Below are 239,618 nucleotides of genomic sequence, written 5' to 3'. Positions count from 1 at the left end.
ATAGTATTTGGTTGCACTTAATAACAAATGTTGTTTTGCATTTTGGGCTCTGATGTAATTTCCTTGGGAAATTTCCTCAGGGTTGGATTTTTAGGTGATGAATGGAAAAAGGAGGAAACACATTATACCATTAGGATTTTTAGTGAGTAGGCACAGATTATACTTGAGGTACTTTTTGTAAGTAATGAGTGTAACTTTAAAATAAAGACTGCATGAAGATAATACGAAGAGGGATAGTTTTTCACCCTAGAATGAGCATTTATTCCTGCTTAAAAAAATAGTATTTATTTTTTATGTGTACCTATTTTCAGTAACCTGTATTTGACAACAGCATAATAAAACTGGAAATTCTGTTTTTGGTGGCCTCCATGTGGCCACCCCTATGAAAATATTCTGGAGGCGCCCCTGTTTAGAGGTGATGCCACATGTTGGGAAATCATCTTTGTACTTTGGTTTCTATCTCCACACAGTTACACAATAACTGAAGCACATTACAGCACACACACCAAAATAATATTTTACTAATGCAAGATGTTTGTATGCATCTCAATCTCCCAGGTCACGGTGGTCTAAAGCAGTGTTTCCCAACCACTGTGCCGTAGCACATACGTGTGCCGTGGAAGATTATCTGGTTCCACCTGATTGGTACTCTAAGCGATCAGCGTTAGTAACGGGCAGAACAATTACATTATCTTCCACTAGAGGGCAGTACAACTACCTGCTCTAATTAAAGTGGGTTGCCAACTGCCAGTAAAACAGAAGACGAAGAAGAAATTACAAGCTAGTCCTGTTGTGAGACGACGCAGTGCATAATAGCCATAGATAAATATTTGAAAATAAAAAGTAGTCAATCTGACCTGATCCTGGAGAAAACTTCGACCCAGATGAAGACGCCCTAGCATGAGTAGTGGTCAGAAGAAAGGAAAAAAGGTATACTGGGGACAAACTGAGCCAAATCTACTACACATGGTGTGTGGGGAAAAATTATCAATATGGTTTTTGTGACATTTTTGTTTGGTGGTGTGCTGTCTAATGTGAAATATGTGCCGTGGCTCCAAAAGGTTGGAAAACTCTGGTCTAAAGAGACTAATTTATGTCAAATACACTTTTTTTAGGGTTCTCAAGGAAGGTGGTGAAATATCGTTAATAATCTTAAAGAAGTTGTGATTCTCTATGATACGGCCCTCATTTCTAATAGGAATCGTTTAATTACAACGAAAGAAGCAGAGGTAAAGATTTTATGTAATGCAGCTCAAACCCATGACAACGCTGTAATGACACGTAAGAAGAATGATTACATAAAGACTGGCAGTTTCACTTTTGGGTCCTAAATGTGTCAGACTCAGTGAACCACTGTACACAAATACTTTGTCTTTCTTTTTCTTCTGAATACAGAATATTATGCTAAAGGTTTAGAGAATTATTTTAGACCATATGTAAGGTTCAAACTTTAGCTGCTGTTAAGAGAGAGAGAGAGAGAGAGAGAGAGACCCCTAGTGGCAGAAATTGCAAACTGTGCATTTGAAAATCAAAAACCAGAGTTTGTGCTGTTAGCTTCTTCCTTTATGTGTAACCACTGTATAGGGTTGATGTCAGTGATGAGGCTAAAGTCAGTGCAGTGTTGGTATACTGGATCCATAAAGCGGTATTTTTGTATACTAATCTTACAGAAAGTGTTGTTTTTTTCTTCCAAAAAAGAAAAAAACATTTTCTTTGGGAAAAGTTGACGTGACAGTAAAGGTACCGCAGACTAGTGCCTGTTTCTTTGAGCTTGTATACGTCTGTGTCAATAACAGCCGGGTGTTGATCGCGACCCTCTGCAACAGTACAATGTGTTGGAGTGTTCCAGTGTTTGAGCTTCGCTCCGAGCTGCCCGCACTCTGCCATTTTCAGCTCTTCGTATAAATAAACAGCAGTCATGCTGACTGCGCTCTGATTGGATACCATGTAATGAGCTGTGAAAGGCCAGTCAGCAGCATCACACCGTGAGCACTCTGTGCTGTCTAATTAATACCAGGCCTAGACATATGTGACACGGCCACGCCACATACTGAGGGAAAGGCTTTACATTTAGCTCAGATCAGAATACCAGGCGAGTCATCGCCCCAGGTTCAGTCTGCAGGAGCAAAACGAGCCCAAACGTGCGCTGGTAAAGACATTTCTTCAGTTGTGAGAAGAACGAGGAGTCACGCAACAAGTGGATTGATTCTCTGACTCAATCTGGAATTAAATGAAGAGACAGAAAACAGAGACAGCCTTACAGAAGAATTGTGGTTCTACGAGCCAAAGGCCTCGGGGCCTCAATATGGCTATTCAGAGCTTGTGTAAGCACTTCTTGTTGGCAAGTCAGTCAACTGCAAAATTGCCTTAAAGATAAATAAAACAGCATGGTAGAAAAGTGGTTAGTGCCGTTGCCTCACAACAAGAAGGTCTGGGGTTAGAGTCCACCATCTGGCCGGGACCTTCCTGTGTTCTCCATGTGTCTGTGGGGGTTCTCTCCAGTTTCCTCCCACAGTCCGTGCAGTTAGTGGGGTGAGGTAAATTGGCTATTCAAAATTGCCAATAAGTGTGAATGGCTGTCTGTCTGTCCCTCTGTGTTGGCCTTACCGCAGGGTGTACCGTGCCTCTCACCCCATGGCAGCTGGGACAGACTCTCCAAGAACCGTCTGTGACCCTGAATTGGAAAGGTGAAAGAAAATGGATCATTATATAAAACAACTACAAGAGTGATGAAATCACGACAAAGAGACACTAAACAACTCCAGTTCAACAACAAATAAATCACCGCAAATGGAGAAAAACAACAGGAAACACAAAGGCGATTAAATTACCCCACGGTGTGCCGGCGTGATTCTTTTTTCCCTGAAAAATCTGACGCATAAAATCCGACTCATGCGCTGCTGCTGTGAGCAATAAATTACACAAAAAACGTTGGATGTGTCAAGAAATGATACAAATTAAAACTCACATAAACTGCAAACTGAGGTTTAATAAATATTCCAGTTTCAAAGAAATTACATCTTCTGGCAATTATTTCATGGCTCAGGTTTTACAGGGTAAAAGAAATAGAACAACAACTACAAAGTGACACAAAAACAACACAAAGATATGCAACAAGTATGAAGAAACACAAAGTCTGTAAAGACAGTGAAACAAGCAATCGTTTACAAAGAAACGTAAACGTTTACAAAGAGATACACTGTAACTGTGAAGGAACAACTACAACGAGATGAAACACAAAAGACTTAAAGGAGGTGCTACATGACTTCTGTGGGACTTTTCACGCTCAGAATCGGTCCATGCCCACTGAGTCTACTGTAAACTGCACCCAGGAGAGCTGGTTCTGTTTTAAAGGTCACACGAATACTGATTAGAGCCTTTTGTTTGTTTATGTGCCGCACATTGTTTATTTGCAGCAGTGATAAATAAAACTATTCCCGGTTTATTGAGTGCATCCTCCCTGCATAGCTTTGAATGTTGATCAGCATATTGAATTCACACAGGCTGTAGATGTAAAATGGAAATATGTCGTCAGGTTTCCTGCATGTGCATTTCTGTCCATCTGCAAACTGTTACTGCTTAAAAGGGTCACGGTGTTCCTAATGAAGTGCTCAGTGAGTGTATTTAGCTTTGTTTTAAAGTCGCTTTGTGTAATCCTTTGTTTTTCTCTCCGTCTCTTGTTTATCTTGCTCGGAGACAAAAATGTGTTTCTATTATAAATCACCTCTAATCCAATAAATCAATAACCAATAATCATTCGTACGTTTCGCTCAGTGCTCCAACATCACGATACTTTCCAGAACTCTTTTTTTTTCTTATTTGTAACGTCTATTAATGTATTTTGACACTGAAAGGAGTGCACTTACAAACACAACCGTGATGCATTCACAGACACTCTGGAAATACCACATTTTGCAAACATGCTGGATTTGTACAAGACCAGCTGTGCAGTATAAATCTTAACTGGTTTGTTTTGGTTGAACTGCTCAAATGAAGTGTGTGTATGTTTGAATATGGAAGGATACAAACTCCATTGCAACACAAGTTCTACTTTGCATGTGTGTGTGTGTGTGTGTGTGTGCAGAGGGGGTGGTGGCCCCATGAGCCCTGTGATGCAGCTCCACTTCCTCCTGGATTAAGTGTTAAAGTCAGGGTGGTCCCAGTCTGGGGGTGGTAATCCTGCTGCTGTGTACAAGTCTTCCTGCCAGTGTTCGTATACACTCTCTTTTACACACACACACACACACTACTCATGGGACTGTGGCTATTTATTTACAGTTGGTGCAAGCAAAGCTGCAGAGAAGTTGAAAAGTTTTTATGTCTCGTTCATACAGCCGAGAGTGACGCCGTGATGTGCAGTATGGGGGATGTTTTGTCTTCGGTATTTCAGCTTTTAGGGATCTGACAGCAACACACTGATGTTAAACATAAAATAAATATTTGTTTCTGTGTGTTACACGAATACTAAATAAATATGCAGAGATAATCTCATTGTTTGGGTTGAACATCCAGCAGGCAGAGGGAAAAAAGGCAGCTATAGTCTGAACAGCAAAGAAGGGCAAATAAAATATTCTGAACGCATTCAGGGTCCGAAAGCTCTGCTGACCTGAAAAACTTTATGATAAAATCAGAGCAGTCTCACAGCAGGCCATCAAGTAGTCACAGCTTGTAGTTTATTGATTCTGGATGTAAATTCTGCCATTTTTTTAACCTGATGCCCACCTTTTCGCTGCTATGTACTAACTCGGGGGGGTCGATCACACCAGAGATTCGAGTCGTACAAATCACAGATATTTGTGTTATTTTTAAATAGGTTCTTAATTTTTAAACTGTTACTTGATGTCATTTAAAACGTTGTTTCTTGGTTATCATGTCTGACATGTTCTTTATCTGGACCAATGACTGTTTCCTTTCACAGCTTCTACAATAATCGCTCTCTGCTGTAGACACCATATGTAATTCCTATTATGGCTGACGTTAGTTACTAATTTGTGCTGACATGAAAAAATGTGACAGCATGTGACCATGAAAGTGCTTTTTCCTAACTGATTCCTGTGTTGCTATGAGACTGGGCTGTAACGTGTTGTTGTTGTGAGTGCTGCTGACCGCAATGATAATATCTTTAAATTTGAATGTTTTGTTTGCAGGTTGAAAGTGTGTGTGTACTATTAATAGTTTATGAAACTGAGCATTTGGAAATATTAATGAAAAGGATGAATGATGTTAGAAGTAAGAAAAGCTCCAAAACCTACTGACTGACTCCAAAACTGTTACAAAATTCATGTAAAAATTCATCCATGCATCCACTCTGTGCTGCTTGTCTGGGTCCAGGGAGCAGGAGTCTAGGCAGAAGTGCTTGGGCCTCCTTCTTCCCGCCCAGCTCCTCCAGCTCTTCTGTTGGAACACCGAGGCGCTGCAAGACCAGCCGAGAGACAAAATCTCTCCAGCGTGCCTGGGTCTGCCCCAGGGTATCCTCCCAGTCAGATGCCCAAACCACCTCAACTGACTCCTTTGGATCCGGAGTAGTGTCCATATTCTGAGCCACCAAGGTCACCCTGTCTCTAAAGAAGAGCCCAGACATCATTTGGTGGAAGCTTTCAGTGATTGCTCACAGCTCGTGACCACAGGTCGGGGTAGGAGCGCAGACTGATCAGTAGATCAAGAACTTTGTTTTCTCACAGATTGATGCACCTCACCAATCCATCTGTTATCCTCCTGCTTCCTAATTCCCTTGTGAACAGGAGAAACTTAGTGCAACATCAACAACTGATTTGCTGTTGGAACTATATCTCGCTCTGGTCGTACCGAGTAGGCCCTAACAAGAGGCCAGATACCCCAAACTCTGAAAGGACCTCCCAGAGGGAAACCTGAGGGACGAATGTATCCTCCGAGTCGACAGACTACATGGAGGCTTGTTGGGCAAACTCCAGCAGATAAGCATACGATTTAAATTTTGTATTTGTTTTGGTTACAACTTCACCAAAAATGGTGCTGCTGTGTTTTAACGTTTTCCGTAGCAGTGTGATTTTAATATTTTAGTCATGAATTTATGTCACAGCCATTTTCATTACATTTATTACTAAGTACTTTTGAATTGCTCAAGGTAATTAGACCCACTGAGACTAAGTCATTTAAGTTAATTACTCCGCCATGCAGAGCAGCCCCAACCTCCTCAAGTACATGTAGATGTATAACTTCCATGCAGACTGGTGACAGTTTAAGGAGAATGGCAACAGAAAGTGTTTTAGTGAGGCAGTGGTTCCAAAAGGTTCGGTAGGCAAGGGCAGAAAAAATAGAAAACACAAACTACAGTCCCAGAAACAACTATAGAGTCTCTCTGTGTGTGTCAACACAAACTGAAGATTTATTGCAGAGCTGTTGTTGTACTGAACAATTTTCTCCATATGAGGGTACATGTGTGTTTGTGTCCGTGCTGTAAACAGCATCAGTCCTGTTCTGGAGGACGTAATGATGTATCGAGCCCTGTGCCAGGAAACCTAACTTGATTAGCAGCTAATGTGGCCAGAACCGAGCCCATCAATCTTCATCACGGCCCCGCCCTCCCCGCAGTGCTGAGTGTGTATTTGGACAAGTGTAGCCGGTTTATGTAGAGAGTGAAAAAATATAATAAACACTTGGATTAAAAGGCCTTTTGAACTGGCGAGCCCCAAACCGTGTGATTTAGCACCGAGCTGGGACTTGATTGCACATGAAACAGAGATGATGACACTTCCCAGAGTTTCAGCCGTATTTCTCTTGGTGCGACTACAGAGGCTTGTCAGCTCGGTCTAAAAATGAATCATCGTGACAATATTTAAAATTAGCTCAAAATGCTCCAAGTTAATCCACACTTATTCCCCAAAGTAACCCGGCACAGAGACTCTGCCACACTGACTGTTAAAATCACTGCAAGGTGACAGAAACATGGTAAGAAGGATTTTAAATGATTACTAAAAATCATAACGTGGAATGTAAACAGCAGTGCTCGGCTTGGTTTAAGCTGCTTTCACACGTGCGCTCCAGCCGGGATTTTTTTCTAGACATACAAGAGACGGACGGTGCTCAAAAATGTTCTGACTGAAAACTTTTTGTTTTTTAAGGAAATATATTTTAAACAGTTTAATGTTGCAGTTTATAATCAAAGTTAATTCAGACAAGACTTAAAACTAACCATGTCAGCATATATCACATCCATGGACTGTGGTTCCCTCCTTAGGTTTTAAACTTCTTATTCTTATTCTTGATGTTGTTCTCTATTATTATTGAAATGTACTTGTCTGGTGTACATTCAGTTTATAAGAAGCACATTTTCCTTAATTATTAATTATTTGAATAAATAAACCTCTAATTTAATTTATTTCAGCTGCATTTTACTCGAAATTATTGCTACATGTTTACTGAAGGTGAAAAATTGTTTCTTTCAGTGCAGACCTGATTACTGCCAGACCCACTGAATCAATAAATCACTTAAATAGAACCTGTTTTGACAAAGTGAAGCACGCTAAAAGTTCTCAAAAGGCAACACATCACGCCACGATCAAAAGAACCAACTGAGAAACAAAGTCGGTGACATCTATCAGTCTGGAAAGAGTTACAAAGCCATTTCTAAGTCTTTGGGACTCCAGAGAACCACAGCGAGAGCAGTTATCCACACAGTGGAGAAAACCTGGAACACTGCTGAACCTTCCCAGGAGCGACCGGCCTTCCAAAATTACTTCAAGAGCGCATTGACGACTCATGCAAGGTGTCACAGAAGAACCCAGAACAACATTTAAAGACCTGCAGGCCTCACTTGACTCAGTTAAGGTCAGAGGTCATGATTCAACAATAAGAAAGAGGCTGGGAAAAATGGCCTCCATGGGAGAGTTCAAGGAGGAAACCACTCTGCAGTGGTTTGCCTGAGACTTCTGGGAATATAGTCTGTGGACTGACGAGACAAAAGTGAGCTTTCTGGAAGGTTTGAGTCCTGTTACATCAAACTAACAGCATTTCCTAAAAAGATCATCACAGCAGCAGTCAGGCACGGTGGTGGTGGTGTGATGGTCTGGGCTGCTCTGCTGCCTCAGGACGGCTCGCTAACTGATGGAAACATGAATTCTGCTCTCTAACAGAAAATCCTGAAGGAGGAAGTCCGCCCATCAGGAGCACTTGGCTTATGTACGAGGACAATGATCTGAAACTCAAAATGTGGACTCAAGTTGAGATGCTTTGGCGTGACCTTAAACAGTCGTTCATGCTGGAAAAAAAACCCAAACACCTGTGCAAAGACTCATTACCAGTTATCAAAAACACTTGACTGTAGTTCTTGGTGCCAAGGGTGGTGCAACCTGTTATAAGGAGCAGTTACTTTTTCACACAGTGTCGGAGGGATTCAGTTGTGTTTTTTCTTAATAAATGAAAATAAATGAAATTTATTCAGGTTATCATTGTCTAATATTAGATTATAATTTGTCTGATGACCTGAAAGTATGACAAATACTAAACAATCAGGAAGGCGGCGTACACAAATCATGCATTAAAGCTTATGGAACAGTGAAATTGTTATTCTATACATATACACGCATACAAAAATTGTAGCATAGTTCACTTCAGTTGAGTTTGTCCTATGATCAGTGTTGGTCAAGTTACTTGAAAACAGTAATTACTTACTAATTACTGACTACTTCTCCCAAAAAAGTAATTTACTGATTACTTATTTTCAAAAGTAATTAGTTACTTTGTTACTTTTCTAAAACATGATACACAACCTGAATACATAATAAAGCAATAGACCTTTCAGCCCAATTCTATTTTTTTTATGCATAATCCATCATTTAAAATTGAATCAAATGAAAAATTCTCTTTTTAAAACTTGTTTTATTAGTTTTCATCTTTTAACTTTATGCACATTACATCAAGCAAAAATTAAATTATATGCAACAGTCTTTGACTTGAAGAAATTGTTTAACATTTAAACCTATTTTCTGCATATTCCAGCATATAAAATGACATAATGTTATCATCCATTGGTGATCTGCACACTTCTGTTGCTGCCACGGCGTACGTCATTGTCATGAGACACTCTCACAAACAAAATCACGACGGTAACGCAGTAGTAATCCCTTACATTACTCGTTACTTGAAAAAAGTAATCAGATTACAGTAACGCGTTACTGCCCATCTCTGGTGTTCACACACATTTCTCTCCATCCTGGATAACTCCTGCACACATATCAGTGTAAAGGTAATATCTGAAAATGAAACTTTGCCATGATGTTGGTAACAAACGTGATAAAAACTGTTCTTTTTAAGCAGCTTGTGCACACAAAGGTTGCAGACTCTCCCCACCACTGTGCACGTGCATTTCGAGATTAATTTACGCGCAAATTAAAGATGAATTTCTTTATATTTTTCTATACAGCAGTAATATTAGTAAAACGTATTACACCGACAGATCTAAATATTGTTAGGCTGTGGAGGTTTGCGTGAACAGAGTGGTCTGTATTATTATTTGAGTCCAGCCCTGCTTTGGTGCTTTGATCAGCTCTAATCCCCGTCATATTAAACAAATTCACATATGGAGAGCATGCTTGTAGGGTTACCATGATATGCAACACAGAACTGTGGAACAACATAGAAATGTTCCGTGTAAGTTAGCAGATACACACTTCAGAAAAAGAACTGCAGCTGGAGACTCCAGCGAAATATGGATTATTTTATTTGATTGAGACACCTTTGCACCACATTGATTTAATTAAAGATTTATTGAACTAGATTATTATTTGCTGCAATAACGACTGAGTTACGCAGTTTGGCTAAAGTCCTGTGTAGTTACTGCCGTGTGAATCACAGTGATTACAACTCGCCCTGAGGGGAGAACGAACATGTGAACCAAAAATCAGGTCAACAGTTTTATAGTTGAGAAAAATTAGACATGACGCCAGAGCGAGCCAATAGAAAACAAAGAGGCATTTCATAATTTAATGAGAAACCTATTACAAAAATATGTTTAACACTGGAGAGCAAAGTTGCTGTTAACACATTTTACTGTGAGGCTAAAGCAAATGTTAACGTCTTGGTGGAGGAAAGGTTAGATTGTTTCTTCCGAGTAACAATTTTGAGATGAAACAAGCACAGTAAACTCTGCATGCCCCTTTGAAAGAGAACTCGCTCAGGCAATAAAATAATTTCTGTTCAGTCTCTCCTTTGTGTCAGACTCTGAAAAAACAAAATAAAGAATTCGTTTTTCAGCGTTTGTAAATTTTGCATTCACTTTCCTTGGACGTCTTCCTGGGCCGGCCTGAAACCTTTTCATATAAATATGAGTCCATTTTGCTGCTCTATGCTGTATGATGGATTATTACAACAGAACAGTGATTCAACCTGATGAAAGCTTTTACATTTAATGTTCTAAACACACCAACGGTCTGGTGGGTGTTTCTGCTCTGTCAGACAGGAAGTGATGCCTTCTCTTCTGCTTTGTTTGGATTCAATAAAAGGAAAAAATCAGTCCTGACCAAGGAAACATTGTCACTTAAAGAAATCTAAGTTTTACCTTTATGGCTGGTATAAAGAAAAAGAGTGAAGGAAAAGGACAGATTAAAGAGATTTTAATTTGACAATAATAATAGAAATGTGAAGAACAATGTGTGACATGACAACAATCGAAAATGGTTTAAGGGTTAGACTGTTTTTATTTCTTAGAATACACAGAGACAAAAAAAAACAGAAAAGGAAAAACAACCTCAGAAACAAAAAAGGACTTAAAATGACACAAAACAACAAAGATGTGAAAAACAACCACAAAAAGACACAGTGATCACAAAAAAGAGACACAAAATGTCCACAAAGAGACAAAAAAAAAGAAATGCAAAACCACTTGAAACTGATGTAAAACAAACGCAAAGACAAAGAAAAAGACACAAAAAAGTCAGACATCAAACAACCACACACTGACCAAAGTTAGCTGGCATAAAGATATGTGCAGATGGATAAAATAATGTGATAAGAAGTTAAAATAAGTGAAACAATTACAAAAAAGACAAGGACAAACATAAGCTCAAAAAGCAAATGCAAAACAGATGAGCAAAAGATACAAAACTACCAGATTTAGTCTCAGAATGACCCACACACCAAAATGAGACAAAAATTGACAAAAAACGATGAAAAATGACATCATAGACAAACAAAAAGACCACAATGATGTACAAAACACATAAAAAGCCATAAAGAAACACAAAACTAGACACAGAAGATGCACAAAAACAAACACAACGGTATGCAAAATGAGGCAAGATGCATTTATGGAAACACAGAGCCGCAAACCACATGGTGGGATGATTAGTGGGGTTTTTGTGGGGGTTTTTCCGTCTGCGTTGCTCTTCTGGACGGAGTCACGAATCCAGTCACGATTTTAATCAATCCAAAGACGATGTCACTTTGACTGAAGGATGACATAAAGGAGAATGACGAACTCCATTCAGAAGAAATAAATGTGTCTCATAGTTGCTCTGATGAGCAAATCCTGCATAGTCCACAATCCTAAAACCTCTCACAGGAAGGGACTGGAAGCCACCTCCATGTCCCTGCTGCAGAGTTCAGCCCGGTGCCAATGCTGGCTGCATGCATGTTAAAGATCTGTGACCACGGCCCATCAGCAAAGTTTGTTTTCTCGCATAATAAATAGAAGCGAGAGGATTTCCCTTTTGTCTGAGCTGCTTTCTCAGGAGGATCTCTTACTGTTCAAACACTCACAGACACCATCAGATAACCAACATTTATTAATCTGCTTTGTTTTCAGAAGACTTTGGAGATCGCTGGAGGACGAGAAACCAGCGGAGCCAATTACACTGGTTTATGTGTCGGTATGAAACGCACCCAGACCTCGGAGAGGCCAAGCGTCGGGTCCAGTCACTTCTCTTCTTTCCACTCCTCTCTCGCCATCTTTCCCTTCTGAGGTTTTCATCATGTTTTATTTACACGTCCGACCAAAAGAATCCTATACACAGGAAATGCTTGTGATTGTGAGTTCCTCTCCTCAAATGTGGGCAAGTTTATTTATTTCAAGCAAACATTCCTGATTTGCACAGCGCTAGCCTCAAACAGTGCAGCTTTTTCAGCGGAGTGTGAGTCTGAGCGGCGGGCCTATATTTAGACATGGCTGCTCTGTGTTTGTAATGATGCTGTCAGCACAGCGCTCTGATTTCCTGCAGGTGTCATTCTACAACAAGTCGCTCACAGACCCTCGTTTGGGACTTTCAGCACCATCAGACCTTAAAAGGCTTCTCATTAGCTATTTATGACTCCCGGTCCAGAGCAAAGCAGGGTTGTCATTGTTATTCAGCTGTTAGCATTAGCATTTATAGTGAAACCAGAAAACACAAGCGTGTCTGTACATTAAACTCATCACTTCTTCCAGGTATGCTGAGAAATAAATCCAGAAGATACGGCCTCTGTCACCGCCGTGACGTTCCTTCCACCCACGCCATGCGCAGCTGTTGTAGGTAGAAGTTAACATATTTGGATTAGAGGCTGGAGTGCTAAGTTATCAGCTAATGCTAGCAAGCTTGGTTATCAAGCTACGATCATAAACTGTTTGGGGGCAACACGCGGACACAAATACCTGCACCTCACAGCAAGTCATTTTATTTGTCAGATAATTCAGTAAAAATGGTCCAAAAGGCTCCGGCAGCACAAACACCTTCAGGACATTCAGTTCAGTGACTTGATTTCGTTTTTAATCCAGGCTGTAAATGTCTATTTCTGCTGTAAACTTGAACATGTTACATGGGAGTTGCCTCATTTTTGTGGAGACGGCCTCAAGTGGACATTCGAGGAACTGCAGTCTGTGGCACTTACATGACCTTGTAGCTCCTGCAGGTATGAAGCCAGTGACTGCAGTCAGTGCACAGTGAAGAAAACTTATGAGGTGATATTTCACAATAATTCTAACCTCATTTTAAATCTTAGATGTTTGCACGAGAGGTGTTTTATGTTTTTTATAGGCGGAAATGCTAAACACACTTTCTTTCAGTCTAACAAGGATAAAATCAGGCTGTAAGGATGAGAGATACTTGAGAGAAGTTTGAAATACAACAAGTCTCTTTGTCTCCATAATTTAAAAAGTTTCAGCAATAAGTGACACTTTTGTTTGAAAAGCTGTAAATTTTCAAGTGAATAGCAACACGAGTGCGTCGGCCACACGTCATCCAGCAGACAGGAAGCAGGACAAATGCTGCATCCAGCTTAGTCACAGTCGTACCATCCCTGAATGCACTACATTCTGAAGCATTTAGAAAATCATGCAGGTTACATTTTAATAACAGATTACACTCATGGCAGAAATGTGTTCGTTTGCAAACACTTTCCAAGATGCGTTATATTAAAGTATAACCCCCCCCCCACACACACACACACACACACACACACACACACACCAAAAAACGCCCTCCTTTTTCTGACATAAAAAAAAATACAGATCAAAGTTATTATGTTAAAAATTGCAGGATTGCAAAGGACTGATGTCCTTATCATCTCCACAGAGGGGTGGAGATAATAGGGCTAATTCTTCTTCTGTAAGTTTACTCAAAAAGTTCTTGATGCATTTGAACATCTGAAGCTGTTTTTGGAAAAATGTAGAAATGATTAACTTTTGTTTTTGATCCAGATACAGATTTAATTATTTTTGGAAGAATTCCTCCATTGAGAGAGCGCTCAAAATTTCTTGAATTGAAAGAAGAGAAAGTGGAAAAAATCATTTTGATATTCCCGAGGAAACAGTCACACTCCAGCCCGGACCTGTCTGGATGCAAGGAGGGAATTTACAGCCTGATGCAGACTGCTCTAGCTTGTGTATTAATGGAGCAAACAGACATAAGATAGATTGGAACAAATAATGATAATTGTTTTGTATAAATATAGAATTAAATAAATATGAGGCTGTGTGTTTCATAATTCTATATGAACACATGAACATGAATAAAATATCTGGAGTGTGTTGAGCTGTTAGTTATGTGAATGCTTCAGCATGTCGTTGCGTTTACCTGCCTGGAATCACAGCTGCTGGTTTGGAGAGGAATCATAAGTCGCCCCCATTTTACACTTTTATGATTTAGTATTAATATTTCAGCTTTATGATGGGAATTTGTTTTATTCATTTGGCTTTCATGCTGTTTGAAGTTTTAGCTTTAACTCTTAATGTAACAATATAAATTAGAAAAAGGTACCAGAATTAAGAAATACGAAACTGAAAAGTTTAAACATGAGAAAATTATTAAATAAGATTATTACTGTTTGTTTGTTGTTTGGTTCCTTTAAGATTTAGATTTTTTTATTATTATTTACAAACTCGTTCTTGATGTGGAAACAGTTGAACCAAAAAACTTGTTTCTAAATGTTGTTTGTAGGTGACATCAGACGTGGTTAAAGGCCAAAGGAAAGCTGATAAATGGACGTTGAGTTTAGGTCAAGGTCAGCGCTGCAAACAATAAAAACATGCCGTTCCTTTTTGTAGTCCTAGATTTGGTGAATTTGACACCTGCAGCTGAAACTCTGGATTATGTGAACTTCAGAAAAACAAAGATTTTCCCCATTTTCACTGACGGATGGTTCCTGGGTTTCTGGGTGTTGATTAAAACACACTTTGAAACACAAACTTAAACAAATAAGCTCAGCAGAAAATAAAGCACTTAAGGTCTATGCATTTAACTTAAACTGTGCTAATATATCATCATCATTAGACTGAAATGATAAGTCAACTGTGGACTTTTGGGGGCCCCTGAGGGACCTGGTGTTGCCACCTTGCACAGAGTGTACCATATGACTGATTGCACTGATTTAAGCAGGTATTTATGAGAACACCTTCCCACACAGATCTGTGTGACTGTGCCAAATATATCCACACATACACTATGTATAAATACTGGTAAATTACTTTAAGCTTCACCTTCGCAAGGTCACCATCCAGCCTGGCCTGCTCTATAATCAAACCCTTTGTGGGCAAAAACTGAAACCGCTGGTTCCAAACATAAAATGATCTAAATGCTTCAGACTCTGGATGAATGCTGGATGTGGAAGAAACTATATGGATGTGTCTCTTACTGTATCATAATCATGATCTACAATTGTTTTCTGTGCTTGGCACTGTTCATATGAATGCTTCCTCCTCCACCTGGAAGCCTTTTGATTCCTTTTATCACATCGCACTGCATTTCATTGCAGTCGATAATCTTTTCTCACCATATGAAATGCAAAGGTGGGCCGGTCCTCCTCAACAAATACCAGGGAGCAGCACAGCATGATGTTTATTTATAAAGCTGCCTTCCAAAAACTGCCCGACTGCCTCTGCTCTCTCATTCCACTGAAATAAAGCGCCATCGCAGCACATTCTTACTCCCGCTCAACTTGGAAAAACATGATTTAAATACTTTGCTGTGTTCACAAATATGAAGCTACATTCTCTGATTTCCCCAGAACATTTTCAAGTTTTTTTACTAATTGATTTTCTATGAATTCTGTAAATGCATCATGTATCTCTCTGTTCTTAAACTGTGCATGTTTTTGATTTCAATGAAACTTTGTTATTTTTTTTAGATGAGCATCAAGTTTTAATAATGTAATGTCTGTCTATCCTTAAACTACAAGGAAGTGTCCAGTTTTTCAGTTCTGTTGCTGCTGATGTTTCAGTTGGTGAAAGCCCTGATATCGGTTTTATTTCATTTTTTAAACTCATAAACTTTAATGAAAATGAAAAACAAACAAACACGTCGTCTCATTTTTCTTAAAAAAAAACCGGGGGGGAAAAACAAAGGTGCAGTTTTCCAGCAGTGTTTCTATTTATTCTTTCGTACCACAATTTAAAATAAATCACGTCAACATTTTTGGCTAAATTTTATTTTGCAGTAAAATAAATGTTCAAATCCAGAGCAGAGTGGAAAATAATAATAGGTTTTGGTTACATCATTACTGAGTACTAAACTTCATATTGTACGGCATCTTCAGGCCCAGTCACGACAATTAAAATTCTTTTTTAAATTACGCACTGTTCTTGCTTTATGGGGTTTCACCATCATGAGCAAAGTGTAGCATATGAGAATATGCGTAAATATTTACATGGCAGGGACGACATCCTTTTTCAGAGCCTTTTATTGTACTGAGCATTATGTTTTGTGCAGCCATAATTTCTGAGGAGCAACAGATTTGGGAGGAAAAAACTGAATATAATCACAAACCTGAAAATGACGCATGCGTAAAGATGGAGATAAAAGTCTTCTTGATGCTCTTTGTTAAATTTTGTCCGAACATTAAAGTAGATGATGGCAGAGATCCTGTTTCGTGTCTCTGCGTGTAAAGCTAAACACAGACTTTACACTTTTACGCATTTGGTGCGTAAAACGCACGAAAGTCTGCTGGTCATTTAAAATGCAGCACTTTGTCAGGGTAGGAGAGCGACAGGTAAGAGCAGAAAGGGAATCCCATCTGGTACAACTGATGCTGACGCGCGCCGAGGACCACGGACGCGCTGAAAGCCGGACTTTGGCCCTGTGCGCATGTCTCGGCCGGCAGGCCGAGGATGCTGCCTCGTATTTCGTCCTCGCTCTTCGCTAAAATGCTGTCTATGCTGAAACCTTTGGATTTGTCCCTGCTCAGTGTGTTCCCCTTCGGCCTGTCTGGCGCAGGTGCGGCCAAGTTTGTGTTTCCTGAGCAGCTGACGGTGCAGAGAGGACCTCTTTCTCTTTGGCTGAACGCAGACTTCCTCTCCTCTGATTTCGGGTCACGGGTCTCGTCTGGGAGATGAGCGTCGTCCGTCCACAGCGCAGCGCGTTTCGGCGCGGAGCATGGCTCGGGCTGTGGGGCGTGAAGCTCCCTGCCGGCGGCCTGACTGCTATGTTGGTTGGGGGGCACTTTAAGTCTCTGCGTGGAGGGACTCTGCGGCTGTTCCGCGGGATTCAACTCGCCAAGAATATGATTCCTGTCTGCGGGCGTCCCCCTCGCCGCCTCCTCCTCCTCATCCTCATCCCTCGCGGGTGCTTCTGTTACCCTCGAGCCAGCTTGATGTTTCGGGGAGGTCTGAGGGTCTCTGGGTTGCCCGTGGCCCTTGGTGCGCTTGTGCCCGGTGGCTTTGGGCACTGAGTCCAGAGCCTCCTGCTGACACTTCGCCTTCCTCTTCCTCCGGCGGTAGTTGCCGTTTTCAAACATATCCAGACACTTGGTGTCCAGCGTCCAGTAGCTGCCTTTGCCCGGCCGGCCCTTCTCCCGGGGCACCTTGATGAAGCAGTCGTTCAGGGACAAGTTGTGACGGATCGAGTTCTGCCAGCCCTGCTTGTTGTCGTGATAGAAGGGGAATCGGTCCATGATGAACTGGTAGATGCCGCTGAGCGTGGCGCGCTGCTCCGGTGCGCTCTTGATGGCCATGGCGATGAGCGCGATGTAGCTGTAGGGCGGCTTCTGCGGGGGCTCCTGGCGGGCCGGCACAAAGCTCAGGGCGGTGGGCACGACCCCGCTGCTGTCTCCTCCGTACAGGTAGATCAGCGGGGGGCGGAGAGGCTCAAAGCCGAAGATGTCACTCCGAGCGACGGCAGACGGCCGTGGTAGAGAGTCATGACGCCGGGAAAGCCGCAGTGTGTCCCGGGGAAAGTTGAGCCTGCTCCCGGAGCTCCACTCCTCCACTGACTGACTCTCCAGCCTCATGAGGGCCCCAGAAAAATGTTAATAATTGTTGTACGTTTGCTGTGTTATGTTGACTTTGCACTGGGAAATAAATTGTCCATCATAAACAGTCGGTGCTGCTCTTAGCCCACCCACATTAATTAAAATTTCATTGCACTGAAACTCCCTCATGTCCCCCTCCTCTGCCCAACAACCAATGAGGTGCCGGGTTATTCCCTCATCTGTTTATAGAATTAGTCGCTTGATAAGTCTGCCCACCCAGGTTGAATCAAGCTGTGTTTATTTGGAAAAATTTCCGGGCACCCAATACATAAACGCACTGATGTGCTGTTTGAAATATCACGTCCACCCCTGACGCTCAGAGTTGCTCACACAGAGAGAACAAGCAAACATTGCCGAGTCCTTTCTGGGAGTTGCTGTGAGTTCACTCGAATGAAAACAAAGTGTATAAAAGGGAAAATAACTTAAACAATTTCTCTTCACTCGTGTCAGACTCTCGTTTTGCTTCCAGTCCAACACAAATGACGCAGAGGGAACATTTCTGCAGCAAACTTCATTTCAAAGAATATCTGAGCGCATAAATCAGCCATGGCTGACAATATAATAATAATGATCAGCTTAACAGGAATATAAGTACTTCAGGCTGACAGCTGCTCTAAAACGATTGACTGGTTTTTGTAGGTTGTGGTGTTAAAAAATGATTATATGATTACCACAAAAGTTTGTATTAGCTCAAAATTTGCAACTTCATGTTCAGCTATATTTAATGTTGAGATTATTTTTATTAAAACATTTCTTGATACTACCAAGCAGTAAGGTACAAAGACAAACACTATTGTTTTTATTTTTTTATTGATTGAAAGATGACACAAGAAATTGGGGGCATGCTTACAAGAACAATACATAAACCTAGGAACCTTAATATATTACAAGATTAACTTATTACACAAATATACAAATCACGTTTCCCAAAAAGAAAAGGAACAAATTATTTTAATTTGCCTATGTAATGTGTTTAGTTTTCAGTCCTCTGTTGATTCTTCCAGTTCATGTCTGTCTTGTATAAAAACAGGGGCGATTCTAGAATCAAACTTTTAGGGGGCTCAGCCCCGGTCATATTGTCATGCATACAGTGCCTCGCAGTTAATATAAACAGCACATGATGATTGCAAATGTAGTCAGCTTTTTTCACATTTGCAAACTTCATTTCAACTAATCCTGACAATGTTACCATCAGACGAGATCATTACTTAGATCTGGGTCTAAAAATAATTCAGTATGAATAATCGCACATTTCAAAATTATACACCAGTTTTATCTCGTACCCTTTATTTACCAAACATGAGGCAAAGGCTCAGTCATGCTGACCAGAGCTTTCTAAAGTAAGTTAAAGCTGCTGTTGAACATTGACAGATCGCATCCTCTGATTTACTCTCACCTGCATTTGGAGCTGTAAACAAACACTGAAGCCCAATTCGACCAAAATAGGAATAAAAATCTTTTACAAACTAAAATGATGAAGTACACCAGCTCCTTGAGTGGTAACTAGTGATGTGTCAGCAAACTAATGGCCCTAAAAGCTAAAATTAGCTATTAATCTCTAGTGATCTAGCTTACGTTAGATAATGTTTTTGATGCCATTTAGAGAACAGATATACATAAACAGACACTTTATGATTCACAGCAACATTATAAGAGTTTGTGAAATGACCTCTTCATTTTCTTTCTGCCGCAGCAACAAAAACCTCCCCCCAAAAAGTCGTATTTATTCCTGACAAACCTGCTGTTGAAGCAGCAGCACCTCTGTGTGGGTGCACTGTAACATCATTACAGCAACAACACCGGACATTTAAACCTGTTTTCATTGGATCCTGTCTCCAGTAGACCAGCTGCCAAGATATAATATCCGAAGACATATAAGATACATTGTTATTATTACTACTCTTTCTATTCTATTTTTAATGGGTGGTATGATCAAATTTAGGGGTGCCTGAGTGTCCCAAAAAACATCTAAACTCACCTAAGGTAAAACTAAATTATTTTTTTTAAAGCACACTGTTTGGTGGAGCCGCCACACTCCAGCACTCCATAAAGTGTTAATAGCTAAAGAAGTTAGCAAAACACGATAAACCACTGGCAGTGTAAAAGATGGGCGTAGCTTCGGGAACTGAATTTTTTGAATGACCAGCAGGGGGCGACCCCCTGCTGGTCATTCAAAATCACATCACATTTGCTGGTCAGGGCCAACACAGAGACAGGCAGCAGCTCACACTCTGACATGATCCCACACTTGTTTGTCTTTCCTGAACAAGTTTGCTTTTAAACTGAACTCCTTTCCTGGAGAATGGATCTTAATTTGCATTTGCTAAGAATCGTCAGCTTTAATAGCAGGAAATGAACTCGGCATATCATTCTTTTCCGTCTCTGTGTTTTTGCCACATTTTTGAAGTAACTTATATATTTAACAACAGCATAATAAAACTGGAAACTCTGTCTTTGGTGTGCCACCCCAATATTTTTAGTGGCCCTCATATGGCCACCCTTATGAAAAAATTCTGGAGGTTCCCCTGATTTTGCTTCACAGTTCAGTTTGATTATTTAAGCTCATCACTGTATTTTCAGCCTTATCATTAATATTCTTTTTTACATTCAGGTACATGTGTTTCCTTTAAAATTCAAAACTATGTAGCTAAGTGATATTTTTAGGAGGCGAGTCTCTTTTTGACGTGAAGTAAAATGTAAATTTTGTAATCCATCTTCTGGAAATTATCATTTCAATAGACATCCGTCATCAGTTTAAGGCGGCCGGTGTAGGAGAACCACGGCTCGCTTTTCTCAGTCATTATGAGGTCTCCTTCACACCTTCCTCTGACCTCTTGGGGTTTTCCATCAAGGAAACATCAATTAGGAAAAGGATGTGGGAAGATTTTTATTTTATTTTTTTTGCATTTTCTTTTCTTATTTCATTTATTTGTTTGTTTTGTAATTTTGACTATCTGACTATGACCCAAGACCCACATGAAAGCCAGCCTTCAAAGTAAAACAGGAAGTAACCAAATGCTCACACTAAACATGAAGATAAGGGGAGGTGAGCACAACGCTCAGTGAATGTTAGTAATTATATAATAATGAATAAAGAGTGTATGGAACAGATAAATGATTTAAAGTGTAACTAAAAGTCCAAAATAGTGGATTAAAAAAAAATTATTATTTAAAAAAATCTGAAGGGCTCAGAGAATTAAAATAACAATATATAATCATATAAAACAATGGTGTAAGTATTGAAAAGTCTCCCACAGATGTGGCCAAATCAGCCTAAACTCTCTGCTCTGTGGAAAAGTTCTGAATGAATATTTGTTTTCACATCGTCTGCAGCTTCTTTAGGATCTTTTCTGCCCGTGTCCGTATGAAAGCGGAACAAAATGAAACCCGGCTTTAATTGTCCTTAGAGAAGCTTCGTGGAGCCACTCGGGACTGTATTGCCTTACAAGGACAACATGGACAGTGTATTATTTGTAGATGTGAGCATGATGCTTTATATTATGTATTTTCCTGTTTATAGGTCAGAGGAGGATTATAACAACTTTACAAGTGCGCACAGCTGGCTCCTGCTTACATTAAGGCCTTGGAGCTTTCAGTGGATAAACTCAGAAGTTGGTCTTTTCTCTGTTTCTCTCTGAGCAGACGGTGATTCATTAGCAAATTAAACTAAACTAACATGAAAGTATGAGACGGGTGCGGACCACGGCGAGCGGGATTCAGGATCTGACATTTTAGTGGAAATTCTGCAGGACGCATTTTATTATCTATAGCTTTATGTTCGAGCAGCAGACGCAGGAGCCGGTGATGTTTTATTGATAGTGATGTCACCCAGTCGCCCAGCTGTTACAACCTTTATTTAAGAGTTCACAAAATCAGCACTGTGTGTCCAAAGATCAGGAGCATTGACTCACCAAACTCAGTGTTGTAGAGTCACTTTATTAGGAACAGATTATTAGACATGAGGTCCCAGAGCGCTGACTTGTTTTTCCTTTCTGATTGCTGTCTGCTTTCTTTATGATCTTTTCCATGTCAGGATTGTCCATAAAACTGTTTCAGCCAGTCTCCCAGACCTGGATTAAGCCTAGTCCCAGACTAAAAAGAGATTCTAGTGATGATCTCAGACTGAGATTAGCTTTAATCTGTATTTATTTGGGTTTTTGTAAAGATTTATTCTGGTGCATTTTGGCTTTTTTTTGCTGGAGAGGACAGGGGGAACAACATGCAGGAAAGGCCAGGGTAGACTTGTACCCTGGCCTCTGCAGTGGCTCTGTCTTCACAACCTGGTGATCTTACATTGTTTTCACCAGTTTGGTTATTTTGTGTTGCTTTGTAGTTGCATGTGCATCTTTGCTATAATACTGGGTGTCTTTGCAGACACTTTGTATCTGTTCACAGCGGTTTTTCACTTGTAGGCTGATGAAACTGAAAGACGAGAACAGAAAAAGATAGAATGAATCTGCAGGAAGTCAAAAAGCACCTTAACGACCACAAGATTTCAGAAAACACTTCTTCAATGGACAATTCCAAACCACAGGGAGAGCAAAGACGGTAGAAATGACAAAGACTGAGGGGAATGACGCAGATTAAATACTCTTCTCAGCAGAGAAGTGAAATAAGGAGTGGGAGAAGTCAGTCAGTCACTAATGAGGGCGGGAAAAAAAGAAAGAAAGGAAGGAAAAGCATTGAAGATCTAACCTTCAAAATAAAACAGAAAGCAAGATGCCAAGACCTCACAGACGAGGAGGCTCATGAGAGAGGAAACAATTCAGCAAAACAAAAACTAAAGTTAACATTAAGAAATCGAAAGCTTTTAAAAATTCAAAATGACAAAATGAAGCAAAGCTAATACAGGAAGCACCCAGAGAGGAGGGGCTGTCTCTTGCAGTATTTACTTTGAAGGGAAAAGTATATTTTCTTTATTTTCATTTTGTTTACATTTTTCTTTTTAAACATACTTTAAGAAGTTGTACTTTGTAGAGAGGGGGAGGAGAGGTCAGAGGTCAGATGTTACATAATATTTGGGCTTCTTGCCCATTTTTGCCCAATAATTGATCATTAAGTTGACCTTGACGACCTCGGTGGATTTAAGCCACATTTTAAAGCACAGGTAGTGAACTCCAGTCCTCGAGGGCCGGTGTCCTGAAACCTTTAAACGTCTCCCTGACTGCATGCTGAGGTGGCAGTTCAGACATTTGATTCATATTACAGCAGCTCATGAATGAATGAATATGATGCAATAAAAGTACTTTTAGAAGTACATTTTTCCAAAAACTTACATTTATTTAAATTTACTTGAGCAAGGTTAGGGGTTGCCACCTCAGCATGCAGTCAAGTCTTACTAATGACCTACTAATTTTATTCAGGTGTGTTGCTGCAGGGAGACATTTAAAGGTTTCAGGACACCAGCCCTCGAGGACTGGAGTTCAACATCTGTGTTTTAAAGGATTGTTAACACGTCCCCACCCTAAAAGTTCATTCATTCAAAACACAATGACGCAAACACAAATGCTACTAAATACATAACCTCCTCAGTGGAGCTAATAAATACCAGGATGTGTTTGTATCTATTTGCAGTGTTGCATTTGTGTCATAGTTTCCTCACTTTAGACATTTTTGTGTTTTTGCAAAGTAGACGTGACCATTCTTTACACAGTGGTTATACAGAAATTGCTGTTAAGCGTTCTTTTGTTCTTTCTTTCTTTCAGAAATTGCTATAAACCCCAAAAAATTGTTTCTTTTCTCACCTCTTATTATTTGCTTATACGAGCATGATGAATCAGACAAAATGAGCTTTTTATGTGGTCTTCAACTAATTAAAAACATTCTACAACACTCAATAAAGTTTAAAAAAAAAAGGTGTTGATAAAATGCAATTTACTGAATGTAACTTCATGTCTGTGATTGTGTGCATGGCCCTCTCACAGTAACTGCCTCTGGTTGTTTGCAGACACCAGGGGGAGACAGTTATCTCTTTTTCATCACTTTAGTCTCTTTGGGGTCACATTGCACCTTTTTCTGATCATTTTTACTCTGTTTACACTCATTGGTGCATCAGCTTCTGTTAATATTTCTCCTCAGTTTGGTCATTTTGAGGCTTTTTGTGCACATCTCTTTTCAATTTTCTCTGTACCAGGGCTCCTTGACTTCTTGTGCTACTGGGTCTGTATCCTGTTCAGTCATCCTTCTCTCTGTTGAAACATCCCATCATCAGATTTATTTGGCACCTGTTAAAATGAACAAAACTAACCTCTACTGTTTCCTGCCGAGTTGGTCCTCACGCACAGTGCGATGTTTGGAGAAAGCCAAACACAGCTTATCAGCACAAACATATACCGACTGTCAGCACGGTGGTGGCGAGCTGATGATTTGGGCACCTTGATGTCACTGAGTCGACCACGAACTCCTCTGTATGCCAAAGTTTTCTAGAGGCTGATGTGAGCCCATCTGTCCCACAGCTAAAGCTTGGACCAAACTGGGTCATCGACAGGACAATGATCCAAGCACAGCAGCAGATCTCCAACAGAAGAATCGACCTGCTGTAATGGCCCAGAGTCCAGGCCTCAGCCTGACTGAGATGCTGTTGTGGGACCTTCAGATGGCTGAAGCCACGATGTAAAGAACAGTGGACCAAAATTCCTCCACGATGATGTGAGCTGTCATTGTGCAAAAAATGATTTCTTCAGTTTATTACTGTCAAAGGTGGTTCTACAAGCTGCTGAATCGTGGTGCTTACTTAGTTGTGTATATGCTATTTATTTATTGGTTGAGCTCATTTCCTTATTATCACAAACTGTTTAGTTCCTAAAACTTCCATACAATGGCAACATTGTTTTCTTCTTTGCCTTTTCTTTTAGTGACAGTAAATACTCACGTATAGGAGGTACAGCTCTGCAAAAACTCAGGTTTAGTCTTGACTGAGAGAAATGCGAACTCCCTCCTCTACCTGCTAGCAGTCACTTTGTGAGGTTTTGATTAGTTCACTTCACATTTTTTGCTTTGAAGTGTGCATTACTGAACCGCTGCATCAGCTCGACTTTAACAAGTACGGTCTTCAGCGACACCTCCTGGACGAATAAAGAACAACTCTTTTACCTTTAACCAGGAAATCAGAATATTTGATCAGAAATAAACACCGAGTCTGATTTTTAGGCTTATGAGCCTTCATACTGATGAAGAACATGAAATATGGCTGCATAAGAGCCTGGATATTGATACTGAAAAGCTGCCAAGTTTAAAAGAAAGGAAAATATCTACTAATGCAGCTTTATTAGTCTTTTGTTTTCTACAAATATGACGACTTTGACTAAGGTTTGGGTCCAAGAATTCTACTGCAGGTGAGACGATAAAGCTGCTAACTGAGCTTCTACTGTTTTTATTATTTTCATTTAAGCTGGGCTCTAATCATTTCCACACTGAACAATGAAAAAACACAAAAGCACAGCTCCAACGATGCTCTGAAACACTAACATGAGGCGGTTCTATGGAGAAAACTACAAACATTCATTTTTATTCATCTGCCAAGTTTTATTTTTCTTTTATCAATTTTGTCTGCAAAACGGAAAATTGTGGGGAAAAAAGAGTTTAAAACGCAGATTTTTACTAAACTGTGACAAATATTCATTTATCAAAATGTGGAACAATCAAATATTTTACATTTTTGCTTTCATGGATAATCAAACAGCTGCTGATGACTCTGACATCAAACTAACGTCAGCTGAATATTGCAGCGTGTGACATTTCCATTAACCACAGACAGGAAAGGTCTGAAATCACAAAAGAGAGCAAGGCCACAACCTCTGCACTTACAGAACGTTTAACAGCAAATGATTGAAAAGAGACTCCAAACGTGTTTTATTTGGACATTTTAGCATCTAGAGGCTGAGAAAATACTCATTTTTAACCCGTGACAGCGTCACACAGCATGAAACAAAAGCATGGTTTCACAGTGTGTGACGAGCAGGAAGGCTGTGCATCGGATTAAGCGTTCAGCGTTCCTGCTCAGGTGTACACGAACCTGCTGTTTGGCTTTATTTTGGTCAGTAATTGTACTGTTGATGATTTAACCTTCTTATTTGTGTAGAACTCACCAAAAATTGTTAAACAAACATTGACTGTGTGTGATAAAACGTTCTTTTTGGTGCGGTGTCTGTGGTGTTGCTGTCAGGTGCTTTTGTGAAATGCAAACCTCTTCTGTTTGCAAATTTTTAAACAAAATATCAGGAAAAAAAGTAGTTCAAATTAAGTTTTAACTTCCTACAAGCCAAGGTGATGTCTTATATGCTCAACGAAAAAAAAAAAAAAAAAAAAAAATCAAATGACTTTCTCATTAAATTAGGAAGCCCTGACTGAAACGCCAGCACTTTAAGGTTTTTATTTTGATCTTGGAAAATGAGGAAATCTTCATAAAAGCTAAATAAATAAAAGCTGTAAATTCCGTCATCAGTTGATGTGGACCTTCGTTTGATAAACCAAACCATCCCAAACAGAAATGGCCATCAGAGTGGTCTGAGGACACCATCATAACCAACAAACTGAAGCAATACCAGAACAGAACTAAAGACAGAAGAGAGGTAAACTAGGCCCGCTCACGCTACATTTGCAGGATTGTCTGTCTGCTTTGGAGTCACGAGATACTTCACAGCCCAGTGCAGCAGAGATTCAGTCACTCTGAAGCGACTGAAGTCCTGCAGATTCTGTCCACACACACGGTACGAGTAAGAGAACGGCCTGCCGTCGCGATGAACCTTTGGAATTTTTCTCGGGACACTCCCTGAAGCCTGTTTAGGACTGCTGCCGTCTTCGGCACTGGAGCCTCCTACCGGAGTGTCAAAGAGCCACGATGGAGGACTGCTGCTCAGCTCCGCCTCCTTGTCCTCCGCCAAGGTGGAGGTGTCGAGGGCTTCTGGTGTGGACTCGCTTTGCTTTCTCTTAACTTTTCCATGTCTTGTCAAAGTTGTCTCCTCCCTTTCTTGGTCCACAGCTGGGAGGCTCTGCGGTGCTGTCCGGATGCAATGTTTTTCCATTTCTGCAGCAATCCTGGAGCCTGAAGCTGAAGAAGAGGAAGTGGCAGTGGTGGGGAGGGCAGTCAGCTGTTTCTGGTAGGGTGGGAAGTAGCTGGACTCCACCAGGTGGACAGGAAGCTGCGTGCTGGTGGCGGGATCAGGCTTGGATTCTGCAGCAGAGGCGGGGTGTGGCGAGATGCTTGGTGTAGCTTCTGGAGATGCATCAGAGGAAGATGAGGAGATACAAGGAGGAGAAAATATGTTCCATGGGTTGGACAAAGGCCCGTCAGTCCCACCTGTGATCACATCCTCATGGAGCAAGCAGTCCTCCATTGGAAGAGATGAGCTGTCACTGGATGCACAGACTCCTTGTACAGCTGGTGGCTGAGTTATCTGCCAGTGTGCATCATCAACAGAGGGCTGTGTGGTCTCTGGAGGGTTGCAGACTTGCGGTATATTCTCCTTCTCCATCCTCTCTGTGCTGCTTGCAGCATTTTTTAGAGTCTGGACCTGCTGAGAGTCTTCTTCTGGGATGAGGAGATATTTCACAGGGACACCGAAACACTTCTGTCCCTTATATCTGATCCTGTCCACATCCCAGCGTGTGCTAGAGCAGGTCTGCGTGGAGTGACAGGTGGAGGTGGAGGTGGAGGGCTGCAGGCTTGCGGCGCGACCCCTTGTCAGCTTCTCCCTGACGTCCTCCAGCACAGCCTGCAGACAGTCGTGCTGCCACTCTCCCAGCAGCCTGGACAGGTCAAATTCACACTGGCTCTTCTGAGAGTCCTCCTGACCCAGCAGAGCTCTCCACGTCTTACAGATCTTCATCCTCACAGAGGGCAGGGTGGTGCAGCAGGGGGTGTTGTCTTTAACTGGACCTGCTGCGGTTGTAGCTAGTTCTCCGACTGATAAGAAGAACCTGCATTTAGTCTGTTCCGAGGCCATGTGGAACTGTAGCCGGTAGTCCTGGATGCAAACCGTGCTGTTGAGCAGGCTGCTGAAGCACTCACGGTCCTCCTGCTCCTGCAGATGCTCCCAGGCTGACGCCGTGAGGACGGCTGGAATCTGGAGTACCCCATCAGACAGGAAGAGCAACCCGGTGGGGCCCTCGGTGTTCCCCGCCTGGGACTGGGACATCTGACCCACACCGATGACATGAGCCTTCAATCTGCTGCCCACCTCCTCCTGCTCCTCCTCCTGGCTGCCGTAGGTCAAGATGAGACGCTCTATCCATGGAGACAGTCTGTTTCGCGGAAGCCGAGGCATGTCTGGAGTTTTAAACCGTACCGCAGAACAGTTACGAGACTCAGTCAGGCGTACACTCCCACCACATCCTCACTGTAGTGACAACTTTAGCAGGGACTCGGTGAAGTCCACACACTCGTCTCTCGCAGTGTCGCTACTTATATTTTAGCCACGTTAGCTGGACACTCGCTTAGCTTAAATACATGATCACCGTCGTAACCTCTGTGCATTCCCGCTCTGCGCCTGTCTACAGTCATGGCGGCGACAGTCAAGTTACCGACAGGGATCAACAGCTCCTTCAACATAAAAGCGCAAAAGTTAATCGTTTTATTTTTATTTCGAACGATAACAAGAAGATGAATTATATATATTAATCATTAGTTATACTAGTTATATTAAATTATATTAAATCGTCAAAGAAAATACTGGGGTAAAATAGCGAGTTTATGCCTTTAATATGTATAGAAACTTTGACATCACTCTATCTGGGATTTTTTTTTTCCGACCATGAGCCACGTTTTACGACATCCGCCATTATGCTTTCAGGCATGAAGCCAATAGCTCCAAAGACTTTCCAGCATTAGCCTCCTTGTTCCAGTCGCCTTCGAGCACTAAAACTAGCTGATAGTTTTACACAAACTGAAGTTTTTTTGCGCTTTAAACTCGTAGTTATTGTGTGGAAACATGTTACATTAAGGGGATGGGTGTGGTCGTAAATTCTAAACCGACCAATCAGCGTCCATTACGAAAGTCAGAAAAAATAAAAGACATTGCAAAAACTAAAATAAAATGAAGGGTTATGAAATGTATTATGTTTTTTGTCTTTAGAAACAAAAGGTACATATTTATATCGGTTGTTTTATTCACAGCTGTTCTGTTGCTGGACACATTTTCAACTGCACGCGTTCCGCCCTGATGCTCCGTTCAGGTGGTGTCGCCAAACAACACTGCGAGCAGCTGTGTTAACTTTTTTTTTTAATCTGTTTAAAGCAGCCGAGATGATTTCTTCATTATTATGAAAGATTTCAAAACATAATGGCTTGAAATATAAGTAGACATGTTCTCCGTTGTACGTTCTCCATTATTGTCACATATATTCGAGATGGGTGTCATATTTACCACATTTTCCCAAGATTTGAATGCAGCACAGCACATGCATTGACGTCTACTTCCAAAATTTTCGTCCTGAGTGATCAGAGAGGGTGTATGAGTAATTCATGTAGTCTAGGTACGCCCTGTGCCCAGAAAAGAAAAGTGCATTTTCCAGTCTTAAGGTAAGGTACTTAAAATTTGTAATCAGTAAAAGGAAAGGATAACACCTCAGGTTTTGCATGCATTGTAAACAGTCCATGGCGGAACCCCATGTAAACATGGCTCCACAGTTTTCATTTACAAAAACAATTAGCTAAAACCATATAACGATGTTACTTAAATAAAACGTTAATGACGGCGTTGTCCTTCCTTTATCACGGGAAATCTTTATCGACATGTCGGTTGTTTTGGTGCTATGCTAGCATTTACTGGCCAAACCCCTTTTAGGAATATCAGTTCAAGTTTAGACTCGATGCAGTCAAGAACGCTAACATATATAAATGTAAATCATTCATCCTATGGGTCCTCGGGTGTTTCCATAATATTCGGCATTAAATTGATTCACTGAAAACATAATATGTTAGCTACGTTTGGGTTTTGCTAACGCGGCCCGTTTACACTCGCTGTGCTGGCAGAGGACTAGCCAGTCCAGAGAAGTCCTTTATTTAAAAAAAAGTTTCACAATGAAGAGTTTGTGTTGTGACTTTTGAAACTCGATTTTAAGAATGGCCCACCTTTCTTTTACTTAGTGCCGTAAACTGTGCATTACTGTCACCGTATGTTCGACAACATTAGGTGGTACTGTTTGAAGAAGCTCAGTTTGGCACTATGTTGGCAGGAGTGTGCTGTGCGTCCTCGGGCTTTCGCAAGCCTAGACATGCCCGACACTGCCTCCAATGAGCCCGGTTCGAAGGTTTCGGATCCACAACATTCCCAGAGACTCCTGAGAGTCCTTCGCACCTTTTGGCAGGAGCAAAGTTTCCACGATGCGCTGCTGGTGGTGGACGGAGAGGAGCTTCCTGTCCAGAAAAATATCCTGGCTGCTGCCAGCCCCTACATCAGGTCAGTCAGTCACCCCAGCACAGATCGGATTGTTTGTGAACACCAGCCAGGGACAACAAGGGTGTGTCCAATTTTATTTAGTGGCAGTGCTATAGCTCAGATGATTCTTGCTTTTACTTCCTGTTAGGACCAAGCTGAACTACAACCCTCCAAAGGAAGATGGGTCTACTTACAGAATCGAGCTGCAGGGAGTCTCTATGGCCATCATGAAACAAATCCTGGACTACATCTTCAGCGGTGAAGTGAGTGGGGATCCTTTAAAAGGCGAAGTGACCTGCTGATATCCTAATAGCATTTGGCTTTCACTGACTGTTCATATGTACCTCACACACAGATCACCCTGAGAGAAGAGACCATCCAGGACATGGTGCAGGCATCCGACCTTCTCCTCATGACCGACCTCAAGTCTCTGTGCTGCCAGTTCTTGGAGAGCTGCATCACTGCAGAGAACTGTATCGGTATCCGCCTCTTCTCTCTGCACTATTGCCTCTACCACGTGCACTACGTCGCCACTGAGTTCCTGCAGACGCACTTCCGCGACGTGGCGCTGACTGAGGAGTTCAGGGAGCTGCCACCGGACCGGCTCTGCGAGGTGCTGTCCATGGAGAAGCTGAATGTGGGCAACGAGAAGCATGTGCTGGAGGCTGTGGTGCGGTGGTTCGCACATGACCCGGATGATCGCAGGGTGGGTAGCACTGGAAAATTTTCTCTTTTTTTTGCAGAGATACAGCATTCAGAGGCAAGTCTCATTGTCCAGCTTTAGTTTCATATCAACAAAATACCAATGAGTGATTTTTTTCCTATTAAATTCTGAACTACCTAACTATAAACACTTTTCTTTTTTATGCATATAAAACTCTGTGAAGGGCTGGCTCAAGTGTTATTCCATCTGAATTTGCAGGTACGCATGAAGGAAGTGATGTCTGCTGTGTGGCTGCAGGGTTTGGATCTGAGCTACCTGAGAGAGCAGGTAAACAGTCTAAATATTTCTTACCAGCTGCTACTGTCAGGCACAGGGAGACCGTGTTTGGATGTGAATTTTACACTGAAAACTGTTGTGTCAATGTAAATGTATGTCATGTAAACTTTAACAAGAAGTAGGAAGTATATTGAATTTTATGAGCTAGGATTCTGATCCCAGGTTTTTAATCCTGTTTGCTGTATCCTTTGGCTGTAATGACAGCGTCACAGTTCAGGTGAAAGGCTGTAGCAGCTGAAATGCAGAATGAGGCCGCCTTTCTTCAACATTAAGTGTGAATACAATGAGTCTCTTTCTCCCCGTGTTATCAAGGCTAACTGACAAATGAACCATGATTTTAAATCTGAGAAAACATCAAATGGCAGCAGAGAATTTCAGAACAAAGTGGCTCCTGTTTTCATCATCTAACAACACTGAGCATTAATAACTGAGAATACTGATGAGTGCTGTGTGTGTAGTGGCTGAAACACACACTTTGTCTCCTTCAGCCTCACCTGGTACATCTCCTCCACCTGCAGACATGGATAGTTTAACTGTGCTGCCTGTGTGTGAGCCAGTGATCCTCACACGCAGTCATTCACCATGAAAACTCTTCTGAAAAGCTTTTAGTGACATCCCAGTGTGGGAGGAACTGCTCATTACCACCTTTATGTGGGACAGCTGTGGCTTACTCAGTCTGCTGTAAACATGCAAATGTAATATAAGTTTTGAGCTAACCTCGCTGTGTGCTACCGTTGTATCCCATCAGGCCATGGGGGAGCCTCTGATGAGGGAGGTGATCAGAGAGTACTGTCAGCCGGTGCTGACACAGGGTCAGCTGCAGGGGGAGGCTATGCTCGCTGCCTTCAAACCCAGAGGGTATTCTGAGTGTATCGTCATCGCTGGAGGTGAGGATCGCAAGTAAGTCACGCTCGCCAACTTTGTTTAGTTAGTGGAGGAACGCTGGTTTGAGGGCGGAGTCAAAGAGGCCATTTACGTGAAAAGGGAAAGACCATCTCTGAATCGAGGAGGGGGCCTAAGGGTACATCTTTCGCCATCTTACAACGCTGTGATTGCAGCCATTCCCCAACTCTCTGTGAATGGGACTCATGGCCATTGATCAGTGTTCTTTGATCAGTGGGTTTTGGTCAGTGGTTGTTGATCAATGGTCATGGGAATTTGCATAATTATGATTAAGGAACTGACCTCACAGCCCATTGTTCCTTCAGTGGGCTGGTTTCAGTCATTATGCAAATGTACTGTTTATAAGGTTTGGGGAAACCTGCAGTCAGCTGAGACTGAAGAAGTCACTTGGATGAGTGATGAAACGTTTCTCCCACAAAACGCTACGTCCAGATGAACAGATTCAACTTTTGGAGACTTTGTTTAGTTCTGTTTGGGCTTCGTGCAAAGAAACAGAAGTTTATTTCATACATTTATTTCGGATGCAAATACATTACCAGGTATAAGCTTTATTTATTGTACTGTATTCTTCAGTGTCGGCTGAAGACATCAAAACTGAAGTACACCTTAACTAACCGGCCTTAACCCGAGTGTAAATTGAGTAATTTTGTGCCATTCTGGAAGAATGACTCATGTGAAATAACCATGACAGTATCTTTGCCTCTGACTGTGAATTGTTGGTTCCATGTGTCACAGTGAGAGATGTTCAACAAAGATAGCCTGGGACAAAATTCAGACACAGTCAGAATGAATGGATGACCATTTCACAGCTACAACCTGGATAGGTGGGGGTGGGGGGTTATAACAGCACTTGTTGGAAGGAAAATAAAAACAGCTGACAGAGGGAAAAAAAGATTGTAGTAAAACTGAGCTGATCGCTGCAGCAGAAGCTTGTTTGTATGCTGTGTCCTTCAGATGTTATCATGACTGACGCAGCATGGAAACAGAGCAGATGACGTAGACTTTGAGATTCAGTTATCACCTTTGAACTTTGAATGCCGCTGAAGTCTCACAGCATGCTTCACTCTGTCCTGTAACCAAACCATCTTAGCTGAGTTTAGTTCAGGTCATGGTGGAGTTACGGTGGATTGATGCAGTATTTTTTTATTTCATACTTAAAAGCTCAGATACTTAAGGAAGCTAATATATCTGATACGACAATTTTGTTGTGACTTTTTTTCTTTTTTCCTAAAAAATTCCTGATCAGTACGACATCAGTGCTGCTGCAATGATGGATGATCAGAGTGAATGTGGGAATGAAAACAGTACAAATGTCTGCTTGATACAGCGCTCTGCAGCGCCTACTAGAGGGGAGGAGTTGGAACAGGTTGTGTCCGGAGTGTGATGAGTGCGGTGACGCTGAAGGTGAAATAAACACTCCAGCTTCAAAAAGTTAGACTTTTCTGGCAGTTATTTAATGCTTCAGGCTTTGCAGGGTTAACTCCTCCTTAATATTTTGTGTGTGGCTCTATAGCACAGGTGTCGAACTCCAGGCCTCGAGGGCCGGTGTCCTGCAGGTTTTAGATGTGTCCTTGATCCAACACGGCTGATTTAAAGGCTAAATGACCTCCTCAACATGTCTTGAAGTTCTCCAGAGGCCTGGTAATGAACTAATCATTTGATTCAGGTGTGCTGACCCAGGGTGAGATCTAAAACCTGCAGGGACACCGGCCCTCGAGGCCTGGAGTTCGACACCCCTGCTCTATAGCGTAGTGGTTAGCACATTCAAAGGGTTGATTGTTCGATTCCATCTCCATCTGATGCATGGCCCTTTGGGATTGTGTCAGGAAGGGGATCTGATGTAAAACCAATGATAGGGTTGTCTAGGCACAACCTCATCGCTGGAACAATCAGAGACATTCTACTACAATGGCAAAAGCAAGATGCAAGTCACCAGAACTCTTTGTGTGATCTCGTGCACGAGGGAGATGCCTGAGAGGAGCGCTGTTCCTGCCGCTCGAACCCCAGTCACTCTCAGTGAGCTCCCCCGTAGCACTGCTCTTTATTGTGGTTACATGAATATGCATAGGTTCATTAACATATGACATCTTACACAAGCATACATGTGAACAAAGAGTACCGTCTGTGTGTCGTGTAGGTATGCGTGTGTGTGTGTGTGTCAAGATATGACCCTGTGAACGCCTCCTTAAAAAGCCGGTACCAGGAGTCCAGCGGTCCACCTAACAAAGGGCTCTTATACTTAAACAGATACAGAGCAGGTGTCCTCCTATACCATAAATCAGGAAGAGAAGGTACGACCTCTCTCATGACCTTAGGATGTGTGTGCATGCCAGAACACTCTGGAAGGCACACAGAGTCTTTGCAGACTACTAAGGATCAGACATCTATCATTATACAATTGATTATATATTTCTAAGCATAAATGACAATCCAACAATATAAACCTGACAACCTTCCCAAATCCAGCGTGAGGATTTGGGAGATTTATATCTACTTGTATTTATATAAGTAGATACAAATACTTACTGTTTTTCTGCTTCCCCGAAAACTATGTCAGAGGTAATGAAAGTAAATACAGATTACTGTAACTTGTACAGGGAGAAAGAGAAAATGACTGTGAGGTCATTCTTTATTTCTAGTACTGGAGCTACAATTACTCTGCAACAGATCTTTCTGGCTTCAAAACAAGAAGATCTAGTGTGTTCTCGTTAGTTGATTTCTAAAGGCTTTCTCCTAAGAGCCTATTTAAAAGCTATATTGTTTTGTAGTTTTCACTTTGTTGGCCTTATGCAACACAATCAGTTGTTTGTGTTGCAAAAGGCCAACAAAGTGCTTCGTGGCTGTAACTGAGGAGGTAGAGCAGGTCATCTACAGGCAGGCAGCTTTAAAGGTGTCTCCTGTGTGCACTTGGTCTTCAGTAAAAGTACCGGGAAGGCCGACTCACATCCTGTCTGATCAGAGTGATGGGAAAAGTCTAACTTTTTGTCTGATCTGATGCTTTCATTCCGTGCAGAACCAGGAAGCCGACAGCTGCGACACGCTGCATGTGTCCTCTGTATGACGCCAACAGGCAGGCCTGGATAGAGTTGGAGCCAATGAGCGTCGCCCGCCTCGGCCACGGGTTGGTCGCTGCCGGTCAGTGCAGTCCACCGCACCTGTGATCCACAAACATGTCTGTAACAAAACGCTTTGTATTCAGTAAAAGACATTAGCAGGTGTGTCATAGTAAGGCTGTCTCTGTTGGTCAGGGGGGTTTCTGTTCGTGATGGGTGGAACAGATGAACACAACACAGTCCTGGCCAGTGGAGAGAAATATGACCCCGACTCCAACACCTGGAGCCCGATTCCCCCAATGCTACAGGTACGATCACATGTTTCTGAAACAGTTATTCATGGACACCCATAAACAGATAAACGGCAGAAATAAACTCCTGTGTGAGTGTGCAAAAAAAGTGCAAAATAGGGATGCTGTATTAAAAATAACAGAATGCAGTATTTCCAAACGATATATGATACACTCTCCTTCTGCTCAGTGCTTTTTTGTCAGATAGACACTAAACATGTATGAAACCATCATTCGTGCTGCTTAGCTATGCTTAGAGCAGACATGTTGCTGCCATATTGTTTTATATTTGACTTCATGGCCATCAGGTGTCAGCAGTGCTGCAAAAATTCCTGACAGCTGAAGGGTTAAAGGCAGATGATACACAGAGCGCACGATCAATCTCCAGAAAAGTGATGTCATTCACTAATAAAAGTTTGCTGTTATTATTAAGTTCCTGATATGAAGTAGCTGGTGGAAACATGTCATTTAATATATGTCACAGTTATTAAGTGCTGTTTATTTTATTTTTTTTAAAAAAGGAATAATGGAAGGCGAAGTTAGGGGAAAGACCCCGGCAGAGCTCCACCAGCAGATCATCAGCTTATTAAAGCTGCTGCACCGAGATGAATTTGGCACAGGAGCACTGCACACAGTCTGAAAACAATATAATAAATAATACACTTCAAGCCAGTCATGGGGTCTGACCCCACTGCTGCGTTTGTGTTGACACACAGACAAACAGCTGTTTGAAAAACTGACGTCACCAGCGGTACTCTTCGTGGTTTTGGTATGCTCTAACAGTGCATCTGATTTAAACTCAAGTCTCCCTTTGCAAACAAACCGGGCCACAGATCGCCCAGCTGTGCCCAGTTGTGCTTTGCACTTATGAAACGTCTGAACTTGGAACTCAGACATGGAAACACCCAGAGACCCCAGGTGGGTGTTTCTGTGTGGCTGAGCGTACAGCTGAGCGTGGGGGATGTTGTTGGCGGTGGTGGTTGATTATATTAACATCCGCTGACGTTCTCAGGCTCGTCAGAACTTCGGCGTGGTGGAGCTGGATGGTCTGATCTATGTTCTTGGTGGAGAGAGTGAAGAGCTGGGGCTGATCACTGTCGAGGTGTTCGACCCCTACTTCAATACCTGGAAAATGCAGACCAGTATGACCATGATCCGCAAGGTAACCCCCCCCTCACCTACACACACACACACACACACACACACACACACACACACACACACACACACACACACACATCGGGTATTCATGTCTTGTGGGGACATCTAATTGACATAATGCTTTCCCTAGCCCCTTACCCTAACCACCGAAAAATGAATGCTTAAGCCTAACCATAACCTAACTGTAACCCTGAAACTAAAACCACATTTTGATTCTTAAAAATGCCTTTAGATATATAAAATATCAAAATAGTATCAAATAAAATAAAAACAGACATTAAAATAAATAAATGTTGACGTAAGTGTTGAACAAATAAACATAAAATCAACAGTCAGTAAATTGCATAAATAAAAGCAGGACAAAAAGTAAATGTTGTACAAACATAAGAATAAAGTAAATACAGAAACAACTGAGGGTCTAAGCTGCTACCCTGTAACTGTCCAGGGTCAGGTTCTATTGTGGATTTTTGCTGCATGTCATCCCGCCATGAAAACTATCAAAATAACGCCATAAAATAATTGTAGACCACTTGGTGGAAAAGATGTCTAAATGTGCTTTATGGTCAGTAATGCAGGAATACAAAAAGCCGTTGGACACGTGATTTTCCACACAGCACCAGCAGGGTTTGCTGAAGCGGTGCGGCAGATCGAATCGATACTTTTAGTGAGTTGGGTGTGGGTCCGTTATCAGTAGTTGGTTTTCTAAGGATTTCTACAGCTTTTCCATCTGAGCTCATCTGTTCTGCAGAACCGGAAGCTAACTGGCTGCTGAGTGTTAATGATGGGTGACAACGTCAACAATTTGTCATCTTACACGAGGTCGGAGAGAGTCTGAAACCACCAGTCAGAGAGCTGCATGAGGTCAACTTCTTGTTAAATTTGAAGGAAGGACCAGAAAAAGAGAAAAGATGAAAAATTTACACAGAAATGAGTCAAATACGTAAGTGCAAATTAACTAAGAAAAGGACGACACGTCTCAGATTTAGCTTGGATGGGTTGTGAATGTTTTCAGTCACGTCAGCACTAGAATTCCCAGCACAATGCCCCTATTTATGTATCCTGGACTCAGTGTTTAGCTATTTTTGGAATAGGCTGGAATTTGACCCATATTCCAGTTGGGAATGCTGTACCACCAGGAGAGCTTGGAACTCGTCACTCGTGTACGTCAGTGAGTGATTGCTCAAGCTGGAATTCAACTCAAACTGATGGATGTCAGTTTGATGACTGAATGTCAAACTCTGAGTAACAGGATTTGTCTATAAACTGTATATAAAAGATGAGCTGCAGTTATGTCACCGACTGATTCTGGACAAATTTATTTATATTTTTAAAGTGTGTGTTTGGGATTTGGGGATTTGGTTGGCAGCTGTATCCATACATGGGTTCAACACAAAGATACACAGATCTCCTTTGATTCGCCTTAGATTAATGACTGGATGTTGGTGGTCTGGTATGACCCTGTCTTCAGCAGTAACTTCAGCAGAACAGCTCTCATTGTTCTGAAATGTAAAAAAAACAACAACATAAAATCAGTGACAGAAATATTTGGTTAGCTCGACGGCTGGACGAGGCTTCGACCTCGTCTGATTTGTACGATCGTCTCCATCTTCTCCTTCAGGTCGGCTGCTACGCCTCCATGAATAAGAAGGTCTATGCCATTGGTGGGGGCTCCTACGGGAAGCTTTTTGACTCTGTTGAATGCTTTGACCCCAAAACCCAGCAGTGGACGGGGCTGTGTCCTCTGAAAGAGCGAAGGTAAGCACAGCTCTGCTGTCTGTGATCTTAAAACGTTAAAGTTGGTGTTTCCTCACAGTCCTGACGTATTTTTTTTCTTTGCAGTCAGCTTGTTTGGGGATTTTTTTCTCTCGCTGCACGCACACTTGCTGTGCAACACTTAACATTTAACTTCAGTGTCGTTGCTTTAATTTGGACTAGTTTGTGTTGCACAACAGGAAATGAAACACAGCTCTATGGTCACTGTCATTCTCCCCAATCTGAGAGTTTTATTTTCAGTTTGACTAACTTTATCTAACATCACAGCTTCACTGACTTCACAGCATCTTGCTCAGCAAGTGTAGCTGTTGAGTCATACGGCGCAGTCAGAGCTGAACCTGTAAAGGAACATTTAACAATGTGGTTTTTATTGTGCGTTACTTTTCATTGTTGTGTTACACCTTCTCTTTCGTATCGCTGAATCCACACCAAGCATGCTAGACCTGTCTGTGCTACTCATGTGGATTTCATCCGTCCACAGGTTTTGGTTTCATTATGCGCTGTTATGAGGTTTTTTTTCTTCTCTGTGGGCGTCTGCAGAGTTTCCTTATTGGTTTTTCTGTACTTTTTAAGCACCACTGCTGCAAATGCGCTTTTGCCCACAGTATGTTCAGAATGTGCTGAGAATCCAACCCTCTCACAGCCGTGGCATTGCACTGAAATTCAACTCAAAAATGCTAAAAGGCAAACGAATAAATCAAATAAATGTATTTCAAGAGCTGGACCGGGCCTCTGCAATATGAACCATGAGTTTACGGTGTTTAAATCCTCAAACTTTTACCTGCCACCATTTGGTTCTATATAAGACGAGATGACATAAATATTCATCCTAAAGCTGAGTGAGGGTCGAGTATTAAGCTGTCAGCTAATGTTAGCAAGCTGCTCAAGGCAAGCCAGGATATTTGTCTCATTAAAAATGCTCCAAAAGGCACCGATGGCACGTACCCAGTGTCACTGCGCTAAAACCACATTGGTCTCCCACCTTCCTCAGAACGTCAGTAAAGTTAACTACAGAACTTATTCAGTGGTTAAAAACAGACGACCGTAAATCCTCGAGTTGTGGAGAGAAGCAGTGTTTCTGTATTCTTGAACAGAGGTCCTCGAGGCTTCACAGGGTGTACGTGGTCACATGCATCCTTTTTATAGCGTTAATTATTCAATTCAGATCAATTCAGTTTTATTTATACAGTGAAATATCAGCGCTTTACATTTGTAAGGTAAAGACCAGCAATGAGATGACGCTCTGAGCCAGCACTTGGTGAGAGTGGGAAGGAAAAACTCCCATTTAAGGGAAGCGATCTCCCGTATGACCCTAGTTTACTTGTTACTTATTATCCTTAAATGAATTGTTAAACTCCTAATCATTGCATAGCGATGTGCCCGCTTTGCTGTCAAACTCTCAATCTGTGCTGCTCAGGTTTGGCTCGGTGGCGTGCGGCGTCGGTCAGGAGCTTTACGTGTTCGGTGGAGTCAGAAGCCAAGAGAACGACAACCCCGAGCAAAGACAAATGACGACCTGCAAGTCTGAGTTCTACCATGATGAGATGAGGAGGTGAGTCGCCGACTGAAACGTTAAAACCACAGACGCAGCCACAGTGACGTAAACTGTACTGGCGCACGTGTCTGTCCCAGGCGTTTGCATTGAAGTGCTGTCATATTTCAGCGCTCATGCTGTTAAACAGAGCAAGGAATTTTTAAAACTGTTTTATTTTGAATGCATTCCATTATTTAATTTGCACACAGGACCGAAAAGATTTCACAGAAACTACCAGCGTCAAACGTATTCGTGCTGATGCTAATAGTCAGCCGTGCGTCCTTTGTGCTGGACAACATCCTGCAGTCGTGTTGTCTCACACACGTCTCCTGAGCGGTCCCGGCCCATTCTTATTTGGTGGATCTCTCCAGCTCCTCCAGATTTGATTGTCTTTGAGCGTGGACCTTGGTCTTCTGTTGACCCACAGATTTCTAGTCAGGTCTTTGTGTGGGCGAGTCGGTAACGTTCCCTTGTTGTGTCGGAAGACAAAACAATGACCAAGACCCAGTTTTGCTACTGACTGCTTGAAGTTTTCTTTCAAATTCTTCACGTGTCTTTCCTCCCATCATGAGTCATTCCACCTTGATGAAATTCCCACTTCCGGAAGCACTGAAGCATCCCCACAGCATAATACTCCCACCACCGTGTTTCACTGTGGGGACAGTGTTCTTTGGCCTCTCCCTTTGGCTCTAGTTTCATCTCATAATCGTGCTTAATCGTTCTCCAGGTTGTCTTCAGCACACTTCGTTCTGGTTTGAAGGCGTCTCTTCTGCAGAAGTGGAGTTTTTCTTGCAGTCTATTCCCGTCCAGGAAACGCTATGAAAGCTTTATATATCCATTTCCTGCTTTGTGAGCGTCAACAACTATTTTTCTCAAGTCTAAACTGATTTCTTTCATTTTTGGCATCGTGCTTTGTCCAGTGACAGCTGAAAGTCTTGTTGAAGCTTTTATTCTGTGTGTATTTGGACGATAGCGCTCTGTTTGAACTTGACTTTTTAAACTTACAGCACATCGTTGCACTGATGAACAGAGCTGTCCTTACAGTTTGTATGTGTGGCTAATCTTACGATTGCATTATTAAAAGAAAAGAAACATGTTCTGCTGCAGGTGGATGTTCCTGGATGACCAGAACCTGTGCATCCAGACCAGCTCCTCCTTCGTCTACGGCGCCGTGCCCATTGGAGCCAGTATCTACGTGGTGGGGGACCTGGACACAGGTTGGTGAAAACATTAAATAAAGCTCTCCTGGGCTTTCAGGATGTTCAGCGTTTGATCCTGTAACCCTCCCGCTTCCTTTGGTTGCAGGCACAAACTTTGACTACATCCGGGAGTTCCGGCGCACCACCGGGACGTGGCATCGCACCAAGCAGATGTTACCTAGCGACCTTTCCAAAACGGCTTGTGCCAACTTGCGCATCGCCAATTGTCGACTGTTCCGCCTTCAGCTGAGTCAGGGCATGTTCCGGATCAGAATCTGACCCGGGACAGCAGCCGGCAGCTCTGTCCCGGCTCCATGTGTCTCCACTTTTGCACACTGGTACGCTCTATCTGCTGTAGGTCTGAGTTTATATACAAACACTAAAGCGCTGTAGTCGCTACGCTTTGAGGATCTCGACTCCACTCATTGGTTTATACTCACGACCCTTTTGATGTATATTAATTGTATGACCAAATGGGATAGACTTTAATCTGAACACATTTTTAGCTTTATGGGTTTTATGACATTTTTCTTATCTAAATCTATTTTCTTTGAAGTGTGGGATTCTTTTTTTACTACTTTCTTTTAAAGGACATTCCTCATTTTGAATGTTTTCTGGTTCTCGGTTACTTGGTGAGGGATTCATTATACACCAGTCACTACCCCTTTATTACACTAGAAATCACGCTGCACAGTTTTTGCAGAGGCAGCGAGGCCCGCTGTGGTGCCGCTTTATTAAAGGATCACTGTAGATCATTTCAAGGCTGCAAATATCCCATTATTATCACCGTTATGACGTTCCAGTTCATGATAACTTCGCACACATCACCTTGTGGTAGAGATACGAGGGAAGGATGAGTCACACATGAAAGCAAAGTAAAAAGTTGCAACAGGAATCAGCTGCCTTTTTGGTAAATGCATTAGAGACTTGCCAGCTGACCCAGTCACATGCATGTTAAGCCTCACACGCTGGTTTGTTTTACGTGTGTGTGGATGGATAATATTCTGTTTGGCATGTGCTGGTCACAGCAAAAACTGTATGCAGAGTTCTTGATGCTCATGCTAAAGTTCAGTGAAGCCACAGGCTGGTTTTAGGCAGGTAGCTAAGCTGATGCTAATTGTTAATCAAAACTCTTTTTAGATTTGCTGTTACGGTGATCCCACCAGCAAACACGCCTTCCTTTACCATCAGCTTTTAATGCAAGATGCACATGACACCACCTTGCTTCTTGTCTTTAGGTGAGGCCGAGGTGAACTAACCCCCATGCTGCTGTGACAGAGTAATGTAGATAACTGACTGATGAGAAGGTGTTTTAAAGCCATTGTGGGGAGAGAATAACTTTGGTTTTTACAGCCTAAAAAACACAATGTGGGCACTTCAGCAGCATTTTTGTCTGATTGGTGATCCTCGTTGTTACGTGCCTAAACTGAACCCTAATCATCCCACAACAGTTTGACAGTTTAGAAGAAGGAAGTAAAATGATTTTGTACAGGAAGTTGTAGGAGCACAGTTCTGAATCCACAACCAAAGATTTCACAAATGTCTCTTAAACTCCAGGAAACTCTCGATGTTACCGGAAGCCCTCGCAGTACGGTTGTGTCCTTTAAAAACTATCCCGTGCAGCGCACGAGTCTCGGACGGTGTAGAAAAGCCATGTCGAGTCCTCCAAACTATGCACGAACACGGGTGACTTGCTTTTGGTGACGGCACCTGATTTCCATATATTCACAGAAATGTTCCCAGGTGCTGATTTTAGTGTTTGCCTCTTGGAGCACAAACTCTTTAATGGATTATCACTTTTTATCTGAGCTGGTCCGGGCCCGGTCCATTCTAAAATAGAGCATGTTACACTGGTGATTTACTGGATGTGCTGCAGCTTTGCTGACCTCTGACCTGGCTTTACAGTCAGGACAGTTTTGGCATCTCTTGACCCCGTTTGTTCTGTGTGAGTTACAGCTGCTGCTGTCTGTCCTGCACTCAGCGGCTGCGCTTACAAAATGTGCACTCGCTAAGCGGAGCTCGTGCCCCGTTTCATGCAGCGCAGTGTGCGTTAGGGCCGATCGCCCCGGGCCAAAACACAACCCTTTCAATTTGAAGCGACGCGAGAATGTCACATTTTAAAGACTTGCACAAAAACTTGCATTAGACTGCAGTTGGAATCACATCTGTATTATTTTGTAAGCTTATTATTTATCATAACATAAATATTTAAACTTCAACACCATAAATTAAATAAAAGGCATCAGTTCAAGCGGTAATTTGGTATAAACGGATATGTTGCAGCTGGTCGCCTTTGTCGGCTGCACTGTTACTGGTTAGGTTGCTACACAAGCATTTGTAGCTCACCTAACAAAAACACTCCTGTTTTTTTTGTTGTTGTTGTTGTTATTTATTCCAGTATGCAAAATATCATCTCATTTTTGTTTTTGTTTGTCTTTTTATTTACTATTATTACCAAGCAGCAACATCCTGGGCTGGAAAATGAAGCCAGTGGATCATTATTACGAGCTGTGGTCTGAGGAGCTTGGAAGACTGAAGAAGCTTCTTGGATCAGAGGTGAACAGCTTCAGGAAATTTAAAGAAGTCCAAGCTCCTCAGACTACCATGACCTGGGTGACTGAGAACGTCATAAAACTCACATTAAAATGATTTAAACACAGCCCCAGATGAACAACCGCACAGGGCACATTACATCGTGTCATTATTTAACTAAATCTAAGCCACAATGCAGAAGCAGTGTGTGAAATCCTAAAGACACGCCGTGATTCAGCAGCTTGTAGAACCACCTTTACGTCCCACCGCAGCACCTCCGTCCGGTTGAGGTCTGGACTTTGAGTGAATCTCGTTTCTGTGGCTGTAAAACGAGACCAAATCTTCACGCCTCCACCACCGTGCTGACAGCAGACATGAGGTGCAGTGTTTAGCTTCTCCAAACGTGCCGCTCTGTGTTGTGGACAGACGTCTCCGCTTTGCTCTCATGATTTGTTCCAGAAGTCTTGTTTTCTTCAGCTTTGCAAACCTAAGATGTGCAGCAATCTCGAATGCTTCCACTTGTGAATAATCTTTCTCACTGTAGAAAGTTGGACAAATTTCCAAGAGAGTCCTGCACAAAGGTTACAACAACTACAACACGTAAGAAGTAAAAAACAAATACAATATTCCACACTGACGAGTGAGCACAGGTGTGGATGGTATGCAACAGCAGATCATTAAGAGCTACATTAAAAACAGTCACACTGACTAAAAGAGTTTTTCTCCTTTAAAATGCACTGAAACTCCCCCATGGCAACCATTTCTGACAATGTCAGCTCCTTCTGTAGATTATTCCAGATTAAACGGGAATAATGCCTTTTTTCCCCACTGTGTCCTGATTCTCAGGACACAGTGAGAGCGAGCACTCTGTTGGTTGTGGCTTTTACACATATAAACACAGATAAGAGGAAACCAGCCCAGGCTGACCTCACAAGCCTTGTCTGCTGATGTCTTTCCTGCTTGGTATTATGTTAACAGACGAGCAAACTGCCAAAGTTTGCACACTTGCTGGTGATCAGTTAATCGAGTGCATCTGACTCTCAGCACCAGGCTGCTAAACCGCTTAGTTCCTATGGAAGCAGTGAGGGTGCATCTAGTGTTTCACACGCTGCTTCTGCCTCAGGGTTTAGTTTCTGTGAAATAAACAATGACTCATTGTCTGAACGTCGTCTATTGTAGTTTATCTGAGTTGGATTTACGAAATTTTAGAACCCGATAAGGAGCAAATGACTTTTATCTCCTGATATTTAAAACTTAAGAAGTGATAGAGGGTGTGCTTTCTCGTTACCATGACTGTAGCTAATTGCAAAATCGCTAAAAGAAATTGCAGGAAATGTGCAAACCTAAACACAGCTGGTGCAACAGGCTGTGAGGCACACAGACGAATATGAAGCAACAACTACAATGAAACAGTTTGTGATTTGTGCTGTAAATGGATTGTTGACATCAGTGGGGTTAAAGAAAAAACACGGGTTTATTTCGACCTGGAGTTTCACGTAAATGGTCCTGTTGTGGCCGCGTGGGTCGTTAAAGTTTCTGCCTGTGTAGATGTGAGGAAAGACGGAGCTGACACAGGTTTTTAAACCGTCTGACTTTCATCATCTGACTCATTTTTTTTGTTGGTCTTTTATTCACTATCTGAAATTCATAAAATGGCCATAATTGGACAGAAAGCTCTGATATGACAGCCCGGCTGAATATGAAAGGAATTCCTGGTCCGCTTCCTTATTCTTGTCGTGTAACATTCCAGGGTGTCTTAACATTTACAGTAAATCATATGGTTTCCAAGCTGCTCCGTGTACTAAACGGCACTCGCTATCACGTGTTCGCACCTCGTGACTGTCTTTGTTGTGATGTGCTGGAAAACATTATAAGGGAAAATAATGGCGGTCTAACCTGAAAATAACCCAGCTTCAACCAAAGCTGTGTTGTGAAAGAAAGAGGGAGTCTTGTTTCAGTTTGTACTTTTGTAACTGGTGCATGAGGAAGTTTTGTAAGATGTTTCCCATGAGTGTCATTCATTTACGTCAGAGGAATTAAAACAGTCGGTGGTCAAGCTGTATGTTTTTGTCTCATTTGCTTCTCTGTTTTATTTCAGCCTCCAGAGAGAGCGACATGCTTAGTCACTTTCCTGCTGCTCATTTTGTACCATGCAAAGAGATGCTGAAAGCTCCTTAATAACACTTTTTATTGTTTAGGTTGACTGCATTGCTCAATAGCACATTCAGAGTATTTGCATTGGTATTAAAAGGTTGGTGTTTTTTCCTGTTTGGTATCCGATCTGTGCCTGACCAAGTTTTCTTACTCGAGATGTACACGAGGCACTAAAGTTCATTTCCAAAACACAGACGTGTGTGACGTGCTCCAATTTGCACAAAGTTGTCCACATTCCGTTCGTGAGGGTTCTCGGTACAAACAAGCACCAAGGAGGACGGGAGGGTGAATCATGCCTGCAAATGTGCTGATTCAGCGGAGAAATGCTGGGAATTATTATTTGACAGCAGCACAGAAAATCTGCAGAGCCTCGCTGCTTTACTTACCAGTGTTCTGTTCAGTTGCTACTCGGGGAAGCTCTCTTTCGGCAGCTCTGCTTAGAATCGCAGCCAAAAGGTGGAGGGTCTCATAAAGTGGATGCTGCACCAAGAGCTGAGCATGAAAGCAAAGCTGTTGATTTACTGCTCGACTGATGGCCACGAGCTGTGATTAATGACTGAAGAAGATCGTGGGTAATAGTCTTGGAAATGAGCTCAAAGTAGGCCCGCTACATCTGACTGCGATGCCTTCAGGGGCAACTAGAAGGTGAGCTGTTTCAGGCATGTCCACCTGGGAGGAGACCCCTGGGTAGACCAGGACACACTGGGGGGCTCGTGCCTCTTGGGAATGGCCTGGTGTCCCCCAAGAAGAGCTGGAGGAAGTGGCTGAGGAGAGGCAGGTCTGGGTATCTCTGCTTAGAATTGCTGTCTCCACAACTTACACCTGGATGCTAATGAAGAAAAGGTAGAAGTTGATGCACAAAAATATGCAGGAAATGACATGCGTGACCTCAGAGCCTCTGTTTAATGTGCTTCAGCAAAACTTACACACGACTGCATTTTATAGTAAACTCCCCAACTTTACATTCTGTTATTTCATCAGGCCAATGAATCTCAACTATTGGTACCAGCAGGGCTAGTTTAATTTAGGTGGGGAAAAAATTACATTTTGATTATGAAAAAGTTAAAAAGAAAAACGTAATCTGTAATTACTGTGAATTTCCAGAGAAATGGGATAGTCTTCCATGCCCAAGTGAGAAACCGGATATCAACCTAGTAAGAGCATCTTTTTCAGGCATTGGGGGAAAAAAAGATCCTAAATGCAGTGAGAGGCACAGAATGGCTGTAATTCCAAAAATAGTTAATGGGATTTAAGTGGAAACAGTTAATGTCGTCAGATATTATTTCAAGATTTTTTTCATTATTGCCGAGTCTGTATGACAGACTTCATCCTTGATGGAACTTGCATCATTTCCTTTGCCTTTTGTTTTTTTCCAATACAACTACAGATAACGCTGCCTGTTATAACTCGTCTCCTGAACAACACTCACTGGAGGGCCCCAGGTGTTGCAACAGGAAGGACTTTCCTTTTGGGGCACTGTTGGCAGTAGGGTGGGGGCCGGGTCTCTACAAGAAAGGTGAGATGACCCAGCGGAAGCATGTGTAAACCTCAGAGGTGTTACTGAGGTAGGCGTTGTGGTTTGGGACCTTTGGGAAGAGATTTTAAGCTCCCGCTCTCTCTTTTAACAGCTTTTCTCCTTCATAAGAACTCACTAGTCGCTTTGTTAGGTACACCATGCAATTATCTAATCAGCCAATCACATTGCAACAACTCACATTTCAAGATTAAACCTCCTATCAGAATGGGGAAGAGAAGTAATCTCAGTGACTTTTAACCTGACATGATTGTTGGTGCTAGATGGGCTGAGTGGTTCAGAAACTGCTGATCTCATTAATCATGTGTAGAGTTATCTGAGAAAGAGAAATATCCAGTGAGCGATAATTCTGGGTGAAAACCCTGCAAAAAGCCCACTCAGGGTATGAACAGACCCCAATAGGGCCCAGTACAGGTGTGAAATCTGAACCACGCTGACAGTTTAGTGTGCACAGCCCACACTAAGCAGAGAGAGGCCCACAGTGAGGGCCCATGGTGTACCCACAGTATGCCCACATTATAGATGTGAGCCGCCCTACATTTCACACAGGTGCGGAGGCCCACACACAGCACAACTGTGGTTCAGATTGGTGGGGGATATTTTCTTGGCATGATTTGGGCCCCTCAGAAATAAATGAGCATAATTTAAATGCCACAGCATGCCTGAGTATTATTGCTCACCATGTCCATCCCTTTATGACCACACTGCGTCCAGCACACAGCGTCACAAAGCTCAAATCATCTCAAAATTGGTTTCTTGAACCAGTTCTCTGCACTCCAATGGCCTCCACAGTCACCAGATCTCAACCTAGCGCAGCGCCTTTGGGATGTGGTGGAATGTGAGATTCCCATCGTGGATGTGCAGCCGACAAATCTACAGCAACTGTGTGATGCCGTCACGTCAACACGGACCAGAATCTCTGAGGGTCCACCACCTTGAATCTGTGCTGTGAAGAATTGAGGCAGTTCTGAGTGAACAAAGGTGTCCAGCCCAGCACTAGCAATGTGTTCATAATAAAGTATCTGGGGAGTGCATGTTCCAATCTTTATAAAGTTTGCTCATGTCCAAACCTTTGGGGGGTTTCTGTTCCCTGTGTATATATGAAAATATGATCCCCCTTTGACCTAAAGTGTTTGAGAGATGAAATAAATGGTTATTTCCCACACTTTTAGGACATCTAACATCTTTTTTTTCCAGGTATACGCTTGCACAGTCGAGGTGTTGCCTATAGCTTGTTCAGTAAATTCAAACTTGTTACAAATCTGTATCGAGTGTATGTCGGTAGAGTTTAAATGCTGTCTGAACCTTTGCTCTCACTGACACATGTTTGTAAAAACACAGACGTGTCTGGTGTCGCTTTGTCTGTAATAACTTTCTGCCTCTTTGTGGTTTCTTGTAGCTCCTTTTAGTATCTTTGTGTCTCTTTGTGGTCACATTGCATCTCTGTGGGGTCGTTTCTCTTCTGTCTTTGTTGTTATTTTAACTTTATGGTTTTTACATGTCTGTTTGCATCATATTACATCTCGATAGGCTGATGTTTTCTCTTTGAATTCCATCTATTTGTATTTGTGAATGCTGAACCTGAGTTCTGTCACTGTCCAGTAACAAATGCGTAGTTACTCTTACTTTGGAGCCCCATGATGTCATTAAGTAGCGGGTGGCACACACCCGCCCAATCAGGCTTGGTACTCTCTGTTTTTTATGCCTTCTTTCTCATCATTTTCGTCAGTGATATGTTCAGGATGTTGAATGTAATACCACAGAAAAACCACAGACATCACACTTAATCAAAGGGAGATTACACATGATGGCTAAATATCGCCACCCCCTCATCACCTGTGTATTTGTCATTCAAATACATGTTTGTTTATCTGCTGATTTGTATGATACACAGATAAACAGCCTCTGTGGGTGGAAGTTCTGCCATGAATATGACTAAACAGGTAACAGAGCTGAAATGCACAGAGGGTTAGGAAAATCAGCCATTGCCACAATGTAAAGCATCTACCTGGGAAGCATTTTTTATGACCCACCTGTGTATGTGAGTAAGTGGAAACATGAGTCATGGTGACTGGAAGCAGTGGCTCTTCAAGTGGAAGGCATGACTCCGGGGGCTCGTATTGTTCAACATCCGCTTGGATGAGACATCTAAGACGGACTTTGGCAAGTTGTGGCAAGTTGATCTTTGTGATCCAAAATAAACCTGTCGGGGTCCAAACCGCTCTGGCGGGTTTTTTGATGGACGAGAGTAAAACCAAAGGTATACCATATCCTCTGACGGCTGCAGCATTACATGGACGTATTCCTGTTGTTAGTCATTCTGCTGGGGCGTAAGGTGTGACGTTTCATGAATGTACAGTTGACCACAGCCTATTCGTTGATTTTTCTGTGGAAAAAAATTATTTGCGGGAAATTCACCTATTGGCAATTTTTTTTCATACAGCATATCTGAAGTATTTGCTGGTTATTTTCATTTTATTTTTTATGACTAAATAAATTTTTGAATGATAAAAATCATTATTTACTCATTTTCAAATATTAATATTAATGTAAACACAGTAAAATAGCAATAAAATGTTTTTTTTCTTTAAAAATTATGTGGAAATTCGAAACACAAAGCTTCCAGGAAAGAAAATGCAGCTTTGGGAAGCTGAAATAGGCACAATGCTACTTACACCCTATTGGCTGGCATTTGCAAAGTGTTTTAGGATGATAGCTTAAGGTATATTTTGTGTTTGAACTGTTAAAATAGGCAGTTTTGAGCATTTTTAGAGAGGTCTCACGTGTTCACGGTTTTGGTCCCTAACCCCTGCGAATACCAGGGCTCGACTTTCATTTTAAAAAGTCTATTTATTCTAGGCTTCTCAAAAAAGGGAACACTTGATAAACAACAATAACTGGAAGTTGTCTTTTTGTAAACTCTCAAGACTACCTGACCTGGATGACTGAGAACCGACACAGACACATATGTGCATTGGAGAAGCAACAATAAAACAACATCCAACAGGTGATAGTTTTGCAAGTGGTCTCCACGTACCATTGCTCTCATCTTGTCTCTCCTCACTCATGTTTCTCTAATTTTACTTTTTTGTCAGTGTCTTTGTCATATCATAGCCAGTAGACAGTAGACTTTTATAAGATCATGCAAAGTTTGCTATGTCTTGCAGAACAGCCTCATATGGAAGCCCGTTTTCGCCACTAAAGAAAAAAAAGTATCCATAACTCAAAATTTCGAGTTATTTTCTCAAAATTTCGAGTTAAAAGTAACTCGAAATTTTGAGTTATGGATACTTTTGTTGTTGTTTTTTAGTGGCAGAAATGGGCTTCCATAGCCTCAAGAGTTTGGGAGAGATAATGGGAGATGGGCCGTAGAAGGCCATCAACCCAGCAGCAGGACTGGTATCTGCTCCTTTGTGAGAGGAGGAGCAGCGAGACTGCTGCCACAGCCCTATAAAATGACCTTGAGTGGGCTACTTGGATGCAGGTTTCTGACCAAACTGTCAGAATAAGGCTCCACGAGCACAGGATGAGGTCCAAACGTCCAAAGACTGGCATTCAGTCAACCTGAATGTCAGTCACACAGCACATGTGACAGATGTTATGGCACCTATGTAAATGTACATGCTTTTTGTAGCAGTTGGGTTTTTCAGTTCTCCTTTGTGGTGATTTGTCACATTCTTGCTGATGAGACTCTTCGTCTGTCTTGCATGCTTTACTGTGTCCGTTTGAGTCTATGCACAGATTTTAGATGAGGTTTCGGTTCAGGGACTCTGAGGGCCACAGAAAAGCATTCAGCTTACATCTGCTGAGAAATAGAAATTCCCCTCTCGCCCCTGCAGGCAGTCTTTTATCCTTCAAGCTCGGGTCCTACCAGAGGCCTGGGAGCTTGAGCGTCCTGCGCAGTATCTTAGCTGTTCCTAGGACAGAGATCTTGGATGTTGTTCCTGCGCTCCGATTACCACTGGGACCACTGTTACTTTCACCCTCCACATCTTTTCCAGCTCTTCTCTGAGCCCTTGGTATTTCTCCAGCTTCTTGTGTTTCTTCTTCCTGATGTTGCTGTCATTTGGTATCGCTACATCTATCACTACAGCCATCTTCCTCTGCTTGTCTACCACCACTATGTACAGTTGGTTAGCCATCACCAGTTTCTCCGCTCGGTCATTCGAGAATGATTCCATGTCATGGTGTTCCATGTATGCTCTGCCTGTTAGCATCTTGAGCCCTGCTGTTATGTATACTTATTTTATGTTATGGATCTTGTGCTCAGACCTTGTTCCTGTGCTGCCATGATTTGCCCCTCTGTGCCGTCTTTCAGTTCAACTTTGTTCAGCCACTGGTAGGATTTCTCAATTATTTGCCAATTTAGCCACTTCTTCTACCAGATATGCTGTGCAGGGCCCTCCCCTTTCTTAGGTTGCTGATGCCTGAGGTATTCACTAAGCACACTATCAATTGTGGCCACCTTCAGATGTACTCATGGATCTGTTGTTTCCTCCTGCACAGCGGCTCTGACACTCACTAGTCCTCAGCCACCTTCCTTCATCTTAGCACACAGTCTCAGGGTGTTGGCTTTGGGGACAAACCCTCCATGTCAGTGTCAGTGGCGTCTGTCTCCTTTGGTCAGCTTATTATCCCAGCAGGGTACCTGATCACCGGCAGGGCTTAGGTGTTCATTGCTCAGATCTTGTTCTTCCCATGCAGCTGACTCTTCAGGACTTGTCTGACCCTCTGCAGGTGTTTGGTGGTTGCAGCTTTCATAGCAGCGTCTTCATGATTCCGATTTACCTGCATACGTTTTAAATGTTTAACTTTTCTGCATAAAGCGCCTTGAGGCGACTTCTGTTGTGATTTGGCGCTATATAAATAAAATTGAATTGAATTCATATTTGCAAAAGATTCAGGTTCAACACATACTGGAATATAATGCAGTGAAGCTCTCAGGTTTTATGTTCTGCTTTCAAATAATCATTCCCAGCTGTTGTCATATTATCATAACTGCTGAGTCTATACACTTACAGAGATCATTTACTTTTCTGTCCGATCTGGTTTCTGAATTTATAACAAATTTTATAACAACAGCCAATTTATAACGAATGATATCCAACATATAGGCCTGTAAATATAAATTTCTTCATTTTATGTAAATAATGTGTATTACTTAAAAAAAATCTATCGTTCCCTTTGGTCGTTATTTCTGTTCACAAAGTTGTCTCTGAGAGCCACAAAGAACTAACGTCTGCCTTTGCAAATGGCAGATGTATCTAATCTGGCTGTGGGCGCAGATTTCGATCGGCAGCTCGGAGCTGTGTAAACTGCCCGTCGCCTGCACGCATCAGCCCGTCAGCGATCGTCTTTTTCTTCCCTGGAAAGTGACGACGCTGCATAATTTCCTCAAAACTGGAAAAAGAAAATAAGGATTCGCTTGAAGTCGCTGCGCCCGCCTCCATTTTTCTGCGCGCACGGGGGAGGAGGGTGAGCGAAGCTCGAGCGTGCGCCCTCGGCAGACACTCAAGCGCAAAAGACACACGGCTCATCCGCTCACCTCCCCATTGACGTCAGTCCGGTGTCACATGAACGAGCGAGGACCAATCGGCTCGGCGCTGCCGGAGAGTGCTGGCTGCTTTACACCAAGATAGGGGGAAAAGACTGAATAAAAGGAAACCGTGCCAGTGAGCTTGTAATGACCACAAATCCCACGGAGGAGCCCACGGTCGCCGCCATTGGATACTCGTCCCGTTTTCCCGTGAATCCCGCACGTTTCTTGTTGTGGATTATTGCGTTTGGAGCCGGGGCGGACGGAATGGATAAGGCCATGGCCCTAACATATTGAGTAGCTCGTTGGTGGCGGTGGTGGAGGGGGAGGCGAGACGCGCACCGTGGAGACAATTTATGGGGCATTGTGCGGGGAGGAAAATGGTGGATTATTTGCAGTGTGTCACGAAAATCTCCCCACATCTGGATCTCCTGCCTTGAGACACTGATCGGTGGCGTTTCTGCGCCTGTCTACAGTAACCGAGGTCGTGTTGTAGCAGTTGGTTGGTTGGTAGGTAGGTAACCCCCCCCCTCACCCTCACCCCCACCCCAAGCTCGATCTGAACGACCTCATTTTTATTATTATCATTATTATTATTATTATTTTGGTTTTTTACATATTCATGTCGGATTGTCGTGTCGTGGCGACGCGCTCACTCTCCCCTCCTTGAGAGCAGAAACTGTTGGATTACAGACAACTATGGATTTCACCAGCGGCGGCGGCGTTGAAGGCAGCGAGCCGCACAACAATCAGTTCTACCAGTGCGAGGAGAACAAGCCTCTGCTGGCGGACATGTCGGAGAGCAATAACAACACGAAGCTGGGCGCGGGGCCGTGCAAGAGGTCCCTGCATCACTGCAGCAGCAGCGGGATGCGATACAAGCTGCTCCACGAGGGGGACATCCAGGTGTGCGTGGTCAAACACCCCCGCACCTTCCTCAGCAAGATCCTCACCTCCAAGTTCCTGCGGAGATGGGAGCCGCATCACCTCACGCTCGCGGACAGCAGCCTGACCTCGGCCACGGTAAGAAACCTTCCGGCTCACACACACACACACACACACACACACACACACACACACACTTTCCTCATAATATGCTGCGTTTCACATTCCAGCTTTGCTGTTTGCCTTTTCGTGTCTGAACGCGCACCCAGATTACGCACAGTCTGCTGTTGACGCAGTTGGAAGAAGGCAGCCTGTCACTGCTTTCCCTCCTGCTCCTAATCTGGAACCCCTCCCCACCACGCCTCCATCACTTCCCCTCACCTTCCCGGCGACCCTGTCGGCTTCCCAGGTGCCTCTCTCTCGCTTTGAGCTCGTCCTTTGACTCAGGGAGGGGTTGTTGCGTCTGGGTTTTAAATATTAACAGCTAAGATCTCCTTCCGTTAATGTGTGGGAATAAAAGCCATCTGTGGGGGGAGGGGGGTTTAGGCTTTAGGTGTGTAACATGAAACCAGCTGAAGGTCTACTCCAGCAACCTGACCAAACAAAGCGCTGCTGCTTCCTGCCTGTCAGAGGGAGGCCAAGAGAAAGAGGATGCTCTGACGAGGTGACATCTCTTTGGTCATGTGATCACATGGAGGCTCTTTCCTCTCCGGATGTGCAGGCCTATAGGTCCTGGTAATCAGCTGATTGAGCCAATGAAAACAGACCTCGATGGGATCTAATGGGATTGTTTAACCAGTAAACATAAAGCAGGAAATCCAGCAGCTTCCCCCTTTCAAAAGAAACAACATGGCCATTATTTTAGGAGCTGAAGAGCCTGGAGGAATCGCACACTGTAATTACAGCATTAACCGCAACAGGACCCGCGTCAGTAGGGATCAGTTGTAATTGTTAGCAGAACAATTAAACCCTGTGATTTCCCCCTTCTGTTGTTATTATCTCGTGACATTTTCCTCAAAGCATGTTTTATCAGCACACCTTGTTAAAGGCCCTTTGGACGTCTGCCTATCACACCCACGCTGGAGGAGTTTGCAGAACTGCTTGCTGCAGTGTGCAACACCTTGGCAGCTGTTATTATTTCAGAAAAGACTTTCCGATATAGTTGATGACTTTCTGAATTCATGTAAAATATCACATTCGAGAAATCGTAGAGCTTTCAGGGAAAATGGATATATATATATATATGTCGCAGCTCAACCTTTGCCTTACACTGATTGTTGGTCGCCTTTATGCATTATCTCATGGGTGTAACGCAGCAAGTCCGTGACACCGTGAGATATGTGTGAGGAATCAGGGGTTATATGCAAGTGTTTTCATGTACAGGGTGAGGTATCATGAAACTAGCTGATTAATAGAAACATAACGTGCAGCTATTTTGATAATGACGAATGACTCTGTAGTTATTCGTGTAACTAGCCTCTGCAAAAGGCAATTATTGCAGTTAATTCAAAGTTACTGCGTTACTGTTAACATCAGAGTTGCCCCTTTCCAGGGCACCAATATGAATACGTCCTTAACGGTGTGCCGGGTTAAATACACAGCGCCATCTTGTGGTTCAAAGTGGGATTACACAAAAATACATTCCATATTTTTTTTTATTGTAATTATTATTATTATTTATTAACTGTAGCCCCAAATACAAGATTTGTAAGAATGATACTGATGTATGGAGATTTTAAAAAATGATACCTTGTCCTCTTTTTTTCTTTGCAAGACACAAATCGCAAACACATTTTCCTAACGTTTCTTATTTGTAGATATTTAGCAGTAATTAAGTTATTTTGAACAATGCAGTTAAAAAAATAATTTTATTGTCACATAAATTTCCCTCTGTTCCTGACAGGGGAGTTGCAGAGTGCCCCCTGGTGGGCAAAAAATGTAACATCAACACTTAGAACATGACTGAAGGGTGTTTCTCTCGTCTCTTCTTTAATTTTTACATTTTCATTTATCAGCTGTTATAAATGCAGATACTGATAGAGCGCTGCTATATTGGCCCCACTTGAATTATTTTAACTTAAATTGATGTTTTGTTGGTATTTTGGATGTAAAGCCACAGCGGATGTTTCTTTAAAATCTGTTAACTTTAGAAAATTTTAGCAGTTTGAAGTCATTGTATAAACAATAATTTAATAGCTGGAGGGGGGTACAAATCTATTATCTCAGTGTCATATGATTTTTTTTAATTGTTTATTTAATTTTGAGGAGGTGGGTAGGTTATTATCTTTAATTGAAAGTAAACTAAAACTAACTGGGAAACATAAAAATAAAAAACTACACCTTAGAAATCGTGAACAAACGATATTATATACTTGCAAAACTACAGGAAATTTCTTTGGTTTTTGGCTTTGCAAAATGTAAAGTTCCAACAAACATGAAGAAGAATTGTGCATGTGTGTGACCGCACGGCTGTGTGACGTTCATCTCAACAAAGTATTGTGTTTGTATTCTAATACGTCCTCATTTCTTACATATTATCCAATATCTTGTATATATTAATTTAAAGATAACAAAGACATTTAAACAACACTTGAAATTAAAAAATATTTGAAAATAAAAAACTTTAAAGTTTTTTATAAATGTGTATTTCACTCTGTAAAGTACAAAATAGTGTTTAAAAAGGTTTTACTGACCAGTTTATGACAAACCTATAAGGATGTCTTTGAGCTCTGGACAGTGACCAGACGACTTTATAATGAACTTCTTCTGAAGGGTGTGTGGGCTCAGCCTTCGAGATGGGGTGAGGAGCTCGGCCTTTCAGGTGCTCCATAGTGGACTGGCTGTGGTTCAGCAGGTAAAGCAGGTCATCTACTAATCGCAGGATTGGTGAGCCAATTCCTTGGTTGCTCTAGTGTACGTGGCAAAGTATCCCTGGGCAAGAAACTGAACCCTGAGTTGCTCTTGATGCATTGATTGGAGTCTGAATGCTAGACAGTAAGCAGTTATTTGGAGAAAAGAAGTGCCTATGTGAATGTGCATAAATGGGTTCGGTCCATGTATCGTTATCATACTGAAGGGATCCAGCAGAGGCATCAGATTAAGATGCCTCCTGGAGGCCTCGTAGGTGAGGTGTTGTGGGCACGTGTAGCTGGGAGGAGACCCGGGACACGCTGGAGTGGTGTCCCTCGGCTGGCTTGGGAACACCTCAGTGTCCACCCCAGAGGAGCTGGAGGAGGTCTGGGCATCTCTGCTCGGGTGGGTCTGGATATGTGTCAGAATACTGATTAAAAATAACCACACTGAGGGATCACTGTCATTGTCTGTGACCCTCATGCTTTGTGAACACTAGTCGTGAAACTGTTGCAGCTGAGAATGAAAAAACAAACTGCAGGTATTAGTTAGGCCTCCACCTTTTCATGCAATCTTTTTATTTTATTTTCAAAAGCATTAAAAAAAGAATAATTTTCTGATTGAATCTTTTAAAACTGCAGACTAGCAGTCGGTCCATTTTGGACATTTTTATCCAGTTCTGACAAACTTCCTGACTGTGCATGCTGTGTCGTCTGTTTTAATATGACATATTAGAAGCTTATTGGCTGATGTCTCATATGTTATCCTGTAAATCGCTCAACAACAAACAGCCCTGCACTCAGCACTGCATATTTTCTTACCATACCGCAAATACCAGGTGGTGTCATTTATCACAAAATGTCTGTTAGCCTGCTTCGTTTCAGGAAATCTACTGTGTGACGTTAATGCTGCTTTGAATTATGTCACGAGTGGCGTTTATTCAGAAATCCTCATGCAGCAGCGGTGCGCCTGCGAGCCGTCTCCTATTCTTTGCCCCCGTAGAGGCTGAAATCTGAGCAAATGGGGTTTTATTCAGGCCGGGAGCGTGAATGTGCACGTCCTCAGTGGAGTTTTTGTGCCCAGCGTCGAGCGGAGCCGGTATGTGGGCCGACGAACAATGCTGACCCATTTGCTCTGTGCTCTTCCAGCGAGGCTGCTTCCACAGAGCGTCGACTCTGCGTCTCCAACAACATCCCCACGCTCTGCAAATAACCGAGATGATTGTGAGGACAAAAAGCTCTGTGAAACCGAGCGCCGCTGCCAAGAGGGTTTCACCTGAATTAAATTAAAGCGGTGGCCATTTCTCTAAAATCCTTCTCCTGCGTACAGTGTAGACAGTTGCAGTTGCTTAGGCTTTCACTCATCTGTTAAATGCTTTTTCTGTCTCTCGCTGAGTAGCAGGAGGGAGGGTTGTGACTCACTTTTCATTCCTTGCTTCGACAGACCTTCCTGCCACGGCTGTGCTCAGAAGCATAACCTACATCACATTTACGTAAGAAGGCTGCAAAGTGCAGGAAAGCACTTCCTATATCACGTCTCGCTCACAAAAGGCGAGAGATGAAAGGAACCTGATTATTTTGGGTTCATTTTAGATGGTGAGGTTGAACTTGGCATTTAAATCAGTCACGCATGTCCTCATAGGTGAAATATTTAGCAAGAAGCAACATCGCTGATCTATCTTGGTGTGCGTTGGTGTGACCCACGATGTCACTTTTAGAACAGCTAAACTGGTTACATGGAACTTTATTTTTTCTCAGCATTGTGCTGGACCGATTCAGTCGGAGCATTGGAGATGATGTCTCCTTGATGGAATGAGAAAAAACAACAACAAAAGATGGAAAATGGACACAAACGAACACGCAACAAAAGACCAAAAAGGACCGTAAAAGATGAAAAATGGCCACAGCCTCAAAAAGACTGCAAAAGATGACCAAAAATGTTGTAAATGGCATCTCGTTTTTAGTCATTTTAAGTGTCTGAGGAACAAACAAAATGACAGAGGCAGACCTGAGGGACGTCCTGTTTCTCTAAGAGAAAACTAGTCTTGTAGGTGGTTTCAGGTGATTTGCTGTGTGGCGAATCCTGAAGTGTGAGCGTCTGAAGTCGCACAAACAGGTTTCATATTAATGAAAACACGTGCCTGTTATTCTCAGTCACTGTGTGGATGAGCCCGTGTGTTATTGTCACCTTGCTGAACGTGTTACTCTTTGGATGAACTTTGAGTTGTAACACCCAACTCCTTCACGCCGAGGTGTCCAGCAGTGTCACGTGTGGGACGAGTGGGAGGCGTGAAAGTTTCACACTCGAGGGAGCGCAGAAGAAACGGCGCAGAGCTGCATCTTTAAAGAAGATGTAGATCAAACTGATCCTTGACGGCACAACTGCACTGCACGGAGCTGTGGGTATGCAGCTCAGCAGCTGTTAGTGAAATGCTAACAGAGTCAGGCTCACAGTAAAGAAGTATTAGGACCTGCTGCAGCTTTATACTGACAATATAAATGATTCACCTCCACCAAAATAGTGACGAGTGAAGCAAGCCCAATCACAAAACTCCTAAAGAGGACCTATTCTGCTGCACTCAGATCCATTTTACAGTGTAAAAGTTTAAAGGTACACATGATTACATTTCACTAATTAGAAAACAATTAGCTGCTGATTATACATTGAAAAAAATATGCGTTTGTAGAATTCTGGTTTTCATTTTCAGGACAGAAATTGTTTTTTAAAGTGTCACATCACTGATGCTTTTAGTTTCAGCCCAGCTGTTAGAACTCCCCTAGTTTAAAAAAAAAAAATAGAAAAGTCAGCTAGACTTCCTGATGTGGTTGCATAATGCGTCATTCAACTTCATATAGCAGGCCTCAACGCCAAGCCACCTATCTCCACCATCTCTAAAGTAGGTCTAAGCAGCAGTTGATTGGTTATGAGCTGTACAAAGACAGGAAACTCTGCTCTAGCCTCAAAAGTGATATCTTGAACCATTTTAAATGAGCCCCTGTTTTCACACACAGATGCTTCTGCAGTGGTAGATTTGATTACATCCAGTCGCAGTCTTGACCTGCAGGACTGAAAATCCTGAACTTTTAATTGGATTTTTCCTTTAAAAGTTTAAAAGTTAAGAGTTTTGCACTCCTTTTCATGCAGCAACATATTCTACCCTCTTTAAGCTCTACACCTGGCTTGCATCCACAGCTGTGTCCAATTTAGAATCGCCGATTAACCTAAGAAGTCCGTGTTTGGTCTGTGGCAGGAAACTGGAGTACTTTTAGAGAAGCCACCGAGGCACTGGGACATGCTAACTCCACAGAGAAAGGCCTCCAGCTGGCCGGCAGTTTTGGACCCAGATCCTTTTTGCTGTGCGGTGACGCTGCTAACCACGTGACCGCTGCCAATCCTGAAGCTTTTACTCTGAAGGTGGTGAAGAAAGCTTGTGCATGAGAGTAGAGGATAAAAGTATACATCCAGATCAGCTGGTCACGTGTTTTGCTCCCAAAAGCTGAAGGATCTTGTTTTTGCAGTTCTGTTAATACAAAATGCCGAGAGAGTCCCAAACAGGTCTGAGCAGACCTCCCTGACAGGCCACCATATGTGTTCATACTTAAAAAATGGATCCTCCCAGTCTGTGTTTGAACAATGCAGCCATTAGGCAAAGATCTGACTTGGAGTCTGGAATGATGGTGCTCCCTGCCATATTGATTTATGATATTTAGAATGGATTGGAATTGGACTCGTTCCCCTTATTCTGCCTTGTTATGTGTGTCAGCGAGTGATGGATAAAGTGAAGGAAAACAGAGAAAACCAAACGACAGAGTTTGTCAGGAGGGGGAAAAAAGGAATGGAGACTGCAGCCAAGCAGCAGTTATTCTCCATTGTTTTTAGTTGTGTCTTTCAGGAAAACTGGGCTGTTTTTAAGCCAGCTGGGGGGAAAAAAAGAAGCTGTAGTCAGCTCGGGCAGGGGAAGTTGCACACAGTGCTTTTCTGTAGCCGAACGCTGTGAAACTTTGTTTTCCACCTCAAATGAAATTTACATCCCCCCCGCCCGTTTGCATTTTAAGCTTTCTCTGATGTCACACAGCAGCGCATTGTCTAATCGTTTGCATGATTTAGTGGCTGATGCACAGCTGTGTCACAAGATAGCAAGCAGGAGCTAATGGATTGTTCATGTTATACTGTTATTCTTTTCGTACTAGCATAGCTTGTGTAGCAGCTGTCTTAAAGTTAACTCACTGAGTTGTCAACTTTTCAGTCAAGTTTTCCTCAGCCGAAGTTTGTCATTAACACGTTTCCATCACACTTCTCACCGTAGCATTGTTTGAGTAGTTTACCCAAGTTTACAACCAGACCACGAAAGCTGCTGGTGGCCAAAACCATCGTGAGGAGCATCATCGGTTGCTAGCAGTGTTGCCAACTCCTCAGTAAGGAAAATCGCTATTGGCTGTCCTAAAAGTTGCTAGAAGTCGCTAAATGATGTCATCACCTAATTTGCATAATTGGTGACCCAAAATAGGCACTCTGGTGGAGTTACTTTTTTTGTGTGTCTTTTTAAGTAGTTTTAAAACTTGTGATCCATAAAAAGTAAGTGAAAGAAGACTATTTTTAACCATAACGTTGTTAACAAACTACATTAACAATCAGAATGGACATGGCAAACCTCACCAGAACAGCTTTAGTCAAAATCGGATGTACAAGATGGAGTTAAGGCTCTGCAAGGACATCCGATTTCTAAGTTTGCAATGATTAGAATGATGTATTTTAGTGCACTGATTTATTTTAGACAAAGAAAACCGTACATTTACTGCTGCTCCCGCCCTGCGTTACAATCAGCGCGGGAGCAGTGGCTTCGCTAATGCATGATTCATTTGCAGTTTGGACGCGTAGGGGTGAACTCTGATAGCAGCTGGGGGGGACTGCTGCCTGGGGACTATCTGCCGCCTGTGAGCGCTTTGGCACGGGCGAGGTGCCCACGGCAGCACCCGCTGCTTGTTGAGTGTAAGAGCGATATTTGCTTTCACGTCAAAAGTCGCTATAAGTCTCTAATAACAACAGCAAAAGTCGCCAGATTTGTCGCTAGTCGCTTTTTAGAAAAAAAAAGTCACTAAGGGGGTCTGAAAACTCGCTAAATATAGTCGCTAAGTTGGCAACACTGGTTGCTAGCGACCTCTAGCAACCGCTCCCCAACCGGTTAGGGAATGTGCATTTTTCCAACGGGGGTGGCGGCTGGACCAGATGCCTGCGTGACTGAGGACTAATGTAGCACTGAAGAGGCTAACACCAAAGAGTCAGCAGTTTGGAGCTGTTTCTGCTACCTCAGCAGTGTTTTTTCTTTTCATTTGCGGCAGTTTTTGACTGAAACGCCCAAAATTTGAAAAAGAAAAGTTCAGATGACATTTTTATTGACTTCATCCTCTCCTAAATCGTCGTGCGAGTTAATGCACTTGTTGTTTTTTAACTTAGTTTGTCCGTTTCCAGCTTCACGTGTGTGTGGAACATAGAAACAGCAGGGAAAAGTGGATTCAATGTGACGGTAAATAACAGCAGCATGCAGTAAAGACTCCCACACTGAGATGAAAGAAAACAACTGCAAATAAATCAGCCGACGTATTGGTGCGTCCCTGGTCGTGGGCTGTTTGTGTGAAGGCGCTGATGTGGAGTTTGTGCTTTGTAGCCTGGATTTCTTGTGCTGTATCTAATAAAACAAGACAGTAAAACAGCTAAATGTATCGATACGGACCAATAAGCAGATTGATAGACTAACCAGAGACAAGCCAGTCATTTCTTTGATTAATAAACTGCCTCTGAGCCTACTCTGTGCATCTCTTTACTTCGCTCGTACAGTGTTCTCTGGCTAAATTAAAAAAAAGAGTAATGTAAAAATAAGCATGTGTTTTTAATGAGGGAAAAAAAACCTCTCGAGTGCATTAAGATTGCAGTATTTTACCGTCAGCAGTGACCCTAGCTATTTGGAGCCGACATCAGATAAAATGAATGGTGAGAAGTCTGGTTAAAAGCCCAGGAAAAGGAAAAAAAATCTTTTTTCCATTCTAAACAGCTGTTGCTTCTTTGTGTTGTTTTTGGCTCCAGAAACCAGAACAGTAAGAAAAGCACGTATGCAGACAGAATGACGACCAAACAAGCATTTGTGCGTCGAGTTGTAGGTCATGTGACCTCATTAACAAGTTTGTGTCAAAGTCATAGAAGCAATGAGTGTCGTCTGCAGATGTGGAGGAGGAGCTGGCAAAGATGAGGCTGACGAAAACAATACTGGGCCTACGGTGCCGTGTGGGACGCAGCCGTCACACGTGACGCCTTTGAAACGAACACACTGCCCTCCTCTCATTGGTGGCTTTTGACCTCATCTGCCATTACTTCACATCCACAGCGGAGCATAATGTAAACAGCTGGAGTGACAAAAAGCTGCCCATTCAGAGCCTCACGCTCGCCGTGTAATGACAAAATTTACAGACCTCGGTTCAAAGTTTCAACCGAGAGATGTGGAAAACGTGACGCGCAGCAGTCGGCACATTTAGAAAACATTTAAAGTAGCATGCGAGATTTATTTAACCTACTTTTAATTTGTGAATGGCAGGAGGCAAAAAATCCCGTTATTGTGCCGTCAACGCCAAATACTTAGAATACGCAGGATCAAGTAGTTCACGGGGTGGTCTTGGAGCATCTTCAGCAGAAATAAATGAGTGACTAAGAAAAAGAAAACCTCAGTAGTGTTTGTTGCATTGATGGTGCTGTGTACTGTACGTATTTCTGAATTAATAATACATTAATTACAAAGCTTCAACCAAGCATTTTCCTGTTATTGAATAATCTGCACTGATATGAAAGATTTTTATTCATATAAGAAAAAAATCAGTCCTGAAACCTGATGAGTCAGAAAAACAAATCACTGGCTACACTTTAACCATATATGGCAACTTGATTTGAAAAATCATATATTTAAACAAAAAAGTGGAGGAACGAATGCATTTCAACACTGCTTTTATTCAGGAAGTGACTGCAGCAGTTGGTTTTTTGTTTAGAGGGGTGGGGGGGGTCAGTACCGATGCCCCTGATGTATTGTCTGGCCTTCTTGCCGGTGACGTCTTGAGCTCATTCATCACCAGACCACAATGAGATGTGAAACCATGGCCTTAACGTCAGGGGCAGTATCGCAATCTAATCTTAAAACACAAAAACACAACCAAAGGAAGAAAAAAAAACCTTGAAGGCTGAAGTGAATTTGAGTGTTGGTTCAGAACAGACTGTCAGGCTGAGATGTTAAATCGCTGCGTATTTATATACGAAATGACGTTACCCCTCAGTTTGTCTGCACGTCTTCAGATGTCATTAAAAGGTCATAAAAGAAGCTTCAAGTCCTGTGTGTTAGGGTATTTACAGATAAGTGTTAGGCTGGAATTCTAATGTGTTTGATCAGTGTTTAAGTTGTCGTCATTAATGATATTACATTACTTGCCATGTTAGATTAGAGCCATAAAAAGGGATTCGGTTACACTGCTGCTTTACCTGCAGAGACAAAGAAGTCATTAGAGCACTTCTGCGCTGCCAAAGATAAACAGCCCTCTGAGTTTGGCATCCACATGTTGGTTTTGTTCATAGGGTGTGTAGCCTGCTGCACATTTAGCTCAGTGTATTGACTTTACAGAGATCACTGTAGCATCTCCTCCACAACGTAACCAGCAACAAAGTCATTAGTCTCTCTGGGTGACGGTTGAAGATGCTGCAGTTTCAGAGCTTTAGCGCCGACATTCAGCCAGAAATCAAAGTCGCTACAGGACAGTTTCAGTGCCACGTGAAGCCCTGTGCATTCATACAGATGGTATTATTTGAAAAGCGGCCCTGTACAAGAGTGCACCCTGCGTCCTGCTCCACGGCGGCTGGGATAGGCTCCAGCTGATCCTGACTTGGATAGGCGGAAGAAGGTGGATATAAAAGTATTTAGACTCTTTAGTTTGAGGAATAGCTGCTACATCCAGCAGGTAACGAGGTGCAATGATAGAAAGTTTGCAGTTTGTCGCAGGGCTGCTGTGTGTGCTGTTAAGCAGGTCTTACACGTTACCTGCTGCACAACTTGTCAGTGAACCGTGCTGCGATCATATCTGCATCCCGATGTATCGCTCGCTCTGCTGCTCCAGTATTTCCATTAAATACCTGAACAGGAGAAGCATATTTAGCCACGCTTCCCTTCCCGATTCACACTATCTGATGCAACTGCGTGTTTGCGCTCAGGTCTGTTGTGTGTCACAACACTGAGCGTCGACCTGCTGCGGCGGGGAATAACAGCAGCTCACGGCGGGCCTGTTTTCCACAGCAACCTTGCTCCACAGTCACAGCAGCGTGTGTGCGTGTGAGCGTCTCGAGTGTGATTTACAGTTTTGTTTGGGTTAACGTTCCGTTTGGACCTGGAGTCGAGCCGCTCACGGCGTTGCAGGCTGCCAGGAACCGCTGCACCCATTATTACTGTGCTGTTTGTTTAGTTGTTGCTGCTTTTTGGTCAATATATCCTGATGTCTCGCTGGTGTTAAATACACACTCCCTAATACCGCTTTAGTTTTCAAATTAAAGGCTAATCATATCCTTTGTGTGCTGAGCACTTTCCACATACTGTTAGTGCAGGAATGAGGGTGAGGAATAAATCAGAAACAGCTTTCCAGGATCTATTTTTATCTGGTTGTATTTGAAAATGTGGCAACAGATGATGTTCTGGTCGCTGTCCCATCCTAAAATGAACGACTTGTAAAACTTCTAAACATATACTCCCAACTTAAAGTGACACTAACCCGTTCCTGTTCTTGTAAACTTAAATATTACTGAAGGAAAAGAAGAGAATGTGCTCGTTTTTCTCTCTTTTTCTAAGAAAACTTGTGGTTTGTGGAGAATGTTTACACCCATATTGTGCTTTTAGCCGAGCCTCAGGGGCACAAATGTGGCAGTAAAAACTTTTCTATGCAGTTGTTTTTGAAAACTGACATTCCTCCTTTGACTTTTTGGTCTTAGAAATTATTTAAACTAGCAATTTATAATTTTTGTACATTGTATACTGAGAGGAGTTCAAATACTTTGAAATGTTAAATTAATTTCCCAGATATTTATATTTGGGAAATTATATTTATCTGCACTTTAATGTTATTTTGTAACACACTGTTCAGCTACACCGACAGCTCCTCTTTAACTGCATTTATTCATGAGTAGTCAATAATAATAATATTGATTAATTCTCCCATGAACTATCATCATGTAATCCTGTAAGACTGCAAATATATATTTAGTGTAATACTTTGATTCATTGCTATATGAATAAAACTGAATTAACATAAATGATGAAGCTTTATGACGACTTGAATCAGTCATGTTTGTTAAATGTGATTCGTCTTGATGCTGGAAGCAGGAAGTCCCTCTGTCTCCGTCCTCTGTCCTGCACATGCAAAGCTCTGCTCTTCTTTCTGCTGCAACACTGCGAGCTGCATTAATCAAGTGCAGCGTTAAGCTACACATGCAAATATTAACACCTTCAGTGAGTTTCGTGCTGCTGTGTGCACACACTGTCTCCCCACATGCACTGTCCCGCATTAACTCTTCTCTGGATGGGTTCCTCATTTCCTGCTGTAGCGACGCGCTCCTTGGCTTTAAACGTTTCTTGGAACCGTGTCAAGCCGCAGCGCACCAAACGCTGGGGCGGCCCGCCCGGCTTGTTGACAGTGCGCCGCGGGTCAGCAGTGTGTTTACGAGCTGCAGTTTGCTCGTTCCTTCGCAAATGGAGAAGTGGTGCGGCTTATCGTTGAGGGAAGTGACTCTTTAATGCTTTGAGTCGAGCAGCTTTGCACGAGTTCTGCTGTGTGACTAAGCCCCTAAACAGAACATGTGACATGTTTATGTTAGCGTGTGATCAATCTGCTGGTCATGCTGAGCGGGGGTCTCTGCGTTACCGCAGCCGCCCTTCAAATCTGGGTCGCTGCTGAACGTCCATCTGCTCGGGAAAGGCTGTTATTGGTAAATAAGAGCACGCAGGAACACAGGATGTGAAAGGGTAATGTTTGCACGATGACGGGAACAGGAAGAAATGTGCAGCCCTCCAAAGCCTGCTTTTCCTCTTGCTATCTGTCTCCAGCAGGTGGGCTGTGGTTGTCAGTGTGTGTGATGCAACAAATGGCGTTGACTGCAAGACGCCAATAAAGTTTCACCAACCAGACTTCTCTCAGTTTCCTCAGTGTTTCTAGATGCGGTGACATATCTGACATCCTGCTTCGTTATATCCTCTGTTTGTCCTCATCTCGGCGTTCTCTTTTAGTGTTCTCGGTATGCTTGGTGATATGACTTACGTGGAACAGCAGAAACATGAAGTGAAAAGAGGAAGGTGCGAGGGAGAGGGAGGAGAAGGTAAAGGAGTCAAAAGGAGGTGGTGAAAGGAGGGGAAATGACTCCAATCCAGTGAGGAGAAAAAGTAAGAGGAAGCAGAGGAAAGAAAAGGAAGAAGGATTGGAAAGTAAATGAATAACTGATGAGAATGAAATTTGGAAAAAATGTAGTGTGTTGTAAATGAAGGGAGAGAGAAAGGAGCAGAGGAGGATGTTGAAGGAAGGTAAAGGAAAAAGGAGAAGATGGTCGAGGTAAAAGGAAATGGACAAAAGTATTTAGTCAGGGAGGAGAAATTAAAGATGGATGAATTTGGAAAGAAAAGGAAGCAAAGAGAAAGTAAAGAAAAGAATGAGATGTGAAGTAAAAGAAGAGTAGGAAGAGGGCTTTGTGAAGGAACAAAGAGACGGGGAAGGCTTTAGGAAATGAAAACAAGTAAAGGGGAAACTGGTTGGGAAACAAGACACGAGAGAAGGAAGTAAATTGGGGGAATGGTGAGAGGATGGGGGCATGAATAGGAAATATGTCAAATGAAAAACATGAGGATTTGTGGACTAAAAGGGGAGGAAAATACCAAAAGGTGAGGAGAACTGGAGAAAAGAGTTGAAGGAAGGAAGCGAGAAATAGGCTTAAGGAAGTAGGAGAAGTATGAGAAGGAAGAGGGAAAATAAAAGAAAGGAATGAAGGAAGTATCGCTGGATGAGGAAGTTAAAGGAGTAAAACAGGAAGAGGAAGTAGATGAGTGGGAAAATAATGTTAGTCGACGTTAAATTTGCATCTGAGGTTTTTATCTAGAATTTTCCTTTGAGAAGAGCAAATAATTTCCATTTTTAAAATAAATAAAGTTACAGATTAATATCCTGTTGTGGATTTAATTTGCCCAGACTGACGACTCTCATTAGCTTTCATAGTTCTTCCAGGGGTGAATGTGCTACAGCTCTCTGGCCTTTGTCATTGGCCTGTGAAACACCTGCCAGGTGACTCCTCACACCCGTTCAGTCAGCTGTTTGAGTCGCCCGCAACTTCCTCTGTCACCCTCCTCCGGTTTCTCTTTCTTTGTCTTTCTCTCTCGCTGCTGATGCACTTCCTGCTTTGACTCATCAAACACGCCATTTAAAAAAAACGTCTCCTTCATGCAGCGCTTTGCAAACTCTACACAGTGTATCGACGAGCTGACAGGGCTGTAGAGAACTGAGTCAGGGTTTACAAATGCTGACACAAGGTCACACCACACCTGAAAGGTAAAGGAGAGGGCACGCCCCACACCCTGTGCGTATGTATACTGTTGCATGCACAGAACAGCCAACGCTTCCGTGCTAACTCGAGCCTTTACTTGAGCTGGCACAGATACTTGCAGAGGAGAAACTGAGATCATGTGTTATTTAATGATCGTCATATAAGAGACCAAAGCACCTCCTTACCTGGTACTCACATGCATGCATGTACCCACGCCTCGATACCGAAATGTGGGAAAGAGATGTGGTTCTTCACATGAACGAGCATCATTTCATATCCACAGTGTTACATTTTTAGGGATGTAAAATGTGGCCGATAGCCAGCCGTTACAGCAGAGCTTGTACCTGGCGTTCCCGCACTCCTGAACAGTGCCACACGCCAAAAGTGATGTCACATCCGCCTTTCAGCCACGCGGTCGTGCACCGCCTTGGTTTTTGTAACCTTGAGCGGGTGCCGTGGATGGAAATGCACAGAAGACTTTCTGGAAAAACCTTTGGAGGTAAAAACGATTTTTGTTCCCGATTTTAACTTCTCCTCCTCCTCCTTTCCCAGTGCTGATGGGGAGGTTTCAACTGAGTGGCGACCCCTATTGTTCCGGAGTATGAATCATACGCAGATATATATTTTCAGAGATGTCATCTGTAACCAGACTCCTTTGTGATGGCAACCTAATTTTTTTGTCTTGTTTGGAGCGACACTTCGAACACTCCTTTCTGCTCTTTCTCGGCCCCAAACACCTGTTTGCTCGAGTTCCCGTTTAAATTGTTTTTCGTGATCGGGAGTCTTTTTAAATGAGGACAGATTCAACATCGCCAACTCATGAAACTGGATGCCAAATGTAAGTGGAGCAAAACTGATGGGAGAAAACAGATTAACATCGACCGCTGCCACGGTGATGTCATCTTGTTTACTGATTGGCTGATGCCTGTAAACAAGACAAAAGCAGATACCAATGGTCAGCCAATAAATGGGCGCATCGCTATAAATAAAGTGTACAGATTTACATTTTGGTGGTTTTGAATGAAAATCTGTCCATAATCCGTCCTACCAGTGATGCAGAGGTGATCAGCACAGATGAGCCGAACGTTTTACTGTAAAATATAGTTCGTGCGTCACGGTCTCTTTCTTATGCTTTGTGTCTTATTTCCTCCGTTCTCCTTCCATCACTGCTCGCTGTCTGCTTCTCCCTGGAAACAAAAAAACATAACATACATCTCCATCCTCTTGTTTCTATGGCAACGCAGCAGAGCAGAGAGGAGATGAGGAGCCGTAGCCTCCTCCAGCCCTTCTCCGTGATGAGAAGCACAACAGAAAGAGACAGAATAAGAAAAGGAGAGGTTTGGGAATAAGACGTAAAAAAGGAGGAGGACTGAAAGAGGAGGAGAGGGAGAGGAAAGGGTAGAGAGAGGCAATCAGTGCTCGCTCTTGTGCAGGAAGGAGTATCTATGGTAACCTCGGCCGGTTATCAGAAAATTGAAGTCTCCTCTGTTTGTCTCCGTTCTGCTCTCCCTCTGCCTATTCAGAAATGCATTTATCGTCTCCTTCAGCTCCCGGCTTCATATTCTCCTCTTAATGTTGCAGTTCATCTCGTTAGTGTGTCATGTGTGTGCAAAAAGCTCACGGCAAACACTATTTGGCAGCTTTGAGACATGCAAACGGAGAGGCGGAGGGATGGACAGAGGCAGGGGCTGAGGTTTACTCTTCCGAGGAAATGAGACATCTTGCCCAGAACCAATATTTGCCGTAGACGTCGTCTGTAATGAAAATCCCGCACGGGTGCAGGCGCACAACAGGTATCCTGTGTGCGGGGAGGCGGGGTTACACCGAGAAGCCAGCTCACCCCATCGGTCGTGGAGGGAGGTGTAAATAAAGGAATAGCATGTACGTTCTTCACAGAGGGTGGGGACGGCGGAGCTGTTTGTTTGCTCTATAGAGAGAGATGGACGCAATTAAAGACAAGAACCACCTGTCTGCCCGAGCGGGCTGCAGAGGGACGCCAGGCGTCTGCTGCTGCTGCTCTCGTGTAGCTGCTCAGATGTGTTTGTGTTTACTGGAGCCGCAGACGTGCTGTTTATCTGTGTGGAAGCACACGCAGGGAAGAAGATGCAGTGGAGTCATGGAAGGACGGGCCTTGTATACTTTTAAAGTCACTGTTAACAAATGTCTCTGGAACACTAAAAAAAGAGAGCGAGAGAGGCCCCACGTACAGAAAGAGGGAAAACACAGCTGCAAAGGCAAACGCCACAAAGGTACACATGTTCAGCTCAGTTCAGTTTTATTTAGACTCTGCCTGTTCACAGCACCACTTCAACTGGAGACAGAACCCGAATGAACAGGCGGGAAGAGACCTGTACCGGAACCAAAGGAGCCAGACGATGACACGCAGTAGTGCTGTGTAAAAGAACGAGGGGCGGATTGAAAGTGCTCAGAGCATCATGGGAAGTCTCACAGTGGCCTGGGCATGTGGCTCAGCTTCACCTGAAGACCAAAGGATGACAAAAAAGGCCTAAAGACGACTACAGGGAGGTTGATGACATCCGGAAAAGGCCTCTTTGTTACAAGTTGTTATGAGCGCACTGATACCAAAACATGTGTAATTGTAATCAGATAAGAGCAGATTTTCCTGGGATTTCTTCAGAAACATTATCTGAGGGGCAGACGTGGCTGAGAGGCCTGAACTGAAACGTGTAGAAGATTTACTCTTCCAGTGAACGCTGAAATTAAATGAATATAAATAATGCTTCTACTGCCCACCAACAGTGTCTGTTTATTTGGTGTTTCTCAGTTATGGTTGAATAGTTTAACTGCTGCATTATTCGTGCTTTAAAAGAAGAAAAGCTGGCTCGAGTTAAGCTTCCTGTATCTGCCCGCCTGTACTTTATATTATAAATACAATAAACAGAAAAAAAGGAGGAGGTATCCTTAACTTTAGCCCATCTCGGTTAGGTGGGCAGTAACATGTGTGCTACTATATTTACATTGTTACTACTAATACACAGACCTGGTTACTGCATTATTAAACCTACGTCTGACGGAGCAGATCAGCTGTGGTTCTTTCCCAGTTTCATTCTCAATCAGCAACACGCCAGATAAAGTAGGTCAGCTACGACGCTTTAGTCACTTCTCTCTTTAGATACCAACCAAACTTCATTATGTTTTTGCAAACCTGGTGTTTTGCAATCAAGTCACCGCAAGAAAGCCAATGTTTTATCTGTGTTTAACCACTAGCATAAAAACTCAGTCTGTACAGTTTCACAGATTACAGAAATGGCTTTCAGAGAGGGACGTCCTGCATGTGTGACGAAGTTGCTCCCGGTGAAACTTTTTGCACTCGCTCTGCCACCCTGAGAGAAAATGTTGCTACTCCACTCTCTGTTTTCCAAATTTTGTGAAGGGAAATGGCCTCAGAAAAATGAAAAGCAAAAATAAAGCTGATAATTCCAACACAGCAATGCAGCGAAAGCCACTACAGATGACGTCCACTCGGGTCATTTGTGTGGATATACAGTTAATCTTGCCATCGCCAATAATTGGTCGAAAATCACGCAGTGACGCCGGCGTCTGGGAAATCAGCTGATGATTCATTTGCTGCCGTTTCTGCAGTGCTGGCAGACACTCGTCTTATTATAGAGTGGCATTAAACATTTCTCTTCAAGCTCCTCCTGCGGGTTAGAAGATATACAGGCTCGGTTTCCTTGTGGCTTTCTCTCAGCCTCGTTATTTTTATCTGCTTGGCTCCCCCCGCCTCCCTTTCTCTAAAGACTCTTCTGTTCCTGAGTCCGGAAACTTGTGGCCATTTGTCAGCGTTTCTGTAATCATTTTGAGACTAGCAAACGGGTTGTGGCGTGTTACTCATGTGCACTGCGATGAGACTGCGATCAGAGCTCTGCCATCGCACCAAAGGGCCTCTTTCTGCATGCGCGTCGAGTTAAAGCTCCGCCGTCGTGTCTTTCTGGCTGATGTTTGTGTATTTGCGTGATTAATGGCTTTTGCTAAATTGATTTTCCACTTTGTTCTTGCATTCGGTGAATGTTTACTTGGAACTAAATCAAATGTCACCACAGCTGATAAAGATTACTCTGTGTACTGTTTTCACAGCATTTACCACTCGGCTGTATTTGGAGGTTTTGTTTGGCCCCGTGTTTACCCAGGGCAGGTTAGCCTGGGATATGTTTCTTTTTGTCTTTCCAGCTGACTGCCAGTAAAAAATAAATGCCTTTTTCTCCTCCTGCTTTGTTTAAATATACAATATGCACTGTAAATGTTAGACAGTGGCAGACTAATATCCTCTTGCTCTTTCCCTCTCTCCTCCCAGCCCACCGGTTACATGGAGACATCATTGCCCTACAGCTCCATAGAGGACCTGCAGCTCCTCTCTTGGGACAATGCCCCAAAGTACTGCGTCCAGCTCAGCTTCCCTGGTGGCACCGTCCTGCTGCAGGTAATTCATTATTATTACGACTATTTTCACCTCCGCCAGGGAGGCTATGTTTATGGTAGCATGTACGAGCTGTGAGCAGGGTCGTGTTAACGATCTGTTACATCCGTTACGTAACTAAACATTTAAACAGACTTAACAACAAGTTACCAACCTGACATGTCTTAAAAAACGTACGTTGCGTATATTAAAATAGGTTTCAGCAGGGCAAACAGCAAAAGCACTGCAAACTTTATAAATACTTTTAAAACAAAGACAACAGAATGAAAATGTATAAAACTGTTCTCACATATGTTAATGCTGTCCAGAGAGGTGAGTGGAGGTCTTCAGTGTTGCACTGATTGTTGCTCTAATAACTCTAACCTCTTGTGTTCAGCACAACTAGTAAATTAGTAAGAGCAAAGTCCTCCATGCAGCTGAAGTCTTATGAAAACGTAACAAGTTCCTCTCTGTCTCCTTCAGAGCATCTGTAACTAGACAGTTTCTGAAACTAGATCAAAACATTGTGGCTTGATTTGCGAGCACATTCCAGGAACGCACGGTCAAAACACACTTGCCACATCTCGTCGCGTCAGCTCGTCAAATCTGATCTGCCCTGTCCTACTATAGATTCTTATTTAAAGGTTAGGTTTAAACTTGATCAGAGTTGTACATCAATAAAACGCTTACCTCACTAAATGACTACAAAAAGCCTACACGATGAGAGAAAATGAGTACAGACTCCAGACCAGCTGCAGTGGAACAAAGCAGCTCTGTTAGCCTCTGTGGGCAGCAGCCACATTTAGAGGTGGCTTATGGGGCGTCCAGTGGATAACTGGACCAAGACCCTCTGTTCTGTGCTCTGGTCACTGTTGTAGATTAATGTTACACAACAGAATGATCAAAATTGTTATCAGGTCATTGATCCTTCTTCTTACTAGGCAGCCATGTTTAAACCTGGAATAGCATCACTGTTTGTGCCCGTCACATTGATTATAGTTTTAGTTTCATCATTAGCAAGTATTTCTATAAACAGCTAGAATGTGACAAAATGTTAAATAATTGCAGATTATTGTGTAAATGCTGTTTTCTTTGTAGCATTGTTAAATGAGTATTTTTACAGTTTTACGCACTCCTGAATTTAACTCGACCTTTAACTTATTAGAGCTTGTCTGTCCGCTGTCTGCTTTGGCTTGGGACAACACAAGGTCCTGTCTTTGGCCTGTTGCTCCATGTACCTGCTGAACTCTGAGAAAATTTCATTTCAGCATTAACCAGAGCCGCTCAGGGGGCACATTTAGTACCGTTACCCATTAGCCCAATTACCTTGGATACACAGCTCGGCCTATGATTGGTGCTGGGGGTCAACAGTGAATGTCAGCCTCTTCAGCTGTGTTTGCTTGTGCCTGCTGGCCTTCTTTGGACCACCGCCCGATGCTCTCACTTTGAAGGAGAAGTGCTTTGCTGGTCGTGGAACGCTGGGAAACCTGGGATAAATCTCCAGCTATGTAAAGAACACTGACGCGCATTTAGTGTTTAGTGGATGGATGGTAGATTTAAAGGTCAAGTTGATGAGTAGAAACCCCAACCTGCCACTATATTGTAGGTTAAGCTGAAGCAGGCAGGTACTCATGAGCACAAAAGGCTGTAATACTACTGTACTTTACTATATTTAAGTATTCTAGTACTTGACTTGCCCCATCCTATGCTTTTAATACAAAATCAACAAATTGAAATCTGTTTCACTGGACAGAAACTGTTCCTTTAACTGTTGTTTAGCATCTCTTTGTGGTCATGTTGCGCTGCATGCAGTGTTTCTCTGCGCGATCCTTCAGCTTTTCTGGTTGTGTGTGCGGTTGTATGTTTAATTTTTGCACTAGAGACACGTACTGTACCAGGAACAACCACAAAGGCACTTTGTGCAGCACACAGCATGATAGCGCTGCGCTAATTAACAAAGTAGTTTGAAGTAACAATGTCGTAGCAGTCGCTCATGGGTTGGGTCAGCACATTGTGCAAGTCGAATATCTAAAAAAGGTTTGAACTCCTAATCTTGTAGAAATGAATCCAACACCTGAGCTCATCCGTGTTCACGTTAAGCTGCTGCAACCACAGCGGCGGCGGGAATCACCCGGCAGCACGATGCAACGTTATTACGATTTTTAACGATTCGTGATATGCTGAGCATTTGACTTTTTTGTTAAGATCGATTTTATCCAATAAGATAAAGTTATCTCACTTCAGTTATTTATTTCCTGTTAAATGAGATTGTCAGGCATACCAACGCTGCCGCTAAAACCTGCCATAAGTGTTGCCAGAAGACAGAGTCAATATATCAATCTCTCGGTGTGATATCTAACTGCGATTGAATGGGGTCAGGTTGGAAATAACATGCAATCTGTTTCTGATAATACAGCAATTAACAACGATAAATCATTGGAAATCACATATCTGTTGTCGTCCACATAGACAGAAATTCATGATAATAGACATTCAGAGACATTTCTGTCGCTGGGGGTCAACGGCGGCTCTGTTGGTGAATAAAAGCAGCCGGCAGCTGGTTCAAAAGAGTCCCTTTGAGTTGTGCTCAGTGACAAAGACTCATTCAGACCAGTAACAACATTTTTGGCAATCTAATTTATAAATTAGGCGACGGTTCTTTGTGTCGTCTTTGTTGGATGCTTTGTCAGTTGAGCTGGTTTAATGTGAGTTTGTGCAGCTAGCGTGGTGTCACGATGGGGGTGCATGAGATGAGAGTATTTGAATTTATTTAATAAAACATCCATATTTGGTGTCCCTCCACTGAGACAATATTGCCAAGCAAAATATTTGCGATTTGAAGCCACCGCTCTGTTTCCAAAGACACGAGTGGAACGGTCTTACTGTGAACGCCATCAACTTTATCAGGAAGTCTGACACGTCTAGTTATTACATTTTTATTTTAGTTAAAAGACTTTAAATTGGATTAGATTACTAAGATTACAATTACTTAGAGATTACGTGGACTTCTTGGCAGATGCACAGAATGGTTGTTATTATCAACTGTGCATCTGACAGTTGCAGCACTGTGCAAGTTTTTGATATTGTTTTAGCAGCTCTCTGACCATTAGGTTTGCTTTTATGGGTGCGTTAAATCTGTTTCTCTTCTTCACAGCGCAGGAGTCTTTAATAAAACTGTAGGTCTGGTCATTTAATGCTGGCTAAAAGGTGAACTTATGACTTGAAGTTTGTTTCAGGATATGCTCGAAATCATTTGACATCTCGTGTGTGTGTGTGTGTGTGTGTGTGTGTGTGTGTGTGTGTGTGTGTGTTGCTGCAGGCTGCAAACAGCTACTTGAGGGACCAGTGGTTTCACTCCCTGCAGTGGAAGGTAAGGTCACTGTTTTTTCTTTCTTTAACTATGAATTAAATCATTTCTTCAGCCTCATTAAAGCTCCACGCTGCAGCCTTCACCCTGTCCTCCACTTTGTAAAGATTACCACACGCGGTGACATTTACTGCAGAATTATCATCCCAAAACATCAGAAATGGATGTTTATTATTACACACCTTCCCCATACAGCATTTTATAGCACTTCAGAGCTTTATGAGGATCAGACCTCTAAACCTGTCAGGTCTGAATCCATGCTGTGCTCACAGAGCTAAATAAAGCTGTACAAGGAAGTATGCCTTAGTACTTGCAATGACTTCTGCACTGTACAGATGTTTCGGGTTAGTGTATGACACGTTTCTTGGGACACATTTAAAATAAAAATCCAACACAAACACGGAGGAAACTGTGACAAAGGAGGAGCAACGAGACAAAAACCACTTTTATATTATTTCCTAATGATTTGTGTCTGCTTTGGTTATCACTGTCATGTGTTTATTTGGCTTTTTTTTTAGGTGTTTTGTACATGTTTTTCCCCTTTTTTTTCTTGGCTCCGCCCAACTTTGAGGAACTTTCTTTGTCTCTTTGTAGCTGTTCTGTCTCTCTTTGTGGTCTGTGTCTTTCCACACTTGTTTTCTTTCTGTGTATTTTGTGTGTGGGCTTATTTTTTTCTTTCTTTGCATATCTTTGCGGTTCCTTTTGTCTAAAGGTGGATTTACGGTCTTGGATTTGTATCCGTTTGCATAGGTATTTGCCTGTGGACAGCCTCGCGCACCTTCGCCTACATGTGGTAGCTGTTTATTGTCACCAACAGTGGCACAAACAACCATCTGTGGGCTGGTGTTGCTTGTGCTTTAGTGGGTCAATAAGTTGCAGAAGAGTGAAGTTCAAATGTAGAAAAAGCTGAAGTTAAACTGATCATTAAAAAACTATAAAAAGCGTTCGCTGCTCTGTTGTCTGTGTTTCTCATGCAGGAGTGTAGTGAACTCAGCTGTCACTCAGCTGTCACTCAGCTACAGCATCGCCCACATCGAGCTGTGTTGTTTTTTTTGCTGGAGCATTGTACACAAGCAGTTTTCCTGGGCCCTCCATAGGCAAATACCTGTGCAAACAGACACAAATGCAGCACCCTGATGTGTTATGTGCAGTCCTGCGGCCTTTGGGCCGGTGCTGAGCTGTCTGTGACCGCGTCGTGTCTCCTGCAGAAAAAGATCTACAAGTATCGCAAGGTCCTAAACAACCCGAGTCGCTGGGACGTGGCGCTGAAGGAGATCAGAGCGCTGGTGGACATGGCTCTGACCTCACCGCTGCAGGATGAATCCATCCACCAAGCTCCACTGCACATCATCTCCACCCTGCTGGCTGAGGTAGCACACTCACTCATGTTGTGTGACATTGTTTGATGATGTCGTTTCCTTTAACCTCCTAGGACCTGGCCTCCACATATGTGAACATCACATTTTGGGTTGTGTAGACCAAAATACTACATTTTGCTCTACAAGGGCCTGATATCCACTTACGAGGACGTTACACTGCCACTGTTCTATCTAAATTTAAAACAAATATCCTCATATGTGGCTCTCATTTTTCTCAGAAACAAAAATTTGGTGAAAAAAAAAATCTGGTAGTTCTTTGTTTTTACATTCATCAGGTGCCAATCAGCCCAAATGTCAAAGAGAAATTAAAAATGCATGCCATGGAAGAGTTCGGGTCTTAGGAGGTTAAGGTGGAGAATTTCCATCGTTAGATATATCGTTAACTCCGTAATCCATAATTAGTTCTTCCTTATTTTTGATTTGTTCCTCTTCCTTTGCAGAACTCAAACCTCAGTCCTCAGGATCATGAAAACATCATCGTGGTAAGTTTGCTGTCACTGTGCACTAAACTGATACTTAATGAGTTTATTAATCATTAACCGTTTCAGTCCACCCTTTTGTTGCTTTGCTTGTTAAACTGAAGAATATAGATTGTTCCCGTGTTTCTCTTCATGCTGCACTTTTTTATTTGTGTGTTTTCGACCGCGGCGGTCGATACCCACGCGGTGGTAACTGGGCAGAGCGGGGGGAGCTTGATGCTTAGGGAAATTGTGATGTTTGTGTAGCTCACCTGTGGCCTGTTTTTGCACAGCTCCTTCACCTGACAGCATCAGGTACATTCTGCTGGCTCTGGGCCTGTGTAAATAAGAGATATGATATGGAAATAGTCACCTGTATGTGTGTGTTTCTGTGTGTTCATGTGTGTTTGTGCAGGCTATCGCTCCTCTTCTGGAAAACAACCACCCTCCACCTGATCTGTGCGAGTTCTTCTGTAAGGTGAGCTCTTGTGCAGCGTGATGCTGAACGCGTTTCTTCTGCCGTAAATATTTCAAATAATTAAAAGCGCTTCCTTTTTGACGCCCGCCGATCTTGTGTGTTGCAGCACTGTCGGGAGCGGCCGCGGTCGAGCGTTGTGATCGAAGTGTTCACTCCTGTGGTTCAGAGAATCCTCAAACACAACATGGTGAGATCGGCTTTTCTGCACAGCGCCATTTTTATCTTAGACTTCTTCTTATTTTAGACTTCTCAAAGTAAATTTTAGGAAGCAGAAGATTTTGCAAGACCAGCAATTCCCAGCAGCGATAGATCTGCTTTAAAAATCTTTACTGGTTCCACGTAGCCCACCTCTCCTTTTGATGACTGTTTATTGCAGGCAGTTTTGTGTTTTTGGCTGCAAATGCCACATTCCTGCGGTGCCTTAACCCTGGGAGCGTTCTGTTAGCTGTTTGGTGCTGTGTTGTAATTTAACGTCATATCACCCACCAGATCATCTGTGACCCATCTAAGGTTAGGGTTGGACTGTGTTTTGACGTCATGCTAAATTGGTAAATATTGAGAAATCCCTCAGAGACCGTTAGCTTTCAAATTAAGGGTTTCTGCAGAAGCATTTCCATGCAGGCAGAAGTATATTTAAAACTTTAGACTTTGTAAATGTTAAAAGGTTAAGGTACTTTGTTCTCCGTGGTTTTGGTATAGCGGTAAGTCACTGCTCCCACTGGGAAAAACCTGATCTCTGTGGATGACGATGTGCATTTTGCTGAATGAGAGTTTAAATCCGTCTGCTGTCTTCAGTTCTGTGAGAATTAAAAAGACATGAATGATTTGCCATGTTAAGTTCCCACAAGCCCTCACTTTAGGCTGAGCTCAGGCCATGAGCTGCAGCTTAAGTAATAGATAGAAATGGTGATTAAGTATGGTGTAGAACGAGCACGGTGAGCTCCAATCAGTGTGAGTCTCGTCACTTTACCAACTGTCAGTGGCACTCATAGAGAAACCTAAATGAGGTGTTTTGCAAAGAAAGACTCTTCTAGTTGTCTTTAATAAACATGTATGCAGTAACTAATGGGAATAGGAAAACATTTTATTTCTGCATGTCCTTTTTTTTATTTTGGATTATATTTTCCTAACTCTGCTTTTGGGTGTTGCTGACAGGATTTTGGGAAGTGCCCTCGTCTGCGTCTCTTCACTCAGGAGTACATCCTGGCTCTTAATGAGCTCAACGGTGGGATGGAGGTGGTCAAGAAGTTTATTCACAGGTGAGCATGTGCTGCTATAAATCTGTAATCCGTGACTCAATAACTTCAGACTACAGCCTCTATTTAAAGATGCAGTGAGGTGGGATTTAATTGCTCTGGAGCCCGCAGCTGTAGCTCGCGGTCAGGATGGCAGGATGTTTAAAAAGGGGGGAAAAAAGTTTTTGGGGCATTGCCTTCAATACTGGGTAAACATGCTGCAGAGACCAAAGCCAGACCAGTCTACTGGAAACCAGAAATAAGGCCACGGCGAGCCTGAGGAGAGGCTGCCCGTTCAGCTGAGCGTTATTAAGATGAAAGTTTTAAGAAAAAGAGAAAAATGTTGCCAAACCATCAGATTGTAATTTGCCTGAACACTTGGACAGTTATTTATTTTCTCAATAATATTACATCGAGTTTGATGACACCGTATGTAGAGTGTGTGTGAGTTGTGTGTTTCTTGTCCACTTGTCCTCGTGGTAGAAACTGGGCACCAACGTATATCCTCACTCTACAAGTGTAGCTCTTTGAATTCTCATAATAGACAATATAATAACACATAAGTAGCACATTTGTTTTTTCTTTGAATGATTCACAATCCAAGAGGAAGTGAATATAATTTGAAGCCAAAGGCTGTTGGATAAAATGCAGCACACTGCAGATATTTCCCACACGTGAGGAGGAACTGAATCTGTGTGAAAACCAAAGAGTGGTAGGCCAGCAGTTCAAAGTAACAGGCCAGCATGACCTTTCTCCGCACTGCGTGAGACCAGCCACTCACTTTTACAAACCCCTACACTTCCTGGAACTGCCAACTAGTATTTCGAGCCAAATCGGTAGCATGACAGAGCTAACACTGTTATTGTCTTGTCCTCATCATCTCCAGCGTGGCAGGTGTAGCCCCCTACACTCACAGTAGAGTCACTAGCATTCCTAGCTATCCTTTACAGGTCACTACTGACTGGCATTCCTAAAGAATTCAAGTATACAGTGTTTTGTTAAAATGCAGGTGAGGCTGTACCCCCCGAAAGCTCATACACAGTTACCATGTAGTCCTTTAGCGTCAGCTTGGAGGACGGGTATAGTTGGACTCAAGCTGGATTTAGATAAGTTGTAAGTTGTCCTCTAACCTGCACGTTTGTTTTGCAGCATGCACGGACCCACAGGCCAGTGCCCTCACCCACGTGTCCTGCCAAACCTGGTGGCAGTGTGTCTGGCTGCTATTTATTCCTGTTATGAGGAGTTCATCAACAGGTCAGTCACGCCCATATCCACACGCAAACAGTATCTGCTTCTTCTTCTTCTTCTTCTTCTTGTCGAAACGCTAACTCGCCTCACCACCGTCACATTCGTCCTTCTCTTCTTTCCAACTCTCACTCAGCCTATACATTTGTTGTTTGCACTTTTTATACTAGACAAAGCTCACTCCACAGCATGCACGGAGAGTATTTACACCATTAAAAGGTTGCTTTTAAGCCTCCTTCTTGCTGCTGTTCCGGCAGAAGGGTTATTCTGTTGTTTGCCTTCACGTTGTCATTGATTAGACAAACACATGACTGGTAATTTCCCACATCTTGTAGGACTAATATGAAGGAAACGATACAAACACCAATTTGCAGATGTTACCAGGAAAGCAGACGGTAACTGTTTCGATCATCAGACCACATTATGCCATTTATAGCCCTAAACTAATCTGCAATGTTCCAGAGTGCCACAGAAATACATGAGCAATTATATACAAAAGAATAAATGGAAAGTAATTAAATACATAAGCTGATTATGTTTATTAAGAAGAATAACCTGAGGTTTGTTGGGTTCTTGCAGGACTATTCACAGTTTCCAGTTTTGCTTCTTATTAAATGCAGCTCATTGCTTATGGATGTAGCAACTGTGGCATCAGCCACTGGTTTGTGGATTTAACATTCAACATCAGCATTTTGGACTTGGTTTTTATTTATTTTAGAATTATTTTTTGAAATGTGTCTTTCTGGTGTTTCCCATCTGGACTCTGTTGATTTCACGGCCCTTCTCAGCTCATTATCACCATCCCTTTAGCGCTGTTCACCCCAGAGAGGAGCCACTTTTTCCAAAGCACTAACCCACGAAGGAGCTGTCACTCCAGGAACTGTCTCTTCTGCCTCCAGCTACATCTCACCTGCATCTCTAATCTGTGCTTACGCTTTTTCATGCACGCTCTCCAGCATGACCGATTTTTTTCCTCTCTTGCTTGTTGCAGTCGGGACAACTCCCCCAGCCTGAAGGAAATCCGAAACGGCTGTCAACAGCAGAACGACCGCAAACCCCCGATGCCGCTACGCCTGCTGCGGCCCGAACCCCCAACGCCACCTCCTGCCACCATCCTACCGCTCTCTACCACCCCCAGTCCTCCTCAGCCACCTCCCCCAGCCCCCACTAACCCCGTGGCTCCAACCATCCCCATCTCCTCTCCGATGTCCTCCCTGCCGCTCTCTCCTCCTCCCTCCGTCGTCAACTCCAGCGAGATCCTGGTGGAGCTAGAGCGGAACAACAATTCGGCAAATACCAAGCGGAAGGGCGGGCCGACGAGGGGCGACAGCGAACCCAACCTTATCGACTGTCTGCTGGTCAGCCCGGCCGTCAACACGCTCTCCATCCAGCTGCCGGCACAGGCTGACCGAGTGCTGGGCTGCTTCGCTCTCATCCTCAAGATGCTGTGAGTTAATGCATCAGTGCTGTAGCACGTCAAAACTGTTTTTCTCCGGGGTGACAGGGTGACGCTGACTCTGTGTTCTTGCTTTGTGATGTTGCTGTAGGTCAGACTATGACGACTGGAGACCTGCTCTGGCCAGCCTGCTGCAGCCCATCCCCTTCCCTAAAGAGTGAGTGTTCATCATAGATAATGTAGCATATGTTGCACACTGCATATATAATAGGATATGCAAATAAAAAAAAAACAGATAAATCCATCATGATGTCACGCAATGGTTTGAGCAGGCTCCAATCATAAACACACTAAATGACAGACTAATAAAAAAGAATTTAACTTCTGTGTGGAATTAGTGATGGTAAGACAGAGTAGACCGTGACTGACTACACTCCCACATTTCAGGAGATTAAAGCAACTTTAGTATCCAGTTTGATGAAAACACCCATCGTCCATTAGTCATGAATGAAGATGTCACTTTGCCTTCAGACACCAAACCTTTTTGTACCAGAGCATTGCTTCATTTTTTCCTCTGTTTTCACATATTCACACTCACTCACTCATCCAGTGATTCATCTTAATCTAAAGACCAAGAAAAAAAGGACAACTCGGATTTGGAGAAAAATCTCCAAAAAACATATTTTTTTATTAAAATGTGGCGAACTATCCAAAGGTATTGTATGAGTTAGAATGCTGGATAATATAATATATGTTATTAATGATGAAAGACCAAAAAGCAGCCAGGGCCTTGTGTTCATGGAGGCCACTGAATCAGCGGTCCTCAACCTTTTTGGGGCCACAGACCGGTTGAATGTCAGAGAATATTTTCACAGACCGGCCTTTAAGGTGTCGCGGATAAATACAACAAAATAAAACGATACGACCAAGACAAAAACGGTGGTATTTTGTAAATATAATAATAAACGTGAATTCACTGTGTAACTGTGTAACTTTATTAGCAGCGTCCTCCTGAAATGCACCAACAACATTGAGAGTAACATCCTCCTCTCTGCCTCTTAATGCTCTCTGGTCGCTATGGTAACGCGTAAATATTTCTTTCAAAATAAGACACACAACTACAACACGGGAAAAGACCCAGGGAAACTGAGTTAACGATTAAAACCCTGAAAACCATAAATTTCACACCCGAGCCTCAACTCTCGGACCGGTACCAAACGACACACGGACTGGCCCGGGCCATGGCCCGGGGGTTGGGGACCGCTGCACTAAACTGCTCCAAACAGCAGAGAATTTGGGGTTCCTGCTGTGGGAGAGTCAATTAAAACCAAACGTGTGCCTCTGGGGCTGAACAGTGAAGCTGTGCGGAAGCCCCACAAAACCTGCAGTTCCTGTTGTGGCCACTTGAGCTTAGTTCCAAAAACAAGCCAGTCCCCACTGACTCGCTGTCGCTGTCTCTCAGGGTGTGCACATATTTCTGATGAGGACCCGTGAGGGTGTCACTGCTGACGTGGTGAGGTACATTACCGGGCTTCCCAAAGGATCGCAGACTAGGATGGGGGGAGGATTCCTACCCCCAGCGAGCCCACTGTTGTTAGGCATAAGTAGCCCAGAGCTGTCTTTGTAATTGGCTGCCTGATCCCAAGCTTCATTAACGGCAACTAGACAACAACTTGTTGTTTCTTCAACTCGGGAACCCACCTGCGCCACTGTTACCTGGCTGATGTCTTCAGGCGTCATTAGGAAAAGCAACAATATTCCCCAGAACCCTTTAGCTCTGGACAGAGTGAGTCATCTCGTACAAAGTGAGAAGCATATGCATGCAGAGGACTAATTAACACATTACAAGTTGTTAGTCACACATTAATGATTCCATAAATATCATCCCATACTACATGAATAATGCCAAAAACAAAGAGGGTTTTTTAATAGCTATATGAAGTATTTTTAAATAATACTTTTTAAATGATATTTAAACTGCTCCACTGTGGGATCTTCCTGCTTTGTTTGCAGTCGCGCTCCCACCATTTCAAAACGTCTGGAAACACCACGATCACCAGCCAAAGGCTCTGTGATAGGCAAACGAAGCAACAGAAGCTGTTCGGTTAACCAGTGACGCTTCTTTCCACTCGACATTTTTCAGTAACCAGCATCTAAATTCTTTATTTCTAGCCAAAACATGTTTTGTGAGGTCACGGCGACCTTTATCTTTGACCACCACGATCTAATCGTTCATCCTTGAGCCCAAGTAAATGTTTGTGGCAGACTGGCAGTCACAGACATGACTTAGATGAGAACGAGGCATTCTCTGTGAAATCTGTTGAATAAGGTGGAAACTGGATGTTTTATGCTGTAAAAACTAACAAATATGTAAGCACAGGAGCTTTCAGTGAATGCCATTTTATTGTGCACCAGCTAATTATAGTCATGAATACAAGAAAATACTGTCAGTTGTAAGGATTTATGTATCAGGACATCAGATGCACTTGATTAATTAATTCTCAGCAAGTGTGAGAGGCTCTATAAAAGCAGAGGTATCGGCAGATTGCAGTTCTGGAGCAGTCAGGTGTGTGTTAACACAACGCCAAGGAGGAAAGACATCAGCGCTCATCATAGAGGAACAACAGTTGCTGTGCATCAATCTCAGAAAGGTTATAAGGCCTTTTCCAAACAATCTGCAATCCATCGTTTTACAGTGAGAAAGATTCATGACAAAAAATTCAAGTCAATCTTTAAAGGTTAAGACAAAAGGTTAAAATACAGTTAGTTGAATAAGTAGGGCTTCTTTGGAAGGCTTACAGGAGAACGCCTCTTCTCTCTGAAGAACATGGCAGCATAGCTCAGGCTTGCAAAGCTACATTGCTTCTGGAAAATAACTTCTGTCCTTTGGACAGAGAGCAAAGTGGAGATGTTTCACAGACAGGTCAGCACGGCGGTGGAGGAATGATGATTTGGGCTTGTTTTACAGCATCAAGGTGCTGCAGTGGCCCAATCAAAGTCCGGACCTCAACCTGGCTGAAATACTGAGGTTGGACCTTCAGAGAGCTCAATGATTGAAGCAATGCTGTAAATACGAGTAGGCCAGAATTCCTCCACAGTGATGTGAGAGAGTGATGAAGCCATGCAGAAAACGATTACATTACTACATTACTAAAGCATTTGAATTAGATTTTGTTTAATACATGCTGGCACAGTGTAACATGTCAGGTTTTCTTGGATGTACTTTCCTAATTTTAAGACCCATTAAGGATTACATCATTTATTAAGTGTCGATACGTAAAAAGCTTCCAATAGAAAGTTTGTGCTTACTTTTTACCGTGCTTGTATATTTACAGTGACGCACTGATGAGCACCAACATGGCTTTTCCTAGGAAAGTGGCCCTCCATGTCCTCCCTGTACTTTCCACCCATGGTTGCATTGTTATGACAACAGTGGGCGGGGGGGGGGGGGGGTTCAGTAGCTATGATCCATCTTTTACAGATGGTCTCTGCTTGTCATTGGCTCCTCACAAGAATCTGATCCACTCTGCAGATCACAGCCTGTGGCGTATTTTTATAGAGGAAACGAGTGCAAAGTACACACAGAGTCAAATAATCCATTCATAACTTTCTGGGCAGTTGTGCATTGTAACAAAAATGCACGGTTGTCACAGAATCCCTGGATTCAGCTCCCAGCTCACCAGGGTGTCTCGGCACGCCATTTGGGAATCGCTGATCTGAGTAACAAACAGTTCATAGAAGTCATGTGTACACGTGCTGGAAATGTCATAATGAGCTCTGCACTCCCTCTGCATGTGGACCGTATCCACCAACACAAAGTAACACCGTGCCTCTGTGTCATCAGCTTTACATCACCGTTAGAGAAAGCGCAGACGCGATGTCGAGGCAGCTTCCAGAAAGGCACAGATGTGCAATAAAGATCAGCTTGGAGTCACGCTGCATTTAAAAATGGGTTCATGTATTTCAGGCTGTAACACCTCACATATCTCTGTCTTCTCTGCAGGGCTCTCGCACATGCCAAATTCACAAAGTAAGTAACCGAGACACGCTCCTTATAAATGAGGTGAACTCGAGCTTTCAAACAAACTGACCTTTGTGTCTTGATATTTCTGTCTCTAAACAGGGAGCTGAAATATGTCATTCAGAGGTTTGCAGAGGACCCTCGGCAGGAGGTGTGTGTCTGTGTGTGTGTGTGTGTGTGTGTGTGTGTCTGTCTGTCTGTGTGTGTCTGTCTCTGTGTGTGTGTGTGTGTGTGTGTGTGTCTGTCTGTCTGTGTGTGTCTGTCTGTCTGTGTGTGTCTGTCTGTGTGTGTGTGTGTGTGTGTGTCTGTCTGTCTGTGTCTGTCTGTCTGTCTGTCTGCGTGTGTTTGTGCGTGCGTGCGTGTCTGTGTGTGTGTGTGCGTGTGTGTGTGTGTGTGTGTGTGTGTGTGTGTGCGCGTGCGTGCGTGTCTGTCTGTCTGTGTGTATGTGTGTGTGTCTGTGTGTGTGTGTGTGTGTGTGTGTGTGTGTGTGCGTGCGTGTCTGTCTGTGTGTGTGTTTGTGTGTCTGTCATGTGTGTGTCTGTGTGTGTGTGTGTGTGTGTGTGTGTGTGTGTTCGTTCAGGTTGAACTCTGCTTTAAGCTTTAACACCCTGTATGTGTGCTTCCCAGGTCCACTCCTGCCTGCTCAGCGTGCGTTCAGGGAAAGATGGCTGGTTCCAGCTCTACAGTCCAGGAGGCGTGGCCTGTGATGACGACGGAGAGCTCTTTGCCAGTATGGTGAGTGTATGAACGCACATGTAAACATTGACGCAGTCATCCTGAACTGTAACGTGACCCTCCCCCCTGCTCTTCCTTCCGTCCTCCAGGTTCATATCCTGATGGGCTCCTGCTATAAGACCAAGAAGTTCCTCCTCTCTCTGGCTGAAAATAAGCTGGGCCCCTGCATGCTGCTGGCCCTCCGTGGAAACCAAACCATGGTGGAGGTGGATGAATTTTAATCTTTCTACCTTATAACCGTAAATTATGTCCTGGTCTCCTAAATATATACACATTTTGCAGTTTTGTGTCTTTTTGTGGATTCTTTGGGTCACTGTGGGGTGTTTCTACACTACTCTCTGGTTGTGTGGTTGTTTTTATTCAAACCTTTTTGGTCTTTTCACATCACATCTCTGTAATTTATCACTTTCTGGTTGTATGTTTTCGCATTTTGGCCATCCTGCTCATGTCTGTCTCTTGGTGGACACTTTTGACCACATTTCCTTACTTTATGTGTCTTTGAGGCCATTTTTTTATCCCTTTGTTTTTGTTTGTGGTCATTTAGTATCACCGCAGCAGTTTGTGTACATATTTTATTTTAGTCTTTATCACTTTATAGATTTTCTGCATCACATTTGGTTTGTTGCTCCTCAGCCTCACTTTCCAGTCGTTTTCTCACTCTAGTCACTTTTTTTTGGCCACACTGTGGCCATATGTGTCTCACTGTTAAGTCACTTTACCTCTTTATGTGGATGTTTCCGGTCTCGTTCTAATCATTTCTTTTTTTAAATTAGTATTTGTTGCTATATTGTCTTGTTTTTTTTCTTTTCTTCACACCTTTTCTCTGTCTGATCATTTCATTATTTTTGACATTTTGACTCTTTGTGGTTGTTTTGCATGGCATTTTGGTCATTTTATTCTCATCTTAGTCTTTGTATAGTCCACCCATGTGAAGTTTGGGAGTTTATTATTACTATCTGGCATGGCTGTAGCTCAGGAGGTAACTTAGGTCATTGAGTAATCGGCGGCTGCTCCAGTCTGCATGCCAAAGTATCCTTGGACAACATGCTGGACCCCGAGCTGCTCTAAAAGGATTAATCAGAGGGTGAATGTGAGTTTTAGACATAGAAGAAAGTACTTGTGTGAATTTGTGAATGAGTCAGGTTGAGTAGATTAAGAGTAGAAAGTCCATTTACCAACACTGAGCTGCACTATGTGTTGGTTTCACCAAATGTTCTGGTGTTTCAGTATATCAGCAGCTTTAACTTGTGCATGATATGTTTCCAGATCCTGTGTCTGATGCTGGAGTACAACATCATTGAAAATAAAGACACCCAGCTGCAGATCATATCCACCCTGGAGAGCACCCAGGTGGGGCTCCGCATGTACGAGCAGCTCTGCGACCGACAGAGAGAGCTCAAAGAGCTGGTGAGTCCGACTTCTCCGCTCACTCTCGTTATTTAGTAGAAGCGCCGAAGCCTGCAGCCGACACGCTGCTGCGGGCGCACGGAAAAATAAAGTCACCAGCTTCTCATTACTGCAAATTCATGTGTCGTCAGTAACGCATGTGACCTGGTTGTAGATAATTGTCAGTCTGCAATTCTAACACACTGGTGATGGTTGTTGACAGTCTGAGAGGTCATGCACACATTAGGGACAAAAGGAGGACTTAAGGTGCATTTACACGCATCCACATGTTAAATATTATGTGTATGAACATGTGTGGACATAAAATCCTTCCGTTTACTCTAAAAAATCTTTGAAGGTTGTAGTTTTTCTTCCTTCAGAGCAGCAGCAGAAACAGGTGTTAGGAGAAACTGATGATAATAATAATGAAAGAATCTGCAGAAAATACATGCATGTGAAACTGCCAATGTGCTTACGATGTATAGTTGTCACACACTTTGTCAAACTCACAGTAAAGTTTAGACTCTTGTACTCTTCTCCAATTAGAAGTTTGTGGTTTTTAGTATATATTTGATATAAATGTCACTACATTTTCTGAGATGATTTACATAACACACATTTTATATTAAAAAATCTGAAAAAGACGGCATGTATTGGAAGCAAAACAGTCTAAATCTGTAAAATTAACAACTTTATATATAAAAAAGCACCTGCCTGTTACTGCTGTCATAGTTCTGTTAAAACAAGCGATAAAACAACACATTTATCTAATATTTGCTTAACATACGTCATTTATGCTGATATGTAGACTCCATTTATTTGCAATTCAAATAAACATGTCTATATTCCATAACTTATCTCGCCTCCTATTTAAGTCCTTCCCAGTAACCAGTTGTTTTCTTTATCACAACAATACAGCGGTACACCGTTATCTCTCAATAAACTCGAAATGCAGTGTTAGATAATTGAATAAAATGGATGTAAAGAGAGTTTGTGAGTGAAGGAGAGAGAATACAGCTAAGCAAAATGTGCTGGTGTTTAAGATTAAAACGTAATAATCTGTCTCCCAGTTGATGATGCAGAACAGAATTTCATCAGTGAATTTGCAGGTCTTTACTTCATGTCTGTGCAGGCCAAAGTCTTGCCCCAGAAACACCACATTTATGTTATGTAGGAAAATAAGTTTTTATTACTGGTTCTAACTGAAGCAGGACGTGAAGCATTTTTAAAGCATCTTATTATTGAAATTAAACATGAGGTGATATGAGACATGCCTCAGTGGGAAACGCCTGCAGCTGCTCACACCTGCCATCTACTGTTAGAAAAGATTCCTGCAAGGCCTCAAGCTCAGACGCCATCTTTCTTTCTATTTTCTCCTCAGCAAAGAAAAGGAGGCCCTACCCGGCTGACTCTGCCCTCCAAGTCCACGGTGAGACCACACTGCTGACACAGACACACTGTCGTGGAAAGGAAGCAAAACTCTTGATTTGACTCTTACAATAACCTGTCATCACCTCTCTAGGATGCGGACCTGGCCCGCCTGCTCAGTTCAGGTTCTTTTGGGAACTTGGAGAACCTGAGCCTGGCTTTCACCAATGTCACCAGTGCCTGTGCTGAGCAGCTTATCAAGCTGCCTTCACTCAAACAGCTCAACCTCTGGTCCACACAGGTAAACGGGCCCAACACAAACAGCTGCACAAGGAAATCATGACTGTCAATGAGCCTACAGATGCCTAACAGCTGCCCTTTCCTTGCTTTGTTCCACGCTTCAGTTTGGGGATGCAGGACTGAGGTTGTTATCCGAGCATCTGGCCTGCCTTCAGGTTCTGAACCTGTGTGAGACTCCCGTCACTGATGCTGGTCTTCTGGCGCTCAGTTGTAAGACATCTTGCGTTTTTATGACACAGTGAATGTCCTTGATAGTGTGTGTGTGTCAACTCTAACTGCAAATGTCTGCCTGTTTCAGCCATGAAGAGTCTGTGCAGCCTGAACATGAACAGCACCAAGCTCACAGCTGACACATACGAGGACCTCAAGGTAATTCAGTCAGTCTTAAAGGGTTCCCCTGCTGTTCTGTTTCTGTGTGGCACCTAATGCTAAATAAATGGAAAAAAGCATGCCTCGGGATCTTTATTGCTTTGAAGAGAGGTCTTATATCTGATGTCTACACAGATTAATTTTGAATGGACTGATATACCATAGTGTACATATATATTTTTGTATTAATACAGTGAAAATAAATGGTTTTGACAAAGCCACCAACACCTGACCCCATGATGGCTAAAACTGTGCAGAGCCAATGTTAGCTGTATATCTTTTCTTTGTACCATTACACTATTTACTGACAGCTAAAATCAATTTGATCATTTAACATTAAGCTGCACAATCCCTCGAGGCAGTCGAGGCAGTGTTGTCACATAATAAAACTGAATCTGAGGAATATTTTCTACATTTGTGTCTTGTCTGAGCTCTTTAACCAGCTGCTTAAAGCTCTGCTTTTCCACTATGTAACTGCACCAGAAATTTCCATCCACTGTTTATTCTTCCTCTCACATGGAGTGCAGCTAGCGAGCACTCTAACAATGCTCGGTGGGGTCATTTGTTTACTTTTAGGCAGCATATCACCAGCTGCTAGCATCTCCTCCTTGTGTGCCTTCATAGCCTGGCTGTACTCAGCAGTGTGTTTTTGTCACCAGTGGTGAAACAAGTTGTTTTCACCTTTAGTGGGGACAGTTTTCTTGCATAGTTAGCCAGCGATTGTGATGCGTTGGAGGGTGTTTAGGTAGCTTAGTGTTTAGGTGCACGTGGCTCTCGCTCTCAGACATGTCTGGGCTTGCGTTGTTGTGCATGCTAAGGAGCTTAAACACAGCTTTATCGATGTTGCTGGCTCACCTTTATCACCGGGACTAACCCTAAAATATTGACAAACAGTAGTTGTTAAAATAGTTGGTGTACTACTTTCTGTTTCCGTGTTTCACAGCTCTCTGAGCTCAGCTGCACTTATTGCCAGTAAAGACTGCCCTCTGCTGGTGTTTTTCATGCAACACATCAGTGCATCTCCATCAGTTGTTGGGTGGTTTGGTTAGGTTAGGTTTGGGGGGGGGTTTGAAGGTATTTTATACCATCCACTGAATTTTTAAGCACAGTTAACCCTCGCTGAGCCTGGTCCTGCTGGAGGTTTCTTCCTGTTAAAAGGGAGTTTTTCCTTCCCATTGTCGCCAAAGTGCTTGCTCATAGGGGTCATATGATTGTTGGGTTTTTCTCTGTATTATTGGGTCTTTGTCTTACAATTTAAAGCTCCTGTTAGAATTTGTTGCTGTTTAAATAAAACCGATCTCAACTGAAGTGTATATTGTTTGTGTTCCTCTCCAGGCCAAACTGCCTAACCTGAAGGATGTTGATGTTCGGTACACTGAAGCATGGTGATCGGCCAAGCTTTCGTCAACCCCTTTACATGCCGAGACACACACAAGCACGATCACACACTGCACACAAACTCACACACACATTACATCGACGCCATCATTACACCAGGAACCCTAACATCACCCGGCCTGAGGATCACCCCGTCTGATTAGACACTTGCGTATGAGGAGGAGCCTTCACCAGTTTCATCACCGACCCCGTCACCGGGAACGAACTTTGTGAAACTCATCGCTCCTCTTACCTCGAAGGCCCTTGTTGTTTTTGGTTTTTTACAAACAACATCAGAGAACGAGAGGACCCGATGTACTGAAATACCGGAACCCTGCTGTCTCTGTCCTCCTTTCATACGTAGTCTCTCAGTTTTCATAATCACTCTTTTTTTCCCTCTCAAACCTCTGCGTGTGCACCTCATAATGAAATCCCAAATCGAGGAAGGCTCCGCCCCCTCGGAGCCTCTCACTGGCGTTTGCCCCTCATGGAGCGAAGGCTGGATGCAGCAGCTCGCCTTCCAGTTCGTCTGTAATCCGATCCACGATGTAGCTCTCCCGACGGACACGGTCAACTGTTATCGAGTCCTCGCTCTCTCTTTGCTGTCAGTTTTCAGGATCAGATTCCGGCCTTTTCCACTCTTTCACTGGGAAAATGAGGTGCTACCTCAGAGAAAAGAAGACTGTGCCTACTCCTCATGTACAACTCGCGCAAAGGAGAAAAAGAAAACAAAAAAGGTTTTTATCAACTTGAATTAACATATTTTTCCAGACATCTGTGCTTTCATATATTGTGTCTTTCTATATAAAACATAAGGAGATGCCCACCTCCCTCCCCATCACCTCCCCAACGATGATATTTTGGGAGCTCTGCAGGAATGTCAAGGGTGATGGCAATATTTGGTCCTTTTTAAATTCCTTCAGCGTGCGTGCTGAGGCTCTCCCGTTTCTATTTAATAGGACAGTTGTGTAGCAGTAGCTGGGTGGTCTGGGACTGCCTGATATTTATAAGTTGTCTTTAAAACCTCTGACACATTGTCTTTCCTGGATTTCGTTGGGAGGCATCAAAGTACACAGCTTTTTGGTTTTTTTGCATCGCATTATCCAAGAAGCCCTCGCAGAGCGCCGCCGCACATGGACGCCCGTGTACCAAAGCCGCGGTGGAAAACTTCAGAGTGGACTTCTGAAATCGGACCTGTTTAAACCAGACCCATCACCAGCTGAGAGTTGTATATTTTCATATCCCCCTTTGCTGTCGTTTTTGGTCCCCACCTGCAGGTGCTTTGGGACGCTTTTGAAGCAAAGAACTCGCCAAACATCTTTACTCTGCTTTGTTGTTTTGAGGCAAACGTGAGCGTGGTGTTGCCCCCTGACAGCGTTTGCCTCTCCGACCCCCTTTTCTGAGGTCCGAGCGGAGGAGTCGCAGTGCCTCTAGCGGATGAGTCACTTGTTGTGTCTTTTTACCTGTCCCACGACCTGTTTTGAATCACTCTGCTGTATTTATATTACGCCATATCACGTGGATGACATTTTTAGGCTAATTCTTATCAGAGGATGGGACAAAATTCTTGTACATATTCGATCATAATAAGGGACGATCATAATCGGGGAGGGTGGGGCACCTTCTATTTGCCCGTGTACATTCCCTTAAAGTGTTGCCTGTTTGTTGTGGCAGCGTTTCATACGATGTGGTAACTGCCCTGACACACTGCAAGTCTGTCAGAATCTACTCTCCTCCCTGTGTGCGCGTGGTTTGGGCGGATTTGTCTTGGAAACTCAAGGCAAGCGCAACTGCATCCATCCATTTTATTTATTCGTGTCGACCTGGGGAACGCTCCAGATGCTTGTTGAATCAGAGGACAGGACGCCGTCCGCTACGAAGCGCTATGTTTCCTATTTATTGGGTGCCACGACAGTTTTCTGTTTGGCCTGTAGGTGCGGTTTGTGTACGGCCATCTTCGGGTCTAGCTTTAGGACATCGTGCTCTTTTTTTTCATATCCTGTATGATGTACATATGAGTGTATATAGTCGTCTTCTACCTTTCTCTCTTTGAACCATTTTTGAATCCTCGCCCTTCTTCATCTCGTTTCTGTATTTCTCTCAGCCTCCTTTTCTTCGGCAGGCTGTTGTTGCCTTCATCTTAACGTGTGTGGTTGTTTTTGTTGTTTTTCTTCTTTTCACACAAAGTGCTCTGTAATCTAAAAAAAATGTTTTCAATGCGTGTTATATTTTATGTTTCTCTCATTCGATCACTTTAATCAAACATTTGTTTCCTGTGTTTTTGTTGTTTAAGGTTTTTTGCACGTAAATGTTGCCGCGTCATCGGATATGTTTTTTTGTTTTTTTGTAATTTTGTTTTGTAAAAATACCATAAAGGGTTTGATCACTATCTCACCAGGTTAAGGACTGAAATGGAGAGATCCCATCCGGCTGTTTTGTGATTGGTCGTAGCCAGGATCTACCCATGAGCCTGCTGTTTGAGGCGGTTAAAGCTTTATTCATGTTGATTTTCTAAAACAGCCAATGACACTTGGCGCTTTTGGACTGAAGCCGAGATTTAATCATTTAAACGATGGCCATTTTTATATCACGAATCATATCGTATGTGGATCACGCTGACTGTGATCATATTAAATAAAGTTGGTGGTTCCACACATCAGCGAACCGATGATTCAGTCTGATTTTACTGTAGTTGTTTTTATCCCCGATTGAAGTATGAACGGTTTGACTCTATTTTAAGAGTGACATGAAGAGTCCTGATACCAATATCACGTTTATCTGGTTGATGTGAAGCCACAGCCATCGGCTGGTTAGCTCAGCGTATCAGGAGAAAAGACTACCTTGACTTTATCGAAAGGTAAAATAGTCCTTCCAATACAATACCAGAGTTTCAGATAATGAGGTATGTGCGAGTAATCCACGAGCTCAAGCCTGATCTAAACACTCAGTTTCAGAAAGTTTCTTTTTTCTGGTCTAGGGTCTTTATGATGTCATGATGGAGGAGGGAGGAGCTAAAACAGACTAGCAGGGTTTTCTCGCACTGCTTCCAAGGCACACAAAGGACGGGGGAAGAAGTCTAAATGGATCAAAACTCCAGCAACGCTATTAATTTAAACATCCTTGTTGCCAGACCACTGTGCTCGTGGCCTTTATGGGGTTGTTACAGGGTGTGCGACTAATGCTATTAAAATAAGATATAGCAGAAAAACAAACACCCGGTGGTCTCCTGATTGCGATTACAGCTTAGCAGCTTTTAGGCTACAAGCAACCTGAAACACAACACTGAGCTTCAGTGCAGCACAGGATCTTTTTCCTCCAGAGACTGTAATAGTAGGGAAAACTGGCTTAAGGTAACGAGCCCCTGGCTGTAGCTTCACCCTTAATCCCAGAGGTAATTCATCAAACTTGGCATGAAAGCAGATGAGCCCATTTCCCAGAGTGGGCTGTTTCAGGCCACGTTGACTTGTCCAAACTGTGAGCCTGGGGTCCAGCATGTTGAGATTATTATTATGTTTTTCTTTCTTTTTTTAAGTGTTACTATAGAACATGTGCTGGTTGAAAAGTACCGTCTCTCCTGTTCGGCCATGCCCCCTATTTCCTGTGGAGCTCACTGCGCTTTCCTCCCCGTTCATCTGTCACCTTTTTTAATAAAAAAAACATTTTTTTGTAAAGTTTCTACCACATCTGCGTCATGTACAGCTGTGCTCGAGTCTTAACCGTTGTTATGGAAGGAACAGGGTCAGACAAATCTGACAGACTGAAAAAAAATGCAACTACTTCAACTTTATTTCCCATTCCTTGTAGTAAAATCATTTTGTTGGCAGCTGGAAAAGGGGCGCCCATCATGTTTCTCTCTCTTTTTCAGTCTTTCGGTCGCATTGATCTGCTTCTCCTGCTGGGTTATTATTATTATTGCTGCTGCTGCTGCTCTGTGGCTGTTGTAATAAAAATACAAAAGATCTTCAACAGGAAAATAACAACTATGATGTGAAATAATTTCAATCAAAAATAAATTGTCTGTGAATATGTTATCAACCGCGTGTGTCTTTTTTTCTTTCGTGTTATTATATCAGTGTAATGGGGGAAGACATGAAGCTTGGGCTGACAGTGAGAAAACAGAAGAAACACAAAGGGTTTTGCAGGTGGAAGACACGTTTCCCTCATCTTTTTGGACAGTTTCTTCTCATTCAGCTGGAGTCAGAGTCACTGCTGCTAGCATGAGGCGATACCTGGACCCCACAGAGGCTGCACAGGTAGTCCAGCTCCTCCAGGATGGCACATTAATACATGTTTTTGCCAGAAGGCCATTTATTCTTCTCTTCAGCCTTCTTCTCAGAGCTGCGCGTCTTTGTTTGGTAGCATCTAGAGCCTCGGTTATCGACAGTTTGCTGTACCGCATTTTGACACCCTTCTGCAACTTGCATCAACATCTTTCCAGCCTTTGTCTTCCTCTGCTTGCATCCTTGATCTTATATCCAAGTGACAGTAGTGGTTTCAGTGATGCTAATAGTGGAGATGGAGCACAGGGCAGTGTTGCAAACATCTCCTGTGTTGGGATGAGCTGGGGACTCATTCTCTACCTCGAGTCCAGCCACACTCTTCATGCTCAGTAGATGCATCTGTTAGCTGCACTGCTCATCTACCAGGGTTGGCTCATTACTTCCATATTGCTCCATACTGTACTTTAGCCTGTGGATCTCCAGCTCCTCTGGATATTACAATCTTTATGGAATATGTTTTGTTAAAAATTGTAAGTGAGCAAACTTACAGGTAATTATTTCCCCAGTGTCTGATGGAGGCCTTGCTCTTTATTTGTTCGAGGTCTCTCTACGCTCCTCTCGTCTTTCTCCTCACTTCGAGCGTTTGGCCTACTGCTGTCCCTGCAGCCTACTTTAAAATGCAGTGGAGCAGAAAACGATGCAATAAATACAGATAAAGAATATCGTTCACCAAGCATACTTTATTGACTCAATTCATGAGGAAGTCACAGAGGAATTATGGGAAAGCTATAACCACAATCTGCCTTCATATTAAATAGAGGAAACACTCACTGCATGAGATTACAGATCGGATTTCCACATCAAACAAACATTGTGAAGAAAAACGTCACACTGGTGAAACTGCACAGCAAAAACACAACAACACATTCAAGAGGACTAAAATGAATTAAACACAAGCTCCCTGGCAGCAGGACAGCCACAGGCACTGCAGTGAAACCTTCATTATTTTAGACTCAGCTCTTTAATTAAAAATAAATACCATCAGTGTAACATGATGCAGTTTGATAACAGACTGAATGCAAACATATCAAGCACAACGCTGGCGTCTCGGACCGTTGTAATGGCCTCTTACATTTCCTCCAGCAATTCCATATTTCAAAAACTCCAAAACATTACAAACAATTTTTTTCAATCCTAAATAAATAGAAAACCATTCGGGCTACTGGAATGTCGCCATCTTTGGTGGAAAGATGGGAAAAAAAAGATCTTCCAGATCACAGCTCCCATAGCAAACATTGATAGTAGATTTAAAGCCTGCTGCTCACACAGGTTAGACAAATGAGTCCTCAGGAGTAAAATTTACTGTTGTTTATCTTCTTTTCCCTTGACCTGCACACAAAGATGGACAGATTGAGAGCAGAGAGTAACAAGTATCACAAATTAGCTGTCATATATTACAGTATATGTACATATTACAGTATGCACCATGAAACACAAATTAGATAATCCACCAAAAAGCTGTTTTATGGATGGAATTTCCTAATCGGTGAAGTGAGTATAAACTCTGGAGTTGATTCCAAGCTCGCCACTTAAATTTGGAAGCTGTGGCAGTCTAAGGACCTCAACTGAAGTGAAGCAGGCCATCCGCTGACGGCAATGAAATAAGTCTGATAGATAGGCGGGATGTTAGCAGCAGCAAAATCAACCAAAATATCACTAAGCTTGGCAAAAGACCCAAAGACAACTGACTAGACTGTCGCTGCTAGAGTATTCCTGCACTTTTCAGACTTACCTTGGATTTTCACCAGTGCTGCCCTTCCTCATGAGGTTGTTAGTGGGCTGGGCCAGGGAGGATCGCTGAAGGTTGCTGTGTGTGTCGTACAGGAAGGGTTCACTCAGCTCTGCCTGCTTCTTCTTCAGCTGGCTGGAAGACGAGTACAGCTCCTCCTCCGCTTTCTGAATGATACGTGCGAGTCAGGAGATCACAGAAATCCCGCCACAGTGACATAAACGTCGATGCGCTCCGTGTGCGTTACTCACCCCGGCCTGCTGCACACTGATGTAGACCAGAAGAGAAGCTAGCTCCAAGTCTTCACTGTAGCCGTTCTTTAGAGGGACAGAGCGGTAACCTGTGGAAGCAAACCGAAACATTTCATTGACTTCATTTTTTCAGATTGCCTTGATTTTTGTTATAATTTGATTCATTCATGGCATCATGTTGTGTTGGATTTTTAAAATCACATTTAAAAATAACATTTTAATTTAAATAATCTTTCTTTTATAAATCCAGTTTTTATTTTACAGTCTTAAGCAGTAATGATGGACCTAGTTTTGTTTTTACAGAAATACAACAAAACGTTGTTTTCGACGTGACTGTATGAGTTGTGTTCCCTCTAAACTCAAAATGCAATAAAATGAGTCACAAACTAATTTCCAAATGAGGTCACTTCAGTGTGCGGTGTCAGTCTTTTGTGGAATTTCAAAATACTAAAGTCCGCTAAAATTAGATATTAAAGCTACGTCATACTCAGAGTGGAAATTCCCTGATTACAGAGAATCTAAAAGTTTACACTAAAGTCTTTGACCAGAGACATGAGCTAGCCACTGTCTAATATTACTTATATATCAAATAATTCAGAATTGTTTCACCTCTTATCAGATTCATTATTTCTAATTTGAGAAGTGGAGTGTCTCCTCTTATTAAAAAAAGAGCCCTATACAAGAAAGTTAACACAGATACAGAAAGTACACCTGTGAGAAAACTGGTGAACATGGAAATTAACTTGAGGTCCACATGATATAGTTCTCAGGTGAAAGTATTCTCAGTGTGTATTAAATCTTGCTTCTAAGTAACATTTAGTTCATGTAATAATGATAACGAGCACTAGTTGAGAATGACGGTAACAGAAGCTGCGTGTATGACTTCCCACCTGAGCGGAGGCCTTTCACAGGAAACGTGGCCTGAGCCAGAAAGTTGGGGTCTGAGAACATGTCCTCCTCGTTGACGACGAAGCGCAGGAAGGTGAGTTCAGGCTCATACACACTCAAGACTACGCGCTCTGAGCCTTTCCACACTGGGTTCAGACCATTGTCACCTGCAGGGGGCAGAAACGCGCAAAGATTTAACCTGTGAGATTTATCCCCGTTAAGTCAAAAGTCCCCAGAGGCTCAAGCTGAAAAGAGTAAAAGTTCCCGCAGAGCTGCAGCTAAGGCTGAAGGTGCTCGAGCTCTGATTATTTCAAGGTTTTACATTATTATTATATTTTGTGGCAGACAAGCTCTCCCGGGTCGTCCCGCCTTTTGCCCTGTGAGAGGTGGGATAGGCTCCAGCCCCCCACGTCCCCGAATTTTTCCACTGTGAGATCCAAAGCCCCACAAAGACGAGGCACATCTCATTGTTGACATAGATACACAACAAACACAGTCTTATTAAAATTTTACCATAGATCTTCTTTCAAATCTCTAATTCCTGCTGAATGCGCCGAAACAACGAACAAAAGCTACATTTTTAATAGATGTATCAAAAATGAAATAAACTAGATGAAATAGAGGAAAATAGAAACTTTGCATCTCCTTACGATAGACGATGGTCTTGTACTTCTCCTCTGTGTGCCCGCACAGCTCGATCTCCACGAATGGACTGGCGATGCTGCGGCCTGGCTTCGGAAGGTGTCTGGCAGCAATCACCTGAACGGGGTGAACACAGCTGCTCTTATTCGCTGCACACCACCGAGCCCAAAGTGCATTTTTGTACTTAAGTTGACCCTAAACGCGACTGATAATAATGACAGAGGCACAGAGTGTGTGTGTGTGTGTGTGTGTGTAGGGCATACCTTGACCACAATTTTGTATTTGACTTCCTTCTTCTCCTGATGAGGGTCGTAGCTATCCATGCGCATGAACTCCGGCTGCAGCACGTAGCCCGTTTGTCCGTTCAGACTGAAGAGGGCGTTGTTCAGCTGCATGTATTTATCTGGGTGGACACATTAGCATTAGCAGGTCTTAAAATGAGGTAAATGTAACTTTAAATGAATCCCAACACGTGACACATTGCACTGTGACATTATTTATTGAACAAAGACTAAGACAAGATGCTGAAGTAACGTGTGAAAAACTTTGACTCCACCATGAACTCCTTTCATGTATTCTGGAGTCAGATGTGAGACCATCAGTCCCACAGCCCGACTGAGATGCTGTGGTGGAGCCTTCACGGAGCTTTTGATTTGATTTGATTTGATATACCTTTATTAGTCCCACAAGGGGAAATTTCATAAGGCTGCCGACCTATTGCACGCAATGGCAGCGCCATCTTACCCTCCGACCATACATACATTACACAAACATCACATGGGGAAGACAGGTCAGAGAGGTATAACAATGGAAAATGCACAACATGAGGAAAGATAAGGAGAAAAAAATAACTCCCCCCAGACTGAGCTCCAACAGGGAGATCAGTTTGAGAACAGAAAAAAAACACCTCTGCACATAGCACATGAAAAAAAAAACTCTTAATACACCAAAAAACACATGACAAGCAACAGGGGTGGGTAAAGGGTGAGAGACAGCCGATTTAGACAGTACATCCGGGCCTGCAGCCTATGTGCTGGTCTCCATGATCCACCGTCAGCATCGGAGGGGAATAAGTGTCGAAGGCGTTTGGAAAGGGAGGGGGGATGAGTGTACATCTGCATGTGTATATATGTCTGTGTGTGTGTGTGTGTGTGTGTGTGTGTGTGTGTGTCCAGAGTTCAGCTGAGACAGTGTCCTTCGCCCTGCCAGGCTAAGTAAACAGTCTTCCAGCCAACCCAGGTGGCCTTGAATAGAAAGGGAAGAACAGTCTAAACACAGTCGTTATCAGGGTGTTGTTGTTCAGCTCCAGCCTTGCAACCACAGCTGGCGCCGAAGGGGTATCCGCATGAGTGATGGTGCTTTTTACTTTAGTGCGAACAGCTCATATGAATTTCCAAGCAGTTCTACAGTCGAACACTGGTCTCTCAATCTCCCGTTGGAGAGCCGCGAGCTTCGCCATACTTACGCTCAGAGATGTTATGCCGAGCGAGCCCTTCCGAGATGTAATCCAGTCTGCACTCAGAGATCTTATTCTGAGTATTCACAGCAGCCGTAGCCTTTCTAAGATCTTATCCGTGCTGCACTCAATGAGCCCATTTTGAGAAACTCACGCCTCTTCCCATCGTTTCAATCCCAGCGGGCAGCCTTGTGGGGGTTTGAACAGCCGGTTCCGCTTCCTTAGTTCTCCGGTAAGTCAGGGCCAAGCCAGCTCCGATCAGCCAGAACCCTGTTACCATGGTTCCGAATAGGTAGATATCTTCAGCACTCAGGCTCACCCAAGCCCAAACTTCTCGTTGAGAAAGGGGTGTCAATTGCATTCAGAGACCAGTTGATCAAATCCATAATTCTGTTTTAGGTTTTAGAGAACAGACTGTGAGAGAGCTGTGGATAAACGAACCGAAGCAACGGCGTAAAGAAGAGTGGGCCAACATGTTTGTTAAGCTCCCACAGAGAACAGTACAAAGACTGTACAGGCTACTGAACCGTGGGGTGGACACACTGCTTCTGCATGTTGGCTTAGCCCTAGTTAACTAAATAATGACACAGTGTCAGGTGTTGTTGTTCATCTCAGCTCGTATGAACCCAAATGTAAGACCTGCTAAAGACTAGATATATTTTTTTACTGTGTCCTGACACTTAAATCCTTACTAATAGATAGTGTATTTTCTCTTTACCATGACTGTAACTAGGCTCAAAAGACAAAGACATAGTGTCTCTAAACACATAATATATGGGTTTATAAAGCTATTCATAGCCAAAGTACAACATATAAGTGGAGTAATATACTGAAATAAGCATTCAGATACTACTAATAGAAGATTTCTTGTGTTAGTAGGATGTTAAATACTCTATTATTTTCCATTTTTTCCCTTTTATTTCCTCAGACTTATTTATTTCTGCATTTTCATGTCCTTTCATGTGCCAATCCTCGTGTTGCTCAACCTACAGGCGGAGGTTGATTCTAATTTTATATGTATATTCTGTCATATATACAAATATTTTAGCGTGTTTTTGCACTTTCTGCTTCTCTTGAATGTTTTCTTGTCATAAGAAATTAAATAAAAAGCCCTCGAACTGTCTCCTGATAAATGAGCACTGCTGTACCTGCTGTTTGGAAGTTGAGAGCCACCATGTGACAGCCGAGGGCCCACATCGGGTAAGGGTCGTAGTTTGAGGACTCGACGCGCTGGCCTTTTGGGTAGATACGACTCAGAGCTTTGCGGTTGTACTGCAGGAAGTCTTTGGTGCGGCTCTTCCCTGGAAGCTTGTTCTCCACGAAGGAGCGGACCTCCTTGTAGCTGTAACTGTCTGCAGAGACAGGAGAGAGCGGAGAAGTTCAGTGGTTCAGCCGCCTCACCTTCGCTGCTTGCTAAGGGAGGGAGCTGACAATTAGTTAAAGCGAGCTAAACAAATTAACTGGTGGACGAAGGATTTATTCCAGAGGGATGGTTGTTTGGGGACTAGTCAGTGAAAGGATGCACATCTAAACTGCATCTAAACCCCATCCTCTCACACATTTTGACTCAGACAGTCAGAAATATTATAATTCTGATCATTTATCAGCACATATCCATATTTTTATATCTTTGTATAAAAACAAAGCTGACAGTTGATAACCTTAAAAATGTTCTGCAGTAGATCAAAAACAGAAGAAAACCATGAATCAACATATGAACATTACCTGATGCTGCTGAAGTGAAGCAGAGCAAAGTTACAGAGGTTTGATTAGAGACACAGCTAAGAGCAGTTTGACATCATTTGTAAAAGTTTACATTTCTTCGGTATTGAACAGCAAAATTAGGCTTTCATGTCGGAGGTTATTTTTGCATGATAAGCAAGCGAATAATGCAGAAAACAGAGATTTGAGATGGTAAACTGGTCTTGAAGTACACAGAGAGAGAAAGTGCTGCGCAGGAAGTGTGATTTTATCATGGTGGCAGCAAAACTGCCAAAATAAGAGGGAATTCATGAGAATGTTTATCAAACATTGCACAGTTTTGATCTTCTTTTGCTGCTGGTTCTGTGAATTTCGATCAGAGAGTGACAAACACTGCAAACTTGTGACTCTTTGTGTTTGCACAGTCTCCACTGCCACATAAAAACCAATTATTTCTAGATGTGCAATGCTGCTGAATAAGAGGGCCCAGAGAGCTGTCTCAGGCTGGTGTGTTATAATTCACTGTTAGGTTGACTTTAATGATCCATTAAAGGTTTTTTTCTCACTATTGATGTTGATCGGCTCCATAGGAATAAAATTTAACTGAATTTATCCGAACTGGATGTCATGCTCAACAAAAATGAACAACAAGCACAGAACTTAGAAGCTGGTCCATCAGTTACAAATCCTGCTCACTTCAGCACACCATACTGTTTTCTTTTCAGTAACCACACTCCACATGATAAGTGGTGGTCATCAAACGAGATGAGTCATTGTGGGTTTTGGGGCTCTAACAATGAGTGGCCATGGTGTGGCATTGTTTCATGTGACTGTGCCCACTTCAAATAGGTCTTTTTCTGTTTTTTGAAAGTAAAGCATTTAAAAATGAACCTAAATAGTATCAAATAAATGCAACATAAAAGCTTGTTGTACAAGGTGTTTTAGGTACAACGACATTAAATAAAGGTTTATAGACGCGTTCAGATTTAACCACGTTTTTTTTACTTCAGGTGCTTTTTTTGTTTTTTGCAGATCTGATATTTGGAAATGTCACCCAGTTATTCTGAACCTACAGAAATCAATTGTGGTGCGAATGTAGTTTTAGCATCTATTTCCAGATTGAGACAGTGCATCACAGGAAACCGTCTGTCTTTAGATCTTTCCTTTTGGTCACATCCTGTTTGTTCAACAACTTGTGGCTGAATACGGTGAGTTTCCTCAGCTCAAATAATTCCTCGGCTAGAAGGACTCATTTTAATCAATGTTAGAAACTGTGTAGTTACAGGAGTCACGGACATGTATTTCAGGATAGGACCGGTAAAAGTATCTAAAAGCTTTTGTGACTGCAATTATAGTTTTTAAATGGTGTAATGTAAAGAAAGTTTAGCCACCAACTAACATAAAAAATAACATCTAAAAGTCAGAAATGAAGAAGAAGGTGACTGCTTATTCATTGCAATTCACTGAAATGAGATACCATTTCAAAATATATAAAAGGTAAAAACGATACCTGGTTTAAATTTGGCAGTTGGCCCTGTAAAGGTCACCTCCTTCTGTCCCAAAACATGTCATTTCAGCTGTGGCCTACATAACAGGCCCGGCACACCAAACACAGTAACTGGAATTAGCAGCGGTCAGGCACTTTTACAGTTATGAGCACCGTGTGGCCCACCAGTCAATCAAAGTGACGTTTACTAAACAGATGAGTTATCAATAAATGCACCGATCAGGAAAATGTTGTTGCAAGCTAGACAGGGAAATGTTTGTCATTCCAGGCTTTTTTAATCCTGCAAAGCTGGGTATGAGTATTGCCTATTGCAGTACTCATAAAGGCACTTTTCATCTAAATTTGTGGTTTCATTTTTCAGGCCTGGAGGCTGTACACTTTGTACAATAACTATGTTGCTTTTATAACTGGAGATCTGGAGAAAAGTGATTCAAACACAAAGCTTGAATTCATCTTACTGTGGCATGGAGTCACAAAGGTAACACCGCATTCACCAATGATTTAGATTCTTAACCTCAGATTAAATAAGTGAGGCAAGGTTTCATTCTAAAGTAGCGTGCAAAAGCTTCTGTCTGCATTTCACATGTGAGTTGACACGTATTTACCAAAGCGGTCCTTCTCTTTGCTGCGTGGCTGACAGTAGACCACCACCTCCGACATCTCCTTGGCAACCTCTGCCTTCTTCTCCACTTCCACCTGTTGTTTCATCTGATATCGGACAGAAAAACAAGTCATTTCCTGTTTGCACTGTAATGTGGACAGACCACCTCTGAATATAGACGCCTATGTGGTTTTGCATCTTGCACTTTGCTTCGGTCAAACTCTGTGCTAGCTTAAACAAAAACAGATTCCCGACAATATAAAACCGTCCTGCTCACATAAATGATGCGCTTGTATTTCATTTCTTTGCAGTTATAGTTTCTTCAGTTATTATGTTTTACATTAATTTTGTATATTTTTAAATTACAACAACATTTGTCTCAAATTACGTTACATTGTGAGGTAATGACCCTAAAATATCAGATAAGTTACCACATGATCCTCTGTGAGCAAGCACTTGGTGACGGTGGGAAAGAAGAACTCTCTTTTAACAGGAAGAGAGCACCAGTAGAACCAGCCCCACTGACTGAACAGAGCATTGTGTGTCTCACTGTAGCCAGTTTTTGTCGTTGTAGTTGTTTCATATTTTTTCACTTTTTTCTGTATTTCTATAAAGTAACTTTGTATTTACTTGTAGTCACTTTGTATCCTGTTTAAAGTCACATGTACACAAGCCTAGAAACCATTGGATGACACTCCGGTTGCTAGGGATGGGTTGCAGAAGGTTACCTGCTGTTGCCAGGTGAAATTGCTGCATACACTGCTGCACCAAAGACCTGCTTGTGATTGCTTTGGTGGCGGACAGATTCCTGCAGTCACCAGTAAGATTTGCATTGGTTGGTTTCAGCATTAAAGGCAGAACTTTGGATGCAAACCTTCTGTTTTGTGCTGCAGTTTTTCCAGTTACACTAACGCTTGGTGGTTAGTTACCAACTGTTTGCATACAAGTTGGTGTCTTCCATGCAATCTACAGGCAACCGTGGCAATCAGCAAGTGACCAAAGTCTGTGGTTGCTGGTGGTTTTGGTGCAACCTCCAGCAATCACATCCCAACGGGTTTTATGATGCGGGCTCTGCTTCCACAGAAGCATATTGCACTCACCTCTTGCTCCTTGCTGTACTGCTTGTTCGCTGCTCTCTGAATAATGTCCCATGCCACCTTGTACCATTCAAACAGCTCTTCCAGAGAACCTGCAGTCAAGTCAAACTGCAGACTGTCTTCATCCTTGTCCTGCAAGGTCACTGCATGGGGCTTCCCGTATTTACCATTCTTCACTACAAAAAGGAAGACAAAGAGGCCCAGTGATGTTTAACTCCCAAACTTTGTGCAACCTTTGAGGAATCAGGATTTAGTCAACGTGTATACAAACCCAAATGCAGTAACGACACATTTAGTCCAAACTGAGTTAAATCCAAGGAAAAATGCTCAGGACTAAACTGGGCAACGCTGCTGTGTATGTATATTAACTGTGCTTTTCCATTGTGACTGTGTGAGACACCAAGTTAACGAGTACTCACAGTTTTGAATGTTGCATTTGGAGATGTCCACGACGCCCTGACATAGTTCACCTAGTGGGTTATCTTCCATTTCCTGTTTTAGCAGACATCACAAATAGAGGTTGTTTTCAGTTACTTTCCACACTGATACAGTACAGTTGAACTCTGACCTGACTTCTAATCTTTACCTGCACTCTGGTGACATGCTCGGTGTTGCTGGACACTGGCTCCACGTAGTTAGCAGGAAAGAATAACTGTAACTTTCCACCGTGGTCTCCTCTGCACCTGTAATGAGCAGAATGAGTCACTTCAGTTCAATTTAGTTTTATTTATATTGCACCAACTCAAAACAACAGTCGCACTCAAGGTGCTTTATGTGTGAGGCAAAGAGCTATGAGCAAGCGCTTTGGTGACAGTGGGAAGGAAAAACTCCCTTTTAACAGGAAGAAACCTCCAGCAGACTGAACAAGAAACACTCACGAGAAGCCCCAGCAGCCTAGCGCTGTGCAGCGCAGCAAAGGGAGGATTGAGGGTGATCAGAACCACAAGTAAGCCCGTGGTCTGAGAGCAAAGTGCTCTAATGGAGTGATACGGTACGATGAGGTCTTTAAGATAAGACGGTGCCTGAGTATTTAAGACCTTGTATGTGATGAGAAGGATTTTACATCACTCTGAGACAGGATGTTTCTAATTTTAGAGATACCGTGCAAGTGGAAGAAAGCAGTCCTACATATTTGTTTAATATGTGCATTGAAGGAAATTGAGCGCATGGAGAAAAGACAGAACACACTATGGGAAGTACCCTAGCAGCCTGAGTCTACAAGTAAGTCTGCAGTCTGAGAGCATTGTGCTCTGTTAAGACAATAAAGTACTAAGAGATCTTTAAGATATGATGAGCCCTGATCTTCTAAGCCTTTGTCAGGAGAAGAATTTTAAATTCTGCATTTAACAGGGAACCAGTGAAGAGAAGCCAATATAGAAAATATATGGGCTCTATTTTCAGTCCCTGTCAGTATTTTGGTGCAACTAAAGGCTTTTCTGGCAACTTTCAAAACAACATGAGAATAAGGGAATTACAGCAGTCCATGTAGCTCATGTCTGACAGATAACTTCTGTGAGTGAGGAAGACTCATGAGCGCATTGGAATCTGTCAGCTAAACATGATTCAAACCAGCACAGTACATTTTGATGACGTCTTCTACACTGTGTAATAAAGCATCTCAGTCAGTAGCATCAAATGCTGCACTGAGGTCTCAGATCTAACAATAGAAGCACACAGACAAGTCCACTGCCAGAGGCCAGCAGAAGGAGATCGTTACTTAAAGATTGGTCTCTAATTATCTAAGACAGCTGCACTAAGAAATGGCTTTCTAATTATTTAATTACATCCACCCTGAAAGTCAGTTTGTATGTTGCCTGTTAATAAAGTTAAACTGATCAAATTTAAAAGCACTAATGGTAAGACGTGGAGTCTAATAGACACAGCGTTCATTATTAAAGTTAGTTTAGAGAGGTCAGTAGGAGAGAAAGAGTCTAAATAATAAAGTTGCTGTACTTAATGATACTTCTGTGTAAGTTAATGTGAAAAGTCCCGTTTGTCCTTTGTGAGTTTGCAATTAGCCATGTTTATGTAAGGGTTACTGAGGGTTTAAAGTAACTGTTGTAATCATTTCATTTGTAAATTCAATCAAAAAACTACACACACACACACACACACACACACACACACACACACACACACAAAGAAACACAAAACAACAACAAGAAACAGAATATGTAAGAGAGACACAAAGTGACTAGGCAAAGATACACCAAACAACTCCAAAGAAAAGAAAAAATCCACAACAAAAAACACAACTACCACAAATAGACCAAAAGCGCTACAATGAGACACAAGATATCTAAAACAGACACAACAAGAAAAAAGCACAAAAAAGAGACAGAAATAATAAGAAGACAACAAGTTGCCTAAAGAAAGACACAAACTAGCTAAAAAGCAACACAAAGTTGTTACATTAAGATACATCAGCAAAGACAAAAAGCCACTTCATGTCACTTCTAATTGAAGTCCAATTTTATTTTGGAGGGCGGAGGGCTTTCTCCACATCTGTGTCACTAAATCAGTCCATCGCCACGCCCACCACGTACATGCAAAGACACAAACTTGCGTGTGGACTCACCATCCATCAGCCTCTTGGGACACGTTGTGTATCAAAGCTCCTTGTTGAAAGCTCAGCTCATCTGGCCTCCTCGCCTGGTAGCTGTATAATGCCTTCACAGTATTTTTAGGCTAAAGGAGACAAACACATAGAATCAAGAACGTTAAAGGAACGATAATCAAAGAAATTTCAACAACACACCAAATGACCAAATCTGACTGCATACACACCAGCGAGGGCTCGATCTCATTGGGCTCCACATACGTCTTCACGTCATATAGAGAGGCACAGTTCTTCTCCTGTGAAACACAGCACACTTTTAGAAGGATATCATGACCTGACGCTGACCTTAAATGTTCTGTAGTGGTGCTAAAACAGTGAGCAAAGTGAAATTACAGTAACTACAGTAAATGTTCTGAGTTTAAAATTAGAAACCTGCCTCAGACTGATCACCATGTATTTTGAACACTGAGGAATTTACTGGCTTTGCCACAAAACTTTGCTGAATGTACAGTCAGAGAGACGAGCAGGAACTCTGGAACGAGCATGGCAGTAAATATAATAAGTGATCAAATACTGATTTTTTTTTCTCGTTTTATTTGTATTTTTTTTTAGAAAGTTCTATGGTGGCCCTGAGAGGGCAAGCACAGTCTCCAGAGTCGTACACAGTGAGGATGTAACACTATTAACAAGATAATCGACCTCTGTGGGAGCAGTGTTCGGTATAGGCACGTGGGATTAAAGAAGATAAAAGTGGACGATTTACATCCTCAAACTTATTTACAGCACTTTCAGAAAGACATCTACTGTGAGGGAATGTATTCCCCACTGCTGTGTAATCCATTATTGTTCATTTAAATGTTATTAAGAAATGACCAGACAAAAGTGGGTTCATGGGGAATACTGTTAAATGTTCAGTTTCTATGGCACGTGTCAGAACAAGAGCCATAGTGTGATAAAGTGCTGGGGGGCGGGGCTATTTTACTAAACTGGGAAACAAAAAGAAACTGTACAAAACACAATGATTGCACAGAGACGTGCCTGAAAGGGGAGGATTCTTCAGCGTTGTGAGGCAGACAAAGATGCAAAGTAATGTGTGTTTTAATCACACAATTCATATAATACTGCAGAGACATGTTTGCTAATAGCCATTTACTCTTAGCTTGTCACGTCCGCAGCTGTTCCGTTGCGTTATTGTCTCCCAAAAACATTGAGTTTCCTTGTGTTTTGTAGGCTTTTGCAACATTTTTCTAGCTGTTAGTGTGTTTGAACACTTGGGGCTGCCATAATTACCAGTTTCTCAAGCGCAAATGATTCACTAGTTTCCACAAACTTATTGCAACAGTGGCAGAAACTCTTGAAACTCACTGTGCTGAAGCGGTCGACCAGCTCGGGCGTGACCGGGTAGCGTAGCTTAATCTTGCGATACAGCGGCTTCTTCTTAAAGTAGTTGACCAGCTCCACGAGGCTCTCGAACTCCGTAGTGGTGCCCAGCAGATACATGTTGCCCTCCTTCTGGATGCGGCAGTGTTTCACCTTACCGTCACCTCTGAATGAGAGAAGTTGATAACAAATAGTTATGTTTCCAATACTAAACACATCATGCAGATGGTCACGGTGCTTTCACGATAGGCCGACTGCAGTGTGTTTTGGCTCTGTCACCCTGAGCATCAGATTTAGGTTGGAAAACACACATTTTAGCCCAACCTTGTCACTAATGATGTCCGAGGATCAGTGTATGAATTAGAGGCAAGTTTTTATTGAGATTACAGTCACATAATGAGGCGTCATCAACGTCATTTCACCTGTATGAAATGACACATTTTGGTGGAGATGCATTTGTTGAATTTCCTTTAGTATGGGTACCTGAATGTGATGGCAAAGGAGTCTGGTTCTCCTTCTCTCTGCCGGATGAGAAAAGCTCCATCTCTGGGAATCCTCATTAGGTAATCCTCTGCCTGACCTCTGCTCAGGTTACTGTAGAACCACCTGCTCCACACAAACACAAGGAGGGTTACACCCTTAAACATTTATGTGGCATGTCTGCTTATCAGCTGATGGCTTGGCTTTGTCAGAAACAGGAGTTTTTTTTCTTCTGCTTATAAAAAAGGCTGAAAGAAGTGAGAGGGCAGTTACTATACATCCGTGGGTGTGCATGTGTGAAAGTGTGAAAGTGAGAAACCGAAGCTATGCATATGTGTGTGGGACTGAATGTGAGATGTAAAGCTTAGCTCCAGTAACACAACTAAAACTGAACATCGATGTGGAGCCCTGCATCAAACAAGGGTTTGGTTTTTTATTATAAGCTGAGAAGTCGTTATTTCTCATCACACTGCAAAATGATTCAGCACCCTCTGATGTCTGTGATGCATTTTAGCACTGTGGGACAAACCCTTCTTGCAGATGTGAGTCAGGTTTTGGTACGGCATCGGTGAGGCGCAGCTCAAAGTCCTGGCAGCGCAGCGGGTTGTCTCTGTAGTGCTGGATCAGGGCGTACACGCTGGGAAAGTGCAGGTTTGGCGTCAGGTAGAAGGAGGTGTGTCCGCCCTCTGTGACGGAGCGAATGCGACAGTGCTGCACCCTCCCGCTTCGCCTGAAACACGTGCAAACAAATGACAGAAATAATGACATCTGCATCACTGCAGCACCGCTCAAACATGTGGACACACCTACTCATTCAAAGCTTTCTTCTCCACTGTAGCAGAAACATGAAGCTACCAAAGCATTTACAGCTGACCTATTCAGGGTCGTATTCAAGTCCAGGCTCATCCCACCGAGCTGAACCGATGCCCTCAGTTTGGGTTTTCTGTTCTAAAGTGTAAAGTTTGGATTACAGTTTTTATTTCGTCATTGTTCTACTGTGACCTTATTTCCTTAATAAATTACTGAGTGTCTGGTTTGTGTTTACTTCATGATTTTCTAGGAATGACTTCAGTCCTTTGCCTTTCTGGTCGTTGGTTCTTGTATTTGTAGTTAGATGTAGTTGTCTCCTTCGCTCTCACTTTTCTATGTTCCCCCTCTAGAAGTTCATTCATGTTTCAGCGTTTCCTTGTTTCAGTTATGGCTGTTGTTGGTTTCCTGTTTTACTTTGATAGTTAGGTTTTACTTCCTCCACTGTCTCATTGTCCTTAACAGTTTCTTTGTGTCTCTGTGTTCAATCCCCACTATAGAGTGTGTGTGTGTGTGTGTGTGTGTGTGTGTGGCCTCTCTTGGATGGTCTGTTTTCACTGCTGTGACCCCTTCTGTGAGGTTCCTCATTATCCTCATGCTGAGGAATTTTGTTGGAATTTTGTTCCCTGGATTTTTCACCCTTTTGTTGGGTTTTTATAGACATTACCACCAGCTTTTCAGTTACACTCTGACTTTGTTCCTTTCTGTTCTCTGGTCTAAATTCAGGTCCAGCTTTAATGCAAACTGTGACACACCAGGATCTCGATGCTTTATTTTTACTCTTGGTTGCGTATGATAGAGAGGATATCTCCAGCATAGTCGATCTAAGGCACACAGCTCTGGCTGTGAGCACAGAAGCCCCGCCCATTTGCTGTTTAAAACTTCCACTTGTGAAGGGCAGCCAATCAGTTGAAACTGCTTCTTTCACACAGAGGATGATTTCAGTGCCTTACTTTAATGTCACATTACATTAAACTTTAAATTGAGGAAAGGTAGATTAAGTACAAGAATAAAAATATAGAACTGAAATAAGCATAACAGATCCTCTTTGAACCACATGAATCGAACACAGCGTGAAGCCGCGCTCAGTTAGCTATCCTGGCAGCTGATATAAAATGTGTCAGTTGAACTGCTTTAGCCTGCAAACAACTGCTGTTGCTTCTGCAAGCCGCTTTGAAACCCACCTCTGTGAAAGCGCATGGAAGGACAGGGTGTGCTCACCCTGCTCACTGCTGGCAAACACAAATCACTGCAGATAAGCAACAATCCTACTTTAATTAAAGTGGGGAAAATTTGAATTTTTTGTTTTTCATATTCCTTAATGTAAATGATGATTTTATTAGTGGAATTCATTTAATTACTGGGTAATGTCATTAGTTATCTTGTATAAAGTCAATATTCCTATTCATCATCTGCACAAACTATTAACGAGCACAGAAACCTCAAGGAAGGTTGTTTAAGTGCAAAAACTACTGAATACAGATGAAATTGACTCCTATGAGCCCCACAAAGGAAAGCCAGCAGTTCCCTCTGCTGCAGAGAAGAAATTCCTCAGGCTTATCAGAACCCTGCAGTTAACAGCAGCTCAGATTAGAGCCCACATCACTGCATGAATCAGGCTGTCAGGTGACGGTCAATTTTTTTTAGAATTCAGGTTTATTGTGTATTTCGGTGTTTATTTATTGTTGATTTAGTGCCTGTTTAATATAGTGTACATTTTATATAACCTTTACTGCACTTTTGTCAGCTGAGGATGTTTCAGATACAAACATCGAGTGAACAAACCTGATGTCTACCTCCCTAGAAATGTAACTACACCTCAGATCGATGCAGCTCACAGGTCTTGTGCTTGGTCTTTCCAGTACTACCATTCCTGTCCGCTTCCTGCTACTTTCTCACCACAGTTTTGAATTTATCAGTGAAACAATAACAATCATCATCTCAATATAAGGAATAACAATCATAGCATTAATATAAGCACCGACAAATGTCATGAGGGAATGCAGAAAGAAGTGGGAAAAACTTGAGGGACAAATATATTTGCTCCGGAAACACAGAGCCGGCACCCAAGAGGGACAAAATTCCACATTTGATTTGCTTCCATCATGGCTGGCACCGCATGTAAAGCACTGGACATGATCACACAGTAAACAGCAGGCACAACGTCGTACGCTCTACGAAGATTCCCTGCAGAAGTCTGAATGTTCAAGGGTCTGTTGAGAGCTTTAGAAACTGACACTCAACGATACGAACTGTTTGATTTCTTAAAAAACACACACAGTGTCTGTGCTTCCCACCATGGAGAAGGAGATGTGACGGTCAGATAGCAAGTATAGCACACACTACAAGGCACATTCTCACAGCAGAGTTAACCAAACTGTACATTTTCTGAGCCCCATTCTCAAATCTTTCACCCTTCTCATTTTCTACACTACATCACACCGAGGTCCGACCCTTAGGAAGGGAACACATAGAGGGGGAAGGACAAACAGAAATTAGTGCTGGTATGTAATTCTGATGAAAAAACATGGGACAATGTACCAGAAGGAGAGCGTATAGTCTGTAACGAAGGTATCGCTCTGTCGGACCAAGAAGGTGCCGTCTCGTCCGCCGGTCTCTTTACAGTACTCTTGGATCAGCCGCTCGGCCATCTGCCTGCCTTCCTTCATGCGACCGTGGAACCACGGCTCCGAGCAGTGAAGGTCCTGATACTGAAACGTCACAAAAACAAAAATTTTAGCAGTACTTTTCTAAATTATTGTAAAACTTCTGTTAATAACTTGGAGGAGTCAGGGTTAGGGCTCCAGCATTTCTCGCTAATGACGAGTGAATCACAAAAACTCTATCTTAGCCATCTATAATCATAAAATGCTATTTTTTTATTACATGAGTAACAAGAATCAAATGAATTAGGAGGAGCTATTTCTCTGCTATTATTGAATGTATGTTTTAAAACCAAATACTTAGTACTTTTACTTTAGTATCATTGTCACTGTAGTTTGGAAATAATAACTAATCTATTGCAAATTTTAATATAAGACATCTTTCAACATCCCCTTTTGGCTTCTTTACAGCTCATTGCACCACATGTCCAAAAAAGACTTTACACATAAACCTGATATTTGAAGTTTGCTACTAAACTTTGGTTTATACCTTCCTGGGATCCTCTTCCTCATCCTCGTACTCTTCTGCGTAGTACAGCTTGTCGTCAGAGATCACACAGTAGTGCTTGTTCCAGCGCTGACAAAGAGAAATGAACATTTACATTTCCACCTTCCAATGCAAAACATGTCACTTGTTCAGGAAGCTTTTCAAAGAGCAACAGGGACACAAAGCATCAGGCGCTGCTTTCGTTCAGTGAGGTCAATGAATTACAGAGAGATGACAAAAAATTACAGACGCACAACGAGCACACAGCACAGCGCAGACACAAGTCAGTTTGTTACGCTACACTACTAATGCAGCAGTTTAATACAATATTATCATAATAGAGGCAAAAAGTGACAAGAGTGGCAAGAACCGACTTAAATCAAGAGAAATTCATTTGATTTGACTGGATTTAGCTACATTTAGATGACATAAGTCAACACATTTAATCTCAAAACCTCAAACCTCTTCTATCAATGGCACACACTGATATGTAGGGTAGTACCTGATCCACAGGGTCCCAGATCTCCAGGTCTCCTTCTTTCTGTCCCTTTCTAACATCCTTGACGGTAAATCCTCCCTCCATGTTGATCTTCTTGTGCTGCTCAAATAAACCAAGGAGAGCACCGTTTTCAGGAATCTGTGACAAGTCGTTTCCACTGACGCGTGCATGCGCTCAGACCACATTACCTTGAGTATGATCTTGCCCTTCATCTGCGTGGGTGAAGGCAGCTGCTCGGCCAGGTGCTCCACGGGATCGATCAGCAGTTTGTCTCCAAATACTTCTCTGAAAATACGAGCCATCTGACGCTGCTGATCTATAGGGCAGTGCTCCTCTATGGACAGAATCACCGGGAACCTGAGACAACAAGACGTGGTTACCGAGATGGTTCTGATTGGTCCAATGAAAAAAACAGAATCCCTTCACAATGAATTAAGAGAGGCTGAAAAAAAGTTCTTAAATCATCACATTGAATCGCTGCTTCTCAGACCTTTAAACTGTAATGTTGATTTATCTGGATACAACATCAGCTTATATTCAGATCTAACAGTAGTCAAAGGCAGCATTTTTTGAGTAACACGCCTGGTTGTTTTGTTTCTTACTCCGAGGTGACAAAAGCGTGCTCGTTTATCGCTCTGACCACATCCTCAAACTTGATCTTCGTCGTCCTGCTCCAGCCGTGGTAAATGATTGGCTCCCCGGGGCCCTCCCAGCAGTCCACTGTTTGTATTCAGTAACACACAAAGAGACACTGTGAACACACTGAGTGAGCAAGGAATCTCAGAAACTCTCATTAAAAACTCTTGTTTTACATGTGATGGTATGAGTCATTTCCAAAGTTGAAGCAATCAACCGTGGTTGATTCATCAACAGTCAACGTTACTAAGCATTAAATAAAAGTTGGCCAAGTTAAGCTGAAAATGCCCAAAACATCGAGTGGACGGGGTGGTTAATTATGTTAGAAACTATTAAGACAGAAATAAGAGTTATAAAATAAATCTTTTTATTTCAGTCACTGACTTTTGTTCTGCCTACATTAACATGTGTCTTGAGTGAGCCAATCAAAAGTGGACAGCTCAAAATCAAAGTTCACACCTGGCGTCTGAGTCTGCTCTCGCATCTCGACTGAGGGCTCGTGATCACTTCTCGCTCGCTTTGATACAAACTAGCATGCACAGATTTTCCATTTTCAAAGATCAAATGTGTAATCAGCAACCGTGAAGACTGTGACATTAACCGCGAGTTTGTGGGCAAACATGTGAGGACCCCAGCAGTCGCTCTGACCAGCACCAACCAACTTTCTTTCTTTCTTTTGGAAGCATATGTGATGAATGAGATATCGGTGCAGGGGAGTTACTGAGTGTTAGAGCTGGCTCGCTGGTCTGTAAAGCGTACAAAAAGCTTTATCGACTATTCAATGCTTGGTAGTGTCTTTTACACCTGAACACATAAGAAAATTGGCAGCCTTGCTCAGGACACATCTACACACGCTGGTAAAAGCATGCAGCCGTATCCCAGTCAGCCCAGATTACACTGAGACGTTGGTTTGAATGATCAGACGTCACTGCCTCCTTAATGCTTCTTCAGTGCTGTCTTTGAGCTGTCCACTTGCAACAGAATCACTTAGGATGCATGCTGATGCCGGGCCTGAACAGTGCCATCATTCAGGTGTAGCTGCTTTGATACTAACATTCGACGCAGCGGCATCCCAGACGCAGACAGCGGACATAAGCCTCTGTGGACGACTCGCTGCGAATCTGATCACCTGTCAGGTAGCTGTTGAAGAGCAACAGGAGACATGCTGCATTATATGTTTCACACATAGAGAGATTTAAAGAAACCAATTGTATGTGGAAATATTACTGAGCATCATTAGTACGTGTGATGGAGTCAAACTGACGTGTTGTGTGAGGAGTTGATCCAGTAATGTGACAAAGGGTTGTTCATGTCCACGTTGCTGATGTCTGAGAACTTCTCATCCCAAATACAATTCTCCTTGGAAAACAGGAAGCCGAGGAACTGGAAAAGGAGAAAAGCTTCAGATTCCAGAGTAATCTAACCTGTTCCCCCAGCCCAGCCCTTCCAGACTCCACAACGCTGTAGAACTGCTACGGGATGATTATGTATTCACTTAAACACTCCAAAAACTTAAAGGCTGCTTTCTGTTGATCATAATTTCAATCAAGTTTTTTAACACAACTGCATTTCTGCCAAAACTCAGTTTTAGCATTGATTATCAAACTCAGAAGAAGGAAGATGGTGTCCACTCATGTTGGTGCTGAATACCTCGCTGACGGTGAACTCCGGGTCATTGGTTTTTCTCATGGTGTCATCAATAAAGGTTGTCATCACCTCTCTGACTTGGTTCAGATCATTGGCCCAAGTTTCCTGATGGATGAAAAAGCCCAAAAAATCAGATATCAGACTGTGATGGTTCATTTCAAACACTTTTTTCTAGTCCCAGAGCTGTGTGATGTCAGCGAAAGAGGAAATCCATAAACATGCTGATCTCTGTATATGAGCAAATCAGAAGAAAGCCTTCTTAGCAGACTTTAGACAGAGAAGGGGAACTACATGGCTGCTTTAGATAGAGTGTAAATTAAGTAACCGTACCACAGTCAGTGTTGGGGAGTAACCGAATACATGTACCGGTGTCATTTATTTAAAATACAAAATATGAGTAACTGTATTCTGTTACAGTTATCATTTAAAAAGGTGGTATTCCAAATACAGTTACTTTGTTGAAATGAATGGATTACACGGCGGTCTTTTCCTGTTTCAATTCAGCTTAATGTTGTCATAACCAGCTGTGCAGTGGACTCAACTGCAGTAGATGGAGGTAAACGTAAAGCAAACATTTATCACTGAACCAGTGAAGGAATCACACAATTCAAAATCAGGAAACAAAATCCAGGAGCAACAAGGAGTTACTGGAACCACTCGGGCAGACACAGCAATGTGTCAACCAAAGACAAGAGGAGACTGAGATAATTACTACAAGAGGTGATGAGGCAAGTGGAAACAGGTGGGGAACACAGCAAACTAAAAGCAAAGCACAAGGAACGGCTAACTATCAAAATAAAACAGGAAGTGAGAGAACACGGACACAAGAATGAACTTAATCAGGAACATTGACAAGAGGACAGAACAGCGGGGAGAACTAAAGTCTAAATAAACTCGGAAACTAATATCAGGCATAAATACACGAAACAATATTGAAAAAGAAAAATATTTCAATAACCAAAAGTTAAAGGTCCAAATCTCCCAAACTCTGGGTAAGATGACCGAGGACCATGACAAATGATGAGACAAAGATCAGATATATGTCCTTTAAGTGGGTTTAACTGTAACCAAAGACCTCAGCAGGCATGTTAGGATGAATCCAGGCAGTTATTTTAAAGCCCTTATGTGGAGAGACGTTTATGAGTCCATATATGTCTAAAAGCTGCATGCATAGAATCACCAGAAAACTCTAATTCTGAAAGCTTCAGAAGTTTTGTTGACTTTGCCTCCAAATAACATTTAAACATTTTTATCCCTGCAAACTGTCGTTCTCACACACATGTGCACTGCTTAAAAACATTACAGCTTCGCTTAAGTACCCATCAAGACATGTACAGAATCCCTGTTCATCACACCAGGCAAATAAACCAACGCCACACTAGTTTTAAATATAATGAATGGAAGTAAATTTACCCATATCTTTGCTATGACAGTGAAAAGAAAGAGATGAATTCCACCACTCAGCTGGTCCTGGACCTGTGCTGGCTGCAGTATGATTGGTTATGTATAATCTGTTTCCTGTTTTAGCTGTTTGGCTCTTTTCCATCTTCAAAGTTTCCAAATTCTACTCTGTGTCTGCTTCCCGCATAATCCTCACCCTAAATATAGTCACGGCTTGTCCGACATGCTCGTTATTCCTTGTAGCGTGTTTACCTGTTGCTGATAGATGAGAAATCGTTGGAAATCGTGCAGGAGAACGGCCGAGGCATCCGGTTTGTCTGTGTTACTGCAGGACGGAAGAGACAGGGAACACACATTCACACGATGCCGTCAGAGCATCCTTCATCAGATCGCAATTATTTACACGAGAGGAAACGGGATCTCACCCCAGAATGAAGGCGCAGGATTCTTTCTTGAACTCGTCAAGAATCTGAGAAAAAACACAAACCCAGCATGAATGAAAGGGCTAGAAAAACAAGAACCCGTGTCTGGTGATATTATGTAATGTCATTCATTCATACCAACCTCATTCTGCTCAAACATGAGAAGGTTGTAAAATTTATGAAACTGCTCAAAGTCCAGGCGATCCTTCTTCGAGCCCACTTCCTGTGAAAGCAGAGCGTGAAAGCTGTGATCAAGCTGACGGGAGCAGCTGCAGAAGACTGGTATATTTTGTGTTTTGAAGGGGTTTAACTATGTTTTTAAAAAGGCATTCGCAAAGTGAAAATACCTGGAATTTTTCTTTCAGAGTGCGAGAGCTCGGGGCCTTGTAGTTCATCAGAGGAAGCAGCGCCTTCAGTTCCTTCAAGGAGATGCTGGAGACAAAAAACCAAGTGTGATCAGACTGGAAACCATTTAGTATTACTGGTTATAGCATGTTCAGACACTGTCCTCTGTGCAGAAAAAAGACCATTTAACATCAGGTATAGAACAGAGTTTTTACAAGTGTACGCAACATGAAATTATTCTGAGATCCAGATTACATCCACATGAAATTTTAAAGTTTCCAGGGTTGAAATGCGCAGCATCAGTAACACAGGGTAGTACTATCTGTGAAGTATTGCAGAGTAACAGAAACACGCATCGCTAAGTGCATTATGGGTAAACGGGTCAGATCACCATGTAGAACAGGTTGCCAGACTTATGTCCTGTTCTAGTCGTGATTTCATCTTTGTTCCAATTATTTTTTCATTCTGTTACATGATGAACATATTAAAGTGCTGTTTACGTGTTCCATACAATAGTTTGGACATTGAGTAATTTCAAAACGCTTGCGCTCTGAGCACGCAGGAGGGCGTGGACCACAGAGTCTCAGGAACTGAGCATGCTCTCTCCACAGTTTGTCGCTTCACTAACTCTTCACTCTTTAACTCACTTTACAAAACTTTAAAGGGAAACTTGCGTTCAGTGCGGTGCTTCCACCAGTCCCCGATGGGAGAGGAAAATGTGTAGTTAGAATAGCTGGTTTGCTAGCTACATGTTACATATAGGCAGCTGGAATAATTAGCTTCTGTTCATTTTTAAAGAATCCATATTAAACACAGCAGAGGTGGCTGAAGGCAAACAGGCACTATTACTGATGGGACCGGCGCTCGGGGGTGCAGCACACTGGTAAAACCACTGGATTTATTTTGTAAAAAATAAATAAATAAATTAGTAAGTATCATAAACTAAACAGTTAGTAGGTAATCTTTATATTTAGCATACCTGTTTGTCTTGGTCTGATTAACAGAATACATCTGCTTCCTCAGCCAGCTGGAGGGGCAATAACACAGAGAGATCAATGATCGGAGCAGTGCAGCCACAAATAACTATGGAGGGGTGTGTGTGTGTGCGTGTGTGTGTGTGTGTGTGTGTGTGTGGTGTGTGTGTGTGTGCGTGTGTGTGTGTGTGTGTGTGCGTGTGTGTGTGTGTGCGTGTGTGTGTGTGTCCTGTGAAGTCATGGAAACACAGCTGGGTGTCGGTGTGTGTCTGTAGGTGTTTGCATGACTCATATTGTTAGGTGCATCTTAACAGTATGTACAATGTTACATTTTAGAGCAAATACTTGTTAAAAGTGTAGGTTTATGTTTAGATGATGGAAAAACAAAGACCTCAAAGAGTTTACATTTTTACATTTGCAGCCCACTTCGTTAAGTTAAGTGGGCCAAACAAGTGAAACTTCACATTCTGTCACTCTAAAGATGTTTAACTACACATTCATCCCTGAAATATCTTAATATAAGATAAATATAAGATAAAGAAGTGCAGCACCTCTCAGTTTTTCTACATGATAAGGTTTCTGCTAGCTCACTGCCACAATGTGCCGTATTTGCAAAATTAATTTTATTTTTTTAAAACCAAAGTTTCTATAGTAAACAGTGAAAAACAGGAACTTTTCTGTCATTTAAATGTTTATCTGTCACTTAACAACTTTGGTGTCAGATGAAATGGCTTAGGGGAGGTGTTTAGCAGCAGGAAAAGCTGCAAAATGTGTAAAAATACAGTTAAAAGTCCAAAACTTTCTGCCATCTTTCACGTTTTCCAAAGCTGTCTCGCAGGCTGGTCTTTTCCAGGCCAGTTCTGGCCCCCAGGCCACATGTTTGACACCTCTACCTTAGGATAATGTTTTGCTTTAAACTAGAGGCAGCTATGGTTGGAGGAAATCTTCACAGAATGAATAAATGTCAGTGTGATCTTGTCTGAGGTCATGGAAACACTGCAGTGTGCATGGCTACCTCTCTATGAGCACTGGGGTCGGTGATGCCTGAGTCTCCTCCCTCAGCATTTCAAGTCCCACCAGCCATTTCTGCGCATCATCCACAGAATCAGCTGCACAGTGAGAAAAAAAGACACATTACTCAAAGATGTGTTTGTGAAAACACCAGTGGATTTGGTTATATTACATACATAACACTAAAACTACTGTTTACCCCTAAAACAAATTAGCCTGCACTGAGCACTTCCTGGAGCAACAGGTGCACTTATGCATTGAAAAACTTCAAAAGAACTTAACAGCAGGCGTGGGAAATGAAAAGAAGATGCAAATACATCACGCAAATCCACTTGGCAACTACGAGTTTGTTGTGCAGCACACACATATTTCTGATGCTACTAAATTCTGTTATAAACACTGCATGAAACATCCATAAAGCTTCACCTCCCAGACTGAGGGTGCTGAGAACAAACTGGGAGCCGTAGAAGATGGTGAAGCAGGTGCTCTCATCGTGCTTGTCCTTCCCATCTTTGAAGCGCTCAAAGTCCTTGGAGTTCCTTCCCGGACGGATCTCTCGGATCTCAGACAGGTCCACTGAAACACAGCACACGTGTTTATTTATAGCAGCTACAGTTTTTAAAGGATGTGATTTAACTTCACGACCATCATCATTACGGAAAAAGACCTGTAATGCATATTTCCAAACTTAGATTTTATTCATAGACTTTACTAAAGTAGCAATGCGTGATTTGGACTAACACTGGGCCCCTCAGTTCATCCTCTCCTTTATCAAACCTACCACAAACGGGGTGGAGCTTCTGGATATTTGGCACGCAGACTGCAGCAGACTGGGTTCGAACCACCAACTTTGCAGTTCGTAGCTGACCACCTGAGTTACAGCCACCCCATTTACCAATTATATCGCACAAACAGGATAATTAACACATCTTTTCCCCAGAGCCATGTGATAAGATATCAGGCCTCTGTGCACAGATATGATAAACTGATCATCGGGCATCGTTTTTTTATCTCCTTTTTAGGGTGGAATCACCCTGTGTTCAGCAGGTGACCCATATGCCATAAGGCTAATGCAGCGGCGTGGATTTGAGGCTATGTTCTGTGTCTTTCTCCACTGTCCCATCACATAAAGGTTAAAATATCTCAAATGCATTTATAATAATAAAGTGAAATCACACCATCAAGGAGAAATTTAGACAAAATAAACACATTGTTTTATAAACTGGTTGGATTATATGATGTAAGGTTAACTTCCTTTTTTAGCCGCAGTCATCTCTGAAGCTTCGTGAAGCTGATATTAGCGGTGTGGTTTGATATTTATTTTTATAGGGATGTTGTGATTAGTCATAGGGTCACAAAACAGAAACAGAAACGAGGCAGTGACCAAGATGGTAACATTGTGGCTTTTAAAATGCCCAAAACACTGGCTGACGTTACCGTGGTTACATACATCGGCTATATAGATACTAGGAAACGGGAAATAAGGTCACAGAGAAAGGAGTGTGGATGGTGTGGTTTAAAACATGTCACATCCTGCTTCAGATGAACCCATTTTTGAAAGTTTTGAACCAAACCTGACAGATTCTGAGCTGGAGCATCATGGTGTATGACAACAAGCCTCACAGAGGAAACAACAGTGCGACCCTCAGGTCGTACAACTGAGGCTCAAATACTTACAGACGCCATCAGTCTTGTCTGCGGTACGTGTCCACGCCACCTGACGGGTCTCCATGATGACCTGCACAGTGAGCCGCTCTGCCTTCTGCCGAAACACCGTCATGACCACGCCCATCTCCAGATCCCGCTTGATCACGATCTTCCTGTACTCCGTCATCTCGCCCTGCTGCCCCAAACGAGCCATCTCTGCAGCTGACACAGGGTGGGAGAAAGATGAAGCGTGACTTTTGAATAATTAGGAAAACGTGGGAAACATTAGTTTTTACTGGCTGAGACTATTTTAAACAACAACTAACCCATCAGTCATCACAGGCACCTTGCAGTCAGTGCGTACTAGAGTAAAATCCTCCCTGTTGTGACACATTTATGAATCCTGCAATGGCCTTTAAAGCAGTGCGTATGTTTTTCCCACAAACCTCGCCTACAGCTCCATAAATCATACTTTACTCCAGAAGGCATCACTAAATCGATCCTGCCTTTATTTAAGTTACGAAATACGATGATGAAAGGAAAAAAAAATCACGTTTTATTATTAATGTTACACCACTCGTGTTGTGTTTATTGAATACATTTGGTTGCTGTTTTACTTTGAAATGTGCAGGTCTTTAATTTGAAACTGTCTGCCTTTAGAAAAAGAAAGTATTGTTTGTTTGTTTGTTTCAATCATATAAACAATATACAGAAGTTCATTTAGCAACAAAAAGAAGAAAGAATGCCACACAAAATAGAGCTAATATTTCGATATGTGCACACGTATTTAATCCCACCCCTTTGTCAGAAGTTATTGGCCAACATTTAATCAGCTTCCTTACTGATATAATCTGCATTAACTCTGACTCCACACAACAAAACCAATACCTCCAGTTTTGAAAAGTTAATTGTAAAATCCAGTAATCATAAGCTAAACAGAGACATTCACTGAATTTCAGCGTTTCCCTTTTCTTTATAACTCATGAAGATCAGATCTTTATAATTCTTTTTGAACTGCTTTATGTTTGGACGTTGCTTCAACTGTATGCTCAAACTGGTCCACAGCTTCACTCCACGCACAGAAACACAAAGACTATTTCTGGTATTGCGCACAGTCACAGCTTGAAGTTACAAAAACACCTTTAGTTATAACTTCCTTCTCTCAACAAAAACATACTCTGAATATTACCTGGTGGCTCATTATTTTTTTGCTTTGAACAGAATCTGTGCTGTTTGGAATTTCACTATTTCAATATGAGTGCAGGAGTAGTGAGTTTGTATATAACCTGTAACCTGCAGTGTGGATGACTTGAACTGTTTTTTTTTAGAGTAAAAAGTGAACGTAATATAGTTTTATAGTTATTGCCCCAGACCTCTGCACAACAGCTTACGTAAGGTGAAACCAGTGAACAGTGGAAAATATGAAGTGATGTCTAGCAGCATTAGACTGGATTAGTATTACAATGCTAGTAATGCAACTAGCATTGTAATAGTATTACTAGTACTGCAATGCTTCTTGATACTTTGGAATGACTATATCTTATATCTTATATATCGTAGTTTTTCATCTATTATTACCCCAAGAAATGTATTTTCACCCAGTATCAACTTCATTTATTTGAATGTTAACATTTGTGCTTAAACTGCTATTACCAAATAACACAGTTTTAGTTTTATTCAAATTTAATGACAATGTGTTTTTGTCAAGAGAGAACTTCACTTCACTTATTTCATTAGTCGACTTAGATCATCACCAGAGCAGAAAATGTTTGTATCATCAGCAAAGAGTTACATTTTTAATACTTTGGACACTTTAAAAGTGTGATAAATTTGGGGCCCAAAACTGAGCCCTGGGGTACACCACAAGCAATATCCATACATAAAGAGCAATAACAATTTAATTTCACAAACTCCTTCCTGTCTCTTAAATAACACAGAACCCAGTTAAAACTATGCTTCTGACACCATAAAGTTCCAGTTTTCTTATTAATATATCATGCTCTATAGTGTCCAATGCCTTTCTCAAGATTATGAACAACCCAGCCACGTACTGCTTTTTGTCTGTGGAATTTGTGATTGAATCTAATAGCCAGATTTGATTGCCAGATTTGTATAAAGCTATAACTTTTTCTATTTTCATTCTGTCTGAAAATCGACCAGTTTGAAATGATAAATTACAGATGTAAGTAAATGGTTTTAAAATACCCTCAATGAATATCAATATCATTACAATCCAAGGATTTCGGATTTTTACTTTATTTTACAATTTCAAAAACTTTATTTTCCTCAGCAGCTGTGAGAAATATTGAATAAGGAATTCTGTCTATCGGGGTATCCAGTTTTTCCTCTGCTGTCCCAGGATCAGTGATTGTTCTTGCTAAATTTCTTTCAGCAGTTACAAAGAATTCATTAAGGCTGTTTGCTACAGCATCCATATTATACTCTTCATGGTCATTATCACTGAAATACGTGGGATGGCTATTTAGTCCAGCCCCACATTTTATAACACTGTTCAATATTTCCCATATTCTTTTAATATTATTTCTATTATTATCTAATTCCTTCTTACTATATCTAAGTATATTCATTAACTTATTTTTATATCTTTCATATCTAATTTCAGCATCTTTGCTTCTCTTTCTTAAGAAATCTCTGTATACAGCATTTTTCTTTCTTTTGCAGACCTTTTGTTATCCATGGACAGTTTGTATATTTATGTTTTTTACTAAATTGCTTTATTGGATAGTTTGAATCATACAATAACGTAAATATTCTAAGGAATTCACCATAAGCACCATTCACATCCTGTTTCTGAACATTTCATCCCAGTTCTGTTTCATTAAATCGTTTTTAAAGACATTTATTGTTTCCTTTGTTTTCACTCTTCTGTATTCTTTTTTCTGTCTAATTTATTAATCTTCTAATTCTAAATTGGAAGATAGTCACTGATGTTGTTAATCAGACGTCCACGGACTGTCTTATTCTCAATGTCATTTGAGAAAATGTCGTCTATGAAAGTTGCACAATGTGATGTGATTCTGGCAGCTCCAGTAAGTTTGGGGAATAGGTTCATACCGTACAATTTTTTTGTGAGCCATTTCTGTAAATAAACTTATTATAAGTAAGTGCTTTTCAAAGTGATAAGAAATGCAATTAAAAGATTAAATGATACCTGCTACAAAAAAGACAATAACGGAAAGACAATAATAATGGACCCAGGATTGACCTCTGTGGAACCCCTCGGTATCGGAGTGGCACCGGGGGGTGCAAGGAAAGACAGAGCAGATCCACGGGTAATGAGAATACTTGATAGGAAATAAAGACCCTCAATGAAAATGACACAACACAAGAGCCTGAAAATAGTTTTGAACTACACAACAGTTTCACAAAGAGGCAAAAGAGATATTAAGAGTCTATTCGGAATCCCTACTGATCCTCCGGATGTGTCCCTTCTTCAAACAAGAAATGTATTATGCTTTTTACTATCACATACGATTAAGAAATGTACATACTTGAGCTGAAAACAGTGAATAAATGCACGTATGGATTACTGCCCAGGACAACGAGCCATATAGTGTGAACTTTTACTTCTTTTTCAGGTGGGGAGATGCAAAACGACCACAAAGATATGAAGACATGCAAATTGGCCATAAACAGATATAACACAACCAGGAAGAGTCACAAAACAACTACTAGGAGATGCAAAATATCTGCATGATACATAGCCGGTGAAGCCAAACGACTATAGCAACATGACCGTGTGGTTTGTGGTAGTTCTGCGTGTCTTACAGTCATCTGGCTGCTTTGGGAGACTTCCGATAGCCACATGTCGCCTCAGACAATCAGCTAGTTGTGGCATAAGCATGACCGTTATGGCTGACACGGCGGTGATGACAAACAACAGAAATCACTCATTTACATCTCATCCCAGTTTTCAGACTTTATCGCTTCAGTTGAATCCAGGTCACTGCACAGGAATGTCCATGTTCTGAGCCATGTGACCACACGTTAATTCTTTCACTATTTCTGGATTCTACTTTAGCCTGAAATGGGAAGCTGACCTCACCCACGTCTTTTCTGATGAGTGGGTGCATGTCCAAACTCCAGATCTGGCGCCATTTCTATTTTTGCTTTGCTTTTTCATATCTTCGTCTCATTTGGAGCGTGTGCTAACAGAAAGGCAGCAGAAGACAAAAGGAAGTGGAAGTTGAGATCACACATGCTGCAACTCCGGTCAGTGTGTTGACATTTCAACTCATGTACATTATTACATAAGCACTCATGTTGCAAAGTGCAAAAAGCTGCAGTTTCTCTAGCTGCCTCTTGAGACTGACTCCAAAAGTGAGTGAGCCACAGATCGCCACAGTTAAACGCCTGGACTTACAGCACAAATATACATGTTTGCAGACTGATATAAAAAAAACTGACCTCTGCAAAATATTTCCCCCTTCCTAACAACTGTGTTAAGTTAGGGATGAGCTGCTGTGAGTGGCATGTGTGCTGGTCCAGGCAGCTGTAGCAGCTAGCACTCTGCTAATTCCAGTCCTGAAACTGGACTTCTCCATCATGTTTGCAGTGTTGGTGCCTTTTGGAGCATTTCTAATGGAGTTATCTTACAAATGATAATGGCTTGCTCTGTGGTATAAACAATCCAGTCAATTTGTACTTGTAGCATTCTAAATAGTCAGTTAGCATTAGCTAGCAGACGTATATGTGTTGCACCTGTACGCCCTTATGCGCTCATCTAGCGTGTACTTCTAACTCAAAAAAAGAAGATCAAAATGTAAACCCTAAGCCTCCAGAAATCACTGTGTGAAGTCGCAGTTGCTATGGCCATCTTCAATATACAGTCTATAAACAGTCCAACATCAGTTGGCTTTCAATTCAATTTGATTTTTATCACAATTATCTCAGTCCTGCTTACCGGTAAAGGTTACGTCTTTCAGTTTTAACTCAAGATGCCTGCAGACGGACAGACAGCACCTACATACCATTATCCTCAAAAGCTTTAAAATGACTTTTTAATGTAAGAAGCAAACTACAGTTAGAGTTTGCATGCCCGGGCTGCAGGGCAGTATCATTGACACATCAGAGAAATCACCAAACTGGGAGGGTGTGTTCAGTATAACACATGAGAAGCATGAGGTTTGTTGGTGTGCATGACGTAGTGCAAGCCTAGAAAAGCTTGAAAGCTTTTGTTTGTTATGCTTTTTGGTTGTTGTTAGTCTCAGGCCAAACAACGTCTCCAAGCAACCTAATATCATGGGAAAGCACATAACAGACACGCCGGTCCAAGTAGCCTACCCTACCTGCAGGGGGAGATAATACATTTAAAGCCAAGAAATCGCTAGTGATCAAAAAACTTATGAAATACATTCCAGGGTCCTTCTATGCCAGAAACGATTAAGCTAGGTGGCTAATATGTATTTACATGTGTTAGTAAAGTTTGTTTAAACTCATTATTTTCATATCGGCTTGAAATAAAATATCTCCCTCTGCTGGCACTGCAGCTAACTGCAACCTACTGTAACTTCTGCATGTAACTTCGACACGCTTTGCTGTGACACATGTTGGCACAGCTTTCACTGATGATGCTGACAAATGCCAAATAAATTATGTTAAATTTGGAATTCAAGTAATGAGTTCATCACCTAAACAATTCATTCCTGTTAAAATATCACAAAATTTTTCACTTATTTTTGTTTTCACAAAGGAAATAAAGTAAACCTATGACACATGGGGATTTTCTGTCTTCCTCTGACTGCAGATGATGGGACGCGCAGCTGTATGATAGCGAAACGGTTGTGTCAGTCGGGCCATTTATCACGATGGCAGACACGTCGAGACAAGCCGAGATGATCATAATTGTCTGTCGGCCGTTAACAAGCTTACCTCGATAGCTCATACAAGCTAACTGTATCTCCACCACACAGGTGGAGATACAGTTATGGTGGTGAGGCCTTTCGAGGATATTGTTGCTGGTGTAACAAAACTCAAAGTTGCAACAGCTAACTTTTAGCTAAAGAAGTCACTCTGAGGGAACGTAACAAGTTTGTTATTATGTAGCGGAGGAGATGCTGTCAACTCACTATGCAATGAGGTGAAGTCAGTACACTGTGAGGTAAATGTGCACTAGGAACAAGTACCCAACATGTGAAAGTTAAAAATGAAGGTGATGCAACAGTACTTTAACAAGCTTATCTCGGGAGCTAAAACTGTACCGTAAAACAAAGGTTTTTAAGGCAGCAACCTTGTAATATGCAGCCCGGTGAAAAACTAATTACACCTCATGATTTAGCAAGAAATAATCATTTTCTGTATGACTTTATCAGTCTCACAGCTCTCTGAAGCTCCCTTTCAGTCAGGCTGAGCTCAGGACTTTGACTGGACCATTGCAGCAGCTCCATTCTTTTCTTTTTCAGACGTTCTGTTGCAGATTTGCTGCTGTGGATCATCAGTAGCTGTGGTACAGACGGCCTCAAATGTGACTCTAGAATACTTTTGTACAGGGAGTGCAGAATTATTAGGCAAATGAGTATTTTGTCCACATCATCCTCTTCATGCATGTTGTCTTACTCCAAGCTGTATAGGCTCGAAAGCCTACTACCAATTAAGCATATTAGGTGATGTGCATCTCTGTAATGAGAAGGGGTGTGGTCTAATGACATCAACACCCTATATCAGGTGTGCATAATTATTAGGCAACTTCCTTTCCTTTGGCAAAATGGGTCAAAAGAAGGACTTGACAGGCTCAGAAAAGTCAAAAATAGTGAGATGTCTTGCAGAGGGATGCAGCAGTCTTAAAATTGCAAAGCTTCTGAAGCGTGATCATCGAACAATCAAGCGTTTCATTCAAAATAGTCAACAGGGTCGCAAGAAGCGTGTGGAAAAACCAAGGCGCAAAATAACTGCCCATGAACTGAGAAAAGTCAAGCGTGCAGCTGCCAAGATGCCACTTGCCACCAGTTTGGCCATATTTCAGAGCTGCAACATCACTGGAGTGCCCAAAAGCACAAGGTGTGCAATACTCAGAGACATGGCCAAGGTAAGAAAGGCTGAAAGACGACCACCACTGAACAAGACACACAAGCTGAAACGTCAAGACTGGGCCAAGAAATATCTCAAGACTGATTTTTCTAAGGTTTTATGGACTGATAAAATGAGAGTGAGTCTTGATGGGCCAGATGGATGGGCCCGTGGCTGGATTGGTAAAGGGCAGAGAGCTCCAGTCCCACTCAGACGCCAGCAAGGTGGAGGTGGAGTACTGGTTTGGGCAGGTATCATCAAAGATGAGCTTGTGGGGCCTTTTCGGGTTGAGGATGGAGTCAAGCTCAACTCTCAGTCCTACTGCCAGTTTCTGGAAGACACCTTCTTCAAGCAGTGGTACAGGAAGAAGTCTGCATCCTTCAAGAAAAACATGATTTTCATGCAGGACAATGCTCCATCACACGCGTCCAAGTACTCCACAGCGTGGCTGGCAAGAAAGGGTATAAAAGAAGAAAAACTAATGACATGGCCTCCTTGTTCACCTGATCTGAACCCCATTGAGAACCTGCGGTCCATCATCAAATGTGAGATTTACAAGGAGGGAAAACAGTACACCTCTCTGAACAGTGTCTGGGAGGCTGTGGTTGCTGCTGCACGCAATGTTGATGGTGAACAGATCAAAACACTGACAGAATCCATGGATGGCAGGCTTTTGAGTGTCCTTGCAAAGAAAGGTGGCTATATTGGTCGCTGATTTGTTTTTGTTTTGTTTTTGAATGTCAGAAATGTATATTTGTGAATGTGGAGATGTTATATTGGTTTCACTGGTAAAAATAAATAATTGAAATGGGTATATATTTGTTTTTTGTTAAGTTGCCTAATAATTCTGCACAGTAATAGTCACCTGCACACACAGATATCCCCCTAAAATAGCTCAAACTAAAAACAAACTAAAAACTACTTCCAAAAACATTCAGCTTTGATATTAATGAGTTTTTTGGGTTCATTGAGAACATGGTTGTTGTTCAGTAATAAAATTATTCCTCAAAAATACAACTTGCCTAATAATTCTGCACTCCCTGTATATGCAGTGACCCCATGGTGCCTCCACCGCGTGCTGACGGTTGGTCTGAGCGGTCTGATTTTCTCCAAACGTGCTGCTGTGCTTTATCGATAAATGTGCTTTATTTGTCCACAGGACATCTTTTCAGAAGTCTTCTGGTTCGTTCAGATGCAGCTTTGCAAACCTAACTGTTGTTTTTTTCTTTAGAACGTAGAGGCTTCCTCCTCCTGGCAACCCTTCTGAAAAAGCCGTACTTCAGTCCTTTTCTAATGGTCCTCTCATGAACACGTAGCCTGCTAACTGAGGCCTGTAGAGTCTCAGATGATTCAGTTTTTCACAGGACTGCACAGAGGCTGTGAAAAACTTTTTCACTAAAATTTAACACTTTTAAAGTTCCTTACACTGTCTGTGACTATCATGCACTTCAGCATTACATGCTTAATGTGTCTAATATTTTGTGGCTCTTTGTGGTTGTAACAATTGGTTGTCAGGGTGGTGAGAAATAGTTTTCCTGATAAAGTTCAGTTTAGAGAAGGAGAAAACCCCCCAGAACAAATAAACTTCAACTGCTTGGAGACGAGGCGGGGCACTGAACATACCTCCAACATGAACTATTTCACTTTGAGCTGCGTAAACTTTGAGGTACCTCTTGTGATGTCACAACACTGAATAAAGCACATTAAGAAATGTTAGTGAAGAGTTACATTCAAAACAGAGCATAGATTAAGAAAAAAATGGCATTTTTATCTTTACATGTGATTAAAAGTACTTTAAAGTATGTGTAAAAATCCATGATGTGCTTTCCTGTCTATGTGAATAAGGCTGAAACATTAAACTAAAGAGCATTCTTCAGTGTTCTGAGGAGAGGTGAATAATTAACTGACATAATTACACCACTATGCCCCTGTTTTTCCTACTGAAACGCTGAGTCCAGTGAAGGGACAGTCCCTATTAAGGATCTTATTTACATTAACAAATTTCCTCATACTTGTTAAGCACAAACTGAGGCCTTAGTCAGGTGAACATCCTGTATGGAAAACATTTCAGGAAGATTTGTGTTTATCTGAAATGAGGATGTGATGTTTCTTTCAGCCAAACCACCTTTGGTGCCAAAGGAATGCATTCATATAAACAGAAAGCTGGTATTTAAAGGGATAGTTTGCATGTTTTTATATTTGGGTTGTGGTTCCATAGCCAGTGCTAAAGAGGTTGGTAGGCAGCTAAGCATTGTACTGCTGTGAATGGGGTCAGCAGGTCGTGGGCGGGCTTTGGGATTGGTTAAGGCAGCAGTCCCCAACCTTTTTTGCACCACGGACCGGTTTATGTCCGACAATATTTTCACAGACCGGCCTTTAAGGTCTTCCGGTTAAATCAACAAAATAAAACCAGTACTGGTACCAAAAAAAAAGAAGATTTATTCATAACACGGGGGAAAAGACCCCGGGAAACCGAGTTAACAATAAAAATGATTAAAAAAATTACGCTAAAAACCGATAAAAACCCTGAAAACCATTAATTTCACACCCGAGCCTCAACTCTCGTGGCCCAGTACCGGTCCATGGCCCAGGGGTTGGGAACCGCTGGGTTAAGGTCCGCACCTTTTTTATAGAATTTACACCTGTTTGGAAAATCTCTATAGAAAAGATTTCAATAGAAAAAGCTATAATGCAACAATAGAGTCAGACTTTCTCTTCTTTATAGCATTTCACTGTAATTTTAAGCTGAAAACAATATAAGTACACGTGAGGGAGGTCATCATTAGGCTGAAATACCAAAAATAAACCAGTTAGAAAGATATCAGAAACTGACCATATAAACAATCTGATTCATTCATTAAAGGAAGGAATGCACCGACAGACTGAAAGACCCAAGATTAAACTAAAGTGGATGACAGAATTATTTCCATGGTTAAGGAAAACCTATTTCACAACATCTAACCAAGTCCCGAACACTCATGAGGAGGAAGGAGTATCACCGTCATCAAGAGACGCCCAGGCTTTAAAAGAAGCAGATTAAACATTGAAACGATCCTCTTTAAACTAACTAAACCGAGTTTAACCTGTTTTTACCAAGATAACGACATAACAAGAGTATGAAGCAGGTAATGAACAGCTCATGGAGGCAGTATTACTGGTGTTTACTGATGATGTGACTGCTCATGATGAACTGTGGACAAGACTGTACTCTGCTCAGATTCACACAAATGCTGCAAAACTGTCTGGACAGATCTTCAAAGTTCAGATGGACAATGAGTCGAGGCAAACTGCGAAAGCAACCCGTGCAACAGCTGAATGTTGTCCAATGGCCAAGTCAGTCACAGATCAGCCCAGTAGTTTATGCTTTCAGTTGTTAACACAGAACTGAAGGCAGAGAGACCCACAAGCAGCATCCATCCTTATATTTAAAATTATGTTAGTAATTTAGTTTTAAGCCTCTGAAAATGAGTGGCCAGTTAATGAGTCCTTGTATTTTAGACTTAAAGCTGAACGTCTACATTTTCATCACATATGTTTGATTTAAAATCCACTGCGGTGGCACGAAGAGGCAAAACTACAAAAACGACAAATTATGGACCTAACCGTATGTGTCCTTCATGCAGTTTATGAGTGCAGCTTCTGGCTCCAAAAAGTAACAGAGCAGCAGCCAGAACACCAACCGTCATGTCCCAAAACCTATATGTGGCTTTGAGTCGCTGTGCCCATCTTTTATATACAGTCTGTGGTTGTCTGTAAACTAGGCCACTGCGGCCTCAGCAACTCAGCAAGCTGCTGAGTTCAGCACGTGCAGTAAGGAGGCTGAAGGATCCAGCTCATCCTCAGCAAAGCGCGTTGGTTAACATCAATATTTGCAGCTAGGTACGAGCTAAGTCTAAAGCAACTTGTTTAAGATGCTGTGGAACAAAAGAATCATTTACTGGTGATTAGCAGCAGATATAAAGACATACATGTTACAAAAAGGGGCATGAAGATTTGCACCTTTAAGATGACACATCAGCCTGAGGTGCTGGGTGAGATGTAACACGCTACAGCTCTTTAAATCATACAGACGTCAAACTTCCTTTATGCTTTTTTTCTTGTACTCCACAAAAGGATGATTGTCTCTGTAACAGTTTCATTTTTGCCTGTGCAGTGTTTCACTTCAGAAGTATCATTTAGAATCTAAAAAAGCTTCAGTCTATTTTCTTATTGGTGTTTTTCTGCTTGTAGTTAGATTGCAGTTTTTTTCTGACCGAGCTAACGCTAAGCTGTATGTATGTATGTATATAGAACAGCTGGTTGCTTAATGTGCCACACTCTCAAATCTAGCAGTTTTTTTTAACTTGGCTGCAGGCTGAGAAAGCGAATGCCTCCTCTCACTTTCTAGCAGCAACACCTGCAAGCAGTGAATGCGCCGCAGCAGAGGAAGGAGGACAGATGTCTGTGTCCTTCGGTCTTTCTAAGTTTTACACTCGGCGTTTTTACTGGATTGAATTATCCCCGACATGAACTGTATGGCTATTGTCTTAATATTTGGGTATTTATCACAAGTCAAATAATTTCTGCAGTATAGGACAACGTTATCTCACATCTTCCTCAAAACCCCACAGGCCTACGCAGATGTGCTGCATTCATAATTTGGCTGCATTACTGAGTCCGTGGCTCGCTTTAATCCACTCACTTGTGCCATAATATAATACTACAAGTGAAAATTAGATTAGTAAATATTATAAGAACAAGTAAGAAAGAATATTACCACACATTATTGGAGCAAAGTAGAAGTAACACACAAGAAACATGGAGGTTATTAAATAGCATAATCAAAAAGGGCTCAAAAAATAAGAATTATCCAGAATATTTAAAAAAAAGATGAAGATATTGTGCTTGATAAAACTAAAGACATTGCAAATGAATTTAATGATTTCTTTGTACATGTTGGCTATAATATAGCAAAAGAAATTCCAGAGTCAAGAAATAATAACAACCTAAATAAACATATTACTCAGAATGTGTCCTCCATGTTTATTGGTGCTGTAACTCATAGAGAAATAATTAACATTGTGAAAACATTTAAAAATAAAAAGTCCACCGACTGTTTTGGTATTGACATGATATTAGTTAATATATCATATATATAGTGCAACCTTTCACATACATTTGTAATCTGTCCTTTCGAACTGGTGTGTTTCCCTCACAAATGAAAATAGCAAAAGTTATTCCAATCCATAAAAACAGAGAGAAATGCCAATTTACCAATTACAGGCCAATATCACTACTCCCACAGTTCTCAAAAATTTTAGAAAAGTTATTTGTTAATAGACTTGATAAATATATTGAGAAGCATAATCTCCTAAGTGATAACCAATATGGCTTTAGAGTGAAAAGGTCCACTTCGATGGCAGTGATGGAACTTGTAGAAGGGATATCTAATGCAATAGATAATAAGGAATATACTGTTGGTGTTTTTATAGACTTAAAAAATGCGTTTGATACAATTGATCATTCTATATTAATGAATAAACTAGAGAGATATGGCATAAGAGGGATAGCATATAAGTGGATGAAAAGTTACCTGGATGACAGATATCAATATGTTGAAATCAATAATGTAAAATCTAATCAGTTGAAGGTAACTTGTGGTGTTCCTCAGGGCTCTGTGCTGGGCCCTAAATTATTCATATTATATATAAATGACATATGTAATGTTTCCAAACTGTTAAAATGTGTATTGTTTGCTGATGATACCACTCTGTATTGCTCAGGTAAAGACCTAGAACAGCTTCTGACTACAGCGGAAAAGGAGTTAAATATATTAAAAAACTGGTTTGATGTAAATAAGTTACCGTTAAATATAAACAAAACAAAATGTATTATTTTTGGCACTAGACAAATGAAAAATGTATCTAAAATCAGGGTTAATGGAATTGAAATTGAGTGTATGAAAATAAATTTCTTGGAGTGATAATTGATGATAAGCTGAGCTGGAAGTCTCATATAAACCATGTGAAAACAAAAATGTCAAAAACCATTGCTATTCTCTACAAAACAAAGCATGTCCTGAACAAGAAATCATTATACACATACAGGGGCCATTATACAGTTGAATATAAAATGGCACAGATAATGTATAAAGCACAAAATAACTCGCTTTGCCGCAGTACTCAGAAGCTGTTTGAAGTCAGAGAGAGTCAATATGACTTAAGGGGAACAGATTTCTTTAAAAAAACAAGATAAGGACAAACATAAAGCAGAGACGTGTTTCCGTTAATAGTTATGACAGTGATTTAAAAAGGTGTAGTTCATTTTCCTTGTTTAAAAACATGTTTAAAACCAGAGTATTAGAAAAATATATAAATGAAGAATGAAAAGAGCAAAAATAATAATTCTGAAACTCTTGGTTGTTTTGCTTTGATTATGTTAATGAAATTTAATGTAATGTAGTTACTTATCTAAGGTGAAAAGTCTTTTTGTTGTTGTTTGTTTGTTTTGTTTTGTGTTGGCATAATAAGAATATGCTTCAGCCAATACCTTTTGATTAGCCTTGTCTCATGCTTTCTTGCTTTGTGGTAATCTTTATTCTGTATTCACTGAGATATTTGAATGTTAATCAATAAATCAATAAATCAAAAAAAAAAAATTAGAAGAATGAGTCTGTTTATATGCAACCCAAATATGAATGAAAAGAACCAGAGAAACAAAAACCCATTTGAACAGTAATGCAAAAAAATGTAGCTACGCATCTTTTAAAGAAAAGCGTAAAACAAACTGACATCTTCAGTTTTAGTCTGAGGACTAACAGTGCAGATCTAATGGCATTCGCTTCACTGCAGCAATATATATCAAACCTACACAAGCTCATTTTAAAGAGCTGAAGCGGCAAAGACAAACAGAATTTTGACTCATTTATTCAAATAAGTGTAACTGTTGAAGCTTTACGATAAACACATGAAAGAGATTTGATATTATTATTATTTATCTCCTCACACAGTTGCTAAATTGTTTAGGGGAGTCCAAGTCCAGGCCTCGAGGGTCGGTGTCCTGCAGGTTTTAGATCTCACCCTGGTTCAACACGCCTGGATCACATGATCAGTTCATTACCAGACTTCTGGAGAACTTCAAGACATGTTGAGGAGGAACTGAGTCATTTAAATCAGCTGTGTTAGAGCAAGGACACATCTAAAAGCTGCAGGACACCGGCCCTCGAGGCCTGGACTTGGACACCTGTGGTTTAGCCTCTTTTAGCTCATTGCTTCTTTAACAATTACACACATATGAACTTTGGATCAAACAGTTTTGAAATGCATAAAAAATAATTTAAAAAACGACCTAATAAGCAGCATCTTTTCTCTTTTCTTTTTGCAAACATCTGCATAAATGATAATAAATATGTGACATCACGCTACCAGCTGATACGACATTTAACAAATTATTTACAGTATGTTCATTTGGGGAGGGTTGCTCCTTATTAATGTCCTTAACGAGTTTGTAGTGCAGTTAGAACAGTTAGTTGCCTTATTGACTTCCATTTTAATATATTAGACTAAATTTGGGGAATAATTATCGGTTATTGATGTGGATACTGTACTTGTGTAGCATTCATTTCATTGCTTATTAAAATGTGTTTAATTTGTTAGCGATAAATATAAACATTTTGATAAAAATGTGTATTTTTATTTTCTAAAATTAAAAAAGGAACTTTTTCAGTAATATTTCACATGTATTCAAATTGTTATGTGTTTGAGCAGTAATGACCTGTTACTGTAAGGTGGATAACAAAGTCACAATAATAAATTAATCAGCTGTAAGTATCCCATGCTAACACGTACGTCGATCTGAAAACTTATTTCCATGTTAAATAGCTCCAAACAGCATTATTATCACTTTCAGATCAGGTCAAAGGTCAAATATGACATGATATGTTAAATCTTTTTATGGTGCTTTCCACATGTTGTTCTGTCCACACAGTTTTGATCTTGTAAGGATCTTAGTTTCAGAGTTAAAAGGCTTTTTGTAAATTTTCCAGCAATAAATCGTTAAGCGGGCCCTGAAGATCTCGATGGATGGAAGCCAAATTTGATCAGAAGTCATTCAAAACATTTCATGGAATTACACGCACACGTGCGAACACTTTCAAGAACATGTCCTCGTTGGCGTGGGTAATCGGGGCAGACCGCGGGGCTAAAGTCTGACCTCTGTTCACGCAGAGAATAAATGGTAAGCGTTAAAAATTCTGTTTTCTAACAGAAATGTTTTGCAGAGCCATTTCCTACGGCTGAGACACAGATTATAACTTTTCGAAGAGTAAACTTTCAAAAAGTTTACTTTTTGCTATCTAGAACACTGAGATTAGTCAGTCTGCTTAAACGCTGTTTCAACTTTCCAGTTAGCCTCCACATCTCACCTACTCCGCTCGCTGATGAAACACTTTGCGTTATGTTGTAAATACTGACTCAAGGCGGCTGTTTTACTACTCATCACATATTTAGGAAATGATTTGGAATATCAATAAACTAAATGTTCCAGTTATTTACTTGCTGCAGTATTTACAAACCGACTCCACACAGTTACACAGGACTGTGTCAGTGAATAATAAGGATCAGGTTAATATTAATCATTTAAGCAAACACGACCATAGTGAAGTAAAAGGATTATTAGCAGCTGGAGCAACGTGTTTCTGTGAACATCAGTGACTCAACAGTGCGTTCAGATCCACGAGGTGGATGCTAACATTACTGTTGGTGTTTGTTTGCATTTCGCCATCTCCCAACAATGTATTCATTCAACTTCAACAGACATCTACGGCCAAAGGCTGTGCTGTTAGAAAAAAAAGGAACAAGAGAACAGGCTAGACCCGTTAGCCCCATCGATACAATTAAGAGGACGTGCATGAAAATGTTCTCTGCATATCTGCACTTAAAAGAAGCAGCGATACAGATACGGTGACTCTGGGCTCAGTCATTTAGTTTTAACGTCTCTGCAGATGCTCTACTTTCACAGACGGCTGTGTTAGCGCTGCACAGAGCTACAGCTACGTCGTGGCATTCGTTTTTCAGTGAAATGAAAAGAATTACAAACGTGAACTATTTGGACGTTTCTTGTTTTCTTGGAACAAGGAAGGTTACGAGACTACGAGCTCTGGGACACATGCCCGCTGACCGAAGGCAATGTCCAGCTATTTATGGTCCATTTGAGTCTTTTTCTGGTAATTTGGTGTCTCATTGTTTCTCACGGCAACCCAAACAGAAATCTTATTTTCAGTCCTTGAATTTCTTTAGAATTTGTTCATGTCTTGTTGATGTCATTTGCCTCTCATAGAAGATGATTTGTGTCTCCATCTGGATATTTATACTATATTTATACAAAAATAGGCATGCTATGAGCAAGAAGAATAAAAGACAAAAGACTCAAAAACAACCACAACGCATGTAAAATGAACAAATAGTATAAAATACATAGCAACTCTGCCCATAAGGACCCAAAAAAGAGACACGAAATGAGGAAAAATAGACTAAATATGACAAAAAAGACAAAAGAAGCAAAACCGCAGAGACACAAGATGACAGACAAATCTCCACAATAACCACAAAACAGACAAAACCATTAAAAGGAGGCAAAATGACCCAAAAGCAATCCAAAAAGGGCAAAAAGTGCCACAGTGTGGCAAAAAGGACTTAAAATGAGAAAAGCAAGAGACACAAAATGACAAATGATGCACAAAAAGAAACAGAGATGCAAAATGACTCCCAAGGAGACACCGAATGACCGTAGATGGACACAATAATTAAAGCGATACACAACAAAACAAAACAGACACAGTATGAACTCAAACTGATCATCACTGAGGAAGAAAAAGAACCAGGAAATTGAGAAACAATTTGAGACACAAGACGATGATCAAGATGCAAACTGAAGAGAAAATTATGTTCAGATATTCCTGAATAAATTTAACTGCGAACCTGCGATGAAGTCAGCGCCCTGTCTGTGATATACTCCACCTCTGCAGTCAACACAACGGATGAAACTTCAGTCGCTAAGAAAATGTGTCATTAAATTACAGCTCCTCATACAAACGTTGGTGATTATAAAGGGAAATCTTGATGTAGCTGCTCATCTGGCTCACGATCCGTGTGTGAAGCACAAACAGAAAGTGATGCGTTTTCTTGGTTTGGTGTGAGAGAATGACAGAGACAAACCGGTGACCTTGTGTTAGACCCATTACATGCACACTGACTGTAAACTTCATTCAGTTCTGACCCATACTGTAGGATAGTTAACGATTCTGTGAGTTGTGGACAGGTGGATGGTTTGATATGGCATCAGTATAACTCACATTCTGGGTTTATTGTGTTCTTTGTTTGTTTTTGGTCTTTTCCCATGCAGGAAAGGCATCTTTTGCATAACTCTGGACAAGATTGGTGGACATTTGGGCATAAGGTCCCAGCACTACTGGTGCACGCATGATAGGTAGAGATTTATAGAAATTCGTCTACGTCTTGTCGCTGTGGACAATAGCCAAAGTGGCAGAGATAAAGATCTGCAGGACAGCCACTAACGTGAGAAACTCGTGTTCTTGCTGTGCACTTGTTGGTCCTTCAGTTTCATCCCTGCCACAGAGAAGATAAATGTCACGACATACAGAGACCTTGGTGGTGTTGTGAAACTAAAAACAGTGGAAACTGTCCACCGTCTCTGCTTCTAACCATGTCTCTTTGATCTTTGTTGTTTTTTGTGCTTTTTTATCATTGTGGTAAAGTCTTCTATGGTCGTTCCCTTTCCTGTTTAACCTTTTCAACCAATCAGCGTTAAACGAAGGCAATGCTGCGTTGGCTTTTTGGAAGAGTGTGTGCAAGTATTTTTCACAGCTTGCGTGCTGGTTGAATTCCTGTAATCCTTCACTCCACGTAGCCAAAGATCTCCAAAACAGTCTTTGTAAGGAGCTCCCTCTGCATCTACAGACCCCAACGGTTTGCCAGTAAAAGTTTGAGCACTGATTCTGAACAGTTGTCTGGTTTGAATTCGCACCGCCTCAGTGATGCTCTTAGCAAGTTCAGTCGTCCATGCCTGTGATCAGCCAACCATACCAAGCAGGGGCCATGTTGTCTGACAAGAGTGCCTTGCACAGCTGGAAATTCAACAGTTTTTTCCATTTAGAATCAGAAATCAGCTCTAAATAGAATAAAACTTGTTTAGCAGCAGTGAACGTGCTGCTGAGGAAACATCTAACATAAAAAACACAATCCTGTGCCAAAGACCTTTTCAGAAAAGAAAAAGCACACTACCGCTGGTGTGGTGATGCCAGTTTTACCACACAGGCATGAACAGACCTGAACTTTGAATTAGTTGTTTAAATCGTGAAGATGTCAAGCTTTGTGCCTTTCCACTGAGATCCAAAGACAGCAGAGTCACTGAATGTGGGAAACATATATGCTATTACTCCTGTTTTATAGATGGATTGCTCACTTGAGGAGAAAAAACAATAATATCTTTGCTTGTTTGACAGTTTTTTAAGGACGTATTGTTTTCATAATGTGCTTTACTTAAAGACATTGACATTACGGGTTATGGTGCTATGATTTTAATGGTCTGGCACACTTGAGATCACATTTAGTCGTTATGTGGACATGAACTAAAATAAGTGCACACCCTGATTTAAATCAGGTCTGCTGCTTGCAGTCACTTAAAATTTGCTGAAAATACAACCACATTATTAGATCATCTCTTTACAGTTATTCATGCATTACATTTTTAGCAGAGCAACTAGTAATCTGTGACCTCTTAATATTCAATACCTTCCAGCAGTGAAACTGACGCAAAATGACCAACAAAGACAAAAAGCACACAAATGACCCCAAACAAGGCAGAAGAAGAAGCAACAACAAGGAAATGCAACATCACACAAAAACAACTTTTATGGGAAAGAAAAGGTCTCACAAAAGTGGCGCAAAACTACAATAAAATGGCACAACAGCTACACAAAGCCCCACACTAAAGGCGCAGAGGGCCCAGTGTCTAATATCCTGACCAACACAGTGAAGTTTGAAGGACTGGAATTAAATACGGGTGAAACTGTTCCACGTGGGCCCAACGGTTCACCTCAAAACGAGTTCCCCAAAGAAGAAATGTAAAGTGCGCCGTGCGTGAAGGCTTTCGGAGGTACCGGTCCCGCTCTGACACGGAGCTGCCTGCACGCTGAGCCGCCTGGTCAGACACATCCTCTGCAGCCCCGCACACACTGCTGCTGCTGCCGCCAGCAAAAAGCGGATTTCCCCTCAGCCAGCTGAACTGTGTCACACCTCGGCCGCCAGAAAACTGACACCAAAAACAGAAAAGAAGGAAAAAAATAAAGAAAAGTAAAGTGTCCGGCTTACCTTGTGAGTGAAATCGATTCCTTACAGCTCCCCAAAGTCGCCGCTCGTTTGTCTTCTATCTAATCATGATTGGAAAGTTTTAAAGTGAAACAGGAGAGGATGTAGAGCGCTGACAAAAAGGCCACTCGCAAAACGGCCAGTTCCTCTATCCGCGTGTGTGTACAAGGAAGTAAAAGTTAACTTGCATTATAGCCCGCAAGTTATAAAAAAAAGTCCGGAAGCAAGGACGGTATCTATGCAAAGTACGAGAGGGCAGTGAGCTGCAGAATGAGCGCTTCTGATGCTTAGGCTTGTGTTTTCACATAAAAGTCGTAAAAGGTCGTTTATAACATGTTTCACTGTGTGTGAGTCTTCTCACAGTCTCGCGCGCTCATGTAAACACGCGCACAGCTGTTTGACCGACAAGTGTCAACTAACAGGGGCGTTGCCAGGTTTTTTATTAACGGGTGGCACAACAGGGGGTTGGGGGGGATTAATTATATCAGAATAAATACAAAAACAAACAAAGTGGAAACTGTTTAAAAATTCACAGATTTATGATGTGAACTGTGGACAGACTGTGGACACCGGGAGAGTCATCTCCAAAAAGATGGGGACTGTATTGAAGGAGTAGTGATGGAAGTTGGGGGGGGGGGCATCATAATGGGAAGAACAGTAGGGGGTTACGAGGGCTGTAATGGCAGGAAGGAATCTAGCAAGCCTTTGTTTTAGTTTGCTAGAAAATTCGAATCATATTTCAATTGTCTGGATATTTTTTTTGGGACTGTAGGGTGTACACTATAGTCTATAGCACACAGGAGTATTAGGTTATTATGTACACGTTGGTAAGTTGTCTGAAACAAATGAGCGTGCTGTGTGTGCAACAGTGCGGCAAACATTACCCCTCCTTTTATTTAATGCACAAGTAGTCTGGTCATTACTTGCTAGCTAACTGGGTAAGAGTGCCACGGGTCTGTAGCTCTGTCCACTGTTATAGGGAACATATTTAGTTTTAAAGGAAGTTACGGGGCTTACCCTCCTTTGTGGAGGGCTTATATTTCACCTAAACTATCTAATATGCATATCCACACACATTACTATAACTACAATATTTTTTTAAACAGTGTTTTAAAGAAAATACATTAAGAAACAGATTATTTTTTATTTATATTTCAAATGTGAAAAATGCTGATTTTACAGCAGCAAAATTATTCTTTCTCTGCAGTTTAAACATTAAATAAGCTTCTGCCTGCATAGAGTGGATAGTCAAACAAGCGCAATCATTATAAAGGCATTATTTCATGTTAATGACTTTTTTTTTAACACACACACACACACACACACACACACACACACACACGGGAATAGCAGCAACCCTTCAACAGCAACATTGTACCTATCAGGTAAAACATAGGCTAAGTTTGCTTTGTCCCCACCTGACGACAGTGACAGAGTAGGTGCTAAGAGCATGTGCCCACCAGCTCACCCTCATCTTCACCCTCATCTTCAACCTCTCCCTATATCAGGCAGCCATCCCACCCTGTCTAAACTCAGCCACAATCATCCCAGTGCCGAAGAAGTCTCCCATCACCAGCCTGAACAATTAGCACCCTGTGGCCTTCACACCGGTAATTATTGGCAGCATGGTGTTCAGAGAACAACCTGGCACTGAACACCAAGACAACCAAAGAGGTCATTGCTGACTTCAGGAGGCACAGCACTGACTTAGATCCCCTGTACATCAACAGGGAGCATGTGGAGAGGGTCCACACCCTCTGGTTCCTCGGTGTCCTCATCTCCGCTGGCATCTCCTGTACAGACAACATCACAACAGTCGCCAAGAAGGCCCAGAGTCTGAGAGTCTGAGAGTCCTCAGGAAGCACAAACTGGACTCCAATCTGCTGCTCACCTTCTACCGCTCATCCATTGAGAGTCTGCCGACATACTGCATCACAGTATGGTACGGCAGCTGCACTAAGGAGGACAGAGCAAGACTTCAGAGTGTAGTCAAGACAGCACAGAAGATCATCAGCTGCCCTCTCCCCTCCCCGATGGACATTTATTCCTCCCGCTGCCTTTACATGTCCAACCTGCTCCCCTCAGGAAGCGCGACAGGTGCATCAGCACAAAGACAGACAGACTCAAAAATAGTTTCTTCCATAACAACCCTGAACTTACACATGCACTGACAACACAGTTCCAGCCCCACTCCAAGGACTTCCCTCTATACACAGACTACAAACTACCATCACCACTGTGCAACACTTAATTTTACGTGCAGTAACTCACACTGTAAAGATATAACACTATTTATTTATTTATTTATATAGTGCTGCAGAACTGTGCACCTCCCCTTTCTTTTCCCAAATGTCTGCACTGAGTAGGAGATGCGCTGTATCCCACTGTACATGTGTACAGTGACAATATTCTGTATAGTATGATGCCATTCCATATTAGATTCCTGATGAATGTGGCTTGTTGTTATTCAGCCTGTTTCTATGTGCCTCTTTTTAACTTTGAGCACCCGCCCCTTCAAACATCTCAGACTCACCAACATAGCACAGCTAAGTCTTTCCATCAATGTGAGTACTAATGTGAACTCTGAGTCATGTCTGTAGCCAAGAAAGTGAATTCAGGGTATTAAAAGAGAAAAAAGGGAGTGGGGGGGAGGAGAAAGCAAGCTGCTCACAAGAAAGGTGAGCAGAGCACAACTAACTCGTCATGCTTGTAGTATACGTGCTGTTTATATTGTACATATATGTTTGGAGTACAAAACTACAGTTTCCTTAGCTAAATACAGTTACTATTTCTGGCCTGTTTTTTGTAACTCAAACATGGCATACAAAGAAAATTACATGTAATTAAAATAAAAGCAGAATCCAGCCACAACTGTCTGATTGTGAAATCCAAAGCAGGCCCAGACATTTTTTTTCTTTATCGTCATGAAATATCATTTTTTGTGTTTCTGCAGCTACAGACCACAGATCTTACTCTTTATCTAACCCCCCTGTAATGCTGTACAGATCCTACATCAGATCCTACTAAAGCGAAAGTACATTCGGTTTTTCATTTCTTGCTTTAAACATCTTATATACACGCTGGCCACATGCTGGGCTGGTGTTGGAAACACAGATTTGGGTCCATGTTGCCATGTTAGCGTCACACAGTTGCGGCAGATTTGTCAGCTGGACACACATAATGGAAATCTCCCATTTCAAAACATCCCAGGTTTTCTGCTGGACTGATCTGAGTTCAGTGAACCCAATGTTGTGTTTGAGATAGCTGAGCACTGTGACGCGGTATGTCATGCTGCTGGAAGCAGCCATCAGAAGACACGGTCGTAATAAAGAGATGGAGTCTCGGTTTCTCAGTGTGGTCTTCTGCTGCTGTGTCTTGTGCATTCAGAGATGCTCTTCTGCACATCTTGGTTGTAATGAATCTTTATTGGTGTTATTTTTGCCTTCCAGTCAGCTCAAAGCATTCTCCTCATACATCTGGCATCAACGAGGTGTTTACACCCGCTCACTGGATGTTTTTATCTTCTTCAGATGATTCTCTATGAACCTCCTCTATAAAAGATGGGTGTGAGGGAAAATCTGGCACCAACACTCATGCCACATTTTGGTCACCTTGACCATGTCAGCATGCCTGAGTTGCTGCGATGTGATTGGCTGATTATTATTCATCTTAAAAAGCAGTTGAACAGGTGTATCTGACAAAGTGGCTGCTCACCAGATATGAGTGAAAAATTATTATAAACCCAAGATGTCGTAGGCATTTGTTTCACCTGCGTTAGTCATAGGTCCAAACTCCAAAGAAAGATCGTGAGTATTTTCAATTGCTGAAACATACTGGAAGCATTTGTTCATCCAATGTTTTTTTATAAATATCTTTTTAAAAAAGGCAACACAACCTCATTTCCTTTACTCTGAATTTATAGTCGGCCTATTTTCAGAGAGGAAATTTCCCGCTGTCTCTTCTGAGCAAAGAATGATTATTTAGGCCTGGATTTCCTTTTAACTGAATAAAACAGTAAATGTAATATGTCCTTTGTTAGCAAATTAAGTTTGAGGTTTACTGGTTGACATCAGAACTATAGAAAAGTCAGCATGTGTGCAGATCAGGATGAAGAAAATAAAAACCCTGCTCTGCCAGAAACAAGAAGAAAAAGCTACAAAGATGAATATTTTAGAAAATATGACGACACCGTCTATTATTTTACAGACCCTACAAGGACATTTTAATGCCACAAATTGGAGAAAATATTCAGAAGAGTGTAAAATACAAGATGATCCCAGATTACGTTTATATTTCTGGGAATATAATATTAAAATCATTTCCTTACACAAATACAATAAACATAAATGTTCTTTATGGGCCCAGAGCCGTCATGCTGCTGTTTGAAATGCTGTAAGATTATCTGATAGATTTGCATGTGTAACTTGTCTCAGTAATTTGCATGATAGCGAGAGAGGAGCAGGCGAGACGGGAGGAGGTGAACACAGAGCTGCTTTCAGCCACTGATCAGCTGTTTGTATTAGCACAGTTATTCATCTGTGCGTCGTGTCGGCAGACATAAAGTCACATTCAAGCAAAAGTGAGAAATGGGTCAAAGTAGCTGCAATAAAGTGTACATGCAGAAAATAACCAATAAATAATGAATACACCAGATTTCAGAGTCTTATTATAATCAGCGGCCCCATAACAGCTCATGTTGCTATCACTTGCTATGCTAACTCACAGAGTCTAATTTGTTCCAGCTGAGTGAACAAAATCTGCACTGTGCACTTTTTTAACAGCTGACTGAACTCTGTGGTCACTTTACATAAAGAAATAACATTAAGCTGTTTTTCTGTGTCTTCACATCCATCGACTGTATGAAGGCAACATTACTGATTTCCTGTTTGTGCAGCTGAACACATCAACATATGATATTAACACAAATACACAACACATCGACTGGTGTGTAACGGAAGAGGATTTCCTAAAGCTGCACGTGGATCAAGTGGCTCTACAGTGACGCAAAGACAGGGTGTGTTTGTCCTGACTTGAAAATAAAAGTTTGAGGACTGTTTCCCATAAACTGTTCAGTAAAGTGAGCTTTACAGAGTGCTGGGACAGAGGAAGGCAATGGGCAGGTTTCTAACTGCACCTCTGTACATCATGTCTGTTAATTCTTCAGTTACTGATCCCTAAAGGTTATATTGGGAGATGTTTTTAGGGGGAGGATTTGCATACATTTACATGTAAGGCTGAGCTGTGACACACCAGACTGTGGTTACAATTGTGGGGTGTGGCAGAAATAAGAGAGGCCTAAAAGAGGCCCGTGTCTACAACTGAGCCAGATGCCTGACTGCTGGCTGCTGATGGTAAGACCCAGCCATTTTTTGGGAATGACAAGTCAGGTAAGTGGGTGTGAATTAACTGGCTCGCTTAACAAACAGCCGAGCTCAGTCAGTGGCTCATTCGTCTTCTGGGCCTGATAAAGAGATCCCGATAGTCTCTCAGTTTAAACCACCTCAGGTCAATGAGCTGGCGTATACGTGAAGAAAAGGTTTCCTGGACTCTGTAATCCTGATTGTATAAGATAAAGGTCTAAATATATCTTACTTTACTCAGATTTCACAGAGTGTATATTTGTTAATAATTTGATTTGAGTTATTTTGGATGAGGATAAAGTGTAAGATAATGGGGAATTTCAATTTTTACTTTACAATTCTGTTTAGTGTAATGTTTATTGTTAAATTGTATTTTCTTTCCTTATTTAATTTTTACGTACTGTTCCTTTAATACATGGTAATTTTGCACATGGGGAGCGGTCGCGATCGAAGTAACGGGGCTTTAACTAGCTGTGGAGTCAAACAGTTTTCTCACTGTGTTTGGCAGTTTACTAATGGTGGGGGGAAAAATCGATACTGCGTAGTATCACAATATTTTGTTTGCTAATAATGTATCGATACAGGGACAGCAGACATCGATATTTTGTTACAAAAACTTCCAGTCCACCAGATGGTGCGGTAGAGCTTTTTCTCTAGTGAGGTCAGCACACGGGAAAGTTGATCAAACAAAGATGGAGGAAGAGAAAGAAATCAGGAAAGCGCCATCTGCATTTAAATCAAACGTCTTGATGTATTTTGCATTTTTTAACAACGATGGGACAAATGAAATGAAAATAAAGTACTTTGGGAATATTACTAACACGAGGGCCCATCTTACACGGCACCATCCAAAAATAGCGTTAACCGAGGACGGCAAAGCTAACTCTAAATCAGCTCAACTGAAAAATCAAGCAACGCTGGACACTCTTAGCTTAACAAAGCTATCTCCCAATTCAGAGCGAGCTAAGAAAATGGCACAATCTATCACTCACTTCATCTGCAAAGACCTGCGTCCTTACAACATTGTGGAAAACGAGGGCTTTTCTTACATGCTCAAGACGCTGGAACCCAGGTATGTGATACCATCACAACGTTTTTTTCGCAGACACAGCCGTACCCAATCTCTACATAGACATGAAGCGTAAAGTTGGGAAAGTTTGAGCACACCAGAAAGGGTTGCATTAACTTGCGACGCATGGACCTCACAGGCTATGGATTCATGTGTGACTATAACATCTCATTATCTCACTGCAGACTGGCGACTGCTGTCTTATGTTCTCCAAACTCGAACATTACATGAAAGTCACACCGGTCAAACATTGCAGATCTCCTGCAAAATGCAGCACAGGAATCGGGGATTGCCGACAAAAATCTGGTGGTCGTCACCGACAATGCTTCTAATATGACAATTGCCACTCAGCTAGCGGGATACCTGCATGTGAAGTGTTTCGCCCATACGCTCAATCTGGCATCACAATGAGCCTTAAACCTGCCTGCTGTAGCCAGGGTCTTGGGGAGAGTGCGGCGCATAACTGGGTTTTTCAATAGAAGCACAGTGGCAAACCACGCTCTGGAGCAAAAACAGAAAATGTTACAGCTCCCGACTCACAAGCTCAAGACCGACGTCTGCACGAGATGGAACAGTGCTTATGACATGCTCCAGCGTTTCCTTGAACAACAACCTGCGATTTGTGCAGCGCTGCTGTCCGTCGAAGTCAGAAAGAGTAGCACAGATATCTTTACTCTAAATGAGACGGATATTGGGAACACTGAAGAAATTGTCCGGGCCTTGAAGTCAATGCAAGTCGCGACTACTGTGATGTCTGAGGAAAAGAATCCTACTCTGTCTCTCGTAGCACCGCTGCTAGCACAGCTGTTGCATGACACCCAGGACAACATTGGTGACACAGCGCTGGTCAGAAACATCAAGCAAAGTATCAGTCAAGATCTGAAGAAGAGATATGCCAGCACAGTCGAGAGGAACACCTTCTACACAGCATCAGCTCTCGACCCACGCTTTAAAACCCTGATCCAATAACCTGATCCAGTGAGAGATTGAAGATTCTGGTGAAGATCAGGGTGAGCTGGTGGGCACATGCTCTTAGCACCTTGCCAGGTACTCCGTCTGGACCGGCCTCCTTCCTGGGGTTCACTGCTAGGAGCACGTGGCATCCATTACAGTGAATGGAGCGGTGCAGGAACCAGGTGAGAATGAGGATGGGAACAGGGCTGAAGCAGATGAGTGCTGCTGTTGTGGTGTTTCAAAGCAGGCAAAGAAGCAGTTTATTTCCTCTGCCAGCGGCACACTCAGGTTTTCTGTTTTCACAGTGGTGCCTCTGTGGTTTATGATGTCTTGTATTCCCTGCCACACCTCCCGTGTGTTGTTGCTGGACAGGTGGGACTCGATGTTTCTTTTGTGGTCTGACTTGGCTTTTTTTAATTCACCTGACCTGAAGGCGGCAATCTGATCTGTGTGTGGGTTGCACATTTTTTTCTCTTCCAGAAATTGTTGTCAATTGACGAGCTCTTCTAGTTCCTGAATTATCTGGCAACCGGCTGTACACAAAGGGACCTTTGTCACAAGTTTAACATCCACAGAGCTACAGTGAGTAGAATACTTGTGTCAAGGTCCAACTTTTTGTACACTTTCCTTGGATCTGTCTCCATCTGGATGGCACCTGGCAGAGTGAGAGCAAACTACCCCACGGATTTCAATGGGACTTATAAATATTACCCAGGTCATTCTTGACTGTACTGAAATGAGGTGCCAAACACCATCCTCCCTTCTGCTCCAGAGCGAGGCATTTTCAACTTTACAAGTCGCACTGTACTTTCATAGCGCTTATTGGCATGTCCCCCATGGAGCAATGACATTTGTGTCAGCACTTTGTGAAAGCTCCATCAGTGACAAGGAGATTTTCCATCACTCCGGCATCACCTCCCTCCTGACGCCTGAGATGGATATAATGGTGGACAAAGGGTTTCTGGTAGATGAGCTAGTGCCCGGGAAAGTCCATTGCCCAGCCTTTTTGTCTAAGCAAGCTGAAATGTCAGACGTGGATGTCCTTAGAACCCAGTCCATTGCACGTCTGAGGGTCCACATGGAGAGGCTCATCAGGAGGGTTAAAGAAAACAAACTTTTTGACACTGTCATCCCTCTCTCCATTTCTTGGAGTATAAACCAGATTTTTACTGCATGTCTACTCACAAATTATCGATACGGACCCCTGGTCAAAAAATGGCTGGTTGATTAGAAGCTTGAAATGTGTGTAGTGTAGTCTATTTAGCTGTCACGGTCCTGGGTCGGTGACCCAGTGTTTTGAGTTTCTTGTGTCTCTGAGTTTTGTATTATGATCTCAGTTCCCTTTGTTCCCCAGTTTATTCTTTAGTGTCTTAGTTTGGCGCTCTTGTATTCTCTTTAGTTCTCTGAGTATTTAATAGCTCCCCTCTGTGTCTTTGTTGTTGTTCTGTGTTTCTTAGTTGCTCTGTCTCCCCTAGTCTAGTTTGCGTCTGTGCTACTTCCTGTTTTACTTTGAAGGTCCATGTCTCTTGTGAGTGTATTCTACTTTGCTCCCTCGTCTCGTCAGTTCTGATTTCTCCCAGCTGTGCTCCCCTTCTGTGTCTCATTCCCCTCGTTACTTCCCAGTGTATTTTAGCCCTGTGTTTCCCTGTGTCAGTGTCGCGTTCTCCCTCATGCTGTGTGTTTCTCCCTGTGTCTCCCTATGTGTGTATTGTTAGATTTGTCTCAGTTTAGGTTTTTGTAGACGTTCTTGGTTCAGCAATAAACGCTGCCTTTTGAGTTCAATCCCGTTTCTAGTGAGTTTGCGTTTGGGTCCAATTCCTGCCTGCACACAGCGAAACATGACATTAGCAGTATGTGGGAGAAGTAGCCAGTGTTGGGAGAATACTTTGCAATTGTATTTAGTTACTGAATACTGAATTCTTGCCTTTAAACATATTTTGTAGCATATTCCAATACTTTGTCTAATCAGAATACTGTATTCTGAATACTTTGAATGCTTTTAGAATATTGTTATTATTCTAAATTCATGTATTTAGTTACTCCCCAACAATGGAAGTAGCAAATTTAGTTACTTAAGTAAAATTGATAAACAGCTAACACACCCTCTTTCCTGGTTAAAGTTCAATAATAAATCACTTGATGTTTTACTGTTACTCTGCAAATAAAACTGCCTTACTTTAACCGCATTGTCTATTGCTCTGTTCTGTGTGCTTCTTATTGACTGCAATAGATTTTGTAAAGATGCTCAATACTGTTTCCCTGGAATTCTGAAAGAAAAACACTTATAGATTTCCAATTATTAACCGTATTTGACATAATTTGAGTTTTATAACAGTAAAGATATCAACATCTTCTTGAGTGGAGACTACAAAATCACACCATACCTGTAGTCAGCAGCTGGCCCTGAACTTGCCAATAATAGGCATGTGTTGGTTTAAGCTGCAATGCCCCACTGATGACCTTGAGGTAAGGTGCATCTACATAACTTTTAATGTTTGGACATTTAATTTCTACTAGGCCAAACTGAGGTTGCTCCAAGGGGTCAAAAATGACACGATCTGGTGATGCACCACAAATCCACATTTGTAGTGGTTCACTCGTTTTATCTGACAGTATTCCCAGATCGCATCTGCCTCTAACTCTAAACCCCTCTTCATAGGGCCTGTCTGGTGAGTACCTTTTAAGATGCGTTCAGCCAGCAGCTCTTCAGAGGGCTTGCTCACATGACCGATCTCTCTAAAACGAGATGCAGTCACTCGTGGTCTCCGTAGATTATACCAATCGGCACACTCACTCTGCTCTCGCGTAGCACATTCTATGCTCCGGGGTCACCTCCAGACTTTTCATGTGCAGCTGTTGCTTCCTGGAACAGTCTTGCAGTGGCAATGATGGAGGAGGTGGAGCATTATAGAGGGTCTGCACTTTCTCTTTGGCTGGTTGCTGATAAGAAAGTGGACTTCCTTGTTGCACCTTGCCGAACAGTGACTCCACAAGTGGGATATCGTCACTTATTCCCATGCTACAGATCATAGGCCGGTCAGCATCAGAGAAAGTTTGGTACACTTCAGATACCCGCAGAACCGAGAGGTCAGGAAGGTCCCCGTAAAGGCCTTTGTACAGTTTGCTCCTGGATGTTAAAGAAAACACACACACACACACACACACACACACACACACACACACACACATTTTAAATTTAACGGGAAATCTACTACAATTACAGGTACAATGATAGCAATATTTTGTTTTACAAATGAACATTATGACTAATGATTAGAGGTGTAAAATTCGAAAGACACCTGCTGAATGATATGTAACAAAAACGGATAATAATTTTAAACACAATTTCAGTTTTCAAATTAGAATTCAGATAGAATGTGATGATGTCATAGGGCCACTGGGGGACAAAACTTTAAATGCATAGATGCTGGAACAAGTCATTTTTATTAGTTGCTAGGCCCTATAACTCACTATATTACTACTAGAATATGCCTTTTAACTAAGTTGCCCTTATTGCCCTATCGAATGTTGTGATATTATCTGAAACCCCATCAGTAGCAAGCACTTACCGCACGCCCTCTGTGGTCTGTCTTGTTTTGGGTTTGGCAGAGAGCACAGCCATCTTCTCAACAGGGCCAGGCTTTATCCCCTATTACAATAGGGTATAAATTTAATTATAAAATATAATAATAATAATACATTTTATTTGAGGGAGCCTTTCTAAAACCCAAGGTCACCTTACAAAGAGAAAAGACATCAATAAACAGTAGATTAAAATAGATTCTAATAAATTAAAATACAGAAACCAGCAAAATACAACCACAAACAAAAATTAAAAAAAACCCCAAAAAACCATGATTTGACAGCAAGTGAAATCTGTATTAAAGCGAGTAAGCCAGTTTAAACAAGTAGGTTTTGAGTTGTGACTTAGATAAGGGAATCTATATTTCTTAAGGCTGAAGGAAGTGAGTTCCAGAGCTGAGGAGCAGAGCAACTGAAAGCTCTGTGGCCCATAGTGGTAAGGCAAGCAGAAGGAAGAACAAGATGAATGGCAGATGAAGATCTGAGAGAGCGGGAAACTGTGGTGATATGAAGCAGATCACAGAGATAGGGAGGGGCAAGGTTATGAATACACTTTTAAAGTTTATCCTGGCTTCTATGGGCAACCAGTGAAGCTGTTGAAGAATTAGGGTGATATGGTCTCTTAAGGGAGTACGAGTTATGACCCGAACTGCAGAATTCTGAAGAAGCTGAAGTTTATGGAGGGACTTATTGCGGAGACCAAATAGGAGGGAGTTGCAATAATAATAATAAGTTACATTAAAAATATTGCGATGATTGCACTCACCATAACTCTGGGCTTATGCCACTGTTGTTCACCTTCAGTGCAGCTTAACATCGGAGGAACGACTTGGACTTTCAACTGTGAATAGTGTGCAGATTGAAACAGAGGAGCAACACAAAGTTTCCACAAAGCTTTTCCAGCCTTGCACGTGCAGGAGAAGTGCAGCAGTTGCACAGGCTGCAAATCTTTTAGGACCACCTACAAAGTACAATATTTCAATGTATTTAATGCCATCAATGAATATCCTTATCCATTTCTAAAGAAAGCGTGTTTACCCAGTGCACTTATTTCTGAACAGCTCTCTGATATGACAGCCTGACAAGATCCTAGCAACAATATCAATAGCCTACAGCCTATTACATTATGCATTATATACACTGAACCCAACAATTTCACACTGCCTCTTTTTCATGATCATTCGCTGAGTTTGTGAGATTTCTCTGTTTTCCTCATAGACACTCTGCCCTGACCACCACCTCTCCTGAGCCCTGATTGTTATCAGACACTGCAGAAAAACAACAATTTTAGTAAAGTTAGTAATAGAATAACATGTTAGATGGTAAGTATAAGCACAGAAACTGTAATAGAAACATATATAGACCCTTGAAGCAGACGTTTTCATTAAAAAAATCAAATGATCAATTTTGACGTTTGAAGAGTGTAGATTGATTGGTTGTTTACATCACTCAACACAAGAAAAACTGCATTACAAAATGAGAAGACACATTGTCCATGTTCAGAAGCACATCTCTGTATAGTAACAGTTCATATGATTTAAACAGGCAAACGTTCAGCATTCAGACTACAGGTACTACAGGTGAACATTAGTCAAAGCCAGATGTTTCCCCTGTAAAGTCAACTTAGCAAGCACAGTCAAGTAGACACCTACACAGCATGTCAACAAACCGTGAAAAAAAGCCACAGGATATAAAAAAATAAATGATGATTGCTGTTAAGGGTCTCTATATATTAGTATTTACGAAGGGTATGTTGTGACTTACCTTCAAAATTATACCAATACTGAGAAATATAAAATTCAAATCCTTTTTCTCTTTTGCTCTGAGGTGCGGGGGAAAAACTATCGACAAGTTGATGAACATCATTTACAGATATATTGGGTAAATGCCCAAGACATCCAGAGAAATGTAAATCGCCGCTTGATTCATTCATTTGGTTGACTTATTTTGGACCATAAACAAGGTGCGAATATCACACCGGAAACGAAGCGCCCTACAGGAGTTTCTGCACTGGAAGTAGCATATGTCACACATAGTCAATTGGAAATTTAACTGCAATACATGGACATGAAATACCAGGAGAGGATTCACCAGTCAGCCCCTCAGCACAGGAAGTAGGTGCAGTTACTCGTGGCCAACATAGAGCAGAGCAGCTACCTGAACGCTACTCCAACAGAGGTCGATTATCTTGTTAATAATTTTACCTCCTCACTACGTACGACTCTGGATACTGTAGCTCCTGTGAAAACTAAGGTCTCAAATCCGAAGTACCTGACTCCGTGGTATAATTCTCAAACACGTAGCCTAAAGCAGATAACTCGTAAGCTGGAGAGGAAATGGCGTGTCACAAATTTAGAGGATCATCATTTAGCCTGGAGAAATAGTTTGCTGCTTTATAAGAAAGCCCTCCGCAAAGCCAGAACATCTTACTATTCGTCACTGATTGAAGAAAATAAGAACAACCCCAGGTTTCTCTTCAGCACTGTAGCCAGGCTGACAAACAGTCAGAGCTCTACTGAGCCAACAATCCCTTTAACGTTAACTAGTAATGACTTCATGAACTTCTTCACAAATAAAATTTTTATCATTAGAGAAAAAATTACCAATAATCATCCCACAGATGTAATATTATCTACAGCTACTTTTAGTACCATCGATGTTAAGTTAGACTCTTTTTCTCCAATTGATCTTGAGTTAACTTCAATAATTACTTCCTCCAAACCATCAACGTGTCTTTTAGACCCCATTCCTACAAAACTGCTCAAAGAAGTCCTGCCATTAATTAATGCTTCGATCTTAAATATGATCAACCTATCTCTAATAATCGGCTATGTACCACAGGCCTTCAAGCTGGCTGTAGTTAAACCTTTACTCAAAAAGCATCTCTAGACCCAGCTGTCTTAGCTAATTATAGGCCAATCTCCAACCTTCCTTTCATATCAAACATCCTTGAAAGAGTAGTTGTCAAACAGCTAACAGATCATCTGCAGAGGAATGGCTTATTTGAAGAGTTTCAGTCAGGTTTCAGAGCTCATCACAGCACAGAAACAGCTTTAGTGAAGGTTACAAATGATCTTCTTATGGCCTCTGACAGTGGACTCATCTCTGTGCTTGTCCTGCTAGACCTCAGTGCTGCGTTCGATACTGTTGACCATAATATCCTATTAGAGCGATTAGAACATGCTGTAGGTATTACAGGTACTGCACTGCAGTGGTTTGTATCATATCTATCTAATAGACTCCAATTTGTACATGTAAATGGAGAGTCCTCTTCACACACTAAGGTCAATTATGGTGTTCCACAGGGTTCAGTGCTAGGACCAATTCTGTTTACATTATACATGCTTCCCTTAGGCAGCATCATTAGAAGACATAGCATAAATTTTCACTGCTATGCAGATGACACCCAGCTCTATCTATCCATGAAGCCAGGTAACACACACCAATTAGTTAAACTGCAGGAATGTCTTAAAGACATAAAGACCTGGATGGCCGCTAACTTTCTGCTTCTTAATTCAGATAAAACTGAGGTTATTGTACTCGGCCCTGAAAATCTTAGAAATATGGTATCTAACCAGATTCTTACTCTGGATGGCATTACCTTGGCCTCCAGTAATGCTGTGAGGAACCTTGGAGTCATTTTTGACCAGGACATGTCCTTCAACGCACATATTAAACAAATATGTAAGACTGCTTTCTTCCATTTGCGCAACATCTCTAAAATTAGAAATATCCTGTCTCAGAGTGACGCTGAAAAACTAGTTCATGCATTTATTACTTCCAGGCTGGACTACTGTCATTCACTATTATCAGGATGTCCTAAAAAGTCCCTGAAAAGCCTTCATCTGATCCAAAATGCTGCAGCAAGAGTCCTGACAGGGACTAGAAAGAGAGAGCATATTTCTCCTGTATTGGCTTCCCTTCATTGGCTTCCTGTTAAATCCAGAATTCAAAATCCTGCTCCTCACATACAAGGTCTTAAATAATCAGGCCCCATCTTATCTTAATGACCTTGTAGTACCATATCACCCTATTAGAGCACTTCGCTCTCACACTGCAGGCCTACTTGTTGTTCCTAGAGTATTTAAAAGTAGAATGGGAGGCAGAGCCTTCAGTTTTCAGGCCCCTCTTCTGTGGAACCAGCTTCCAGTTTGGATTCAGGAGACAGACACTATCTCTACTTTCAAGATTAGGCTTCAAACTTTCCTTTTTGCTAAAGCATATAGTTAGGGCTGGACCAGGTGACCCTGAATCCTCCCTTAGTTATGCTGCAACAGACGTAGGCTGCCGGGGATTCCCATGATGCATTGAGTTTTTCCTTTCCAGTCACCTTTCTCACTCACTATGTGTTAACAGACCTCTCTGCATCGAATCATATCTGTTATTAATCTCTGTCTCTCTTCCACAGCATGTCTTTATCCTGTCTTCCTTCTCTCACCCCAACCGGTCGCAGCAGATGGCCCCGCCCCTCCCTGAGCCTGGTTCTGCCGGAGGTTTCTTCCTGTTAAAAGGGAGTTTTTCCTTCCCACTGTCGCCAGAGTGCTTGCTCATAGGGGGTCATATGATTGTTGGGTTTTTCTTTGTACCTATGAAGCACCTTGAGGCGACTTTTGTTGTGATTTGGTGCTATATAAATAAAGTTGAATTGAATTGAATTGATAAGGAGGAGATAGGGGAGTGAAATATGACATATTAGCAACACAGTGTTATGCTAATTAGCAGCGAAAGACCCGCTAACAAGTAGCTAACTACATGTGAACAGCTATCCTTTGTGTGTTTCCTGAGGCTACTGGTGCAGTTAGCTGTATTGAGCTCTCAGCTAAGTGGAACAACCTAATCAGAGAATCATGGAAGATGATAAAGATTCAGCAACAATGGAAATGCAGCAGGTGAAGCCTACAGCTAAGGCAATAGCAGAATTGCAGAATTGCAAACTGCTTTAGCAGCAACTGATACTAAACTTGAGATTTTGCAGAGGTTTGAGGGATCAGATGTGTCACATAGAGATGACAAATCATCTTCCATCCAGATTCAGCCAGCTGGGGTACAGAGATTGATCATCATGGAGTGATTACTGATATTGTGGTGGTGCTGATAGTGAGCAAAACAGGATGCCTCAATCAGCTAACACTGTACAGGTAAATCAGCCAGCTATCAGAAAAGACAGCCACTGTTCTTCAGGTAACAGTTCTTCTCAATCAGCGGGCTTAGAACCTTCACACATGTTGTTAGCTGTAATGTAACGACAGAACGACATTGCAGAAGTCCTTGCAACGCAACAAAGACTCTCTACTCTACCTCCTCCGAACATTTCCATCTTCAGTGGGGATCCATTGGAATATAAACTGTTTATCAGAGCCTTTGAGCATGGAGTAGAGTGTAAAACAGAAAGCAGAAAGGATCGTCTTTACTTCTTGGAGCAAAACACTTCTGCACAGCCCAGGGAGCTAATACACAATTGTCTGCATATGGATCCAGAAAAAGGCTACTGTGAAGCAAAAAGGCTCCTGAAAGAGCACTTTGGCAATGAATGCAGGATTTCTGTGGCATACATAAATAAGGCTCTAGGCTGGCCTTCAATAAAGACAGAAGATGGTGAAGCCCTCAGCGCATTGGCACTATTGCTCACTAGCTGTGGCAATGCAATGTCAGACATGGAGTACATGGAGGAGTTGGATAGCGGTGCTAACATGTGTGCCATTGTGAATAAGCTACCGTACAAACTCAGGGCAAGGTGGAGGAGTGTTGCCTTTGAAATAGAGGAGACGGAAGCTTGGCGGCCCAAGTTTATGGACCTTGTCAAGTTTATTAACACGCAGGCTAAGGTAGCATTGCACCCAGTTTTTGGAGATATAAAGGACAGCAATAAGGCACCAACCAAGTCTCCACCAAATGTCACTTTGGGGAGGAAGAGTGGCAAGACCATTTTTACAACAAGGGCCACACCTGTGCCGATTCGGCATGAGCCCCCGCATCCTCAGGACCTTCTATCGCTGTGCCATTGAGAGCATCCTCACTGGATGCATCACCACCTGGTATGGCAACAGCACCGCCTACAACCGCAAAGCTCTCCAGAGAGTAGTGCGGTGCTCTGAACGGATAATTGGAGGTGAGCTTCCCTCCCTCCAGGACATCTACAGGAAGCGGTGCCTGAGGAAAGCGGGGAGGATCATCAAGGACTCCAGTCACCCCAGCAACAAACTGTTCAGACTACTTCCATCGGGAAGGAGGTTCTGCAGCATCCGGTCCCGTACCAGCAGACTGAGAGACAGCTTTTTCCACCAGGCCATCAGACTGCTGAACACGTCATAGACACCTCACCCTCACTACTGGAACTTCAACATTATGCACTCCATACTGTACATTAATGCCACTGTTTTGCACATACCAACCTCTGTATATTTTATATATCTTATTTTATTGTTTACTTTATTTCATTTGTAAAACATGTATATACACACTCACACACACACACACACACACACACGTAGAAAAACATATTTAGTACACACGTTCAGTAATGTGTATACCTTTATATATTGTACATATATTTATTACTTTTTAGATTAGCCATTTTTATATTTTGCTTGTTTTATGTTATTGTATTTTTGCACAACTCTGTTGCTTGTGAAGCTCGCACACAAGAATTTCACTCACATGTACTGTACCAGTGTACCTGCACATGTGGCGTGACAATAAAGGTGATTTGATTTGATTTGATTTGATTTGAACCACTCAGGCAGTATCGATGTAGAGGCAAAGGGAGGCAAAAAGGGACTCACTAATCCTACCTCCGCTTTCAACAAGCCATGTTTGTTTTGCCACAGTGAACATACCATGGCACAATGCAAGAGTCAAGTCAAGTCAAGTCAAGTTTATTTATAAAGCACATTTAAAAACAACCGAGGCTGACCAAAGTGCTGTACAATAAAATACAAATATAAAATACTATAAAACACAGGTACATAAAATGCCTCACAAATAAAACAAAAAATTAAAAACAATAGGTTAAACCTTGCTAAAAGCCAGTGAAAATAGGTGAGTTTTAAGAGCAGTTTTAAAAGTTCCTAGGCTTGTGGAGAATCTGATGTGAGGGGGTAAACTGTTCCACAGTCTGGGTGCAGCCACAGCAATAGCCCTCTCTCCCCTAGTCTTTAATCTGTACCTGGGAACATCTAAAAGCATCAAGTCTGCTGACCTCAAAGATCTCCTGGGGCAGTAAATGCTAAGAAGCTCTGCCAGGTAAGGAGGTGCAGTGCCGTTAAGAACCTTAAAAACCAGCAGTAAAATTTTAAAATCAATCCTAAAAGCAACTGGGAGCCAGTGGAGAGAGCAGAGGACCGGAGTGATGTGGTCTCTCTTTTTGGAACCGGTCAGCATGCAAGCAGCAGCGTTCTGCACCAATTGGAGGCGATGCAGACAGGAACGATCTAAACCAGCATAAAGGGAGTTACAGTAGTCCAGCCGTGAAGTAATAAAAGCATGGACCACCCTTTCTAGATCGTTCCTGCACAGGTAGGACTTGACTTTAGCTAAAATCCGTAGGTGATAAAAAGATCCCTTGACTACGGAGAACATGATGAGAAGAGACTGAGGAAATCTCTACACAAAGAGAAACTAGAATTTCTTTGTGGGAAGGGACTTTGCTTCAGCTGCTTAAAACAGGGCTATATGAGTAAGTCTTGTGAGGAGAAATTAAACTGTGAGCTCTGTTCACTGACTTATCCAACTGTGTTGCACATAAGGATAAGGCCACGCCAAAGGAGGAGTCACCAGAACATGATGAGAAGCAGTCTGTGAGCAGTGGGTTTGTGGAGACAGCTCTGGTACTGGGGCCGGAGACGCAGATAGCATCCTTGCTATTGTTCCAGTCCAAGTTAAGGCAAAGAAAGGTGACAAGGTGGCTATCACATATGCTTTCTTAGACCCAGGCAGCACTGCAACGTTTTGTACTGAAAAGCTAATGAATGAGTTCAATCTCAGTAGAAAAAAAATAGACATACTGTTGACAACAATGGGGCAACATAAAACGGTCAGCAGCCATCTTGTTACAGGCCTAGAGGTTAGCAGCCTAGAAAGTTGCAACTTTCTTGAGCTGCAGAAGGTGTTTTCTCAGAAGGCAACCCAGCTGACAAAAGGAACAATCCACTGCAGGCAGACTTAGACAGATGGCCTTATCTAAAGCGGGTGCAAACACCCTACATCAGCGGTCCCCAACCCCCGGGCCTCGGACCGGTAACGGTCCGTGAGTCGTTTGGTACCGGGCCGCGAGAGTTGAGGCTCAGGTGTGAAATGTATGGTTTTCAGGGTTTTTATCGGTTTTCAGCGTTATTTTGTTATCGTTTTTATCGTTAACTCGGTTTTCCTGGGTCTTTTCACGTGTGTTATGAATAAATCTTCTTTTTTTCGGTACCGGTACCAGTTTTATTTTGTTGTATTTATCCGCGACACCTTAAAGGCCGGTCCGTGAAAATGTTGTCGGGCATAAACCGGTCCGTAGCGCAAAAAAGGTTGGGGACCGCTGCCCTACATCAATGAAGAAATAGGTCTGCTAATCGTAACTAATGCACCAAGGACTATGGAGCCAGAGGAAGTAATTCACAGCATAGATGACAGACCCTATGCAGTAAAAACAAGCCTTGGCTGGACAGTGAATGGACTGCGGCAGGATGGCAATTGCAGAGCTGCAAGGAGGAAAACGGTAACTATCAGGTCAAATTGAATATCCGTGGCCAAACTGGATGACCTGTGGAAACAGCAGCTCAGATACGACTTTCCTGAATGCAACCAAGAAGAGCAACTGGAGATCGGGAAGATCTCCAATTCATGGACAGTGTGACACGTTCTGCCAGACTGGTTAATGGACATTACTGCATTGACCTACCTCCTAAGAACAAAGAGATTCAAATGCCCAACAACTGAGTGCTAGTAGATCAGCGTGCCTTAAATTTGAAGACGAGGCTTATGAAAAACCCCACATTTTGTGAGGATTATATTGCTTTCATGAAGGATCTGATCTCCAAGGGCTATGCCGTGAAGGTTCCTGACAAAGACCTTGAGTGCAGGGATGGAAAGGTTTGGTACATCCCACACCATGGAGTGTACCATCCCAAAAGGCACAAAATGTGTGTTGTATTCCACTGCGGAGATGCTTATCAGGGGGTCACGTTGAATAGGCAACTTCTTCAAAGGCCGAACCTTACCAGTACTCTGATTGGAGTTCTCACAAGATTTCGCCAAGAACCTGTAGCTATCGTAGCTGATGTGGAAGCCATGTTCCAACAGGTAAAGGTTCCACCAGAAGACACAGACCTCTTAAGGTTCTTATGGTGGCCAAATGGAGACCTTAACAAAGCTCTGGTGGCTTAGAGGATGGTTGTGCACCTATTTGGCACGACATCATCACCAAGCTGTGCCGGCTATGCTCTGAGACGGTGTGCTGAGGAAAACAGGGACCAGTTTGACAGTACAGCTATTGAAACTATACTGTAGAACTTTTACATGGATGACTGCCTGAAGTCAGCTGGATCTGAGGATGAAGCTGTGTTGCTTTTCCACAATCTGAAAGCAGCCTGTCAAACAGGAGGATAGCAGACGCAACCATGTCCTGTCCAAGCTACGGCAAAGGTTCTGGATTCCTGGAGCCAACAGCGCTATCAGGAATGTTCTTTCCAAATGCACTGTGTGTTGACGATTGCATGGCATCATTGGGCAGCAACAGATGGCTGACTTGCCACAAAACAGAGTTACACCTGACGAACCGCCATTCACAAGAACAGGAGTAGACTATTTTGGGCCCTTTGATGTCAAACGTGGAAGAAGCACTGTGAAGAGATATGGTGTAATCTTCACCTGTTTGGCCACTCGAGCTTTGGATATCGACTCTTTCATCAATGCTCTTTGCAGATTTATTGCAAGAAGAGGACAAGTGGTTGAGCTGCACTCAGATAATGGGACCAATTTTTTCGGTGCAGAATGAGAACTTATGAAGGCTATTCAAGAGTGGAACACCTGCAAAATAGAAAGCACGTTGACGCAAAAGGGCATTAATGGGAGGCAGAGCCTTCAGTTTTCAGGCCCCTCTTCTGTGGAACCAGCTTCCAGTTTGGATTCGGGAGACAGACACTATCTCTACTTTCAAGATTAGGCTTAAAACTTTCCTTTTTGCTAAAGCATATAGTTAGGGCTGGACCAGGTGACCCTGAATCCTCCCTTAGTTATGCTGCAATAGACGTAGGCTGCCGGGGATTCCCATGATGCATTGAGTTTTTCCTTTCCAGTCACCTTTCTCACTCACTATGTGTTAATAGACTTCTCTGCATCGAATCATATCTGTTATTAATCTCTGTCTCTCTTCCACAGCATGTCTTTATCCTGTCTTCCTTCTCTCACCCCAACCGGTCGCAGCAGATGGCCCCGCCCCTCCCTGAGCCTGGTTCTGCCGGAGGTTTCTTCCTGTTAAAAGGGAGTTTTTCCTTCCCACTGTCGCCAAAGTGCTTGCTCATAGGGGGTCATATGATTGTTGGGTTTTTCTCTGTATTTATTATTGTGCGATCTACTGTACAATATAAAGCGCCTTGAGGCGACTTTTGTTGTGATTTGGCGCTATATAAATAAAATTGAATTGAATTGAATTAAGTGGATCTTTAACACACCAGCTGCTTCTCACCATGGAGGGGTATGGGAACGTTTGATTAGATCCATCAGAAAAATCGTCAGTGCCACTTTTAAAACTCAGAATCTGGATGAGGAGAGCCTTCAGACATTTCTTTGTGGAACCGAAGCGATCCTCAACACTCGGCCTATTATTACACCCTCCAATGACCCTAATGACTTGGAAGCACTCACTCCAAATCAGCTCCTGCTCCTGAAAACAAGGGCATCTCTTCCCCCAGGACTGTTCCAGAGGGAGGACATCCATGCTCGCCGAAGATGGAGGCAAGTACGATAGATGGCAGATCTTTCCTGGAAGCGCTGAGTAAGAGAATATTTGCCTCAGCTTCAGACACGGCAGAAGTGGACACAGGTGTCTAGGAACTTTGTGCCTGGAGACATCGTTTTGCTCGTGGATGAAACTGCATAGAGAAACTCTTGGCTCATTGGTAGAGTCACTTAGGCCATGTTGGATGAACATGGACTTGTTCGCAGGGTTCATGTGAAGACCAAGATCAGTAAACTGCATAGACCGATCACTAAGGTCTATGTTCTAAGGACTGAATGCCTATGCTGCTGAACTTGATCATTGTGTTAAAATTGTTGGTAATTGTTTATAAGTCTATAGAACAATTAGGGGCCAGGAATGTATAAGATAAAGGTCTAAATATATCATACTTTACTCAGATTTCACAGAGTGTATATTTGTTAATAATTTGATCTGAATTATTTTGGATAAGGATAAAGTGTAAGATAATGGGGAATTTCAGTTTTTACTTTACAATTCTGTTTAGTGTAATGTTTATTGTTAAATTGTATTTTCTTTCCTTATTTAATTTTTACATACTGTTCCTTTAATACATGATAATTGTGCACAGGGGGAGCGGTTGCCATCGGCACTGTGGAGTAACGGGGCTTTAACTAGCTGTGGAGTCAAACAGTTTTCTTTCTTACCGTGTTTGGCAGTGTACAGGAACATTCAGACGGATTACTGTAATTCAAGACTGTGGAAATAAATGTTTGCATGTTTGTTTTTTTTAATTACAAGCAGACTTTGTGGATTATTTTCAACTGCACAAGGACACGTGTACGGCCTGACTACCAGCTAGTTCTTCCACGGTAATACTGATCTTTATCAGCGTAACCACGCACTGAACCACAGCATGAGTCAATGCCATAGCTGCTCACGCAAAGGTCTGCATCACTGCCTAAATATGGATGACGGAAGATGGATGATGCCAAAGTGAAGCTAGCGTGTCTTGTAAACGGGCGACTTCAGGTGATAGCGACTCAAACCTGCACTCATTTTGGTTGCAGATGAAGTCACAAGCATGAGACTGCAGGACAAATGTCATTAGTAGTTTTCCTCCATCGTTAAACAACCTGAACATTTACAAACCTCGCCTCATTTTGCAGCACATGGATGAAGTCTGTGAGCAGAACTAACAAGCTCCACCCACAGGACTGATAAAAGAAGCCAGAATGGAAGCGCCTAAGAACTCTCTGCAGATCCTCTCGTGGCCCCTCAAAGACGGCTCCAATAGTGAGTCTGAACTTTGAAGTCTGAAAGCCTTTGTCTGCTGCCAACTGTGGGTGGAAAGATAAGCTATCAGCCAATTCTTGGATAGCAAGCTGCAGCCATAAACCTACTTGGGGTGTGGTCGCAATAACTGACCATCCCGACAGTCCTGGGACTAAAAGCTATAGACAATAGATGTCTGCCAAGTGGCAACCTCTGAAGAAGCTTCTTAGTCACATGGTAGAGTACACCGTACTTTATTATTCCTTGTGACCTTATTGGGAACCATAACTGTGTTTTATTTATTAGGGCCTCAAACTAGTGACTGAGACAATAGATACACATTGGAAGTGTTTAGCAAGGACACAGATCCAGGGAGCTGGAGGACGTTTTCCCTCTATAGTCCGCATCTATACAAGCAGACTTCTTTCTGAGACTTTACCCTGCCCGGCCGTCAGTCAGTGCAACAAGTAAAGTCCTGCAGCTTCTCTGGACCAGCTCACTCAGCTGTTCATATGGATCAGAAGGAAAATAACACCTAACCTCCAATGCTTCGTTGGACATTTCAATATTGTTAATCTCTTTTTCATTGTTAGATCTTCAGAAATACTGGATTTTTTTTTGTTTTTATGAGCTATAAGACATAATAATCACAAGTAAAACATAAAAAAGGCTTGAAATATTTCACTTTATAAGTAATATAATACAGATTAGATTACAGAGTAAATAGAGATTTATTGATCCTCTTGCTTATCAACCACAGACCCGCTCATCAGTCTAAGACACTGAACCATAAAATCACACGTGACTTAAAAGATGAAATTCACAGTATCTCATCTGCACAGGCGTTACAGGCCTGCTGTGATACAGCATTCCACAGTCTTTGTTTATTTGTCTTAATCTGTTAATTACTGCTTATCTGCCCAGAATCCAGCTCAGGATTTGGACTTTGTGCTAACTGGTAACGAATAATAAATCTAGGTATGTGTCCAGTTTGTAAAACAGGTAATCAAAGGTTCTGTTTCTTGTCTTTGTGAACTTTATCGGAAGGAAAAAGAAGCTGTGATAGCCAGTGTTGTAAATACCCTGAATTATTCCTCCAAGCTACGTCTCTGATTCTTCACTTTGTGTTTTTTATTAGTGATGAAATGAATTCACATGAGTGCAGCTCAAATGTGAACACGTCCATTGTGCTCTCGCTGACGTAAAGCAGGCCTGAAACCTGCACACTGGTGACAACCCACACTGTGCAGACCACCTTTAAGCTCCCTTTAAATCCACTTAGGAATTAGTAACTGGGTAGACTGGGGGGGTGGGGCATGAATGGAAGCGATATAGCTGGGTGTGTTTACAGTCACTCCTGGTCATCCTCTGGTTCTCTGAGGCCCTGACTGTGCATGGTCTTCCCTGTGATCTCCATCAGGGCCTGGGCCTCTGGATCCACATCCAGGATGCTCTTCTTACCTCTGCCCTCCTCACCCTATAAAGCAAAATAAAAGGCACAGAAAATAAAACACAGTTTTTCAAGGAAACAGCGGGTTCATGCAGAAGAGCTGCAGCTCTTGTGGTGCAGTGCATGCTCTGTGCATGCACAGATCAGCATTAGAGTGCAACGAAATCTATCAGATAAAAAACATAGTCCTCAGTGTGGGTGTGCCATTAGACAAATTCTGCTGTGTGAAATTTTGTCACCTCCATATATTATTATTGCAATATACAATTGCACAAAAAGTTAGTACTTTGTGCATATTAATTACTGACTGTTGGTTACAGTGGTGGGCGTGGCAGAAATAAGAATAACAGAGATCTAAAAGAGGCCCGTGTCTATGACAAAGCCACCTGACTAATAGCTGTGTGGGAGTCACCTTGTTGCTGCACAATATTATTTTATTTCTGTCAAACTGTGCTATCTTTGGTATTACTTGTAGATTCAACAGAAGTAATAGGAACAAATGATGTGTTTTATGACAGGCTGCCAGTGACAAAGTGCTTAAAGATGTCATTTCACTCTTGAGCGATCGTGGCTCAAGAGTTTGGAGTTCGCCTTGTAATCGGAAGGTTACCGGTTCGAGCCCCGGCTCGGACAGTCTCGGTCGTTGTGTTCTTGGGCAAGACACTTCACCCGTTGCCTACTGGTGGTGGCCAGAGGTAGGGATGGGTATTGATAAGATTTTAACGAATCGATTCTTATTTTTAAAAAGGAGAACACTAAGGTCGATTAGCTTAGAATTTTGTTTTATATCTTCTCTCTGAACAAGATAGAAATTTAGGAGTAACATGGCCTTACAAACCCAACAGTGAGATCTTAAGAGATCCAGCCTATGGCTCTTCAATGGGGTGTCACAGGGTCCCCGGGGAAAATTGTAAATGTAAAATAATAAAATAAATATTCTTCTGTAGCAATAACAAAGTATAACATAAATTATTCTGTAGCAATTATACAAGAATATCCAGTAATGTCCCTGCCTACAATTAAACACATTCACTTACCATCTGCTGTGGCAAATGGCTGCAAGGTTTTGACCACAAACTTAATCACTGCTCGGTGACATTCGGGCCTGAAAAGAGACGCTACCGGTGGACTGCAGCGACAACTGCCAGCGAGCGCCAGCCAGACTCTGTCTGTCTCATCATGGTCACCTAAATGCACAGTAATGGCAGGTTTTGTAATAAAGCAGATCGCGCTAACATAATATGCACTGTTAGCTAATTATTTACCTGCCGCATTAACGGGAGAGGACGTGCAAACGTTACCGCTGCTGCTGGGTTGAGATTCACGAGTCCGGAGCGGAATTAAAAAACACGACATTCATTTAAGTTCATCGCGTGTTTTGTGAGCAAATGCTTTTGCATATTCGTAGTGTTTCCTCCCTTAAATGAAATATCTACTTTGCAAGTATTGCAAGTTGCCCTGTTGTCATCCGTTCTGGTAAAGTATAACCAAACTTTTGAGCGTTTGAGCCGCTTAGGCGCCGTGTTTCCTGCCAGGTACGCTCCGACGCTCCGCAACGTGGTGACGTCATTCGGGGCGACTGGAATCGATAAGGGAATCGTTTGCAAAAATGGCAAACAATTCCAAGGAATTGAAACAGTGGGAACCGGTTCTCAACAAGAACCGGATTTCAATACCCATCCCTAGTCAGAGGGCCCGGTGGCGCCAGTGTCCGGCAGCCTCGCCTCTGTCAGTGCGCCCCAGGGTGGCTGTGGCTACAACGTAGCTTGCCATCACCAGTGTGTGAATGTGTGCGTGAATGGGTGAATGACTGGGTATGTAAAGCGCTTTGGGGTCCTTAGGGACCATAAAGGCGCTATATAAATACAGGCCATTTACCATTTAAGCATTTAATTTGAAAGAAATCTAAAGAAAACATAAATCTGAAATTGATCAGGTACAAGGAGAGGACAGAAAAAGCCGCCAATGTCCAAAGAAAACATTTGAAAGAGCTTCAAATGTGCGTGGGAGTTTGTCCAACCGATCCACACGTGCACGTGGTGTCGGCATTCCATCCTGTGGGGGGGCGTTTCTGAAGTTTGGACCATCTGGCTGGTTGCTATGAGCGATTTGGTCTCTGTGAAACCACAGTGAGAGTTTGGTCTGTGTTCGGTGGGTGCTGCACTTTTCCTGGGCTGCCCTTTGTCACCGATTCGATTCAGAATTTTTATGGAGAGAAGCGTACCGAAGTGGAGGAAGTTTCCCTGGAATCTCAGAGCAGAGCCTGTTCTCCTGGTTCAGTCAACTAACTAGGATGGACTACGATGCCTACGGGGCGAGCCCCCCAGGGTGTGGATCACATATCTCAGCTGGTTTGAGAACGCTTTGGTTTTTATCCAGATGAAGCCGAGGAGGTGACTGGGGAGAGGGAGGTCAGGATTTCTCTGCTTAGGCTGCTCCCCCCCACAACACATGGACGGACGGATGGAAGGAACATTACCTTTATTTATTTATTTCAGACAAGATTAGTCCATATCATTAAAGAAAAAACTATCTGAGCAATTTTCTTTTGATTAGACATCAAAGCTGCAAACACTAAAAATGGGCTCTAAAGAGAAAATTTAGTTAAGGTCCAAATCACACAAAATGCAAACATGTATTCCTTTGGTTTTAAACACAACATTTGACTGAGATGTTATTTGGCTGTTTGTGTTCAGACGGCCACACATTGTTGACTCCAGGTACACCGACTAACACCCAGTGTAAACCTTCTGACTCTAGGTCAGCACGGTTCTTTATTTTGCCGAGTTTATAGAAGAATTTGAACAAGTACTCTGACCTCCTCCGGCTCTGGGGGTTTTCCCACAGCCCACACTTCCATGGAGTCCAGGGTAAAGTCTTCGTCTCCAGAGAGCTGAGGGCTGCCATACGTGGTGCACTTGGGTCGTGCCCGGCTATGACCGTGGCCAAAGTCACTATCCAGCCACAGGCCAAAATAGCCGTGCTGACCGCCCATCCCCTGATGAACACCAGACAACACATCTTTATGTCAATTAACACAAAAATGTCACACAAAACAAATCATTTGAATTTTTGGGGCCACTCGGGGGCAAATAAATAAATATCGTCTCTCGTTTTAAGTCTCTTTAGCTGCTGTGTTCAGGAAACCAACCGAGTACTTTTCTATGCTGAAATCTAACCAGCAGGTGAAAGTCAAAGTTAAACGCCTGTGAAACCAAAACTGAGCAAGTGGAATAAAACCGAAACAACTGCAAAACACAGAAGTCCAAACGTGGACAGGAGCTGCTGCGTCCGTGCTGAGGAACCTATGAAATGTTCAAATGATTTCCAAATGAACAGAAGATGCGCTTAGTTTGTCAGGTCAGACTGAACATAGCTGCTTGTATGAGGTACAGAGCGCCACCTACACCACATCACAGCCACATGTTATTACAGCAGGAGATATTCCTGCACTTTTGTGGGACGCTTCTGATTCTGGACAAAATCGAGACTTTTACTCTTTTTAATTCTGCTGTCCAATTATTTGAGTCATCATCGGCAGATTTATTTATTTACTGTCATCTGTAGACCCTCAAATGTCAAAGACAGTGCAGCTCTACATTACACCTGAAGCCCAGATACTACACCATCATTGCACTGTGACAACAAGCCCAACAGGTGCACACTTATATCACTCTGAGTTTAGCTGTTGGATCAGTGAGCCAACACTGCTACCATCAGGTCAGAGATAAACAATATACTCTGCACACACCTCAGGAGAATTTTTAGATAAAAGGGTAAAAAACAAAGCTTTTTAAAATTCACATTTACACAGACTGCTGTGTTCCCTAAATTACATACAGCTTCTCTAAAGATATTAAGGCTCTGGTAAAGGTAAGAGGGTTATGTCTGAGGATATCTGTGATGAGTACAGGCCCTGAGGAACTGCATTAATAAGTTCTCTCCGGCTGAACTAGTGTGGTCTCACCAGTCCGTTGGGCATGGTCTGCTGGTTCTGATTGAGGTACATGAAGTGTTGGTTGTATCCTGTTGCTGTATAAACTCTCAGTTTGGGGCTCACAGTGAACAGGAAGCATCTGGAGTCACCTGCACACACACACACACACACACACACACACACACACACACACACACACACATACACACACACAAACACACACAAATATACAAATTATGAAGATGTGAGAGGAAAGTCAAGTGACAGCCCACAGTATTCAAACCAGTGGTGTTACTTCCTCAGTGTTTCATGTCATCTGTGTTTTCAGATGAGTCTCTACCTGCTGTGTGACATATTAGAGCTGACACACTTTCTTTCTTGTGGTTAATATTTTACTGAGCTGTAAATCTCATCTGATTACTTACTGCTGTGGAGCGCCTTAAAGAAAAACCAAATGATGGTTCAGTGATTTGACATTTACAGATGCCTCAAGATATGCACAGAAAAAAAAAAGTTCTGCAAAGGATCAATAGGAAAGAACACGATTTTGAGTCAAAAGCTTGGATGCGGCTGTTCTTTGCACACCGGCTTTCAGAGGGGTTTGCGTTTAAAACGCAGCCACGACACAGAAGCATAAACAGTAAACCGGCAATTGATTAAGAGCTCTTTGCTCAAAACGAGCAGCAGCTTCTGGGGCAGAAAAATGAAGCCAATGTAGAAGAGCGAAGAACTGCAGCTCCTCTCATTAATGCAGACTTCAAAAATGCGTCGAGGCCCACAGACTGTTCAAATTCACAACATTTAAAATGCAGACTAAAAAAAATAATTTCTGTGTGATGTTGGTGCCTTCTGGAGCTTTTTTACTGATGACAAGTAATACGGCTCGAATGGTTTTACCAGGTAAAAAGAGAAAGTTATGCACCCATTAAATTCACATTGTCATTTTGATGCTAAAATCCACACACCAGCAGAGATGTATTTTATATATTTACATAAAATATTAAAGGAGTATAACAAAATATGTATAAATATTTTTAAAAATTATCTTAGGTGCTTTTTTAATGTTTTATAATTTTTAGATTTACTGTGTTTTTTTCAAATATTGTATTAGTCCAGTTAAGATAAGATAACCTTCCCCACACGTGGGAAATTTGTTTTGTTACAGCAGTAAGTGGACAGTGCAAAGTTACATAGCAAAAATTAGAAAAACATTGGAATAGGATAAGATGATAAGAATAAGATACTGTACACAATAGAATAGAATAAAATAAAATACTATATACAATAGAATAAAAATACTATATACAACTGAGTAAAATACAACGTTGTCAGAAAAGAGAACTGCACTTAGTGTTATTGCACATGTGGCAAACACACACATGTGTGTGTTTGGTCAGCTGTGAAGTCTGACAGCAGTGGGGAGCAAAGACCTGCGAAATCAGGTGAGTCAATGCACTGAAATGTAATTCTAATGAATGAAATATACTTGAGAAATCGCCATCATACCTTCTGACTGGATGGTGTGGAAAGTCATGGTGTGGTTTAATAGAGGTTACATCTTAAGTTACGATGTAGATCTCCCACAAACGTCTAAATCACGCTTAATGTGCAAAACTGGTGATTCTAATATAATCTATTCTAGACTAGAGAACAGGGGCTTCAGAAAGATGAAGAAATTCAGCTACAAACAAACTTTTTATGTGTAGCTTCTTTCATGTGAATCGTGTCTAAACCACAACATCAAAGAACTTTTAGTTTTCTTTCAAAAAACGTAACTTCCTGCTCGGCCACTCAGTCTCACGCTCAAAGCTGTGCAACAGAAAGGTATGAGTCATATCCGTGGAACAAAATTAAACATTCATTGATTTTTCTTTTAAATCTGGATGTTTTACTTGGTTTTATGACAGTGCCAGCAGCTCTCAAAAACAGGTCACTGTGAGTTGTGCGGTCCTTTCTTGGAGGACCACAATCAGAATGATTTATTTCACTTGGCTAAATGTTAGAATAAAATATTAAAATATTCACGTTGTGGGAGGAGGCCTTTTGCCTTTTTTACATTGGAGAGGGAACAGGAAAGCTTGGAGAAAAAAATGACATTAATGAAGTAACATCGTGCCAAAATCATATATGCATCTGTCCCTTTATATGACTCTGATTACATAAACTCCCCAAATCGCCACACAGTTAAATTCTCCCTGAGCGGCTTCATCAAGGAAGACAATACCACTTAAAGAAGGATCATTTCGAGCTGTGAATCATGCAAAGCTACTCAAATACAGTGCAAGAATAAAGATGAGTGTAACAGGTGGACTTCAGCTCTTTTGCAGTGGGGGCATTAGAGTTTATCTGTGGTGTGTAAGTCATACAGACATACATACCCTGAAACTGAGGTTTGACCTCCCAGGTGTGTGAGGCGAAGCCCCCAAACACATGGCCCTTGGTGTCTCTGATAAGCAGCAAGGTGGGCCCTCGCTTCATCAGGCCGGCCACCATCCTGGTAAAGCTCTCCCCGTGCAGCCGAGTGGAAAACACAAGCCTCCAGGGGGCGCTGTAGCCATCTGGCAACTGGCAAGATTAACAGTGAGGTGTGGAAGAATATGTGTGACATCCGATGAATGATTTGCTGTTATTATAAAAGTCACACTACAACAGAGGAGGTGGATCGGGTGTCTGAAAGGTGATGGAGAACCTGTTCCCCTCTTGTTACTCAGATTACTGAATGTCTTGTTACGCCACTTTGCATGACTCAGTGCTTTTAGTGCTTGTTATCCCACTAACACTCCCCCTATTCTTCGCAGCTATTCACCAGACTCTGCATGTGCGTTGCTGGAAACACGAGTAAATGCGGTGCCAAACCCACTGACCAACCCAACTCAAAGAGATACTTTGGCTGTTCCTGGAGGTTCCCGCCAGCGACTACTGCCCGCTCCACTCTGTTTGTAGTAGAGTATATAAATACAAAAGCACGGCTGCTTGGCACATTCATTTAAATGAATGCACTCCCAGCCTCTCCCTAACCTAAAACTAACTCTACCTAGAAGTTAAAACCAAGTCTTAGCCCTCAAATGGGCCCTTTAGAAGGCGTGTGAAAATGAGAGTTGATCAAATTTCTTTTACAACATTTAATGACTTTGATTGTCTGAAGCTCAAACAAGTTCTCAGAGACACGGCCGGACAGGTTCACACACTTGCTTTTGTCTTTGGTTTCCTGTGACAAACTTCTTCAATCGCTCACTCGTGAGCAGGCGAGCAGTTCTTGAGAAAGCTGCAAGCCACAATCTCCCCATTCTGCACGGCCATGTTTAGAAGAACACACACACACATTCAGCGAGTACATTTTTATTGTACATATTTGGACAGTGATGCATCTTTTGTCATTTTTTCTCTGTACACAGGCCTCCTTCACCTGCATCGATCTCTGTTTGGACCTCGTATTCACCCAAGTGTTAAAGCTACACATTTACCTGTGATCAATATCAGTAAAAGCAGAGACACCTGCATGGCTACAGCTGTGCATGTGCACAATACAAGACATCTGAGAAAATTCGGACAGGCTGGTGGTGATAAATGTGTTGCAATAGTTAGTCGATTCATTGATTCTGATTACAGATACTGGTTAATTACAAGGAACACTATGTAGGCGGCTACTTTCTGTTTTAATGGTTTCAGGAAGGCTTTTCCTTGTTTGAACATGAAAGCACCCCGAGCTTTCATGACTCTACCAGAGACGCATATTAGAGTTGCAATATTTAATCAAGTAATTCCTTCTCCAATCAACAGAAAAACAGCTTGTAAACGACTTAAATAAGAGAATAAAAAGGAGGCAGCCAAATGTCAGAGCTATTTGCTTGTCTTGGTCTCTAAACTTCGCACTTCAATGTTTTTCCTTTTTTACTAACACGAAGAACAAAATTACAGCAAAACATGGAAGATGCCAGCATGTCTGCAAACACTCGCTCCTGGTTGGTGGCTCGGTCTCAAGCCCTGCGTGACTTGACCTTACAGCGTCAATGTTACATGATTAGCGAACATATGACTGCAAAACCTTAATGGAAGTCTATGAGAAAACAGCGATCCCATTTGATCTCTAAACACTGTCATGACACACTATGAATAATATTTTGTAACTTTTTTTTTTATCATTCTCGTCTAAGAGGAGAATGATAAAAAAAAAATCACCCCAACTGGCAGATGGCCCCGCCCCTCCCTGAGCCTGGTTCTGCCGGAGGTTTCTTCCTGTTAAAAGGGAGTTTTTCCTTCCCACTGTTGCCAAAGTGTTTGCTCATAGGGGGTCATATGATTGCTGGGTTTTTCTCTGTATGTATTATTGGAGGGTCTACTTTACAGTTTAAAGCGCCTTGAGGGGACTGTTGTTGTGATTTGGTGCTGTGTAAATAAAATTGAATTGAACTGAATTAAGACGAGAGGATTAAGCAGGTAAAGACTTTCTGAGTGACAGGCCATTAATGAGTTTGCAGTTTCACAGTTCGCTCAATCCTTCGCTCGTTACATCTGATTTAAAAAAATATTAGAATGGCGACGGCAAACGTGTTCGGCTGTGTCCTGTGGTACATTGACAGATCTGTTGCCATGGAATTTAATCACATAACTCATCAAGTACCAATATAAAAATTTAGTTTTCAGATGAACAAAATTAATTACACAGGTCTGCAAAAAACCATGAGGAGTTTCCATTAAAAACGCACAACAGCAATGAAAAAAAATCTATATTTTATCACAATTAACTATGCATAATTTTTCTTATAATTGAAAAACGAAACAAAAACCTGTTCCTTCCTACATGTTTAACCTTTTTGTCTGTGAAACCTTTTCTTCGTCTCTTGATTCTCCTCCGAACATGCTTTCACTTTATTTCTCTTGAGTCTTACTCTTAGAAATATTAAATCAATGTAAGAAATCATTATTGGATATGTTTTTTTGACTCAATATAGGATACCAGATTTCAGTTTAAAAAGGGAAATTGTACACTTAATTAAAGTGAAAAATTGAGGGGGTTTTTGCAAGAAAACCTGACATCATTGGATTTAAAAAATAATTTTCCTGGTTTCTGTGAGTAGAAATCTATAAGAAACAGTCAAAAAAAATCCTACACAGTTTTTTGGTTGCAGACCTGTGTTATTCAAGTCAGCAAGTTTAAAGAGTTAATTATCCAACTGACAAAAGCAACCTGAGCAAAATTAAAGTTTGGAGAAACATCTTTGGATAGTTGGAGCCTTGTGAGTGTTAATTTCACTTGGCTACATTTGATATGAGTTTGCTGATTTAGGATGACAAAAAATCCTAAAATGAGAGAATAACGTCTTGTTTTTGCTCTTACTTGGCACCAACCTGTACAGACCACTTCAGGTGCAGCCAGTAAAACAGGGGTGTCCAACTCCAGGCCTCGAGGGCCGGTGTCCTGCAGGTTTTAGATCTCACCCTGGGTCAGCACACCTGAATCAGATGATTAGTTCATTACCAGGCCTCTGGAGAACTTCAAGACATGTTGAGGAGGTCATTTAGCCATTTAAATGAGCTGTGTTGGTTCGAGGACACATCTAAAACCTGCAGGACACCGGCCCTCCAGGCCTGGAGTTTGACACCTGTGCAGTAAAAAGATCTACTTACTGAACATGCATATGTTACACTGCGAGTGTAGCTACAGATTTACACTTCGTTGTACATGTGCTGTGTACATACATGTACAATAAAAGGCTATTCTATTCTATTCTATTCAAATAAAGGAAAGATTTGTCATCTTCACACCGAGAAACAGCTTATTAATGTCACACCAGATAACTGATGTCAAGGTGTAGGTCTCATGTTGGAACTAGAATCATCTGGATCGCCGCGTTTCTAAAAACTAGAGCACCTGAATACAGTTTATATGTTTGCTGTTTACACTGCAGTAACACAACTAAGTTCTCATTAAGCAGGCGGTAACTTCTGATGAGACTCGTCTTGAGGTGTTCACTCTCAGGTATAAATGAAGCACTAAAGCACAGGTTCAGCTTCATAACCAGACTAAGTAATGCTGCTTTTCTTTCTCTGTGAGACCGAAAACAGAAGTGTAACACCAAAATGTTTCAGGGTGTCTGAAACGTTTTTTTTTTGGTTTTTTTGACTCCATGAAAAAACAAACCAAAGAAAAAATATGCTGGTACATACTGACCTGAGGAGCCAGAAACATGAGGCTGGGGAGGTCCAGTAGACACTTCAGTTCATTCCAAGGCGTCTCCCTGCAGGGGGGCAGCAGCGTCGGGGCTGGCCGGCCACTCAAAGACACACTCAGTCCCTCAGCTACCAGCAGCTCCAGGTACTGTGACACCTGCTGTACCCTGAAGATCCAGTCTTCCAGACAGGAAACATCACAAGCCCCCTCATCTAATGAGAAAAAGGGAAGTAGTAGATTCAAAGTAGATTAAGTGGGAGAAGTAGAAGTCAGAGTGTCTAAAATATTCAAGAACTTCCAAATCAGCTCTACCTGATGGTTTGAGCTCAGAGCACATCTGCTCTGCCAGGAGTTTTACACCCAGGGAGACGTCACCCATCCTCTCTGGCTTCCAGCCCTGCAGGCGTCCTCTGTGGACCAGAATCTGAACTACAGCAGAGACCAGGTCCTGGAGGAACTTTGGTGAAAGAGCAGGAGTGCTGTAAGAAACACAGACGTCAAATGCTGCAGAAACCAACACTACACTCTACTTACCTCCACCACCTGCTCACATGTGACAACCGCTGCCGCCCCTGCCGCATGCTGGGACATGGCCATGACGAGGGGGGCACGTTCTTCTGCAGTTCCCCGTAGGGTGTCTGCAAGGAAGACGATCAACTGCTCTCGGCTGACTCCAGAGGGCTGGCGTGTCTGGCCTTCCCCGAGGCTGCTGGAGCTGCCAGGCCAGGGTCGATGCTGGACATGCACCGGTAGACCCTCCTCACCATGGAGTCCGTTGCCACGCTGCCCACTGACGACTGGGAGAAAGGTTTAAAGAAACCCGGTGACAGAAAGCACCTCTACAGCAAGTAGTGAAAGCATCATAGTCACAAAAACAAATCCTGCCTGATAGGAAAAGCTTGTAGATGTGCAAATGGAAAACTGGACTGCCTAAAAAATGTGAAACCTGATGTAATGAAGTCGTGATATTACATTTAGAAACTATTATTCAGGCTTTTACCTGTTCCATCTGCTGACACACTTTTAAGTCTTATTTTGAAAATATTTAGTACTGCTTCCACAGCCACACCTGCAGCATCTCCAGCGTTATGGTCTTCCCTGCGGTGGCCCCAGCACCCTGGAGCTTGTCAAAAACCCCCTCGACCACAGGTCGCTCCTCGGGACGGAAACGGGCCAGCCGCTTCTGCACCACCACACTCTCAGCATTACCCATGATGTTCTGCAGTCACACACAAAGTACAGCAGAATGCAAATCATCATTGTGTGTACGTACTGCCAGGCAATCTGATTCAAAGCAAAGACTAGCAAAGCAACATTACACTTGAACTAACCTAAAGATAAATCGATATCAATGAAAACAGGAGCAACAGCTATTTTTTTAACCACTGGGCGAGAGGCGGGGTACACCCTGACAGGTCACCAGTCAGTCACAGGGCTAAAAGTCAAAGAAGCTAAACTTTGTGATGAGTTTATGGACTTAGTTAAAGAAGTTAAAATGAAAAAAATTTGATGATAAATTTATAAAACTTCCTGTATTCCAAGCAAATTAATCAAGTTTAGAAATTTAAAAAAATACATATTGTACCAAAGACTAAAATGTAGCTAGGCCTAAAACAGGGGTGTTGAACTCCAGGCCTTGAGGGCCGGTGTCCTGCAGGTTTTAGATCTCACCCTGGGTCAACACACCTGAACCAAATGATTAGTTCATTACCAGGCCTCTGGAGAAATTCAAGACATGTTGAGGAGGTCATTTACCCATTTAAATCAGCTGTGTTGCATCAAGGACACATCTAAAACCTGCAGGACACCGGCCCTTGAGGCCTGGAGTTCAACATCTGTGGCCTAAAAAGTGAAGCCAATGTGCACCTGCAAAGGTGGCAGGGGGCGACTCCCATGGTTGCAAAAAGAGTTTTGGTTGCATAGAAGTCTAAGGGAAAATCATACTCTGCTCCCTTATGAAGCCACCTCATTAAACACTTTCTGAAGAATTTATGGGCTCAGTCTTCAGAGGCATCACAGAAGGGGGCAGACTACCCATGGTGGCATGAGGGGACTTGGCAAGCTCCTAGTTCATTCTAACCAGAATGACTCCTGAACAGTGAATATCGAGACCTGTAACAGGCATGTCTGGAACCAGGTTTGCAGGGCTTTGGGACACAATGAGCAGCAGCATTGATTAATAAAACATTATGTTCAGCTGCTTCACTACAGCAGCTCCTCCTGAGATCTCTCCTGGTTAGGCAGATGTGTAAACGCCACTGTGGGGCCACTAACTGGCTCAGCAGTGAATACGTTGCACTCCCAGTGCTGATTAAGCTTTATCATTTAGTGGTGACTCTATAGTGGCCTGCATATTATGCCCCTCCAATGAATATGAATGGAAAGGACACAACAGCAGAAACGCTAGTTTTTATAATGTAGTCCAGCACACATGAACGGATGGATTTACATGTGGCTTTTTTTTCTCTGTCTTAATCAGCTGCTGATGCCTGAAAACACGTTTAAGATCTTTGTCTTTCTGAAGGCGTTTCTAGATTCCCGAAAAACTAATCCAACCATCCGAGAATAAACAACAGCAGCTTCACTGAGTAACCTGCGACAGTTTTAACTGCTTTCTGTGGACGCAGCCATCTTTGTTTGGATTCAGGAATCGCAGATGCACGCGGGAAGGAGTTTAAAATTACTCTTTATCATTGCATTGACAGGATATTTTTTCCACCCGATGATTTGAGGAGTCCTTGGCTAGTCTAAACATACACACAGAGATGATTTAAGAGCGTTTAAAACGAAGCTAGCCAGGCTACTTTTCATCAGTGGTTAGCTGACACCTGGATGAAGGCTGGGGTTACAGTAACAGAGCCCAGCACTGCTTCATGATTATCCTTCACCGAAAACGTCGTGTTTGATTAACGAAGACAGATGTTATGCATCGCGGTCTCCGACAATGACATTAAATGTGTCTGTGAGGCGCTAACCTTTGAATGAAACAGCTGCTAAAAGCTTTCCATCCTGTGACAGCAAAACTTCCGGGTCTTACAGGAACAACAGCCAATGAAAGAGCGAAATGTCCACGCGCTTCAGGGAGGGGGCGGAGACAATGCGCGTGAGTAGCCTGGGTGCGTTCAAAACGTAACAGGTACAATACTGAAATACCAGAATACCAGTTGTATTCATACAATATTTCTGAACATGATTATCAGATAGATAATACTATATACTCAAAAATAAATGGTATACTATAAATACTATTCGAGCAATTTGTACGACGCACATCTTTTTTTTTTTTAATATTTACATAAACTGACATGGGTATGATAATATTGAAACATTTATTTTTAGCAGGTATTTATCATATGTGCATATGAAATGATAAAGTTAAAATCTGTAGCATTACGAAAAACTATCTGTGGAGTTTTGGTTTTTTTTAAATATCCAATGAAGGTTATATTTATCCTTGAAAAAAACTTCATAATTTCATAGGCAGGAGATTGCTGTGAATGTGACTTTATCAAATGATCAAATGAAAGACTTTGTAATACCACATAAAGAGGCTTGCATCATATCTCATTTCTTTCAGCACACTCTTACATGAATGGATTACAGAACACAGATCCTGGGGCCCGTCACATCAGAGGGCTCCTGATTTTTAGAATATACATGAAGTAACACGGCTCGATGACAAGACACAAAACAACTATTAATCAATCCCATAAAGACAAAAAAAAAAAAAGGAAGAATAAAAACAACTACAAAGAGATTCTAAACTCTCAAAATACCCACAAAGTGAATGATACAAAGGTCTGGAAAATAATATCTCAAGGATATTTTTTTTTAAAGAAAACTCATTCTGTAGTTTCTGTAGTTTCCCTCTTTCTGAAAAACTGAAACAAATAGTAATTTATTATCCAGTTTTCTTACTTTTGTCTCAAACCTGAATGTGTGACTCATACACAGTACAGCCCTCACAAAAAGCTTGTATTGTTTTCATGCTCTCATCCCCTCTTTCACCAGTAGAGGGGCCACAAGAGTAACTAAAGAGAGACGGGAAGGTCCTCTGCAGAAGCAGCAGGCAGTTGGAAAAATGCCTTTTAAGGGCATAAGATTTGCTGTGTGAGTGCTCTGAGTTGGGTGTGTTGCATTGTAATGAGGGCTTGCAGGAAAGCAGGCACTTTTGAATATGAAGGTGACGCATTGCCATCTGCTTGCGTCACATAAACAGGATATGGTGGCAAAGCAGAGAGTGCAGTATAAGAAGAACCTGCGAGTTAGGAGACCAACCCTGGAGCTACCGGAGTGCATCCACTGCAATAAAGGCACAGACAACTGGGTCATAAACCTGAATGACTCAGTCAAGTTTTGGTAGTACGAATACTAAATGGAGTTATCATCACTCATCTGAAGCTCAGCAAAATAGCAAAAGGGCTTCTTAGGTACATTTTCTCTTGGACCTCCACCTGCCTCCATCTGAATTTGAACCTCACTGCCTCCAGGCTTCTCCTTAGTCCTAGAACCACACCTTCCAAATTCTTAGTCTTTCTGCAATTTTGCTCTCATGTCTGCTTGATTCTGCATTGCTCTACTTCACAGTAAAGACTTACCCACACACATTCACAGTGTGAACTTCTGTTGACTGTAGTGGAACTTGATGGCACCTGCCATAAAGTGTTTAAAGTTGCAAAAAACACATTTGGGAAAGCTCAGCAGCGAGGCTTTCTCCAGAAACTGTGTCTGGGTTTCTCAAGAACAGGAAAAAAAATTCCAAAACCCATGGTGTGAGCAGTTTCAAGTAGGAAGTATTTGCTTTCTAGTCTCTACATCGACCAATCAAAGGAAGCATGTAACAAGCTCACATTACAGCTCAGCCGAGGGAGACGCCTACTTGTGTAACGTCTGTGAGGGCGAGCTTCTTTCTAGGTGGGTGTAGTTCAGCAGGAAGAAAATAGTTTGTACTTCAAAGTTAACAGGGTCTGTGGATCTTTTTAAAGTCATGATGTTTGGAAAGAGAAGTTTGATTTTGGGGTGAACTTCTATCAGGAAGACTCTTACAAATAAACATATATGCATTAATTACTTAGTTATAAATAATTATAAATTCAAATAATCTTTATGTTCTTTGTACTTTAACTGTGGACAAGTTTGAATTATTTTGTATTTTCTCCAGTCCATATGTACACACTTGCTTAAAGGTTTTAATAAGTGGTCTCAAACTTTCTAGAATATCCAAGAAGCTCCAAGAAGAAGGATTGTAGATGTATTGGAAGGCTCCATTTTTGATAACTGGATTAAACATTATAGCTGGCTCTTTATGTGGACAACATGATCCATGTTTCTACAGGGGAAACCAAAAACTGTACTATATCCGCTGTAGCTGTAGCTGATCGGTCAAGTAGGACTGTGTATTCACCATGTTAAAGTTTTAAGCTTGTGTAGCTTACAACATGTGTATTGCATCATTCTTTATTGTGTTTCAACACAACAGTGCAGACAGAGTTCTCTAAATAATCCTCTAATAAAGGGAACAGTGGCAAAGTCCAAGCCTTGTTTAGAATTTATACAGCAGCTATTTAAGGCAGCAATCTGCAAAGAAAAATACTACTTTTAATTGTGCGAAGGCCATGAAGATTGTGTACTGTTATGCACAACAGAAGCACAAACACAGACAGCAAAGCTGCAGGAATAACTGTCTTTTGGAAAGTTTTCAGAAATATCTTCCTGGACCTAAAAGAGTTTTTGTGATTGATTCTTATAGAAATATATTAAATATAATATACAGCCATTCAACATGATGCAGGATCAGGAGAGTTTGTAGGCCTGGGTCATATGATAATATAAACAATGACGTATTTGATTAAAAAAAGTCATTTGCTTAAGCAAAATCACTTCATGTACTCATTTGTTTCAGTACAACCTGTTTAAGTCAGTAAGTCTCAGTCTGCGTCAGAGCATTCTTATTCCCAATGTGTAACAAACCAACCATTTGTCACATGCGACGGTATGTTACGCCGTGGGATGAGAATGTGTTGTAGTTTAACGAAACAAGCTGAACATAAAGTCACAGTTTATGGCTCGCACTTCTCATTTCTCCTGAACTGAGTATCAAACAAATCTGTACACTTTCTCTGTAAACTCGTGGCTGTTAGTGGTTCGTACCAAATGACAATCCTGCCAAAGAGGAACAATAAGACAGAGCAGGCCTCATCGGGCTAAAGGGGATGGGCGTGATAGTAGTGGGCTTTTATTTTTTAACAGTTTGGTTTTCATGTTGACCGAAGTTTTCATTTTACCCAAACTGACTGTTGTTGTTCACCTGTGCAGCGCCATAAAAGTTATGGTTAGGCTCTCACACACACACACACACACACACACACACACACACACACACACACACACAAATATACAAGTCCAGTCCAGTAATTTCCAAAGTTGATACTGTAACTGAAGCAATAACTGCTCGGAGAGGCTGTCTGTCAAATAATTACATCACAAATGCTCCAAAAGGCACAAAAACATTGAGTAGAAAAACAATAAAAGGAAAAATATCCAAAGAGACCAAAAACAAATTTTGTACCAGGCTGTAAATGGACGTTTTGATGCTGTGAAGGTGGGCATTTTAACATGGGAATCCATGGGAAGTCTTACATCTGTTTTGGAGCCTCAAGTGGCCATTAGAGGAACTGCAGTTTTGGCACATACACAAAAGTTCAGTGTTTTTAAGTCTCACAAGCTGCTGTTGGGTCTAAAAGTAGAATACGAGACAGGCCCCTCTCCTTTGGAACCAGCTCCCAGTTTCTGTACTTTGAAGATTAGATCTAAGGGGCTGGACTTCTTTAAGTTTCTTGAAGAAATGTTTCACTTTTCATCCGAGAAGCTTCTTCGGTTCTTAGACCAAATGGAGAGTCCCTGGTATTTAAACCCTAGTAGGAGTTGTCCCTTAAGAGGGTCGTTGACCCACCATTGATCACTATTTGAAGATTAAAACGTTCCTTTTTAATAAAGCCAATAGTTACAGCTGGATCAGGTCACTCTGACCTCTGAGTTAAAACATGAAGAGTGATTTCAGAGAGCGCTGAGCTGTAGGGCCTGCAGGTACAACCACACCAATTACAATTTATAATCTTTGCTCTTTTTATTTTCCGTTTTGTTTCCTCATTTGTCATACTTCATCCGCCTCATACCTCAAGCAGGTACGAACAGAACCAGCAAAACACACAGTTCATGTATTTGCACACATTCCAATAAAAAAAGAAAAACATGGCTTGATCGCTATCTCTGGCAGCCTGCGTGTTCACTCATCTGTACTGATTCAGCTGTCAGCAAGCTCAGACTTGAGAAGTGAGCCTCATTAGTTCTTCTTTTCTTTTCCCTTTAACCTCTACCCCGTCCTCTGAGCTGAGTCCCTATAAGGTAAAAGCGTCACTGTCGAGTGACTGCACGGGAAATCTATCATTTGACTACCAAGTTAGAAAAAAAGAAGCCACACACTGTACACTCGCAAAGACTGAAATTCTCAACTTTATCTGCTGTTCTGCACTTGTTGGAGTCACTTGTACTTTGTGCAGAGGTTAGAGCGCTCCCATGAAGTTTTCATTCATACAAGCAGGAAACAATCGTCACCCGAAGAGGTTTTCTGTTGAGGTTTAAACACAAAGGGGAACTGTGTGTTTACCGGGTCTTGCCGTGCAAACAGTCCCCTCTTCTTGATTGCTTTGCATGTGTGTACCACCAAAGCATTTGAATGAGATTTTGGTTTGTTTCTGACAGCTTCCTGTGCGTGTGTGCACGGACCACAATGTGCCAGCTCAAAGCTGTCAGAGAAGTGACACCTTGGCAAAAATGTCACTTATGTGAGTATTTCCGTTAACACCAGGCTAATATACCTACACATTAACAAAGAATCGTATCTCATTGCAATTACAATAAGCTTCCTCATTTCAGTGCATTCTGGTCTCTGCAGCAGCTCTCGATTCATTCTGAGAGAATCAGGATGCTGCTGAGTCTTTTATGTGGCGACTTCTGCTTGCCGGTTTCACTGTAAAGTTTAACCTTGTGAAAAAGCAGAAGAAGAAGAAGACCGGTTCCACAAGGCAAGCAGACCTTTCAAGGGGACAAAAAAAATTGCATGCAACATATGGCTTGACTTTTGCATGTTGGACTTCGTTTCCCTTTACCCTCTGCCCCGTCCTCTGAGCTGAGTCCCTATATGGTAAAAGCGTCACTGTCGAGTGACTGCGTGGGAAATCTATCATTTGACTACCAAGTTAGAAAAAAAAGAAGCCACACACCGCATACTCGGAAAGACTGAATTTCTCAACTTTATCCGCTCTTCTGCGCTTGCTCATATAGATGAAGTGACCTTGTCAAACACAGGTGTAACTAGGTGCAGTACTTTACTATGTTACATAAGCAGTGTGCAAATTGGCTGTAATTTTTCATCCTACAAGACTAGCTACGAGCCCAGAGTCACCAAACGGTCTTCAACTTCTTTACTCTGGAAAACGAGGGGGATTCACACGATTCCAGTAGTTTCTTAAACTAAAGACAAAAAAAACTAAACGGGAGAAGAAGAATTATTTTCATGAAGTAGCAAAACAACTACAGAGAAATGTGGATACATGAGTGTAATTAACCACATGCAGACAGGACGATGGTATCAGCGATGTGATGGACAGAAACCGCAGATTGTCAATAAGATTCGGCAAACTCAAACAACAGGCAAAGCAGGAAAGAGTTAAACTAGTCTCAGCTTTCAGGTGAGTAACTGAAGCAACTACCTACCCATGCTGACTAACACATGACTGGGATGATCAGATGTCCCTCCTTATGTGGGACTGCACAGGATTTTTATGCCTTTGTCCCCGTGCCCCCATATATCAAGACAGTGTCTTGATATATATATATTTATATTTTATATATTTTATATATTTACTGGTGCATGTGAAGGAAGCAATACAGTCGGTCTAATGGGAAAGTCACCAAAAGTCTAAGGTTTGCAGTTTTTAATAAATAAGATGGAAACGATCACAAAGAAATGAATCAGCAGTTTATACTGGCAAATGCAGTTTTTGACTCTACAGTTTCACACAAGGCAAAAAAATGGCACGGAGCAGCAGAGCACATCATAGCTGGCTGAAAAAATGCTAAAATTGTCAGATATGGCTAATAAAACATACAACAATGTATGGATTCATCCCTATTAAAACCCAGCGATGATTACCAGACAGAAACGCAACTGAAATAACTGAAATAGAAGAGAATACAGGGGCGTATAAAGACCATACTTTAGTTTATCTTTATGTTAGCATAGCATGCTAGTATTGCTAACATGTCCAACGTTATCTCACATAAACACAGCCTTTGCCCCCATTTCTTTTTTCTTTTTCTTTTCTTTTTTTGGGTAATCTGATCAGCCCACGCATGACAGATTGGGGAATATACAAGAAAGTTACCTACACGACCGGAGTATTTAAGCAGTGCATTGAGACGCCAACATTTTCCACACAGGCAAGCATTTTAATGCACCTGAAAATGTTGAGCATTCATGTACACTACACTCATGTGCCAAGCAACAACCTCTGTCCCTGTCTGCACGATCCGACTAGGCCCACATTAGGCAGCATGGACATCATTTTCCAAGCTGTGTGATGCATCCCAAAAAACGTAGCATTATCTGTTCAGTATTGAAAAATTATCCATCCATCCACATTGCATATACTCATTCCAATAGCTTGCTTCCCATCAGTACATCTTACTTACTCAAAAACTGACACAGACCTTTTTAATCCAGGCAGCGTCCAAACCGGTATGCTTCATCCTAAAGACTCTTATTAGATTTATGCCCTGGTCAGGATTTGAACCCCAAACTCTTGTTCCAAAGACACTTTCCAGATACACTACTCATGCACCCAAGCAGAGATGGGCAGTAACGCGTTACAAGTGACACGTAACTGTAATCTGATTACTTTTTTCAAGTAACGAGTAATGTAAGAGATTACTATTGCCAAAAAGTAATTAGATTACTGTTACTTTCCTGTAAGCACGCTGCGTTACTAAACCGTCGTGATTTTGTGTGTGAGAGTGTCTCATGACAATGACGTACGCCCGTGGCAGCAACAGACGTGTGCAGATCACCAGTGGATAATATAGAGTGCAGGAGAGAGTACGACCGTGCACCGTTTAAAGTGTGGACGTACTTATATTACTTTGAGTTTGATTCCGTAAAAAGTGACAAAAACATTAGCGTCCGCTGGACACTCAGCGTGGGAAGAAAACTTTCTACAGCGAAAAATTAAACTTCAAATCTGAGCGAGCAGCGAGCACGCTGCCACAGGAATGTGACATTCACAGAGGAACCCCCGGATCCCCCCACTGACATGACCGCTGTGGGCAAACCTCCACCCGCTCCACCCCTGCTAAACAGCTGACAATAGATTTAAGAGCGACAGGACTCAGAGCTGCTGAGTCTTTAATTTAATTTATTTTACTCGCATCTATTTGAAAGAGTGAGTGTAAAGACAAAACATTATTTTATTTTATATGCTGGAATAGCATATAAATATATGCAGAAAATAGGTTTAAATGTTAAACATTTAAATCAAAGACTGTTGCATATAATTTAACTTTTGCTTGACGCAATGTGCATAAAGTTAAAAAATTAAAACTAATAAAACAAGTTTTAAAAAGAGAATTTTTCATTTGATTACATTTTAAATGATGGATTATGCATAAAAAAAATAGAATTGGGCTGAAAGGTCTGTTGCTTTATTACATATTCACCCCCTGCCTTCTGAGGGGTAGATCTTAGCTATGCAGTGGTTACCACCACTCACACAGTGCACATAGGCTACGTTCGCAATACATTACTGCGCCGTGCTGTATGGAGTCACATTTACTGTCCATGTTCCTCTGTAATACCGACGCCGCAGTGTCAGACGGCGCTGCTTGGGTCTTGCCCAAACATGGTCACTTCTGGCTCCAGAACAGGAACATTGCAGTGGTCAAAATGATAACTGTGGGCATCAGAATACAAAGTCTAGAAATCAGTGAGCGCTATAACAAGGGCTGTAGCCATCTTTTGTATATGCTTTGTGTTCAAGCCCAAGAGACTTTACAGAAGAAACTATGTTTACAGCCTGATTTCAGCAGCTGGTGTAAGATCTGCAGGTCCTGACAAAATCAGTGAGAAACAGACGATGAGAGTGAGAGAGCAGCAGAGCTGCAGGATCATTACAACATATTCGACTCTGCTGGTTATGCAAGAAATGATCAAATGCTCCTATTTAGAGGCTGAGATAAAAGAGGTCTCTACAACAGACCTAATATAATAAAGCAGATGGAAGCATAACTTACAGATCACTGTGTGAAGCTATGAATTATTTCAACATCAAAAAAAAAAAGAAAGACAAAAAACTCATCTTGTAATCGATGCGGTTTAAAGAGCAGAGCCACTCCCATCTGTTTCATAAAGAGCACAGAGGCAGTTGACCTTTCGCTGTGACCTCTGTGGACCTTAACGAATGGATAACTGCTTTAGCAGATGTCACTGATCCACGAAGAGCTGAGAGTTATGGTTTAATTAAAAGGAAATAGACGTGCACGCCACATGAGCGACTGGAGCGATAGGAAGAGACAGAACCGAGGGAGATGGCAGAAAGCGGGTCAGCAGTGGTTCGACACACTGGAGGGAGAGAGATACGTGTTGCCTAAATACAACTTGACTCGTTCACCCATTCACACAGATTCACACATGCACTTCATTTTCTATACAAGTGCTTTTCTATCTGACATTCACGTCACTTAATCGCATCGGAGAGCAGCATGTGCTTCCATGTCTTGCCCAAATGCTTTGGCGTGCACACTGGAGCAGCCAGGGGTCGAACCACCAACCTCCTCTCCCTCCTGAGCTACAGCCACACCTACACATACTCTAATTGTTATTGGCACAGAGACCCGAGTAAGTGGATCTTGTTCTTCATGTTTTCACCACAGTGAATGACAACAAAGAGTCCCTGATATCCTCGATGTCCTCGGAGACTCTTTTTGCTCTTGTCCTGACATATTTGAATCCAACGACAGATGAGCTTCGTAACCATTACTTTGAAATCATTTGAATAGCTTTTAATCTCCCGCCAGAGGCACAATCTTTTCTGATGAAGGACCTGATGAAGACTTTCACATCTTTGCATGCTGAATCCACGCGCTTGGACAGCAAATACAACAGAAGAGCCAATTTGTTAAAGGTTTAAATAAGACATGCTCTACCTGCCACTCCCTCAGGAGGTTCGAATCACTGCCACAGTTATTAATGTATGAGTACACAAAGCTACTTTTCTAATGTGTTTTATTTAATCAAATTATAAAACATAAATACTTAATTTCTTTAGGAACAGTTTGTTTGTTGAAATGTGAAGAAGAGTTAACACTTTTTCACATTTCTGGACTGTTGGTTAGGCTAAATGTTTCAGACATGGGTTTGGGTTTGTTTCATTGTCTTTTATGAGCGCTGTGAGTTTTCATTTTCATAACGGTACAGTTTGTTTTCAGTCTCATTGAATCTGTGTTGGGCCTTTAGACTGGAGAGCTGACTGAATGGTAGCACTTGCATACAGTAAACAGTGACTTGCATCATCACCATTCGAAGTTCTGGAGAAGAATTCCCTTATTTGTTTTGGATGCAAATTCTTTATATAGGGTGGCTTAGAAAGCTCGACACTCTGAAATTGGAAAGAACACATGCAAATAGACAAAACGCAAGCAAGTCAGGAAAACAGCTTTACTAGTTTGGGAATCCAGCTGAATCCAGGGAAGAGCAATGTACTGAAATACGCTGATGCTTCCTGTTTGTTTTAATGTCAGTGTTGTGATCTACATACCACAGCATCCTCTAGGATTCCTGGGAGATTAATATTTCGTGACTTTTCTTAAACTATTTAAAGACTTTGTAAAGTTTAACCATTTTAACCTCATCAGATTTGGGCTTTTGCATCTTTACATCTCTTCCTTTGCTCGGTGTAGATTGGTCAGCCTTCTTTGAAATAGTGTCTGCAGCAGGAAGCCAGCTACATATTTCAACTTCCTCACACACAGACACAGATAAGGACTTCTGCTCAGTTTCAATTCATGTTCAGCTGTTAACAGGGGCTTCCTAGAAACGCAGCAGCAGAAAGAAAAACTGAAATGACTCTCTTTATCATAATCTTTGCCATATCTCTTGTTTATTGCTGGCTGTAACTCTTAATAGTTATTTTGTATTGTCCCTGTGTTTCTCAGCCTCTTCAGCTTCTACATATCTGCTCTTCAGTTTGCTTCCTGTTTTATTTTGAAGATTAGTTCCTCATGAGGCTTTCTGTGTTTATACTTCCTACTTTGTTCATTTCCTGTCCCTATTAGGATCTGGTTAGGTTTACCTGTCCATTATTAGTCATATCCTTTACCTGTGTTTTTTTTCCTCTGTCTTTCTCGGGCTCTTATCTCTATTGTTGTTGTTGGACTGGCCTGCTTCATCATGCAGGGCTGTTTAGGTAATATTTAACCGAGTATTAAGAAAAGAATTCTGTATAGCCAGTCCTCATTTTTTTATGTTTTACTAGGAAAATGGGAAATTGGTGAAATAAATGAGAAGACTGCAATGAAAAACAGAGTTTGTACAATTCTAACAAACACACAAGTCAATATTTGGTATGACTGCCTGGGGAGGCTGGAGCCCATCTGTCTTGGAGCGAGATGCAGGGTACACCCTGGACAGGTCGCCAGTCTGTCGCAGGGCTAACAGATAGACAACCATTTGCACTCACATTCACTTCTGCATTCACACCTATGGGCAATTTAGAGTTTCCAATTAACCTATCCCCACTAACTGCATGTCTTTGGACTGTGGGGGGATGATTTTAAGACCAGTTCTTGTGTAATGTGGCATACCTCAGCATTTTCTCCGTTTCCTTCTTTACGACGGGTCAAGGTGTCTTTTTCCCGTTTCCCTCCCCTCAACAACTGGTCGTGCAGGCAGCCGCTCCTCCATGAGCCTGGTTCTGTGGGAGGTTTCTTCCTGTTAAAAGGGAGTTTTTCCTTCCAACTGTTGCTAAGTGTTTGCTCAGAGGAGGTTGGTTGCTTGTTGGGTTTTCTCTGTATTATTGTCTTTACCTTACAGTATAAAGCACCTTGGGGCAATTGTTATAAATAAAATAAAATAAAATAAAATAAAATAAAATAAAATAAAATAAAATAAAATTGAATTGAATCAGCTGACGGTCCAGATGTATCTACTGCAGATAGTTTTTAGGCCAGCTGCGTCTTCTTTTGTCCTCCCCTTGTTCAGTTTTCTGCTAACAGCTCTTTGGGAATCACCTCGTTGGTGCAAAAATACTATTTTATTTCTGTGACATTGTGCAATGTTTGTCATTTTCTGTAGAATCATCTAAAAATGGGAACAAATGATGTGTTTTTCAATTTAAAATTGATTTCTTGTAAGTTTTCACATTTTCACCCTTTGTTAGGTGCTTTTCTTTCTGTTTTTACTTGAATGATTTATGGGTCAGTAGATGGCTTAACAAACAAAAGACATTCCTCTGCAAACGAGGAACGAGGTCTGGACTGAAAATCAGTAAAAAAGCAGCCGATGTCCAAAGAACATTTTTGAAAGACCTTCAGAAAACTGGAGAACTGTTGCTCGAGGCCACTTTTTAACACATTACAAGAAAGTCTGGCTCCTTGGAAGTGAAATACAAAGAAATGAGGGGGTAGCTCAGGAGATTTGTTCGTTTCTGTTTTTCACCCACCAGCCTTTGCTTGGACCTGTTCCAGAAAGCAGAAGCAGTTTACTGAAAGAAGTAGAGCTAACTTAAATCCCAGGTCAGTTGCCAGGGTGACAGACTTTGTGAAGCTAACCTGTTTGCTGGCAAACTCAACAAGATCTCAGTTTCTTTCACACTCCTTCCTTCCTGGTGAGCCTGATGGAGTCGTCTGACACATGGTTTCATTTCTTTCCACATACACTTGCAATTAAAGCACATACTGGAATGCATGAAGCTGAAGAAGCTTCATTACTCGTGCACTTGTGAACTTTTAACTCGGATTCAAAACTTTTTCCTTAAGTATATTTTTTAGCAAAGCATTCGAGCCTGATGTTCATACAAAAGTTCTTTTGGAGGTTGATCAATGATCCAAAATTTGCATCCAGACCTTGTTTTTAGAGCGGGGTAGCTCTAATCCACACATCTCATCTCCTTAAGTGGAACGCCTGACTCCTTTTGGTGACGATGACAACAGAGGTTTGCTTACTTTCCCCAGCTGTCTACTGTGGCTGTCTATAACTGCGACTGAGATGAAAAGCAAACTACATTTTATAAGAAATAAGTTTAACAAATCTGCACCTTTTATTTTAATTTTCTGTAAATCAGACTGGATTTTGCTCACATTTTGCTAGCTAGTTCTGGCACACCATAAAGACAAATGCAACAGGAATTTCTGTGCCAAAATAGCACCAAATCACTAAGGGAGGATTCAGGGTCACCTGGTCCAGCCCTAACTATATGCTTTAGCAAAAAGGAAAGTTTGAAGCCTAATCTTGAAAGTAGAGATAGTGTCTGTCTCCCGAATCCAAACTGGAAGCTGGTTCCACAGAAGAGGGGCCTGAAAACTGAAGGCTCTGCCTCCCATTCTACTTTTAAATACTCTAGGAACAACAAGTAGGCCTGCAGTGTGAGAATTTTTGGTTTCATGAACTTGTCTTTGTGTCATGACTTGTCCTTTGCCAAATACTTTAAGCTGTATTTGGGTAAAGCAGAGTTGTTATATCATAATAATTACTGGAACTGTATTTGTCACCTGTCATGTGACGGGTGATTAACTGATTATCGGTGGTGATAGAGAAGCAATAACAGTCTGACATCACAGCAAATAGACGCCTGACTGTCAGCCTGCGTTCAGTGTAAAGGCCCTCTGTAAACAGATGCTCATTTGAGGTGGGAGAATGAAGCGGCCCTCAGCTCGTTAGTCTCTGACAAAGATGTCTCTGTGCCAACGCCGCGCAGCGCAGGCACACAGTAGGTCTGAGGACAGACTCATTCACGCTCGCATTCCCCCCTCTGTCTCTCTGTCTTCGCTTTTCACATGGCCTGGAAGAATCTGAAAAGAGAACCGCCCCACCTCCCACCCCCGTTTGCTTTGCTCACTCGTGTAAATTTGAATCTCCATGCTCCCCTCGCCCCCCTTCTTCGGCCTCCCACCAACCATTATCTCTCTTTCCTCTTTTTGTCTCAGTCTGATGAGGTTTCCAACATCTTCCTGGTCTACATTTCATTTAGGCTTCCAGAAAGTCCGTTCTTGGGTGACAAGAAACCAAAAAGAAAAAGAAAAGCTCAGAGGTCAGGGTTGGAATGACTCGTTTTTGTAATCTGAAATTGAAATAATAGTCTCGGACATGCAAAAGTGATCACTGGGTATAAGTAAAGGGCTACACCACCTGATCCAAGACCAAAGATTGTCTGTAGACCACAAGTAGGCATTCGTCAGCTGTTAGATGTGGTTGGCTGGAAATACTTACATTGCCTCAAATGTAGCCCAGCCACATCTAACGCCACGGTTACTTTGATTGAGGATCACTCATCAGTTCTGCAGAGACGTAGACTTATGCCCCTCAGGAGGCTGAGAAAGTCTCCCAATTCTAAGCCACATATCCAGTTTCTGACTCATCCCTGCAGTGGAACACCTCATATTTATCATTTTTGGCACTGTCCTTAAAAAACCTTTTCAAATGATGAATACATTTTAAAAATCTGTTAATTAACTGGTATTCCAGCTATGGAGCGTTGGTTGGTTTCCAGTGTTCCTGGCTTCTACAATGAGAACATGAAAGTGACAGAGCTATGAGGATCCTGCTGCTAATAAGAGTTATCGCTACACTTATTACTGATTGAGGCTACATTTGGAAACACTGACACAGCTTTAAAACAATGGAAAACATAAAACATGTGCTGTGGCAGAAGATGAGCTGAGATGAGGATTTGTCTCTAGCAGATGAGTTCATCGGGAGTAACAAGAGCTCCCCTCTCTGAACACTCCCAGGGCCCCTGCCTGCCTCTTTCTCTCAGATGTTATCACACAGGCATCTGAGTCTGTTTGGATTTAGGCCTCTGAGCTGTCACTAACCAAATGTTGAATCAGTCCAGCAGCACTTACAACAAACTGGAAAAAAAGGAGCCAAACGTTAAAAGCTTTAATTTGAAACTTCAAACTAAATGTCTGTCCTGAGCACCGATGCAAACCGTCTGAGCCTTTCAGTGTTCGGAGACGCCTCGCTTGTGGCGTGGAGATGTTTAAATTTAAATCAGGGTCTTTTTTTTTAATCAGCCCTTTAAAATAACCAGCAACCACAGCTACCTGGGAATAAGCAGGAAACAAATGAGAAACTGCCAGTTAATTATTAGTTAATCAGTAACTGCTGATAAAAATGTATCCAGATAATGTAAAACAGCTAACCATTACTTAAGATGGACCTGTTCAGCTCTGTACCTTTGTTCTTAGTGGTTTCACATGATACACAGTATCAATCCTCTTTCATATGCCGGGTCCTCGTGCCACCCCTCAGTCCATGTCTGAACACACTGCTTTAGCATCCTTCACCCTCCTTTTAAAACAACTTTATTCTGAAGAGCTGCCACTCCACACAGCAAGTCCCTACATAACCACATTATGGATATCTCCTGTCTGTGATGTTACAGATCCAAAAGTAGAAAAACCTGTCTGAACAGAAGTAGAGGCCGAGGGATTACCTGCACAAACTGTGACCTGATTCCTTATTAAAATATGAGCGTGACAGAAAACAAGGAAACACGCAGTAAGTTCCTTTTATGATTACCTAGTTGTTAAACAGCTTAAGAACAAACTGGGAGCTAGTTTGATTCCTAATGGATAACTACACAGCAGATAATAATGATTTACTACATGAGACAAATTGACAGGCACTATTAACTTATGACTCATTCAAATTTTATCATAAAGTCAAAGAAACTTTATACGCACATTATGTGTTAGAGACAGAGATCACAGTTGTTCTCACTTTCCTGTTTAGCGTGCAGTCATGTTAAAAATAAAAGTCCTCTTTCGATTCTAAAGTTTTACATATAAGGACAGAAATAACAATCGCGTGCTGCTTAGCAGGTTTGTCACATCGTTGTGGAGGATTTTTGGCCCACTCTTCTTTACATTGTTGGGTCAGTTCACTGAAGGTTGCAGCATTCAATTATGCACAGCTCTCTAAATATCACAGCATCTCAGTCAGGTTGAGGTCCAGACTCTGGCTGGACCATCTTTTCTTTTTCAGCCTTTCTGTTGGAGATCTGCTGCTGTGCTTGGATCACTGTCCCGTTGATGACCCGGTTTGGTCTGAGCTTTAGCTGCGCGACATGCGGCCTCACATTTGACACTTTGGTATACTCTGTGACTGCAAGGAGCCCAACTCATCATCCCTCCACCGCCGTGCTGACAGCTGGTATGAGGTGTTTACTTTTCTCCAAAGGGACAAAGGACATTCCAAAGGACATCTTCCTGGTAACCCTTCCAAACAAGCCATGTTTGTACAGTCTTTGTCTAATTGTAGTCTCATGAACTTTAACCTTTAACATGCTAACTGAGTCCTGAGATGGAGCTCCTGTGTTTTCTTTTGTTTTTTTCTGAGGGTTGCGCAGGCCGACCTTGGGATGAATTTGCTTGGACGTCCACTTCTGGAAATGTTGCCAAGTGTCTTGGATGCTTGGACATGGCCTGCTTCTGATTTAGTTTTTGTGAAATACATAAATAAATATGTAATGTGTTGTAGTTCGTCTGAAGTTGTTTTTTATTTATTATGTTCCAAAACATAAAACTATGAAGTATTTTGGAACTGGAATAGTCTGAATCATTACTTGAGCTGTTAAAAGGCAGGAACTGATGTTTAAGAGGTGAATAATTAAAGAATAATTAACTTTCAAAAAGACAACAGCATCATGACATAAACATTTAGATATGTGGGGTGACTGGAGGACAATTCCTGCCTTTCTCTCTCTCTCTCTCAGAGCACATGACTTGTGTGGGCTGCTGTGTTGAGGAGGTCTGAAGAATGCAGGAAGGACTGGAGTGCCAGCTCTGCAGGGACTGATCTGACAGTCCTTGTTCAGACTCCTACAGTCCTGCATGCTAACATGAAGGAGTACAGTGGCTCAGTGCTTAGCAGTTTGCTCACAGTAAGAGAGAGCTGCGTTCGAGCTCGAGCCGTCTGTGTGGAGTTTGCAGCTTCTCCTGTGTTTGTGCAGGTTTTCTCGCAGAGCCGAGGCTTTTCCTGTTATCAAAAACATCCTCAGTTAACGCTGCTTGTCTTGGCCAGGCACACACCAGAAAAGGAGTTGTACTTCCTGGTTAAAGGAACATTTACAAAAAAAGAAAATCCCTTTCTGAAAGAAAGTGACAGATGCTTCTGCATGCTTTTACCTTTGGCCCCCTCTGCTTGGAGCTGTCAGAACATGCAAGACACAAAAGTGAAAGGAAGAGGAGGCCAACAATCACAACACCACTGTGGAAGTCACTGTGCACAAAACTGAACCAGCACATTTCTAACAAACTGTTTTTCTTTTTTCATTTGAGCGTTGTTAATTAGTTGGACTGAAGATTTTAATTAAAATGGAATTCCCTTGAGGATCATGGTTCTAGTGCACTGTGGGTAAAAAGTAGGAGCTCTCCGTAGACGTAAAGTCCATAAACGCTCCCGTCCATGATCCTGTATTTGTGCATAAAGCTGTGCTGTGGGTCTCTAACAAAAGCTCAGAATGAGAAATGTTTGTGACTCATTTCAGGCTTGTTTTATTTATCGCCGTGTTGGTGTGAATGTTCCTGTGGAGGGGTCATCTGCAGCGTGCTGAGACTCTTTTACCTACATGTCTGGAAATCTCTTGGGGGTGTGGGGATAAACATAATCCAGCAGCCGAGGATCAGAGGGGGAACTCCCCCAACAAATCAGCCAAAAGCCAAAATCTCCTTCTTCAAACCGCCATACCAACCAACCATACAGATCCTTTTTTTTTTACTCTTGGATCTGTATGGTGTCACTGAGAGGCAATTTCCTGTCTGTAAGCACAGAAGCCCCACCCGCCCTCTTCTATTTAAGGTGCCCTTTAAACAGGGAGGAGCTCGAATCGCTTGTGTCAGACACAGGAAGAAGTGAGGGGCTGCACCAAGCACCAGCATAAGCTTAAAAAAAACTGTGAATTTACAAAACTAAAAGAATCCCTATATGGAGTTAGCACTGAGCAGAGCGGGTCCTCTTTAAAGCAGCGCCACAGCCTCTATGTTGGGTTTAAGCAGCATTCACACACTTTACATGATAATGTGTAACACAGAGACATGTGGGGAAAATGCTGACAACCATTTAAAACCTCGATTGTGGGCAAGAGAACTGAAAAAAAAAGGAAGAAACTTTATCGCACTACACAACAGACACAAGTGGTTCCTCCTTGACTGACTTCATTGACCTGCTGTAACAAGTCTGCCCTGAGAAAAGCCCATCCACTCATTTTTAATGCAAATTAATCTAAATCTTAAGAACATCAGCTTCAATACTGTGGTCCCCAGCGCGCCTGTCTCAACTCGCCCAAACTCCCACACACTGATGGTGAAACATCTCAAATTGCATCCACTACTCACTTCCTTACAGCTCTGTCATTATGAAACCTGCCATTAGTCTTTACACACTGCTGCAACCACCCAGCAGGCAGGCACCAGCCTACTGTATGCACAATCACTCAGCAGAATCCGTGTTTGATCAGCGGCAAACAAACAGTCATCCACTCAACAGGGAGCTGTAACAGGATAACCAACACACACACATGCAGACAGTGTTTGGGCTGGAACAGCCGGGAGCCATCGACTGACCTATTACACACCAGCAGCTGTCACTCAGGCTGCAGACCTGCTTTTGAAAGTGATAATGTGCGAATCAGGCATCGATATTCTCCGTTAACATGCTGACTTACTAGATCTGACCAAGTCATGACTGCAGACTGCGACGATTGAATCAATACGAAGCAATGTTCGATAAAGAGCAACCAATACAAGCGGCGGGGGGAGGTGTGTAAAACTCTTATATAAACATGATGATTTTTAATCATTTAAACATCAAAAGTTGAAACTGGGAAAGCTCATTTTGATTTAATGCCAGCAGCTGAGGCAGGAGCATCTTTGGACCGTGTTGCGTCACCTCGTTTAACAAACAGTTTTTGGGAACTGGGCAGACTAATTACAGCATTTTTGAAAGAAAAATATTTTCCCATTCTTGCATCATATTATATTTTTGCTGTTCAGTTGCCTTTGCTCCGTTGTGTCTCCTTTTTAATTTCATAATGTGCTGGACGCAGACTGATATGGACTGCAGGCACGGCGGGTTAGCCTTCGTAAGCTAACGGTTCACGTGCACGTGTGCTTTAGCATCATCTTGCTGAAATAAGCAAGACAAAAGGAGGCCACCTGAACGGGGGCAGATGTGTATTATTCAGGAAACAATCAGGCCTTCACAGATGTTGGTGCTGGTGACACACGGAGGAGGATGCAGCAATTTTGATGATTACAAAGAATGTAAAATTCCGATCGGCCAGAACAAAGCTCAGGTTTCAGGTTTCAGCTTCGGCCCATCTTCAAATGTATTCCTGACAAAAGGTTATATTTCACTGAACTTGATATGCATAACTTTTGTGGTCCTAATGGGATACCAGGAGCGACTGATGTCTAGGAAAACTGGACTAAAATGTTAAGACTCACATAATGTTAATAAACAACAAACAAACAAGACTAAAATGTCACCGAGGAAATGTGGACTGGGTGTGAGTGGATGTGTCCAGTCTTGCCCTATATGGGTTTTCTGTGGACAAGCCCACTGTGGGTTGTTCTCATTAGGACCCAACAGGGCAAACTTGGCGTGGGCCCTGTGTGGGAACACCCAGTTTGGGCCCATGTGGGATGAGTGTGGTCTTGGCCTCCACGCACAGTCCTGTTGTTGACCCACACCTACCGACTCTGGGCCAACATAGATGTGTTTGCTGGGTTACTGTCATAATAAAAATGGAGCTTAAGAGACACAAAAGACACTTTGAGAAGCAGGTTTTGGAAAAACATCAAATTTTATTTTGAAATGACCGATCTTGTGCCCATTCTGTTTTATTTCAATTTTGCATGATTTTTTTTTTTTGAAAATCTGTTCCAATGTTAAAAAAAACAAAACAAAACAAAAAAACCAAACAAGACAAATGATCAAGTAAAACTTTCCAGAGAAAATAAAATTCATCTCAAAAACAAGAAAAGTACAAAGAAATAAAATCCTATTTTATCCTTTTTAGAGGGGGGAAGGGAGGGTTGAACCTAAATAAAAACAGATGCTACAACCGAGACGTGGCTGCTCCTGGGTCGGGACGACGGGCTCAGACCCACATCCCGCCCACATGTAAAAGAAGACAGCCAATCACAGTGTAGTGTCCACAAGCTCCCATGATGACCCTCTCTCCATGGGAGACTAAGGCAGTCAAACACAGTAGGTTACAGTATGCACGGATACCTTTCAGTGGTAGATGATGAGATGAGACACCAGAAGAAAAGACCTCCATTTTTCACTATCCTCTGAGGTTGAGGGGAACAGCCAATAGCTGACTGCAACGGATGCTTAGAGATCAATATATTAGTCATTCCTTTGTGCCTCTATAACAAAATACAGGCCAAAGCCTCTGGTAAAGCCAGGAACATGGTTGTTTGCCATCTCAGCTGACACAGATAAAGACAAACAGAAACTAGAGGGACAAAAAGGCTCCACAGCTCAGAGGACGAGGAAGAAGAGAGGAGGATCAATTACAGTGAACTCTGAAGCTGTAATCCAAACACAGCTGTCTGGCTGGAGATGAAGAGGCGGTTAAATGTGTACTCAGCAGAAACGCTAAGCTTGCTCAAAACGAGCCGCCAACCATCACTGAGGATACTGTTGGGAAAATGGAGATCTCTTCCTCCTGGAGGTACAGTGTATTAAGACTACGAGCATGTTCTGGTGTCTAACACATGCCTGCAAGCGAGGGGTGTCTGCTGTGCTCTTATCGGTGAACAGTCTTAATAACATGAGCCACACTCACGGCATCTTTGAAGTGAAGCCCTCCAGTTTTCCACATTTTCCTCCTTCGCTTTCAGTCAGATGGCGCTGAAGCCGGACGACAGATGAGACGAGGAGCGTGAGATGACGACGCACAGCACAGTAGATAACCAACCATGAGCTGACTGGGGAGAGGGCAGGGCGTCAGAAAGGAGAGGACACCTTTGAGAGTGCTTATATGCTTGCTTTTAAGTACATGTTTGTGGTGGTTAACCTGTATATTCTGTTATGCAGCTGCATTGGTTCCAGCTGTTCATCCTACAATCATAGAAGCACCCTGATACAGATGTGGACACATTCAAAGAGACTTTTCCTAAGTAAGCTGGTTCAGCTTCCTGTGACGGTCTACTTGTCACTGGTGCCCTCTCCATCCTGCCCTGCCCTCTCCCCGAGAGGTAGCAGCCCAGTCCCAACACTCCCCACCCCCCATTTAGACAACCCAACCCCACCCCGCCACCCACAGCCGCTCCCCCTGACCCCGACCCTTCCAGTGGCACTTCTTTACTCGGCCTGGGCGTCGTAGTTGGCTCCGCCAGCCTTCTTCAACTCTGTGCGGATGTAGTCCTCGTCCAGTTCCCGCGGGTCACTGATCATGAACTCCTTGGCAAAGTTCTGCACAGAGAAAATGGCCGAAGAGAAGATCAGAGAAGACCAGCGCTACCAGAATACAGACATCTACATGAGAACACACAAAGCTAACAGGACTTTACTCGAGCATATTTTATGACCGCATGTATACTTCTCTTAAAAGCTGCTCATAAAGTCCTGCAGTTAATCTAAGAGACAACTTTCTTTAAAATCTTCTAAAAACATGAAGCTTTGAATGTGAAATTCTGGTGCGATACTGATGGAGATGTTTGAAATAATTTTGGCGATAGCCATCAATATGCTTATGCCACATCATACATATGACCTGCTGACAATAATGAACACCATATCATCTGCCTGATATAGGCGTGCATCCCTACGATAAGCAGCTGGTATTTAGATGCACATTATGAGGAGACTATCAATAAACTCTTCACAGTTTAATACAAATTAAAAGGTAAGCTGGAAATAGGGGGAAAAAATAAATTACATAATAAGTTAACGACAAATTGGTATTAAGATTGACATTTGCCTCAGTATTTGGCAGCACGGCTCTCATCTTGGACCTCCCCGCCCCTCCATGAAGATGTATTGAATGCATAAGAGGAGGGAAAGCAGCTGTCTGAGACCGCATATAAAGGAGGTTCTGGAGTGGAGGTGGGTTGCAAAGCAGCTTACACTAGCTGCAGACAGGCTACCCCTGAGTTATCATCAGCTCCTGTGTAGGTTGGCGAAGCAATGCTTCATTTCTTGCAAGTGTCAAAAACAAGTTTAATTTAGGCACTGATATTATCTGTATTATTACAGCTAACACAGTCTTCTTCATCCAAAACACGTCATGCAGCATGTTCCATTGCTGGAGCTCATCAGCACGAGGTAATCACATGTTTCAGCAAGCCATATTATTTTTGAACCGAGGTGTTATTTCAACACTATCTTGTTGGTTTTAATCCTGTAATTCTTCACCTCCTCTGCAGTAATAACCACAGCTGAATCGACTTCCTGTTTGCCAACGAACTGGCTGCTCGTCCTGAGCAACCTGGCGCGTTTTATCAGCTCAGCGTGAATTCAAAGCTAAAAATGTTTTGGCCACTCTGATGTTGTTAACACCAACATATAAGCCTCTTTGGTAATTGGTAAATGGAGCCGCACCCTTTAAGCTCATTAATGTGCTGTGTTGTTGTGCTACAGGTGAGTGCAGCATTTCTAGTCCACTGGATTTGTTTGTTTTTTGTCACATTGAAACGGCCGTTAACAGCCGACGTTTCTTAAGAACTCATGAATGCACGGACAGCTTTAACTACATTACTGTGATACTACAGAAATCCTACGGCAAAAGCTGAATTTCTTCTGTGATTTAGAAAAGTTTATGCACACTTCATTGAATTCAGCATGTCCCTTACAGACCGTATCCTGTAACCTCATTGTTTGTTTTTGTTTTGGATCATTTTCCTGATTTCACTATGTAGGAAAATATTTTCCCTTGAATTTCCGTATGTCATCACTTGGTTTTCAGCATCATTTCATTTGCATGGACTGACTGCCACCCTCCTCTGGTGGGAGGTTTCCCCACAGGAGGGCTCATTAACCCCAAAGACACAAGTCAAATAAAGGTTACATTGAACAACGGTCATCAGAAACCAAACTTCCACCTATACTAATAATTTTGTCCAAAGGTCACTTGCTAGGCTTCACCACCGCTAGCTCGAGCTAAATGCAAGAACTTTATTAGTCTGTTACTAATTAAACGGTCATTAGCGGGCATCCGAGTTTTTCACGTTGCAGCCGTACAGTTCATATATGCAGCTCTACGTCACGCTTAATAGTCTTACCTAATAACAGTGTTAATTTTGTTGACCAATAATTCATCATAGTTGTCGTCAACGACCCTTTCTTCTGACAATAGCTAAATAAGTCTTACGTGTGAGGGCAAAAACTATAATGACAAGTACTGACACAATGAATTAAAATAAATCAGCACTAATTAAGTTAATTAGCTTAAGTAAGTTAGCACCCATGTTCGCCGTTTCTCATGACAACACAACAAAATGTCAACACATGGGAGGAAGAGAAGTATGGACAAGCAAATTAAGACACTCTGTAAACTGTGACCTTTGTAAAGTCTCACCGGTAAAAACATAATAAACTTATACACTTTATATTTTAATCAGCTGAATCAACTTTAGACTTGGACGACTACAGTCTTCAGATGTCTACATTATGACTGAAACTAAATTAAAATTTCTGTCAAAACTGATACTGGCTTGGAGTGCCCGTGTCCACCTTTAAATATAACCTCAGAAATACAAAGAGTGCAGAACACATTTATCCTTCCGGTTGTTTTTGTTCCACTGAATTCAGCATCGTGCGAACGTAAAGCCACCAGTTTCCCCAAAGGAACCATTATTTTAATTGCTACTTTCTCCAGAGTCACTGACCTGCACAATGTCTTTGACCAGCGTCTTGTCCGTGCTGATCTTTGCACGCTGCAGCCCGCTGATGCTTTCCCCGATCCAGGTGATGAGGGTGAACTTGGCTCGTTTGCTCATGGCATCTCCCGTCGTGATCCGGACGAAGCCGAACAGACGAGCGTCGTCTGAGGGAAGACGGGGAATGCATGAGTCAAGACAGACTAAAGCCGAATACATCGACAAACCAATCAGTGAGGAAGAAAGGATCGCACTGACTAGATGGAGTTATAAAAGAAACACAATCAAAGGAATACAACAAATTAAGCATTAATGGTCTTTAGATTTTGGACTGTTGTCATGCGGACATATAATAACTTATTGCCATTTTCATATTTGCAAACACATCACAGGATATTTATTTATTTAAGACGGAAGTGACCCGATGCTATCCACTCAAAGTTTTACTAGCCTATTCAAAACTGGCCTCAGTTAATACTGTAACTGAAGAGTTTCTGCTTTCATCTACAGTTTTACATTTCAAGTGTTGCTGTGCAGAGTTGTGCGCTTTTGTCCCAGTGGCACAGTCCCAGCACTCCAAACCAGAGGGACGCTTTGTGAGAGTGCGTCTGTGCAGCCGGGGAGTATTCAGGTCAGTAGACTAGATGAGTAAAATCTTTTGTGAGCCCTGCGGTTGTGTCGCAAACCTCCCAGTGACCACGCCTGTCACTGTCACGGTGGTCCACTGCAATCTGAGAATAACGCCCGAATACAAACAAGCACGCCGAGAAGAACGAGAAAACATTTCTGCTGCTGCTTCTTTTGTCAGACTCGCGCCGCCTCGGGATCCTGGGTTTCCGCTCAGATGCAGCTTCCACCAAATCTTAAGAAAATCATGAATGTGCTCTTCATCTGCTAACTCAAGATTCTGAGCAGAGATTAAGGAACGGTCACTTCATTTGAATGGATGGACAAATAATTTCAGGCATGCAACAATTCAGAATTTCTGTACTAAGAATAAAAATCAAGTATAAATGTTGGTGGTAAAAAAAAAAAAAATCTTAATGAAATTAACTGATCTGGTTTTTGTTTTTTTTGTCTTTAAGCTTTTTATTCCATTGTGGTCAGCTCTTTAACTTTATATAGACAGTGTGTTATCTGTCATATGTACAGATATATACAGAGACAGCCATACAAACATTTTGCTCAAAACCTCCAACTCCTCCCTAATTCCCTTCTTTCCTCAGCTTCTTCATTTGAGGATTTCATTGTTTTCTTTTCCTCAGAGGATATTAAAGTGAATACATTTGACCTGTTTGGACTGATGTTTGACCTTAACACAAGATGTGGTCAATTACAAGATGCATGTTTCATTACGTTTTGGTACCTGACAGACAAAATGACAAATCAAGAACTTGATAAAATCATGGTTGGTTTCTTTGCCATCCATACATTTACTCTGAACTCTATTCATAACTCAAAAATAGTCCTTATTTATCTTTTAATGGGCCTTGGTGCCACCCCTCAATCCATCCTGACAAAAACAAACAGTTTAGCTCCTCCCCCTTCTGTTAAGCAAACTTTCTTCTGATTGGCTGCCCCTCCAGAGAAGTTTGAAAAGTTGGAGGTTCAGTTTTTCCCAAACTTTCAACAACTAACAGTCCAGAACCCAAAGACACATATTTGGCACTGGTACTTGGAAAATAACTGAAATGGTTAATACAATCACAGAACCTATCAGAGTTTAATCTCTGTTGACAAACAGAAACCATAACTGCATGGAAGTTTAGTGGTTCAAATACAAAGTTAAACCTATTTAAACTCTGAAGAAGCCACCTGAGAATGACTGCTAGGACTCATCGTTACCTACAAAATGATAAGTGATGGCTGAAGGACAGAGACCAGTGATATAGCTACATGATCTGTAATTTTCACAGGAACTTCTCTGTCCTGGCTTATAAATCAACAAGTATCAGAAGACGTATACAAATATCGTTTTTGGAGATGCTTCCTTTACTGGTGGTCTTCTCTGTTCTTACCAGAAAAAAATAGCAAAACCTAAATATGGAGAAGACCAGTGTTTTTCCTTTGCAAATCTGCATGTTGTAGACCAGGGGTGGGCAACTCCAGGCCTCGAGGGCCGGTGTCCTGCAGGTTTTAGATCTCACCCTGGGTCAACACACCTAAATCAAACGATTAGTTCACTATCAGGCCTCTGGAGAACTTCAGGACAAATTGAAGAGGTAATAAAGCCATTTAAAATCAGCTGTGTTGGATCAAGGACACATCTAAAGCCTGCAGGACACCGGCCCTCGAGGCCTGGAGTTCCCCACCCCTGTTGTAGCTGTGGGACCCTCATCTACATGTTGTAGGCGTGTGCAGTCAAAAGGGGACAGCATCAAAAAAAATGTGGAAGAACCGGTAATGACGACTAATCTTCTTGTAGTCCCTTGTAGTTTAGCTACTAGCATGGAGAACAACGCAATATGAAAGTATTAACAACGTGTTAGTAGTGAAACGTGTCTTTACGTGCTTAAAGAAAAAGAAGAAAAAGCCTCTCTTCCTCTTCGTGGTGAACTAAAGAGTCACGTTTGCTGTTCAAAGCAACTTTTCAAACCAATCAGCACCACAGCATCGTCACCGTCAGCTGACCTGCCGTTTGCTTTTTTAGAAATAACTGCACACCAAGTGCATCTGTGCGGCATCTGCTTTGGTTGAATTCCCACAATGCCCCTCTCTAAGGCCCAAAGAGCCACAAGCAAACACCAATGCAGAGGCATAAATCCAGCATACCACTCTGCTGGACTGTTGTTTGGTCTAAGAAGTCAGAGAATGTGGAAATGACTTATATTTGAATTTTAAGGAAAGTGCAGACGCCTTATCACTCCTGCAGGATGTCAACACATTGTCCAATAAACACACTCTTGCCCGCCCTGCCTTCAGGTGCTCCACAGATTACTCATTACCATCTTCCAGATGTTGTTCTCTGTGGGCTGCAGGGCAAAGAGCCGTTTCATTTTGGGAATAACAGCACTGCAAACATACAGAATCAGGTGCAAACCAATTCAAGACTGAATGAATATCTATAAAAGTTGATGGAAGCATGTGATGGCACAAAAACAGCCAAAATATTTCAGTGTCAGATTAAAAGCTCCACCAGGCAGCATTTAGATGCAACAGCGCCCTGAAGCATCAACAGCACCGTCCCTCCACCCGGCTCTGTGAGTGCCGCTGGCTGCAGGGAGGGTTTGATAATATCCGAGGCTCGTTCTCCTCGACTTTCACTAAAAGTTGTTTGAAAGTCACCCCTTTCTGTGACGACAGCGCACTGCATCTGTGCATGTGCCAGGAAAGTAAAGGTCCCTAATATTTTACAGTGCCTTTGAATTCCACATCCTCTAATTTCACTTTAATTTCATCCAAGACTGTGATTACACCATTTCCTCTGGGATTAATAAAGTTTTCTGATTCTTTCAACTTCCTGTTATTGCAGCTCTCCACCTGTGAGCTATTGGTTTGGAAATGTCACCAGTGGAGTGGAGTATCGGATGCCAACAGCTTTATAAAAAGTCTGCCATCAGCAAAAAAGCTAAACTCTGTTCATTTTCTATTCGAATAAAAAGTTTAAAATGGTTCATTAGAAATCCTGACGTACACCTCGGTTCTCTAAAAGAAGTTGGAGAGTAAAAGGTTGCACTGATATATTGGCTGAATGTCAGATATGTTGGCTGATATCAACAAATTTACATGTGGTGCTTATCTGTGTGAAGTTATTGTGATAAAGAGCTGAAAGGACATTCCTCACTTCCTTGCACTGCTGGGACGCACCAATCCTATATTTAGGATATGATCATTTTAACCCACGTGCTGGGAAACTTTAACTGCACTTGCATGTGATTATGTCCTTTTCCATATTTATTGCTATATTTTGCTACCTTCTATATATGAAAGAATGATTTCCAGTGAGGGATATAGTTTAGGATGGACACTGGTGCCTGATCAGTATTCTGTATCGACCCAAAGACACTGTTTGGTTTTTTTTACTATATTTTATAAACAGTTTGCTCTTACTACACTGCTGAGTGACTGTCTGCTGCTCGTCAAACACATTTCATTGCAATGTTGACCCTGTGCTAACTTGCATATGACAAATAAAACTGAACTGAAACTGATGTGTATCCGATCAGAAGTGGAAAAGGTTGGATGTGTGTATTCTGATATCTTCAATCAAATATTTGTAAAAACACAACATTGAGTGATTTTATCTTTAGGTTTATTAAGTGGTGATGTCCTGATGAGGAAGCATTTCAGCAGGAAATTCAGTGGCTTTGATTTGAGGATGAAATGGTTTGAAAATGTAAACCTGGCTATTTTAAGTCTCTGCTGTGTTAAAGTCTTCACAGTCAAACGTCTTATCTTTACATTCGAGCAGCTGATACAGGACAGGACCAGCCACTATAAACAGTCTTATCAGCCACAGAGGACATCCCTCGTGTCAACACCTCACTGCACAAGCAGTCACCTGACTCGGACAACTTTAGCATGTCTGTGAATCACTCACTCTTTCACTTCCAACATATTCCTATATAGCGATTTATGAACCAATATTTATGAACTCTTTGTCATGGCTCTCATCATGGTTTGAGCCACCAGAGAGAAAACCGGTACAGACACAAATCCTCACCCGACCTGGCACTGAACCACACCCTCCCACTTCCTCCTTCTGCCTGGCTCTTCCTGGTTTATCTTTCCTTTAAAGCCATGCTGACTCTGCAGACAAATCTGCACTGAAACTACAACATGATGAGGAGGCAAAACAGTGACCTGTCGGGACAGAGGTTGTTCTGCACTAAGTGCCTTCATTTCAGCAGTTGGCGGGTGACACCCTGCCTTCCCGAGTGCACCCGCCCGGTCCCTCTGAAAGCAACCAGAGCCGTCTCCTGTGGACGGTGTCAGGTGGATCTGGCAAGGAGTGGTGTTACCAGCATGTCGCCGGTGTCCAAATTTGGTGTTTTTAATCTATGCTAACAGCGAGGCCTGAGGACGGTGAGGTCGAGGTAGCTGGAATCCCCCTAATGAGTTCACACCATCTTTTATAATTAGCACTTTGAGCTATTTGTACACAACTGATTAAAAAGATTATTTATAAATTGAACCCAAAATACCAACTTCAGAGTTGCAATAAAGCCAAAGAGTCAAGAAATTGCAATTCATTCCAGTAGCAGCAAAGACATTTATCCCTACTGGAAAAATCACCAGCGAATCAAAGCCGACATTCATTTCACGAGGGGGACAGACCTCAGGTTTGGAAATTGCTAAAAATGTACAGATGTGCATCTTCTTTTATTTCCGGAAGATACGTGGCAGCATGTGGGGTAGGACATCACAGAGAGAGAGAAGCTTCACACCCACATCCACACTCACCAGTTAACTTCACATTCATGCCTACAGACTGTGGGAGGAAGCTGCAAGCTCGTGCTCAGCGACAGATTTGAACCCACAACCTTCTCGTAAAGAGGCGACACCACTGCACCACCGTGACACAGGTGGAAATACATTTGATGAGACAAAAAGAAATCTTTATTTTAGTTTTAAGACAGCAATCCATACAAATCCATAGACGGATTAAAGGTCCAGAAAACTGCAGTGAAATTATGATTTGTCCCCTGGGGGCTATGAATGTCTGCACTAGACCTTTTTCCGAGTTGAGTCAGCAGATCTTCAAATATTTTTAGGGCTATGTAAAAGTGTTGGCTAGCTGGAGGTGTTACAGTAAAATCTGGATGATCAAACCCAGTAAAATGTATCCTCTGGTGGGATCGTGGCTTTCTGAACTATGTTTGATGGGAATCCATCCAATATTTAACCAATTTATGACACAGATCACCCTATGCTCATAATTCATCCTGAGGGGAACCTAACAGTGTGAAACATACTTCCTAGAAGTTCACCTAACAAGCTGGTTAGGATTCATCTTCTGAAAACAAGAACCACCTGAATTTAACTGCACAGTAATGCACAGAAAGATGAAAATTCAATACACCTCTGAATCATCCATCTTCTGGTGGTTATATGGGCATTCATTTTGGCTTACAGTTGATTGTAGTTTTTAAAATATATATTTGGACGACTTAAAAAGTGAAAATCTCCTTTACAACATGGTCAAGAGTTTACTTAGAGCTCATCCTTTAGTGGGATGCAATCAATAATATATAGCTCTAACTAAATAAGTCATTGATTGCGGTTACATTTTCTCAGAAGAAACTAGGATTAAAAAGTCTTAAACTACAAAAGAAATGAGGAACCAGATCTTGGCGAAACAATACCCCAGCATGCAGTATCTTCTTTTTTCACTTCCTGCTGCAGTATAAGTTTAAGATCAATATTCTACAAGAGTTGATCTAAACTCACTAAACTCAAGTCTGCGGCAGCTCCTCCCACACACACACACGCACGCACACACACGCACACGCACACACACGCATACGCAGAGGGGTTTTTTTTCTGCAGGTTACAACTTCACTGCTAAATAAGGCAAACGAGCCCACAGAGGGAGATGCGTGTGTCATCACTGAACAGGAACCAATAGCGAACGCAGCAGCTGAGCGGTTACATGTAAAGCACTGTTGTAAAGGAGTGATTTCAACATAGGAATGTGAGCTCTAGACATCAGGAAGCAGAGAGACACAGGAGGCCCTGAGGCTTTAAAGACAAAAAGAGCTTGCATTAGCAGTTGCCACACCCATCATCTGAGCAGATGCTTCACTCTCTCTAAAGGGGAACTTCACCGGAGTGAGATAGGTTTTTTTGAAATCTATACATAAAAGGTTTGCACACTGCAAGTCATTACACTACAGCAGCTTATGGGAGTTTGTGCTTTGGGAGAAGCTTGGAGGCTCTCTTGTTAGAGGCAGGTGAAATATTAATGAATGTCAGATCGTTGAAGGAGTAAAGCTAAAAGTTCACATATTTCCACTGTAGTTTGCACCAATAGTCAAATGTAGGCCACCCTGTAGTAAAAAAACTTGAGATATTGTGAAAAAGATTATGCAATGCAGTGAACACACAGCTAAGTGCTCTGACAGCCTAGTCACAGGCTCAAGGCTCATTGGGTGATGGAGCACAGAGTCTTAAAAGATTAGTGTCCCGCCAAGTCAAGCTGCCTGATATATAGGCTGTTTTACAAAATCTACAGCAGCCAGCTACACAGCTACAGCCCTGCGTTTAAAACTGATTCAGTCTTACCTGTGCACATACTCTTGAAGTCCTCATAGTCGGTCCCTTGTCCTCCAGGCACGATGATGTTGTTCTCATATTTAAACACAGCCCTGGAAGGAGCACAGTGGGCCAATTACTGCAGGATCACATGAGTTCGCATAATGCACACACACAACAACGACAACCATTGCAGAAAAATGCCTGAGACGCCCATGGAAGGTGGCAGCTGTGTATCAGCCATCTGCAAGTGTCACCACTATAACATTTTCCCCGTTGAATACAGGACAAAGGAAATTACTTATGCCCCGCCGGGCCTGATAACAGTGCGCTGTGTGACCGCTGAACAGTCAGAATACAGATCAGCCACATCCGAGGGACAGGACAGCGAACGCTGCGTGTATTTTGGCCAGTTTTTCTACAAGAAACAGTCCGCAATGTGCTGTTCTAGCGCATTTTCGCAATGAGCAGGCGTAACTGCATAGGATCACAGAGCAATTTAAAGTTCTGGTGCAGAAGTGCAGAAGTAAACGCCACCAATCATACAGCTGACGACATTTTATTAGCATTTTTTAGTTAGTTTTCTATTCGGCATGTATCCGCTTATTCAAACGACGCTTATTTAAACACAATGTGAACTTTTTCAAAAGCAAGTCCGTCTCTTCATGTTGCGCTCTTCCTCATTGAAAAGACGGAACAGTGGGCGGTAACAGACAGAGTGAAATACATTTTTAACTAACACCACATCAAATATATACTCTGTTTGGTGTTTTATTGGTCGCCGAAGTAGATGGCGGCTAGAATACCACCAGACAGGTGCAGGGTTATGTGCGTGTGTCATTCATTTTCGGTAATTTTAGCGTTAATATAAAACCGTCACAATCTTCAATGGAGTATGGGTTAGTAACCGTGCTCGCACACTCACCAATTGATGTCAGTGTTATCGTCCCTCACTTGGTTGTAAGCCTCTCTGCAAGCCTCTTTATCGATCTGGGTTGCCATTTTTCGGATGGAGAAGTGTCAGGCAGGCAAAATAAGCGTTGAATGGGTCTGAACCAGGGAGGGCCAGCTACACGGTACTAAAGCGGCTAACTTGCACAGTGGATGCTACACATCAGAGACCTAGAACCGATAGCGTGACAAGCGGGCTTCAGTCGGAAATCACGACCACTGCACTGGAACGATCGAACCGGTCAGATTCAGCGGGAAAAGACGGCTGTTCTTCTAGCAGCTCGGTTCATTTCCTGTATGTTACCACTTTATGGGCGTGGGTGATGTTAGTCAATCAGGTTGCCAGCAGACAGACAGAGAAGCTCCCCCAGACGCTGTGTTCACCTCCTCCTGGTCAATGAGCGTTTAGCAAAAGAAGCGCTGTCAAGGCAACCGCGACAGGCAGCGACAATTTCCGGAAGAGATTTTCTAAATAAAATCAAAGGCAGCAAGTTCTCAAAAGTGACTTGAAACCAAATTTAGCCATTTCACATTTTGTATTACCATGAAATGTTATTATTATAAATAATAATATTATTATAGATTTCTATTAGTAATCACTATAGGTAAAACGTCCTTTTTTGTGGACATAGTTCCACAAGAGATTTTCTTTGAATTAACAGAAACTTTCTGTTTCTATAATTCTGTATATTTCAGGATCACGTGGGCAGTAATCCTGGTTCTGCGTGTGTGAGCCTGGTTGTGCTGAAGATTTCTTCCTGTTAAAGTGAGGGAATAAATAAATATTAATTCTCTTTCTCTCATTCTAATATTACACATTATATATCTTTTAGGGATTTGATTCCAGATTGACATTTCTTATTTAATTGCTCTTACAGTGAATGATTATTTTTATTGGCTCTGTTTATCAACACTGACAACCAAAGTGCTGAAGAAACATGAAAAAAGTAGCAGTGTATCAAAAATGATTCAGTAGAATAAAAATAACTTTCACAAAGGAAAAGGTGTAAAAATGGAAGCTGTATACAATAACATGAAAATGAGAGCAACTGTTTTGCTTTTGTTTGGCATTTGCTCATTTTTATTTTAAATAGATACTTTTATTCTTAAGTTAAAACGATCAACTTCCGGTCTTTCTCTTATCTACCACCGCAACTTTACACAGCAGAGTGCAGATGAATTAATTTGAGGAACAGGTACTAGTCTGACACAAAGCCACTGGTCATTACACTCACATAACTTACACCGTGAACCTAGGAGCTGGGCTTAAAACATTAAATCCACTGATCAAATAGAAGGCTAGCTAGAGGTCAAAGGTCATCTCCGTCCTCTTGCCAGTATCTACTCTTTGACACTGGCATAAGCCCAACTGAGCTGTGTACCTCCTGGTTTGTTTGTGCCTGCATCATCCTGCCACCTGCTGGTCGACCTGCAGTCGGTCACAAGCTTTCATCAATCTTTCCTGCAAACTTAGACTCAGCGGTCAGCAATAACCACACGGTCCAATGTTAGACTGCAGGAGGGGGGTTGGTTATGTCTTCTGTCTCTCCAGCTTCATCTCCATCTGTCTGTCTCACAGTCTGCACTTGCTGTTACATGCAGGCTGCAGAATATTTCTAACATTTTGAGTTATTTTCCAGTGTTCAGAAAAATCAGCACTGCTCAGTTTTATTCATTGTAAATCTTGAAAACTGACTAGGTTACTTTTAAAAATACAACACTGTCAAAAGTGTTCATTTAACACTCAACAGTGTGGACACATATAGACACTCTGTAGTGTTAATTTAACACTGGAGATTTTGCTGTGTAGGAAGATAGAGTTTGCATCTAGAAACATTATTGCACAAGGAACACTGCTGCCATGATGGGAGTTACTGCATCACAGTAATCGCCACACAGAAGCCAGGAGCCAACTTTCTGAGCCGAACATTCCCCACAGCATCGCACTTCATCCACCTGTTCATGTTCCTCCCATATGGCACCCTGATCCTACCTGGTCTCCAGTTAGCTGATGTGCAGTCAACTCTATGATGTAAAAGATCATCACAACAGGAAAAATTGCTCCATGTTTTAACTGTGTACCAAACATATTCAGAATAAATATATTATGCATAAAAATAAATGAATAAAAATAAATGATCTTATCATGTCTTTTATCAATAGCTTCCTTTCTCTGTTCAACTCATTTTCCATGAACGGGACAAACTTTATTTGATAAATTTAGGAGGCAGGGTAAACCCTGGACAGGTCACCAGTGTGCTGCACTCAGACATTCATGCCCACATTGTTTAACTAATATTGTTTTCTTTCAGATTATTAATCGAGGTTAACTGTGTCATAAAACGGTGTCATTGTGACAGTCCTGCCACCCGATAGGCTTCCGTTTATCTCTTTAATATATTCATTCATTCATTCATTTAGCAGCTGTTTATCTACAGTACCGCGCAAAAGTCTTGAACCACCTCCTTTTGTTTCAAAGGAGCTATACTTGTAATATTTTTGAAAGGGGATCTTTAGGAACGTGTTTCCTTTCTTTCTATTTCCCGATATGCTCGTATAACGTAGAGAAAAGACGGGTGGCGCCAGACTTTTGCACAGTACCGTTTGGCGTTGTCACTCAATGGGCTTCATAAAGTGTTGATGTAAATAACAACATCCGGCCGAAAGTCGTTGACTTCAAAATAAAACAAAATTTTGAACATTGAGTATGGCTTTTAGTCTTGTCTGGTAAATCGAACTAACTACTACTACTACTACTGCTATTATTATTATTATTATTATTATTATCATTGTTATTATTATTATTATCATCATCATCATTTGATGCAGGTCCAAAAGTTTCCAAAGATTTCAAGATCTCTTCAGCTTCTCAGAGACCTCTGGTTTTTGAATACACAAAATAAGTACATATTTTCCTTCCAACAAAAATTAGCAAATATTCATAAATATATATTTTCTATTTATCTGTAAGCTCATAGCTTGTAACCGCAAACCACCAATAAATAAATACCACCAAATGGTTTATTCTGAAAAGTCAAACCGGAAGTTCAGTTGATGTTTAACCTGCGGCTAAGCTATGTCCCTCTGGCTGCCTGCTCCAGCTGTTTTTGTGGTCCAATACAGCATGTGTCACCGGCAATAAGTCTCTGTAAGAAGACGGTGGGCGAAGAGCGGCGTTTGAAGCATTTTTATTGTTTCCTGGATAAAATGCGGCAGTTTGTTCTTCGGCTGTCCTGCGGGACCCATAGATGCTGCTGCTGACGGAATAACAGAGGAGCCAGCCGCCTTCTGACCCGCCTCAGGTCCGCGTGTAAGCGCTGCTGTCAGTGGCTCTGAGGCAGTGACACGGCTTCTCGTCTGGGCTTTTCAGCTGTATGTATCTCATCTCGCTAAAGGCCTGAAAGCCGCGGCTCTAGCTTGTCTCCACTTCCTGTGTTTAGGAAGGGCCGTGAACCCTCAACTGAGTGTAGTTCATAATATCTGTGATCTAAAGCATCAGAGCTCCTATTTCAAATGAGACTCAGACTCCAGCGTGCTCGTTCAGCTCTCACATCAAACACCAAAGACTTGTTCATCTCATGAACTGTTACAGGTCCTGTACCAACATGATTATTGAGCGTGTTCCAGACACATAGTAAAACTAAAAGCAGCCACCCCCACACGCTTATGAACGAAATTCTTTATTACTGGGCAATAAATCAAACATCAGTGTCAAAGCTGAATGGAATATCCTCAGATCTCTTGTTTTGTTTGGCTTATAACTCCAAAGAGAACATTTCTTCCAGTTTTCCTTGAAAATAACTGAATCAGTTAATCAATCTGATGCATTATTTGAGTAACTTATTAATTAGTTAATAGTTGCAAGAATTACAGTAAAACGTGTGTGTGTGTGTGTGTGTGCTTTAGATGATGCCTTCCTGGGGGGATGTAATGGACAAATTGAGCCGAGTGTGTCGACCCCAGCTGATTAGCGAATCGTCTAAGGTCAGTGTTGTTATTGTTAAAAATTAATTTCATGGTCTGTAAAGTAGCTTCAGGTTAATCGACTAATAGTTGTAGACAGTTGTCTATCCAAAGTGCAGAGGATCTGGGGACTGTTTTCATCCCTCTGGTAAGTTGAGAAGTCAGCTCATTTCTAGCCTGAGAGACAAAATCAGACGATGGAAACCTCAGCAGATCTCTCTCTACTGCTTGTACAGTATAAACACTGCGAGTGCCAAGAAACTTCCATCTGAAGTTTGGCAGCAGTTGGCTTTATCTGGGGTGTGAATAAGGAGGAATGTGCAAAAGTAAGCAGGCAAAAAGAAGAAGAAAGGCAGCCTGGTTCTTTTCAACAAGGTTTCTGAGGAGGCTCCTGGGAGCAGGCGCTGATTTTGCTGTTTTTTGTCGGCGACACAGCCGTTTGGAGTAAAGAGTTGTGATCAGGGTGATGTTGTGCTGTGTTTGCAGGTTTTCCGCTGGGTGGATCATGCCGCTGAACTGCTGCAGGGCCTCGACGAGCAGCGGCAGCACGGCCAGTTCTGCGACGTGGTCCTCGTGGCTGAAGACGAGCGCGTCCCCGCTCACCGAGCCCTGCTGGCGGTCTCCAGCCCGTATTTCAATGCTATGTTTACTTTGGGCATGAAGGAGGAGCACCAGCAGGAGGTATGCAGGCGACGCTGTGAAAAAAAGCTTTCAGATGTTTCATGGATGCTTCAGGAAATTAGCTTATGTATGTACATAAAATAATATATTAAAAAGTCAGATTAAAAACAATGTGGATCATTTGTGGGAGCCTTTGTTTCTATCTTGGTTGTACTGAAGTTGTAAATGGAATAAAGTACACACGTGTTCTTCCTGTCTGCAGGTGGAGCTGGTCGGGATGTCCTTCATGGGTCTGAAGGCTGTGGTGGACTTCCTGTACAGCGGCGAGCTGCCACTGGACGGAGGAAACATTGACTATGTGCTGGAAGCTGCTCACCTCCTGCAGGTAAGAAACCAGCGAGCTGTTAGGTTTAACCATGCAGGCCAAGCGGCAGCTTCTGGGGCTGATGAGGGAAAGGGCCAAAAACTGCAGTTCCTATGATGGCCACTTGGGGCTGACCCTAAAAGTGAGTCAATCTCAGTAAACTCCCATATTAAAAATAGTTTACAGCCTGGTACAAAAAATGGTCTCCACGAGTAGTTTTCTCTTCATGAAAAATATACAGTAGGTGATTTTTGTTATAGCTCATCAGTTTAGATACTGTTAAGGCTTAAAGTTAGAGGGGTGACCTGTTTGACTGAACTTCTCCTTTTGGAGCATTTAAACTAAATTATCAGGAAAATAATATGTCTAAGAATTTCTGTGTTTGTAGTGCGAGAGGTTTAATCACCTGTTAAAATCACCTGTTTAACTGTTAAGAATCAATTGTTGGTGATAATTAATGTTACCTATAAAAACTCGTGCATTGTTCAGGTGTGGCGAGCGGTGGATTTCTGCTGCCAGTTCCTGGAGACGGAGGTGAGCGAGGACAACTACCTGTACCTGCAGGAGCTGGCGCTGCTCTACAGCCTGGAGCGACTCAGCGCCTTCATCGACCACTTCATCCTCAAACATTTCACCACACTCTCTTTCACCCCGGACTTCCTGCGCAACATTCCTTTCCACAAACTCAACTCCTACCTCTCCAGTGGCCAGGTGAGACGAGTTCTCACCACGGCTCAGCAGACGAGCTGAAATCAAAAGCACGGTTAGCATTCTGAGAGCCCCTTTCTTCATCGCCAGGTTCAGCACGACAGCGAGCAGGCGCTTCTCCAGGCCTCGCTGCAGTGGCTCAGCCAGACGCCCGAGCGGACCTCCCACGCCAGGCAGCTCCTCTCCCACATCCGATTCTCTCTGATCCCGGTGGCAGACCTCATGAGCAGGGTGCTTCCGGACGTGCGAGCTCTGCTGCCCGAGGAGGCCGGCTGTGAGGCCCTGGTGGAGGAGGCGCTGGCGTACCACGCCAGGACCAGCGTTCAGCCACTCCTGCAAACTGGACGCACCACAGTGAGGGGGGGAGTGGAGAGACTGCTGCTCATTGGAGGAGAGGTACAGAAGCTGATTTCATGATTTCACGTGAACATCATGTTAAACCTGCTTTAGACCTGATGTCTTCACACCTGACACTTACTGTGATGTGATTTGAGTGTTAGTATTTTAATCTTGAGACTTAAAATATAAAGATGCGTCTCCACCTCTGTCTGAAAAGTGAAACCTGGAAGCTTCACAGCTAGACTTCTCTTGTTTTTTGAGGTTTCCGAGCGTGGGGAGGAGCTTAGCGCTAGCGTTTCCTGTCTGGACGCTGAAACGGGGAGCTGGAAGGTGGAGACTGAGCTGCCAGCCCAGCGGAGCCACCACTGCCTGGCAGTCCTGGGAGGCTTCATCTTCACCGCCGGCGGGAGCTCGTCCAGGGACAACGGTGGAGACGCTGCCTGTAACCTTCTGTACAGATACGACCCCCGCCACAACCAGTGGACCAGGGTAGAGTGTAGAAAAGTCCCCTCCCTTCAGCCGCTTTGATAGTGTGAGGTCGTTTAGCAGCCCAGACTCACGAACAGCGTGTTTTTGCAGGGTGCTTCGATGAACCAGCGGCGAGTGGACTTCTACCTGGGGACCGTGGGAGAGTACCTGATCGCTGTGGGAGGGAGGAATGACACCGGAGCTTTGTCGTCAGTGGAGGTCTACTGCCCTGCTGAGGACTGCTGGTCTTACGTGGCAGGACTGCCCAGGTTACTGCTGACTCCGCCTCTTTTATTGAGGAATATCTCTGATAGCTGAGCTGTGAGGACTGCGTTTACACTCCACACATGTAAAAAACTGTTTGTGTTTCGCAGGCTTACTTACGGTCACGCTGGTACAGTGCACCGTGGCATCGTCTACATCTCAGGCGGTCACAACTATCAGATCGGCCCCTACCGCCGGGACGTCCTGAGCTACAACCCGTTGCGGGATGGCGATGTGTGGGTGGAACGCCAACCCATGTCTCTGGCCCGGGGCTGGCACTGCATGGCCTCCCTCGACAACCTAATCTATGCCATCGGAGGCAGCGACGACCACGAGGACACCTCGGAACGCTTCGACATCCTGAAGGTGGAGTCCTACGACCCACGCAGTGACCAGTGGACCCAGATTGCGCCGCTGCTGCTGCCCAACAGCGAGGCGGGGCTCGCTGTGTGGGCAGGTAGGATCTACGTTCTCGGGGGCTTCAGCTGGGAGAGCATGGCGTTCTCCAGGGCCACACAAGTATACGATCCAGACAAGGGGGCGTGGTCCAGAGGCCCCGATCTGCCCAAATGCATAGCAGGGGCTTCGGCATGCGTGTGCACTGTGAAGCCTCCGCCGCTGTCAGCCTCGCCACAGAAGAAGATGGAGCCTGGGGTGAATGGAAGTTTAGAGCCTTCATAACAGCAGGGATGGACGTCACATGCACTTGAACAGGAGATCAAGACTTTAAGTCTCCTACATGACTCTCATGCTCATCCAGAGGAAAAAGGACGACCACCAAAATCTTTCCTGGAGCACACTGGATACATAAATGTTGACAGAAAACTGCGTCATGTGATCGACAGTCTGTCCCGAATTTATATACATTCGTCTTCAGCACTGAAGTTTGTCTGGTTTAGTGCAGTCATGAATTGAGGGCTTTCAGCAGCTCAGAAGCCGGACGGAGGAGCCATTACTGTACTATGACCGACAGGGTGACCGGCGGACTTGGGTCACGCTGCCCAAAAGCAGTCCGCGACTCTCCAGTCTGTTTACAAAGTCGAGCTCAGCCACAATCCCAGCAGATCAGCTACTCTCAGTGCCAGCCAACACCTGCTCATGGCACAGCTGACGCTTGTATTCACATGTAATAGATCTCTCTTACTGGGTATGCATGCCGCTTTGCAACCCTCCTCCTTTTCTTGCTGCATCCGACTTAATCAGTGTTGTATCTGCCGCTGACTGTCTCATAACTGCATAGCTGTTTGGTGCTCTGTAGTTTCACTGAAATGTGGACTTTACATAATGCCAGTGCAGCGTGTGGAACAAGACGTCAGTCGTCTGTTAATGAGCCTGATTTGTTGACATTTAAGCTGTCGACTACTAAAACAGAAAAAACTGGTTATGCACGGTGAAGGTTCCCTAGAAGTTGTGTATTTGGGAAGAATCACAGATTTCATATTCCTCTAAGGGAACAAATACAGGAAACAGAACAACGAGCTGCAGACGGCTCATTTAAAAGAGTTTTTTTGTTTTGTTCTTGCTTTTAAGATTAAACATGAATGTTTTATAAAAGATGTCATCTCTGCCTTTGAAGTGAAAATTGCATTCATCAGTACTGCATCTTTTTCATAATATTGTTTTAGAAGTATTCGTTTGTGCATTTGTCATTTTTTTCTTTAATTAAAAAAAAACATTAAACCTTAAAAAAGCAAAGGAAGCTTATCATTGGCTCTTATCATCATAAACATTTCATCGTTATTAGTAAACAGGTCACTGATGGATGCTTCAGTGTTGGTCGTTGTGGCATCTTCTCTCTCAGGCGAAGGGGTAGTATGGGTGAGACTTGATTCTGAGAGACAAAAGAACAATCATTGGTTTGATGCTGGAGAATGCAGCTACAGCAGGAAGGTGGTTGACTTACTCTTCAATTGCACAGGCCTTCCACCCTCGGTTCAGTCCCTTCAGAGCACTCATGTCTTCTTCAGTCAGACTGAAGTCAAAGATCTGCAGGGAAACCGACAACGAGGCTTTAAATATACTTACACTATACTCATGAACTAAAACTATACAATGTGCTGAGGCGCTGTCAACTGAAACTGAACTGGGTCCTTTTGTGTAATAACAATTTGTACCACAGGATGGTGCAGAGAGTCAACCAGAGGGCCTGCCCCCTAGTGGTCATTAAAAAACTGCATGTTTAATACGCCCATTGAGAAAATTATGGTAAGCATCTTTGTCTCACCAGAGCTACAATGGTTTCTTACCTTTGTGTTTTCAAGGATGTGGTGAGGCTTTTCACTCTTGGGGATGACTGCAACACCCTGCTGCACGTGGTACCTCAGCAGGACCTGAAAAAAGTTCACCGTTACTAACCAAGGAATGCACGCGCGCGCACACACACACACACACACACACACACACTTTCTCACACTGACCTGTGCAGGGCTGCGTCTGTGCTTCTTGGCGATATCGGCAATGACTGGGTCCTCCAGCAGCTTATATGGATCTGTGTCTTCTCTTAACCTGTGACAGGGAAGGATTTATGAAGATGGGTTAAGCGATGAACAAGGCCTCTGTTGGATGTAGCTATTAGCTACTGTTAGCGGCATTCATCTGAAAGATGCAGACCACAAAGAGACATAAAGTTAGCTCTACCAAATGGAAAGAGACAAACTTTCCATTTGGTAGAAGAACCACTGAGATAAAATATAAATAGATCAAATATATCTGCAACCTAAGAGGACCATGCCATGATAAATAGTGCATGTGCAATATATATGTACATCTATTTTTCAACTTTTCCTACCCCAATTGTCGAATTCCATAAAATAGTTTGCACTTCATCAAAATGAGATCCAGAGTCTGCACAGCAAGTTTGTTATGACCTTTACTTCCTAATGAGTCAGTTTACTGGCCAAGCTTTTAAAAAATATTAAAAAAACATCTCTTTATCTTCTCAGCCTTGGAGATATGGTATATATCTGTATATATAATAAAGGTTTAAAACATTTAGAGAACAAAAAGTTCTCCATGTCTGTTTTTCTAATTTGGTTGTAGGTGTGGCACATGAGGCAAGACCTCTTACAGTTCTGAGGGTCTCCCAGGTGAACCGAAGGGGCTGTAGGCTGTCAAGGTAATCTTCTTGGATTTGCAGAACTCTATCATATCTGTCTGAATCAGGTAAGGATGTAGCTCCACCTGTGGACGACATGTAAACGTACAACAGTCCAGTCGAGACACTAACTCAAAATGTTTCAGCAGCTCACAATTTATCACTTCACAGAAAACACATGTGACATTATCACAGAAAAAAGAACATGACACTGGAAGATTCTGCACAGTCATAATAATTCAGCTCCTGACTGATTCATTAATGCAGGAAAACAAAGTCCAACTTTTAGCAACTAAATTGAAGAAAAAATGTTTACTAGTCCTTACTAAATACAGCTTTCCAAAACTTCACACTGTCATAAGAAGTCTGACAACTTAGTTCAGGACTGATAGTGACTGACTTAAACAGAATTGATTGCTGAGAAACTGCAGTGAGATTGTTGCTGCTGCTGGACCTAGCATGTTATTTGCTGGTTGGAGGTGGATAGGTCAGCTACAAAAGCTAATGGTGTTAGCAACTGATACTTATACTGTAAAAAGGCTTTAAAGAGTGAAATAAAAGATTTTTAGGCATCTTAGAGCTGATCAAATTGAATAACCTACTGATGGCTTTTTTTAAAATTTCCACAAAACCTGAAGCAGTTTTTTGTCTTCCATTAATAAAGTGGACAACCCTCATTTTGAAAATCTGACACACAACAAGTCCCTCCTGTTAGTCACTGTCAGGGTGTGGGACTGTTGTCTGAGAGGACAAGGGAGAAATGTAAATGCACCATATCTCCTTGACTTTAAATTGCTTCCATCTGTGTCATTAAAAAGCAGTTAAAGTTACCACGATGACTACATTCTATATACAGCTAGCTGAAAAAAATAAGAGATGTTAAATCCTTTATTAACCCCAAATTCTAGGAAAGTTTGTTACAGCAGTGATGCAAAATACAAAAAAATGAAGAGCTCGGATTTAAAATAAATGCAGGGAGTGTGACGTGAGGAGGCAAACAGCAGCAGTGTGCTAACACTGCAATGATCTGAACTTGTTTCTCACGCACAAAGGATGATGGCTACGTTGGTCTGGATAGGCTGAGAATGAAACGAAATCCAAAATCACCAATCAGAGCGATCAATTTCAAATCAGCTATCAGTTAAGCAGCTGTTACACTTACCACTTAATAACTGGCTCAAACAGACTGACAATAAATGGAAATGGTACTCATAAAATGTCTTATACAACCACAATTGTGTGTGTGTGTGTGTGTGTGTGTGTGTGTGTGTGTGTGTGTGTGTGTAAATATTTAGACATCTTTGTGAGGACAGAAATCCTGGTCCCCACAAGTTTAGGCATTCATTTTTGATGGTTAGGGTAAGCGGCTAGGGAAAGCATAATGTCAGTGAGATGTCCTCACTAAGATATGACAGTGAGTGTGTGTGTGAGAGAGAGAGCGAGAGAGAGAGAAATGGTTACATCATTTGAAAACTGATTAACCTATGCCAAAACTCTGTAGAAGCACACGTTGTGCAATCAAGCCTCGTGTTTCAGGCCATAAAACTGTGTTTCTGTGATGAACGGTCTGAGGCTAGTTAGGTGCAAAAGTTTTGGAAACGTTTTTTTATGTATAACATATAATGGGATTGATTGTAAATGTAGAAACAAACCTCCGGGAACATGCTACATCTTTGTACAAACACCAGTTAATTACAAAATGAACTAGGAGATGTTGTAGAGCTCGTGGAAATGAGCCTCCACAGCTTCAGTGAATGCAAATGGATGCATCTGCAGTACCTGATTGACTGCAGGGGGAACCCTGCACAGAGCGAGGAGTCTCTCCAGCTGCAGGATGCTGAAGTTGGACACACCGATGCTCTTTACTTTCCCCGAGGCTTGCAGTGCTTCCATCCCCTGCAAACACAACACAACTTTTTACAATTTAGTTTACCTGAAAAAAAAAATCTGCTTTCAATATCAGTTAAATCACAGATAAAAATGTAAAAGATTCTATAAGAATTTAGTTAAATGATGTGTGGAGCTGTATTTATATAATTCACAATTCACATCTGGGTCATAAGTATTTACTTTGACCATTTTATTATCATTTATGGTGCATTTATCTGTCATTAACATTTACTCATATGATTATTCAGTGGTATTATTCAAACAAGCACACAGACTGCATGTTCTTACCCTCCACACATCTACGTAGTCTACGTCAGAGGTCACTATCTTTCCATCCTTCCTTGGGAAAAGCTCATCACCCATTTTCTGCAGTGAGATTAAGTCCATCAAACAAATGGCACATCTCCTTTCCCCACAGTGCACCCTCTATCAGTTCTAAGGCTTTCCTTTCATTTTTTGAACAGTGTACATTTAAATACAACCTGACATGAACAACAACTCCTGACACATTACACCGTGTCGTTATTTAACAAAACCTAAGCCAGGATGCAGAAGCAGTATATGAAAAACTGCACTGAATGTTTCAGAAGCTCGTGCAGCTGTTTTTAGCACCAATAACCTTCCCAGATTGATGGGTAGTTCCTCCTCTAAGATCACTGCAGATATTTTTCCCCTTTGGCATTTGTTAAAACACACACCTCAATATTCTAGACCAGCAAACTTCCACAACATCTTCTTTTACAGAGGTGCTCACACTTGCTCCTGCTTAAAATCTTAATTCCCATGGAAGCAGTAAGAATCCTCTGATTTTTTTTTTTTTTTGTTAAATAAAAACTGCCTTGAATAAATTTGCCTAAAATGTCTTTATTGTTAAACTGAGTTTAACAGATGTACACTGCACTGGAGTCTGTGCTTTTATCTCCAATTTGCCTGGATGGGAATTGAATACATGGTTGACTCCTGAAGGTCGACTATTTCAAAAGATTAACTCATTGTTAAGTCAAAGCCAAATGAAGAATGGCAGAATAAAGGACAGTGAAACTGTCAGAATTGTAAATCTTATGCTGAACCTTTAGGCCAACAGGGAAATGCACAAGATAAAGATCCAGGTAGTCCAGTTGGAGATCACTTAGGGACTTATCGAGGCACACAGGGATGTCTTCTGGAGCATGATGGGTACACCACAGCTAGAAAAGTTAAAGCACAGCAAGATAAACATTAACATACAGCAGCGTGATGCATAAATCTGGGTACTTTTAAATAATAATTCAATTCATTTTTACATACAGAGAAAACCCCAACAATCATATGACCCCCCCATGAGCAAGCGCTTTGGCAAAAAGTGGGAAAGAAAAACTCCCTTTTAACAGGAAGAAACCTCTAATAGGACCAGGCTCAGGGAGGGGCGGGGCCATCTGCCGCAACTGATTGGGGGTGAGGGGAGGAAGACGCGACAAAAGACATGCTGTGGAAGAGAGCCGGAGATTAATAATAACTAATGAAATATTAAATCAATGTGGGTCCAAAAATAAGTGACTGAAGAAGAAACACCCAGTGCATCATGGGAATCCCCCAGCAGTCTACACCTATTATAGCAGAACTAAGGATTCAGGGTCACCTGATCCAGCCCTGACTATAGCTGAAGGCTCTGCCTCCCATTCTACTTTTAAATACTCTAGGAACAACAAGTAGGCCTGCAGTGTGAGAGCGAAGTGCTCTAATAGGGTGATATGGTACTACAAGGTCTCCAAAAGTTGAATCTGTTCATCTGGATGTAGCGTTTTGTGGGAGAAACGTTTCGTCACTCATCCAAGTGACTTCTTCAGTCTTCAAGAAGTCACTTGGATGAGTGACGAAACGTTTCTCCCACAAAACGCTACATCCAGATGAACAGATTCAACTTTTGGAGATTTACTTTCCTGGATGATTGAGAATGCATCAAGACATTCTACAAGGTCATTAAGATAAGATGGGGCCTGATTATTTAAGACCTTGTATGTGAGGAGCAGGATTTTGAATTCTGGATTTAACAGGAAGCCAATGAAGGGAAGCCAAAACAGGAGAAATCTGCTCTCTCTTTCTAGTCCCTGTCAGGACTCTTGCTGCAGCATTTTGGATCAGCTGAAGGCTTTTCAGTGAGTTTTTAGGACATCCTGATAATAATGAATTACAGTAGTCCAGCCTGGAAGTAATAAATGCATGAACTAGTTTTTCAGCGTCACTCTGAGACAGGATATTTCTAACTTTAGAGATGTTGCGCAAATGAATGAAGGCAGTCCTACATATTTGTTTAATATGTGCATTGAAGGACATGTCCTGGTCAATATAACTGAAAAAAGGAAAAGAAGAAGATTGGAAAGGACAAATAAGAAGTTCGGACTCTTCCTCCTCATGCTATCCCACCTCTAACACCAACTACTTTCCCACCTTGCTGACAATAAACATATCCTCACGGCGGATGATGCCCTGCTGCATCTTGGAGCGCAGAGCCTTTCCAATGTCCACCTCGTTTTGATAACTGTAGGCAGTATCTATGTGGCGGTATCCAGCCGCGATGGCAGTCTCTACTGCACCCTGGATCGAGGTCGGGGACAGATGAGAGGACTGCAACAAACAGGACAGTAGAGTTAGTGTCTGCTAACCTTGCTCTTGGTTCCTGGGCACATTTACATCTATGTAGAGAGAATTTATGTGAAATAGATAATACAACAGATAATACAAAGTTCAGAGGGTCAAAATAACATCACAGATGTGCATGAAGTCAAGCAACACCATCGGTGACAGTCATGCCAATGTCTGATATCAATAAACTGAACTTCTCTACTGTGCTTTTAGTGGCATTTTTCATTGATTATCTCACACATGATACAGCATGCTAAGCGGTACAAACAAACCAAGAAGATTTGGCTTCCGTTTCGGTTTGGACTACTTTATTAGCCTGTTACTTAGCACCAATTGTCTCTACCTGTGCATTGCACCCCTGCTGTTTATCAGCTTGCTAACTAAGCGTGTTAACATTAGCTGATTACTTAGCAACCCATCCTGCTGCCGATGGTCACTTCACAGCTTCGCCAACTTGTTAAGCTTCTTGTTAAGATACTAACTTCAGCAGTAAAAACATCAACATTTAGACTTCAAAATGCCAAAGACCAATGGGTGACCTCACGCCACTGTATGTCAGATACAGCAGGATGGAGGATCTGGATTGCCGCTTGGTAGCAAAGTGGTGTCAAATGTTGCTGATAACCACAGTTACCTTCCTAGTGGCAAATCATATCCTATAAGAATTTATCAGTTTGCTGTGTAGAAATGTATCTGTTGAGCCACTGGATGATGGCTGAGCTTGGAGTTTGCACTGATCTAAGGCTTTTTTGGATATGTGTTAAATGATATGCAAGGGTAAACTTTGATCCAGTTACTGGCTTCATATGTAATTATAAAGTTTGAATATTCATTTCGACCTCTAAAGTTTTGAAACCACCGTTTGGATGCATGTGTCTTATTATTAAACTTGACTCTGCCACCTGAAAGAGTGATCAATGTCTGCCAATCACAATCGAGTCCTTATAATCACCTCCCTTCAAAAATATATTTACAATTTCACTGCATATATAAATATGCCTTTATTTTAAATGCATATTCTAGAAAGCATTAGTAAACATATACTAACTCTTAACAATACATGAGAAAACACAGTAACACCTGAGTAACTTCTCAAAGTTAAATGCAGAAGAGAAATGAGGCTACCTTCCATGTCCCAAGACCCAGCAGTGGCATTCGAGAGCCGTCATTCAGCTCAACGTTCCTGGCCACCTGTGTGTCCTCCACAGAGTACATTTTCACCACCGTAAGAGAAAAACAGCAAAAAAGCCACTTGCGCACTGTCACGGCTTTCTTCTTCCTCTTTCCCCCTCAGAGTGCTTGTGCTGAGTCAGTGTCCTTCCCTTTTCTTTGCTGATTTTACTTTAGCTCATGTTTCTGACCTTCACTCACTTCGTTTTCTTCTCTTCCACCCACTCATTTCCTTTTCTTTCTGCGCTATCAGTTCACAAGTTAATTATTGGACAACGTGCAGAGAACTTCACTAGCATGTAGTATTTATCTGTAAATAGTAAGTGAGGAGGAACGTGCTGCAAAGGTCACTTCTCCCATCGTGATAGCAATACAAACACACATGCACACACACGCATGCATGCACACACATGCACCTTGCCTTAGTTGCACTAAAAAAAATCCATTGTAATGTTCCCACTTCCACATTAGATGGCGATCTTGCATCAACGGGTTGTGCAGCTCCATTTTTTAAAATGAAAATTATATATATATTTTAAATTTCTTAAGCCGTTTATTGTAAAGTCAGATTTTAATGCCATTTTGTATTTAATGCCATTTGTCATCGTATTAATTCCTCGTGTCTGTGCTTGTTTCTTAGTGGTACTCTTATTTTAAAATTGATTGTTGAATTTTTTTTTTTTTTTGCATTTATAATTTCACTTTTAGATTAAACTGATTTATGACACCAACTTATGTTTTGATGTCACTTTTGTTTTAATTTCATAATGTAATTTTTGTCTAATAAGGTAACATTTGCTGTACCTGATATTTCAAACCACAGGTTTCAATTCTGTTTCTAATCCACCTCATAAAAGTTGTTTTTGGAAGAGTGGTCAGCATTTTCAGAGACTGATATCTGAGACTGTCTGCTAAAGAGGCAATAGTAGTTTCAGAGGTGTACTTATGTTTACTCAGAATTTTAACACCTGAAAAGTTTTTGGTGTAAATCAAACAAGTACGTTCGGTTTTAAAGAGGCTCAAATGTTTGCGTGTTTCAATATGATGAAAACATCTGCTGTGCTTTTTGTTTTTACATGACTGCACTCCACATGGTTTCAGTTTGCTTTTCATATTTTTCATATTCAAAAGCCAAAAACCAAACCAAGCAATGCGCCGAAGCTCTCGTTTGGCATGCAGTTCTAATTTCTCATTGCTTTTTGGTTTAGTCTAACCTGATAAGCACAAAAAAAGTAATTCTTTTTAAACGTATGTTCTCATATGGGGACGATGGGTTTATTTTATGGCATAAAGCAATAAAATCACCACTGATTATGTATAAAACACTTTATCAAGCAGAATGAAGTTTAATGTGCAGATAAGCCAAAATGTAAAAACTGTTTTACACTAAGGTGTATTACATCTCAATAAAACATTAACAATAATAATAATAATAATAATTATTATTATTATTATTATTATTATTATTATTATTATTATTATTATTGTTAATTATTATTATTATTTATTATTATTTGTTATTATAATAATATGTGATATCATTTACTTACAAACAGCAATTATGATAGTTACGTGTTATTTTTGTATTTTAATATTATATTAATCACATGATAATACAGGAAAAGGCATGTAGGGTCAGGTATGTAAGTATGAGCAATTTCTTTATAGCATCTCAGTGTATTTTTTTATTGTCCAAGGGGAAGCATAGTTGAGGTCAAAATCTGAGAACAGCTCACTCTCCTGATGCAAGTTATGGACACATTTTTGTTCAAGGGCTCAGACAAGGACAAGCGACCTCAGTTTAAAATTAAGACTTTGTTTCTGTCAAATATAAATATACTGGAAAAAAAAAAAAAAAAAAAGCATTAAACTAAAAGAACCAGATCCCCACATCCCATATCATTTACAATGTCAGGGGTGATGTGTGACAGAAGGCTAGCAGCAAGAGTGAAAGAAGGTTTACAAGAGTGAGACCTGCTCTGATGTAGGGTTTGCTGGAGGCGGGATAACTGAAGAGCAGAAGATTCTCATCGAGAGTGACGATGATGGAGAGGATTAGAAATGAATACATCAGAGGGACAGCTCAGGTTGAGCAGTTTGAAGAGACGGAGGGCCGAGGCTGAGATGGTTTACACATGTGCAGAGGAGGGAGAGTCGATATACTGGGCAAAAGATGATGAAGATGAAGCTGAGAGGCAGGAGGAAAAGAGGAAGACCTCAGAAGGTTCATGGATGTAGTGAAGGTGGACATGCAGAGGGCTGGTGTGACAGAGGGTAAGATGAAAGCAGATGATGCACTGTGGCGCCCCCTAAAGGGAGCTGAAAGAAGAAGAAAACTGCGTCCTCCTGCAGACTGTTTGTCTGATGCAGAAGGACACATTCGTGCATAGCCTTGAACACCAGGAACTATGTCCTGGTCTCACTAGATAACACTAACACAGGCCTGTAATTCAGCCTAAACAGTCCGAACAGGTAGAGGGCGCTGTGTAGCCTACGCAGTAAAAACGAGGAAGACGAGGCGGAACCAACGAAAAACGAAGAAGGTGCACCAGGGTAACCATGGCTAAAGTTGACAGCGGAGTGAAACCACTACAAAATGCCATGAAAATGGCCAAAGTGGCAATACAGCTGGACGGAGGGAACAGACACAAGGTCAGTGAGCCCCGGGGGCTGACAGCACGGACACAGCAGCGGGAAGCGGACAGGAAGCGGCGGGTGGGGATGTAAACAGAGGGAGGGGCGGAGGCTGTCAGTGGTTAGCCACATAACGTTAACCTGCTCGTTATTCTATACATGCGAAATGACCTTTAATTAATTAATGATATTTATTCACTGCTATCCCGAGACTCACCTCAGTGTTTTGTCCTATGAAAGTGCCTTTTTGCGGCTTTGTCATCAAGTTTATTTTACACACAACACCAATGTTTACGATGCGTTATAATAAAGAATATTTGCTTATAAGAACAACAGCGACAGAGACAAACAGCGTTTTCACTCCTGTTATTCAAAAACACGTCGAGCTAAAATATGCAGAGGAAACAAACACTCTGGATTGTGGTTTCTTTTTCATTTTTCCACCTCTGCATGTGCCGATCAGGCATCACACTGTGACCACCTGCGTGTGTCCCCCTGACCCGTCGAGTAGACCCTGAAGGTGGTCTGCACCAAGAGGTTTACAACAGATCTTTTAAGTCCTGTAAGCTCTTCGGTGGGACCTCCGTGGATCAGCCTTGTTTGTCCACATTCCACAGATGCTCCCTTCTCAAGTCAACACTTTAAACTCGTTGTTTTGCTCCTCAAATCATTCCTGAACAGTTTCTGCTTTGTGGCAGGGTGCATTATCCTGCTGAAAGAAGCTACAGCCATCAGAGAGTCTGTAGGGCAGGGGTGTCCAACTCCAGGCCTCAAGGGTCAGTGTCCTGCAGGTTTTAGATCTCACCGTGGTTCAACACGCCTGAATCAAATGATAAGTTCATTACCAGGCCTCTGGAGAACTTCAAGACATGTTGAGGAGGTAATTTATCCATTTTAATCAGCTGTGTTGCATCAAGGACACATCTAAAAGCCCTTGAGGCCTGGCGTTCCCCATCCCTGGTGTACATGATCTGCAACAGTGCTCATGTAGGCAGTACCTGTCAAAGTAACATCTACGTGGATGGCAGGACCCAAGGTTTCCCAGCAGAATGGGCCAGCTGTCACTCTCTGCATGCATCAGTGAGCCTTGGCCACCCATCACCCTGTCGATGTTCCTTCCTTGGACCACTTTGATAGAGACTGACTTCCGAGCCCTGCAGACCAGAAACACCCCATAAGAGCTTTTTTGTTTTTAAATTTTAAAAATCAGAGAGCTGCTCTGACCCAGTCTTCTAGCCATCACAATTTGGCTCTTTACTCAAATCTTTACACTTGACCATTTTTCCTGCTTCTAACATCAACTTTAAGGACAAAATGTTCACTTCCTCTGTAATATATCCCACCCACTAACAGGTTCCTTGATGAAGAGATAATCAGTGTTATTCACTTCACCTGTCAGTGTTTCTAATGTTGTGATTGATCAGCGTATATATTTTCCTCTCAAACGCTGGTGGGTGGTATGGTGATGTTCTCAAACTCGGGTCCTGTACAGGAAACATGGGAGTTTGAGGGCGCTGCGCAGTATCTAATGTGTTCCTTGGAGTCTGTTTGTGTGCATGTGCTATATTTTTCTATTGGCAGAACAAAATAAATGCTTTTGTTTATAAGTTTTGATTGGTTGGGTTGAGGTGACCCCTGACCATAGCTGGAAGTGACCTAATCTGTAGGCACTGTCACCTGTCTGTCTCTGTCCTGGTGCACAAAAACAGTAGGTGTGAATTTAGGCCCAGGGCAACCCTTGTACTTGTTAAAGTGCAAGTATGTAATGTGGAAGAAAAATCTCTAAAAACAGATTATCCTCAGCACCACATGTAACAATTTTTGCATCCAAAGCTGAACTGCTTTCCTGAGTTACAAAACTCTTTCTTTATCAAACTTGGAGGGACTAAAAACTACAACTAATGTGTTAATGCGATGCATGCCAGTGTGTGAGGTTATCAGTAGCCTGTGTACTCATGACAACTGATGGCCTGTTTGTGGTCTCTCTGCAGGAAGCTTACTGTGAATACCTCCGGACCATCAACTACATATCACACGCACTTTTGGAGGAAGCTGTTTCACAGAGTAAGAGCTGAAAGAAATGTGCGACTGATGATGAAGGAGCATAATGGTATAAGGTCTGATCTCGGCTCAGTTTACCTGTTAGTGTGCGAACACTCCAGTGCTTGTTAAAGCAGATACTGAACACGGAACATGAACCAGTTTACAAGCAGAACTACCCTCCTGACCGTTTCCTCTGTTCCTTTAATACTTTACGAGAAGCAACCTCTGGCTTTGAAAAAAGACGCCAATACAGACGTGCCAAAAACTGCAGTTCCTGGAGCAGTGCTTCCTCGAGTGAGTCAGGCCAACAACTTCAGAGCAGGAAAAAGCATCTGCTCACTTCCTGATCCAAAAATCAGCCATGTTTGTTATTATCAAAGAATTCCCACAGTGCCGTGCTTCAGAACTCTTTAAAATATTTGTATAGCAGTCGACTCACAAGGCGCACAACATGTAAAAGTTGTGTGCCTTCATTCAGAGTATGAAATTTAACTGCATTACTGTTTCTTAAAGTAAGAGATACTTAAAGAAGTTTCATCTTTGACGCTCAGGAATGGAACAAAAATGTTTCAGCATTCAGGATACATCCGAGCAGTTTCATCGCTGTGCGATAGTCCAGATTTAACGGGGGACTATAGAGCTATAGCCCAAAAATGTACAACGTGAAATTGGCCAATAATTTAATCTCTTATATGGAGTCTGTTGGTAAATCATATCCTGTGGCCGTCACAGTTACCAGAGCTCTACTTGGTTTAACGTCTGTGGGTTTAAAGCTGATTGTTTTTGTGAGGCAGATAGGCTCATCTGTTCATCATCTCAGGCTACGTCCACACGTACACGGGTGTTTTTGCAAACGCAGACTTTTCTGTGCGTTTGCACCTTTCGTCCACACGTAAACGGTGTTTTCGATCACTGAAAACTGAAAAACTCTGTTTTTGTGTTTACATATCGACGAGGAAAATGGAGATTTACTCACGCGGCGTCAAAGGTGTGCGCTTTTTTTGACGTGACGCTGTGCGCCTCGTTATTGTTTACATTAGATGAATTGCCACAATGGCGGATATTCACAAAATCCTGTTGCTGTTAATCTGACTATCTGCAGGTTTTACACGCTTACATATGCACACGCAGTTACTGTCCATCCATTTAGAAAGGCAGAGGCGTCGTCGGTTTTGAATAAATTAAATGTTTTTTGATAATAAAATTTATGCATGCTGTTTGCATTTTGTTCATTCCTAAGTTGTGAGTCTACACCAGCCGAAATACTGTTTTTGGTTATTAACATTTGAAATGATGGAGGTACTTGAAAAGTAAAACAAAATTAGCTGCCTTTTCAGAAAAACACAAAGCTTTTCAGAAGTACTGCAGGTTTGCATAGAACCCTGTTTACTCTTTCCCTCCCAGGCTTCTAGACTTCTGATTGGCCAACATTTCTGCACGGCTAGGATTTGGCATGTTCTTGACAACGTTTGACTGTGTTTTTGGTGTTTACGTGTGGACAGAGATATTTTTCAAAACTGCATGTGTGGACGGGATTTTTAAAAAGAAAGAAAACAGAAGATCTCCGTTTTCAAATATACCCGTGTATGTGTGGACGTAGCCTCAGTGTACCAGCAATCATGGCACCATGACCTGTTTGTGTGGCTGCTTTGATCAATCAAAAAGCTTTGTTATCTGCGTCATTGTAAGCCATAAGGGTCCCACCTGAATGTGAGCGTGTTGGACTCGATGGATTTGTGACCCGGACCAATCAAGGGTTGCTTCTCAGTAATCCTCTTGTTCCAACACTGATAATCATGCTGGTCAAGCCTTGAACTAATCAACCAATTGTGAAATTCAATCAGCTTTCTGATGACCTGTGTATAGTAGAGTGATTAATGCCATCTCACGGTGTGATATGTGTCCTTCTGGCCTCAGTGGAAAAGGAGATGGTTTCAGTGGAAGTGGATCGGATGTTGACCCTAGCTGAGCAGTGTCTGGAGCGAGCCAAGTCATTTATAGGGAAGAGCACCGAGCCCCCCGACCTGTCGGCTTCTGCTTTCTCTTCGGGTTCACCTGGCCTACCTGAGCCCCATCAGACTGCGGTCGTCCCTGCCTCTCACACTGCAGACACTGGTGAGTACGTTCTCCTCCAATCAGAAGCATCTCTTCTATAAACACACTGGTCAGTCACTGCTAAGTTGGAGCCAAGAGTCACAAGTCAGATGTGACCTGCTGCACAGTGTTAGGTCATTTCATTGTGTCTTTAGCCGCACTTCTTGGTGTCTCTCTTTGACTGCAGTCACTGTACCTGCGGGTGGTGCTTCTGTGGCCACAGACCATAAATCCTCGAGTCCCAGAGCGAGCGGTCACAGCAGGCCGTTGTCAGACGAAGCTGAGGAGCCCTCACCTTTCCTGCCTCCCGAAGTCTTCCACAAACTACAAGCAGAAGCGTCGCAGGACACGAGCAAAAAGTAAAGACTGGATTTCATCAAGGATAGGAAATATTGCTCCAGTGATAGAAGCTGGACAAACAAAGAAGAACAGACTTAGTAGTTGCTCTGGATTCCTGAAAATGCACAGTGTTTTCAAGTGAAACAGCAAACGTGTTGCAGTCGATTTGTTATCTAAATTGACGCGCGCCGTGAGTCATGTATTGCTTGTTTATGTGTTTGTGCGCTGCAGGGAGCTGACACCCATCGAAGAAGCCTCACGTTTGAACCAGAAGCTAAAAGCTAATTACGAAGCTCGCCTGGCGAGACTCACACCTGGTCAAGCCTATCAGAAGACATCTTTGGTAAGTTTGGGAAATGAACTTGTCTCAGTCTGTTGTCACATACGTTACTTTGTTGTCCTTGTTTGAGCACTGACGTTTATTTAAAAATGTAAAGATGTGACAACTTTTGTTAAAATGATTTCCAAAAATGTTAATTTTTTTTTATTTTAGTGATATATAAAAATTGTTTAACAGTAGTTTAAGATGTAGATATTTTTACTTAGCCAGAAGACAAACTGCCTGAAAAAGAGTCGGTCCAAACATCCGACTGGTTTTTAGAGTTTCACCTGAAAGAAGGGATTCAATTATTGCTATTATTCCTTCCAGTATGTGTATACATATTTGGTCCGATTTGCCTGGATATTAAACACACTTAGTCTTGTTTTTTTCCTCTAAAGCCACAAGGTTGCCGTGATGTCATCTGACAGAATTATCATAGACATAACTTAATGATAATGGTCACACTCTGATTGCTACTTTCTGTCTCCCATACTCGCTGAAGTTTGTTGTTCCCTGTCACTAAATGACCAGAGCACACTAATAGAAATGTGCATGTGTGTGGCACAAATGAAACAAAGCGGTGCTTTCTTGGAAAAGGGTCTAAAAATTGGTAGGTGAAGTTATATTTATTGAAAACATTTCAAATTTGGGCAACAGTACAGTTTTAACTGAAGTGTGAGAGGGAGGCCAGACCCCCAGCCTGCAACGACATCTAAAAACATGTAAAATTGTGTTGTTGTTGGGTTTTTATTAAGCTCGGGTTGATGGCAGTGTCATGATTATGTGAAGATACTGTTGATGCTGAGGAACATATCCAGGTTTTGAAAGAACATACACTTTCATGCGGACTAATATATTTCACATATTGTGAAACCTTCAGTTCCAAAACTTATACAAGGTGTTGTTAAAACAGGAGGCGATTCGAAAACGTGCTTCAGGTTTCAATTTCAACAAAGTTACAAATAAATAGAATTTTAATGACTTTAATATCAATCTTAATATAACTTTTTAAACTGTAAAACCTTCATTTTATGCAAGTATCTTCACCCAGTCACTTCCTTATAATAACAGTGAAGATTATATTTTGATAAAAGGGAAGACAAAGAAAGACAAATGGTTTTTATTCTAATTGGTTTCACTTTGTGGTTCTGAGTGTTTCCTCTCCTACTGAAAAGATGGCCTATGCTTGAAGGAGGGTGCAGGTGACATAATCAGTGCTCAGCATGGTCTGTCTTTTCTGACATCTTCGTCACTGTCACCAGTTTCAGGCTGGGCGTGTTTTAGATGGATTAGCACTTGGTAAGTGCATTGCTCACAGTTGTCTACAGTGTGCATCAATGAAAGAAAAGCCAAAGTTTCCATAATGAATCAGAAGAAGGCAGGCCTGAGGAGGCAGTACAGGGCTCAGTGTAAATCTAAGAAACTCACCTTCATGTCGATGCTACTTCGATATATTTCCCCTTACTAAACTCCTCCACCCTAATGTAACGCCCTCACCAGCAGTGGGCTCTTCAGCAGGGTGCTGCACCCTAACATATTGCGAACATTGTTCTGCAGAGATGGGAGGAGCATACCAAAGAACGGGTCAGAGCTGATGGCAAACAGCATTAGAGTTGTGCTTTTTAAGTATTTCACATTAACATATGAGCATGCTGTGAAAGTACATTCAAATTTTATTTAAAGATAAGAACACACATATTCACATTTTACTTTTGTGTGTGTGATTTGATTATGTTACCTGTAAATGAGGCAAAGAAAGAATTCATGAAAACAAAAGTTTCATGTTGCACAAAAATAGTGTTTATTTCAGTTATGTGAACTAAACGCAGCTAGCCGAGTCACGTTTCATTGCAATGCCAGACTCACTCACCATCTCACTGTTTTCCCAGCATTACTCTTCACATTCATAATGCTCCATTACATCATGTATTTCATCAGCTCCAAACAAAAGCTCAGGCAGCAGCCAAAATATAAATCCTTAAATGTCGTGTATTAGTGAGTGTGGGAACGGTTGTGGGAAAACAGTGTTTATGTGATTGCTCTTTCTTTTTTGTCTCCGCTCAGCCTAAACAGAAATTTGACACACTTTTTCCCCCCCTGACTGTGGTGTCTCACCCTGTCAGTAAAATGTTTTTCTGCCTTTGCATTTGTAAATTAAACTTTCTTTGACTGCCTGGTAGACATTAGTCTCATATACTTTGCATCTTCTTTAAAAAGACCTGTTATTGTCATTTGTTTTGTCTAAAACTTAGATTTAGCTCATTGCTTTTTAAGGCTTTCTTCTGATTGGCTGCCCCTTGCAGACAGAAGTTTTCAGCAGCTGGTGGGTGGGGCTTGAATGTACATGTGGTTTTTTTTGTTGTTTTTTTTAAGTTGGATGTATTACTACCAGTAGTTTTTACATTTTGGTGACCATTGAAATTAAAGTTAGGGCTTCAAATAAGTTGGTAAATAGAAATATGAACAGGAATGATTAAATACGTGAAATATGAATTACAAAGGGGTGTAGTCACTTAATCAAAGCCTCTCTGCTGCACCACCTGGTTTGTGGATACTGACATCTACAAGTGGTTTATATTAATCTAAGATCTAGGGACATTAATCATACAAATACAAATGATGAAATTCTACGCTACAGAGATGTGTTAAATATTGATTAAGTGCTATTGTTTTGGAATTAAATATCTTCCATTTCTTCTGTTATTCGCCTAATAGTTGGTAGCACTAAAGGGGAAATGTTGCCTTTATTAAATGTATTTAATGTCGCAAACTTTGACCCAGTAGCGGTTTTTGATATGGGCGACACGGGCGGTTGCCCAGGGCGGCATCGTGGTGGGGGGCAGCATCATGGGCATCGGCAACAAAAAAAAAAAAAAAAAAAATTGCTCGTACTCATGCTGCCCCGACATCATGTGCATTTAGGGAATGTCGTAGGCACCGATCGGTTTTCTATCGCCCGTTTGCTGGGAGTAAGGGCGCCCTCCGTTTGCGAGGTGTGCCTGCTGCTTGCGGCACAGGAGGGAGAGGGAGGAGAGGGCGGGGCGGCGGAGGCTTCTCTGGCTGGCTGGAGCAGCATCTAATAACCAACTCGCAAAATAAAACAAAATAAAAACAAACCAACAAACACGAAAACACCAGACATTATGATACAGACTTATAATTTGCACCGATGTTTTTTCAAAATTCTATACGCGAAAAGTGAGTGAGAGCCCTCGGTGCGCCTGCGCGCTGCTGAAGTCAAAGTAAACTTTATTGTCATCTCTGCTACATACAGTCCAGTATATAGAGAGACGAGACGACGAGGCTCCAGTTACAGCAGTGCAAGTAAACAAACAATAAATATAAGAAGAGTAAGAAAATAAATATACACTTTAGGACTCGGGGTGTAACAATTTAAAATGTATAATTTACAGTTTGATGATTTAAAGTCTCACACACAACCCGTCGAACAGGGAGGGAGACCTGCTGCTTCCAAATAGAACACATTTCATTCATAATGTTGTAAATCCAAGCTCATTATGTATTCATGATTTGAATCCTGGGTTGTGCGAAATCCCAGAAATAAACCCGAGACAAAGCGAATCTGTGAACTAATGTGTAGGTCTATTAGGTTATGATTCTCGGGTTGGGGGATGGGTGTTCATACTGGAGTGCAAAATTAAAACCAAGATGGACAAGAAAAGTTCAAAGCCATCAGGTGCTCAGTTTAGAAAAAAGAGAAAAGAGGAGGAGGAGAAACAAGCAAAAGATACAGGTAAGCAGATGTGTCATTGGATAATGGCAGGTCATCCTGAAACAATCAGAATCAGAATACTTTATTAATCCCTAAGGAAATTATGTGGGTTACAGTTGCTCCAAGAAGAAATGGTAAAAATAGTAACAGTAACAGACTAAACTCCAAACAATACATTATGTTACAGATTTTAATATTAATTAGTCATTGTCAGTTGTTGATTTGTCCTGTTCTCATTGTATGACGAATTATGATGGCTGTTTGGTAGCTGTTTGCATACTATGCATACTCTCTCTTCATATGTGTGTGTGTGTGTGTATGTTTCTCTGGTGAAATTCAGTATGGTTCTGACAACAGTTTTATGTTAATGTACAATCCTTAATATGTTTTATGTGTGTGTGTGTGTGTGTGTCGGGGGAGGGGGGACGCCCCAGAGGGAGTGTTCGCCGAGGGCACCAAACAGGCTAGGACCGCCACTGCTTTGACCTGAGTTTAAGTACTGAATCATTTTCTGCGATGGTTCAAAATAATGGAAACTCGGGTGGAGTAAGGCGCGCTACCTGTGCTTTTATTTTGTATTCTGGTCTTCCGGTTCGCGGTTCCGCTGCTGTTAATGGTGAGTTTGACGGACGGAGGGAGGTTTTATTTTAGCCGGGGAACGTGTGACCTACAAAGCAGAACTTTCTCTCGTCGTTTTTTTTGTTTTGTTATAATTTTAGTGGGAAACTCGCTACATTAAAAAAATATATATAATAAATAATGGTAAGCAAAATGCCGCCAAGTTTAGCTTACATCTGGTTAGTAAGCTAACACTTATTTTTCTGTCGATATCTTTTTTATTTTGAGCTGTAGGTTTTTAAAGTAACGTTAACTTGTCAATTAGGTGCGGAATATGTTTCGACAGTCTGCGGAGCTTGGTGTTTTCTGGAGGAAACTAAAGGCGTTTGTAAAGGTAACGTCATAACGGCTAATTTTGTTAGCCAATTAACGCCACTGACACGTTCCCCCACAAGCTTTTAATCACAGTAATGCGGCAAATAATACGGCCATTATGTTTTAAAATACACAGTATGCACAGTATAATAATTAAGTTAATATAAATAAACTGAAAATGCTCTTTGGTTTATGGAAAAGGGTGAAGTATTTTCAAGGTTTGCACTTTAAATTGCACATCAGGGATTCCCAGTATATTTAACGTTTATTTACAGAATAGCATTAAAACTACGTGGGGTGTCTTAAATTATTTTTAATGTAACTGCTATTACAAAATATGTAAATCAGGAGAAACCCTTTTAATACAGAACCACAGCATGATATGTAGTAAAGAGCTGTCAACGAGTGACTAAGTAAGAGTTTTGTGGCTGCACAGTTGGAGTGGAGGGACAGGAACTAGTTTGCGTTTGTGTCACCAACAAATACTTCACTTTCATGTTGTGTGGAACTTGGATGATGCCTCCTGTAGTTTTTCAGTGGTGGTTGGCAGTGTCATTGACATTTCTGGTGTGGATTTTGTCCCCTGTTGGCGCATATGTGCCTCCACATTTCTGAGTCGATGCAGGAAAAACCTTTATTTCCTAGTACTTAGAAATCTGAGTTTAAGGTATGTGTGATGCATGGTTGTGTGTTTTATTTAAAGAAAGATTCATCAATGGTTGCTATCATTTTTTTTCTCAAATAGAGGAAAGGCTGCATTAAGGCCCAGGGGAATATTTTGAACTTTGATTTATGTTAAGCTATTTTAGTGGAGTCCAAGATTAGATCTCATTTTATTGAACAGATGCATACAGTGAAGTAAAGTAATAAGTAAATCACCGTCTCTTCATTTTTCCCATGCAGACACTCT

The 239,618-nt window shown here is 42.1% G+C and overlaps 10 protein-coding genes and 1 long non-coding RNA gene across 19 annotated transcripts in view; 4 read left to right on the top strand and 7 right to left on the bottom strand.

Moving 5' to 3' along the window:
- Positions 1 to 15,790: 15,790 nt before the first annotated feature.
- On the bottom strand, positions 15,791 to 17,757 carry foxl1 (forkhead box L1). The gene is given in 2 exon segments (XM_005449217.4): positions 15,791 to 17,513; positions 17,516 to 17,757. Coding segments are annotated over 2 exon segments (1,188 nt in total). The 5' UTR covers positions 17,580 to 17,757; the 3' UTR covers positions 15,791 to 16,389.
- A 7,287-nt stretch (positions 17,758 to 25,044) lies between these two features.
- Positions 25,045 to 28,547, bottom strand: acd (ACD shelterin complex subunit and telomerase recruitment factor). The gene is made up of 2 exons (XM_005449216.4): positions 28,408 to 28,547; positions 25,045 to 28,228 (listed from the first exon to the last, which is right to left on the bottom strand). The coding sequence occupies exon 2, from the start codon at positions 27,951 to 27,953 to the stop codon at positions 26,274 to 26,276; it is 1,680 nt and encodes a 559-aa protein (XP_005449273.1). The 5' UTR covers positions 27,954 to 28,228; positions 28,408 to 28,547; the 3' UTR covers positions 25,045 to 26,273.
- A 404-nt stretch (positions 28,548 to 28,951) lies between these two features.
- gan (gigaxonin) lies at positions 28,952 to 48,823 on the top strand. Of its 3 annotated transcripts, none has more exons than XR_003221131.1 (14): positions 28,952 to 29,206; positions 29,863 to 30,086; positions 30,214 to 30,328; positions 30,421 to 30,771; positions 30,988 to 31,056; positions 31,814 to 31,965; positions 34,982 to 35,103; positions 35,217 to 35,329; positions 36,324 to 36,473; positions 38,091 to 38,227; positions 39,663 to 39,797; positions 40,887 to 40,996; positions 41,085 to 41,316; positions 47,052 to 48,823. XR_003221131.1 is itself a non-coding variant. In XM_003439532.5 (13 exons), exons 2-13 carry the CDS (start codon positions 29,902 to 29,904, stop codon positions 41,255 to 41,257), a joined length of 1,812 nt encoding a protein of 603 aa, XP_003439580.1. In that variant the 5' UTR covers positions 28,953 to 29,206; positions 29,863 to 29,901; the 3' UTR covers positions 41,258 to 45,572. The 3 variants fall into 3 exon arrangements, 1 of the variants encoding a protein (XP_003439580.1); XR_002062699.2 differs by lacking the exon at positions 47,052 to 48,823 and adding an exon at positions 43,441 to 45,572; XM_003439532.5 differs by lacking the exon at positions 47,052 to 48,823 and having other exon boundaries at positions 28,953 to 29,206; positions 41,085 to 45,572.
- Positions 44,755 to 50,452, bottom strand: LOC112847543 (uncharacterized). The gene is made up of 2 exons (XR_003221132.1): positions 49,232 to 50,452; positions 44,755 to 46,493 (listed from the first exon to the last, which is right to left on the bottom strand). It is a non-coding gene; the product is annotated as an uncharacterized LOC112847543 (long non-coding RNA).
- Positions 50,453 to 52,743: 2,291 nt separating this feature from the next.
- cmip (c-Maf inducing protein) lies at positions 52,744 to 95,629 on the top strand. 2 transcript variants are annotated; one of them, XM_005449215.4, is made up of 22 exons: positions 52,744 to 53,248; positions 53,411 to 53,757; positions 72,383 to 72,508; positions 75,804 to 75,854; positions 77,060 to 77,221; positions 77,671 to 77,712; positions 78,104 to 78,166; positions 78,273 to 78,353; positions 79,322 to 79,425; positions 80,551 to 80,655; positions 81,638 to 82,093; positions 82,194 to 82,259; positions 86,046 to 86,072; positions 86,166 to 86,214; positions 86,691 to 86,798; positions 86,888 to 87,004; positions 88,065 to 88,205; positions 89,566 to 89,613; positions 89,707 to 89,853; positions 89,957 to 90,062; positions 90,151 to 90,221; positions 91,557 to 95,629. In XM_005449215.4, the coding sequence occupies exons 2-22, from the start codon at positions 53,434 to 53,436 to the stop codon at positions 91,608 to 91,610; spliced, it is 2,448 nt and encodes an 815-aa protein (XP_005449272.1). In that variant the 5' UTR covers positions 52,744 to 53,248; positions 53,411 to 53,433; the 3' UTR covers positions 91,611 to 95,629. The 2 variants fall into 2 exon arrangements, with proteins under 2 accessions (XP_005449272.1, XP_013120846.1); XM_013265392.3 differs by having other exon boundaries at positions 52,744 to 53,757.
- Positions 95,630 to 96,538: 909 nt separating this feature from the next.
- plcg2 (phospholipase C, gamma 2) lies at positions 96,539 to 142,418 on the bottom strand. 2 transcript variants are annotated; one of them, XM_005449213.4, is made up of 33 exons: positions 142,104 to 142,418; positions 122,740 to 122,931; positions 121,489 to 121,638; positions 121,067 to 121,160; positions 120,057 to 120,104; positions 119,080 to 119,164; positions 118,875 to 118,955; positions 118,736 to 118,779; positions 118,563 to 118,635; positions 116,913 to 117,014; positions 116,527 to 116,645; positions 116,317 to 116,402; positions 115,229 to 115,346; positions 114,815 to 114,983; positions 114,630 to 114,725; positions 114,131 to 114,217; positions 113,519 to 113,688; positions 110,700 to 110,900; positions 110,174 to 110,296; positions 109,676 to 109,856; positions 108,538 to 108,606; positions 108,329 to 108,438; positions 106,337 to 106,433; positions 106,170 to 106,242; positions 105,754 to 105,926; positions 104,658 to 104,760; positions 101,993 to 102,196; positions 99,652 to 99,791; positions 99,397 to 99,505; positions 98,749 to 98,913; positions 97,859 to 97,947; positions 97,611 to 97,774; positions 96,539 to 97,207 (listed from the first exon to the last, which is right to left on the bottom strand). In XM_005449213.4, exons 2-33 carry the CDS (start codon positions 122,921 to 122,923, stop codon positions 97,165 to 97,167), a joined length of 3,750 nt encoding a protein of 1,249 aa, XP_005449270.1. In that variant the 5' UTR covers positions 122,924 to 122,931; positions 142,104 to 142,418; the 3' UTR covers positions 96,539 to 97,164. The 2 variants fall into 2 exon arrangements, with proteins under 2 accessions (XP_005449270.1, XP_005449271.1); XM_005449214.3 differs by lacking the exons at positions 118,563 to 118,635; positions 118,736 to 118,779; positions 118,875 to 118,955; ... (4 more) ...; positions 122,740 to 122,931; positions 142,104 to 142,418 and adding an exon at positions 117,452 to 117,573.
- Positions 142,419 to 165,906: 23,488 nt separating this feature from the next.
- On the bottom strand, positions 165,907 to 186,670 carry meak7 (MTOR associated protein, eak-7 homolog). The gene is made up of 10 exons (XM_019360877.2): positions 186,571 to 186,670; positions 177,869 to 178,018; positions 177,519 to 177,596; positions 177,334 to 177,480; positions 177,112 to 177,256; positions 176,800 to 177,011; positions 173,006 to 173,192; positions 170,658 to 170,776; positions 169,509 to 169,688; positions 165,907 to 166,717 (listed from the first exon to the last, which is right to left on the bottom strand). The coding sequence occupies exons 1-10, from the start codon at positions 186,607 to 186,609 to the stop codon at positions 166,592 to 166,594; spliced, it is 1,383 nt and encodes a 460-aa protein (XP_019216422.1). The 5' UTR covers positions 186,610 to 186,670; the 3' UTR covers positions 165,907 to 166,591.
- A 12,252-nt stretch (positions 186,671 to 198,922) lies between these two features.
- On the bottom strand, positions 198,923 to 211,514 carry cotl1 (coactosin-like F-actin binding protein 1). The gene is made up of 4 exons (XM_003439383.5): positions 211,082 to 211,514; positions 210,187 to 210,269; positions 202,972 to 203,129; positions 198,923 to 200,557 (listed from the first exon to the last, which is right to left on the bottom strand). Exons 1-4 carry the CDS (start codon positions 211,156 to 211,158, stop codon positions 200,447 to 200,449), a joined length of 429 nt encoding a protein of 142 aa, XP_003439431.1. The 5' UTR covers positions 211,159 to 211,514; the 3' UTR covers positions 198,923 to 200,446.
- A 2,638-nt stretch (positions 211,515 to 214,152) lies between these two features.
- On the top strand, positions 214,153 to 219,529 carry klhl36 (kelch-like family member 36). 4 transcript variants are annotated; one of them, XM_005449202.4, is made up of 9 exons: positions 214,153 to 214,409; positions 215,014 to 215,091; positions 215,557 to 215,751; positions 215,954 to 216,076; positions 216,545 to 216,766; positions 216,854 to 217,159; positions 217,364 to 217,591; positions 217,682 to 217,839; positions 217,945 to 219,529. In XM_005449202.4, exons 2-9 carry the CDS (start codon positions 215,014 to 215,016, stop codon positions 218,513 to 218,515), a joined length of 1,881 nt encoding a protein of 626 aa, XP_005449259.1. In that variant the 5' UTR covers positions 214,153 to 214,409; the 3' UTR covers positions 218,516 to 219,529. The 4 variants fall into 4 exon arrangements, with proteins under 4 accessions (XP_005449259.1, XP_003439577.2, XP_025764670.1 ...); XM_003439529.5 differs by having other exon boundaries at positions 214,153 to 214,479; XM_025908885.1 differs by lacking the exon at positions 215,014 to 215,091 and having other exon boundaries at positions 214,153 to 214,479.
- zgc:56622 (aldose reductase) lies at positions 219,473 to 226,956 on the bottom strand. The gene is made up of 10 exons (XM_003439528.5): positions 226,566 to 226,956; positions 225,246 to 225,422; positions 223,889 to 224,005; positions 223,107 to 223,184; positions 222,708 to 222,824; positions 220,902 to 221,014; positions 220,252 to 220,339; positions 220,081 to 220,164; positions 219,738 to 219,820; positions 219,473 to 219,665 (listed from the first exon to the last, which is right to left on the bottom strand). The coding sequence occupies exons 1-10, from the start codon at positions 226,653 to 226,655 to the stop codon at positions 219,632 to 219,634; spliced, it is 981 nt and encodes a 326-aa protein (XP_003439576.1). The 5' UTR covers positions 226,656 to 226,956; the 3' UTR covers positions 219,473 to 219,631.
- A 1,840-nt stretch (positions 226,957 to 228,796) lies between these two features.
- Positions 228,797 to 239,618, top strand: part of vps9d1 (VPS9 domain containing 1) — a 36,224-nt gene continuing 25,402 nt past the window's right edge. The window contains exons 1-6 of one of the 2 annotated variants that reach the window (XM_025908884.1): positions 228,797 to 229,262; positions 231,236 to 231,308; positions 233,205 to 233,402; positions 233,569 to 233,740; positions 233,952 to 234,063; positions 239,612 to 239,618. The exon at positions 239,612 to 239,618 is cut by the window's right edge and continues 56 nt beyond it. In XM_025908884.1, the coding sequence (XP_025764669.1) occupies positions 229,170 to 229,262; positions 231,236 to 231,308; positions 233,205 to 233,402; positions 233,569 to 233,740; positions 233,952 to 234,063; positions 239,612 to 239,618 (655 nt within the window). In that variant the 5' untranslated portion in view covers positions 228,797 to 229,169. The remainder of the gene's footprint in view (positions 229,263 to 231,235; positions 231,309 to 233,204; positions 233,403 to 233,568; positions 233,741 to 233,951; positions 234,064 to 239,611) is intronic. The other variant, XM_003439527.4, reaches the window with a different exon arrangement.

The sequence above is a fragment of the Oreochromis niloticus genome, linkage group LG7 (assembly GCF_001858045.2).
Source record: "Oreochromis niloticus isolate F11D_XX linkage group LG7, O_niloticus_UMD_NMBU, whole genome shotgun sequence".
In the NCBI taxonomy this organism is placed as follows: domain Eukaryota; kingdom Metazoa; phylum Chordata; class Actinopteri; order Cichliformes; family Cichlidae; genus Oreochromis; species Oreochromis niloticus.
This window is presented reverse-complemented; position numbering and strand designations above follow the sequence as displayed.

Coding starts and splice junctions, on each gene's coding strand:
- zgc:56622 (XM_003439528.5), bottom strand. CDS start 226,655: ATGTACTCTGTGGAGGACACACAGGTGGCCAGGAACGTTGAGCTGAAT. Junction 225,423..226,565: donor TGGGTCTTGGGACATGGAAG/GTAGCCTCATTT, acceptor TGTTTGTTGCAG/TCCTCTCATCTGTCCCCGAC. Junction 219,666..219,737: donor AAGGCCTGTGCAATTGAAGA/GTAAGTCAACCA, acceptor TTTGTCTCTCAG/AATCAAGTCTCACCCATACT.
- plcg2 (XM_005449213.4), bottom strand. CDS start 122,923: ATGGCTCGTTTGGGGCAGCAGGGCGAGATGACGGAGTACAGGAAGATC. Junction 114,218..114,629: donor TCTGGGACCCTGTGGATCAG/GTACTACCCTAC, acceptor TCTCTTTGTCAG/CGCTGGAACAAGCACTACTG. Junction 108,439..108,537: donor ATGAGATCGAGCCCTCGCTG/GTGTGTATGCAG, acceptor TGTCTCCTTTAG/CCTAAAAATACTGTGAAGGC.
- cotl1 (XM_003439383.5), bottom strand. CDS start 211,158: ATGGCAACCCAGATCGATAAAGAGGCTTGCAGAGAGGCTTACAACCAA. Junction 203,130..210,186: donor CTTCAAGAGTATGTGCACAG/GTAAGACTGAAT, acceptor GTCTTCCCTCAG/ACGACGCTCGTCTGTTCGGC. Junction 200,558..202,971: donor TGGTCAAAGACATTGTGCAG/GTCAGTGACTCT, acceptor TTCTCTGTGCAG/AACTTTGCCAAGGAGTTCAT.
- cmip (XM_005449215.4), top strand. CDS start 53,434: ATGGATTTCACCAGCGGCGGCGGCGTTGAAGGCAGCGAGCCGCACAAC. Junction 53,758..72,382: donor GCAGCCTGACCTCGGCCACG/GTAAGAAACCTT, acceptor CTCTCCTCCCAG/CCCACCGGTTACATGGAGAC. Junction 89,854..89,956: donor TCAACCTCTGGTCCACACAG/GTAAACGGGCCC, acceptor TCCACGCTTCAG/TTTGGGGATGCAGGACTGAG.
- klhl36 (XM_005449202.4), top strand. CDS start 215,014: ATGATGCCTTCCTGGGGGGATGTAATGGACAAATTGAGCCGAGTGTGT. Junction 217,160..217,363: donor TGCTGCTCATTGGAGGAGAG/GTACAGAAGCTG, acceptor TTGTTTTTTGAG/GTTTCCGAGCGTGGGGAGGA. Junction 217,592..217,681: donor GCCACAACCAGTGGACCAGG/GTAGAGTGTAGA, acceptor GTGTTTTTGCAG/GGTGCTTCGATGAACCAGCG.
- acd (XM_005449216.4), bottom strand. CDS start 27,953: ATGCCTCGGCTTCCGCGAAACAGACTGTCTCCATGGATAGAGCGTCTC.
- gan (XM_003439532.5), top strand. CDS start 29,902: ATGCCCGACACTGCCTCCAATGAGCCCGGTTCGAAGGTTTCGGATCCA. Junction 38,228..39,662: donor TGTCCTCTGAAAGAGCGAAG/GTAAGCACAGCT, acceptor TGTGCTGCTCAG/GTTTGGCTCGGTGGCGTGCG. Junction 40,997..41,084: donor GGTGGGGGACCTGGACACAG/GTTGGTGAAAAC, acceptor CTTTGGTTGCAG/GCACAAACTTTGACTACATC.
- meak7 (XM_019360877.2), bottom strand. CDS start 186,609: ATGAAGCATACCGGTTTGGACGCTGCCTGGATTAAAAAG. Junction 177,257..177,333: donor CATGTGAGCAGGTGGTGGAG/GTAAGTAGAGTG, acceptor CTTTCACCAAAG/TTCCTCCAGGACCTGGTCTC. Junction 166,718..169,508: donor AACCCCCAGAGCCGGAGGAG/GTCAGAGTACTT, acceptor TTTGCTTTATAG/GGTGAGGAGGGCAGAGGTAA.